General features: G+C 43.9%; 6 protein-coding genes across 9 annotated transcripts in view; 4 read left to right on the top strand and 2 right to left on the bottom strand.

Moving 5' to 3' along the window:
• The window catches only part of LOC105019321 (transmembrane protein 222-like), a 2,780-nt gene extending 360 nt beyond the window's left edge, over nucleotides 1–2,420 (top strand). The window contains exons 1-6 of the mRNA XM_010885397.4: nucleotides 1–61; nucleotides 314–398; nucleotides 507–538; nucleotides 651–747; nucleotides 843–973; nucleotides 1,714–2,420. The exon at nucleotides 1–61 is cut by the window's left edge and continues 360 nt beyond it. Of these exons, the coding sequence (XP_010883699.1) occupies nucleotides 1–61; nucleotides 314–398; nucleotides 507–538; nucleotides 651–747; nucleotides 843–973; nucleotides 1,714–1,801 (494 nt within the window). The 3' untranslated portion in view covers nucleotides 1,802–2,420. The remainder of the gene's footprint in view (nucleotides 62–313; nucleotides 399–506; nucleotides 539–650; nucleotides 748–842; nucleotides 974–1,713) is intronic.
• Nucleotides 2,421–2,506: 86 nt separating this feature from the next.
• Nucleotides 2,507–5,501, top strand: LOC105019320 (trophoblast glycoprotein-like). 2 transcript variants are annotated; one of them, XR_002195682.2, is made up of 3 exons: nucleotides 2,507–3,081; nucleotides 3,319–4,877; nucleotides 5,230–5,501. XR_002195682.2 is itself a non-coding variant. In XM_010885396.3 (2 exons), the coding sequence occupies exons 1-2, from the start codon at nucleotides 2,822–2,824 to the stop codon at nucleotides 4,328–4,330; spliced, it is 1,272 nt and encodes a 423-aa protein (XP_010883698.1). In that variant the 5' UTR covers nucleotides 2,507–2,821; the 3' UTR covers nucleotides 4,331–5,501. The 2 variants fall into 2 exon arrangements, 1 of the variants encoding a protein (XP_010883698.1); XM_010885396.3 differs by having other exon boundaries at nucleotides 3,319–5,501.
• Nucleotides 5,502–8,740: 3,239 nt separating this feature from the next.
• On the top strand, nucleotides 8,741–14,703 carry kdf1a (keratinocyte differentiation factor 1a). 2 transcript variants are annotated; one of them, XM_010885395.4, is made up of 4 exons: nucleotides 8,741–9,053; nucleotides 9,622–10,703; nucleotides 11,265–11,342; nucleotides 14,324–14,703. In XM_010885395.4, the coding sequence occupies exons 2-4, from the start codon at nucleotides 9,641–9,643 to the stop codon at nucleotides 14,413–14,415; spliced, it is 1,233 nt and encodes a 410-aa protein (XP_010883697.2). In that variant the 5' UTR covers nucleotides 8,741–9,053; nucleotides 9,622–9,640; the 3' UTR covers nucleotides 14,416–14,703. The 2 variants fall into 2 exon arrangements, with proteins under 2 accessions (XP_010883697.2, XP_010883696.2); XM_010885394.4 differs by having other exon boundaries at nucleotides 9,584–10,703.
• A 10,719-nt stretch (nucleotides 14,704–25,422) lies between these two features.
• LOC105019328 (E3 ubiquitin-protein ligase rnf213-alpha) lies at nucleotides 25,423–78,202 on the bottom strand. 2 transcript variants are annotated; one of them, XM_010885393.3, is made up of 68 exons: nucleotides 77,693–78,202; nucleotides 77,392–77,561; nucleotides 75,034–75,055; nucleotides 74,711–74,877; nucleotides 74,577–74,592; nucleotides 74,359–74,465; nucleotides 74,079–74,249; nucleotides 73,035–73,222; nucleotides 72,621–72,862; nucleotides 72,186–72,445; nucleotides 71,390–71,575; nucleotides 70,933–71,125; nucleotides 70,781–70,836; nucleotides 70,529–70,682; nucleotides 67,888–68,019; nucleotides 66,753–66,851; nucleotides 66,545–66,667; nucleotides 66,084–66,261; nucleotides 65,813–65,986; nucleotides 65,521–65,673; nucleotides 64,832–65,412; nucleotides 63,894–64,053; nucleotides 63,600–63,817; nucleotides 63,376–63,513; nucleotides 61,865–62,023; nucleotides 60,464–61,742; nucleotides 60,123–60,304; nucleotides 59,495–59,650; nucleotides 55,293–58,856; nucleotides 55,088–55,212; nucleotides 54,886–54,987; nucleotides 54,651–54,772; nucleotides 53,253–53,375; nucleotides 52,907–52,959; nucleotides 52,635–52,788; nucleotides 52,413–52,554; nucleotides 52,079–52,267; nucleotides 48,945–49,075; nucleotides 48,702–48,859; nucleotides 47,942–48,151; nucleotides 47,477–47,664; nucleotides 45,130–45,250; nucleotides 44,942–45,039; nucleotides 44,181–44,335; nucleotides 43,845–44,006; nucleotides 43,659–43,764; nucleotides 43,436–43,550; nucleotides 40,789–40,999; nucleotides 39,946–40,115; nucleotides 38,561–38,683; nucleotides 38,337–38,447; nucleotides 37,752–37,994; nucleotides 37,101–37,185; nucleotides 36,876–36,910; nucleotides 36,683–36,780; nucleotides 36,191–36,347; nucleotides 35,761–35,929; nucleotides 34,769–34,854; nucleotides 34,303–34,554; nucleotides 33,914–34,046; nucleotides 33,726–33,809; nucleotides 32,383–32,563; nucleotides 31,813–32,014; nucleotides 29,890–29,967; nucleotides 29,262–29,459; nucleotides 26,952–27,041; nucleotides 26,088–26,266; nucleotides 25,423–25,712 (listed from the first exon to the last, which is right to left on the bottom strand). In XM_010885393.3, exons 1-68 carry the CDS (start codon nucleotides 78,092–78,094, stop codon nucleotides 25,559–25,561), a joined length of 15,123 nt encoding a protein of 5,040 aa, XP_010883695.3. In that variant the 5' UTR covers nucleotides 78,095–78,202; the 3' UTR covers nucleotides 25,423–25,558. The 2 variants fall into 2 exon arrangements, with proteins under 2 accessions (XP_010883695.3, XP_019896923.2); XM_020041364.2 differs by lacking the exon at nucleotides 66,753–66,851.
• A 9,859-nt stretch (nucleotides 78,203–88,061) lies between these two features.
• On the bottom strand, nucleotides 88,062–89,888 carry nr0b2a (nuclear receptor subfamily 0, group B, member 2a). Its single transcript, XM_010885392.4, has 2 exons — nucleotides 89,201–89,888; nucleotides 88,062–88,822 (listed from the first exon to the last, which is right to left on the bottom strand). Exons 1-2 carry the CDS (start codon nucleotides 89,733–89,735, stop codon nucleotides 88,581–88,583), a joined length of 777 nt encoding a protein of 258 aa, XP_010883694.1. The 5' UTR covers nucleotides 89,736–89,888; the 3' UTR covers nucleotides 88,062–88,580.
• Nucleotides 89,889–113,839: 23,951 nt separating this feature from the next.
• znf407 (zinc finger protein 407) lies at nucleotides 113,840–260,002 on the top strand. Its single transcript, XM_034288700.1, has 10 exons — nucleotides 113,840–113,922; nucleotides 116,553–118,982; nucleotides 119,022–120,498; nucleotides 128,773–128,887; nucleotides 185,410–185,484; nucleotides 206,354–206,520; nucleotides 219,456–219,539; nucleotides 224,505–224,625; nucleotides 229,816–229,994; nucleotides 257,846–260,002. Exons 2-10 carry the CDS (start codon nucleotides 116,634–116,636, stop codon nucleotides 258,718–258,720), a joined length of 5,442 nt encoding a protein of 1,813 aa, XP_034144591.1. The 5' UTR covers nucleotides 113,840–113,922; nucleotides 116,553–116,633; the 3' UTR covers nucleotides 258,721–260,002.
• Nucleotides 260,003–288,358: the final 28,356 nt, after the last annotated feature.

Here is a 288,358-nt window from a genome sequence, read left to right as displayed (position 1 = left end):
TAGACCGAAAAAACAGCCGTTACCCTTACTGTATCGTTTGGACACCAATTCCTATACTAACGTAAGTAGGCATTCCTTCGGTTGATGAATTGATCTCAGCGTCTGAAATTACTCGACAGATTAAATGTAGCTTAAGCTAGGTAAACTCGAATATAGACCCGGACTATTACATATTTTTGAACGTCTGCATTTGATTTTGAGCATCTGCAAACACTGTGGACTAAAGTGAAAATGCTAATACCGTTAGCTGTCTTATAATCGTGCACGCTGTCTTCCCATTATAGTGCGCCTACATCTTTCTTCTTTTTTTTAGATGGTTGCTCCCCTTCATTGGTCACATGGGGATTTGCACTTCTGCAGGAGTTATAAGAGACTTCGCTGGATCATACTTTGTCTCTGTTAGTATAGATTATGCATTAAGACAGTAAAGCTGTATGTCCAACCAATGTTAGCGGCCCATATTTTTCTTAATAGTTCCTCAGCATTTCCCATCTTGCTTTTTTCAGGAGGATAACATGGCCTTCGGAAAACCAACAAAGTAAGTTGCCTATTTTTACATCAGTGCCCTTGCGTCAGGATTTTCTCATTGACATTGTCACCAAGGTATTTTGAGGCGTTGCTTGTCTCATCAGAGGTAATATACTTGACAGGTACTGGAAGCTTGATGTTGATAAAGTGTGTGGAGGTGGTTCAGCGGCCTGGGACAAAGCAGTTCACGAGGCCTCAGAGGAGTACAAACGCAGACCGGTGAGAACATTGACAGTGTGTGTCACTGACAGACTGCGATACAAAGGTGTAGAGTTAAACCTGACTAGCCTTCTTCCATTGTCTTCTGACTGTAGCACAACCTCTGCTGTGATAACTGCCACTCCCACGTGGCGCTAGCCCTCAACCTCATGCGCTACGACAACCGATCTTCCTGGAACATGGTCAACCTCTGCCTGCAGTCCCTTATCCATGGCAAGCATGTGAGGTGAGATACCATTCGGGTGCAAAGGAGAGGTTTTCTATGTCCGTGGTTTTCAAACATTTCATCTGGGAACCCAAGATGTTCCACATCTTAGCCGTAGTCCTGAACTAACAGAGCAGATTCACTAATCAAGGGCATCCAATCCTAATATCAAACCTCCATTGGGTGATCAGCATGTGTTTCCACCCGACTAACCGGCACAGACCAGATTTAGACGTTCTGAATATTGGGGCTACGGGCATGACTGTCCCTGGATCATGCACCTGCTGGGCGGAGAGAGAAGCAAAACAAGGAAACATACGCTGTGGAGAAGCCCTGTCATTGTTCTCAGAAGACCCCCACAGGGAGCTGGCGGCGTTGGCTTGTTGCTGCCTCCGCATTTATTGCCCGAGGTCACAGCGTCCTTAAAACAGTGGGGCACGGTCTCATTTAGGATCCCCACCCCCCCCTTACTACGTCATCACTCTGCTGGACATGGAGGAGAGCGTGGAGGACAGGAGGGAGAGGGGTGAGGGAGAGGGGTGAGGGAGTGGGGCAGACTTCTGGTATGTCAGGGAGGTAGTCTGCCCAAAGTGCAGTGGGCTGATTTCACTGACATGTGCTTACCTGCCTCTATACAGATGAAATGTGCCCGTGTGTTATTTTCAATGTGTTTTTTTAAAATAATTTCCGTGTCGACACGATTGCATTACCACTCCCGCTGTGCCTTTGTCCTCTCACTCCCTCTCTATGTCCTTCTCTAGCTGTGGAGCATTTCTGAAGACCTGGCTGCCCTTCCTTATGCTGACCGGAGCACTCGTCACCTTCATCCTAACACTCAATTTGCACTGACTGAATGAAGAGAGCCATGACCAAAAGGGAGATGTATTGTTCAGCTGAAATCACAAAAGTGAAATGAAAAACAGAGGATTTGTTGGGACACTTCTTTGTACAGGTTTAGCATGCCGACTCAAGAAAAATGTTTATTGATAAGACATTTGCTCCTGAATTAGGTAAAAGGTAGTTCAAAACAGAACAGCTGGAAGCAACTTTTACTTACAATGGATGCTGGAGAGTCATAATAAATTCATATTGGTCTCACTGACCTTAAACTTTATTTACCAATGTAGGCAGCCTGTCTAGTGCTACCTATTGTTAATTACCCCTGCTAAAACCATCAGCTTAGTTTTACTTTTTCCAACTGTTAATTGTACTTTGTCACAGTGTCATATTGTCATAGAGTGAATGCTGAAGGAACATAAATGCTTGGGGAAATGTGTAATTATTACTAAAAAAATATTTCATTTGAAATGTTAAATAATCCATTATATTGTCTACAAAACTAATCCTCACTACACATTCCATAATATCACAATGTTATGGTCAATAGGCTATAGTTATTTATTGGTAGGGCAATAGCCTACAATGTTTACTTTTATTTATTTGAACAAATAAAAAATATTTTCCATAATACGTCTTCTTATTCATTGTTAATTAGCTGTTAATTAAAAATATCACAAAGATCACGCAAGGTCTTCTGGAAATAGAGGATTTTAGAATATTGTACTACTGTGCCTTTAATAAAATCTGTGCACTATTATCTCTCTCCTTGATTCGATTCTACGCCGGTATTTCAACTCAAGCCAACAATTTTCCAGGTACTGTTTCTAAGCCGGTGAAACATCAGTCATACACTCTGCGCACTCAGGTCACTGGGATATCATTTGGCACCGTCTAAAGAGCGGTGAATACCGTATACCGTTATATCGCAGTTTGAATCTTCTTGTTGTGCATGATACGGCGTGACAAGACTCAATTTAATCTACTACTTGTGTATATTCCGGTAATTGGCAGCTTATATACTTCTGAGATATGCGTAATTTGGTGATCCGTGTGCTTTTCGGAGCGCTATTCTGTGCTCCCCGCCAATGCATGGGGTGCCCGTCCGGCTGCGAATGCTATGCTACTACGCGAACTGTAAAGTGCGTTTCCAGGGACCTGCGCGCCATTCCACAGGGTATTCCAGGATACGCAAGGAATGTAATTATTACAGGAAACGACATATTTAGAATTGGACCGGAGACATTTAACGAACTGGAAAATGTCACAAACATGATATTAAGCAACAATAGGTGAGTAATTATCCTATTAAGAAGGGACATTGCCTGTTCATTTAGTTACTGCCATAACACATTCATGTTAATTTTTTCTTAAGAATCTGCACAAATTATTCCACAAGTTCCCCCGAAAGCCATCACACCAAATTATAAAATATTTAACGTTTGAGCATGACAATTAGTCAGGAAACACGACTTTTCAGTCGGATGAATGGGTTGGAGACTGTATACATAGTTCGCCTGTCTTCCCAGGATCACAGAGGTGGCTTCACACAGCTTCTCTGCCCTATCTAATCTGCGCTCCCTGGACCTGAGCGGCAATCTTCTGGCTTTCATCCACCCTGAAGCCTTGACCATCCCAGAAAGTCCTTTACAGGAGCTCAACCTCAGCTGTTCCCTCTATAACTACACCTCCCTGGTGGACATCACAACCGCATTGCGCTGGGGGGGCCTCGGAGGGCTTCTCCGTCTGGATCTTTCTGGAAACCACCTGGTCCTACTACCGCCGGGAGTTTTTTCCCACCTCGCCAACCTGCAGCACCTCATCCTGGGTAACAACTCGCTTTCATCGGTCTACAAAGGCACCTTCTCCGGTTTGCGCCGCCTTGAGCTGCTCGACCTGACCCACAACTCTTTCGGGGCGTTCCGAGGCGATGCTCTTGGCGAACTGGAGAGGCTGGGGCCTGCCGCCCGCATCCTGCTGAGCCACAACCCCTACGTCTGCACATGTGAGATCCGAGACTTCGCTGTGTGGCTTAGGAGCTCCCAGGCTCAGGTGGGGGATGCAGAAGCACTGACCTGCGCGTCACCCCGGGAGTTTCGGGATGTGCCGCTGCAGGGGTTCGGGGTCCAAGTCGCTGGATGCCAAGTCACGTCACCACCTCTGCTCAGAATAGGCGAGGACGTGGGCGACCTCTCCCTTCAGACCTCATACGTTCTTTTGGGTCTTGTGCTGGGCTTTGTGGGTATGATCTTCCTCTTCGTGCTTTACCTCAACCGGCAAGGTATTAAGAAATGGGTGACGGAGACTAGAGACGCCTGCCACGACGTTTTGGAGGGATATCACTACCGCTATGAGATCGACACGGACCCACGTCGGGAACAACTCTCAAAAGGTCGGGTCGTAGCGAAGTCCCCGGCAAATGGCCATTTTGGACAGACTCCTTCAAATAACCGCTTATCAAAGCTACCAACTGACACCTGTTTGTTTCAGATCCCATCTGACACGCAGCTCGAAACAGTCTCCACTTCTGTGGATTTGTGATTTCTAATTTTCATGAGTGAAACTGGACTGGAGTTAACTGACATTCCTGAGGCACTTCATTTCCGTAGAGTATGTTCTATCGTTTTATGCTTGCCTGGCATGCATAAATGATGCAACTATACTATTTAATGAAGAAACTATTTCAACGTGGAACGCCTGTCTCTCCACCCGTATGTGGCCTACACGCTTAATTGAGTTGACACAGGCCACCCAATTATGAGCTTTTTCACTGAGTTGTATTTTTGACCAATCAAATCCGATCTGAAAAATATTTAGTGTGAAAAAGGTTTGATTTAATTCGTCGAAACATTTGCTGCTCTAAATTGGGCGGCCTGTGTAATCACAGCCCATCTGTGGCCAATTTTCTTACTAAGTGAACATGCTAAGTGCCTTAGATGTAAATTTAAAGGTACAAAATAATCTCCCCAGACCTCAGGTATAAAGTTAACCAAGGCTGTTTGGAGCACATGCTAATAATAAAACAGAACTGAAAAATGTGACATATTGTTCAAAACTGCAGGTGCAAGTAACTTGAGGCTACATCAAGGTATATTTGGGATTACATAGTTCAGAAGCTTTTGTAAGCTCAAGGCTACTCTGATTCTGTGGAAATTGGTGTGCTTTGTGTACAACCTTTGAAAACATGCTGCTAAACAAAGCAGTGTTCTTTGTTCTAAAGCATTGTTCTGGTTTATGGAGAGAATTCTGCATGTTGGAAAAAGCTCTTTTACTCCAGTAGATATAGAAAAACCTAGATACATAATGTATATAGAGAATACTTTTTCTAATAAATATATGAAATTAATTCTGAAACAAAGTCAAGCACATGGATAAAAGCAAGTTGCTGCTATCTGTCTTTTGTGTAATGTCATTTCCTTTGTCGGTCTTGCTATGTTTAGATGGAACTAAAACAACAGCGCCTGAAGGGTCTTGAATGCAAAACCAACCCTGAATTTCTACTCATTTGTGAAGATTGAATGATTTCCCACTACATCATATTTAACTGAATTTGTAACCTTATGTGACAGGATAAACAAAATGAAGAAGGTCCGTCCTGGTATTTTCTGAGTGAAATAAGAAATGAATTGGAATTGAAGTTGAATGAATGCTGTAATCTCTGTAGAATGTTAAAATTACACAGTTGTAAATCCCTTCTGATGCACAATAATAAAAAAATATCTGAATGTCATGAAAACTGCATTGACTGTAAGTTTCTATTTAGTTATAATTAACTTTACAATCTAGAGGAAGCCTTCTGTTACTATCTATTGCCGGTGAGAGTCTTTGCCGGAGATGGAGAAAAAGGGAATGATTAAGTGTGTCTGTAAGGGGAAAGTGGGACAGAATGAAAAATGTTGCTCAGAGTAGCACCTGCTGGCGTGGCAGGTAGCTGTGCATCTCTCTATCCTGTGTGTGACTTTATTTGCAGGGCTTTGCAACTAAGGATTGTTATTGATCAAAGCAACAGATATTAATCTCCACCATAGCACTACATACTGTTAATAGGTCTGTGTAAATGAATCTGTAGAGTAAGCATATTTTAGTGCACTTGTTAAATGATACAGCACTAAATGATATTTGACATATTGAAGTAATGTAAAAGGCTAATCTTTATTTTTTCCTACCCTTCCATTTCATGTCAAATTCCCTATAATGGCCTCAGCTCATTGCTCGTCAATAGGTTCTGGAGAGTCGAAGATCAGGAAGTGCATTCACCAATGCACATTTCACCAAGCCGTTCCGCTGGTTGTCACACTATTGCCCAAACCAGGAAGTATTTTCAGACACATATGCACTGGAGGAGAGTGCATTCCCTCTGCCAACAACCATGATTGAGCTCGCAAGTATCTGACCGACCACAGGGAGTCACGGTGAAGAGACAAGGCAGCCCTGTTAGGCATCTACCCACCAGGGGTGGCAATGGGCCAATTTGCACTGCCCTCTGCGGGACTGCCAGGCACTGCTGGTGTTATTACAAGGTTGGAACTCCGAGCTGCGGTGACACGGCAGTGACTAAGTCCAGTGTGGTGCTCAAGTGCACAAGTATCAATCTGTTACATGTTGAATGCTTGTTACACAGCTGGGTAGTTTGAAGAATTGTCAAGACATTTATTACATTTATGTGACAATAAAATACAACTTCAGAATCTATAAGTAAGAATTAAGTACTTAAAAATCTTAAAATGTTTTACTCTCAGCCATCCTAAGATAACTGGAATATCAGCATTAAAAACACACACCTGCACACAAGCCTGAGTTGCTGTCAAAATGATCGAGGTATGAAGAGGGATACTGAACAGTCAGGATTTCTGAAACACCTGGAAACACCGGCTATCATCTATAATCCCGACAAGGTCGGCATGCCCTTTACTGGAGGGAGTAAAGGGTCCTAGATTCAGAGGCCACTGAGTACCGTCAAAGCCCTCCCTTATGTTCTTGAACAGCTCAGCCCTCTAATTATATCTCTCTGGAGCAGAGGAGGCAGTGCATTCTTCCTGGGTTGCTAATGATTTGTTGGACAAAAGGAGAACTCAGATGTTGGAGGGCACAACCTATACAAAGTCAGCACACAAGAGGAGGGGGAATTAAGTAATGGTAAGACTAAGGACATCTGGATGTGTTTAAAGTGTTTTACATGCTGAGGCCCATGTTTGGTCTTATGGATTTCAGCAGCGAGAGGTTTTAGTAAGAAAGATCACGTCAGACACCAAATACATTTGCTAGGCAGCCACTTTACACCAACAAGCATCACTTTTACATTTGTTTTTTTCAGATATTAAGAAGTTTGACCCTTTTAGGCTATGGTGTGTCTTTGGTATTTAGGCAAGGATTGAATATTTACACTCTTCATGGAATCAACAACAGAAAAGTGGTTTTAGAATGTACATCACTATTGAATGTATCTTCCATTTTAATGTAATCAAAAGGTTTGGAGTTGCAACTTATCTGATTAATGTATTCATGAAAACAAAACTGTTTAAATTGGTCAAACGTATGAGGGTGCCCTCTACTGGCTAAAACCTCTATGACAAGAGCCTGTGCATAAACACAACCATAAGTCAATTTAGGTTGGTAGGTTTCTGTTAGGTTACCTGTAATGTTCTCCTGATTTTTGAGTGTCCAGTTTACCATTATATAGGGAACAGTAAACAATCATGTGATAACTTATATAAAATAATATAGTCTAAGAACATTGTAACCATGTTCTGTGTAAGTTTGTCAGGTAGTTGATGGAATATTCTAATCCACATAAAACTGGACATGTAAATGTTCTCACAATGTTTCCATGAAAATTGTTTAGAACATTAATATCTTACATTCTGAGAACATTCTTTAAGTTGTCGATCAGTTCTCCTCAACATTGATAAATGGTCTCTTGGTAACATTTCTTGAATTTCTCAGCAACATTCTGATGAATACATTGGTTATTTATCTAATGAGACTCAGAAGAATACTTTAGCTATTGTTCTAATGAGACTTAAGCAAACATTCTCTGAAGTTGTGGGAACGTTTCTTCTAAGCCGAGCTACTTGTTATTTGAGGCAGCTCATACATTTTCTCAAAAGAGCAAGAACTGCTTTGAGTGAAAAAAAAGCTGTTACTCCGTCTACGTGGAAATTTCATACTTGAAGTTGCACACAGCACGGTCATAAAACAGAGGGCCTACCATTTTCAAATGCAGCATGGTGTGTCAGCAATGCATTTTTCTTCCTTTCCTCACTTATTGGGCGTGTCAGAGCTTGCCGGTTAGGAGAAGCGAAAGAGAGGTGAGTGGGAAGTTTATTCAGTGTCAGCCTATCCTTGCTCCACCAAGTGTCATTGCTCCACCAAGTGTCATTGCTCCACCAAGTGTCATTGCTCCACCAAGTGTCATTGCTCCACCAAGTGTCATTGCTCCACCAAGTGTCATTGCTCCACCAAGGGCTGACTGTTAAACAAAGGGAGGCCAATACCCAGCTGATGACTGATGAGGACCAGTATCTTTTATACAGTCAGTTTATGACCAATATGATGAATTATTCATTGTCATTTGGCATCTTTCAATAAAACCTTTGCTCATAACCTATACTCTTTGATTGCACTTAATTGTGTGCTTTATATTTTTAGGTAATCAAGGTTAAATTTAAGGAATTGTAAGATAAGGGAAATGTTCAATACAAAATTAAATAAATATGGAAAAGGATTAAATGATTGAAACATTTATCTCTGAATTTAATTTAGTATCTTATAATTTATTTTCCAATGTATTGGTAAATGTTATTTATTCTTGTCTTCAATCATATATTTCTGCATGCATTTCCAGGTTTTTAGTTTTTTGGCTGATTTCAAATGAGGTCGGGATTTTCTCGTCAGATAAGTGGCCAATTGCGCCTACTACTGGATAAAGACAACATCAATTCATATCCGCTTGTTTGTGTGACGTCACGTCTTACCTGTGCGGGTGGGTGTTGTAAGTTTTTGGATTTACCTGTAGCCGCAGGTAATAACATACACTGGGGAAGGAAGGAACATAACACTGTGGAATTTATCAAAAGGAGTTTAGTCTTCTGTGGGTTGGGTTGGTGGCGAATTATTGGTCTCGAAATCGGTCTCGAAAGAAAACACTGTTGGAGAGTTGAGAACGCGACTAACTCTACCCAAAGAAATAACCTTTTTCCGTTCGGACTTCCGTGGTTGTTTCGGTGTTAAGAGTTACTAAAAAGTATCCCAAACAATTTATGCGGTAAGTTAATTTCTGAAATGTTCATCATTATGAAAAGGCACGCGTATTCTGATTTCGAATATGCTCAAGTTGGCCCCGTGATAAGGTGGTATTCGACTTGCTATTTGTCATTTATGAAAAGTCCTTGTTGAACATTTGAATGAATACACTATTGTCACATTTCTTAATTAGTCTAAAGGTAGTTTACCCGGGTATTCTACCTGGTCAAACGCACGCACATAGAATGTATTCGAAACCTCTCGCCATCAAGTCATTGGGACTTTTCAATCGGCCTATTAATAAAGCTATTTAGATTTACTTCAAAGTTATCAGAATTAGGTGACGTCCTATTCGTATCCTTTTCTCCCATTGAGTTATTATTCCAACATAACTAGCCTACATCAAAACTATGGCCTGTATCTAAAATATTAGTGCAGTATTAGTTCATGTTTTTGTGTCAATAGCCAACTTGTTGCAACAGGAAACGGTTCACATGACTGTGACTGACTAACAGAGGATGTAAATTAAACATGTTACTTTACTTTACTCAGAGAGGACTGTTATAAAGCTGTTCCCCTCACCTTTGAAGGGCCCGGGCACTTTGAGCCATGCCTGGCCACAGCACAGGGGCTCCTCAGAAGTCCCGCCATCAGATACAGCAGAGTGGACACAGCAGGACAAATGGCTATAGGCAGGGTCGCAGCATACCTAGGGACAGCACTGCCGGCCAAGAGTCCTACAAGGACCCTCATCCGAACACAGGCACGCGGGAGCAGAAACGGGGAAAGCACCCTCGCCTCACAGAGGGCCGGCCAAGTGGCAGAGGAGTGCCCCCGTCGCGTCATGTCAATGGGCGAGGGTCCGAGACACTGGGCTTCATCCCTGGCTCGGCTGACTCTCCCCAGGGCACCCAGGCCTGCGGCTCCTGCACCTCCATCGGCTGGAGTGGCTGCAGGGCCCTCCTGTGTTGCGTCCTCACCTGCGGCATCTGCAGTACCCGGAAACCCTGTTTGCCGGCGAACGACGAGACCTCAACGGACCAGCCGGGCAAGGCCGTCCAGGAGCAGCCCCGCCCGCCCAACGGCACCGCCGGGTCCAACCCTTCCGGGGGCGTCCCTCTGCAGCCACGGCAGCCTTCCAAGCTGCCCCCCAGCGACAGCTTCCGCTACGAGGATGTCCGCATCGCGGGCCAGACGGTGGTCTATCCGGCGCCATCCTCGGGCCCCAGGCGGGCGAAAGCGGGTGTCAAGGGCGACAGCCAGCGTCCGGTCAGCAACACCAGCACCATCTACTCACGGGAGGACCTGGACCTGGACGAGCTGAGTGACAGCAAGACGAACATCGACTCACTCATCACCAAGAAGCTCCTGGAGCTCTACGCACTGCACCAGATCGACCAGCTGGCCAAATGCACGTCAGACTCATCCTTCTCCAGGAAGACCAACGACATCAGTGAGCTGATCTGCAGCATCGCCCACGACTACAACCTGGAGCAAAAGGAAGCCGAGTGCCGGCTTGTGCACGGCGTCATCCGAATCAGCACTCGCAAAGGCAAGAAGAACCACAACTCCCAGGATCCCGTGCACCAGCGAACCAATGGGAGGAGCGATGGAGGGACACTACCCGACAGCGGCAACGAAACCATGACGTTCCCCTTCGACAGTAGTGAGAGTAAGAAGGGATTTCTACGTTCCCAGTTACCATCAAAACATGCAGTTATTTGTGAGGATTTCAGGTGTTGAGGGTCTCCATGGAAATTGTTTTAGTGTTAGTCAGAAAACCACACCATGAGTGTTACTCTTCATGATTTCGCCCCTTTCCTTACATGACGCTTGTCAGTTGTATACCTTGTCATAGTCACCGCTCCACATCTGCTCAAGCTGTTTCCTGTGGTACACCTCACACCAGTTGTATTCAGCCCTGTGGAACCCCATTTATTCTGTCAGATTGGTTTGTGGACCCCTCAATCCTAAAATCCATACATTTAGATTACAGTAAACATTAGTGTATTACATCTTAATCTCTTTCTATAAACCATTCGAATAGACTTATTTTTTCCCCCTCAATGTTTTATTTTGCCCAAATATTCTCAAAATTCACTAAAGAAATGGAATGTTGCAGACCCACGGCAGTCCTCCTGGTTGCAAGGCAACATTGAATACCACTGTTAGATATAATATACTCTCTGTTTTGTAATCATTTGTATAATGTTACGTTTGGTTTTCACAACAGTGGAGCCTGAGGTAAAAGTGTCAGAGCTGACGTCGTCAGACGAACTTGCCAGGAAGATGTGGCACCACAGTGGAAAGCGTAAGTACTCACAGCTATTCTCATACTGCATGTAGTCTTGTGGATTGAGGTTGTGAAATGAGGAGGACATGAACCTTTGTGCACTCCTACCTCTTCACAAATGAAGTGAATGATGATGCAATCTCTACAAGAGAGATGTAATCGGATATTAATTGGTCCTCTGGGAATTCGGGATTCAGACTTAAGGTGTTAGGTTTGTTCTTTAACAGTGGTAGTGACTAATATTTCTGAGGGAGACACTTTTGTAAAAGAGAAGCACTGGGCCAGCTGCTATAATCAAGAGAGAATGGGAGTTGGGGGGGTGGTCGCAATTAAAAGGTATTAATAATACGTTGATGTGTGTATGTGTGTGTGTGTGTGTGTGTGTGTGTGTGTTTACTCACCTAAAGGATTATTAGGAACACCTGTTAAATTTCTCATTAATGCAATTATCTAATCAACCAATCACATGGCAGTTGCTTCAATGCATTTAGGGGTGTGGTCCTGGTCATGACAATCTCCTGAACTCCAAACTGAATCTCAGAATGGGAAAGAAAGGTGATTTAAGCAATTTTGAGCAAGGCATGGTTGTTGTTGCCAGACGGGCCCGTCTGAGTATTTCACAATCTGCTCAGTTACTGGGATTTTCACGCACAACCATTTCTAGGGTTTTACAAAGAATGGTGTGAAAAGGGAAAAACATCCAGTATGCGGCAGTCCTGTGGGCGAAAATGCCTTGTTGATGCTAGAGGTCAGAGGAGAATGGACTGACTGATTCAAGCTTCTAGAAGAGCAACTTTGACTGAAATAACCACTCGTTACAACCGAGGTATGCAGCAAAGCATTTGTGAAGCCACAACACGCACAACATTGAGGCGGATGGGCTACAACAGCAGAAGACCCCACCGGGTACCACTCATCTCCACTACAAATAGGAAAAAGAGGCTACAATTTGCACAAGCTCACCAAAATTGGACAGTTGAAGACTGGAAGAATGTTGCCTGGTCTGATGAGTCATGATTTCTGTTGAGACATTCAGATGGTGGAGTCAGAATTTGGCGTAAACAGAATGAGAACATGGATCCATCATGCCTTGTTACCACTGTGCAGGCTGGTGGTGGTGGTGTAATGGTGTGGGGGATGTTTTCTTGGCACACTTTAGGCCCCTTAGTGCCTATTGGGCATCGTTTAAATGCCACGGCCTACCTGAGCATTGTTTCTGACCATGTCCATCCCTTTATGACCACCATGTACCCATCCTCTGATGGCTACTTCCAGCAGGATAATGCACCATGTCACAAAGCTCAAATCATTTCAAATTGGTTTCTTGAACATGACAATGAGTTCACTGTACTGAAATGGCCCCCACAGTCACCAGATCTCAACCCAATAGAGCATCTTTGGGATGTAGAGGAACGGGAGCTTCGTGCCCTGGATGTGGATCCCACAAATCTCCATCAACTGCAAGATGCTGTCCTATCAATATGGGCCAACATTTCTAAAGAATGCTTTCAGCACCTTGTTGAATCAATGCCATGTAGAATTAAGGCAGTTCTGAAGGCGAAAGGGGGACAAACCCCATATTAGTATGGTGTTCCTAATAATCCTTTAGGCGTGTGTGTGTGTGTGTGTGTGTGTGTGTGTGTGTGTGTGTGTGTTTACATTATTTGACTATTAACAGGGAACATCAACTTATTTTGATGAATGATATTCTCTGTAACTAATATTTTAACACGTCTTTAGAATCTGACCGTATTCCCACTATATCAATGAATAATGTGGTACAATATATGGCATTTACCCACTATACAATGTAAGATCACCATTGATTGATGCATGCAACGTCTGAGCAGGGGGAGTCCAACCTATCCCTGGACACGTTGCCATGGAAACAAATCTGGCTAAAATGGGAGCCGCTTTCCTGTTCCCAGTCATCCCCATTTGGACTCCTACTTCCCCGAGTAACTCCTCAAACCAGGAACATTATGGACCCCCCTCTGGGTGAACACACTTTACAGTAACATTGTTGTCATGCGTTCCTCTAAATTTCGGTTGCCTATTCTGTCAAAACGCTTTAACTCGCCTTGCTGTATGTGGCATTGTGTGAAAAAACTCCTTATCCCGAGCCACTGGATGGCCTAGACTGTCTCATTCATAATAGGTGATAAGATATGAGGCCTGAAGAAATCTTGAATCTGAGCCAAGTTCTGTTTACAATATAGCGGGTTTTGTAGCATTTCAGAGTGCTGGCTCAGAGCTGGAAGTACTGTTTTATAAATGGGATTTCTGTGACCTGATGCAACACGCTTTCAGAACAGTAACAAGAGGAACCCACAATCTGGATGCAGTAATAACAAAGAAATGTATTATTATTGTTGTCCTTTGACTGTTTGTCCTTACTGGGTTTATATAAATTAGGCACCAAACAAGGTGCGAGTAAAGTAGAGGTACGAGCTTGACATGCAGAAATGCTCAGTTTGCAGAGTGTTGCTAAAACATGTTCAGTTTCCGGTCCTAATGAACAGGAACCTGCTACCTACAGAATAGTTAGTAGGCCAGTTCCTGCGGGCCGGCTGGCGGTTCCATCAGGTCGTGGTTGTTGAGGGGTCGGCCCCATGCTCCACAGCTCTATAGCGTGACCAGCTGCAGGTGTTTTCTCACCTCCTCCTCTCCGCTGTCCTGTAGCATAACTCCTGGAGAATAAAAGCCCCCCCACCAACCAGCTCCTCCTCCCCTAAACTATTCACCTCTCGTATTGCGTGTCAGTTTCCCTATTTGCTCAGGGCAGGTGGCAACATCAGTGCATACCTCTCCCTCAGCCAGCGTATCAGGTCTCATTAAATCTGTGGAAATAGGTTTTGAAGCCAGAATCGCACCTCCACGCGTCCATTCAACCACTTCATATGGTTGGTGATTCGGTACCGCTTCTGTGGCACCTGGACGTACCGGCCATGTCCGTTTCACTGGCTGATTAATGTTTCTGTTTGTTCATCCCCACGCAGCATATTACTCCAGCTCGACCACGGCCTACTCGCCCTACCTGCATGACACTGAGAACGATTCGTCGGGAGCCCCGCTGCTGCACATCGTCTGAACGTAGAGACAATGTCAACACAACGTCCAGGGCACGACATCCTCCAAGGCCTCCTCGGTTGGCCGGGCGACCCCCGTCCGTTGGGAAAAGTTTCTGCGTCATTCCTCCGATGCCGTTCCTCCGACGCCGTTCCGCTGTCCAGGTACCGTGATACAAGGACATCTGAAGTGACCGAGAGGATCTTAAGTGTCAGACTATTTAAGCCATTGATGTTACTCTGGTCTGGAATCAGCTTGTCCTTCCAAACCATGATGATCCACTAGGAAGACTCAGGGTTGCTTGTAAGGGGGGGAGGGGGGGGTTCTGGCACCGCTCTACAGGTGCCAAGTTGGCGCGTATCTGGAAATGGAGAAACAGGTTGTTTTTATGAAATGGTTTTTTTTTTTGGGGGGGGGGGGGGTTGGATTTACATGTGATGTTACAAGTTGTTTTTTTTTCCAGTTGAGTAGTTGCCTTGTCACTCCACTGAGAATATCTCAAATTCCTCCATGAAATTTGAACTTCTTCTCAAAAAAAAGAGTCGCAATGCATAACCCTCCCTGTTCTAATGTGCGTATGTGTGTTAGCGTGTCCACGGTGGGGGCTTTTGACACCCTGCCATTTGGTCCCAGTAGCAGGTTTAGCTTCATACTTTACGTTCAGGGTTATGTGAGTCTTATTTTTAGCTTCTTGTTATTGTAATTTTGTGATATTTTATTTTTATGTTCCTTGGTTTGTCAAACCAAGTTGTTTGAAAATGGAAATGGGGCATTGGGTCACTTTTTGAAAAGTCAATGTTTAGGTCTATTTTTATCAAAAAATTAAAAAACTAACAAATCTTCTAGCCTCTTGACTTCCTACCTTGCTTAATTGAACTCTTGTTCCACTTGATTGAGACATTTGGGGTGTGCTAAGTGGCCAGTCTTCCAACATTCAGAGCTATCTTCTTCAATATAGCTTTTACATGTGGTATATTGGCCATATACCACAAACTTCTCCAGTACCTTATTGCTAATATGAACTGGTTGCTAATGTGTTTAGAACAAGCCATTTTTTATTTTGTCACAAACGGTTGTGGCCTACAATCTGATACCACATCTTTCATGAACATTTTACTGAATTTTGTCTTTTTATTACATTTATTTTGACACCTATGAATGATTTGAGTTGAATACAAATCTCAATGATGGATTCTGTCCCTTGAGTGATGAATTCTTAGGTTTGTGCACAGATTACTAGGGAAAAGTTAGGGATTTTGGTTGTTGGGACAATGACTTGTCAAGCGGTCAGAGTTTGCTTCTTCACTTTGTAGAAAATGCTGATGTACTCTGCTGTCAGAAGCATGCAGTGATATGGGTAATTTCTGGTCGAGTTGTCTTATCAGCCCATGAAATGTTAACAGCTATCGCTATATTCTTTCAATACATACTACTTTTGCAACTATTCTTGTTTTGCCAGCTCTCCCTGCCAGAGCAACAAATTTCCGTCAATGTTGTTTGGCTGCTTTGTAAGAGTCTCGTTTTCTCTTTCTCCAGTTACTGTACAGTCAAACTTCTCTCTCTCTCTCTCTCTCTCTCTCTCTCACTATCTCTCTCCCTCCCCCTAGGTCACAATGGTTTGTGTCAGTCTGCTTCTGCCCTCAGCGAAAAATGAGGAACTTGTTTGGCTGGTTTTGACAAAAGAAAGGAAATAAAATCCTACTGTTTGTATTTAATCACACTGGATTGTATAAATCTTTCCTGCTTTTGAGAATACTTATATTCCAAAGCTCTGGTGTGGTTTGTTTCTGGGAAGCCACTGTCAGGCTGTATATTCACTATCTGCCTTGTCATCTTTTCTACACCTTGTTTTTCTTGACTCTGTGCACACCTGTGAATTCCGGTTTTACCTGTATGAGTTTGGAAAACGCTTGCTGTTTCACAACTAACAAAATCATACCATGCCTGTAAACAGTACATATCGTCTTGGAAACAAATGACACGATGGATGTTGACATAGATCTTTTTAGACTAAACTTGCTTTAAGTTTGGTTGAGAAGTGTATAGATTGGGTCAGGTTCCAGGCTAATAGTTTAAGATGGGTATCCTGGTTGAGTTCAGTTCTGTGGCCTGGTGTGGGGTGGTCAGGTGTTCTGGGACACTGCTTCATGTGCACATGTTCTGCTGCAGATTGATTTTGGTGTTGGCCTGTTGCTCTTATAGCAGGCACTTTCTTTCCCCACTGTCCTGTCAAATAAAGCATGAATGCTTGAGAAATGTCTTTAACAAAGAGGTTTGGTTCAGTTCCTGTAAAATCAGGATGTACAATTAAATTCCAAATACAGTATGTACATTGTTCTTCCATGAGGGGATATTCTGAATTGGAATTTGATGAACTAGGTTGAGTTTCTTTCTATATTTACTGACAGACATTTTGGAATAATAGTCTGTTAACTGAACCTCTTCCAACTTTTCGACACTATCAGGTAGCTACTGAATGAAATGCAAAGCAAGCTAATGCCTTTTCCTTAACTGCCGTGTCTTGGGTTGAACTTGTCAAGAGGCTGTCGAACTAAACCAGCTTTAAGGCTACAGGCTTTGAAAATGTCCCTGCCAGGCTTTTAAGAACCGGTATTTGTTAAATGTAGGCTATGCTAATTGCAGCATGTTTGTGTTTGTCTCTAACGGGGATCCAAATGAACAGTAAACAAACAACAATGTGAATAATGTAGAAATCTACAGCATATGAAATCAGACTGTGAGGGGCTGGCCCTAGCCTTTTGTGCCCCCCAGCATGGAAAACATGAAGACTGCACATTAACTTTCTAATTGCAGTGGGCAACTATGCAATTATCATCACTTAATTTATTGGCAAGTCAATTTCAGTTCATGCTTTGGCTTATCTGGCTGTCAAGTTGGTATGGAGTAGAAATTATATAGTCTTTTCAAATGTAGTGAAGTTATAAAGTTAAAAATATATTGCTTCTAAATATAATCTTTGTATCTCACTGTGGCCCAGATGACAGAGCAAGTATAGGTTGGAATAACCATGACAGTAATAGCAGCCGTATAATATAATGACTATAGATCGTGGAGGGAGGTTGGTCTTGGGGAACATCAGTGGGATCCAGTTCTGGGTGATGGTATGCTTCAGAGAATGGACCCTGATCCCAGAGAATAGGCAAAAAGCAAGTCAAATAGACAAAAAGGGATTAAATGTCTGAGTTATATACCTTCAAAAGTACAGAAACTTTTACGCATTCGGGTAAAGGCAACCAAGTTTTGGCTGAAATCTCCTGGTAGTTTGTAGTGTTGAACAAAGATCCACTGTCATATTTTACAATAGATACAAGGTGTTTTTTTTTGCATACACATCCTTTTGACGCTAAACTCGAGCAAAACCAGTGCTCTGTTTTCATTGGTTCTGACCAAAGCACCCAGGTCCAATCCAATCCAGTTCCATTTTCAGGTTTCTCTCAGTAAACTAACGTTGTAGTGTAGCGCTAAAACTACAGCTCTGGAAAAAGTAAGTGTTCCTCACTCAAAACTTTCCTTTTCAACTTTTTTTTCCCAGAGCTGTATTCCCACAAGACTGGGACCATTGTTGAAAATACATCTTTCAGGTTGAGATGATTCATTTCACTACAGTTCCTCCCTGGGAAAGTGCTGTATTATTTGTAATATATCGCTGATTTTATTTTGATGTGATGACCTCTGTCAGTCAATGTCTGCTTTCCCTTATAGCTAAAAAAAACTGGCATCACCTGTTGTTAATTAATAATTAATATAATGGACTGTATGCACGTGCTACAAACCAACTGATGTATTGACCAAACCTAACTGCATGTACACAATGAGAATTAATGATTGCTGAGTTACTAATGAATGCTGAAGGCAGTCTGTCAAGAAGCAAGGTTAGGCCTTAGGAAGTTGTCACTGGGAGCATTGAAACATGGTATTAATGACACTTGAAATGGTTGTCTTACATCCATGTCCTGCAACCAACCCACTCTGATCCCATACTACGAAATGATGAAAATGTATACAGTCATTACTGTAAATTGCTCTGGAAAAGCATTGGGTAAATTACTTTTATGTAAAGGGATGATTCCTCCCACAGCTTCAGTGAGGGGGAACATTTCTGCATTGATCTCAGTATTGCATTTTAAGAAATAAATGAAGTGCTTTGCTGTTTTTTTCACCTGTTGCGTTGAGTTTGACAATGTATTGCTTTACTTTTACAACCTCTGTTGATTTGAAACTAATTATGAAATTCGATTGTTACATTGTCACAGTCCAAACGCAATGGATGTCAATGTGCCCATATTGGGAGGCTGGTTAGGACATAGGTGTAGGTCACACAGTGGATTAGTGCTATACAGCTAGACAGACATACAAAATGTTGGATAAAAAGTTATTGCTAACACAAGTATATGTAGTTGTCTTACTATGAAACTAAAATAATGTCAGACCTTTGTTTTTACAAAAACGATGAGCAAACAAGTACCTTTTGAGTATCTGTATAATCATGTTTGCAGTGAAAGGAGGGATTGCAAACTTCTAACTTGAGTTGCACTTGTATAATCAAAAAGCTTATTTGCCATTCGTGAATGACACTGATACAATAACTACTGTATCAATATATGTGATAACAGACTTTATGTCAGGTGAAAAGACGAGAGAATCGTGTAGCCAGCGAAGCGTTTGATTATCCTGAAGAAATGCTAAGACATTCGAAAATCCACAAGAAATAGTTACAATATAACAGTGAACTAGTGGTGGCCGTTCTTCTAGCAGCAGGATATTATGCTAGCAGCGCTACAGATGTTCTTCAAAATTAAAGCCATCATTGAATTATATAAGGCGATATAGTTAACAATCTAGTCTGTCAATCAAGTCCGTCATTTTATGTTTAATGTCCATTCCAATTTTGTTCTTGTCTGTTCTTTTTTTACATACTAGATTAACTATGTGGCCTTCTAAATGTCAGTCACGGCATTTATTGTGAGAATGAAAATCTGAGCGCTGCCAGCATAATATCCTGCTAAAATAACCCTAATGAAGCCTCGTTTGGCTATCACTACAGTAAACCGTTTGATTTTAGACTTCCCGTAGCTACAGAAGGTTATAGCCAGCATATATATGTGTGTGTATATATATATATATATATATATATATATATATATATATATATATATATATATATATATATATATATACACACACACCTATATATACATATATATACACACACACACACACACACCTATATATACCTATATATACACCTATGTATACATATATAAACGCACTACGCACACCTATTCATTTACTTATTAATAAAGCCGTAAAGTAGATCTTTCAAAATGTACCACTTATCACAAATACAGGATTGGAGATGAAAAGTTTAACTGACACGTAGGCCTAACCGCGATCAGTTCGTGGGAAATTAATGTTTTGCGCTATTATCTAAATATCGATTAAAAAAAAGACACATATAGTTTCTGGGAGTTTCTCCCTAATTTCTGCTACGAGTTTCTGCTACATTTTTTCATCTGAGAAACGCTGTGATTGGTGGATAGGGAGCACCCGGAGCAGGCGACTGGTTATGTCGCTGTCACTAACATCGACATAACCAATCACAGTGTGACAGCCGCTTTACATATCACCAACGGCAAGTTTAATTTTAAATGAATGTAGCCTACTGGCGGACTGGCGGTCTGGCACACGTGGGTGCTCGTGCTCGGTATTTTCGTGGGTGCTCGCTATTTTCCGTGGGCGCTCGAGCCCCGGAGCACCCACGGTATCGGCGCCTATGATAGCCAGCGATGTTTTTGTCTATTCTGAACAAATCCTCTTTTACCACTCGCCGTTTTAACAGCAAATTAGCCATTCGTGAATGACATTGACTGTCTATCGATATAGGTGACGATATATTTATAACAGACTTTTGTCAAGTGAAAAGACACGAGAGAATCGGATAGGCAGCAAAGCGTTTGTCTTTCCTGAAAAAAATCCTTATATCCACCAGAACTGTTTTATTTTAGTCTTCCTATTACGTAGCTACATAAAGTTGAAGCCATGGAAGTTTTTGTCTGTCCTGAGCCTCAGGCAGCCAAAACACAGGAGTGGAACGCAGGACCTGTTGTTCCATAGCCCGCGTGTCTAACTACTAAGGTCGGTCGGTCGGGCTAATCTTTTTGCAACTACCAAATTTGTAAATACAAATATTTTCATTATTTAATGTTCATTTATTCTTCCATTTCCTTTGAGATTTAAAGCTCATAGAAATCATCTAGTAAATGGCATAGACAACCTGTAAGTTTTTTCCCCGTCTTGTGACAGTTCCAGTGTTAGTAACGTTATATTGCAGTAATGTTTTAGCATTCAAAAATATTTGGCGGGAATATCATCTATAAAAAATATAGTTGCATGTGACAAAGTATTAATATTTTAGGAATGTAAGTGGTCTGCTATGATTTGATGTTTCTCAAAATTTTATGAACAGTTTAATACATTTGGGTCTTTATCCTTAATTTGTGAAAATAAAAATAAAATCTCCATCAGTTTTGATGAGAATCACTTAGCATTCATCTCTCAAAAAATTATGACTTTGTGGAAATTCAGTAAAATAAGGCATACTTTAATAAGGCTGTGGAGTAAAGGCCCTGACCTCAACCTGAACTGATTCTGAAGGTCAGGTTGAGGTCAGGGCTTTGTGCAGGCCAGTCAAGTTTTTCCACATTGGTCTGGATGAACCACTAATGAATGGACCTCCCTGTGCATGAGGGGATTGTTATACTGAAACAAGAAAGGGCCCTCACCAAACTGTTGCCACAATGTTGGAAGAATCATCTAGAATGTCATTGCATTTTTTAGTGTTAAGATTTCTCTTCATTGTAACCACTACTGAGGACATGCAAGTTTTATGCACTTCAGCACTCAATGGTCCCGTACTTTAAGCTTGTTTGACCTACCACTACACAGTTGAGCTGTTGTTACTCCTAGACATTTCCACTACACAGTTGAGCTGTTGTTACTCCTAGACATTTCCACTACACAGTTGAGCTGTTGTTACTCCTAGACATTTCCACTACACAGCTGGGCTGTTGTTACTCCTAGACATTTCCACTACACAGTTGAGCTGTTGTTACTCCTAGACATTTCCACTACACAGTTGAGCTGTTGTTACTCCTAGACATTTCCACTACACAGCTGAGCTGTTGTTACTCCTAGACATTTCCACTACACAGCTGAGCTGTTGTTACTCCTAGACATTTCCACTTCACAATGACAGCACTTACAGGTGACCGGGGAAGCTCTAGCTGGGCAGACATTTTACAAACTGACTTGGAAAGGTGGCATACTTTGAGAGTACCACATTGAAAGTGTATCATTGAGCACTTCAGTATGGGCATTTTCTACTTTTGGTTTATGGCAACTGCATGGCTGTGTACTATATTTATTTTACCTGTCATCAATGGGTGTGGTTGAAATGGCCACATCCACTCATTTGAAAGGCTGTCCACATCTGGCTATGTAGTGTCTGGGGGGAGAGGAATAGAGCAAAAAATACAACCAGAGCGGGAGTAATAAGAAAAATGCTTGATTCACCATATATTCCAACTTCTTACTTTGAAGTATGTTACACTATCAAGCTTCTGTTTTTCATCTACTGTGTTTACAATCTATTATTTAGACTATATACACCCATCAGCCATAACATTATGACCACTGACATGTGAAGTGAATAACACTGATACACCCATCAGCCATAACATTATAACCACTGACAGGTGAAGTAAACACTGATACACCCATCAGCCATAACATTATAACCACTGACAGGTGAAGTAAATAACACTGATAATCTCATTATCATGCCATCTGTCAGTGGGTGGGATATATTAGGCAGCAAGTGAACATTCTGTACTCAAAGTTGATGTGTTAAAAGCAGGAAAAATGGGCAAGTGTAAGGATCTGAGTGACACTGACAAGGGCCAAACGACTGGGTCAGAGCATCTCCAAAACTGTAGCCCTTGTGGGGTGTTCCTGGTTTGCAGTGGTCAGTACCTATCAAAAGTGGTCCAAGGAAGGAAAAGCAGTGAACTGGCGATAGGGCCATTGGAGGACAAGACTCATTGATGCATGTGGGGTGCGAAGGCTGGCCTGTGTGTTCCGATCCAACAGACGAGCTACTGTAGCTCAAATAATTGAAAAAGTTAATGCTGGTACTGATAGAAAGGTGTCAGAACACACAGTGTGTCACCGTTTGTTGTGTATGGGGCTGCGTAGCCGCAGACCTGTCAGGGTGACCATGCTGACCCCTGTCCACTGCCAAAAGCACCAACAATGGGCATGTGAGCATCAGAACTGGACCACAGAGCAATGGAAGAAGGTGGCCGGGTCTGATGAACCACAATTCCTTTCACATCACGTGGATGGCTGGGTGTGTGTGCATAGCTTACCTGGAGAACACATGGCACCAGGATGCATTATGGGAAGGAGGCAAGCCGGTGGAGGCAGTGTGATGCTGTGGGCAATGTTCTGCTGGGAAACCTTGGGTCCTGCCATTCATGTGGATGTTACTTTGACATGTACCACCTACCTGAGCATTGTTGCAAACCATGTGCACCCTTTCATGGCAACAGTATTCCCTGATGGCATTGGCCTCTTTCAGCAGGATAACACGCCCTGCCACTAAGCAAAAATGGTTCAGGAATGGTTTGAGGACCATGGCAAAAGTTCAAGGGGTTGACTTGGCCTCAAATTCCCCAGAACTCAATCCAATCAAGCCTCTGTGGGATGTGCTGGACAAACAGGTCCGATTCATAGTCCCACCTTGCAACTTACAAGGAACTGCTGCTAATGTCTTGGTGCCAGATACCACAGCACACCTTCAGAGGTCTAGTGGAGTCCACGTCTCGATGGGTCAGGGCTGTTTTTGCGGCAAAAGGGGGACCCACAAAATATTAGGCAGGTGGTCATAATGTTATGGCTGATCTGTGTATTGTGTACATTCTGCGTCGTGCTCGCAGAGCTTTCTTTGTCCTCACAGGGACAAAAAAAAACAGGATCCTACATTTGTGTGTGTGCAGGCACATGCATGTAGTGCTTCTGCATGTTTTTGGTGACACCAGAGGACATGCTGTCACGTCAAAAGTCGTTTTGTGCAGTTTGGACAATGTGGGGCGTTATGGTGATCAGCAAGTTTGCTACCACTTTACTAGTTGAAATAGGTTCACTATAATAAAATATAATGCATATTAGGGCTGTCACGATATCAGATATTCACTACATGGCCAAAATAAATCACGGTAACCATATTATTGCGGTATCTATAGAATATTCGAAAATAAATTGAGTCAAATTAATCTACAACTTTGTTTAATGTGTTGTTTAAAAAAAAATGTATTACACTAAAATACGAGTGTATGGAAGTGGAGAGAGTCTGTAACCAACTGTACAAATAAAAAAATAAAAGCGTACAAAAATAACAATTACACTTAATGGATAGTGAAAAGGCAACCAGATGAACTGATTAACAAAAGATCCACAAGGCCTAACGCTGAAAGGAGTTAAAGAAAAAAAAAAGTGAATAGGCTACAAAAAGGCGTTAATTCAAACGCTAGTGTATATGTCCAGACTCGTAGTTTAAGAAAATGCATCGTTTGTTCATGAAAAAGGTATTGAAAAACCGAGAGGAGTTTTTGGAAAAATACAACGTCCTTTTTACATATGAATAGGCTACAAAAATGGCGCGTCTTTGTGAATCTCTCCCGGGGGTTTTGGTGGGGCTAACGAATTGATTTCAACGCCATTGCATAGGTCCAGTCTCCTTGTTTAAGCACATGCATCGTCTGTCTGAATACGTTGTTTTGCCTAGTGAATATGATATTATCATGTGTATAATGTAGTATGTTATCAATATTTAATTTTTTTAAAGATCACGGTTATCGTCAATACTGGTATGTCACAAAACCCTTAATGCATATAATGTAATCATTTAAAACCTTTAATGTTTTGCATTTCCATGTAAAAGCCGTCACACCAATGGACAAACGGTTATTAATAAGAGGTGAGGGTCGAAAGTTAAATATTTTAATACATTCATAATAAAAAACCCAACCTCTGATTATCGCTTTTGTATCCTTGTTTGAAATGTCCCAAACTTGCCCAAAACCGTCACACCATAGAACATTTTACACCTTTTAGTTGAAAAACACATTACATATGTATTATTTAAATCTGCAGATGATCCAAACAAAGCAGCTTCCTCTTAATCATAATATTTTGAGTTTTTCAAAATTAAACCAATTCACGCATGTTGTTAACACAATTGACTGAAAAAAAACGATGTCCGTTGTGAGGACATGTAAAACGGTGAATGGTGTAAACCTTGCAAAGTTGGACGGTCCAATAGCGCCCCTATGTGGTCACCCTGAATACATGTACAAAACCACACCCACTCGGAAGTTTATTGGTCAATAGCGGCTATATTTTTTGACTCACTTTCTTGGTGTATGCGTTAATAAGAGACCTCCGTCTATATAATCCAGATATCACGTTAGGTGAAGATTGGTTAATTGGTACTATAGCAATAGCATTTGTAGTTCTCTTTCCCTAAATGATGGACTTCAGTGGCAAAAATATAGTTTGTGAGGATATGCACCTCAATGCACCCAATAGAGCATCTTTGGGATGTGGTGGAATGGGAGCTTCATGCCCTGGATGTGCATCCCACAAATCTCCATCAACTGCAAGATGCTATCCTATCAATATGGGCCAACATTTCTAATGAATGCTTTTGTTGAATTAATGCCACGTAGAATTAAGGCAGTTCTGAAGGCGAAAGGGGGTCAAACACAGTATTAGTATGGTGTTCCTAATAATCCTTTAGGTGAGTGTATATTTGAACACTTCAGAGCCTTGTTACAGCTCCTCCATGAGGCTGATATGCATGGCTTTGCATGAGAAGTTGTGCCCCTTGGGCTTGTAATACAATGCATGTTTGGGCTTTTTGCACAATTTTGTCTCACAGGAATTTGAGGAAAAAAAGGCATACACATTTTAATATTAACTTCAACAAATACAATAGTCACACCCTCTTTGAAATATGTAAAATAGTGTGTATATTTGTTTTATTTCATAGCATATTGAATCATTGTGCAAGTGTGAGGCTGGAATTATCTCTGACTTCGCTCCCATTTCAATGCAACTGCGAATTTCCAGGCTTCGATGTACTCAGACAAGTAGATATATTCAGGGAATGACTCTTCAACATCAGGGGGAAGGTCCAGATTCTTACGTTCAAGGTGTCCCTCTAGCACTTCCTTCACACTGAAACAAAATACAATGTGAGTTAATTGAATGATGTTTTACTAGTTAAGATATTAACAACAAGGACCATCAAACTATTTGTATTTTAGTAGGAAACAATTTATGAAACGCTCAACCCAAATCGTAGTGAACTAGTAAGCTGTAGTTCATAGACCAGCCAGAATTCGAGGGTCAATTCGAGGGCAAATATATTCAACATGTTTAAATATGAATTGATCGATCACTTCATGTTGTAAGTAATCCGAGGGAGCTTGGCAGCCCACGAGAGCTTTCAACTGCACATTTTTAAAATAAAGGTATAATAATAATATACACTGTCTATAATGCCTTTGCTAGCGTGGGTGTGTGTTCGTGTTGTGCGGGCAGCAGCTTTACCCCCAGGTAGGCTTGTATGTGTCAGAAGCCCGGGGGCTCTTCAGGACCAGTATTAGGAACTCGTGCATCTCCAGCAGGAAGGCTTCCGCGCTGCTTTTATTGAAAAATTCAGCAAGCAGTGTGCGCTGTTCCTCTGTCAAGGCATTCTTGTATTTTTTGGAAATCCCTTTAAATGGGTCCTTGGAACAGGTATGGCAAAAGAGAGAGTCATACCCATGGTATCAATTAAACTCAGTGCAATTTGCACCAATTTTCCAATTGGCGCAAAGAAAACAAAAATCGGATAAATTAATCATTAATAATGACGAGTGAGTTATTATTGTAGCTCTCTGTAGCATATGTACTGTTATTAGCTGTCCTCTTCAATAACTCCCAGTAATGCTGGATTTTCTGCTGAAAGGATTTTTATATTAGCCTAGGTTTCGGGTTTAACATCACTCATGCTAGAGTATAGAGACAAATCATTTTCTTGTGATTTAATGAATACATAATGAAGGATAGCGTAACTTAACCGGAGATTTAACACATCTAAACTGACCACATCCAGACTGTATTACAGACACACGCTCAGTTTCTCACCATAATAAAACAACTGAGTGGTTTCCTATCTACAAATCATATTCATAATATGGTCAAGTTATCATGGTTGGGTTTCAGTCAAGAGAAAGCTGAGAAATTATTCAGGTACAAATAAGGCTTAGGTTTTCAGCATACACTGACATATTTCTCTAATCCATTCACCTGTAATCCCTACATTACTGTGGGTTCTGATCTCTACAGCCAACACTCATAATAAACAAATATTGTGAAAAAGGGTGACCTGATTTTACACTTCTAGTGTCAGTCATTTTGAATAGTTCTTACCCTCTTAAGCCGCAGCATGTTCTCTGATTTGAGTGATGTCAGGAGCTGCCACAAGGCAACACAGTGCTTCAGACTGTATCTGCCAATGGCCTGAGGACAACAGAGGAGCAGAGGTTAGCCTCATCTTACACACAAACTGACCCTATTTCACTATGCACTTGTTTGAATTAACTGGAAATCTGCACAGAAAGAAGTCAGGCAGGTGTTCTTTTTTAAAATGAAAGTTTGAAAAGTCATTATTTTGACATATACAGTGGCTTAGAAATTCAGACCCCTTAATTTTTCCATATTTTGTTTGCTATCAACAGACAATACAGTGTAACTACATTATTTGTTGAAATTGCTGTAATTTGTTTGAAAAAAAATATTCACATTTTGCCCCTCTCATCCTTCCCTCAACCAGTTATCCAGTCCCTGCCGCTGAGAAGCATCCCCATATCCTGCTGCTCCCACCACCATGCTTCACCGTGGTATTAGCCAGGTGATGAGCTGTACCTTGTTTTAGCCAGATCTAGCACTTGGCATTCTGACCCAACAGTTAGATTTAGTCTCATTAGACCAGAAAAGTCCGTCAGGTGTCCGTCAGGTGGCATTTCATATTCCTTTTAGTCAGGAGTGGTTTCTGTGCAGCACCCTGCACCCTAGAGGCCTGACTAATGGAGTGCTGCAGAGATGGTTGCCTTTCTGGGAGGTTCTCCCATTTCTGAAGCTCTGTTAGTAGCATTTGGTCTTGATCACACCACTGACCAGGTTCCTTCTTACAGCCACCTCCAGAAAGAGTCTTTGTGGTTTCAAACTTCTTCCATTTTGTCAAAGATGGAGCCCACTGTGCTCTTGGAAACTTTCAATGATTTAAAAAATTTTCATAACCTTCTGAGCTGAATTTTTCTGATCTGAGCAGAATTTACTACATCTAAGTGTCATGGCAAAGGGTCTGAATACCTATGTACATCATCATCATTTTATTCCGCTTATCCGGGGCTGGATCGCGGGGGCAGCAGTCTAAGCAGAGATGCCCAGACTTCCCTCTCCCTAGACACTTCCTCCAGCTCTTCTGGAGGGACACAGAGGCATTCCCAGGCCAGCCGGGAGACATAGTCCCTCCAGCGTGTCCTAGGTCTTCCCCGGGGTCTCCTCCCGGTGGGACGGGACCGGAACACCTTCCCAGGAAGGCGTTCCAGAGGCATCCGAAACAGATGCCCAAGCCACCTCAGTAGACCCCTCTCGATGTGGAGGAGCAGCGGCTCTACTCTGAGCTCCTCTAAGGGATCGCCCAGCCACCCTGCGGAGAAAGCTCATTTCGGCCGCCTGTATCCGGGATCTTGTCCTTTCGGTCATGACCCAAAGCTCATGACCATAGGTGAGAGTAGGAACGTAGATTGACCGGTAAATCGAGAGCTTCGCCTTGCGGTTCAGCTCTTTCTTTACCACGACAGACCGGTACATCGACCGCATTACTGCAGAAGCTGATCCGTCTGTCAATCTCCCGTTCCATCCTTCCCCTAGATACTTAAACTCCTCCACTTGAGGCAGGCACTCTCCACCAACATGAAGTGGGCAAGCCACCCTTTTCCGACTGAGGACCATGGCCTCGGATTTGGAGGTACTGATTTTCATCCCCACCGCTTCACACTCGGCTGCAAACCGTCCCAGTGCATGCTGAAGGTCCTGGCTTGAAGGGGCCAACACGACAACATAATCCGCAAAGAGCAGAGACGAAATCATGTGGTCCCCAAACCTGACACCCTCTGGCCCCTGGCTGCGCCTAGAAATTCTGTCCATAAAAATTACGAACAGAACCGGCGACAAAGGGCAGCCCTGCCGGAGTCCAACATGCACTGGGAACAAGACTGACTTACTGCCGGCAATGCAGACCAAGCTCCTGCTTCGGTTGTACAGGGACCTGACAGCCCTTAGCAAAGAACCCAGGACCCCATATTCCCGAAGCACCCTCCACAGGATGCCGCGAGGGACACAGTCGAATGCCTTCTCCAAATCCACAAAACACATGTGGATTGGTTGGGCAAACTCTCATGAACTCTCCAGCACACCCCGTAGAGGGTATAGAGCTGGTCCAGTGTTCCACGGCCCAGATGAAAACCACACTGTTCCTCCTGAATCCGAGGGTCTACTACCTATGTACCTATGTACATGATTTTGATATGTCATTACAGGGTATTGGGTGTAGATTAATGGCAAATAATAAATAAAAAATGAAACCTAAAAATTTCAGGATTTAATGAAAACTTGTAGTGAATGTTTTAAAGTAAAATTGAAGCTAAATTTCGGGTGAACAATTACGAGGCTGACCTTCAGGATGTGTGGAGCTGTTTGACCTCCCATCTGCAACACATCCTCCAGGTAGTTGCCCAGCTGTATGTGGGGCTCTCCTCCGGTCATGGCCAGGAACCCAAGGGCCACCTCCAAGGTGGAGAGGGCCTCACACACATCATTGTACGACTGCAGCTCCCCAGCTAGTGTCGGCAGGGCCTGTGAGGGTAGAGGCACCTGGGGACACAGAAAGTAAAGCGTCAACACCCTAGCTTCTTCACAGTATTTTCTGATCTGAAGAAACAGGTGTTGGCAGTAATGCAATGGCTCCATAAATCTGGGCTGGGTGGATTATTTAAGGCTTCCATCACCAAAAGATGCAGTCTGGGATATTAAACAAGTACTTATTTGTCACATATTGTACATTGGTGTCAGAACAAAATTGTGTTCAATATTGAGGAGCACTACTTTCAAAACTACTGGAGGAAATTATACAAAAGCTCTGGAGCTCAGAAGTCTGGTTTCTTCGCTTTAGTTTAGTGCTTATGCGTTAGTTTAGTGCTTCTTTAGTTTGAGTAAAAATTATGATTTTTGTGAATAATCACTTTTGAATTTTTATGGAAGACTACCTAGTAATTTATAACTTGTATATTTTAGCATAACTTACTTGTTCAATCTTTCCTCTCATGTCTTTCAGAATAATTTCATGAATTCGATCATGTCTGTTCACCAGTGTGGGGATTCCCTGCAAAGAAACCAATCACAATATATAGTTGATGTAATAGTAAGAGCATAAGTGTTGGGGTGAATTCTATTGAAAACCTAATTCACACTCAAAATCCTTATTGAAATGATGGTATACTAATTTCATTACTAACACAAAAAATTAATTGGAATGGAATTGACATCCATGCTGGTTATCTAAAAGTTATCTAACTTAACTTTTATCTAGTTAACATATTATACAATGTCGTGATAAAGTATTTGTCCCCTTCCTGATTTCCTCTATTATTGCATATTTGTCACACTGAATAGTATCAGATCTTCATACAAAATTTAACTGAAGACGAAGAGAACCCGAGTAAACACTTAATTCAGCGTTTACATTATCATTTTAGTGATTCAAGGAAAACAGTGAGCCCATACCAAGTGGCCCATTGTGAAAAATTGCCCCCCTGAACAAATAACTGCATTCACCACCTTTAGCTACAACCAAACGTTCTTATAATTGTAGATAAGTCTTTCACATTGCTGTGGAGGAATCTTGGCCCACTGATCTTTGCAGCATTGCTGTAATTCAGCAACATTGGAGTCTTTCTTGTGCATGAACTGTTGTTTAAGGTCTTGCCACAACATCCTGATGGGGTTCAAGTCAAGACTTTGACTATGCCTCTCACAAAACTTAATTTTGTTTCTTTTGAGACATTCTTTGGTAGACCTTTGTGTTTAGGATCACTATCCTGGTGCATAACACATTTACGCTTCAGCTTCAGATCATGGACTGATGGCCTGACATTATCCTTCAGAATGTTCTGGTAGAGAGTACAATTCATGGTTCCTTTAATGATGGCAAGTCTTCCAGGCCCTGAGGTAGCAAAGAATCTCCACATCATCACACTACCACCACCATGTTTGACTGTTGAGATGATGATCTTATTGTGAAAATGCTGTGTTTATTTTAAAACAGACAACGGGACCCATGTCTTCCAAAAAGTTCCACTTTTGACTCGTCCGACCAGAGAACATTATCCCAAACGGTTCGGGGGTCAACAATATGCTTTGTTGCAAATGTGAGATGAGTACTAATGTTTGTGCCTTGCAATTCTCCCATGAATTCCATTTGTGCCATGTCTCTCTTATTGTAGAATCCTGAATGCTGACTTAGCTGAAGTTAGAGAGGCCTATGGTTCCTTAGATGTTGCCCTGGGTATTTTTGTTAACCTGGATGTGTCTTCACTGCACCCTTGGAGTACTTTTGGTAGGACGACCATTCATGGGAAGATTTGCCACTGTTCCAAGTTTTCTCCATTTGGAGATGTTGGCTTACACTGTGGTTCGCTGGAGTCCCAGAGCCTTAGACCGATATACCTCAAAACCATGGTGTTTCATTCGATTGTGGTATGTTCCTTGTTGAAATAAAGGTTTAACAATAAAAATGTTGTGCTGCTTGTTGAGACCTTGTAGCCTGCTTCACATTGATGGTGAGGATCTATACAAGCCATGTTTGGATTCAAAAGGGCTGGCAGTAATCATGCCTGGGTGTATCTGCTCTAAATTAATCCAATGATCATTTAAATTTGAATCCAATCATCATTTAAATTTGGTTAATGTGTTGATTGAGTAACTAAGGGGGCAATTACCTTTTCACACAGGACTAGTTGATGCTAACTAACCTTTTTTCCTAAAGGTTATAATTTAAAAACTGAATTAATGTTTACTTGGGTTGTCTTCATCTTATATTCCATTTTGTATGTAGACCTGAAACCATTCAGTGTGACAAATATGTAATATAGAGGAAATCAGGAAGGGGGAAAATACTTTTTCACTAAACTGAATACACAGTATTAGTATATTTGTTAGTATTACTCACATGGAGGGTGATGAGGGGTTTGCCCTGTATGAAGCGGGAGAGGATCTGCTGCTGGATCTTAAACAAGTCGTACTCAGACACGGTCTCCTTGCCCTGCTTCATGCTGTACTGACAGTTGGACAGGATCAGAGGAAGCACGTCTCTCTCCAGGTCATACTGGATCACATGCAGGTCAGTTAGGTCCACCGGACTCACTTTAAAGCTAAGAGAGAACAACCAAAGTGAACCAATGGCCTAAGTCGATAGGACTGTGGTATTGATCAACAGTAAATACGTTTCAATCCAGCCATTTCCTCCGAATGAATGGCCAGAAGAATGAAATGAAAGACATGACGGGGCATTCAATTTGTTAGTTCGAAGTGGTGGAACTTTGTGTGTGTAAAATGAATTGTAAGAAATCAGGGTGGAACGCCACTGAGCAAATATTGGGACAAAAAAACCTTTAAGTTTAAAATGCGATGGCAATCCATATAATTTGTATTTTATATTGGCTACATGGCAAATTAATAATTGATATGCACTATGCCGTCCCACACAGCCTTTAATCTTCCATGAGACTGTTTTTTGCACCTGGTCTCTTCTCCAGTGAGCTTGTCCATGCAGTAGACCAGCTCATTGTGCCGGGCGATGAGGTAACTGACCAGGGCTGTGGAGCAGAGACCATGACCTTGACGCCGTGGCAACAGGACCTGGAAGTCACTGGTCATGTCCAGATCTTTCTGGCTGAACTCAAGAGGGATCTTAATCTCACCTACAGAACCAAAAAAACAATATAATTTTGATTCAGTGGGAACTCAGGCTCAATATTAGGCTACACCGCAACTGCAATTCATGAAATGAGATGATAATTCTGTACAGGCATGTGAAAAAAGTAAGTACACTCCCTGGAGAGTTGTCTTTGACATATGTATATGTAATCTACTGAGAGAAAAAGATAACCTGTTTTAAAAAATGAAAGATTATACTTTGCAATTATTTATTAATCCGAAATCAACAGAAGTTGCTTGCATAGCCAAGATCCGGGGTTAGCCTCTGTCATTGTATAACCCTTCATTTCTTTGTTTTGAGAAATTCTGTTGTGGCTTTGCATCTGTGTTTTGGGTCATTGTTCTATTGCAAGATCCATATTGTGTTCATCTTGAGCGTTTTGTCAAATGGCCTCACATTCTTTGGCCAGCAGCCCCAAACCATAAAGCCACTGCCTCCATGCTTTACGATTGGTATATGGTTGTTCTGTTCAAAAGCAGTGTTTTGTATTTGCAAAATATGATGTCTGGTATTGTGGCCTAAACAACTCCAACTTTGACATATGTGTCCAGAGCACCTTGTGCCAGCACATTTGGTCACTATCCAAGTGTTCTCTGTCAAATGTTGTGTGTTGATATTCCTTTTTTAACAGAAGGCTTATTCCTTCCTAACAATGTACGACAAGTTTGGGCAAACTCTTTCTGACATTTGACTTCAACTTTAAGTAGTGCAACAGACGCCAGTAGGTCACTTGATGTTACTCTGGGGTTCTTAGAGACTTTTATGAGCAACTTAGTCAGCTCTTGGGCTGAATTTAATGGGACCACATGTCCTATGTAAATGAATGGAAATAGCTGTGTAACCTGTCCCAGACTCATAGGCATCAATAATCTTTAGCCTTGATATATGTTACCATACACCCATATGTTTTCTCCAATTTTAACCATTTCATGCGATGGTTAAGGTAGGTATGGTCTTAAAGATTGATTATTGATCTGGTAAAATGGGATTACCTTTATCAATGAATGTAGTTGGAATGTCCAAATGTATATCTTTTTTATATGTATATTTATTCTTTAGGGTTGCTGTTATTTGGCAAAAATTTAATTTAAAAAATCACTACATGACCCCAGATGGTAGATGGCACTGTTTATCTGAGCTTTTACCATTGTTTTCCAGTGAGCCTCTAAGCTGATGCCATGTTTTCAGGAAGATTTTGATCCGTTTCTCATACCAGGCCCTCAGTGGAACTGTGTAAAAATGAAAAAAAAAGAAACACAAATAAACAATGTCTTCAACTAAATCAAAACCTGCAGAGACTGTCCTCCATGGAGAGTTTGAAATGCTTTTGTACCGGATTCTTGTTTTTGGAGGAAATCGGCAATGGTGCCGTGAAACAGGTCAGTCACATTCCGGTACAGGTTCACTAGATTTTTCTGCAGTTCCAGGATTTCAGGGAGGAACTTCACCAAACGCAGTTCTGCCTCCTGAAACCAATCCCAAGATATAGAAATAATGACCAGGCAACAGTATAAGGCCTAATAATGTGAGCAGTTAAGGTTATGATTGACAGGAAAGGCCCAATGACAGAAGCTGCCTGTGCACACATTTTCCTAAGCACGTTCAAATACACCAGGCATCCTTGTTTCCTCTTTAATCACTGCAATGTGTTCTTTATTTGCATGTTCATTTGCTCTCAATCATAAAGCACAGATTTGTGGCTTTTGTTGTGACACCTCTTACCTTGTCCAGGAAGGTCCAGAGGACCGGCACAGTGTCTTTATTGTCATCTTGCTCCACGACGTGCGTCAGGCTGAGCAGGGACACCCTCTTCCTGCAGTTCCACACCGTGGAGCTGTGGATCTTGGACTTCTGGGGCAGGGAGTTCAGGAACAGGTGCGGTTCCGGAGACAACACCCTCAGGATGGGATTGGAGGACACCCTTGAGTCAGCCCTGATAAAAGCACTTACCTCCTGCAGCCGCTTGTCCAGGTCCTGGAGACAAGATGGGACAGAGGGGTCATTGGGCCACACTTCCAAACTGACCAAAATATCAATATGACTAAATGACTGTCTTGCCATGGACAAGTTTGAAATCTATTAGCATATTGTTTGGAATTGGAACTAGGCATTAGATGAACTTATTAAAACAACATGTCTGTTCTAAATGGTCAGAATAAGCTGTGGTTTTCTGGTGTCATGTTTTTACCTTCAGCTGAGGAGTGATTACATTATCTGCGACTGTCATTTCCCAGGCATTTCTAGCCTCTTTGGTAGGGAGGTTCTTACCAAACCCTGAGTAGAGAAGCACAGATGAAAGAAAGCTGGACATTTATTAATGTATCAAACTGAAAACAAAAATAAACTCAGGACTAATCTAAACATCAGCCAGAGATTTAGGGTTATGATGGACTGATAATAAGGACATTCTTTATAGGGACGTGGATCTCTCCTTTTGATATCAAAAGACTTTGATATCAATCTAGGTACATTAACAATACTATCTACTTTTAGTTTTAAGCAATTAGGTGTAATTTGCTTTGAACAGATGAAGGAGTTGATGTGATTCAGTTTGATTCAAACAATTCACTAGGCATTTTAAATTAAAACCTGTTACCAATTAAGCTTAAGAGCTGGGACGTAATATAGTATTGTTTTGCTTTTTGAAAACGCATTTAGCCTGTTACAGAATTATAAAATGAGTTGATTTATATTTATAAAGTTACACAACCCAAAAAATACTGCTTGGTGAAACGAACAAACTGTAAAAAAATTTGTGTGCTTCTCTTTTTTATTTTAGAGGACCAGAAGACCTCAACAGCTATTAAATTTTTTTTTTAAATGTCTCCAAAATTGATCAGTGTCAGAGATTTCCCCATTTAACCTTCTTGCTGGTCTGCCTACCAGTTTGTACTGACTCTCTTTATACTTGCTTCAGATACTTGCTTTAGACACTCACAGTAAACTAACAACACTCACCACCTAAACCCCCCTAAAGTAGCTAATACTATTCCAGTCTTGTACGATAAGGAAAGGGGAGGAGGAGACGTCATTGTTTAAAATTCAGTCTTGTAAATGGTTAGAAGCTGGGTTCTACACAGTGCCCCTTTAAGTGTTTTAGAATCTCCTGCCACACATCGGAATGTGTGCTACTAGATACATGTGGTTTTGTGGAGTATGACAACTTAAACAAGTCCTTACCACGACCACAAGCCTTCAGTAGGCTAGTGATAACCAAGTGAACGGCAGTGACTGTGTCATCTCTGCCCTTCCCCATAGACCTGGTCACATATTCCATGTCCTTCAGCAGGTGACCCATGAGAAACACACCGGGGTCACCAACTTGTGGCTTGATGATAGCTTTAATGGCCTATCAAAAACAGAGAGAGATGAGACTACCTACAAGCATCTGTAAACCCACAACTAAACAAATCTACCAGCTATCAGCTTAAAGTCAGCTTAAAGGGCTAAATTTATGATTGAGACTGAACTTGAACATCTTCTGTCTCTCCCTGTCCATAGACTTCTTTCAAGGTAAGGATGCCAATATGTGTAGTATGTAATTTGAGTGAACTATTCCTTTAACCAGACAAATCCACAGGTCCCTCTGGTACCAGTTCCTGCGTGGTACCTGTGGGTGACGTCGGGCTCCTAGTAGCATTGCCATGTGTGTGAGGAGTCGGATCAGGTTGAAAGGAACAGATGACATGTTTTTTGTGTCCCGCATGTCTGGGTTGTCCCTCCGACTGGGATCTCCAAGGATGTGTCCAGTCTGCGTCGTGTCACCACTTGAAAAAGCAAACAGATTTTTAGTACTATCAGATTGCCTTTGCATGCTCTAACTCTTTATATTTTTACATTTTATCATCTCCAACGGGTCAGTGACTAATGAAAGTCAATAAGAAATGGGCCCAAAGACATTTGGACGTTAGATTCCCCCTGGAAATGAAATCCAGGTAATTGGATACAAAAGCTTGGGTAAGGAAATAATGGAAAAAGACTTCCAAGTTATCAATACACCTTCAACAACCATTTTTGACACATACAGAAAAAGTATGCCCAACACCCTAGAACCATAACAAAAACATGGACGTTTGTGCCCGTCTTGTATAGAATGACCCACTTTGGAGCATCCGTAAAGCCCTGGACTGGGTTGTGTCCCTTTCCTCCGATCTCAGCTCCACAGTCCACACAACGGCTTGTCTCCGTGGGCCTCCCACACTAAGGGGTTACAGAAGAGAGCAGGGGAGTAGGGCTGGAAGACAGATTCACAACATGATACACTGCTAACCAAGAACCAACACAATTCTACTTACCTCCCCAATGGCGCAAGGGTGACCATTCGGACAGTCTGCAGAGAGTGGAAGTGAGAAGATATATGACTGAACGTTTTAGGTGAGGACAAGTAGTTCAGTGCAAAAAAGAGAAAAACAAAAACTCTGGGAGTTTTGTATCATGCATTTCTTACACTTAATACGATGTTGACTTCATGTTTTTAACTGTTCCTTTGTTTTTTTGTCCTGACTGAAAACAACACTTACTGTACCAACGAAGCTTTTCCTTGTCTTGGAATACTTGGCGTGCAGCTGCAAGCATGTCCTCCGGCATGGTGGGAATAAAAGCTCTCTATGTGAAATAAATCAGTAAATTACATACCGCACACCTACTCATTCAAGGGTATTTCATCGGTTTTACAATTTTCCACATTGACGAATCATAGTGAAGACATCAAAACCTTGAAATAACACATATGGAATCAAATATATGTAGTAAACAGTGTTACACAAATCAGTGTTAAACAAATCAGAATTCATGTATATTTTAGATTCTTCAATAAGGCCATCCTTTGCTTTGACAGCTTTGCACACTCTTGGCATTCTCTCAAGTTATTAGTGCTGAAGAACAATTATTCAATTACAGGTGGTGTACAGTATATACAAAGTAGGCTTAGGTTTGTTCTTGGGCATGACCCAACAAAGAGCGCCTTAAAAAAGCCCCATTCCAACAACCTCTCAGGAGCCTTGTTGTCATTATAAACTGGTCACCAATGTAATAAGAACAGTAAAAATAAATGTTTAATCATACTGTTTCTGATATAACATATCTTTCAGCCAATCAGCCTTCAGGGCTCGAGCCACCCTGTTAATAATCAGGCTACACTACAGACCGTAGGGCACAGACTGTGAGCCCACCTCCATGTTGGTAGGGACCAGCGCCAGCTGCTGGAGGGGCATCAGTAGGCCCTGGCTCCCACAGAGCAGCACAGCAGTCAAGTGGATGGCCAGCTCCACTACCACTAAGTGGGCACCAGAGGCCCCTGCCTGTACAGTCAGGGGACCCAGCTGGTTGGTCACCAGATCCTGGGCAAACAGCTTCACATCTTGGTCGGCAAGAACCTTCGAGGTCTTGATGAAATCCACCAGTGCTTGACAAAGCTAAGAATCAAACAAAAGTTGACAAGATTTGAGACATTTGCAACACACAAATCAAATCAATGTTTATTTGTTTCATCCACAGTTTAGCAGGTGCAGTAAAAAGGCAATAAAAACATCTCACTACACCAGTAATAACAACCTGATACACATATCCAGACTTACTTTCCTCACTTCAAGGACCAAAATCAGTCACGCTACTCAAAGGTGCCGATTAAGTAGTGGACGTGTGGATAGTTAAGGTGGAGGAATGCGTTTTGTACATCTGAGTGTGTTACAACTCTAACCCTAACCATGTAAATGAATGAATCCAATATTATATCCACGTGCAAGGGCCCCTCTTACCTCAGGCTTTGGACGGAGGTCGTGGTTGGCTGTTCTGTAGAGACATGTGACTTCTCTGAACAGAATCAAAAGCAGGTACAATGTCCTTGTATTTTGTGGACATGAAGAAGCCTACATACAATAAATAATGCTTATGAGACATACTTTTTGTGGACATTATATATAAGCAATGCAAAAACAGCTAAAATCAATTAGTATTTGCAATCTCTGTGAGCTTTCAATACCTTACAAGCCTGATCTATTTCTTTAATTCGGCCCTCCACTATTGCTTTGCCAACCATGTCCCGGATAGTCTTGTAGTTCTCTCCACACACAAGATACTGGTCAATCTGGCACCCATCTTGATTCTGAAACATTGGTGAAAACATCAGGGTAAAGAGGTGGATGAGGAGTATTCCCAATACAAAGTAAAACACATTCATATGTGTTTTATTCAAATTTTTTCCCATTCTTGCTTGATAAAAGATTTCAGCGGCTCAACAATTCAGGGTCTATTTTGTCATATTTTTCGTTTCATAATGTGCCAAATGCTTTTCAGTGGCTGACATGTCTGGACTGCAGGCAGGCCAGTTTAGCACCCAGACTCTTTTGCTATGGGGCCATGCTGTTGTAATACGTGCAGAATGTGGTTTGGCATTGTCTTGCTGAAATAAGCAAAGCCTTCCCTAAAAATGTATAATGCCTTCACAGATATGTAAGTCACCCATACCATGTGCACTAAAGCACCCCCACACCATCACAGATGCGGGCTTTTGAACTGTACGCTGATAACAAGCAGGATGGACTCTCTCCTCTTCAGGCTGGAGGACATGGCGTCCATGATTCCCAAAAATATTTTCAGATTTTGATTCATCAAACCACATCACACTTCACGTCAGTCCATCTTAAAGGAGCTCGGGCCCAGAGAAGATGGCCTTGTCCTTTGCGTACAGAGATTTCTGGATTTTTTGAATCTTTCAATGATATTATGTACTATAGATGATGAGATGCCCAAATGTTATTCTTACATTGTTCCATCATTTGCCTGAGCAGTCTTTCACAGAGTGTTGAACCCCTCCCCATCTTTACTTCTGAAAGCCTCATCTTCTCTGGAATGCTCTTTTTATACCCAATCATGTTACTGACCTGTTGCCAATTAACCTAATTAGTTGTGAGTTGTTCCACTAGGTATTTTTTAGCATTACACAACTTTTCCAGTCTTTTGTTGCTCCTGTCCCAGCTGTTTTGAAACATGTTGCTGGCATCAAATTCAAAGTAGCCATAAATTTTTCAAGAAACAATATCATTTATCAGTCTCAACATTTGATATGTTGTCTTTGTACTATTTTCTATTGAATATAGGGTTTAAATGATTGGCACATCATTGCATTCTCTTTTTCCTTATATTTTACAGAGTCCCAACCTTTTTGGAAACAGGGTTGTACATGAATTATGAACAATGTGTTATATAATCAGATGAATACAGGGAAGAATATAATAGTAATCTTCATTATACCATATTATGCTACTGTATTATTTCATTCTACTGAATGATAACATTTGGCCTGACACAGCCATTACATTTTCTCCTAAACGAGTCTCCTCAAAGAGAACCGAATAAAACCAGTACCTTCAGTAGGACTTCAGCTGGGAACAGCCACTTCATGTCTGCCACTGTCAGAAAGTGTTGGACACACTCAATTCCATGCTGGTTGCAGATCTTACGGATCAGGTAGACTCTATACCAGTCATCCCCACTGTGCTTACACAGTTCTTGTACGCTGGTTAGGAATTCTTCTTCTGTTGGACCACAAAGGCAGAGAAAAGTGCAATGCATTGAAATCAACAAGATACAGTTTAGAGGAAAAGTTTGCAAACCCCTTTGAATAACCTGCAAACCTTTTCTTGCAACTGTGAATCATACGAATCCTCAGTTTGCATACAGCCCCAAGTAGAGTCCAGTGATTAAATTGTTGATATCTTCTGTCAAACAGATGGTCTTTTAAAGTATTTTTTGGTAGTCCAAAGACCAGATTTTAGGAATAGAGGAGCATTTAATTTGTTAAATGTTTTTGTCTAACCTCTTAGATAAAAGTGGTTTTAGGAAGGAATAAAAGCAGTTGATGAGGTTACTAAATCAGTTATTGTTAAACTGATTTTAGATTTAAATAGCACAGAAGTTAAAGGAACACATTACATGTTCTAACTTTTAATCTAACTTGTTGAGCATGGTCAAAATGGCAGTTAGTGCGGGTACTAAAACATACATCTTCAACAGTACAAGTTTTCCTAATAGAAATTTCAGGTTTTTGTAAAGGATAATTTTATGCACGCCAACTTGCTGTCTAACTTGTTGGGAAAGTGGTCAAAGTAGCTGATTTGTGTCAAAAGTTAGCTTGCAGTGAATAGAATATTGAAAATCTGGTAGATTCAAACAACGACAAGCTTTAGAACATCACACATAATGAAGTACCTGTGGCCATCACCCGCTGTCTGTCAACCAACAGATTCACAGCCAGATCCAGACACCTACGCACTCTGGCCACCTGCTGGAAGCACTCCACAGTGGCCATCTGTCTAGATGTGGCCCCTGTGCACATGAGGTTATGCAGGAAGTCACTCTCCATCTGAAGACACTCCTGCTGCTCCACTGATGTACGACACTGCATCTCACACATGGAGTCCTGGAAGACCAATGGGGAATGATAACACTCACATACAGCTCCGGAAAACCATTAAGAGACCAATGGCGAATTATACCACTCATATACAGCTCTGGAAAACAAGAGACCAATGGGGAATGATACCACTCACATACAGCTCCGGAAAACTATTAAGAGACCAATGGGGAATGATAACACTCACATACAGCTCCGGAAAACAATTAAGACACCAATGGGGAATTATACCACTCACATACAGCTCCGGAAAACAATTAAGAGACCAATGGGGAATGATACCACTCATATACAGCTCCGGAAAACAATTAAGAGACCAATGGGGAATGATACCACTCACATACAGCTCCGAAAAACCATTAAGAGACCAATGGGGAATGATACCACTCATATAAAGCTCAGAAAAACCATTAAGAGACCAATGGGGAATGATACCACTCATATACAGCTCCGGAAAACAAAGGGGAATGATACCACTCACATACAGCTCTGGAAAACAAAGGGGAATGATACCACTCACATACAGCTCCGGAAAACAATTAAGAGACCAAAGGGGAATGATACCACTCACATAGAGCTCTGGAAAACAAGAGACCAATGGGGAATGATACCACTCACATAGAGCTCTGGAAAACAAGAGACAAATGGGGAATGATACCACTCACATACAGCTCCGGAAAACAATGGGGAATGATACCACTCACATAAAGCTCCGGAAAACAATGGAGAATGATACCACTCACATACAGCTCTGGAAAACAAGAGACCAATGGGGAATGATACCACTCACATACAGCTCTGGAAAACTATTAAGAGACCAATGGGGAATGATACCACTCACATACAGCTCTGGAAAACAAGAGACCATTGGGGAATGATACCACTCATATACAACTCCGGAAAACAATTAAGAGACCAATGGGGAATGATACCACTCACATACAGCTCTGGAAAACAATTAAGAGACCAATGGGGAATGATACCACTCGCATACAGCTCCGAAAAACCATTAAGAGACCAATGGGGAATGATACCACTCATATACAGCTCCAGAAAACCATTAAGAGACCAATGGGGAATGATACCACTCATATACAGCTCCGGAAAACAAAGGGGAATGATACCACTCACATACAGCTCCGGAAAACAATTAAGAGACCAATGGGGAATGATACCACTCATATACAGCTCCAGAAAACCATTAAGAGACCAATGGGGAATGATACCACTCATATACAGCTCCGGAAAACAAAGGGGAATGATACCACTCACATACAGCTCCGGAAAACAATTAAGAGACCAATGGGGAATGATACCACTCATATACAGCTCCAGAAAACCATTAAGAGACCAATGGGGAATGATACCACTCATATACAGCTCCGGAAAACAAAGGGGAATGATACCACTCATATACAGCTCCGGAAAACAAAGGGGAATGATACCACTCACATAGAGCTCTGGAAAACAAGAGACCAATGGGGAATGATACCACTCACATAGAGCTCTGGAAAACAAAAGACCAATGGGGAATGATACCACTCACATACAGCTCCGGAAAACAAGAGACAAATGGGGAATGATACCACTCACATACAGCTCCGGAAAACAATGGGGAATGATACCACTCACATAAAGCTCCGGAAAACAATGGGGAATGATACCACTCACATAGAGCTCTGGAAAACAAGAGACCAATGGGGAATGATACCACTCACATACAGCTCCGGAAAACAAGAGACAAATGGGGAATGATACCACTCACATACAGCTCTGGAAAACAATGGGGAATGATACCACTCACATACAGCTCCGGAAAACAATTAAAAGACCAATGGGGAATGATACCACTCACATAGAGCTCTGGAAAACCATTAAGAGACCAATGGGGAATGATACCTCTCACATACAGCTCCGGAAAACAATTAAGAAACCAATGCAACATTTGCTTTCCTTTACCAAAAAAGTTGAAAAGGAAAGTTTTGAGTGAGGAACAGAAGGGTTCAATTTGCAGTGGTCTCTTAATTTTAACCCTTCTGTTCCTCACTCAAAACCCTGAGGTTTTTGCCTGCTACCGGAATCGCCAGTCACACCTATTTGTTTTTCAATATCTTTGCTTTTCCAGGACTGGCATTGCTCACTTTTAGGTGGGCTAGCCTGAGCTCTTTACTCCTTGAGCCAATCATCTGATGATTTTACAACACCTAAGTGGTTAACCAGTCATGGTTAGTCTAGACCTTTCACTTTTTACCTCACAACGACTGATTTTTTTAAGATATGGTATGTAATTTTTAGCCATAGGTTGTAAAAGTGGCCAAAAATGGTTTGGGAACGTTTCTACTATACAACGACTTTGTATCAGCAATAAATAATAATCATCACATTCACAATCAGATAAATGTTAACTTCCACAGGAAATTTAATTTGAAATTGTGGTCATACCTCCATGCAGTTTATGTATAAGGAATAAAGTTCAGTTTTGCTTGATTCATCAAAGATGTCACTCTGCTCGACCTGTGTAAGATGTTGCTGCAGGGGACCTTTGACCTCATCAAAGCTTCAAGACAAACATGACAAAACAGTAAACACATTGTTGGATTACTGCACTGGAACATGATGAACTACAACATGTGAAATAAAGACAAAACCAGCACTAGTAACCCACCTGTACTTGAGCAGGAGTTTGAGCACTACTGACCAAACCACTGGACCTTTGTCCACAACAGCACCAAATGGAGAGATTGCCTTCTTGGTTGGTCTGCAAAAAGGTCCTGGCCAAGAGAGCGGTTATAAGTCAACAAAACACAGACCCCTGTTTCTTGGTAATGCATTTCAAACAGAAGAAGGATACCTCTGACATTGAGAGCAGACTGAGTCTCCACCATTAGCAAGTTCAGCAGGTGGAAGATCAGGAAGAGGAGTTTGACAAACAATGTCCAAGCCCAACCAGTGAACCATAGGATGTGGTCTGCAGAATGATCAACCAAAGGTTGCCTCTTTATCTGTTGATGTTCTGGACAAGAGGGAAACAAAAGTACACACACACAAATTTGACGCTTTAAGGAACACAACGGTCTGTCCAAATTGAAAGCCCCTATCCCTGGGTTTGAAGTTCTACAGGGATTTGTGGAGGTTTTGCCATGTTGTTTCCACATCACATTCTTCAGATCCAAAACCAGGAGGCTACCTCTGTTGACGGACCAAGACTGAGCCTCAACTGTGAGGAAGGACAACAGATGCTGGATGATGTCTGTACATGGCGGAGAGTTGTCCTTGAAGCACACAGTAGAGACCAGGTCAATAAAGAAAGCACTGCATTTCTTCCTGAATTGCTTGGAATTCCTGCACAATAAAACAATTTCCATTACAATTCAGGATAAACCGAAAGTGCAAGTTGTGAATTAAAAACTGTATGAAGAACTTTGTGTTTTATTTGAGTTGATTGCTCAATTCTGATTTATCTAATTGAAGTCACCAATAGATAACCACCCCATCATATTAAGCTATATCTATGTTATCTAATGCAGAGATGCTTAGAAATCTAGAGATTCAAAAAAAGATTACTAACATGTGATACGTGATAACATTCCACTCAACAATTCTAGGCAGAGTTGCAAAGAAAAAGCCATATCTCAGACTGTTTTCAGCTGTGCAATCATAATCTCAAAAGTTTTTTTTATGATCAATTTGCCTTTTATAATGATCAACCTAGATTAGCAAACACAACGTGCCATTGGAACATTGAAGGGATGACATTTCCAAGTGACTCCCCCCCAAAGAAAGCATCTTTAGACTACTTTATCATTAAGGAAGCCATGTTTTTGTCATTTTAAATTGTTTTACATATGGCCAAATAAAAAAAACTTTATTCCAGCAATTTATTCCTGCAATTAAAGTATTAACTAACTGTATCCTTAATGATGGAATAATCAACATGAGTGTCCCCACCGTTTGATTTCAACTGCTCCTTCTCTGCAGGCTTTGAGTACATCAATCACTTCATCAAATGCTTCTTTCATTTTAACGTCTGCATTCCTCTCCAATACCTTGAATAAAGTGTAGAAAAATGACTTTGTGAAATGCAATTCAACTAGATCGGATTAAATGTAAGAGAGCACATCTGGGATTAACCTCACATGGCATAGCCGTCGCATGGAAGTCAAAACAAAAGGCTTCAGCCTCTTGTCCACAGTCTCAATGCCTAGCAACAGGTGCTCCACAAACAAAGACACCACGACGACCCGGTTCCATCTGCACCTAGGGGGAAACACCAAAGAGCAAATTACAAAACTACAAGTACAATAATATTTAGCACAATGAATAATATAAAAGTTTGAAATCTATTTTTTTGTTTTACATTATAATCATTATGATTATTTATTATTTATAAAAGCATATTTTTTATGTGATTAAATATAATGTCTATATATTTTTCTGATATACACTGCGTGCACAATTATCAGGCAAGTGAGTATTCTGATCGTATTATTATTTCTATGCACAAATCATATAAACTTGAATGCTCATTGGATTGAATCATTTTCAGGTGATATGTATTTGTGTAATGAGGGAAGGTGTGGCAACAGTGAATAACACCTTATATCAAGGTGTGCATAATTATTAGGCAGCTTCATGACCTCAGGTAAAATGGGCCAAAAATGAGATTTAACTGACACTGAAAAGTCATAAATTGTAAAATGCCTTTCAGACGGATGCAACACCCTTGAAATATCTAAACTATTGAGGCGTGACCACCGGACACTCAAAGGTTTTGTTGGAAATAGTCAACTGGGGTACAAAAACACATAGAGAAGAAAATACCCAAATGAACTGCAAAAGACTTGAGAAGAATCAAACGTGACGCTACCAGGAACCCATTATCCTCCAGTGCCACCATATTCCAGAACTACCTACCTGGAGTGTCCAAGGTGTCAAGTGCTCAGAGACATGGCCAAGGTCAAGAAGGCTGAAAGAAGACCACCACTGAATTGGATTCACATGTTGAAGCGTTTAGATTGGGCAAAGAAATACCTGAAGACATATTTTTCAAAGGTTTTATGGACAGATGTAATGAGAGTGACTATTTATGGACCAGATGGAAGGGCCTGTGGCATTCACTAATGGACACGACACCACTTTGAGTCAGGCACCAGCAAGGTGGAGGAGGTGTACTGGTATGGGCTGCTATCATGAAGGATGAGGTAGTTGGACCTTTTCGGGTTGAAACTCAACTCCCATACCCACTGCCAGTTTCTTCAAGCAGTTGTACAGGAAGAAGTCCTCAGCATTCAAGAAGGCCATGTTCTTTATGCAGGACAATGCTCCATTACATGCATCCAAGTACTCCACCTCAAAGATGCCCGAATAATGACCTGGCCCCCTTCCTTACCTGACTTAAATCCTATTGAGAACTTGTGGACCCTTCTCAAACGTGAGATTTACTTTCAGGGAAGACAATACACCTCTTTGAACAGCATTTGGGAGGCTGTGGTTGCTGCCTCAGCGAAAGTTGATCGTGAACAGATCAAGAAACTGACAGACTGCATGGATGGAAGGCTCATGGCAGTTATTGAAAAGAAGGGTGGCTATATCAGTCACTGAATATTTTTGAAAAACCAGAAATGTTATTTAATTTTCATTTTGTGTTACTTATTTGTTGAGAATAAACAAGTGAGTTCGAGAAGGAATTTGCCTAATTTAGTTGCCTAATAATTCTGCACACTAAGTGTTGCCTAAAAACTGTGCACACTTATGTATTCCCCTGAGAAAGATCAAAACAAATGTTTCCTTTGTTAAACATTCAGGTTGAGGTTCAATTATATTTTGGATTGACTGAGAGCCTTGTGTTTGTTCAACAATGAAATACATCTGGAGGAATACGATTTGCCTAATAATTCTGCTCGCAATGTACATCAATGACATCAAGTGTCATTCTCACTATTGATGCTCCCTGTTTGGAATGGGTATAATGGACAGAGCCTTTGGAAAGTATTCAGACCCCTTCACTTTCTCCACATTTTGTTGTATTATATACTTTATTTATAATTGATTACATAATTGCCATCAATCAATGCAAATGACCCATTTTGACAAAGTGAAAGCACATTTTAGAAATGTGTGCAAATGTATTGAAAATTAACAACTGAAATATCTAAAGTACATAAGTATTCAGACTTATTCATTACTGTCAAAGGCGCTTCTACAAAGTACTGAGTAAGGAATCTGAATACTTGTGTACATGAGATGGCATACATGGCACAAATCTCTAAAAAACATGTTTTCGGTTTGTCATTATGGATATTGTGTCAAAAGGTAAATTTAATCAATTATAAATTAGGTCTATAACCACTAAATGTGGAGAAATTGAAGGGGTCTGAATACTTTGGAAAGGCTCTGTAAATGATATGATCTTTGCGTAATTTGTGTGAATGTACATATTGGAATGGACAACAATGAATTATCTTTGAATCCCACTGAACTCACTGGACTCTACAGACCATGGCCTTGCTTCTCTCTCCATAGTGCTTCAGACTCTCCTCAGAGCAGACCAGTTCAATGGGCACCTGGAGCCTCCTGACCTGCCTGAGCCAGGCCAGGCGTTGGTGGTCCGTTTCCAGAGCCTGGGGCTCCAGGTATTCCACACAAGCCATGGCTGCATACACATCCAGGACCTGGGGAGGGATGTATGCTATGAAAAAACACCCTTCATGGCTCAAATACATACACATCCAGGACCTGGGGAGGGATGTACTGTAGGTAATGAAAAAACACCATTTAGGGCTCAAATAAAATACTAAATTGTTGCCAGGTCAACCAGTTGTAGCCGTCAGTGGACGTCATCATTAATCGACATGCTCATCCCAAATAGTGAATAAGTAATTCGGGTATGTATTTAAATGTTCCTTTTTTACAAGTACTCTACTTTTCAAGATCCTAGAAAACACTTACTAGCTCCATTCCATCTTTGGTGTGTGTGTTCTCCAGAAGACCCTGGCCAACTTGGGGGATTCTGATCATTCTGTCAAGGTTCTGTAGGCGGTTCTTAAACTTGTTATAGGCAGCGTGGACCCACGGCAGAGAGATCACCTCCGTCTCCATAGCATGAGTGTGATTCAGTCGCAGCTCGTTCACACAACAGCTCAAAGCGTCACAAAGAAGCTACATTGTGGTTCAGACACAGCTCAATGTTATATCCCTCTCACAACATTACCTCAATCAATGAAAAACAATCAAGATGCAAAGAAAAATCCTTTTGAAAGAAATTTGAGCCTGCATTTTTATTTACTCCACCATGAACCTTGACTCCTAACAATCGATAGACTAATTTTACAGAGACAATCATAATAAATATTTCGCTATTCAACTATTTGCTATGAATGCATATATGAATGCCTATATGTAAACCAATGTATTAACATGTATTCATTATTATGACAACAAATACTGGGTTATGGAACCTGTTTGCTCTACCTGGTATGAATGAGTATACAATTATAATATCTTGAAAGCATATATGATTTGTGTGGGCCCTTTTTTATCATGTATATAGACAACCTTGATTGATGGGTGTCCTATGTCTATAAATATAATAATATAATATAAAATAAATATAGACATAGGACGAAATAACCTGATGAAGATCCTTCCAGGATCAAAAGTTGTCTGCTAATTTACTTGATCACACTTCTTCTACTAAGACAAATCCTACCTGTAGATCCACTTTATTAGTCACATTCATGGTCATGGTGATGAAATCCTGCAGGTATCTGTGGAAAAGCTCAATCTGCGTCTCCTTGTCTGCTATTGCAACGTAGTGCCCAAGAGGAGTCTTCCAAAATAACTCCTCAAACTGCCTCTGAGTTTGACCTGTCAAAAAATTTTCTGTTGCAGTGTAGTACTGTACATGTAGGTAACACAACAGCCCCACTGAATTATTGTGCTAAGTCACTACCTTCATGTTGCAGAGCATAGATTCTGAGTTCTTCCAGGTGGTCCATGATCTTCCAGCTGAAGGGCATGGTGCATCTGATATTCTTGTCTATTGCAATGTAATTCTGGACCAGAAATGTCTTAGACTCAGAACTGGGACAAGAGCAAAGGTTGATTTAGAATAGAATTAAAGAATATATACTGTAAGGGGCTCATATAAAAGGACTTGATTCCTCATTCAAACAGTGGTCTTATTTTTAAGGAATTGATTCCTGACACAAATTCTGTTTTCCAAATATCAGATGTAATGTAATTCTGATGATGGCTCATGCTTCAGGTGGAAATAGTGTATTTTACTTCCATGTATACCTTGTATTCACTAACATATATTACTATAACTGTTTCTTTCTTTTTGGATTTAATAAAAGTTTGTGCTTAAGGTCCTGGAGAGCATCTTTAAAAAGTCTCAATCTCATGGCAGAGGCAACCTAGTTTTGGACTAAAATATCCTAGTACTTAGTGGAATTGATTATACTATTGATCTTAACAAAAGCCCCTGGACAACTAGTAGCAAAACAGACCCAAAGCATGAATGATCCACTACCATACTTTACTGTGGTTATCAGGTGCTTTTCCTTGTATGCAGTCCCCTTTTGACACCAAACATGCCGATGGTATGCATGGTCAAAAGTTCAATGTTTGTCCTGTCTGACCACAACACATGCTTCTGTAGTTCCAATAACGCTTGGCAACGTTCAGGCACTGCAATTTGTGGTTTGGGCTTAGTAAGGGCTTCTTTCATGCAACCTTTCCAAAGAGCTTGTTGACATGGAGGTGGCATCTGACAGTTGATTTTGAGCCTTGATAACCTCAAGATTCCACTAGACTGTGTAGTTCTGAAGCTGTGAAAATGTTGTGTTTGAGATATTATTGTGTTGAAATTAAAGTATATGGCTCCCCCTTATGTTTCAGCCCAAAATAGGACGCATATACTTCTTGAGTTGACTGTATACTTACCTGGCTAGTTGCGCCAGACAGAGATATGTAGTAGTAGATAGCTAGCTTGCTACTTATGAAGGGGAAATATGGTCAACACCTCAATATTCAGGTCCATATAAGGCTGTATATTGCTCGCTTGAAAGCAATACATACACAGATCACCCATAACATTATGACCACTGACAGGTGAAGTGAATAACACTGGCACCTGTCAGTGGGTGGGATATATTAGGCAGCAAGTGAACATTCTGTCCTAAAAGTTGATGTGTTAGAAGCAGGAAAAATTGTCATGTATAAGGATCTCAGCGACTTTGACAAGGGCCAAATTGTGATGGCTGGACGACTGGGTTAGATCATCTCCAAAACTGCAGCCTTGTGGGGTGTTCCCGGTCTGCAGTGGTCAGTACCTATCAAAGGTGGTTCAAGAAAGGAAAAGTGGTGAACCGGCGACAGGGTCATGGGCGGCCAAGGCTCAATTATGCATGTGGGGAGTGAAGGCTGGCCTGTGTTGTCCGATCCAACAGACAAGCTACTGTAGCTCAATTTGCTGAAAAGGTTCATGCTGGTACTGATAGAAAGGTGTCAGAACACAGTGCGTCACAATTTGTTGCTTAAGGGTCTGCGTAGCTGCAGACCTGTCAGGGTGACCATGCTGACCCCTGTGACCACTGCTGAAAGCGCCTACAATGGGCATGTGAGCATCAGAACTGGACCACGGAGCAATGGAAGAAGGTGGCCTGGTCTGATGAATCACGTTTCCTTTTACATCACATGGATGACCGGGTGCGTGTGCATCATTTACCTGGAGAACACATGGCACCAGGATGCACTAAGGGAAGGAGGCAAGGCGGCAGATACAGTGTGATGCTTTAGACAATGTTCTGCAGGGAAACCTTGGGTCCTGCCATTCATGTGCATGTTACTTACGTACCACCTACCTAAGCATTGTTGCAGACCATGTGCACCCTTTCATGGCAACGGTATTCCCTGATGGCATTGGCCTCTTTCAACAGGATAATGCACCCTGCCACAAAGTAAAAATGGTACAGGAATAGTTTGAGAAACACAATGAGTTCAAGGTGTTGACTTGGCCTCCAAATTCCCCAGATCTTAATCCAATCAAACATCTGTGGGATGTGCTGGACAAACAGGTCCGATCCATGGAAGCACAACTTACAGGACTTAAAAGATCTGCTGCTAACGTCTTGGTGCCAGATAACACAGCACACCTTCAGAGGTCTAGTGGTCGATGGGTCAAGGCTGTTTTGGTGGCAAAAGAGGGACCTACACAATGTTATGCAGGTGGTCATAATGTTTTGGCTGATTGGTGTATTTGAGTTGTCTCTAGAAATTCATCTCAATTTCTCTGAGACCGGCAAGGCAAAAAGATAAATCAACAAGAGAAAAACATCAGGAAGATGTGTGAGTATGCAAACAATAACAAACTATTTGAGAGGTCATCAATTTTAAAATAGCAAATTTCCCCAACAGCCTTCATACAAGCCTGTTTCCAAAAGAACTGGGACGCTGCGTAAAATGTAAATTAAAATAGAACGCAATGATAAGCTAATCATTTAAACCCTATGTTCAATAGAAAATAGTACAAAGACAACATATCAAAAGATGAAACTGGTACACTGGTTATTATTTCTTGAAAATGCTTCAAAGAAGTTTTTATTAAAATTTTACGTAGCATGAAAGAAGCCCTTACTAAGCCCAAACCACAAATTGCAGTGCCTGAACGTTGCCAAGCGTTATTGGAACTACAGAAGCATGTGTTGTGGTCAGACAGGACAAACATTGAACTTTTGACCATGCATACCATCGGCATGTTTGGTGTCAAAAGGGGACTGCATACAAGGAAAAGCACCTGATAACCACAGTAAAGTATGGTAGTGGATCATTCATGCTTTGGGTCTGTTTTGCTACTAGTTGTCCAGGGGCTTTTGTTAAGATCAATAGTATAATCAAATCCACTAAGTACTAGGATATTTTAGTCCAAAACTAGGTTGCCTCTGCCATGAGATTGAGAAACTGAGTTGCATTATTATTAGCATTTTTGTGCATTTGTAGGGTGGAAATCTTACGAAAGTGTCCTTTAAATGAGAGGTTAAAGAGACTCCAGAAACAATGCTCATTATCACTGAGGCAACTTACTTGTCCACACTTGCATAGGGAACATCAAGTAGTTTTTCATCCCCAAAGATGTCTAACCACAGCTTTTTAATAGGACCTCCAGCGTTGGTGTCCAGCAGGATGTCTAGGTTACAATCACGGTCAATGACAGACACCAGTTGTGCCAGAAGTGGAATGACTACAGCCTGAACTCGCTTCCATAGTGTTTGTCTGTTAAAACAGAAAACTAGCTTAGTAACGGCATTGGGTAACAGCTACATTGTGTTATTCAAGTCTCAAAATAAATATTTCTCTAGCATGACAAGCATATGGAATATGATGTGTCTTAATGCATTGGTGAGTAGTGCTCACTCACCTAAATGTCCCCCCTTCATGCAGGGCATCAATGTTGGAAGCCTCATTAATGACCCAGTTTTTTGTTACAATGTTGTTTTTTCCCCAGGTTGACAGCAGGGAGTGCAGACGTCTTTTTACAATTCTCAGAAACCCATCTCTCCCTAAATGTAGAAACAGTCTTATTAATGTGACTGGATTGTGTTTCTACAACATGACGTGCTACTGAGCACTTATACGGTACCGTTTGTTTCTTCGTTGTCACTCAGGAGCGTAAGCAGAATCTCCACTCTCCTGGTGTTTCGGAACCCCCCCTCCACCTGGTCTCTGAGCATGCCCACTGCGCTCTGCACGCAGCTGCGCAGGAGCAATGTGGTGTCCAGAACATCCTCCCAGCCCTACAGAAGGTAGAGAGCCCAAGGAACATGGAAAATTGTAGTGATCCAAAAAACTGAAGGCATGTCTGCATGAGCAAACTATCAAATGAAGTACTAAATGAATTCAGTGATTACTTACTCTTCTGTTGTCAAGTTCCCTGTCATGCTGATCTGTCCCAGCATGCGTGTGATCTGGACCCACCCACATTTGAAGAAGGCTTGTGATTGTATGTCAATAAATACATTACGGGTATTGTTTGCACATTTTGGTTAGAACGTCCTAACATGAGCTCATGAGATTACTATACTCTACTTCAGTTTCTACTGTTTACATCAGGTGTTGATTACAGATACTTAATGTACAGTAAGGGCAAGCAATCCAAACATTCATAAATGTCTAGCCGGGTCAACTAATAAGAACAGCGGGTGCAACAGACTTTTCATAGCATTTCCAACATCACACATGTTTATTTTAAATTTTTTACCTTGAGCCTTAACCAGCCTTTCCTCAAACAGTTGACAGATGGCAAGGTTTCGCAAAACACTGATATCTGACACAATATCTTTGGATCTTCTGAGGTCATCAATATGAACTGATCTCCACGGGCCTGTAGGCAGAAAACAACCAAATAGCCTATCACAGACACTTCTATGTTATATACACTCACCTAAAGGATTATTAGGAACACCTGTTCAATTTCTCATTAATGCAATTATCTAATCAACAAATCACATAGCAGTTGCTTCAATGCATTTAGGGGTGTGGTCCTGGTCAAGACAATCTCCTGAACTCCAAACTGAATGTCAGAATGCAAAAGAAAGGTATTTAAGCAATTTGGAGAGTGGCATGGTTGTTGGTGCCAGATGGGCCGGTCTGAGTATTTCACAATCTGCTCAGTTACTGGGATTTTCACACACAACCATTTCTAGGGTTTACAAAGAATGGTGTGAAAAGGGAAAAACATCCAGTATGCGGCAGTCCTGTGGGCGAAAATGCCTTGTTGATGCTAGAGGTCAGAGGAGAATGGGCCGATTGATTCAAGCTAATAGAAGAGCAACTTTGACTGAAATAACCACTCGTTACAACCGAAGTATGCAGCAAAGCATTTGTGAAGCCACAACACGCACAACCTAGAGGCGGATGGGCTACAACAGCAGAAGACCCCACTGTGTACCACTCATCTCCACTACAAATAGGAAAAAGAGGCTACAATTTGCACAAGCTCACCAAAATTGGACAGTTGAAGACTGGAAGAATGTTGCCTGGTCTGATGACATGGATCCATCATGCCTTGTTACCACTGTGCAGGCTGGTGGTGGTGGTGTAATGGTGTGGGGGATGTTTTCTTGGCACACTTTAGGCCCCTTAGTGCCAATTGGGCATTGTTTAAATGCCACGGCCTACCTGAGCATTGTTTCTGACCATGTCCATCCCTTTATAACCACCATGTACCCATCCTCTGATGGCTACTTCCAGCAGGATAATGCACCATGTCACGAAGCTCGAATCATTTCAAATTGGTTTCTTGAACATGACAATGAGTTCACTGTACTGAAATGGCCCCCACAGTCACCAGATCTCAACCCAATAGAGCATATTTGGGATGTGGTGGAACGGGAGCTTCGTGCCCTGGATGTGCACCCCACAAATCTCCATCAACTGCAAGATGCTATCCTATCAATATGGGCCAACATTTCTAAAGAATGCTTTCAGCACCTTCTTGAATACATGCCACATGGAATTAAGGCAGTTCTGAAGGTGAAAGGGGGTCAAACACAGTATTAGTATGGTGTTCCTAATAATCCTTTAGGTGAGTGTATGTGATGACAATTTTCATTACATGTCAACAGGTTACAAAACTGCATTAATGAGATCATCTCACCTCCATGAAATCCAACAAAGGAAGTTCCGCCATCCAATCTCAACAGTTTTGTAATGAAGTATACATACACCTTGCCTTCGATCTCTTTTCTTGATTTGTTGATTTCATTTATGGCAGAGTACCTAAAAAAACACCAACAACAATAATTTTCTCAGATAGAATATAATTTAGGTGCAGATGGTTAAATTATGCAAACCAAAGTTGTAATTTATTTATTAAATAAGATTGACTTTACTTTGCAGACGCAATAACATTTGCCTTGTGGGATGCCTCATCCAAATCTGACTGAATAATGAGTACTTTATCGCCAGATGTCTCTCTGGATGTCAAAAATTCCCTAAAGACATAAAAAGCAAGGGTTTTAAACTGTCAAAATAATTTAAACTGGATGGGAGAACAAGAAACAACATACTGTGAAACACTACAAATAAGCAGACCTTATCTTTTTGCGGAAAGAGATCTCAGTGTCAAACTGCTGTAGTGAAAGGAGCTCTACATTGTTCACCACCGTCTTCAGCGGTCCAATATCTGATTCTGTCAAAAGTCTGGAAAATGTTGTCACCTGTGAATGTTAAGATACAAATCAGAAGCAGATAAATAAAGGATCAAATCTACCGTACACACACAAATATAGTTAGTTACCTCTGTGAAGCAAGTATGGCTCTGCTCAACCTGTTGCGCATGACAGACAAAGTCAGCTAAAGAGCTGTGCTTCCGCTCTTCATAGTAGAACTTAGTCAGATATTCACACTCCACTTTAGAGAGCCCTGTGTAGTCCAGCCGAACCACAGAGTCTGGAGTGGCACAGTTCAGAAGGATAAGTTTGGACTCATCTAGTACTTTTCTTTGCTGGTCGGGGATGTCCATTTCTTCCCTCTGTTTGTCAGTCACTTGAAGTACAACTGAGGCACATGTGTCTTCATGGAAACCAATGAAAACATCAGGAGGCTTGTACTTGTATGTTTGTGAATTTTGTCGAAAATCTACAAACTGTTCAACCCATCTCTCCAAGTCTGCAACAAGTTCCCTTTGTTCTTTACTGAGGACAGTATGAATGTCAAGGTAATGCTTCTCAAGCCTGTTGATGAGAGGGATTGGAAACTGGTTGTACACCACATCTTTATCCTCAATGACAACAAGCCTAAAGCCTTTGTGCACTCTGCATTTGACACGATGGGTCCCCAGGCCTAGGTCAACATACTTTTGTCCCCCTAAGCAGACATAGTATTGGTTGAGAGCATCGTAAAGACTTTCATAGAGGTTCTGCAAGTTCAGGAGCACAATGGTTCGACCAGTTTCCATGCAGATCTTGACTCGGTTAATGTTGCGGCAGATCTGGGTGTACTCTTGGTCCTTGGGGAAGCTGGACCCGAAGATAATCTCAGGCTGGCAGCCTTCTGAGAAAAAGGTCTGCTGCAGAATCTGTAAGGCTGCATAGTTTTTGGTCAGAAGCAGCAAATATCGGCACTCTTCCTCCTGAGCTAAGATGTTTTGTCTCACAAGCTCAACGGCACTGATTCTCTCCAGATTTGTATTGATTCTAAGGGTTTCAGTGAAGACTTCGACCGCGTCCACATCATCTCTTCCACTGAAGTTCCTCAGTACTGCTTTCACAATCTCCTCTTCGGTAGGGGTCTTCTCCGAGGCCTTGGTAACTGCAAAAAGCATCTTGATTAAGCTGTAGTAGTCACGCAAACCAAAGAAACCTTTGCCTTTTTCTGGGCTGATTTTTAGGTAGGCCCTAGCAAACGGTTGAAATAAATTGCTGACTTTCTCCAAAATCATTCTATCAGATGAGCATATGCCTTTCGCACTCTCAATAAGCTCCTTCTCGTCAGGGTCACCGCGTGAAACAAAAATCCCTCTGTTCATCTTCGCAGGGTCCAAAGCCCAGTTGGAAATGCCAATGAATCCAACCTTCTTGTGCGGAAGTGACTCGTCATCAATGCATCCTTCTTCTAGTAGAGGATGGAGGGTTTTCAGGGGCATTTTTGGAGAGTCCTCTGCCAAACCAATTTCATCCAGCACCACAACAGAGATGTACTCCTTCAGATTCTTCCCCTCTTGGAAACGAGCACATTGCTTGAATGTGTTGATAATACCCTCTGGTGTGGAGTGAGGACTGCACTGGAAGGACACCAAGTGAATCTGTTTCAGTCTTTTGTAGAAGTCAGAGTGTGAGGCTTGGCCCTGCATGGCATCTGCTACCAAGGTTTTAGACAGAGATTTAGAACTGCCAGGTTTCCCTATCAAAAAGAGAGGGATTCTAAGTTCAATGCAGATAACAATCATGAAGATGTTCTCTTTCAGGGCATTGTTTCGTGCAATTGTTTCCCCAAGTGGCACTCCACTCAGGAGAAGGTCCTGCATGAGTGATATTTCCTTCAGCAGTTCCAATGAGGTGTACCTTCTAGAAAGATACTTGCAGATATGTTGTCTGTACATTTCTTTGTTTTCCAAGCAGGCATGGTAACACACTCCTACTGCCATCACCACAGACCACAAAACTGGATCTCTTATTCTTTCATGGTTCTCTAGATTTAGATTTCTCTCAAACTTGCACAGATAAGCAAGTAGCATCTCATGGTTTTTGTAAAACCAGGCAAAAGCTTGCATGCAACGCTCTACATCCCTCAGACTTACAAAGCTGCATTCATCTTTTCTTTTCCGCATGTATCTTTGAGAAGCAGACAGGACATTTGTAATCAACTTTGCATACATCACATTGATTTTATTGGTCTGAACCACCCTCTTGACGATTTTATCAATGTACATTTTTTCTGTGCTATCACGTAGCTGTCCGAAGTCCCACACCAGAGGAATCATGCTGGGTGGCAAAGGTTGGACCCTGTACACCAACTGGCGGAGAGGGATTGACCCAAGCTTTTCATCAGTCTCTTCAGCTCGGACTCTGTATCCTAGACCAGCAGATTCCAATCTGTGAATCATCTCATCTGTGTGTTTTCTGTAAGGGTTGCATGCAGCTATGATTTGCAAGCCACATTGAGGTATCAACGGTTCTCCTTTTACAGTATTGTCACATATGACTTCCTTAATACTGCTGAGGGCATCGGTTGTGTTGGCTTCATCGAAGAAGAGAACAGAATCAAAGCCATATTTTTTTTTGTTGTCACTGGCAATGGTTTCTGCTTCTCTGACATTGGTGTAAATCATTTCTGAGCTAGTTCCTCCATGCACTTTGACTAGCTTCATATTCTGTGTGTTCACTCCCTTCTTTTGTAGTTCACAAAGGAAGTTAATGAGCCTTGTCTTTCCACATCCTGTCTCTCCCATGATTACGACCGGGATATTGCACCTGAACCGCATGAGAATTGCTAGCATCTTCAATATATTGTCAGCTGTAAGTTCATATGTTTCATCAGGATCAATGTTCTGCTGGACTCCCATAACATTGCAAATGCAATCTATTTTATCCTGCCTCGACAATTCATCAAAATCAACGTTGAAGGGGACTCTTTGTAGTTTCAGGCCATCAAACAGTTTTTTTGTCATGATATTTCTTTTGATAACTTTCCCTGTGGATGGATCAATGGCATCAACCCAGTTTTCACTATTAGGCTGAAGGTGAAAGCCAATGAAGGTCATTGACATGTGGTCGTCATTGAAAAAGATGTAGGGATGTGGTTCTGACTCCCATCTCTTCCTGATCTGGAAGGGAGCCAGATCTTCTTCACCAGTGAGGTCAATGTGCTGTTTACCAGGGCTCTGGTCAGAGATACTGAGTGAAGGAGTGGCAAAATCCCTGGCCATCAAAATCATGAACTCAACCACAAAGTTTTTGAATCCCTGAAGGGTGTCCCCGGTGATAGATGCATTACAGAAGACTGAAGTTTCACAATCTTTTAGCTGAAAGTTTAAGAACCATGTAAAATTCCTCAACTCTGCCCATGATGGGTCTTTAATTCCGCAATACAGAAGGAACAACTGCAGACATTTCACATGGGTCCCCTCGACACCATCATACATGAATCTGTCCAAGTTGATATGATTATGGTATCTTGTCAAATATTGGTATGGTCGTTGGTATGCTTCACTCTTAAACTCTTGGTCATCCATAAGTGGGACTTCAGGTTTCACAATGGAGGGATCTTGTTGCATTCTCATTTCCAGCTCTAGAATCTTGTTGGGTGGGTGGCAGAAGATGTTTGGGAACACATCGAGAAATGTAAAGTTAACAGTTGTTTTCTGTGAAAAGAGGTGAGAACTGTGATTAATAAAATGAAACGGTCAAGAAATACAGGACACTGAAACATTCTGTTTTTGTGTTGACACATACAGAATGAACACTTCTTTCCATTTCCAATAACCCTGATACGCTATTATCCTGGTAATGAAAAACTCAGATACGCTGCCTGGGTTTTGCAGTTCTTAAACTGGATACTGTGTCATGTACATTTTCTGGTCTGTGCTGGCTGTCACCAGGTGGTAACAGTAGACCTAATATAGATTGATAGTTGTACACTACTTGTAGGCTTCAAATGAAGGTCAATGTAGACTATTATTATTATTATTATAACCAAATTAGTGTTTCTGACAGTAAACAATAGCAGAAATGTCACAGGAAGAATATTTCTTCTTTCATCTTGCAAAAATGTGAATGCTCACTTAATGTTGTGTACGCTAAACATTGAATGAAAGAAAATATAACCAATTTCAAATTATTTTCTTGATAATGCAGTAATTTAAGATTTCTTTCTGGTGGAAAAAGGCTTAATTTAGTATTCAAGGGCATCAATTAAAGTGAAACTGCCAATATAAAAAATAATAGCCTATAAACATTGTTCCTCCAGTACTGAATGGAAAAGTTGAAAGGCAAAGCATACCAATCGTGTAACATTTCTGAGCTGGTTCATGGTAGATCGTAGAATCTCAATGACATACAACTGTTTGTTGCTGCATTTCCACATCCTTCCCTTCGAATCCATCAAATAGCCCAGGACAAGTAGTTTAAAAAAACATTCATCAAGTCCCTTCTGTACCTGTAGAACATTTCATAAAAAAATGAGGTTAAATAAATGTACTTTAAAGTTAAGTTGAAAGTAGATTCATTTTGAATATGTATATTTTCTTTGAATCTGTACATTTTCTTTACAAATCCACCAATCACACAGAAATTCCTTTATTACCATGCACTAATCGTGTTCAATTAGTTGTTTGCTTGAACCAATAAATATGAGAATGACAAGCCGTCAATTATGGGTTTTGGCTGAAGCCATCAGAACTGACAGATTTTGTTTTTCTGCTTTTGTCTGTCAATTTTGATTTATTGTAATCCAATATATTTTACAGTTAACTGTGTGCATTAAAGATGCCGTCTAGGACTTGTGTGATGGACAAAATATGTTTAAAAACCTTTAAAATAGGCACATAAATGATATAGTGCACAATTTTCAGGCAGACTTCATCTTTAGGCAAGTGGAAACTTAAATAGTTTTAATAAAATGTGATTACAGAAGATGTGACATCGAACTGGAAAATAGTCAGCTGATTCTTCTCAGGGCTGTTGAGAAGAGATTGAAGAATGACATTTTCATCAGCTGTTGGCTTGATCAAGCGAATGCATTTCAGCCGTGAAGGCTTGTTGGAGTTGTCCTTTAGTTTTTCAAACAGCCTCTTGATATAAAGGGATTTACCTGAAAGTATGAACAATATTTTAGTTATTATTCTGAGGAACCAAACCAAGCTAAGGGGAAAGGTATTTTAAATAAAAAAAAAACATATTCAGGAGCTACCTGCAGCAGTGACAGTTTGAGCATTATTAGCAGGCAGAAATGTCCACAAAATATACCTACCCATTCCAGCTCTTTCGGATGACACAACTCCAACAAACTGTCGGCCTTTGAAGACATCAGCGGCACTCTCCTGATCATCTGGGACTGTATAGTGGCTGTTCAGGTATTGCTGAATCTTGATCAGGGGCTCCTGTGGTACCATGTGTAACCTGTACTGGCTGAAGGCTGTGGGAAAGTATGTGTGCTCTTGATCTAAACTGCAGATGATCACGAGCCTGTAGTCTTTCCTGCTATGCACGTTGACACTCTTGAAAAATCTCTCAATTTTGGAGCTCACTTCGTAACTCAGCTGATCCCCATACAGCATGGTGTAAAGCTTCTGTCCTCTGTAGCCTGAGGTGAGGCAACGTCGGAAGAACAGCTCCACTTCCTCATAAGGCGTGGAGGAGTTACACAGCAGGACCTCATCATATGTCGGCAACGGTTCACTTTCGCTTCTCATGTAAATGGAGATGCAAGATGTCAGGATTTGATCGTGTGGACAAGCAATAAGGTTTGGGCTCCCAATAGCTAGGCCCTTGGGCAGATCCCTTTGAATAGGTTTTTTAGTACGCTTTACTAGCCAATATTTCTTCTTGTCTTTGTTGGCTAGTAATTCTAAGAATCTTCCAAAGCTGCTGACATCAAGAGTGTCTGGAAGAAAGCTTTTCATGTTTGTCATGTAAGCATTCCAAAGCAGATTCATTTTCTCAGAGCCAACTTCTTGTTTGATGAGACTTTGCAGGTTTTGAGTACATCCATCCGTCTTCTCCGTCATTTCTGAACCTCTCTCTCCACTGCCTGACACTTTCACAAAGGTCTGACTTTCAACGTCCTCCATTTGCTCGGATGGTTTGGCAGGGATCTCTTTTTGCAGTGCATTGTAGGTCTGCATCAGATCAGATGCTGTGCAGTTGGATTTGACAAAGGAGAGCATCATGAGAACCTGGTCTTCAAAACGGCCCATATTTTGCTGAGTCAGCTTACTACATAAGTAGACAATCTGCTCAGCAGTGTAGTAATTCAAGTAGTAATGTTGGGATCTCTGTTTGTCCATAAAGTCATTCCAGTAGTTTAGACATCTCTCCATCTTCCTGCACAGCTCAGGAAGCTCATTGACAATTTTACCCTCCACCATAATCACACTGACAATGTTGCCTAGTTTGAAATCCAAGGTGATGCCGGCGTCTTCACTGAGTGAACTACAGTTGATTTTAGCTTCCCAGTTTCTGAACAGAGGGTTCCCAGCCGTGAACAGATCAATGAATGCCACAGCCAATCTCTGGGCACTGGCAAAGATCTAAGAAAATTAACACAAAGTGATACATTTTAACTGAAAATGCCAAATACTTCCTTCTGCTTGAACTAAGTCCCAAGAACATAACATGTAGTATTTTCAACATTTGAAATACTGAGATATACCTCAGAAAAGTGGTTAACCTCATGCTGGTCACCACTACCAGACATGAGCATGAGTTTGCTCTGCAGCTCCCTCAGATCCTCCAGTGTGTAGGAACGAATCTGCTGCTCTTCACCATGTTCCTCAGAGATTTGCAGCTTCAGAGTAGTCTCAAGACTCAACTTGATTCAGAAACATCAATACACAGGGATTTGCATTGAATTAAGGTTTGGTTATTTAGTACTTTCATCCAGAGTGACGTACATTACTGCATTCATGTTAAGACGGCTAGGGGAGGACAACATATCCGTTGTGGTAAGTATGTTTGATCTGTGACTGATTCGACTGAGAACTGAACATTCTCAGTCGAATCAGTTGTGTTCTCTAAACATGCCTAAAACATATAATTAGCTTGTGGGTAAATTAATTAGGTTGTGGGTCATTAGGGAAAAGGTTCCCCAAACAAAATCTGTCCAGTTGTGATCTTTAAACAATGGAAATGTTAGGTTGCACAGAATATTAAACAACAGCAACACGTTCTGTATGTTTATTTCAGAACAGTCTGGTTGCTAGTTGGGAGGGTATGTTTAGAAGAAGATTTTGAGTAATCACGTTCTGTGGCTCTCATACTGACTGGGCTGCATATGTAAGATACATTTCTATGAAGACCCTTTTACAGTTGTTCACAATAGCTAACACAAAAAAAACAAGTTCAATTAAAAATGTACACAAAACCATTTAGCTCAAATCCAGAAGGAAGACTCCAAACCATAAGCACTATTCATCCGTTTTTACACAAATCTCTATCCCATTCATACTTTTTGCAAAACTCCTACACACAACTCTTTGTAGAGCACAATAGTCACCATGTTGTCATGTAGAAAACACTGCCATTCAAAAACCAAACTTAAATCATCACAATTCTAACAGTCAACAATGGGTTGCAAGGTGTAAACACTAACAAGCATAATTAGGATGTTGGCAGGAATAGAAAGGGCCACAGGTAAGCTCTCCTATGTTTTGGGACAACATTAGAAAGAAAGGTTGAGTAAGAGTACAAATGAGGATGAGAATTAGTTGAAAAAATATTGACCCAGGTCAAATACAGGAAGCTGATACATGTGATGCCTTTGTGCGACTTTTGAGGGCAAATTTTAATTTATATGACATATTATACGGTTCTATCATTTTTTATTTTGAATGAGAAGTCAGGGGTTTGGTCAATATGGTGTGAGTTTTGAGAAGTGTGTTTATACCTTTGAGAAAATGGACTCCAACTGTCTGATGGACACCAACTGAAGCTTATTAAGATGATTCTTGTTTTCAACAACTAAATAGTCAAGAAGTTATTTTTTCCACCCAAAACTGAATTGACACCAAACCTGGCTTCAACACACAGGGGCACCTCATTTTGCCTAAACAGATAGCAGGACCAGGTGGAGCATGAATTGCACTGCGGATCATAAGGAACACATCAGCATTTTTCCTTATGATGAATAGTGTTTTCATAGTATTTCATGGTAATATTGTCTACCTGCTCTTGGTTCTGTCTGCTAATGGTGTAGATGCCCTTTTTGTTGATTGCGGAGGCTAAGGAAAGGGAGGACATCTCCACAGACCCATGGAAATCCTTCACAGTTTTCAACCACTCCAAGTGGCGTGCTGTGTCATGCTTCAAAAAGAGAATGAATACACTGACATTGACTGCTATCTGCAGATAATATTTTTTAAGATTTCTATGTTAAATGTCCCTCTCACCAGCTTAGTTGTGAGGTTGCAGTCATTATCCAATGCCCTCCAGAGCTTCTTCATCATCTCATTTAGGGTCTGGAAACCAGAATCTGGCTTCAGCTCGAAAAGCATTGGAGAGTATCCGTAGACAGCATCATGAAAACAGGCCACACGGTCCACATCAAGATCATTCTCTCCAGCAGATATGGAGGCCAGGTCAACAAACACTTTGAGCTCATTGATATCTGTTAAAAAGATATAAGCAATACAGGAATATTGTAAATATTTTTCTAAGTATTAGGGACAAAAAAAAATGTTTACCTTTCAGGGCCTCCTTGACCCATGTAACAAAATCCTTTGACCGCTCAAGTTCCTGGAGACACAGTCTGCGAGGCTCTGTGATGTCTACCAGAACAGTTTTGGCCTGCATCAGGTCAACGTCGATCCGATCAAGGCGCTCCTCATTAAAATCTGCATGCATCTGAGAACAGAAAAACAGAAAATGTGCCTGGATTCATTGTTGGTTTATGTTTATATGTTGTAGAATATCAAAAACTACTGTATACGCAGTAAATGTAGGGCTTTATACTGTACACAATTAGTCCTACCTTGACTTTTAGCTGTGACACAAGGGCGTTAATGAAAAAAAAAAACTATATTCAACTGCTATGAAGTTATTTTAAAAGAAGTGCCCACAATCTACAAACCCAACTTTTTCAATTGGCATTAATATGATCAACATACGGACACAAAAAAGAAAAATGCAGGTTAAATGTTTAGAGAGGACGCATGTGAATTTAGCAAGCATTAATGTAATTAATGTAAAATGAGGTTTTGCAGACAGCTATTCTCTTCCCAAGAGATTAACTGAGTGTCAAGGAAAACAGAAATTTGTGAAATTTGTTGGCATTGATATTTATTTTTTTAACTTAAGTCACTTTAACTAGCTAATGTCGGTGGAGGTTTAATGTTTTAATCAAAAATTTGAATGTGGATGTAAGTATTGCTTGTTGTGGCAATTGTGTAAGTGGTATAACCACCTCAGGGTTATGTGGAGTCCTGTGGAATAAACCAACTACAAGCAAGGTCCCTTCTCTAAGGGTTGGAAGGCACTTCATACCTGCACATTGTGGGCTATTTCCACAGGAATCCATCTTTCCTTAACAATCCTTTATTTCACCATAGAATTTGATTAAATGACACAAAAATATGGGAAATGTAAAAAAATATAGATTTAGAAGTCAGAATTGAGCCCTTACAATGTCTAGCAGTATCTGAAGGGTCTTGAAGTCGCCTTTAAGATTGAGGATCTCCTTGACCTGCATGATGACTTGAACAGACTCCACAGCCAAGTGAAGCCCATGGTACTGTTCAATCTGATGCACCCTTTCCTGGACCCAGTGTTTTTTATCTGACTCGTTAAGATTGCACATGATGTCCAAATCCATTGCCAGTTTTTCATACTTGCCCTTGTAGTCATTGAAGAGGGAATCAACCTTTTTAAGCCTGAGATGGCCAGACCTCAGATCGTTGTAGATGTTTTTGTATTCAAAGTAGCAAGGGAGAAAAATACCTTTGGTTACCTCTTTTGGTGTTACCAAGGTATCCAATCTATAATCAAAGTTTTTGGTGTGTTTCTCCCACAAAATGTTGAATATGTGGCTGTCTCCGTTCGTATACCAAACATCAGCCATCAGCCTCATGTCCGGATCAAGATCAAAATACGTAACCACACCGTGCATTTGGGAGGAGAGCTGCTCAAAGGGATGAACCTTCATGAACTGGTCCAAGGTCATGTCCTCAATTTTGGTCAATTTCTCTTCCATGTCCCCAAAATGAACTGCAATGTCGATAACACATAAAACCAATTAAAAAAAGGTTCCACATGCTATTACAATCAATTCTCTCAGTGTTTGCTTCTCTCGCTGTCACACTGACATGCACAAACCTGTGATGAGTCCCTTCAGTTTGCGGCTCATTGTGAGGAGGATTTCCACCAACTCTTTCTCATGGTTGACAGCTTCAGCCTCCTCCTGCCTGAAATCCAGCAGCTTCTCCAGGGAGGGACGGCTCTTGCATTTCTCATTCACAGCTAGACAATCTGCATTGAGATCCAAACAAGCATTTCATAGCTATCAATCTCACTGTATTTTAGCCACTGATCACAACCGTTTGAGGATACACACCCACAGAACACAAGAGAACAACCAGTTGAGGACAACCATAGAACCTTCCATTACCTAACGTCATCAGCTCTATAAAAAGGTCTCTATGTCCCAAGATGTCATTGAGCAGTTTGATCGGTATGCTTCCACTGATTAGCTGGTTACAAATGGCTTTGAAGGAGGAGATCGCTTCTGAGATTATGACCTTGGTGTCTCCAGAGAGCTGCTCAATGAGTTCTTTATCAGCCCCTAAATGGCACCAAAAGAATGACACAGTGATTTATGGAGTGCTTGAATGGACAATGTTCTTTTATACAGCCACATGATGGTAGGCCAATTTAAGTACCATATAGTTCAAATATATTCTTGGCTATAGTCCAAGTCAGGAGGTGTTGAAGGACCACTTCATCTTTTGCCTTTTTTCCATGGTTATCTCTTGGCCAGGTTTTCTGGATTATGGCTGAGATGAGTTTTCCAAATTTCCTGTTAATCTTGAACGTAAAAAGTTTTCCCTCCAACTTGCTCTGTGGGAGAAAGAAAATTCAAATTAAGTCAGTTCAAGATTACTTTCCATTTGTAAATCAGGTCCAAAGGCCTTGAATGGAATCATTATTCATGAAGAAAGCAATTTTTATACAAGATTGTTCTATGCAAAAGCCTATAAGCATTAGGCCTTAGCCAGATCCTTCCACAGGATCAAATGGCTGGCACATAGTGCTTGGCATCACTGTACAAATTCAATTCTAAACTGGGCTAAATCATAAGGTACAAAGATATCCATTTGATCTACTTGATTGGTACACATACCTGGCACAATGAGGGCACAGCTGCAATAGCACATTTCTCAATAGTACAAGTCACACGAGGAGAACAGTTATCCAGTTCCTCCATCTTTGAACAGTAGATTTCGATTTGATCCAAGGAGGACATCTAAAAATGTGATTTAAATAAAGACATGAGACATCTTCAATGGAAATGAAAGCAGTAATCAATGCTCCTTGTAGCACTTTCACACCTGTTTAAGTTTTCCTTCTAAATCCATACAGAGAGTTTGTCTCCATTTCTCAGTGAAATCTGCATTTACAAAACTGAAAGAGATGATGTCATTCCACATCTGTGAATCATAACCAACAAAGAAATTATGGTTAGCAAACGAATGTCCATAAAACAAGTTCAGTTGTTATACCTTTACTTTTTAATCTGACTAAAACTTTGCGTCAACATGAAGCAATTACTACTGTTCAAAAGTTTGGGGTCACTTAGGAACGTCCTTGTTTTCCATGAAAACACACATGAAATTAGTTTGAATAGGAAATGTCGCAAAATGAATAGGAAAAAGGAAATAATGATTTTTTATTGAAATAATAATGCTTTCGTCAAAGAATACTCTATTTGCAGCACCTTGTAGAGCTTTGGCATTCTAGTTGCCAATTTTTTGAGGTAATCTGAAGAGATTTCACCTCATGTTTCCTGAAGCACCTTCCACAAGTTGGATTGGCTTGATGGGCACTTCTTACCATACAGTCAAGCTGCTCCCACAGCAGCTTAATAGGATTGAGATCCAGTGACTGTGCCTGCCACTCCATTACAGACAGAATACCAGCTGCTTCTTCCCTAAATAGTTCTTACATAGTTTGGAAGTGCTTTGGGTCATTGTCCTGTTGTAGGAGGAAATTGGCTCCAATCAAACGCCGTCCACAGGGAATGACATGGCGTTGCAAAATGCAGTGATAGCATTCTTTCTTCAAGATCCCTTTTACCCTGTACAAATCTCCCACTTTAACACCAACAAAGCACCCCCGGACCATCACAATGTCTCCACTGTGCATAACAGATGCCGTAAAGCACTCCTCCAGCATCTTTGGTCTGTATTTTATTAAATCCTGTCTGTACTGTATGATACATTATTAAACTATAATAAACGTTTGAGTAAACTGTATGACCCCACTATAATGTACAGTATTATCAAAGTACACATGACTAATTATCAGCTGCTTTGAGTCAGTTTAAATGTTATTACAAAGAGAGTAATAGCACTGACTTGAGTCTTATTAGTAAAAATATAATTACATTAAAGCATGATTAGACAAATGTTATCGCATTAGCAACGTAGCTTGAGGAAATGCCAAAAAACTGAGTATTTTTTTCACCCTGATCTCTGAAGTGTCTCGCAGCTTGTCTTTGAAGGTTGTACTGAGCCACGATCTGACAACTTCAATTGCTGGTGACAGCAGGCATACATCCTCCGAATGGATAGCGTCTCCTCCCATGTCCATAGTTATCTTAAACAGGGAATAGACATTTTCAAGTAAAAAAGAACAATAAAATAAGTGAACGTTTGAATCAAAGTAAATATTTTAGTTATGCACACAAATCCCCAAGTTTGGATTCTACTCTTAGGAAATAAGCGTAGTGATTAGTTCAAAACAAGACAACCATATCCTTCTGTTTCCACTACTTAACATTTTTAGAAAAGCATTCAAAAGTTAATTCCTACACCGTAAGGCGCAGTGACATCTGGTCCATGATACCTGGTCCATGATCGAAGAAAATAAATGTGTTAAAAAAGCTGCATCAATGCAAAAAATATATAGAAATACAAATTCCAAGCACTTTTACATTTGTATTAAGGTACTTGAACCGAATTAGTGACATGTTGACAACACTACGATGAGTGACTATGTCAAATTATACTATAACACATAGAAATGAATTCTCACCATGCAGTGTTAGCATGTTTGCTAATGCTAATTAGGTGCTCTTGCCATAACTGCTTCAAGCTAAAGTGACAATCTAAGTGAATTTAGCATGTTTATACTATCCTAATTTAAACTACGTAAAATATTTTCAACTATGGCTATTTTAGGCCAATTTGCTTTCTGACAAGTTAACCATAAAACAATATATCTTGAACCATTCAAGCTAGAGACCAAACCAACTTTGTTTAACCTGTTTAGGCAATCCCAAAATGTGTCAAACTTTGTACACTATGACCAAACCAGTTACTGCAATTAGCATGATTAGAGTTAATGAACCATTAAACGGTATCTCTTGATCTGTTCCAAGTAGAGACACCAAAACAACTTTGGGTTTATTTACACAAGAGAGAATAAAACGCTAGATAAAGTTTCTTAGTTAGCATAATCATTTCCACAGATTTTGAATTTGGACTAGCATGTTCGAGACAAACCATTCAGTATTGTGCCTGTCAATCGGCGGAAAATATTGTGATATGCTTGCTCACTGCACAGAAACTTGATAGAGTTCCGACACAATTACCTTCATACTGGCAATCCTCCGGAAAATGTATTGTAATTTAAACAAGCCCTTCGTTTCACATGTTTAAGCAATCCCAACGTATCCCTCTTAAACTTGTATTGACTATATCAATCATTATAACTTAATTATAGCATAATTAGTGTCATTAGTGTCATTAACCCTCTAACGGTATCTCTTGAACTATTTAAGTACAAGATTATAAAACTAACTTTGTTTCACATGTCCCAACTATACTAAGATTTATTGACAATAACCATACTGTTAACCGTTATTTACACAATTAGCTTTAATTAACCCTCTAACGGTATCTCTTGTTAACTATATTTCACATATTTCGGCTATCCCAACTTATCTTTTCTTAAACTGGTGTTGACTATAGACAGACGGGTGACGAATTTAAGGAGAAACCTAAATAAAATAGTGTGGGAATAACAAATGTAAATGTTTCCATACTCCATGATATAATTTAGCAATAAACACCATATCATGCTCTGTGGCATGTATAAAAATGCTGAGCAGGCCCAGTTAACCTTGATTTTGGATCAAGATTAAAAGAGCCACTCTGATCTTTTCAAATGTAATGGCTAGAATGGATTCAGCTCATGTTCAAGATGCCCACCCTGGCAGGATTTGCTTTGACAACTTTGTTAAACTACACACACTGGTTATTTTGTCACTGTGTTTCTGGGGCTAGCTCTGTAAAGTCGGTGCTAACACAGCTACAGAGCACGGCCGGCTAGCCCTAGGCTAAGGGTGGTGCTAGCCCACTTCAAAATATGCAAGTGTGAACACTTGCTTAGCCCTGGGCTTAGGATGCCTTTAGCCCTAGGCTAAGGTGCAGTGTGAACACGCCTAAAGTGGCCTTTGTACAATGAAGCCAATGCAGTGGGAGAGTTAGATAGTGCTGCTAGCTATATCATCTATATTGCCCCATTAAATTACACTTTAAATAGACTCCACACACCCTAGTGAGTAATTCTTATGGAATACCATGTTCCACTGCAGTGTAGTTTTTTTTTATAAAGCAATTGGCATACGCCACTTTCAGGTAGTGTATTTTGCAGTATTTTGTGGCCTCAAACCACATGTCACTTCTGGCTCATTAAATTCAGGGTATCCCAGCTTTAAGAACTGTTAAATGTGAACAAGTTGGCATGCAAATCACATTTACTTCTGTAAATGTATTTTGTGAAACTTTAATCTGATTAAGCAAGGGTGTCATATGCATTCTTTGAAGAAGTGTGAAGAAGGGTGAGTAGGTTTTTGTTGGGCTAAACATGTAGGAAAACCATTCTATATTTCACTTAATTTTTGTAATTATGTGCTTTAGTAGGACAATGACACAGCCTGACATAAGGTCCTGAAATGTGGTTGTTTACAAGGGAATTTAGTTTTTAATATTGATGCTGTAAAAGAGAATGGTCAAGTTATCAAGTTGTTTTTGTAATATGTACACATTCTCAAAAACGTCACCGATTAAATAAAGGTAATGTTAATATAATATCCATATACCTTAGACTGGAAAAAGTTTGATACCGAGACCAGCAGGCTCATACAGTTTACAGCTATGTCTGTAAATTTTGAAGATTTGATTCCTTTGCAGATCTTCTCAAGCAGTTCCACTGTTTTTTCCAAGCACTCACTCCCATAACCATCATTGAAACAACTGCAAAAAGATGTGTATTTTTCAACTGTTAAAATAAACACCCAATTGACAATCACACACATAAAAACATGCTATTTTGACACGTATATGTCATTTACCTGTACTTTTGCTCTTTAAGATGGTTTTGAATATGTGAAAGAGTGGCAGTGAAATTCTGTAAGGCAAAAAAAAAAACATTAATGTTAGTACAAACTTGAAGTAAATTTTGCACATTTATTTTATAATAACTTACAGTAATGATTGAACTTACTCTGTCATTCTTTGAGGATATTGGCACAGGAGCTTTAATAGTAAAAACATGAAGCATGTCCAGGAGTTCAACTCTGATGTTGGAGCTGTATTCTACCAAATTCTCTACTGCCAGTAGCCACATCCAGGAACGGGCCACTAGTCTGTCCATCTCAGCTAAATATCCATTGGCTTTAATGAGATCCAACATTACCCTAAAAAATATATAGTAACGGTTATTAGCTAGCAACATTGGAAGATGACTTTACCAAACTAAGGAAAGGATGACCTTTTATCAAGTAATATTATCAATACAATTTAAACTTGATGAATTCAGTAGGTCTAAATCAAGATTGAAATAAAAAGTCTATGCTAATTATTTTGTTTTTTTACTCCCTGAATTAACTGACTTTAAATGTAATTGACAGCAACCCTGACAGTCCAATAAACATCAGTAGAAATGAAGGTGGAGATGGTACCTGCTGTTCAGTTCTGTGTTGTTCTCTTTGATTCGTAGACCCGCCCAACTAGTGTTTCTAGCCTTGACTGTGAAAGGGACTGGTTCAAAGGGCTTTGAGGAACCATTGAGAAGATCAAGCATGGGAATCACTAGAATCCTCTCCTCCTTCGCGATGCCCATTAGACTCACCAACAGATCTGGCAAGCTGTTTTGGAGAGAAGTGTAGAGGCTTGTCACTCCCCAAAAAGAACGAAACCCTTGTTTTTGTTAACAAACACGTGAATCTCGTGATTGACCGGCATTGTCAGAACTGGATCCTAATCCTTTCTGGGACTCAGACTAAATTACCAGGGTTAAGTTCCTCAAGGACTGCCAGTATACAGGCAGCAAGCTCTATTGTCATGCCTCAGTCAGAGACCTCTTTGTTAATTGTTAACGGTGGCCGATAGTTGGCACCTGTTTCGTTGTGATCTTTTCTGGACATTCCGTTACGCTAGACTGAGAAATAGTTTTCTTGGGATATCCATAAAGGCCCATCTTGTTTTGTTGCAAAGAAAATCCAAATATAAAAATATCAACGAATAGCTGACTGTCCTTTCATCACACTCATGTATTATTCTGCCCATCCCACTGTTCATTTTTGGGTAGGGTCAACCCGACTTCACAATAGGTATATATTATAATTTGTTCTCAGACACCCGTGACCCATTCAAATCCTTCAGTGACCCAAATGTGTGTTGAGAACCACTGCCAATGAATTATTTGAGTTGTCACTGTTAAGAAACTACAATGTTAAAACTATATTGTGTTCTCACTTCCTGAGACTTTCGATGGGTTGTGTAAATTCCATCCAATACTGCAGGAACTCGTCTCTGGGCAAGTTGGGCAAGCAGAGAGCCTTACAGAGACCAGCGACCTCTGCTTGATCTAGTTGGATACTATGTTGTTTGCACACAAGCATCATGATCACAGCGGCCTTTACAGGGTCCTGAATGACGGCGCTCTTATCATTCCCTTCCTTCAGCAGCTGAGGAACCACGCTCTCCAGCATGAAATGTTTCAGCAGTTTTTGAATCTTGGAATAAACAAAATTATAGAAGACATTTTAGAAGACATTTGTAGACTGCAATATATTTCTTTCCTGTAAAATTTCTTTGCATCTTATTTATTAATAATTTGGTATAATTTGGTATAACAGGTGTTTTTTCTGAATGCGATATGCTGGTTTAACACTTATTTAATACACATACATGTTCATTTGTTGGCCCATTCATTTGTTTTGTTTTTTTCTTGTTTTTGCCTTCATTCAACAAGGTTTTCCCGTAAGTCTGGTTAAACTGAACCAGCTGTTTCATGAAACTGTTGAGTTGATAGTCATTCCAGCTGTGAAGCAGTTCAAAAATAGTCTGAAGCATAATCTTCCCTGCAATTTCTCTTCTGGGAATGTTCTTTGATGGTGATGCACAGATTATATCATACTGATGCCAGTCCCCTAAGGAGGGTTGAAAAACAACAAACATTTCAACAAAACAAATAAGTGGTTTGATTTTAGACCAGTGTGATCATTTGTATTTGTGTGAGATCATGTTGCTAGTTTTTTATGTGATGAGCAGTGTGACAGGGTTCATTCAAAGTTGGCCATTGCAATAGAGAACCGTTCTCACCTTCCTCTATAAGGACCCTGGACTTTCCAGAAAGACATAACATTCGGGTTGGAGGGGTAGAATCAATGTACTCATATGCATACTTTGCCCTTTTCTCATTGTAGACAAGGTACTTGTATGGTATGGACACATTAGATTGGTCAGTGTTCAGTATTCCTTCCACTAAGACTCCATGGTCTCCAAGTTCCCTGCAGCGGAAGGAGGTAAATATGTAAATCAATTTAAATATATGTACATAGTGCATTGTTTTACACATACAATGTAACACTCTGCTTATTTTGTTTTGCAAATAAGCAAACATTGTAGTAATTTGGAGCACTAGCTAGATTTCGATAAATTGTTTATGGTGACATTTAGAAAGCAATTCAGGCATCCTTGAAAGTCAGTAGAGTCATTGTCCTGAAATGAACTATGACTTGTTTTACAGGTCTATAGACTGGACTGGATCGATCCGGCGGGCGAACTTGCGCTGCTTACAGTGATTCAGCATCTCAGAGCGGCCGCACCCAGAGAGAAGAACTTTCCATTCCAGAAAGTGCACTAGCAGGAGGAACGCAATGAGAGTCTGGAATATTGTGTAAAGGGTTAGGGAGGATAGCTCCACCTGGGCACAGCCAACCAAACCTGATTGAGTGGCTATAAGGGGGGGACTTAAATGCAGAGGGAGAGAGGAAAGAAGACAATCTGAAGCTAAGTGTATTGTGTGTTTTTCCCTACTCTTCTACAGAGGTAGATAATTAAGACTTTTTGTGACCAGATGTGTCAGGGCACGAAGACAAAGTGCGTTTCAGCTTCCAGCCAGCAGATTCCATTATGATTTGTAGCAAAAAAGGACAGGAAAATATTGTCATGCAAGATTATCTCATCGAAAATGGAATGATCACTCTATTTCTATGGATTGGACAGTGGCAACAAGGGTTATTTCTTTTTGGTAAAGGATTAAATACATACTGGATGATTTAACTTAACAGAAACAGGACAAACCACCAAACACTGTTGAACATACTGCAGAGCAGATACGCACATACAGTATAGCAAACCCACTTTTTTGCTGATAGCTCAACTGCACAGGATTCCCAGGTTCCTGTTTCCTGCCCTGCCCATATGAAAATGCGGTCTTCCTTCAGGTCAAGGTTGAATTCCATTGAGAGGATTGCGTGAAAATGGATTTTCAGTCTCCCTTTTGATGTCACCTGTGTTTGCTCTGTGACTGTCCTAAAATAAAAACCAACAAGAAAAATCTAATGAATAAAGTCTAATCGCAGTGCATGTACACAGGTTTAGAACTGGGGAACAAAATTTCAATCGAACACTGAATGAATACCTTTTTGGCGGTGGACAAGGATACTTTTCATCCTTTGCTTCATGGGCAATTTGGTCAACCTCCATGAGGTCCTCCTCTTGGTCAACACTGGAGCCTATTCTCTCTGTCTGTTCAGTAAAGTAAAATGTATTAAAAAACACGTAAACATGTTAATAGTTAATACTTAGTTCAACTTGATCAAACAGGAAATCCTCAAAAAATCTAGTAGCTATAAATACCTCTAAGGCAACTGTCCTGAAATAGGAACAAACACAAAAGAAACATGTATGAATAATGTCTAATGATGGAAGTGAGCAGAAATTGCATTGGTAAATATGATTTCAAATTGAGAGACTTCTGATTAGCAGGACACCTTTTTGGTCCAGCTGAAGTTTCAGCACCATCCTTTGTGTGGTCCTTCAGATCCCTCTTAAACTCTGGACTTGTTAGTGACAAGGGGACAGCTTCAACCTCATGGGTCGAATCTTCGACCTCCATGGGCTCCACCTGTTGGTCAACACTGGAACCTATGCCCTCTGTCTGTTCAGTAAAACATGTAATCAAACATTTTAATGACATTTAACTGCACCTGAAAAAGAAACCCAATGACCCAAGAGATCCCTCAGTTCTATTGTCAAATTGTAATGGGTCTATATGTTAAAATGATTCAAACACAACCATCCTATTGTCAAGTACCTCTGATCCAACCAAGGCTGTCCTGAAATTGAAACAAACAAAAAAGATTGGATAAAATATTTAAGATGAAGTGAGCAAGAACTGTACTGGTAAAGGTAATTTATAATATATAGGTAAGAGCGTTAAAGGAGGTGCATTTGTGTCATTTTGTCGAGAACAAAATCTTGTTCTTTTCAATCAAATAGAATTGTTCTGAAAATAAAAATGAGGCTTAAAGATTTCTAATAAGATTTTTAAATCAAATATTTTGTAATAGAGCGCAAAAAGTTTTTTTTGAGAAGCAATAATGTATTTTAAAACAAACAAATTTAATAACCACCCTCTATTTTGACTAGACTGCCCTCTTCGCTTGAGGTGATTTTCTGGATTTGTTTTTGTTGAAACACTAGCTCTTTGTTTGCACTTTTGACCAAACAGCTGTTGGCGGGCTTTATTGGGAGGTGTGGATGAGGCTTTTCCATTGGTCAGCCGTTTTTTGAGTGTCAGTTTGGCAATACTGTTCAGCCTTTCTTTCGACATAAATGAAGTCATAGTGGACACCTACTATGAAGTTGTACCTACGAGCATCTCAGGTAAGCAGCACTGAGCTTTCTTCCATCCAATTTCTACATTGCTTGTAGTAAAGCATCAACAATTCAGTGTTGGTTCATTACGTTCTAGTATATTACATACATTCCGTATAAGACAATAATATAATATATATATACAGCTCAGGAAAAAATTAAGAGACCACTACCCCTTTATCTTTCATTTCCAAAAAACCTGAAAAGGAAAGTTTTGAGTGAGGAACAGAAGGGTTAAAATTAAGAGACCACTGCAAATTGACTGCTCCTCATTCAAAACGTTCCTTTTAAATTTTTTTGGAAAGGAAAGAAAAAGGTGCAGTGGTCTCTTAACTTGTTCCGGAGCTGTATATAACCACACTGAGTGCAATTGTGAGTATTACAGTAGGCCTATGTCTCATTCGCTAATGGAAACGCAGTAATATTTTGCTGCAAAAAAAGATAACCGTTACACTATCATGAAATATTATCATATCGACTATTAAACAAATAGGTAATGGACTGCTTATGAGTTGCCATGAATGAAAGTTAGATGAATTCAGCTGAAAATGGCGAGAACAGGTGTTCGTAGCTAAATGCTTTTGGTTACTGAAAGAAGAAGAATTGCATGATTTATTATTCCACGGTATGTATGCATGTAATATAGTGGAATGTTATGAACTGACACTGAATCGTAGGAGCTAACCACTAGCGATGTAGAAGTTTGATGTTGAAGTTGGACGGAAGAACGCCCTGTCCTATTTCTGGTGGATTTTCAAAGTAAGCACCCGAGCATTATTTTTGGGGTACTATAGGCTATATCAAAACCCCTTGGAAAGTAAAAGAGGAGGGGTTTCCACGATTCTCTCGTCTTTTCATTTGACAAAAAAGTCAGTTATCTTCACTTATATCAATAGTTATTGCATCAACATCATTCGATTACGAAAGTAAAACGAACATTAAAAAACGAACATGAAATAGCTTTGGCAGTATAAAGTTCATCCTCAGACTCTCTAGAATGGGCTCAGTTCTTATGACTATTCCAAGTAGTAGTATTACTGGCTTGTAAGCTATTAAAATGGTCAGTGGCAAAAGCCATACAGTTCATAGATGCTATTTGTGGTGGAAGTAAACTTCATAAGAAACGTTAAGTCAGTTTATCACAATGCTTTATGATGTCTAGCTAAATATTCAAACATGGCATGATTTTAATGTGCAACAAAATGATATGTTGATACGCAATTTTATGATGAGGTCATGTGTTACAATCAGTTCCAGTACTGGCATACTAGCTTACTATATACTAAACAGTACATACTTCATCAACCACATATGCGATTTGAGATTCAGCCACAATCCTTCGTAGGTGTCTGCTATGACTTCATTTGTGTCGGAAAGAAAAGCTGAACATTATTGGTTGTAGCCAAACGGACAAAATATGGCTAACCAATGGAGAAGCATCATCCACACCTCACACTAAAGCCCGCCCACAGCTGTGGCAGTATAGCCAAAATGGAGGGTTGTTGATAGTGAAATTTTATTGGGGTTTTGTTTTCAAATCTATTTTTTGTTCTCCAAATATTGTTTTTGCGCTCTTTTACACGATCTGGTGTCACTATCAGCTCCTGAAAGCAGTAGCCGATTCCATTGCAAGATGTATTTAATAACTAAATATTTGATTGCTAAAACATTGTTTTACTCTGAAACCTTCCTTTTACTTTCATAACAATGATTTTTGATTGAATAGAAAAAGCTTTTGCTCTTGAGAAAAAAAACACAAACGTGCCTCCATAGACTGGCAAAATGTTTTATATACCTTTCTAAACATGCTACAGCCGGAGCTGCAGAGTCATTATATGTGTTGTCCTTCATTTCCATCTTAAAACATGGACTTGCTGGTGAAAAGGAGGCAACTGCTTTCCCATGGGCAGACTGATCAACATCCATGAGTGGGTCAACACTGGAGCTGCCTATGGTCTCTATAGTCTGTTCAGTGAAGTTACATATATTTTAAAAAGTTAACACGTAAATACCGCTCAACAAGAAATCAAAAGGACCAAATAGATTGCCCTCAAAATGACTGACATTCTTCCAACCAAAAAGCTACAATACAGTACCTTTTGAGAACCAAAGGCTGTATCCTTAACAATTGCAGTAGTTGAGTCCTGGCCTTGTAGATCAGCTTTCAGTTTGGGTTGGCTATTCTGGTTAACAATCTGGTTTTTAGCACTTTTGTCCAAGGTTGCCATATCTTTCTTTCCCTTCTTTGCAGCCTTCTTTGCAGCCTTTTTCTTAGCAGTGTTTTGATGTTTTTGGTCCTTTGACTGACGAGCAGAGCTGGAAAACTTTTCCCCAGAGTCTTGCATAGCAATAGAGCCTTTTACAGTGGACTTAGATGCCTGTTCTGCAGGTGATTGAGGAATGTCACCCTGCCCAATGTCCTTGTCACCTAGTTCCACTACTGACTGGCTCTCTGCCATAGGCTCTGACAAAGTCAAATATTGTCCATTGTCAGACATGATAAAAGATGGTCTGACTATTGGCTAATGGTGCATCGGCAAGTAACTGAAAAAGGTTGGGAGACACTGCAATAGAGCATCTTTGGGATGTGGTGGAACGGGAGCTTCGTGCCCTGGATGTGCATCCCACAAATCTCCATCAACTGCAAGATGCTATCCTATCAATATGGGCCAACATTTCTAAAGAATGCTTTCAGCACCTTGTTGAATCAATGTCACGTAGAATTAAGGCAGTTCTGAAGGCAAAAGGGGATCAAACACAGTATTAGTATGGTGTTCCTAATAATCCTTTAGGTGAGTGTATATACGTGCTCAACCCTGCTCTCTCTACAACATCCTGCCACCTCTTCCACATTTCCAATTCAACATTTTGCCCACACATGTTGGACTATACAGCTTAACCTGAAGATTGTGCACTCATGAAAGGGATTATCCGCTAACGCAGTGACACTAACAGTGTATACTTCTTTAAATAGCTTCACAGATTGACTCATAGAAGAACTTCACAGTTGTATTCCCTGAGTGGCCGAGTAATCTTTTGTCTTTGGCTGTGCAGTCCAATATGTGCTGTATATTTAGTATATACTGATTTGTACAGTTAATGCATAGATTTTTTACATTTTATTTTTATTCATCAAAAATAATTATAGTTTAGAATAATTTAATAACATTGCTTAGCATTAGCTATTCTAAGTTTGTAACTGAAAAAAATATATCGTATGTCATAGCTTGAAAATATAGACTTTTATCTTGAAATCGATACTAGAAGAGGCGAGGAATCATCTACTGTGGCTAACGGCTATTGTAGCTACCTTGTTGTAGCTCAGATGAAACTTGCAGATAACTGTGTTGGAAATGACGTCACATCAACATGAACTTTTAAAACAATAATAATATAATAACTTTCAACCTACTAGACCAGACCTGGGTAAGATAAGGCCCCCGGGCCGGATCCGGCCCGCTGAGTCATTCTATCCGGCCCGCGATACATCCAAAACTTCTAAAATAATAAAAAATAAAAGATACCTGACGAGGTCCACAGATTATGTTACTTTATTTACTGTTGCATATTTATTTATTTTCAAATTAAAAGTCCCGTGGCACTCACAGTAATAAGTACAGCAGTAAATACCTTAAAGTTGAAACAAGGTATTTGCGTTGCTATGATACGGACCAGCACCACAATCCACGCGCGGATGTTATCATTTGTTATCATTTATACGTAATTGATGGCTAGCGATCTCTGGAAATGAGCCCAATAAAAAACTATTGACAAGAAAATGTTTATTTGCAGATGTCGCAGGTAAAGCAACTTGCTTAATATGTTAAGCTAACGTCACAGTTTTTAAAGAGTACAGTTTGCAGAGGCGCTTCCAGAGCAAGCATGCAGCGATATACAAAAACTGTCACCCGATGCTACAATTCAACAAGTCCAAGCGCAGATGCAGCCTCACTGATGAACATCTTGCAGCAGTACCGCACACTGCTTCAACAGAACCGCACACTTCTTCAACCGAAATTACTCCTGACTTCACCTCACTTGACAACGCCCATACGAGGCTCTCCTGTTCATATTGAGTGAGTAGCCCTAAAAGTTGATTTCTTGAATCTGGGCTGCTGGAATCGCTGTCGTAAAGGCACGTAGTACAAAAAATAAACTGTATGTAGTTAGATGACGGCAATAATACCAACATTTGCTTTGAGTGAAAATCTTCAGAAGTGATTTCATAGACTTATGTCTGCCATAATAACTATTATACCTATATAACTGTTATACACTATACCTACGTAGCTTACTCTGTTGAGTTGAAAGTTAAGTTTTAAGGCAAATATATGTGCAAATAAGTCATTTAAGTTCCAGTATGAAAACGGTGTTGCATGGGAAATAAATATGCAGAAATATATGCAAGTTAACGGAGTAAGTTATGTTGTGTATTTTTTAGGTGGTTAAAAAAGTAATCTGGCCCACGATGCTCTCTGGCATTTTCAGTTTGGCCCCCCAGTGAAAAATATTGCCCACCCCTGTACTAGACAGTCAAGTCATGCCTTATCGCGCTATTATTTAATTTATGGCTACAGTATGTTTCTTATTCTGTTGAATGTAACTTACCAGCCAGTCTTCATCTAAGGTATGCGCTTTCTAGTTGTGAGAATGGTTTACGAGGAACAGAACAACAGAATGGTAGTAATAGTTCTGTGTCATAGCCGTTCATAGCTTGCAGGCTCCTTCAGACGTAGCATACGCGCCGCCTAGCACAGCTGACTGTCAGCCAATGGCGTTCACGTTTTGATAATGCGCTATGTCGCAGAACCAATGGTATAGTCAGCTTATCAGTCGAGAAATTGCTTATTGTCGTCTAAAACACGGATTGTCATGATTCCAAAACCATACTAAATTACAAAGAACCTCAGATCTCAGAAAATATTTCAAACGTAGGGCTTATACAATTAATATAAAATGAATATAAAAAATGTCTACTTAGCAAACCAGAATCCTATCATAGCTGTTTCCTGTAAACCACCTGACTTCTTAGAACAGGCTTTCACTTTGAGTTTCTTTATGGTCTGATTGCTAGTGTAAATAAAGACGTTTCTTTACTGTCATGGAATGCGCTGTAAAGGACATCGCTATCATCAATTGTGCTCTAATTTCTATGTATTTGTATTTATTTTTTAAGCCTCTTCTCATTGATATCAGCGTGCAATGTCTGCTGTGTGAGTGTAATAAAAACGCAATCACAACCATATTTTACAAGCAGTTATGGATATTGAAAATAAATTACTGGATATAGTGAGATCCCAGAAAATGTAGCTTGCATTTTCATTGCAAGCTAATATAATGAGCCAAAGATGATTAACTTGTAGCAGTGTGAGACACAATAGTATAAAAACATAAATACTTAAATTAGTAATAATTACTCAATAGAAAAGGCTAATCTTTTATATAAGCATAGAACAGCATTAAAATAGCAAGCACAGTTTCAGGTCAGAGTTCTTACTACAGTCATTTTACAAGTAGATGTGTTTAGTGCATGCAGAGTGACATTAATCAAGTATTAAGAAGAAATCCAACATGAAATTGTCTCAGAGAGGCTAGTTTGCTTCTTTTTTTTTTTTACTTCAGACAGCCTTTAACATCAGACAGCTTTTCGGAAAAGTGTCTGGAACATACTTGACTACACAATGTTAGACTATTATTTCTGAAAACACAAACGTATCTCTTCAATGAAGGGCTGATTGTAGCAACCATCAACCCCAAGTGGTTTCCAATGGGGAAAACCCTAACGGATGAATTTGGTGATGACAATGCCTCTACTTCCTTACCTGGTGTTGCAAGACTCTGCATCTTTCTCCCGGACTCACTAAATAAAACGACAATGAAAATGTGAAACAGGGAAGGTTGGTGTGGACAAAGAAACTACCTTGTTCTATGGCCCAATTACATACAACCATTGATCACACCCAAATAGACAAGTACAGCTTACACATCTTTCTCAGGGAATGTACCCTCTTTAGAGAGTGGATTGACACATTAAACAATATGGTTGTATTTATGGAAACAGATTAAGCCTAGTCCTGGAGTAGAAAATCCAGCTCAATAGAGATAAATATATGCCAAAATATATAATTCAAACCGTGCAGTATGTATGAGTACGTTTCGAGAATTGAATTAAAAACATGTATTCTTACAAATTCAGGAACGTTAATTGCCTAATACAGGCTGCATAAAAACCCTTCTTGTCATGCTGTGAGTTTAAATAACAACCACAGGAGGGAGACAGTGTACCACAATAACTAAACCTTAGATTGCTCCAGCATATATTTGACCCATTCCTGTTCTTTAAGATCCAGCTTGCTGACGTGTGAAACCGGCTTGTGTAGCCTGAGAGAAATCTGAGGATTTTTAAAAGTGTGAATCAGAAGTTAAATGGATCCTAATACAGAATAGCAAGATAACTTTGGGTATGCCAGACATTAATGTTTTTTTAGTCAGGCCTGAACAAACATAAAGGTTAGTAAGTTATTTACTATCTATACTGTACTTCTCATAGATAACTTTTTGAATTACATTTTGTGTAAAAGTACAATATTAATTATTATTTACTTCATTTTTTATTAAATGTTTGTTGCATTGCTGAGTGGGATTTAATTGGATTTAATAGTGATGTATTTTGTCAACGATTGACACACATGACGCTGTAATGTCGAAGTGGTAGTACGATTCATTTGTTTTCTATGAGACATTTGGAAACGCAGCCTAGAGCTTTGTAGACCAGGGGCCATATTCACAAAACATCTTAAGGCTAAAAGTACAATTAGGTCCGTAAATATACGGACACTGACACAATATTCATAATGTTTGCTTTGTACGCCACCACAATGGATTTGAAATTAAACAAAAAAGATGAAATTGAAGTGCATACTTTCAGCTTTAATTCAAAGGGTTTAACAAATATATTGTATGAAATGTTTTGGCATTGGAACCATTTTCATACACAGTCCCCTTATTTCAGGGGCCCAAATGTAATTGGACAAATTAACACAATCATAAATAAAATGTTCATTTTTAATACTTTGTCGAGAGTCCTTTGCAGGCAATGACTGCTTACGTCTGGAACGCATGGACATCACCAAACGTTTCCTCCTGTGTGATGCTTTGCCAGGCCTTTACTGCAGCTGTCTTCAGTTGTTGTTTGTTCATGGGTCTTCCTGCCTTAAGTTTTGTCTTCAGCAAGTGCAATGCATGCTCAATCGGTTTGAAATCAGGTGATTGACTCAGCCATTGCAGAATATTTCCACTAATTTGCCTTAAAAAACTCCTGGGTTGCTTTCACAGAGTTTTGGGTCATTGTCTATCTTTAAAGTGAATCGCCGTCCAATCAACTTGAATTTGGCTGAATCTGAGCAGGCAATATATCCCTATAGACCCCAGAATTCATCCAGCTGCTTCTGTCTTCTGTCACATCAACAACAAACAATAGTGACCCAGTGCCATTGGAAGCCATGCATGGCCATGCCATCACACTGCCTCCACCATGTTTTACAGATTATATGGTATGCTTCAGATCATGAGCCGTTCCAAGCCTTCTCCATACTTTTATCCTCCCATCATTCTGGTACTGGTTGATCTTAGTCTCACCTGTCCAAAGAAATATGTTCCAAAACGGGGCTGGCTTTTTTAGATGTTTTTTGGCAGAGTCTAATCTGGCCTTTAAATTATTGAAGCTTATGAATGGTTTGCACCTTGTGGTGAGCCCTCTGTATTTGCTCTTGTGAAGTCTTCTCTTCATGGTAGACTTGTAGCTGTAATTCCTAAACCCTTCCTCCAGTTTGGACGTGCAACCTGTGTCAGTGTTCCAGACCTATTTCCGGACCTAACTGTAACTCCTGACATGCTGATTTAGGAGAAAATCTTAAAAATAATGGGTGTGTCAGTCCTAATTTTAGGACTCCTACATTTTTGGTCTAAGAGTATTTCACAAAGCGTTTTAGCATTAAAACTAGCTCCTAAATTTGTGAAAGGTTAGGAGTAGTCAAGAGGACTCTAAAGTCTCTAAGACCAAATCACAAACAATCCTAAAAGGGCTGCCACCTCATAATCAGGGCGATATTTTTGCTTAGATTAGATTCAACTTTATTGTCATTGAACAGTACAAGTACAGTAAAATGAAATGCAGTTAGCATCTAACCGGAAGTGCAAATAGAGAAGGGCAGAACATTTTCAGGTATGTATTTGTATATTACAGTGGAACGTATAGATGTGCAATGAAAGCAAATGCAGTACAAACGGCAATATTAAATGTGCAATTAAGGCAAATAGAGGATGGCAGAAAATGTGTACCTATGATGAAAATTACAGGCCTCTCTCATCTTTTTGAGTGGGAGAACTTGCACAATTGGTGGCTGACTAAATACTTTTTTGCCCCTGTAAGTCACTGTAAGTATAGTGTAGTGGGATAAATAGTTGTGCAGGTACAAATAGCAAATGGCATTCTAGATGTGCAATCAAATCAAATTGAAGGAGTAAGGTAGCATGTGCAACTGAAATGCAGGGATAGCTGTTGTGAGGTTCCTGAGGTAGACACGTACCTGTAACAACTGACTTTAAAAGGCTGTGTCAGAGTAGTACAAAGGTATTACAATAAGGTCCTGAGAGGCTGGGGGGGGGGCGGGGGGGGGGGGGGTCAAGGTTAGTGATGGGTCACAGAGTTCAGCAGGGTTACAGTAGGAAAGAAAGTGTTCCTGAGCCTGCTGGTGCAGGAACGAAGAGACCTGTACCACCTGCCTGATGGAAGGAGGGCAAACAGTTGGTGGCATAGATGTGAAGGGTCCCTGATGACACAGCGCGCCCTGTGAAGACAGCTCTTGCGCAGGAGTTCTGCGATAGCAGGAAGCTGGGCACCAGTGATGTGCTGGGTAGTTTTCACCACCTGTTGCAGGGCCTTCCGGTCGGCTACGGAGCAAACGCTAAATCACACTGTGGCGCAGATAGTCAGAATGCTCTCAACTGTGCAGCGATAGAAGTTCACAAGGATCTTTGAGAATCATTTAAAAACACTGAGCTTTTAAAAAGGTATCACCTTAATCGCAAGTGTATTATCATCATAATAGAGCTAGTCAGGGATGCAGTCACTTCACCAACAAACAGAAACAACTCAATAACATCGGAGACCAAAGCTCTTAGCTAAGAACTTTCACTGCTGTTTGGGAGTCCTCCTAGTGGTAAAATGAAATGTTCCATGAATACGGCCCCTGGATTGTTTATTCATTATATAAATGACTGTTAGTTGTAATTGAGCATGGTTGCCTTCGGATGGGGTCATAGTGTCTATAAAACACCCTGTCTCTTTCCCTACTACCCTGCTGTAGTATTGTGCCGTGGGACTAGGGTCAGTCGGTTCTGTCTTAATTGTTTCCGTTGCATTAGTTATTGTGACGGGGAATGAGGTCGGACTGAAAAAAATGCTGAGGTATACTTTTGAATCCAAGGAATGTTATCTCAAATTTTTCTGGTTTCCTGTTTGACTGTATGAGGACCCAAGCTCTTGGACCAAGCCTCAGGACTACTTGGCCTGATGACTCCTGGCAGTCCCTGCCCAAAGTCATCTGGTTATGTTCCAGATCGAGCTGCTGCCTGATAATTCCTGCTGCCACTTCCCACAGCCCACCCGGTCTTCCCTGTATACCTGGTTCTGCAGTTGATCTGGATTCCATTTAAAGACTACTAGCTAGTATTTCTTATTCACTGTCCATCAATTCTTGTTGTTCCTTGCTCTTTGGGGTTTTAGGCTGGGTAAAAGCACTTTGTAACAACTGCTGATATAAAAACAGCTTCAAGAAATACATTGAAGTAACAATTACAGTAGTGACTGTTGGTCTTGGAATAAGTAGTAGTATTTATTGAAAGTGCTAATCAAAATGGAAATAGAAGTTACCAGTGTCTATTGAAAAAGTATCTGCTGTAGTAAGCACTAGTTGGTTTAAATTATGACTAGTCAGTTTCAGGAAATACAAACATTAAAGTTGTCTGCCATAATATAATGACCACACATTCTATATGCATTTGTGTAAAGAAGCTCCTGTACATAATTCAATATGTCAAAATAGGTCAATGAAGCAAGCTCAATGTTTGACGTCTTTTTAAAGTACTCTCCTTCTATGATATAATGTGAAAATACTTTAATGGTTGTTTTGACAGTAGTTCAGTTGGATCTGGATTATGTAAAATATTGTTCAGGCCTAGTCGTTAAGTATACATGGTTAATGATCACATAAAGATTGACTGCAAGTTTGTTTATCAGAATCTTCATTTTCAGTATAAGGGGACCTGCAGGTTTGATTTTGAAATAGCATTTGTGTCAATTTAGTGTTGGCTATCTGTGAAAATATCAATAATGTACCACTCCAGTCATTCCCAACAAAGATTACCATGGTATTTTTTTAGTTACAAAACCTCAAAAGTGATATGTTTAAAACTGAGCTTGAAGACCGCTTTCAATGGCAATTCCTGATGCAATATAGACCTTTTGAACAGAGAATGTTTATTCTATACCAGGGTATTCAACTCTTACCCTACGAGGTCTGGAGCATACAGGTTTTCTGTTCTACCTCATCATTTTTTTCTGTGTAATTTTTGGGTGTTTTGGACAGGAGCCATTGAGCTTGGTGGAGAATGTCACTTCTAGCCCAGGGGTCAGGCGGATGGCCATGCAATAGGCCAGCACCGTCCAGGTTTGGGGGTTAGCAATCAAATACGGTTCCGTTGTCTTTGTCTCTGGTGACTCCTTGTTGTGGCTTGGCAGCGTGTGAGGTCAATCATGTCAGAAGACCTGAGAGAGAATTCCTTCCGGCACATAAGGATTCCATCTAGACAACCTGGTGATGAGAACCAGAAAGGCACTAGGTGTGCTTTGGAGGACATCTCTCGACGGTCCCGTGTCCCCTGGGAGTTGTTGCGATCAACCAGGGACTTAATCATGATTAAATATCATGAAAGTAGGTAAAGGTAAAATTCAAAAAGCACTTGTTTAATCCTAATTTGTTTGGGGTTTCAAGTATTTAATTATTAATGGATGTTCCTATTGTTCAACAATTTTCTTAAGAAACCGTATTTAGGTTATGTTAACAAGGTTGCTATTAAAATGAGGGACATTCACTGTTGAGCCAAAACATTATGACCACTCATAGGTGAAGCAAATAACGTTGATCATCTCCTAATAAGGGCACATGTCAAGCTCTGGGTAGATTAGATGGTAAGCAAACAATCAGTTTTCATTGTCACCCTGCTGCGTATGGGGCTGCGTAGCTGCAGACCGGTCAGAGTGCCCATGATGACCCCTGTCCAGCTTCGAAAACGCCTACAATGGGCATGCGAGCATTGGAGCTGGACCTTGGAGCAGTGGAAGAAGTTTGCCTGGTCCGATGAGTCTCGTTTTCTTGCATCACATGGACGGCCGTGTACATGTGTGCAGTTAACTGGGGAATTGATGTCACCTGGATGCATTGTGGGAAGACGACAAGCTGGTGGAGGGAGTCATGCATTAGGCAGTGTTCTGCTGGCAAACCCTGTGTCTGGCCATTCTGTGTCCAGCCAATTTGACACGTGCCACATACCTAAACATCATTGCAGATCAGATACACCCGTTCATGGCAATGGTATTCTCTGATGGCAGTGGTCTCTTTCAGCAGGATAATGTACCCTGCCACACTGCACACATTGTTTGGGAATGGTTTGAGGAACTTGATGAAGAGTTCAAGGTGTTGCCCTGGCCTCCAAATTCCCCAGTTCTCAAACAATTCACCAGATCTTAATCAGATCCACAAGTTCGATCCATGGCAGCTCCACTTCACAACATGCAGGACTTGAAGGATCTACTGCTAATGTTTTGGTGCCAGATATCACAGGACATCTTCATGGGTCTTATAGAGTCCTCACCTCAGCCCTGTTTTAGAGTCATGCAGTGGACCAACAGCATATTCGGTAGGTGGTCATAATGATTTGGCTTTATTTGATTAGAAAAATCACTAATCGCCATTGTTTTTGCTAGTGTCCTTGCTAAGAGACATATTGTTCTTGAGTGGAAGTATATTAACTGACCAGCCCATGGATAAATGTGCTTTACTTTAAAATGGCAAATCCCTATTTACATAAAATCAAATAAAATTCTTCAGAATTACACTGGCTTTACAAATAGGGCAAACTCTTTGAGAAATATTCTGGTTAAGATCATGAAAATTATGAATTTTAGAGTGGAGTCAAAATGCAGATTTTTGGGACTTTAGTAGGTCTTTATATAGAGAGATTTTTTAAATGTAATACTGGTTTATTATTTCTTATAAAAGTTATGCAAAAGGAGCTCACTTGGTAGAATGACTCAGGAGCCGTGTGCTTGAGGCTTTGCTAATGCTGTCTGTATGCTAAGCTCACAAACTGAATCACGAATTGCGCGAAAAAGACATAACACAATAATTGTAGAAAAATATATTTTTAACACATTTTCTGGATGCAGTCCCAGAGATTATTTACATTATTCATGAACAAACCAAACAAAGTATCTAGACCGTATTCTGCAGAATAGATATAATTTTTGGCAAAGTATCTGCTGTGTTGTAAGACAGGCAACCAGTCAAATCTGTCTTACAACTACCAACTATTGTGACCTCAATTTACTACAAAATATGAATAGCTGATATAAATTATGCTAATTCATAGATGGTTGTTAACAATAACAAACTGTTTTCTTAATTGATGTAAATCAATAATAATACAAATGTTTTCTTCACATCATCTCTTTAACATAACATGGATTTTGTGTCAGTATAAAAAAAAACAGGTGTTCCTTCAGTGACAAACACTTATTTGTGGGCTCCACTGTTCACCACACCACGGGCAACTCTCTTCTGTCAGGGCTCAGCATCCCTCGAAGTGATACTCCAAAACCCTCAAGTCCAAGTTCACATAAGCTGGGTATCAGCTATACCGTGGCTACCTGCTGAAGAACATATCAACTAAGAAGTCCAGTAGATCTGCCTGGCCAATGACAGGTCGGAAAAACAACTCGGTGATGAGGTTGGGTGTGATGGTGTTGAGTGTGGATGCTGTGAGCAGGATGCGGGCGAAGCGGCCTCGGTCCCCAGGGTAGAGGGGTTGCACCACCTCCCTCAGAGCCTGTTGAGCCTCCTGCTGTAAGCCCTCAACAAACAGAGCTGCCTTCAGGTCTTGGACATCTGTTGAGGAAGACAGGGATATATTAGGATTGGCCAAGTGACATTGTATAAAGCAACATGTATAAAGTACAAATGTAGAATTCTGTTTTAGAAATGAACACTACATAAAGCCATAATGACATTGCTTTGACTACTCGTCCGTAGCTCTTCACTCAATGTATTTTAGGTTTAATTTACTTTAAGTGGCCAGTGTGCAGAAGCCTTTACTTTGTTTAATTTAATGTCTGAATTCCCTAACTAGTGAGGTTGGTTAGAATGTTTGTACTACAAGAAGATTACAAATAAATAAAAATGCCTACTCTGATCAATGTAGGTTTTTTCAATACCCAGCAGGCATGGTTTATATAGTGATGCTATAAGGCAAATGGGGACACTCACCTGGGTTAAATATCATTGTTCCTTTGAGACATGCATACTCCTTTGGACTTAAATCCAGACTCCAGAACTTTTTGAGGCATGACTTTAGTTTATTCACCCCAAACAAAGTGGGTTGCTCCCTGTCTACCTCTAAGCTCTTTTGAGATTTCAAGAGGATTCTTTTCAGCATGCTATCGGCAGGAGTGTCGATGACCTCAAAGTTCACCCCTTCCTGTGCCAGACCCAAAATAAAGAGTGGTGCCCAGCAGCTTTGAAGAAGTGATAGTTGATCACTCACTGGGAGTTGTTTGAAAGCAGGTAAGTTCTTCATAAATTGAATTGTTTTCACCAACACTGCTGACGCTTCGTGGCAAATGTCCGCTGGGCTTTTCAAGCATACTCTCCATCTCGTCTCGCAGTTGCATCTGTGAGGCGTCCCGTTGTAGGTCAGTGTGCTGTGGCTTGACAGGTCATTGTCTGCTTGACTAAGGATATTGTAGAGTATAGCATTTGACTGCCTGTCATTGTAATCTGTACACTGACATCTGCTGTCCATTTTAACGTGCTATAATACCAACTCTTAAAAACAAAAGGGAAAGGAAAAATACATTCAAAAGCTTTTCTTCTTACTACAAGACCCGATCCTGCTGAGGTGCTTTGTTGTTGTGTGGAAGAGTCACACTATGCCTCTATTTTATAAGGCCAACCCACTGAGCTAAACAAATGCACCTTGACCTGTCAATACTCCCTCAGTGAAAAACAACTCGTCCCTGCACAACAGGCTACCGACCGCATCACCTACAGAGCAGATAAGGTTTTCCCAAAGAGAATTAATGGATAGATCAATGCTTTCCATATCGGGAGAGGCCTTATCTATGAGTCTCTGTCATTACTCCAGGCTGTACCAAGCTACCAAGGACTGCGGGAGTAATCATGCAGATTCTATGGCACAGCTCACTGCCAACTCACACCTAATGAGTTGGACCGGGGCCAATGCCAACAGTTAAGGGAGCATTGACCTGGCAGGTAAGTCCTTGACTGATGAAGCCAACCCGAACCTTTACTCTGGTAAATGTTCAAGTTGAAATGTTTTCCCATAATAATGAAAAATTACAATATTACATGGAGTTTCTTGTGATGTTCTTCCTAATACAGTTTTAGAGGTTTTGCCATATTTCAGTTGTACAGAATTGTCTCATTACACATTAACTAATCGTAATTTGTAAAAAAACAGAACTACATTTACAGATGTGAGCACAAAACTAAATTAGTGAAGGCCTCAGTAAATAGCACTGACCCTCTTAAACAATGTTTGAAAATGTTTGAGTTATTATCCAGAGATTTTGGTCATGGGGTGTTAGGAAATGTTGCATATTTATAGAAATATTCAAGCAATTTCACAAATTCGGGAACATACCTAAAAATGTTTTACAGCTAATTTCCTGCATTTGGAAATTGATTGTCAGAATTTAGGATTAGTAAATTTCAATGAAATGTATATTTTACAGCTATTTTGACATTAGCAATTGTCACAAACTGCTTTTGAAGACATCCAGTCTAAAACCCCAAAGATCATGCAATAAGATTTTGAAGCATGACATGATAAGATACTATATCTTAGCAAGTAACAAATTGAACAGGGCTCCCTAGAGGTCATGGCCACTGGGTTGGATAGGCCATGACTCCTACAAGTCAAAATAGCAGGTTAGACTGACTTACCAATGTAAAAACAAACACCTGATCTTATGACTAGTTTAGTGAATATCAATGACTGAAATAACAGGAAAATAGTGTAGTACACTAACCAGACTTCAAGCCTGTAAAACTCATTATACATTCAGACCCAGCTGTATTCCACTTTGCCTCTATTTATAAGAATAAAGAATAAAGTAATTTATTGCCACTGAGCCCACATATCTCACTTAGAGAAAGAGTAGTGAAATGTTATCTGATTCCATGTAGATTTAGAAACTACAAGTGATGGTGATCTGGTCAAAATTGATGGAATTATATATGCTGACAAATATAAACAGATTTTGATTCATCATTCAATACTTTCAGGAAAATGACATAAATCAATCTGTACTCTAATGAAAGACTTGGTTTAAGACCTGGCTGGAAACAAACACTCACACTGTTAAATTGTCAACCTTAGAGCCCAGACCTCAAAAACAAAGAGGCAGAAAGAAGTCAGACAAAATAATAATTATGGTATATCCGGCAAGAAACTTTGAAGAATTTACAGCAGGTCTACTTAAAATAATTTAGTGACAGTCTACCAAAGTTAATTGCATCAGTTTTGCATTCTAATGGAGGCAACACAAAATATTGACCTAGCTTCATTCTATTAATTAGTCTTTGTGTTTACAGCAATGTTAAATCATTTTACCCATAACAAATGACATACTTCTTAACACCTGAAACTATAAACAGACTCTTTTTTGAGTGTACTAAGACTCAGAGCAAGGCACAGTACTAGACTCAGAGAAAGACCATGCGTCCAAAAGAAGTAACCTGCCCTGACAAATGTATGCTACGACACTGCTACGTAACCTGTTACTACTGTGGGCTGAATAACAGATGGTTTTCCTGTACTCTGGAGTGAGCATTTATAAATGTTCAGTGGGTCAATAGTCCCCTCAAGTGATTACCCAACAACTTGTCAACATGTTAACAAAATATGGAGCAGATATCTCATACTGTACCAATCTGTCTTCAGAGGCAAAAACATTCATTACACATGTATAAAGAAATCTGGCAGCGAAACCACTAGAGGGTGCTGTCTCTAAAGACAAATGATGACGTATCCTTCCGCTTAATATTTGGCCTGGTTGGTTATCTTTGCAGTGCCAAGCACAGAGGTTTGAACCAGATAAGTAAATTACTTTACTGGTCTTACAAATGACCTGGATGTGAGCATGTGCCACATTTGTTTGGCTAAGGAGGCTTCAGGCGTGTTATTCAGAATAGATTAAATGGAATCTTGGTTACTCCAAAAATATTTATTCAATCTAAATATATCCTTTCTTTCATCTTTTATTGAGATTCTTATACATTGTTTTAAATAGTCTCAATATAGTCTATAGTTGTAAAATGCCAGAATCCAATACATAAATCTGAATAGGGGCTATCTAGAACTTAAAGGGTTCTGTTGTGGTTCCAATAGGAGAACATTTAGGAAAAACATTTCTGGGTCTGGGGTAGTTACAGTAAAATTCTGGGTAAAACCCTGGATTTTCTGAAAGTGTAGTCCTTGGGGTGCGTCCTTACAATAAAACGATTGCAGGTGTCTTCTGTCTATGGCAAAACCAGTCACCTGTTGCCAGTTTTTCCAAAATGTGATCCCCCTGGATTACACCAGATTGGAAAAAATGATTAGAACAGGAAATTCAAATTCAACTTAATGATTTGTCCAACTAATTATATTATTTCTATATATTTTGTTCCAACCTTTATTACCCTTTTCCTGTAGGACAGGATTCGATGAGTCACTTCCCTTATTGCTTCAATAGCTGTACCATATGTAAATAGGAGATACACAGAGAAGGGACATGATACCACTGTCCTGTGCCCTAGAGGGTATTTTAAAAAGGGGGGCAGATAGAACAGTAAAACAAAATGGAATATGAGCCGCAGGGCGGGGTAAAGCTTCTTGCTCTTCCCTTCTTCCCAGCTGCTTTCCAGTTGTCCTTCCATCCACCCTGACAAGGCCTGACTGGGGCCATGTGTGCCTCGTCAATGGGTGGCAGCCAAGCTGCGTTTCAAGGAAGTAGCTGGACTGTTTTCAAGGGCCCCATTTTGCAGCCCTGGGTGTTCTTCTTGGGGTGCTGGCCTGACATATACTGTCTCCAACAGGGAACAATACACAGGGCATAAAGCATCCAACTGCTGAAAAGCGATTTGATTGAAGGCTATGGTCCTGTTCATCATATAGCCTACTGACATAGTTAGGAACTCGACTTATATCACTCTGCACCGTTCAAAAACCACAACCCCAGGGGCACGATCAACCCTTTCATGACAACCTGGAATAGTAGCCAAGTACACTTTCAATGAAAAGAAGCAGAACTTCTTTAGGAGCATTAGACTGTCCACGATATAAAACTGTCATTTTTTTTGTTTTAGCTTCCTATACTTTCATTTTATTCTACTTCAAGTCCAACCTTTTCTATCTCTTCTCTTATGAACATCAAAGAGGTAATCTCCACAGTAACTACGATCTTGTCCGGGACCATGAGCCAATACCACCAAGTCTAAGACCAGGATATTGTTGCCAAGATCCAGACTCAGACCAAGACGCACTGCCAATGACCAAGACCAAGACGGCAGATATAGGTTCACATGATAACGGAACGTGACAGACTTTGAAACCAGCTATTCAATAATATAATCCAAAACTATTCCTTTTAGTTCAACCCAAAAAAAGTATTAGTGTTAGTATTTAGTCATGTAATAAGTATTGTTAAACTTGAAAATGTACTTTTCTAGAAAGCTCTGGACCAACATCCTCCGGGAATATGATTCATTGTAGCCAGACATGGAAGTCCCCATGAGTGCCCTGAAGCAGGCTGGTGGTTGTAAATAAATGTGATAAGGCTTGTGTTTATTGAGTTGAGGAGCAGTCTCAGACGGGCACAGAGGACAGACGCTTATCACCACGTAGATTATAAAAAATAAAACACTGTCCTTCAATCTGGAAGAATGTTGTAAGGCCTGCACTGCGATATTTGAAGATGAAGACCCCTGAAGTGCTGTATTTTCAAAGAGATGTATGATGCAATGGCTAGTGCAGTCACCTGAGGAATGTCCATGCAACAAGTTGTTGATGTGATTTATAGCTTTATCACACTCCCTTTAATACCCCAAGCCATCGTCTAATGCCTATCATTTCCACTTGAAACACTTTTCTAATGAGGATCTTTATTCCATATGATTTAAATTATCACCATGTAGTTATTAAACATATGTTATAATTGTTGCGGTTTATTGTTTATAATATTAATATTTTGTAAAATTTTATATTTCCCATGAACAATGTCCTTATGTACAGGGATAGAAAGAAGAAGCTTCACCATCTCACCTCACTGTGACCAAGGTCACTGAACTCTAGAGTGGAACACACTCCTGTTGAACTCTGTGTTTGACAGACACAGCTCTTGGCCTTGACCTACTGTGCATGTAACAAAGGTTCAAATGAATCAATTTTCACAAGGGCAGTGAGCAACAGCCCCGGTCGGTGACATTGCTCCAAACAGCACACAATGCTCTATTTACCTGAGGCCATGATCAGAGCTCCTTCAAATGTGTAAAGTATCACTTTCCTTTTGAAATAAAAACTTTCTGACCATACTGTGTAATACTTATATGTAATCAATGTTTCCTTTTTTAATTTGTCCTAAGACAGTCATTCAGAAATTGGTCAGACAGAATTTTGACCATTAATCCAAAGGAAGGCCAATGGCTGACATGCATCAGTGTCACGTCCTGGCTGTGCCCCTAGCCATCTCTGCGCTGGGCTCGGGGCATAGCCAGGACAGGACAGGAGGTGGCCTTTAGCCACCTCTACTCCTTTTTTTGGTTTCCCCAATTGGAGGCAGGTGTTAGTTATTGCCTCCAATTGGGGACCCTATTTAAGTTTAGTTTGTAGGCCCCAAGGCGTGGTTCATTTTGGTTTTGTTTGTCCTGTGTAAGGAATACCCATGTCACTGGTTGCTGCCTTTTTGTTTTGTTGGAGTCCTTCTTTCCTTTTCATTAAAACATGGATAACCCTTGTGACCTTCAGTCTGCGCCTCTGTCCTTCAACCACCACAGCCGTGACAGAATGAACCACCAAAAAAGGAACCGCAGACGCACGAGGAAGACCCGCCATGGCCACAGGGACAACTCCCTGTGGTTGTGGGAGAAGCCAGAGACGCCGGAGGAGGAAGCTCGGCGTCTCTGCGCTTATTCCGGCTACGCCCCTCCGGTACACCCGTTGAGAGGGGAGTATGCCTGGAGAGGCGATTGGGGGGATGACTCCCTCTCCCCGGACGACGAGGAGGTGGTGTATGGGAGAGTGGAGGAAGACCCCCCGGAGGCGCAAACCCGGAGGTCGCCCCAAGACTTTTTTGGGGGGGAGCTATGGGGCGTGGACCAGTGGGGTGATGTCAAGCCCCTCAGCCGGCAGGAGGAGGGGGTCGTCAAGGAGCTCCTACAGGAGATGCAGAGGACGGAGAGGACGGGCCGTAGGAGAGGAGGCCAGAGGAGGAATCAGCAGCCCGTGCCTCCTACCAGCCACGGGTTGGATGGTACGAGTGGTCCCCTGTCCAGTCGGCGTGCCCCACTCTCTACTCCGCAGCCTGCTACTACCCCGCGGCCTACCCCGCGGCCTACCCCGCGGCGCCCTGCTTCCCCTGCTGCCCGGAAGCCGCAGCCAGCGCAGCCTGCGCCCCCTGCTGCCCGGAAGCCGCAGCCAGCGCCGCCAGCGCCCCCTGCTGCCCGGGAGCCGCAGCCAGCGCTCCCCGCTGCCTGGGAGCCGCAGCCAGCGCCGCCAGCGCCCCCTGCTGCCTGGGAGCCGCAGCCAGCGCCCCCTGCTGCCTGGGAGCCGCAGCCAGCGCCCCCTGCTGCCTGGGAGCCGCAGCCAGCGCCCCCTGCTGCCTGGGAGCCGCAGCCAGCGCCGCCAGCGCCCCCCGCTGCCTGGGAGCCGCAGCCAGCGCCGCCAGCGCCCCCCGCTGCCTGGGAGCCGCAGCCAGCGCCGCCAGCGCCCCCCGCTGCCTGGGAGCCGCAGCCAGCGCCCCCCGCTGCCTGGGAGCCGCCGCCAGCGCTGCAGCCCGCTGCCCGGGAGCCGCCGCCAGCTCCTCCCGCTGCCCAGTGGCCGCAGCCGCCAGCTCCTCCCGCTGCCCAGTGGCCGCAGCCGCCAGCTCCTCCCGCTGCCCAGTGGCCTCAGCCGCCAGCTCCTCCCGCTGCCCAGTGGCCGCAGCCGCCAGCTCCTCCCGCTGCCCAGTGGCCGCAGCCGCCAGCTCCTCCCGCTGCCCAGAGGCCGCAGCCGCCCGCTCCTCCCGCTGCCCAGTGGCCGCAGCCGCCAGCTCCTCCCGCTGCCCAGTGGCCGCAGCCGCCAGCTCCTCCCGCTGCCCAGTGGCCGCAGCCGCCAGCTCCTCCCGCTGCCCAGTGGCCGCAGCCGCCAGCTCCTCCCGCTGCCCAGTGGCCGCAGCCGCCAGCTCCTCCCGCTGCCCAGTGGCCTCAGCCACCAGCTCCTCCCGCTGCCCTGTTTTCGCCGCCGCCAGGACCCGCCGTGGACTGGCCGCCGCCCGGGTCCGCGGATGACTGGCCGCCGCCGCCCGGGCCCGCGGATGACTGGCCGCCGCGGATGACTGGCTGCCGCCGCCCGAGCCAGCGGTTGACTGGCTGCCCGAGGCCGCGGATGACTGGCCGCCGCCGTCCTCCGCCGGCTGCCGACCTGCCGCCGGCTGCCGACCTGCCGCCGGCTCCTATTCCTCCGCCGGCTCCCCCGTCTCCTATTCCTCTGCCGGCTCCTGTTCCTCCACCGGCTCCCCTGTCTCCTGTTCCTCCGCCGGCTCCCCCGGCTCGTACTCCTCCGCCGGCTCTCCCGCCGGCTCCGGACCCTCCGCCGGCTCTCCCGCCGGCTCCGGACCCTCCGCCGGCTCCCCCGGCTCCTGCTCCTCCACCGGCTCCTATTCCCCCGCCGGCTCCCCCGTCTCCTATTCCTCTGCCGGCTCCTATTCCTCCGCCGGCTCCCCCGGCTCCTACTCCTCCGCCGGCTCTTCCGCCGGCTCCGGACCCTCCGCCGGCTCTTCCGCCGGCTCCTACTCCTCCGCCGGCTCTTCCGCAGGCTCCTGACCCTCCGCCGGCTCCCCCGTCTCCTATTCCTCCGCCGGCTCCCCCGGCTCCTACTCCTCCGCCGGCTCTTCCGCCGGCTCCGGACCCTCCGCCGGCTCCCCCGGCTCCTACTCCTCAACCGGCTCTTCCGCCGGCTCCTGACCCTCCGCCGGTTTCCCCATCTCCTGCTCCTCCGCCGGCTCTTCCGCCGGCTCCGGACCCTCCGCCGCCTCCCCCGGCTCCTGCTCCTCCGCCGGCTCCTGCTCCTCCGCCGGCTCCTATTCCCCCGCCGGCTCCCCCGTCTCCTGCTCCTCCGCCGGCTCTTCCGCCGGCTCCTGACCCTCCGCCGGTTTCCCCGTCTCCTATTCCTCCCCCGGCTCCTGCTCCTCCGCCGGCTGTCGACCCTCCGCCGGTTTCCCCATCTCCTGCTCCTCCGCCGGCTCTTCCGCCGGCTCCGGACCCTCCGCCGCCTCCCCCGGCTCCTGCTCCTCCGCCGGCTCCTGCTCCTCCGCCGGCTCCTATTCCCCCGCCAGCTCCCCCGTTTTCTGCTCCTCCGCCGGCTCTTCCGCCGGCTCCTGACCCTCCGCCGGTTTCCCCGTCTCCTATTCCTCCACCGGCTCCCCCGGCTCCTGCTCCTCCGCCGGCTGTCGACCCTCCGCCGGCTTCCCCGGCTCCTGCTCCTCCGCCGGCTGTCGACCCTCCGCCGGCTCCCCCGGCTCCTGCTCCTCCGCCGGCTGTCGACCCTCTGCCGGCTCCCCCGGCTCCTGCTCCTCCGCCGGCTGTCGACCCGCCGCCGGCTCTCCTGCCGGCTCCTGTCCCTCCGCCGGCTCTCCAGTCTCCTGACCCTCTGCCTCCCCGGCCTGTCCCTGGGGCTCCGCCTCCCCGGCCTGTGCCGGCGGCTCCGGGCGCTGAGCCTCCGCCGGTCCGGGTGTGGTCGTCCCGGTCTTGCGGTCGGGAGCCCGCGCCTTTGGGGGGGGGGTACTGTCACGTCCTGGCTTTGCCCCTAGCCATCTCTGCGCTGGGCTCGGGGCATAGCCAGGACAGGACAGGAGGTGGCCTTTAGCCACCTCTACTCCTTTTTTTGGTTTCCCCAATTGGAGGCAGGTTAGTTATTGCCTCCAATTGGGGACCCTATTTAAGTTTAGTTTGTAGGCCCCAAGGCGTGGTTCATTTTGGTTTTGTTTGTCCTGTGTAAGGAATACCCACGTCACTGGTTGCTGCCTTTTTGTTTTGTTGGAGTCCTTCTTTCCTTTTCATTAAAACATGGATAACCCTTGTGACCTTCAGTCTGCGCCTCTGTCCTTCAACCACCACAGCCGTGACAATCAGGAAGGTTTGGAAAATATTCAGTCCTGCATGGTTTGAGGGAAACAAGACACATTTATGGTCCTGAAAGTCTTATATGATATGAATATCTCTGAGTACTTACACATTTTAAAAAGAAACAAGACAAAATGATAATTTCCATAACAAGACGGAATGTGACCACGCTGTGAATAATTAGCTGACTTGTTTGAAAAAGGTTTGAAATCTTTGTCTAATATATAACATCAATATAATATCACTTTCTACTGCCGGCCAATTTAATTAACAATACAGACATTCAAACTAACAATTACATCTTTCTTTCTTGTTTCTTTGTAACTTAATGTAACTTCTGCTCCACGTAGCACAGCAGCTCCCCTTCCTCTCCGGCGCTCCACCTCACTGGTGTACTAACCGCCAGCAGGAGAGTGATGGCAGAAGCGGATCCCGAAGATCCTCTTTAGTTGTGTTTACATTCTGTTGTTCACCCACTGCACCTCACAGATTATTTTTTGTCGCTTACTGACTGTGATGGTGCGCTTTTTTAAAATCCTTTTGAACTAAAACAACTCAAGAAGAAATACCTTGAATTACTATCATTGCCTATTTTTACACATTTGTTATACTCGCACCTTCATAGGATAATCCGGTCCACCCGAAGGCACTTTTTCTTTGCGTTCTTTAGGGCTTTTTCCCCTCCCTGCACGTCCCAGGATGAGCCAGGGCAGGCATGATGGAGAGTCCGGTCCCCCTAAGCGGGCACCGGTAGCTAGAGGATAGACTCCGTTCCACAGAGGGACAGATTGCCGGGTTAGTAACAGCTTTCGGCGAGATGATGTCTCACCTGGCAACAGGGTCGGGTGGGGAGAGCCCTGTTGAGCCTGCCGGGGGGGCGGCGCCTCCCCCAGTTGACCATGTGGAGTCTAGTCGTGTCCAGGAGAGGAAACTCTGGAGAGCCTTGCCAGAGAAGTACAATGGCAATCCAGAGGGTTGTTGCGGTTTCCTTCTCCAATTCGAATGATGTTTTAGAGACCAGCCGTTCTCCGACTACTAGAAGGTAACTGCGATAATCTCCCAACTCACTGGGCGTGCCCTTGAATGGGCAACAGCACTTTGGGACAGCGGCTCTGGGGAACTGGAGGTGTTTCCCAGATTCATGGCGAAATTCCATTTTTGACCATCCTGCAGAGGGTCTGGATGGGGCTGAGCGACTATTGCGCTTGAGGCAGGGCAACAGCACAGCCTCGGAGTATGCCCTGTCATTCCGGATGAGGGCGGCGTCCAGCAAGTGGAATGAGTTGGCTCTGAGGACCGTCTTCCGCAAGGGATTGCGGATGGAGGTCCAAATGGAGCTGGCATGTGTAAGCAGTTCCATGTCGCTGGGTGCCTTCATCTCTCGGGCGATAGCCATCGATGGGCAGCTCCAGGACGGTGACCGCCTGGCACGCCGTTTCCATCTCCCACCGTCTTGGATGGAGCTGGAGCCCGAGCCCAAGGAGCTTTGAATCACCAGGCTCCCCGAGAAGAATAGAGAACGCCGGATTCATCTGGGTCTGTGCCTGTTCTGCAGGGAGAAGGGGCATTACCGGAAGGGGTGCTTCTTGGCCCAAACGTGAATCAGGAAGAGGGTGAGTACCCAGACAGCACAGTTGGGCACAGTAGGTGAATTGCTTTCCATAATTCCACTTCTCCTTCCTAGGATACCACATTGCTCTGGAGGGTGTGAAGAAGGAAGAGATGAAGGTGGATGCAGTGAGGTCATGGCCAGTCCCGAAAACCATCAAGGAGCTACAGAGCTTCATCGGATTTGCCAACGTTTACCGCCGTTTCATCTAAGGCTTCAGCACCATCACAGTGCTGCTCACGTCGTTGGTGAAAAGCCAAGCTCAACGCCTCCCCTGGACCCCAGACAGGGAGAAGGCCTTCCTTGACCCAAGGGGCAGGTTCATCACAGCCCCTCTCCTTAAAATCCAGACCCCCTCAAGCCCTTCACGGTCGAGGTAGATGCGACTAAGGTTGGGGTGGGGGCGGTCCTCTCCCAGCAGCACGGGAGCCCACCTTGGCTCCACCCCTGTACTTACTATTCAAAGAAACAGTCTGCTGTGGAGAGGAACTACGGCGTGGGCGACCGGCAGCTAGTGGCGGTAAATTTGGCATTAGAGGAGTGGAGACACTGGCTCGAAGGAACCCGGGAGCTGTTCACTGGATGCTTTTCTTCGAGCGCTTCCAGTTCACCCTGACGCACTGCCCCGGTACGAAGAACATCAGGGTGGATGCACTCTACCGCCTGCATGACCGGGGGTGGAGCTTCCAGTGGACATTCCTATTCTAATCTCTCATGGGTTGCCGTGTTAGTGGCCAGATTCTCAAAGATGGTCAGGTTCGTTCCACTACCTGGTTTCCCCTCTGCTCTACAGGTCGCTGAGGTGCTGTTCCAGCAAGTGCTCCGGCTGTATGGGCTTCCGGAGGACATCGTGATGGACCAGTTTACATCTTGTGTCTGGAAGGCCTTCATGTCCAGGCTGGGGGTCGTGGTCAGCATCACATCCGGGTATCCCCTGCAGGCAGACAGGCAGTGGAGTGACGCCCTGGAGTACCGCACGAGGGACAAGGCATGGCTGTCAACGAGGGATCTTCCACTTGGTCTTCCCTGCCGTAAGCTTGGGCCCTGGTATGTGGGGCTTTTTACGCCCCCCGGAGCAATGTGGTATCTGAGGATGGAGACGTTATGGGTGTGGAACATGCACTTTCCCCCTTTCACGTAAAAGTTGAGTTTTTGGAGACACTTCAGTACCGCACGGACGTGGGCCACATGTTCTGGGTATGTTGGGGAGTAAATAAGAATGTCATCTGTGTAAACCACTAAGTACCTCCCCAACATATTCCGGAACACCTCATTCAAAACCTGGAACACCGCAGGTGCGTTAGCTGAGCCATACGGCATTACGAGATATTCATAGAGGTCTGATGCAGTGCTGAACGCGATCTTCCATTCATCTCCTTCCCGGATAAGGTTGTATGCGCTCCCGAAGGTTGAGCTTGGTGAAGTCTCGTGCCCCTTTCAGCTGTTCTAATGTCAACCGACTACACGGTACTTCACCGTGATGGTATTCAATCCTCGATAGTCATTTTGAGGCCGCAGCCCCCCTTCCTTTTTTTGATGAAGAAGAAACTGGACGAAGCAGGGGATGTGGAGTGGCGGGTGTGCTCTTGCTCCAGCGTCTCTTTGATGTGTGTCCATTGCTTGGTTTTTGGCCACAGAGAGCGGGTAGATCCTGTTCCTGGGGGGTGTGGTCTCTGGTAAGAGGTCGATGGTGCAGTCCCAGGAGTGGTGGGGAGGGTCACACCTGGCTTCGCCGCTGAAGAACATGTCCGTGTACGCTGGTTGGGCACCCTCGGGACTCTCCACTGTCGTAGCTCCGAACGTGACAGTCAGGCAGATCTTCTGGCACCTTGTCAACCATCTCAGAATCCTCTGCTGGCTCCATGCGATGGTGGGGTCGTGCTGTTGGAGACACAGAAGACCCAGGATAAGGTGTATGGATGACGTCATGCCCAGCTACTCCAGTCTTTCCCCGATGGCAGCCGTTGATGGTGAGCATTATAGGGAGAGTCTCGTGGGTAATGGAGCCAGACCCCACAGGACGGTCATCGAATGCTTGAATGGGGATCAAGGACCTCAAACTGTACAACGGCAGCCCGAGCGCAGTTACCAGGGGCGATTGTACGAAGCTCCGTGCGGCTCAGGAGTCAATCAGTGCTGTAGAGGGTTGAGAAGGAAAACCACCAGACAGCACGATTGGACAACAGAAAGGGCTGGCAACATTGTATAAATGCAAAGCACCTACAGCGCCCAATTGCACTGTCTGGGTTATCACCCCTTTCCTGCTCTGGGTCTGGGACAAGGTGCACCCCAGAAGTGCCCCTTCTCCCCACAGAACAGGCACAGCCCCAGATGACTCCGGCGTTCTCTCTCCTCCTTGGGGAGCCTAGAGATTCCCAGCTCCATTGGCCCAGGTTCCAGCTCCACATGAGAGGGTTCAAGATGGGGACGGCGCGCCAGGAGGTCACGGTCCTGGAGCTGCCCGACGCTGCACGGGCGATGAAGGCATCCAATGAGATAGAACTGCTGACGCATGCCAGCTCCATTTGGAACTCCACAAACCTTTTTGGACGGTGGTCCAAAGAGCCGGCTCATTCCACCCGCTGGATGCCGCCACCATCCAGAACCTCAGAGCATACTCTGAGGCCGAGCTGTTACCCTGCCTCAGGCGTAAAAGATGCTTGCCTCATCCCTACCCCCTGCAGGATGGTCAAAAACAGCACATCATTTACCATGAACCTGGGAAACACCCTATGTTCCCCAGAGCCACTGTCCCACAGTGTCGTTGCCAATTCAAGGGCATGCCCAGTGAGAAGGGATATTATCACGGTTACCTTCTCGTAGTCGGATACCGGCTGGTCCCATGAAATACAACTCACATTGGAGAAGGAAACCATGACAACCCTCCGGATTGTCGTCATACTTCTCTGGCAATATTCTCCAGAGTTCCCTCTCCTGAGCGTGACTAGACTCCACACGACTGATCAAAGGAGGTGCTGCCGTTCTGGCAGCCTCAACAGGGCTCTCTTCCTTCGGCTGTGCTGCCAGGTGAGACATAATTTTGCCAAATGCTGTAACTAACCCGGCGATCTGTCCCTCTATGGCATGGAGTCTATCCTCGAACTCTGGTGCTCGTCCAGAGGGCCCGGACTTTCCCACTTCCCAACCCTGGCTCATCCCAGGACGTGGAGGGAGGGGGAAAAAGAAAAAGGGGGAAAATCTAAAAGAGACCCGAAAATAGGAAACATACAAAAAAGTGCCTTGGGTTGGACCGGATTATTCTGTGATGTGCGAGTGCGTAAAAGGTGAGGCAAAAAGGAATGAAAACCGAAACAGGGAATAGCAATCAAAGTCTTCCTTGATTTCTAGTAAAAAACAGGTCAAGCAGCACATCACAGTTGCGTATAACAGACAATAATCTATGGGGTACAGCGGTCAAACAAACACATACATACACAACTAATTAGTGATGGGGAACAGGTGAGTCCTCCGGGAGCACTGCTGCCATCAGTCTCCAGAGATGGGGACAAGTCACACATGGTCAAGTCCAAGCAAGTCTCAAGTCTTAACCATCAAGTCTCGAGTCAAGTCTCAAGTCACAGTTCAGATAAATCAAGCAAGTCAAGTCAAGGGTTCACCCTAAGCAAGTCAAGTCGAGTCCTTATAAGTTTCAAGTCAAGTCAAGTCAAAGTACTAAAGAGATGAGCACACACACACACACACTGTCCTCTGTTTCTGACGTGCGCTCGGTGCGAAGCTCGATTTCAAAATCAAATATTTTTCTCCTCCGCGGTAAAATTTTTTGGGGGACTAAGCGGAGGGATCTTGAATCAGCCTGAAGGGGTTGTATTCGCTATAACAACCGCCTCGCTATACCTTATCCCGCTTATTACATGGCTACCTACCAAATAAATCAATAATTTGACACAAAATATTGATTTCAAAAGGAATTTATTGATTTAAAAAAGATTGTATTGCTTCCTCTAAAGAAAATAGTCCGTTCCGTCTCTGGTTAGAATCCTGCTGCGTCCATAGCAACGCTCTGTTTTTCATGGCAACGGTCCGAAGAAATAACACGCATTCTGCACTGGAATTCAGCCAATCCATGTAATAAGGGCTAATAATAACAACCTTATAAACTAATTATTGTGACTGAAAAACTGACTAATATGTAATTACGCTGTAATTATTCTTGTCTGTATGAGTAAAAAAAATAAACCTCTTCGAAATGTTTAGGTGCTAGTAATCACATCGGCGCCTCCATGTTAGCCTTTCATGCAGTAAAGTTAACTGTTATGGTGTAAGCACAATGCTTTTTAGTTTCCACACGCAGTCCACAAACACTTTAAAATGCGCACATTTAATACAGACATTATGGCCTACGTGTAATAATATACATGCCCGCTGATTTTAAGATGCCCATCAACATTAAAATTCAGGCTATGCCACTGTTATAGTCAAATTCCCTTACATCTATTTACCAGACGTATTCTGTAATGATAATGGTCACATTTCTAACAAGAAAAAATAAAATAAAATATGCAACCAAGGCCAAATTATGACAAACAAAAGATTAATTCATTACTTAATCGTTATAGATCTTAGTGAAACTGAATATAAAGAGATTACTTTCTTACCTTTCTTTGTGGTTCTTAAAATGACGAATGAAATTTGACGTTGTTGCATATTTTGCATCTGGCAAATATTTTTTATTCACACGGTCCAGTTCAAAGTCCTTGTATCCAAACGATACAATTTGTGGAGCTGGACTAACTTTACGGTCTGCCATGTTTGGCGCGGTTTGAATTGTGCAGCATTAAAGGCACATACGCTGATTAGTGCTGCTGATGTCACAACATATAAAATAATTGTATTGCTGTTTGTTCATTATAAGTTCAAGTCATTGTCGAGTCTTCCACTTCAAGTCAAGTCAATTCTCAAGTAACTTGTTCTCAAGTCAAAGTCAAGTCAAGTCATTTTCATACTTTAATCAAGCAAGTCACAAGTCCTGAAAATTGTGACTCGAGTCAGACTCGAGTCAAGTCATGTGACTCGAGTCCCCCACCTCTGTCAGTCTCCAGCCGGTGGTTAGTATGCCGGTGAGGTGGAACGTTGGAGAGGAGAGAGAGTTGCCGTGCCATGCAGGGCAGACGTTACAACAAGACCGCAATAATATTAGCTAGTCCAAACAAAAAATTGTGTGTTTGGAATGGAGCAGATAAAAGAAGTATGAAGAAACAAGTCAATGCAAATTGATCGTTAGATCAGAAAGAAAGTTTAAATTGGGAATATCTCAGACAAAGTGTCAGAGTCAAAGTCTTTTAGTTTTTTTTGACACAGCATCATTCGGAACAATTCAATTCTTGTGACATGGCACACGACATCTACGCAGTAAGAATGAAAAAATATAGCAAAAATATAGCAAGAACAATGTAAACCAGCAGCAATTTTAGTGTCCTGATGCTCCAGTAGCGTCTACCAGAGTGCAGCAGTGTGAACAGACCATAGCCTTGGTGGCTGGGTGGCTAGTTGACAGAGAATGGTGTAATAACAATAACATGTAAGCTAGTAGCTAGTACATATAAGCCAACACTGTCACTTAAATTGTCCATCTTTCTAAATAGCTGCAAAGGCTCCATTCATGTGCATTGCAGCAATGGTGGTTTTAGTGATTTGGGGGCCCTAGGCAGAGACTGGTTGAGGCCCCAACAGCGTATATTTCTTTACCTTATAGTCCTTATCAAAGCCATATCGGCAACATTTTGACCATGCTTTAATTGTTGTTCAATGGAACTGCAACTTCCTAAGACACAGGCAATGCTGCCCCTTTCAGTAAATTGTTTAGTTCATGTAAATGACTATATGAAGGGTACATACTGCCTTATAAGCTATGAAGCACTTAGCCAATTTGTTGAACTGTACACTTTCTTAATTATGATCAATCAAGTGTATTCATATATCTTCCTTTTCTCACTATCCTGCACCTTTCCTTATCTGTCAGCTGGGAGGGCCACATATACCTGGACCAGACATCATATTCTGTGTCACCACACTGTCAGAGATTTCTTGGGGAGTCAGGGGTGGATAAAAGTCAGCATCGCTAATTTGTGATCAGTAGAACTTTCGCTTTGCTATCAGCATCATAATCAACATTGGTGTCATTGTAATCCAAATGTATGATCTTAGAAGAACAGGAGTTGAATCAATGTCTTTTTAACCTCTGTCTGGTGGCCGATCAAGATGGTCCAGGTCAAGGAGAGTGCTTTCTTATGTGACTGTCAAACCATCATATTTAGAAATAGCCGCTGCCACTAAGCTCTTCACATCGATGACAAAAGTAGTTGCAGCAGCCACTTTGCTGCTACTGTTATGGACACTCTCGCTATTTTCCTCTGTCCTTCTTTTTTCTCCCCCACATATAGTGGGGAGAACAAGTATTTGATACACTGCTGATTTTGTAGGTTTTCCCACTTACAAAGCATGTAGAAGTCTGTAATTTTTATCATAGGTACACTTCAACTGTGAGTGATGGAATCTAAAACAAAAATCAAAAAAATCACATTGTATGATTTTTAAGTAATTAATTTGCATTTTATTGTATGACATAAGTAATTGATACATCAGAAAAGCAGAACTTAATATTTGGTACAGAAATCTTGGTTTGCAATTACAGAGATCATATGTTTCCTGTAGTTCTTGACCAGGTTTGCACACACTGCAGCAGGGATTTTGGCCCACTCCTCCATACAGACCTTCTCCAGATCCATCAGGTTTCGGGGCTGTCGCTGGGCAATACAGACTTTCAGCTCCCTCTTTAAGGAGCCACTCCTTAGTTGCCCTGGCTGTGTTTTGGGTCGTTGTCATGCTGGAAGACCCAGCCACGACCCATCTTCAATGCTCTTACTGAGGGAAGGAGGTCGTTGGCCAAGATCTCGCGATACATGGCCCCATCCTTCCTCCCCTCAAATTATATTTCCATCTCCATGCTTCACGGTTGGGATGTTGTTCTTGGGGTTGTACTCATCCTTCTTCTTCCTGCAAACACAGCGAGTGGAGTTTAGACCAAAAAGCTCTATTTTTGTCTCATCAGACCACATGACCTTCTCCCATTCCTCCTCTGGATCATCCAGATGGTCATTGGCAAACTTCAGACAGGCCTGGACATGCGCTGGCTCGAGCAGGGGGACCTTGCGTGCGCTGCAGGATTTTAATCCATGACAGCGTAGTGTGTTACTAACGGTTTTCTTTGAGACTGCGGTCCCAGCTCTCTTCAGGTCATTGACCTGGTCCTGCCGTGTAGTTCTGGGCTGATCCCTCAACTTCCTCATGATCATTGAGGCCCCACGAGGTGAGATCTTGCATGGAGCCCCAGACCGAGGGAGATTGACCGTCATCTTGAACTTCTTCCATTTTCTAATAATTGCGCCAACAGTTGTTGCCTTCTCAACAAGCTGCTTGCCTATTGTCCTGTAGCCCATCCCAGCCTTGTGCAGGTCCACAACTTTATCCCTGATGTCCTTACACAGCTCTCTGGTCTTGGCCATTGTGGAGAGGTTGGAGTCTGTTTAATTGAGTGTGTGGACAGGTGTCTTTTATACAGGTAACGAGTTTAAACAGGTGCAGTTAATACAAGTAATAAGTGGAGAACAGCAGGGCTTCTTAAAGAAAAACTAACAGGTCTGTGAGAGCCAGAATTCTTACTGGTTGGTAGGTGATCAAATACTTATATTATGCAATAAAATGCAAATTAATTGTTTAATTAAATCTGGATTTTTTATTTTAGATTCCGTCTCACGTCTCTCAGTTGAAGAGTACCTATGATAAAAAAATCTACATGCTTTGTAAGTAGGAAAACCTGCAAAATCGTCAGGGTATCAAATACTTGTTCTTCCCACTGTACGAGTGTTTCATACGTTTTAATCTTTGTTGTCCTCTCTTGTGTAGTGTAGCAGGCTCAGGCTGACTGAATGAGCTAGCTAATGTCTGCCGCCATGAGAAACAATATGAGACCATTTGAGTAAGAGAGGGGAGCTCAGTCTCAAACATGAATAATGTATTAGAAGGCATGATTTAATTTGAGTAACATTTGGAATAACATGATCACATCACAATCACATCTAATAAATATTAAAACATAATGTACTATTCTTTTTTCTGGGTTTGAATTTTCACGGGGCCCTATGCCTTCTGGTGCCATGCTGTAGGTGGCTGCCTACCTTGCAGCGACCGCCACTGCATTGTAGTCATGCTGGCTTGTTACGTTAACTTTAGCTACAAAGCCTCATTAGCTAGCTAACCCTACATAAACATATTGCTTAGCTTGTTTCATTTAGCTGGGAATTGCAAATATGCTCCATTCTTTATTTTGCTACTTCTTGTTTTTACTTCCAATTGAGTTTTATGAGATTATTTAAAAACAATTATTGAAAGAAATTGGTATTCAAGATTTTATTATAGTTTTGAAAAGGTAGACTTGTTTCCACCATTTTATTTCTTATACTGAATTTAAGTATCTAATTAAACATGTTTAAGCTAATTAAACATGTTTAAACTCTCAGCTATTACTGTAGAGTTTTAAATTCAAAGTAAAATGACCCTAGTAAACCTAACATTTCATCAGCATATTTGCAATACTTGTCAGGTTCAAGTGGGTTGGTGTCACTTGGTGCAAGCAGCATTTTTCCTTTTACTGTGTCTAATTAAAAATGCAGTCATAAAAGTAAAGTTGAAGGCTGAAGAGAGGCCTCTTTCTATTGGTTGTCGTCAGGTTACTGACCTGTGGTAACCAGGTATTCTCCAGTAGCTGTGTCTAAGGCAAGACAGTAGTATCTGAACTCATGAAGAATGGTATAGTTTATGATGGAGTTTCAAGGAATTGCATAACATTTTATGCAGAGCATGCATGTTGTTGTTTTTTGTATTTTTTCTTCTAATTGATATCCTTATAGAAAAATAATCAATAATTAATGGATAAAAATAACTTTCTAAATTCTTAGAAAATGTGTATGTATATAAAATTGTATTTTATGATCTGCATTAACGCTACTGATCCTGTAGAATATGACCATCTTATTTAAATATACTTAAGGTTCTGACCAGTTAATTGTGTTTAAGCCTAAGTCTTGCCTCATGGTTTTGGGCCAATTGTGTTCAAGCAAGCTGGGCCTTCTCATCTCAACTTTTTGCACTGACCTGAAAGGACTGGAAATCACCAGGTTCATATCCAGCCATTCTTTTGTCTCAACAACATGTCTCAAGACATAGCAGACGTCATCCCAGATCACAGGTTGATATGGTAAGAAGACAACACACCTTAACATATGCATTGACTACACACCCATGCTCATTATAACCAGTGGCGTTTTTATATGTAAAAAACTGGTGGGGCACAAACCATTTCAAAATACAGGATTCATACCAGTAAAGCTACAAAACTCCCTCTTGCTACTGATGTGTTCATTTAACACATCAACAAATAGCATGGCTCCACAAAACACTTTGAAAGACAGAGCGGCTCGCTTCTACGAGGTGTTGTTGTACACATACTGGAGAGAGAGAGATACCTTCTTGTGTAATTTCTCTCCTCCTCTCTCACACACATGTAAAATAACCACTGTCACATTTACAAACCTAAATTAGGAATCCACCAAGCTCAGAACCAATGTGTCTACAAGGCCATACGCGAACAGCAATGAGCTCAACACCACTGAAGGCCACAACGAAGTGGAAGACAACTTTTTAGGGATACAGATCCATTCTATGACAACCTTAATAGATAAGCATGGACACACTGACAATCGTCACCATCTAGATCAATCGATCCAGCACAAAAATATGACCAATGCACGGACCAGCACCACAAAGGCAGGATGATAAAATATGCTTTCATTCACCAAGGCTGAGGGCTCAAGGTGGCACGGCGGTTCTTCCTCTGGGCAAACTTTTTGATGACTTTGGGAATGAAGTCATGCAGCTGCTGAATCAGCTGGCTTTCGATGGATAACATGGCCAATGTGTTGAGTTGCTGCTGTCCCAGCTCTGTGGTATTGCGAGTGAAGGTTTTTACCCTCTTCAAGGTGGAAAGTTCCTCTCTGACTCGGATGTCGTCATAGGTGTTGTTATGATAATTTACAGCAGAGTGACTGTCTCAGCAAAAGCCTCCTCTATGTTGTTCTCATGGATGGATCTTAACAGAGACAGGGCCGTCTTACCAGTGTGAAGCTCAGTGTGGCGGTACAGAGTGGTCAGCTCAGACTTTCACTTTTCCTTATTTCCTAGAGGCCATAGTTTCACCGCACAGTCAAGCTCAGATGTAGGGAATGACAGGACAAATTGTGGGAAGAGCGAGCTGTCAACCAGCTTGGCAGCGATCAGGTGGTCACTTTGTAAAAACCTCTGCTCCACCTGGGAGATGACTGTGTCACATGCCTCCTTCATCACCCCTGCTGTGTTGGTTACTCCTTGGCCTGGCTCGTCTGTTCCATCGTGAACGGTGGCAGCCCATTCATCGGTTTGCTTCCACATATTCTGGACATTCTCCTTGAAACGGGTGAGCGCACTGCTAATCCCAGATGCATCGATACTCCGTTTTGCATAGTTTTGTATAAAACATCAACTTCTGGCATAAGGAAGAAAAGAAATTCCAGCAGCTGCAGAAAGGCTCGAACCCAGAGTATTTTTGACAGGCCGTATGCCTCACTAATGGTGGACTCATCCCATCTTGGTTGTGTGCGTACGTCCTCCATACACAGGAGCAGCGCAGCACGGTTCTCCCAAACTGCGTTGACAGATCTACTTTTAAAGTTCCATTGTACAGCGGGTGGCCTTGGAATGCCTTGGAATCTCTGTGTTGCCTCAGCATCTGCTGCAACACATTTTGGAGCGCCAGAGAAAAAGGTGGCAAAAGCAGTTAAATCTGCAAAAGACACCTTCAGGATGATCATACTTGAACAAAGTTGCTGCAAGATCAGGTTCAGCTGGTGAGCATAGATGTGAACAAACTGGGCATGTGGGTATGTCTCTTTCATTAGTGTCTGTACCCCTCGGACGTTTCCACTCATTACAGCCATACCATCATAAGTCTGAGCGACCAGCTTTTATCCCAGCCTCAGTGGTTCCAGCACACCCTTGATGCTATTAAAGAGGCTGAGTCCAGTTTTATCTTTGACTTCCACAAACTCCAAAAATCTTTCTGTCACTGTATTGTCAGGCAACATGTATCGCAACACAACCATCACTTGTGATTTACAGTTGTCTCATCTGCCTGTATAGCAACAAATGATATATTATCTCCTTCCTGTTCACTTCATACATACAGTCTAACAGTTCGTTTTGTAAAGTGCTAGATGTCCCTTTGAAGATGGGCTGTCACATTTTCCACACAGTCTAATACATGTTATGATCTGACTGAGAATGTACCTGTTTTCCTCCACTTTGGCTGCAACATTTACCCTTCCAAGTAAGCCCAATTTCACAGCATTGTCCAGATGACTCCCGCTGCTCTCATGTTTTGCAATCCTCTCAGAAAGACGTTTCAAATCTTTGTAACTCTTCCACGACCAAGTACCATCTCCACCAAATTGCTTTACTTCAAGTTTCTGCTCCAAATTAAGGGTTTCAAACCGGTGCTTGACTATGAAATCCACTTTATTCATTTTTCAAGTTATCTGGCGTTTGTGATGCTAACAAGCTAGCTAAGACAATATACCCTCCTCACTCTTCTTGCCGACTAATGTTGGCACCAGACAGACAAACAGCCAATCAGATCTGAAATACGAAATTACGCTGTAGTGGGGCTACCGGCTGTCAAGCCCCACTTGGCATCAAATTCGTGTGATCTACATTGATCACACTAACATTCTGAGCATATTAATATTTTCACACGTACTATGTACATTGCATTGTGTGAGAGGGACTAGCCCCACATTCATGCTTAGCCTATGGCCTACTACTGCGAACTCGAATCGGCAGAAGGCAGTCTGAAGCAGCAAGGCAGGGACCAATGAACATGAAATAAAATCCTAACATAAATGATATGCAATTTAGGAAGATGCTATAATTATACATAATACATTATAGGAAGTAATCTTTGTGTAATATAAATAACATAATTTTGTTGCAGTTCTTTCTGTTGTCAACAGGTGGGGCTGTGCCCCTAATGACCAGTCACCCCTGGTTATAACAAAATCCAATTCTGTTATGACATACAGCTGTAACCACAGAAGCAATATTCTAACACCATCTAGTGTTCTGGGAGAAGCATGGTCAACACTAAGCAGTGTTTTGCACGACATGCACTGGGGTCACAGCATAAATGTATCTGAAGCTGTCACGGTTCAAAGGCATATACCATTTAAAATACATGCAATTCTTATTTTTAACTATAATACTGAGATAACTAATCAGGGGACCAAAGACCAAATGTTGGTTTGCGTGAAATCAATCTATTGACTAGACATCCTGCAAGACGGGTAGTGTGTCCAACACAGCCAACCCTTCCTCTCTTAGTAAAGACAGCTGGACACAAATGACTAATGAACCTAATAAAAAATGGGAGATGGGGGCTGCTTTCCCAACCATCCATGTCATAATTTTGACTGTGATGAATTAAGGGAAATTATTGGGAAAGTAAACAGTGTACTCAATGCATGGCTATCATTTATAACCTCCTGACCTGACGAACTACTGCATCAATTAAGGCACGTACATTAATCCATCTTCAAACTGCACCAATGAACAGGGATGTCACATGTGTGATTAATCACTGAACAATGTTAAGTGATACTTTGTTTTTCTTTTGTGTCTGTCTGGAGTGATGTGCCCACTTGTGGGATGTATGCCATTGCCAAATACATGGTGTATGGGAAAGCAGGGACCTAGCAAAAACAGACAACTTAAGCGTCAAATGGTGAATTGAGGGTGAACTAGAGCATGTATTACTTCTTTAGTGGGAAATCAGAAGTAAACCGTAGAAGCTTGCATTCCAAATGTTGTGATTCTGTGTTACGTGCTCTGATGGAACTTCATCTCTGATTGGGGGTTTTCTGTCCTTCGTGTTGTTGAACTTCCCCATCGCAAATCCAAAGCACGCACACAAATGTGTGGCCTGGAGTTTTTAAGGTTTTGAAGGTCACATTAAATTTTGATTCTTTAACATCTAGATTGTGGGCTATCCAGGGATAAACTGTATAAGACTATCATTCCAGATCAGTGCTAGTCAAAGAGTTAATATAGGAGTGATACTGTATATGACAGTTATTATGTAATTCCAGACCAGTGTCATGGAATCAATATATTGTCATGGAGACAATATAGGAGATGCATGGTCCCCTGCTACTGTGGTTGATGACAAGAAGCCTTACATTTCTCCTAAGAAATATTGGAAAAATATGAATGAATCAGAAAATCCAAAGAATAAATGCCTAAAACCAGCTCAAACACACACTTTCAAATTAATAATATTTCCGTTTTTTTGTTGACATCTGTTGAAGTCATCATATCATATTTGTGTTGCTGACTGTACTCTTTTTTTGTAATTACAATAATACATCTATTGAAAGGTATATGAGTCAGCTGGGTTAATAGAATGCAAGATATTAGGGTCCGGTCTTAACAGTTCTCTGAATATGATGGAAACAGCTGATGGAATAGCACAAAAATGATGGTAATATCCATATGCGTTTCAGGGATATTAAAGGAAGTACCACTCACAATGAACTGAAATTTAACGTTCTGGATTCACAGGTTGGCTCACCAATAGGACATTATTTTGGAACCAAGATACCCAAAACAAGTGAATTTTCGAATATTGCAGACATCTGTATGGAGAAAATATGAAAATAAAAATGAAGAACCATAAAAGCAACCTCCCGATTAACAGACGAGAGTTAAATTAGTGTTAATCAGCTGATCTAAATCCCGCCCTTAAGCTTGCAGAAGTGACGTATGGTACGTGCTACGGTACGCCACTTGTGACCAAGGGAGAAAAGCGCGGACACTGAGAATACTCTGGAAATTTTAGGTAAGCTATTAAAATTACTATCATATCGATTACTTAAACACGGGCATGTAATTCTTAAATCTTTATGAATATTTGTAATCTATTTACAGCAATTGTAGCATATAAACACCAGTATTTCAAAGGTCGACAGTAGCTTCCTTTTTGGGCCTCTGTGCTGCCGTCGTTTTCCGAGTTTACAGCAAACAAGTCCCACTTCTGTGCCGTTCTCATTGGACAACAGTGAAAATACTGTTGTGTGATTGGACTGGCATTACTTCAGTCAAAATCTTGGTAGTTGTGTATTTTCATTAATATGTTTTACATATCGGAAGAGTGGTTGCTAACAGGAGCGTGGTTGGAAATAACTACACATAAATCGACTTTGACGTAAATTGTCGCAAAAAAATCGACTATTGCATGATAGTACTGTCCTCAAGTTAAAAGAAATTCGATTAAAATGGTAAACTATAAATTGAGGAGCCTTGCCGCCTTGTTAGAGTTTTGGTATTCGTTAGCTACTAGGCTACTAGTCCGTTTGCCTACAGCCGGGGTTGTCAAAGCAGCTGACATAATCGTTTTGCTGACAACTTACGTGCAAAACGCGGAAATGAGCTAAATGACAACGTTACATTTATAACAAAGCTAGCTATGTAGCCCCGAGAGACCGTACGGTAACCAGTTACTGTATTGATGGGTTGTTCGAAAAGGAACGACTCTATTTGAACGGCTCTTTTTAATGAACGTTGTGAATCGAGTTGGATTAGTGAGCGGAATCGTTTAGCTGTCTCCATTCATTGCTAGTTACACGTATTTTTTTTAATAGCTCAAACCACGAAAAGTTACAAGCATGATTTACTCAATATTGCATATCCACACTGTGGAAATAGGACATAGGTTACATTGTACATACCCTAAATGTACTATATTTGAAAGTCCCTTAATAACATAACTGGCCCTATGTTTAGGCTTTAAATTGGAGATTTACACTTATGCTCTGGGATTATGTTTAAGCATTTAAAACGAGTCGCAACAGAGCAAAATCAAATGACGAACTCAAGCCGGTTCTGCGAAAGACTCAGAATGCCAAAAGCTAAACTGGTTAACGTCAGCTAATGCGAATCTAGCAAGCTGACGGACTAGCTTGGTCGGTAAACTGGGCTCGAATCCAGTTGCAATGGTACACCCCGCTCTGACTGCCGTTTGAAAATAGGATTTGAAAACGGTAATATAGTGATCCATTCAGCCATCACGTACTGCAGCGATCTTAATGAAGATGTGTGTAGCAACTGGCTGGGTATGGGTGCGAATGTACCTGACTTGATGTCAAGTGAAATACCTTTTCAAATAATTGTACTCCCCGCCTAAAAAAAAAAACGCTGAGTGCCTCCCATGTTAAACAAAAATATAAACCCAACAAAGTTTTGGACCATGTTTCCCCAATAAAAAATCCCAGATATATTCCATATAAATTCAATGCTTATGTTTCACATTTTGGGAATACATTTATTAACATTTTAGTTGGTGAGCATTTCTCTTTTCATTAGATAAACTGTTAAGTCTCAAGAATTGTTTCATGTTGTGTTTCAAATTTTATAGACCCTAATTCAGTCAAATTGTTCTCTAGTACATTGACCTTTGCCGTCCTTCAACTGCCCTACACTAATTGTACCCCTTGACTCACAAATAAAAAGCTAAGTGCCTCCAATGTTAATACAAAATATGAATGCAACATAGAAAGTTTCCCAAATAAAAAATCCCAGATATGTTATAAACTAACAACATTTTTAATTCTTGCATTTCTTTGCTGTCCTACACATTTCTAATACCACACAATGTAAACTCATCAAATTGAAACTGAGATATATCAATACATCGAACATAAGGCAAGTAAAACAGTACCAGTGCCTGACTACTAAACTGTAATCATACGCAACAAGTTTGTTTTACAAGGCAAGGTACAAAAGCTAAATTAGACTTTTCTGGAATGGGTTGAAGTCAGGTTATGATCATAAATCTTTACAGTTATAAATCAAACTTCTCCAAACATAATTAAGTTGACGCAGTATCTCAAAGTTTAAGGAGTGGTTGTAAAATTTCATGCTCCTTGTAATGTCAAGATGGGTCAAGGTCCAATGGATTTAGGAATATCTTTTTGGGCATCAAGCGGAAACAGATATTGCATACCAGTCAGGAAAAAAAATCCAGTGTTTGGAACTTCATCCAGATAGTGCCTAGAGATTATCTAGAACACCAAGAAGGTAGAGGGAAATAGTTAGGCACACGTTGGTTTTAGGTGTGTTTATGTATCAGCTATGTTCTGTATAAAGTGTAGTTTAGAGAATATTTATAAATGTATCATCAAATGGGACATTGTATCTCGTTGTTATTCTTTTTTTTAGCTATATTATAACTAGTCATGTGATAAACATTTAACATCAACAACCTTATCGCTTAACAGTATCATTCTGAAAGCACTAGATGGCGTCAAATAGCTACATATGGTCTACTTCCTTTTTGGACCTACATCATTATTTCAATATAGCGGATTACTTCTAATACCATTGGAAACATATCGTTATATTTATTATGTTTGGATAATTTACCATGAATTAGATGTTTGTTTGACTCAAGTGTTATGTTTTATTTTACAGGAAGAGGATCATAACTTAATTGATTGCTGAAACCAAGTCCAATTTCCTTTTCTCATGTAAAGGCATCAGGAAGTGTCTAACATGGACAGAGAATTACGGTTGGGGAAGAAGATTAACGGGGACAGGGTGCCTCACCGTGAGGCCACAGGAAGTGACTCCAACAAGGATATCGAGAGTGGTGGAAAACCTTCCCCAGTGAAGAGGCCCGGGCCCAGTGATGTCAGAGCTGACAGCACAGGAGGAAATGAGGACACTGGTGGAGAGGTGGCTGAAGAGCAGGAGTCAGATGGGCCCCCTCGTGCTGAGGCGATCGTTACCTTTGAGACAGGTGACAGTTGTACTTGCTCAGTTTGTGGCTTTGTGGCCAAAACCCCAACCGCATTGAAGATTCACTCAAAAAGGAAGCATACTGGTAAAGGGAAGAGCAGGAGTGTGAACTCAGCCGAGGTACACATCGAAATAGATGGCCCCAAAGCAGGGGCAGCAGCACAGAGTTCAAATGACAAATTGGCCAGAGGCACAGAAGAGAAAATGAACGGCGGTGAGAGGGAAAAGGAGAATGCAGGTAGACAGAGCCAGGGGGCAGAGACAGGGGACTTAGAGGGGGAGGTGACAACAAAAACCAAAGAGAAAATAGCTGAGAAACAAGAGACAGAGTCAGAGTGTTTGAACAGGGAGATTACTACTATAGCTACAGGTGAGATTGCAGAAGAGGAGCCAGAACAGACCCCCAGTAAGAGAGAAGTAGGTAAACAGAGCTCCAAACCAAAAACCATGCATCCGTGCAGCTACTGCGGTCACGAGTTTAGGGACAAGCCCAGCCTGGACACACACATCAAGAGACGTCACACCAAAGAGATGAATCACTTCTGCGAATTCTGCTCGTATGCCTGCGTGGCGAAGTGTGACTACGAGAAGCACTGTCTTAGCAACAAGCACAATAAACGACTGTCCTTAAGCAGGGAGACCTCCGCCCTCCCAATGCCCCCGGGCGAGAAGGCGGCTGACCCGGCCCTGAACCCAACTGCTTACACCCGGGCGTCCAAGCGCGGGTTGGGTGCCCGGTTCCAGCTGCAGTGCGGGAGCTGTGAATTCAGGGTCAGCACCTCCGCCCTGCTGGAGAGCCATGCTCGGCTGAAGCACCATGGCGCACATCGTTTCCGCTGTAATGTCTGCCACTACTACACCGCCACGTCCGAGTGGATGGACACGCACGTGTCCTCGGAGGGCCATCGGCGCACGGCCGAGGTGAAAAACTCTGGGTGCTCCTCCGAGGAGTGTGTCGAGAAGGTGAGCGTGGATTCGGTCCGCGACGACATGCTGACGGATGACGTGTCTGTCTGGGTCATTGGAAACGACGGGGAGCTGCGCCCCGATGTGAACAGTGACGCCGTGGAGGCTGCCAAATCCGCCCTAGAGAACATGGATGAGCACATGGACGATAGAAGCCCCCTGAAGAGAAGGAGAGGTCGACCCAAGGGACTCACCTCAACTACTTGTGAATACTGTGGCCTTGTTGCCTCCAATAGTACCAACCTAAGCGTGCATATTCGTCGTAAGCACAGCCGGCAGTACAGCTACACCTGCAAGCTTTGTTCTTATAACTGTGTGACGAAAGGCGACATGGACCGACACTGTCTCACAAAGAAGCACCTTAAACGCGTAGGGGACGCTAGCAGTGATGGCGAAGTGGACCTGGAGACACCAGTGCAGATCTTAAGTGCAGAGTCGGGTTCTCAGGTCACAGAGGGTGAGGTTGTACTCGTGGATCGTCCGGTCGATGCAGTATGCAAGGTAGATGAGGGGGGCACGGCTGAAGCAGAGGAGCAAGGCGGGGACAGAGCACAATCCGGCAGCCCCAAAAAGAGCAAGTACGACGCCGTCAACTCCTGCGGCCACTGCAGCTTTGTCGCTCATTCAATTCCCTCCCTGGAACTCCACGTGAAGAGGAGACATACCCGGGACTTTGAGTTTGTGTGCCTGGCGTGTAGCTACTACGCTGTCACTCGCCGAGAGATGTCTCGCCACGCTGCCACTGATAAGCACAAACAGAAGAGCCAGGTCTACCTGGAGAGTTTTATGGAGAAAGACCTGCCCCAGCCAGAGGAGGAGTCCATGGAGCTGGGGAGCAGTGCTGACCCTGCCGAACACATCACTAATCACACTGACCATCCCCACCCTTCAGGACCCCCAAATATGGATGTAGAGCATACTAACCTCACTGAGACAGAGCATACTAACATCACACAGACAGAGCATACTAACATCACACAGACAGAGCGTACTAACATCACTGATACAGAGCATACTAATATCACGGATACAGAGTTTACTGACATCACAGAGAAAGAGTGTACTAACATCACACAGACAGAGTGTACTAACATCACACAGACAGAGTGTACTAACATCACACAGACAGAGTGTACTAACATCACACAGACAGAGTGTACTAACATCACACAGACAGAGTGTACTAACATCACACAGACAGAGCGTACTAACATCACACAGACAGAGCGTACTAACATCACACAGACAGAGCATACTAACATCACGGATACAGAGTTTACTGACATCACAGAGAAAGAGTGTACTAACATCACTGAAACAGAGCATACTAGCATGCCTGAAATGGAGCATCCTAACATCACAGACACAGGACATCCTAAACCCATCAATACAGCGCTTCCTAACATCTCAGATAGAGAGCAATGTAACATCACAGACACAGAGCATCCTAACACCATTAATACAGAACATTCTATCACCACAGAGCATCCTAACATCACAGATGCAGAACAAACTAACACTATTGATAAACCACTTTCTAACAAAAATGAAACAGAGCATCCTAACATTACAGAAACAGAGCAATCCACAGACCAGACCAGCCCAACCCACAGATATATAGACCAGCCAATAGACACCCCTACAGACCAACCTATTAACACCAATTCCGACCAGCCCACAGACACAGAGCAGTCCACAGACACAGAGCAGCCCACAGACACAGAGCAGTCCACAGGGAAAGAGCAAATAACCCCTGACCCCTCACCAACATCCGGCGTGTCCAGCAATGAGCACGCAGTCGAAGTTTTTGAGGAAGACACCGAAGCCCAGGTGGCTGGCGAAGTGTCTGACGGTGACTCTAAGCCCATCGTCGATGAAGCTTCAGGTCACTCTGAAACCACCGTACCCCAGCCCGGGGACGAAGAGCAGACGGTAGACCTGGAGCCAGAGCCAGTGTGTTCCGACGACGATGCAGAGGTGGCCGAGAAACAGCTGACCAGGGCTCAGCCGTTCGACGCTTGTATAGTACCCCTGAAGTCCCTGACGGATGCCCAGCTGGCTCTGCACGAGGAGCGCATGGCTCACATTGCCGAAGGCGACTCCGGCCAGGCTGCAGGCGGTCCGGTGGGCAGTCCTGTAAAGGCCAAGAGAAGCAAACCGGCGGGGTCCTCGGGTCTGTCCAGGAGCGTGACTCCCAACCCCCGCATACGCTGCGACGACTGCGGCTTTGTGGCGGACGGCCTGAGCGGCCTCAATGTGCACATCTCCATGAAGCACCCGTCCAAGGAGAAGCACTTCCACTGCATGCTCTGTGGCAAGTCGTTCTACACGGAGAGCAACCTTCAGCAGCACCTGACCAGCGCCGCCCACCAGCGCAACGAGCAGGCCAGCATCGAGGAGCTCCCAGAGGGCGGCGCCACCTTCAAGTGTGTCAAGTGCACAGACCCGTTCGAGACCGAGCAGGAGCTCTTCGTGCACATCAAGGAGAAGCACGAGGAACTGCTGCGCGAGGTCAACAAGTATGTTCTGGAGGACACTGAGCAGATCAACCGCGAGCGCGAGGAGAACCAGGGGAACGTGTGCAAGCACTGCGGCAAGGTGTGCAAGAGCAGCAACTCCATGGCCTTCCTGGCGCATGTCCGAACTCACACAGGTATGTTGGCTTCTGGAAATTACATTTATCAGAAAATCTCTACTGCTTCTTTTTGATGATTAACCCTTTTTTAATGGCGAAGTGGACCGTTTCTTAGTATCCATCAATGGCTGCGTCTCTGATTTTCATGTAAGATACATGTAGAAGTGTTCCACTTTTGGTTCAGCAGCATTGCCAACCATTGCACATTTTGGACTTTAGTCTGGACAGAGTTTTGAGAAACTGTAGGCGAGCCTAAATAGTGGTATCAGTATCTGACGATATGAGCTTAGGCCATGCGTTAGAAAAATGGAGAAGGTAGACTGATTGAGCTGCAGCAGGAGAGATGCTAATGGACCATGGATTGGGATTCCCTGCGCACCGCCCGGTCAAAGACATGTACGACTCATAATTGATGTGTCCATTACCAAGACTCAGTCGTAATTATAGTCAATAAGTCTCTGTAAATGTGTTAAAGCTTGGGCTAAAAGCATTGGAGGCCCAAAGAGAGGTGGGCTAATAATTTAAAATAATCAATGCAGGCGTATTCAAAGCCCTTAATTTCCCTTGTGTGTGTGTGTGTGTTTGTGTGTGTACGCACACATGTGCATGTGTGCGTGTGTGTGTGTTTGTGTGTATACCGTCCGTGCATGTGTCAGCCTTCATGGCGAGCTGATTATCCTCAATCCATTAAGATTTATCTTGTCATTTATAATGCAAAGCAGGGTTCGGCTCGTCAGGTCTGTGACTGGGGAACGCCCGGCGGGTTACGAACAGAGGGCACTCCATTACTCTTCCCTGACCATGTGTATTAATTGCTTTTAAAATCAACTTAATGCAGCAATGAGAAGTGAGGGAGCCATCAATAAATGCCCTTCTCTGCTTCCCTCAGTCCGTCCCCCTTTTCAACCCAAACTTTAATGGGACTTTAATTGGAGTACAGGCAGCACTCAATGGTCAGTCTGAGTGTCTTGTGTGTGTCCGAGGTTGGTTGTGTGTGTGTGTGTGTGTGTTCGTGTGGAGTGACTGACTAATGGCGGCAGAGTGTTAAGATGTGTGGAGCGTCTTGGGAAATTGTCGGAGAGGTTGCCAGTAGTAGAGTCAATGAGGATGCTGCCAGAGGCCACTAAGGCAGTCTGGTCTGGTGGTTTAGAATGTTCTAGATACTCGGTCTGTTACCGCTGCCCTCAACGAAGTTGCAAAACTCTGGTAACTTACAAACATTTAATTTCCATTTCCGGTTGGAATAAGCCCTCATTCCCTGAATCTGTAGGGAATAGGCAGGAAATCCAGAATCCTTCTACCAGGATTTCAGTTTTTTGGGGGAGTTTAGTGGATTTTTTACAACCCAAACCCTTGGCAATCACTGACTCAGAGACTACAGGTCAGATATTTAAATATCGTGGAAAAAGTCATTTTCTTCCGTAATTCAAATCAAAATGTGGCATATAGTCTAGATTCATTACACAAAGTGACACCTTGCAATACTTTTTTGTTTGAATCTGGATGATTACCGCTTACAGCTCATGGAAATAAAAAATCCAGTATCTCAAAATATTATAATAAAAAATGTTAAATACAGAAATGAGAAGAGAAGAACCTGAGCTCTAATCAGCTAATTAGGTCCCTGAGCCTTCAGTAAACACAGCCACAATCATGGGGAAGACTGCTGACTTGACAGTTTTCCAGAAGACACTCACTGACACCCTCCATTAGGAGGGTAAGCCACAGAAGGTCATTGCTGAAAGGGCAGGCTGTATCAAAGCATATTCCTGGAAAGTAGACTGGAAGGGAAACGTGTGGTAGGAGAAGGTGCACAAGCAACAGGGATGAACGCAACCTTGAGAGGATTTTCCCAAGAACTTGGGAGAGCTTCAAAAGGAGTGGACTGATGCTGGAGTCAGTGCATCAAGAGCCACCATGCACAGACATGTCCAGGAAATGGTCTACAAGTGTTGCATTCCTAGTGTCAAGCCACTCCTGAACCAGAGACAACATCAGAAGCGTCTTACCTGGGCGAAGGAGAAAAAGTCCTGGACCGTTGCTCAGTGGTCCAAAGTCCTCACTTCAGATGAAAGTACATTTTGCATTTCATTTGTAAATCAAGGTCCCTGAATCTGGAGGAAGATTGGAGAGGCACAGAATCCAAGTTGCTTGAAGTCCAGTGTGGAGTTTCCACAGTCAATAATGATTTGGGGTGCCAAGTCATCTGCTGGTGTTGGTCAGCTGTGTTTTATCAAGTCCAGAGTCAATGCAGCCGTCTACCAGAAGATTTTAGAGCACTTCATGCTGATTTCCTTTTCCAGCAGGACTTGGCACCTGCCCACAGTGCTAAAATGACTGGTAACTGGTTTGCTGCCCATGGTATTACTGGAATTGATTGGCCAGCCAACTCGCCTGACCAGAACCCTGTAGAGATTCTATGGGGTATTGTCAAGAGGAAAATGAGATACACCAGACCGAACAACACAGACGAGCTGAAGGCTGCTATAAAAGCAACCTGGGCTTTCATAACACCTCAGCAGTGCCACAGGCTGATTGCCTCCATGACAGTAATTTGTGCGAAAGGAGCCCCGATCAAGTATTGAGTACATAAATTAACATACAGTTTAGGGAAAAAAGTATTTGATCCCCTGCTCATTTTGTACGTTTGCCAACTGACAAAGAAATTATCAGTCTATAATTTTAATGGTAGTTTTATTTGAACAGTGAGAGACAGAATAACAACAAAAAAATCCAGAAGAACGCTTGTCAAAAATGTTATACATTTATTTGGATTTTAACGAGTGATGTAAGTATTTGATCCCCTCTCAATCAGAAAGATTTCTGGCTCCCAGGTTTCTTTTATACAGGTAACGAGATGAGATTAGGAGCACACTCTTAAAAGGAGTGCTCCTAATCTCAGGTGGTTACCTGTATAAAAGACACCTGTTCACAGAAGCAAATCAGATTCCAAACTCTCGTTGGCCAAGACCAAAGAGCTGTCCAAGGATGTCAGGGACAAGATTGTAGACCTGGAATGGGCTACAAGACCATCGCCAAGCAGCTTGGTGAGAAGGTGACAACTGTTTGGAAGAAACACAAAAGAATTGTCAATCTCCCTCAGTCTGGGGCCCCATGGAAGGTGTCACCCCAGAATGGTGAGGAATCAGCCCAGAACTACACGGGAGGATCTTGTCAATTATCTCATGGCAGCTTGGACCATAGTCACCAAGAAAACAATTGGTAACACACTACGCCATGAAGGACTAAAATCCTGCAGCGCCCCCAAGGTCCCCCTGTTCAAGAAAGCACATGTACAGGCCCGTCTGAAGCTTGCCAATGATCATCTGAATGATTCCGAGGAGAACTGGGTGAAAGTGTTGTGGTCAGATGAGTCCAAAATTTAGCTCTTTGGCATCAACTCAACTTGCCGTGTTTGGAAGAGGAGGAATGCTGTCTATGACCCCAAGAACACCATCCCCACCGTCAAACATGGAGGTGGAAACATTATTTTTTGGGGGTGTTTTTCTGCTAAGGGGACAGGACAACTTCACCACATCAAAGGGACAATGGGCGGGACCATGTACAGTCAAATCCTGGGTGAGAACCTCCTTCCCTAAGCCAGGGCATTGAAAATGGGTCGTGGATGGGTATTCCAGCATGACAATGACCCAAAACACACGGCCAAGGCAACAAAGGAGTGGCTCAAGAAGAAGCACTTTAGGGTCCTGGAGTGGCCTAGCCAGTCTCCAGACCTTAATCCCATAGAAAATCTGTGGAGGAGCTTTAGGTTCAAGTTGCCAACCGTCAACATCGAAACCTTAATGACTTGGAGAAGATCTGCAGTGGGACAAAATCTCTCCTGAGATGTGTGCAAACCTGGTGGCCAACTGCAAGAAATGTCTGACCTCTGTGATTGCCAACAAGGGTTTTGCCACCAAGTACTAAGTCATGTTTTACAGAGGGGTTGAATACTTATTTCACTCATTAAAATGCAAATCAATTTATAAAATGTTTGACGTGTTTTTCTGGATTTAGTTGTTGTTATTCTGTCTCTCACTGTTCAAATAAAGCTACCATTAAAATTATAGACTGGTCTTTTCTTTGTCAGTGGGCAAACGTGCAAAATCAGCAGGGGATCAAATAGTTTTTTCCCTCAATGTACTTAGCATAGCCAGTTCAGCCAGGAAACCCGAGTGGTAATTGGTCAGCAACGTATCAGTTGATGCAGGATCGCTCTTATCACATGTCAGATTGCAACCTGTCTTTATAACCATCAGGTTACTCAGTTGGTTGTTGAGCTTGTAATAACATGTGGGTGCACGCCCAACCACCCACCACCCCTGCCTTAACCTGTGTTCCTTCTGGGAGGTTTGGTACTGCGTACCTTGTTATTTGCCATGGGAATTGCATAAATAACAACAAAGGTATGTTATTGTAGTAGTATCGTATACACGATCATGTAATGGCAATGAGTTACCCTAAAGGAGCAGAACCTAATGCCAAGACTTGCATGTACAGGGCTGTACATAAGTTCTCTAATAAATGGTTAAACTCATATGTGGTGTTTTCTGTCTGAACTTCTGTAGGTTTTTTTTAGTTCATTAGCTGATATGAGCTTTTCTCTCATTACTGTTTTATATATATTTTATTCTAATATTTTGATATACTGGATTTTTTATTTCCATGAGCTGTAAGCCATAATCATCAGGATTGAATCAAAAAAGGCTTGAAATGTTTCACTCTATGCTTAAAGAATCTAGAATACATTTTTAGAATACACTTTTTGATTTGAATTACAGAAAAAAACATTTCCACAATAGGGAGATGCGCCTGTACATGATTACTTCTTTTTATGACTTCATAACTTTTAACATGCTGGAAGAATCAACATTGTCTCACTACTGTGAACTAGTTTAGGAAGCTTTTGGCAGGTACGTATTTTGCAGGACAAAACGCTGATTGGTTCAGCAATAATAGAGAAACTACCTTTCTTTGTCTCTGTATCTCAATAACGGATATTAAAGCTAGAATCTTTGGATGCATCATCCACTTTTGGACATGAATGGCCTCCCCATTGGTTCTTAAAGAATAAATGGCCAAAGGGTTTAGTTCAATTGTCATACCCCATCAGAACCCTAAATATCATACATTTTCTACTCTGTAACTACAATGTAAATGTAAATACTGTATAGCCAAACATGGTCAAATCTATAATGAGGATCTCATCAGTGGTCAGATCTTGCATCCATGGCTAGGCCTACATGTATGTCAGTAAATTTGAGTTGTCTTAAGGCCCATCCCTCAGCTTGACCTAAATTAAGAATTTTTAAATGCTTTGCTCATGAATACATTGTTGAGGGAAAATCTACTTAATACAATGTTGTATTGTTTTCTCATCTGGCTACGTTAAGATAAATGTCCTAGCTGTAAGTCACTGTAGATAATAGCGTCTGCTAAATGACTGAAATGTAATGTAAGTGGATCCTTGTGATATTCAAATCTGTAATATGTACTTTATGATCCAAATACTGTACCATGTAAACAACCCCATTTCTCTCAGTCCAGTCTGAGGGAAAGTGTTACTTAAGCAAATGAAAATGGTGACACTTTAAAAAGATGCACTCGTCAAAGTCAAGGGCACATTCGGAGGTCTCGATTGAGTCATGTCGTTTTTTTGCTAGGTTGCTTATCCTTTTGCGATTGAGTTACGTCTTCAGTTATGAGATTGCTTTTTCTCTTTTTTGCCTCCTGTTTGTAGAATGCACAGATTTCTTACAGTTTTGACAGCGTATGGTAGTTAATATTATTGCTAAGTTCCCTCATTATATTGAGTTATTCACCAGATGTACGTTGTCATTTGTCCACAGCGCGTCTTTCCATGCTGTGGAGCAGGACTTTGGGGCCTGTCTGTGTTTGGACTGGGAGCACGTCCAGAACATTTTAATTAAACCAAGGTTTTATTTACTTGATTAATCAGTGAAATCGGGAGATGGTAGGAGGCTGCCCCCGTATTTGTCAACCCCCTCCTCCCCAAAAAAGTTCATTTTGCCAATGAGGATGCAACTAGATTTGCATTTTGCGCTAAATTGGTCACTTTTTCACTTGAGAGAGCTGTCTGACCTTCCCGGACCTGGAGTAGGTTGGAGTAATGGGCACACCACATACCCGCTACACACATTTGCACAAGTGAGCATGCATACCCGTAGTTGTGTTTTGCTATACTTGTGATGACAAACAATTGATTTGTATCGAAGGATAAACTTCTTTCCCCTATTCACCAACCACATACCTAAACCTCGCTCATATACCAAACCTTAACACTGACACCTAACCTGAACTCTAAGGAGTTTCTGAAGATGTGAGAGTTCCGTGAGCGTGGTTACTGCGCCCTGATGTGGCTGGATGCTTTCTGACAGGGCCTGGCTTGAGAACACTGTTTATCTTGGGGTGGATATTTGGTCCCCACATTCAACACTGGAGAAGTACCGGTCCTGTTTTATGCTTTCTGGTTGGCCCATTTTAACATTCCGTAACGAGGCTAACAATTAGCCCAAGGCTTTCAAAATGGAAAGGGTGAGGACGAGGGGAGAGAGAGGGGATGACAGAGATACAGAAAACGAGTGAGAGGCGGGGAGAGAGGCAGAGACAGAAAGACGGTTTAACATTGCGGGATGATTTTTCAAGGAGATGAATTAGTCATCCTGGGTCTCGTCTCGGCTGTGAGGGAGCATGTGGATGGCAATATTAATTTAACATGACACTGCATTGATGGTCAATTTCAGTTTCACGGAGGCTGTTTTAAGTGGAGTGGATGAGCATTAACATGATGGGACAGGAGATGTCTTGTACTCACTCACACAGCCATCTGGCCAGATCTGCTCCCCCTGCGCCTGTCTCCTGCTTCACCTCGGCTTTGTGGCCCGCGTGCGTGCGTGCGTGCGTGCGTGTGTGTGTGTGTCCGTCCGTGTATATTTGTTTTGAGTGTGCAGCATACGGATGTGTGTCGAGGCTAAATGAAGAGGCCCTGATTCGCGGGCGCCCAAGTGCAAACGCCCCTCCCTCGCCCGTTTTGCAGGCCTTGTTAGCGCGCGCTTGCCTTTCAATCTTCGTTACCAGCTTAAAATTCGATGTGTCGTACTTCCAGCTCGCAGCTAGTGAACCGTGTATGAACGAATTAGTAATCTACACAAAGTGCTTAATCAAATCAGCGGCTGCCCCTGAAATAAATATTGCAGTGCGTCTTGGGATATTCACTTGGAGAGTGGATTGTAAAAAATGCATAGCAAGTATATCATAGGAGGTTCCCAGTCACGCTGGTATGTCATACTGGAGCGGCTGGTGTTGTCCCGGCATGCATCTGAATGGATGGCCCACAGTTTGGGGAAAATGGCCCTGTTGAAGTCATGAATTGGCTTATATGCCACATGTTCTAACTAAGTAAAACAGCATTGAAACACTTTTTGGTGGCAGGTATATAGTGCAGTAGTCCCTGTGCAGCTACTGTTGAATGATTGGGTCCGTGTGCTGTAGGAGTCTGGTGTGAGGAGAACCAGCTTTCTGTCATGGATGCTGGCGGGCCATCCATAGTAGCTCTCTTGTCTCTTTCTTTTTGTCCTCTCTCTCTTTCCTTAGATCTTGGATTTATGTCCATTTTTCTTCTTTATTTCGTCTTCTCTTTCTTTTTTCTTTTCTTTTTCTTTCTTTTCTTTCTCTCTTTCTCCCGTCTTGCTCTTCCTATCTCTCCCCCTCGCCTCTCTCTGCTGCTCTTAAATGAGAAATGGCAGGCAGAGACTGCCACTCTCTCAAACACCAGTGCAACCCCACCCTCCCCATTTATAAATGAGAATAATTAGGAGGAAACCTCCCTGCAAAGCCAGGCAGAGTGATTAGCGCTTTAATGATGGAAGGGGGTAGTGGGCACACAGAGAATTGATTTACGTATTCTGCCCGACCTTTGGATTCCAATTTACGCATCCAGAAGCTAAAGAAGGAAGACTAGGTAAGAACGAGATGGAGAGAGTGACAGGGATGGATAGAAGGAGGAGACTGGTCCTCCACTGTGGTTTTATGTCCTGGACTCAGGGCTTATAGTTGTTTTAAAGTCACTTTTGGGCAGTAAAGAACCTAATTTGCTGTCTAGAATATTCTAGGTCTGAAGAGGTCAACAATATAAAACAAAACAATTCACCGACTCAGCATTTGTTTTTGATTCTGTCCGTGTTGTTGTTTAGTATTTAGATTATGCTTATTTTAGTATTTGTATGTTTCCCATCAGATTGAGCTGAATTGACCTCAGTTGTTGCTCCGCAGGATCCAAACCATTCAAGTGCAAGATCTGCAGCTTTTCCACGGCCCAGCTGGGTGACGCCAGGAACCATGTCAGGAGGCACCTGGGCATGAGAGAGTACAAATGCCACATCTGTGGGTGAGTTCACTAATGACAACTGGGACTTGTAAAGTCATTTGACTTTTTTTTGTTGTGGAGACATTGTTGGAAAGATGTAAAAGAAGGGGTGGGTTCAAATGTCAAATGGGCCTGGCCCTAACCCATACCAACTCATGAGTGTATATCTTCGTAGACCGCTAGACTCCATGTGGACACACGTCACTTCCTTTTTACCAAGGGATGGTGGGGTAGAAAGAAGATGAAGATCTAAAACAAGGAGGTACATCAGATGTACTTAAAAAAAACTTGTATTTTGTGGCATCATTTTAAGACCAAAGTATTCTTCCTCATTACATTGTCACATATCCACGCGGCTGTGAACACCTTCCACTTAGCACCAGTTCAGTTTAATGGCAAGGCTTTCCGCCATCCGGGCGTGCTTAGGATGGAGGACGCCATGCTCACAACTGTTTTTGTGGATCTTGGGGGTGGACTTCATAGCAGGATTAACATGTTGTTCTCAGCAGCTGTGTTTTCCGTTAGTTAGTTAGTCCTCCCCAGTACGTCTGTGTAAACCAGACATTCCGCTTTGTTCGCTGGCATTGGGTTCTTGGTTCCACCGTTGAGTGGAATGAACGTGCTTATTTGTCACCTCCTCTGCCGTTTGCAAACATATTACAGCACGGCAAACAGCTGTAGTTAAACACCGCTTCCTCTAATTAGAAAAAAGGCTCATGTTTCACGAGCCCTCAAGCTAAAGTCCTTTTTCCCAAGTGCTATAAATGTGTTAGGTCTTTGACCAAGAGAGCGGGTGCACCCCCACCCCCGCACGCATGCAAACACACGCACACACGCACACACATACACACACACACACACACACACACACACATACACACACACACACACACACACACACATACACACATACACACACACAGAAAACAGTGCTCCAGTGTACCTTACTGGCTTTAAATGAGACCACTAAATACAGCTCCTGGTTTCACAAATCATGGGGATGGAGGAGCTATCTCCTGCCTGAGCCAGACACTGGTGACAAATCACCCTGCGCGTGTGTTCCTGCATGTGCGCATTCTTGCACGTGTAGATGTGTGTGTTTTCTGTGGGTCTGTGTTCTTTGCGGTGTGTGTCCGTACTCTGTGAGAATGTAAGTGTGTGTGTCCGTACTCTGTGAGAATGTAAGTGTGTGTGTCCGTACTCTGTGAGAATGTAAGTGTGTGTGTCCGTACTCTGTGAGAATGTAAGTGTGTGTGTCCGTACTCTGTGAGAATGTAAGTGTGTGTGTCCGTACTCTGTGAGAATGTAAGTGTGTGTGTCCGTACTCTGTGAGAATGTAAGTGTGTGTGTCCGTACTCTGTGAGAATGTAAGTGTGTGTGTCCGTACTCTGTGAGAATGTAAGTGTGTGTGTCCGTACTCTGTGAGAATGTAAGTGTGTGTGTCAGTACTCTGTGAGAATGTAAGTGTGTGTGTCCGTACTCTGTGAGAATGTAAGTGTGTGTGTCCGTACTCTGTGAGAATGTAAGTGTGTGTGTCCGTACTCTGTGAGAATGTAAGTGTGTGTGTCCGTACTCTGTGAGAATGTAAGTGTGTGTGTCCGTACTCTGTGAGAATGTAAGTGTGTGTGTCCGTACTCTGTGAGAATGTAAGTGTGTGTGTCCGTACTCTGTGAGAATGTAAGTGTGTGTGTCTGTACTCTGTGAGAATGTAAGTGTGTGTGTCCGTACTCTGTGAGAATGTAAGTGTGTGTGTCCGTACTCTGTGAGAATGTAAGTGTGTGTGACTGTACTCTGTGAGAATGTAAGTGTGTGTTTCCGTACTCTGTGAGAATGTAAGTGTGTGTTTTCCGTACTCTGTGAGAATGTAAGTGTGTGTTTTCCGTACTCTGTGAGAATGTAAGTGTGTGTTTCCGTACTCTGTGAGAATGTAAGTGTGTGTTTCCGTACTCTGTGAGAATGTAAGTGTGTGTTTCCGTACTCTGTGAGAATGTAAGTGTGTGTGTCCGTACTATGTGAGAATGAAAGTGTGTGTGTGTGTGTGCACGTTGACTGATTACCGGGCAGAGCAGCAAACAAAGAACTGAGCCGAACCCCCTCGTTAGTATCCTAGTAACCATACTCTCTCTTCCTAAACTATTCACATGAACTCATATAAATACATATATCTGTTTGGTTTCCTTAATCTGAATGCAGAGCTGTTGGCTAATGGTTACTCACGTCTAAGGTAATACAATTTTCTTTTTCTTTTCTGTTTGGGCTGACCTAGAAAGTGAGATTACAATGTAGGCCGGCCATTAGGCATTTCATTGCACACACTGGGCAGGGCGATCTATTTTGCAAAAACAAAACACTCTTTGTCTAAAGAAATTGTTTCTCATTATTGCGAGTCATCATCTCAATTACCATAGCCAAATTGTTCATAAGTTTACCCAACTGATGTTTCTAGAGCTCTTTAATTGAAATTTCTCTGTTTAGTAAAGTGTAGTGGTATTTCACCGAGAGATGGAATTTCTAGAAGGTATGAAGTCCCACTGACTAGGGCATTTGGACTTGTATAAACTGTGGGTAGGCAACCCTACTGAGTGACACTCATACTTTATGACACAAGCCAATGTAACTTTCGCCTCCAGTAGCCGGTTCGATTCCCTGCTGGCCCGGCCCTGGTTAACATGTCGAGGAGCCCCAGTGTTATTTAACTTGATCCAGACTTGGGCGCGTGTGTGTTTTGTGCTCTTCTCCCCGTGCCAATCGATTGGCGATCCCCTGGGTGAACTTTGTGGCTGAGAAGATTACCCTCTCCTGACACCATGCAATAACGATTGAGACACCCCCGAATGGATGCAGCGCCCCTCCACTGTCCACCTCGCTTTAGCAGAGCGGCGAGCCGCCCGGAGATACGGAACGCCGCTCGTCCCCGCTGAGGACTCTTGGAAGTTGTTGATACTTAAAGATCATATTGTTGTGGCATTTAATTAACAAATGCAAATCAAGGCCAGGACAGACATGCACCTCTGACCCGGCTGCCAATCAAAACGTGAGAAGGGCTGGTTAGGATGGGTGTGTTGTGCACAGCAGGCCTGGTACTCTGGCTGTCTCTATGTCTGTCTGGCTCTCTCTCTGCATCTGTCTTGTCTGTCTGTGTCTGTCTCCCATCTCTTCTTGTCTCAATATCTCAATCTTCTTGTCTCAATATCGGTCTCTTTCTGTCTCTCCTGTTCTAATAGCTCTATGTCTCTGTTCTTGTTTGTTTCAGTCCCTCTCTTTCGTTCGGTCTTCCTTGCCCTTCTGAGTGACATGTCTCTTAGTCGATATTTTATGTTGTTGTTTTTTTACCGCGTGTTCATCATTAAATGACTGAACCTGGCTCGTCTGGCAGAAGCGCCACGTGATGACACAGTTGGACTTAGCGAGCCGCTGTCAGCCAGACTAGAATGTTGCTACAATGACACCTCCAAAATGTGAAACTGATTGATGTCGCCCTAATTCGCCAATAAAAACATAACCTGCAAAAACAGCAGAAAAACACAAATTGCGCCCCCCCAGCACATAAAGCACTGCAAGATACCACAGTTAATTGGAAAACCAGCATTTTTTTTAACACACAGGGCAGTGGTAGCTTGTCTTTCGCCTGCACGCTGCGTGTCGGCCTACAGTGAGTCTAGGCCACTTAATGAGCACTCCTTTCCTCTCCTCAATCATGTTCTCTCCCCTGAAAAGGCCCTAGATTCAGCATTTTTCCTCCCTGCACCCCCCCCCCCCTCCCCGATAACCCCACAGCTCTCGCCTCGCGGTCCCCGAAGAGGCCGTGGATGGCCGGCGCTGTTTGTAGGTGTTCAATTATTCATCCAGAGTCTAAACGCTGTGAAGCATTGGTTTAATATCTGGGGCCTAGGCGTTGAAAGTATTAATAACACCCGTTGGACCTTGATTCCATAGAATAATATCGTCCAGGCGGCCACTATGGTTTCCTGTCAACTTCACAACAGAGGGGAAAACATTTGTTTAAACTTGAACTTTTCCTCTCTATATCTTGAAAACTGCTGTCTAGTCTTTTTCGGTATGTAAGAGCCTCCCCGCCCCTCATCGGAGAGTAGCCAAGTCCGGAGTGAGTGTATTTAGTCATCATTTCATGTTGGTTTGTGTGATTCCAACAGAACAGGATGGGGCGTGCTCGTGTCAAGCTTTTGTGTCTCCCGTTCTGAATGTGTCTCTGCCGGTCCCGGAATAGCCCTGTCAGTTTAGTTCCGCCCGCCCCTCCCCGCACCAACTCATCGCCTGTAATGTGGCTTAACGCCCGGCCGTCTCCCATCCCCAGCGCGTTTGTGGCCCGGGCCTTGACAGGAGAGAAGCATCTTAGCGCGCTGGTTATCCGGAGAAAGCCGTCACTTACCCCAGCCCCTTCATTGCCCCCCCCCCCCGACCCTCTCAGCCCCTCCCCGCCGCGATGCCCTTTAATCCTCAAACAGAATCTTCTTATAACTCTGACCGAGGGGGGGAGGCGACTCTTTTTATTTGACTCCTCTCTCTTCTCCTCCATTTCAACGTTAATGGTTGTTGCGGTTGAAGAAAAGGATCCCTACGACGACAATTATAATGTCACCCGGCTGATCTCTCTGCCGCCCCCGAAATAATTGTACATCATCGCTTCATAACGTGTCAAAGAGACGTCGGTGGCATGCAATTAAAACCGGTGAACATAATATAGCAAATTACGGCCTGTCAGGTCGCCGAACAACACAGTCGGTGTTTGAGTTACACTTAATCATCACGTGCATTAGCGACTCCATCGGGTTTTCCGCTCCTGAAGGCGGGCGTGAGGCGCTCTGTCTTTTGCCGTTAAGGGCTTTGGATTGTGTCTGGATGTGCAACGCCCTGGCAGTAGTCCTGTGGTTACGAGGGGTGACGTTTTTCGGAAAAACCCGGCTGACTCTGTTTACGCGACCGAGGATGATTCCAAGCCTGTAGGCCGAATCATCCAGAGCGAAGTAGTTTGAAGTTCAGATTTCACTAGCCGTGACACAACACGTGGAAACATTGAGTATTTGCTCTCAACAAGCCGGAATCCGCAAACCCGTTGTTTTTGCATAATGTATCCGCCACGTTTGGGGGGGAAAAGACTCCCATCTTGATTGAACAGATGTTTCCTCGACCTCCACCCTGTTTAAGATTTTCCATGTCCTTCATAGCCTCCCCTCCCCCTTAAAAACAGAATTTATCCCCATTAGTGGACCCATGAGTCTTTACTGTTTTGTGTCCCAATCTGGACCATAATGTCAAGGAGCGTTGTCCTCCTTGAAATAAACACATTCTGCTTTGATGTGCTTAACTGAATTTAGTACGGCATTATCGGAAAATGAAAGAAGTAACCTTAAAGGTCATTTTGGAAAAGAATGCAGAGAGGCTGATCTGGAAAGGTTAAGTATGTGACAGAGCTGTTTGGACGATAAGGAGAAGGGCTTTGTGTGCTTGGAAAGCTCAGGGTTTGTTTTTTGACTCGCGCGTGCTGCGATCGCTCTTTATGACCGGGACAGCTTTACAGCCGGTTAGCCCCCCCCATAACACGATAAAGCACAGCGTAATGGATTGGATGTGTTTAGTAGCCTTGGGCTGATGTTTGTGAAATAATGTTTCTGCAAACGGAACACGAACATTGATATGGACACACACACACACACACACACACAAAAGCTGTGACTTGACAGTATCTATAATAGTAACCCGGTTTGCACAAATTCACAGCCAGTGTTGGTTAGATGCAGTCTGTATTTACTACAATATGGCTTATCTTTATTGAGGAAATATTCAATCAGAGCCCTTAAATTTTCATGGGCCTCTTTTTTTCTGGGAGCTGGGACGATCCAAGGCCTTTTAATCAAAACCAAGCTATGTTACGATGTGACCCAAACCTCTCTTGCCGGTCCGGATTTATGCTTCAAATTACACTTTTGTGAAAACTTTGTCGGCAAAGTGTGGCGTCAGTCTTCTGTTTTGTGAAAGTGTATTATTGGACGGCCTAAATGGGCCCCATTGAGCTGTTGTTGCAAGCGCACTCTCTCTGTCTGAGCCTATCCATCCTATTAACTCTTAATAACATCCTCAGACATGTAACCGTCGGACAAGGTCTGGCCTGCTCTTTAGTGGCCTTGGAATGGGGGCTAAGGGGCTTCATAAACAAAACATTCCCTTTTTAATCAAATAGCAAACAAAAACAAAGAAAGCAAGCCCCTCTAAATGGCACGGACTGCGCCAGTATAGTTAAAGCAGCTAACACAGCATGATGAGCACTCTGGAGAACTGGCTGGCTTCATCACATCAGCAAAAGTAGCTAGATTGTCATGACTGAGTGTGGATGGGCCATAGATATATTAGTTACGGTAACTTGGGAACAGTTAGGTTAAAAGTGCCTGTTAAGCCCACCAACAGTTATGTTGAAACTTTTCTAATACATATTGCAAAATGTTTTTTCAAACCAAGTGGAGATAAAATAAAAGATGAATCTCTCATTTGAAGTTTAATGACTTCAAAGTACACAAGTCTACCCTTAAAGCCCATTAGTTTCCAAGTATGACCATCTCCAGATTTTGTGTTGAAAATGTCAGTTTTCTTTTATTTAAAAGTATTAAAACAATTTAATTATAATGAATTATATTTAATTTTTTAGCTTTCAATCTAAATAGCTGAATAATTACAACTGATCATAAAGACATCGAACATTTGAAATCCTGGACATATCCTAAATGTGTATGAAATAGAACCGATCCTTTTGTGCTTACAACATTTTATTAGTCATCAATACATGGTGAAACATTTGTACAATTTGTATCTACTTTTGTTTGGCCTTTTAGTCTTGTTTCATTTAGTTCTAATTGGTTATTGTTCTTCCTGGAATTTAACTAGATGTAGGATTTCCAACTTTGACACTAAAGGCATAATCCATGAGTAACGTGATGTATGCATAGCTAACAGGCGCTGTTCAGCTGTAAATAAACTCCACACGCACAAGTAGCCCACCAGATTTCATTAAGAGATGAACTTCTCAGTTCCCATACTTAAGACGACTCTGGTCCCTGCACCGGTTTAGCCTCTGCCATCTTTCCTTTTTTGCGATAATGAATAATATTAATTTTTTTGTTAATAATAAGTTGTTGCACCCCTAGCACAGATTTTAGGCACCACCTCTGAAAATAATAATTTTTTCTCATGATATAATATTGTGGGCCTAACTGTTAAGCTGTTGAATGCAATCAAAAACACCTATTCTATATGTTTCATTACAAAGTAACCAAATGTCTTATTGGAACCGTATAACAATTTAAGTTTCATTTAAAAGTAAAATAAAACCAAATATATTTGCAAATGTGAGACTCTGTTTGACATCTAGCATGTTGTTGCAGTAAACTAAGCTATGTAGCTAATGTATTGGTTGTGACATGGTATGTTAGTACTAGCTCATAAAACCCATCTTTTCAGTTGGTGACAAATTATATTAAACAGTAAAATGGTAATGGAAGCATGAATACAAACACTGATCTCTTACTTAGACATTAGTTTACTCTAGGACAGCGTGACAGATTGCTCACTATGTCGGCTTGGGGATTCATCTTAGCAGCCATTTGTTTACGGGCCAGATGCTTTAACTGCTACCTGCAGCCCTGGGCAGATGTCGCCCAAGTCTTGATCTCTGAGTGTGTTGACATCAGCGGACAGGAACTGGTGGCAGTAACACAGGCCTATCCAGAGGTCTTGGTGCTGGAAGCTGAACAAAGGCTTGTTGAATTGTAAACAGAGCACTGATTTAAATGCAGTCGTACTATTAACTTCACACAACAAAAGCGAGAAGTCAATCCCCGCTGTTGCTAAGAAACAAATATCCTAGTTAAAAAGAAGAAAGTGGTCCTTTGTGAGATAAAAGCCCAGCGACTGATTCCATTGGGCTCATCGTATCATAGGTAGATTTCAGAGTCGCTCACCAAAGGGAAGAGAAGTTAATGAGTGATTAACAACAGCAATTAAAAGATGAGGAGGAGGGAGAGAACGAGGAGGGAGAGACAGAGACAGGGAGAGAGACAGAGTGTAAAGAAGAAGAAAGGGTAATTAAAATATCCGTCCCTCTCTTTGTGGGAACTGTGTGTCATCCATTGTGCACTTATTAAAAGCCGGGAGGGAAGGAGAGAACAGCTCTTAATTTCAGCACCCGGGAACTGTAAGGGTAATCATGCCCGCGGATGGAAGCTCAGGAAGGCTGTAACTCACGTTTAAGTGTGGGGCCGTGTCACAGCAGGTTCACAGTCATGCATTTCTGTGTTGACACCCATCGGGGCACAGAGATATTTGGCAGTCAGGAGTAATTTAACTTAATTAATGGGATGCATATTTGATGGCGGAATAAAATATCCCGGCTCAGCAAAGTGGAAAAGGGGAAAAGATTTAGTGGGAGTCAAAGGTGTAGGGGAGAGTAATTTGCTGCATTCAGTTACTGCTGCTTGAGGAAAGGAGGAGAGACTGAGGGAGAGGGTAGAGAGAGAGTGGGAGGGAGGGGGGAGGCAGTCAGAGCCAAGGAGGGAGGAGAGAACGGGACGGATTGAAAAAGATGGAGGGGGAGAGAGTCAAAGGAGTGAGATGGACATGGGGGTCGACACAGAGCTGAGCCGAAGTGCGGAGCGGAATGGGACGTCCCCAGTGCCGATAGGGAGCTCAGAGTGACAGTGGTCCAATGAATTCATATCCGTGGTGACCCCCCCCCCTTCAGTAGAAAACCAGCACGCTGTGCTGCTTTGCAAACTTGTGTTGGAGCCGCAGGCTGCTGAGGGCCTCTTAAATATGCATGAGGGGGCTTTTATAAAGAGGTTCGATGATGCCGTGGAACAGTTTGTGCCACACGCAGTCAGACCGCGGTGCCACAAGGCGAACCCGGTCCGGCGAATAGCTTGTCACACAGCTTTTAACGTCCCCTGGCACTTTTTAATTGACTACCCGTAGGTATAGATTATTTCACGGCCAGTCCACTGTGTAGATGTTTGCTAACATCCAGGAGACTGGAATCTGGGATGCCGGCTAGATGTAAGCCCTCTCCCTCCGATTCCTTTACCTCTTTTCTCTCTTTCTATCTATCTCTCTGCTCTCTCCCCCTTTCTCTCCATCATTCCCTCTCCCTCCGTCAGCCTTATTAGAATGGGGTGAGAGTCTAAATGTAATCACTGGTTGGCGTCATCGTAAGGGCCCGATGTTTCTGGCTTGGTGGCGGCGCTGCCTAGCCGGATAGGAGAGTGGTCAGGACGTGTCTGAGAGGAAACCCGGTTAGGTCGGGATCCTGATTCGTTCTGTCACAGACGCTATGGCCCGGTGTCCGTCCGCGATGGACCCAATCTCCATTTGACTAAATCGACTTGTGTCCTCCCTCAAAAGCGACTATGCTCACTGTGTTTTTTGTTTTGTACCTTGCGAACGTCTTGTCAGAAATCGTGATCTGATTTAGATTTTCCCGATGGGGGTGGGGGCTGCCCTCGTGTTCTCCTCGTGGTCTCGAGTTTTATTTTCCAACCCACTCAACAGTTAGAATCCTGTCTTGACTCGCGTGACATGCCAGGCTTGAACCTCCGTGAATTTCACTTTGGCTCAGTTGTGCGGTTTTTAAGTTCAGCTCGCCTTGCCTACACTTCGGTTCCCCCACGGCTGTGTCGCATCGTCGTTGGCATTGTGTCAGTGTGACCTGCTGCACTGGGAGCCAAAATCGACACCGTTTTTAAGTTCACACGATATAGGGACGAATGCACACGTCAGCCTTGTAGAATGTATCCTTGGTGAGTCTTGAGCTTGGACGCTCCTGTTGGATGGAACCGAGGCAGCAGATTTATCGGAGTTCAGAGGAAGCGTTCTCTCACTTGGTGCCGGCGGCCGGTAACAACAACAGCCCGTCGGTGTAGTGTAGCGGGGACGTTAGGTGGGTGCGTGGTTAGCTGTCCCACTATAGACTACGTTAGGTCCTAACATACGTTCATGGAATCAAGATGTCCGCCGTTTTCTCAACAAAACAAAAACGCCAATAATATTAAATGTTGACAGATGGGATGTATAATGGAAATGAAATGACATGCCAGCTCAAATAACCAACCAGAGATGGGCTTCAGAATGGACTGTTTCTTTTCAGTGCCCTATTAATTGATTAATTTAAGGCGCATTTTGAGGCGCGTTTCCACCATTCAAGGCGCGTTTCCACCTAACCGTGTCGAGTGATGGCGGCCGTTGAGGTTAGTATCCTCGTCCTACCCATGATGGCCATTCCTTATCCGGCGCTTATGGCGGAGATATTTGACCGTACATTTAAAAAAAAAACTGGCAACGTTTGGCCTGACATCGAAAGTCAACTCCGGGCGCCCATTTCTCCTTTAGCTCTCCGTCTCTCTGCGCTCCCCTCGGACTCCCAACTCACGTGGCCTCCCCTGTCGGACCCCACAGCCTCCATCTTTGACTATGAGAACATAACGGCTGGGTGAGTGATGTTGCTACTGTCCTTGACTAGGATGCTCTGTGGCTACAGCTCACCGGCTCCCGGGCCCAGTGAGCTGTAGAAAAACTCTTCTCAAGCTTTGTGGGGGTGTAGGCAACAGTGCAATGAGGTGTGTGTGTGTGTGTGTGTGTGTGTGTTTGTGTGTGTTTGTTCTCTGCGTTTTTGTGTTTGTGTGGGTATTTTTTTATAGCTGTGAGATAAGGACAAAAATCCATATTTGCGATAAATTGCTTGAATTGATGTGGTGGCGATAAATGGAAAGATTAAACATAAATATGCCAGCAGTTTTTTAATTTTCCTGACTAGTATTACTAGAGTAATCATAGTCATCGGTTGTCCAATTAACTTCTGTCCGTAAGCAGACTTCTTTAATGTTTAACTTCACATAACTCTTTATTTAATGGTAATCAACGATATCAGCAAAACTGCTATCATTTTCGGTTTATCGTCCCATCTTGTGGCCTATGTCAGAGGTTTCTGTACAAGGCACCAGGGGATCATTGAAACATTTTCTGATTAGGCATTTTTGTAAGCTAATCCATTTTTCAATACATTAAAAAAAATAAAAATAGATTTTAATGTGCTTAAAGTGATATTGAAAATGATATAGTTCCTTTATTTGCATAATCGTTGTGATTGGAGAGTCAGTCCAGATTATCCATTAATATCAGAAGCATTCAGGATCTGCATTCACTTCAAAGTGATTAATGAGGGAATGTTCATATCATAAGGTTGAGGAAAGGCCAGACTGTTTTGTACAGTGAGTAGAACGAGTCTGATACATGGGTTTGAGCCTCCTCACCTGTTATTGGAAATAATAATTGGGATTCCAGAGCATGTGCCCTGGATGCTGTCTGTAGTAAGGCAGTGACTACTGCTGGTGTGTAGAGGGAGGACAGGTTGGTGCAAAGTTTTAAATAACTCATAAAAATCTACAAACCTATGTAACATTGTTATATATTTAAACAAATATTATGAAATAATTGCGAATGTTTCGCAGACTTACCGGCCTGCCTTTGCGTACCTCCATTTGAAACCCTGTTTGGAAACCCATAGCATAAGACTTTCTACATTTGCTTTAAACCTTTAAACTGTTCTCAGTCTTATACCAAAAAGTGTAGAATAACAGGAACAGCGTTGGCCGTTTATTGTACTATTCGCAAGTTGAATGCGCCTCGGAAACTAAACCGGGGTCTGGCGTGGGTGCCTTCGCCCAGGGGCTCATCATATCTAGGGGTCCTTGTTGCTAAAAGGTTTAGAAACCTCTGGTTTATTCTTGTGTGAACTCGTTTAAGGACGTGCGGGAGTAATATCTCTCTGACACATTGTTCCTCCATGCGTCCCCGGTTTCGCGGAGGAGTGTAATCCGTTCCCATACATCCACCAGCCTGGCTCCTGTCCCGCCGCGTCACCCCACCCCCTGGGTTGATGGGGGAGTTCAGTGGGGTTGGAGGACCCCGGCCGGCAGGAGGTTTCAACACGCTCCGACCACGACTCCTTCTAAAGCCGGCTTCCCGGATTGACCTGCAGCGCCTCACAAGGGGCTGGGGACGGAGGGTGTCAGGATTGCGAGGGCGCCGGTCGGCGACAGCGGCCCGAGACACGCGGTCCCCCTCGGACATCCGCAAATGTCGGGCCCGGTTGGCTTCTGGTAGGGGAAAGGCAGGCGCGGGTCGGTGGAGGGTGGCGCGTTCTGCCGCGACCACTGTCAGCCGTGCCGTCACCCCCCTCCTCCCGCCACCGCGTTAACCCTTTCAGGGACGAGGCTGAACCCTGCAGCCAGCCGTGAGAAACGCTGACACATCGATTAGCAGCGTAGGAGAGTAGTAGCACCGGGTTTTGTGGGAGGAGGGGGGGTGTGTGTGAGGGGGGGATCACGCTGTCTGTAGAGAAACCCTTTTATTTATTAATTTGGTTCACCCAGTCAAACTAACAGAGGGCAGTATCACTCCGAAACGTTTAGAACTCAGTGTCTCAGACGTTATGGTCAGGGTCAGGTTCTACATCTCCCCCGCGTTTCCAGCCCCCGATATGCATTGCCGCGAGACGGCGTGTACTGAAAATGTTTTCATGGTGATTTAGTTTGAAATCGTCAACTGTCCTTTTCTTCAGAGCCAGGAAAGGTTTCTTAACAAGATGCAGTCGGTGTGCTGAATGTGCAGTAGATGGCGCCATTTCCCTTTTTAGGAAGTCGGGAGGCTCTGATGTTACGTCCAAGTTGTGCTTAATGTGAGGTACGTGTAGCTGTTACAGGATACATGTTCCATTCTTGTGTAACTTGAAGTAGCTTGTGCGTATCTGCTCAGCTTTGTTACATTTTAGGAATACTAACAGAGCAATCGATATTTTTTGATTTTAGAAAATGCTTGTGGAATTAGAGTGACATTAAAAAGCGGTGCAATTTAGCAGCACGATTTTCGTGTCTGTCATGCAATTACATTTTTAAATATATATTCACCAAATTAGTGACACAATTTTAAATCAGGCCCATATGAAAATATCAATTTGCTTTCAGCGCACAATTTGATTCACCGCCATCATCAACCGAGATAACGGCATACAAAATAAGCAGATAAAAAAAACATGCATTAATACTTAACAAGGGGCCTACTTTCAATATGGTGCATTTTTCATGGACTCAAGCCCTTGGACATTTATTTTGCAGCTCCGAAAACGGTGAATAGCGGTAGCGAGGGCGGGTGCAGATGGGGAGGTGGAGAGGAGCTGGGAATAGGGAGGCGTTCGGGGGTCTCCCTCCCGGTACTGCTTTAACTAGGACAAGTTCCTCTGCGCTGGTGGACCTCAGGGGCCGATCAGCAGGTCTCAGGAGAGCCCCCCGCTGGAGAGGCCTCGTCGGGCTGTCACGAGGGGGCCCCCCGACCGTGGGTGGGTGGCTGTGGGCGGAGGAGGGGCGGCGGAGGAGGGCGACGTGCCGAGAGGACACTTACAGCAAGGACAAAGACTACACAGTGATAAGGCCCTACAGTGGCGCTCTAATGAAGAGAGCAGGTTAGCCCACGACGAGGCGTAGGGAAATGAGCGTTGCACTTGTGTGTGCGAGCGAGAAGCGCTCCTAAGGGTCGTTTGTCTAAGGTCACGTCGCTACCATTTAGGACTGCCTAACTGTCGTTACCTCGTTAACCTGACCCTTGCCCTGTAACACGGTGAAATCAAACAACCCCGACGTGGAACTCCAAACTCGCTTTCCATTAGGGACTCATTTGAGAAAGAGATCAAATAATCCAAGAACTGTAACATAAAAATCTGCCGCTGCAATGTGGCTACTTTTTACACCTAAACAGGAATTAATCTGATCTGTGAACATATTTAATTGAAGGAGATTCTACATTCATCTCAGACAATTAAAAAAAAATCTGGATCCAAATTTCCCCAACCTGCTCCCAAAAATGTCAAAAATAAAGAAGGCAAAAAAAATGGCAACAACTAATCAGACAAGAAAGCCTAGAGAATGGCCTGTCAGAGACTGAGTGCGCCCTCTTCTTCCTTTTCTTTCTTTCCTTTGGTCACTTTGCATTTCCAGCCTGTTTCTGATTACCCTCAGATCCTGTTATCAGGGCCACAGATCCCAGATGCACAAACACTCCTTTCCCCAGTCTATCTCTCCCTCTCCTCTCTTTCCGCAGTTGAGAGAAGATGGTGTGCACTTGATAATGCTCTGTTTCCAACGCTCGCCTGCCATCAGATAAGTGAGCTAAAGGAGCAGAGCTTATTCAAATCACTGCATGTTCATATTGAAAGGGAGCAAGCTAGAAAGCTGTAGGATACAATGCGATAACCTTTTGGGGAGAGGACCTGAGAATAGTCTACTGTCTGATTCAGTCTGATTCACAGTGAGTGCATTATTCACCATGTGAATGACTTTCACTGCCTGCAAATGATTTGTCTTGAGATTCTTGAAAGTTTTGCTGAGAGCTATCACGCCCTCCACGGGGACGTTGAGTCTTGTGTTGACGCCTGTTTATTTTCAAAAACCCTGCTGGTACTATTGTCATTCGCTTTGTAAATTGATTGGTCCTTACCTTCCTCGTTACCTTCCTCGTTACCTTCCTCGCTGATATACGTTTTGGCTAACCACTCCTCTGAGTGTATGAGACATGGAGAGTGCATATATGTGAGAAAGGACAGAGAGTGTGTGTGAGAGACCGGGAGACGGAGTGTGTGTGAGAGACCGGGAGACGGAGTGTGTGTGTGAGACCGGGAGACGGAGTGTGTGTGAGAGACCGGGAGACGGAGTGTGTGTGTGAGACCGGGAGACGGAGTGTGTGTGAGAGACCGGGAGACGGAGTGTGTGTGCTCGGGTGTGAGTTACGCATGCGGTCATGTGTGATGTCCTGCGTCTGGATTCCTAGTGACAGCACAGCGCACAACTGCTCTATGATTTATTTTTATTTTTCACAAATAGTTATTATGCACGACGAGGACATTGGTCAATGTGAGCTGAGCGAGAGTGTGTGGTACGTCCACCATCTCAGGGGCAGAGTGGTTGGAAACATATGTTGTGTGCGCTCAGTGCAGTGCTCGGCTGTGATAGTTAAACATTAGGGTGAAGTGCATCCTCTAAGGGGTTGGGATAATGTGTTGAGCTTGTATTAAATTTGGCCCCACCAGTGAAAACACCAAGGCCCGAGTTAGACCCATGGGCTAAAGTGGTGCAACGCGGTGCGTTTATTACATATTAAATAATAATAATGAGAATTATTATAATTTTAACAGAAATAAAAAATAATAATTGGTGCATGTTGTTAATTTGTTAACTGTGCATTTTAATTATATATAGGTATTTATGATTACTGTTTTAAATGTCAAATTATTATAATTTATTTTAAAATTGTAAACAATTAAAATCATTTTTTGTCATGTTTTTCTTAGAGATTTAAATGCATTACTAGATTTATACAATTTATCTATATATTCTAAAAACACGAAGAGATCATATCATCTTGTCTTTAAAAGCAATTTGATATGTAGGTACTTTACAACTATTTTGTAGAAGTAATATTCAGCATTTTAAAAGAAGCTCATACCTTTTCATGAAATGTTCCCAACATTTTATTTTATTTACAGATTCGTATTCATGTCGTGTCCTTTAATGAATGCAGATAGTGGTGATATGATATGTATACCTTTGTTGGTAAGTGTATGTTCTCCCGAATGCAATATCTGACAGCACTGATGTTCTGGGTATAGTAGGCTGTTGCAGTGTGAGGTAAATTAATATCTTAATTTCTTTGAATGTCGACGGACACAGTATGCTGCAACTGACTGAAAAGATAATAAAATATTCCCCCCTCCTCCTTTTGCAACCAAATGCGACTAATCTAATCTATTAGTCACCCGCGTTTGTACATGAATGAGCAATTATTCTAAAAAGTTTCAGGCGCGCGCATGGGTGACAAAGGGAATATGCGCGAGGACCCTCTCCGGCTGCGACCAGACTATGGGACACGTTTGAGGGCCGCTTCGTGATGCTGATAGGCCAAACGGTGGCGGGATTCCGCCACTTTTAATAACCCGGACTGTGATGGCTTTCATAAGAGCATGAGGCCACCGTGACAAGTCCAATAAGCAAACGTGACACAGAAAGTGTCTGTGTTAGTGGCAAAACAGAGGGGGAAGGTCTCCTTGTTTTTTCAGCAAGGAGACAAATTTCACAAATCTGAGATCGGATTTGTCCTGAAAGAATGTCAGCCTTAATCAAGGGGTCTAGGGACAAGGTCGCAGACTGTTTGTGGGTTTCTAGACTGGTAAACATGAGAAGACTTCTCCATTCACATACGGTAACCGACTACCATTTTACCCATCAAGTCCTTCCTGCAATTATATATATTTTTTGCCTTTTTCAGGACAATCTTCCCGTGAAAAAAAATAAAAAGGCATGATGCTTTGAGGATATAATTAAAGATATCGTTCAAAGAACAACTTTTTGCATATTTGAATTATTACTGTCGTTAAAAACCACACAAAATATGGAAATATGATTGCCGGAAGCAAATAAATCAATGATCAGCAAGGCCTCAGAGCCCAATAAATATGGGGAGTTAAATACTTTAAAATGCAAATTATTTCAGAAAATTTGCATATGGGTGAATTGAAAGGAAGTGCGCTTCCTTAAGACCTTCTGAGTCACTAAGGGGGATGGGGGAAGGTGGGGCTGGTTGGAAATCAGGCATTTTGATTTATTTTAGAGAATCATCACTGGTCAAGCTTCAGGATTGTTATAAATGATGGCCAGATGAAGCAGCTTGACAGACACGGCTGCATCTGCTTTTGTGGATCCAGAAAGGGCCTTAAGTGATCTGAATAATTAGGAGTTAATTATTCTTCATCCATCTAAATCAGAAAAGGACAGATTATGGGGACAGAATATATAATTTTTTAGCCTGGCGTCCTGTCTTGTCCTAATGTGGTAAACTAAAGTGACTGTGAATAATACCTTCTGACCTTACACTAATTACGCTTCGCCTGGCAATTTGGTCGCAGTTGCTAATTGTGGGTATTGATTCAGGGAGATTCATATTAAAAATACATATGTTTTATGGCTCAGATGCCCCCCCCCCGTCTTTAATGTATTATTCATTCTTCTTATTTCTTTTTACAATAATTAGCACACAGGATATGTAACACCAGAGGGTGAAGTCGTTTCTTTGTCCTAACCCTCAGTTGAAGGCAGGTGCATTCGGCCCGAACTTGCTTTTACTTGTTGTTTTTGTTGCAGAACAACAGCATTCACCACAAAGTTTACACCTACCGCTAAAACATTCATGAAAGCCCAAGGCAGGTAAACATGTTTTCTCCCCCCACAAAGTCACTGTAAGATGATGATGATGATGATAACGATGATGAACGACGATGACGATAATAACGGTAACTGTAGAATAATTGATCAGATAGAAATCAAATGTAAGCAGGCTGACGGCAGTGTCATATATTCATCCCCGGGATGCCGCCATGCCACAGACCGGCCCAGGAACATAAAACGCCTGCCGTTGTTTTCCCTCGGCCGTTAAGGGAGGCACAGGCGCGGATCAATAGACATTATGTCTCTCTGTGCATTAACACACAGGTTACGGTGTTAGGTTAAGAACCTGCCGGGGAGGAGCACCTCCTCGGGATAGAGAGGAGAGGGGAGGGGAGAAATCCATTTTATCTGGAGAATCTGAGGGACAGTCTGTTGGTGCTCTCTACACGTCTGGGTCTTTCACCACACATGTGCGGGCGCTTTTCGCGTGGCGCCGGTAGTTATTGACCAGGCCAGGGAATGAAGTGTCTTGTACCCAACATGTTTTCTCTGTCGCTGTGCCCGCTCTTTTATTTTTAGCAAGTCTGTACCTGAGACACTCGGACATCTTGTAGCTGCTTTGAGCTTCATTTAATGTTCCACTTGAACATGGCCACCGCTTGTCCATGGATTGTGTAAATTTGGTTCTTTTGGGCGGGGGGTTCGGTTGTTCATGCCTCGCCTTTTGACCTGGGGCAATATAAATCCTAAAAATGACAAGTGTAAGAGCTGAACACGTTTGATACATTTGACTGCACTACTCAAAAGTGTAATGCCCCACAGAACCGAGGTGTAGCCCGGCCTTAACCCGAATTTAACCCGAACATCCCTAGGTGTAAAGTACATTACTCGTCTTACAGGACAGACCCTGGCCCCGCCGCGAATACGCCACCCCGATTATCTTTCATTCACGGTATAACTTAACGCGTCGCTCTGAGGACACTTAGGCCTACTTTATGGAATGGAAAAAAAAAACTATTCGCTCATCTGACCGACGCTCAGCTGAAAAGGACAAGGATTTCGCTCCTTCGCACCGGTTTTCGCGTCGAAAGCTCTACATGTTTTGACTGAGTCCGACTCATCTGCTTTATTTTCCGTCAGGCAGACTAGCTGGAGGGGGAATGCCAGGGCGCCGCTCCGCCCCCTCCCCGATGGACAGCAGCCCGGTCTAGCCGATTGTGTTGAACATACCAGCGTTCAATTAGACCCACCAGTTGTTGATCGGGGGGCCTCTCCATTCCTCGCGTTTCTAGCCTGCGTGGACACTTCAGCCCAAATCCATGGTGAAGGACTCAATAGACGCCGTGTAATCCTATTTACTGTCCGGCTAATGGCATCGGAACTCATCGGGAGGGAACACTCCTCAAAGCGAAAAAGGCTTAATTTCGGGTTTAATTCGGACTGACCAGCCAGTCAGGCCGGTTACGGGCTTCGTGTTATGTCCAGGTTCAGTCGGCCACACACTGGCTCGCGCCCGCACCAGATCTTTGACCACCGCACACGCCTCTCATGGAGGTGCTGTGTCTAGTGAAATTTGGATGATTTCATGTTTTTTTTTTGCGAAATATTTCCTTCAGGATGAAAATAAAAAGAAGAATTTTGACGAGTCAGGAAAAGCAATTTGGGAATCCCCACCCCTCTCCTGCCAAAATGTAACTTTAAACAGACCTTGCATTCTTGTCATTGAGTTGCGTCCAACGCACGTTTTTCGCTGTGAACTACAAAGGGCTGTTGGACAGAGATGGAGAAGAGAGAGAACAGAGAAAGGGGGAGAGAGAGTAATGGAGAACAATTACATATTACAACCCCCCAAAAAAACAAGCACAGCCCTACAATGTCAAGAGATTAACAAGAGAAGACCAGCTGGTTCTGAGTTGACGAACCCAAACCAACCCAAACTCTGGACCACACACAGACTGTCAAATTATCACAAGGCAAAAAATTTTATGATATAATTAATTGAAAGACAATAACAAAACTCTTAATGAAATTCAGTTATATATGGTTCTAAATAGACTGCACACAGTTGACAACTATTTAATGACTGACTGATGAGAACATCAACTAGGTACTGTCCCACTGAGCAGAGCCTATCCATAGAGGCTGGTCCTTACAGCCAAACCTGGCTGCCCAGAAAGGAGAGAGAGAGAGCTACAATTCTTATTGCACTGTGACAAATACCAATGCCCACGAAAAGCTTATTTAACAGCAATTCTCGGTCAATAAAAAGAGCTTAAAACTATTTAAAAAAATAGGAAAATCAAATATAGGGTGAATGGCAAATAATTTGCAGTTTTAGCAGTTGCCCCCCACCACAACCTAAGAGAGCTCTAGTGAAAAGTTACCAACATGGTGTTTTGTTTAATTCTTTAAATTGTATTCATTGTTATTTCCATTAACGTTGTTGCAGTCGCTGTGGATATTCAAGTATACATTTACATTGTCACTCTACTTACTATGGTTCTTTACGTAATGTTGTCAGGCTGACCACTGCTGTGATATGTATGGTTTGACAATGTAAATAATCTAAGTGAAAGAGAAAGAATGAGAGACTTGAAATGAGAGACGGTGGGTGGCGGACTATAATCAGGCGTCAGAACACTTAGGCCCAGTGTCTTGCACGGCACCCAATTCTGCCTGACGTCACCCGAGACGTGTGAGCGGTTCTGCTTCGCATTTCCTTCTGCTCGGACGCTCATCTGTCCTCTCCAGGCAGATTCATGTCTGACCCATGCCCCGAGCGGTTGGAGAAAGAAAGGGGGGTGGGTGAGTTTGTGTGTGTGGGGGGTGGGGGGGGGGGGTTGGTCAATACTCAGACCCACTGTTCACTAACTGTACGGACAATAAAGATCAATATAGGTGAAGGCTCATATATTTTACTAATTACTCCAATAATTAAAACAGTCTTTTGTGATTAAAAAAAAATCTGTACGTGGTCAATTTTCCTAAATGGGTTCTGACACAGCGGACTAATTCTGTTTCGGCCTTGTTGCTCCCTTGTCATAAAATCATTTACGAAAATAACATTAGCACGTTTTTGTGTGTGTGCATTACTGTACTTCTGAGAACCAGAAGTCCTCACAACTATAGGAAAACTGAGAACATTTTGCCAGTCTTTTTTGGTTTGAGGTGTAGTTTGGGGTTGTATTGAGGCTTAAGGGTGAAAGAAGAGGGGGAACATGTTTACTCGACTCATTTGGTCAGTTACAGTTGTGTAGTGTAATTATTCTGCTTTTTCTGTCAACAGCTTTCAGAATTCCCAATAACGGGATACAGACACATGTCAGTTGAGATCTATTCATATGCTCCATTGTAAAATGAAGTAGGAAGACAAAAAATACATAAAAAAATGTAATGACTATGAATAGTATTCAAACACTAGTCCTCATGTGACATTACAATATTGTGCTTGTATTCCTTATTATGTCGCTGTATATGTTAGTATGTACACTGTGATCCCATCGGGCAACACAACAAAAGGTTTGATACAATAACAGAAAAGGCTTTGGGAAGACGTGACAGAGAAATGTGCTGCGCCAGACGATTCTGAGGTAGCGTGCCGAATAGAAAGAAGCTACAGAGGGAGAAAGAGAGAGAGAGAGGGATGCAGAGAGGGAGGCAGAGAGAGAGCGAGAGATGCTGCTTTTATGTCCCAAAGGCATGTTCACATCCCACTAAAGACTACTCTTTTTTTACACAGGTAGGCAGTTTACACGCTAGACTCTGTACTCTGAACCAAAAAAAAAAGACATTACAGGAATCAAAGGATGTTCTCCCCCCGTTAATAATGTAACAAATATTATAATTTCTAAAAATAAAACCTCCACTTCATCCTTCCTGCTAATCTGAGATGTAATTTATTCCTTCCCAGGGCCATATTAGTATGCTCGCCGGAGGCCGAGTAATTATGACAGGACCAAGTTCCCTAAAAACTTCAACGCAACTCGAAAAGAAAGGAGTGAGAAATGCCGCGCGCCAACCCGTAGAGACCAATATTCCGAGAGTTTGGTGGAAACTCGGCGCATACGTTGTTTGCTTTGGATACGCGCGCTCGTACTGTACACAGAGGTGCGCGCCGTCGTGCACCGGTTGGCACATGCCCGGCACACACACATACATACACACACACGAAGCGTCAGCTAAATTGCAACTCGATTCGTGTTTGTTTGTGTGTAGGTCCTCCGTTTCATTTCACCAAAGCACTTTGATAAAGACTGTTCTACCGACCATCAAATAGACACTTCATTATCAGTGCCACGATAAGAAATACATTGTGTAGGATAATGATTGCAGTCATTGGTTCATTATACTGTATATCAACTGTTGTCAGAGAGCAGTTCTTGAATAAATGGTCGTGCGTGTGCGTGTGTTTGTCATTTCATAAACGCGTTTCCCGCAAATTAATGTCTACGAGTCATCAGGAAGAGAAATCACACACCGCGCTTTGCTAACGGTGACAAACGACACGTTTTTATTTTGGACAGTGATTGCGATTGCATATATCGTTCTTTTGTTCATGAGTACGGGCGACAGATTCCCGCCGTACAAACCCCACCGAACGGAGATTGCTCGTGCAATAACTTAGAACACCTGCAAATGAAATGTGCTTCACACGACGGTGATGAACACTTAACACATTAAAGAGACGCCGTTCACTCAAAATCTATATGTCTATATATGTGTCTATATATACATGCATATTCTTTATTTCCCGGCTTCCATTAACATCGGGACATTGTCATTTAGCTGAAATGCAGAGCGACTTAGATGCATTAGTGATTGCAAACACTTCAGTATATTTAAGTACTTTACAATTTATTTGACACCTTAATGATGTCAATCCTGTTACATGTGGGAGACCTGCAATATTGAGGTGTGTGTGTTTGTGTGTGTGTATTTTAGGCACTGGACTGAGTCACAGCCTGTCAAAGCCCATGTCATGCTCACTCCTGAGGAGCCCTCCAGTTAGGCAATCAACACTTATTCCTTCTCCATACCCCAAATGTGTATGTTTAATTTGTAGAAACAACGTCAGTCTCGCTTGATTTACAGTGCGAGTCCAACTTTAATTAATTGAAAAATGCATATTACCCCGCGTGCAAACCTAATTAATAGCTAATTAATCACAGGGTAATTGTTTTCAGTGTTTTCATTCAGGCACAGTTCTGGTCGTCTGAAACCCTTCACTTGGATTTCCTCCCGAGGTGATTATAGTGTGAGGTCATGGTTTTCTTCCCCAGTGGTTGCGAAACAGACCTGGGTTCAAATGGAATTTCAAATAAAGTTCCTCAGACATGGTTCATTGTTGGATAGGAGAGTGGGGACAGATCGAGACGAGAGTGTGTGGTGTAAAGTGGGCCAGATATACCAAACCCATGCTTCAGCAGTACATGGGCACTGGAGGCAGTTGTTTAGTGACGCTAGGCCCTAGGCAACGTCAAATCATTTGAAACAAGATGGGCTGGACTATAAAATGGCGGCCATGTTTATTCGCGAAAAGGTGGCGATATTACGAGAGACTGTCCGACCATTCCCTAAGGCAAGGCTCTTTAACGCTGGCCCCCTGGTGGGACGATTCTTTTCTGGTTTCCAGCTTTATATATTTTTTGAATGCCCCTACAGCATGGACATATTCCATCACTCGATGGGGTGAGTGGGGGGGGGGGGTTAATATCAGGAGCAGAACCACCTGTGCTTCATGTTATCTACTACAGTGTCCTTGTGTACTCTGGTGTGTGGGGATGACAAAGCGTCAGCTAAAGGTCTGTATAATCTTGTGATAGTCGATACAGACAGCAGTCTCCTGTCACAGAGCTCTTCAGAGATAAATCAAAATATCACAGCATTCCGGTTCACTTGCCTCATGGATGTGGGGATATTGGTAATGTACAATCACCTACTCCTTCATAAAAGTTTTGAATATTGTATACAGAAATACATTGTCAACTCATAACTCCTAATGAACTGACAAAATGTCCCAAAATAAATGAGCAGATGTGTTCCTTTGAACTTGTTTAAATAGCAGTGGCAGGTCTTCACGAGGCGTCCTATGAAGTGTATGACATTGATATCTTTTATGAGCTTTTTCCTGTGGAATATTTCAGGGTCATGGTTCTACCTGTTAGTTAATTTCACTCATCAAGTGAAACCAAAGTGCTTTTGTCCTTTAAGGATCGGGCTTGAATAGTCCTGCCATATGAAATGACCCGGTGGAAAAAGCAAAACAGAACGCCAAATTGAGGACATTTTTCTTGATTAGCTGTTGGATTCTTGTGTATTATAGTCTGTATTGTATTTCTGTGTTAACAAATAATGTATCTGCTTTCATTGGACATTTGAAAAGTATCCACATTTTTGAAAAGTATCAGGAAAAAGAGTTACACCCGGATGTATTTTGCTTCACCTAGTGACGACTATTGAGTAGAACTTGGCACAAAGAGAATTCAGACAGAAACATGTTTGGCCAAATTAATAAATATTTACTCGCTCAGAGAAGTCACAGTTATACAGTACCAGTCAAAAGTCTGGACACACCTACTCATTCAGGGTATTTCTTAATTATTTTCTATTTTCCACATTGTAGAATAATAGTGAATACATCAAAACTATGAAGTAACACATATCGAAGCATATAGTAACAGAAATAGTGTTAAACAAATGAAAATACATAAATTTTTTAGACCCTTTGCCTTGATGACCACTTTGCACACTCTTGGTATTCTCTCAACCAGCTTCATGAGTTAGTAACCTGGAATTATTTTCCAACAGTTTTGAAAGGGTTCCCACATTTGCTGAGCACTTGTTGGCTGCTTTTCCTTCACTCTGTGGTCCAACTCATCCTAAACCATCTGAACTGGGTTTAGGTCAGTTGATTGTGGAGACCAGGTCATCTGATGCAGCCCTATCACACTCCTTGGTCAAATAGCTCTTTCAGCCTAGAGGTGTGTTTTGGGTCATTATCCTGTTGAAAAACAAATTATGGTCCCACCAAGGGCAAACCAGATGGGATGGCATATCATTGGAAAATGCTGTGACAACCATACTGGTTGAGCGTGCCTTGGATTCTAAATAAATCACAGACAGTTTTTCCAGCAAAGCACCCCCACACAATCACACCTCCATGCTTCACGGTGGGAACCAAACATGTGGAGATCATCCGTTTACCCACTCTGTGTCTTAGGATGACATGGCGTTTGGAACCAAAAATCTAAAGTTCGGACTCGTAAGACAAAAGGACAGATTTAAAAATGTTCTGTCTAATGTGATTTTCTTGTGTTTCTTGGCCCAAGCAAGTTTCCTCTTATTTTTGGTGTCCTTCAGTAGTGGTTTCTTTGCAGCAATTTGACCATAAAGGACGGATCCTCGCAGTGTCCTCTGAACAATTGATGTTGAGATGTTTTTTGTTGAACTCATTTATTTGGGAATCAATCTGAGGTGCAGTTAAATGTAGAAAATAGTAAGAAATATCCTTGAATGAGTAGATGTGTCTAAACTTTTGACTGCTAGTACACAAATTCAGCTCCATCTCAATGCAAAAAGCATTTGAAACAATTCTATAGTATTTGAACCCTGCTGTGGAGATGACCAGAGCTTTATATAAAACCCTTGCAAAGTGAGGCTACTCCGCAAGCTGCTCAGCTGGAAATTACACTGAGGAAAAAGTGGGAGCATGTAAAAATTAGATTTTGGTTTGTTTTCCAAGACTTGGCGTCATTATTTGGAACTGTAAAAGTTTTTGAGCTGGCAGAGAAATGTACTTGTGGACAATGGGAGGGCTTAGTGCTGTGTGTGCTGGAGCTAGCAGGTTGTGGTGGGATATATGGGGCAGGGATATTAGCTGCTAGTGTAAAGAATCTCAGCAGTAAACGGCTTAAAAAAACACTGTCAGGTCAAGTCAGACTTTTTAACAGGCAGACTGGATGGTGTGTGTGTCTTTCTGTGGGACTGTGTGTGTGCGTGTGTTGCTCTGGTAGATTTGGTTTCAGCACATGTATTTGACTGCGACTAAACACTCTCCAAAACACACACGCACACACACACACACACACACACACACAAGCACACAATCCCTAGGACAGAAATGACATTTCTCTTTAGAAGGGAATTGGTCAAAAAACCTTGTGGGGACCAATCTGGCATGTTTTACAGTCTTTGTGGGGACATCTGGTCCAGACACACAAACGGACCGGGATCATGCACACACAGACACACATGCTTACAGTAGTCTAAGGCGTCAAAACAATAATATGTTGCTGTGCAGAGACAAAGTCATGTGATGGTGTCAGGCCAAGTGGCCATGGGAGCCCAAAGGCCAAGCAAGGTCAGAAACTGTGAAGAAATGTTTCATTGTCGAAGCTGACATTAGCTACATTAGCCACGATAGATAAAAGCTTCTCATTCTCTCACGGTTCGTAGTTGCTAATTCATGGCGTCTTAAGGGATTTCCCCAGCCGCAGATCCTTGACTGTAATGGGAGTGATGGAGAAAGAAGCTATAGAAAACATTTGCGTCGGTTCCTGTATGTAATAAGGTGTCAGGAAGGAAATGGGGATTATTCCCACCCAGAAGATGGCAGACACCAACGGACCCCTGCCAACTCACCTCAAACCGCCCTGACTGTCCGCTACCGACCCCTGTAATGGGAAGCGCTTGAAACCGTTAGCTGTACAGTAAAACAAAAACAGGCCAGTTTAAACGTCGAGCTGTCAGTCAGAGACTTTTGGCGGGCCGGGCGTGGGGCGGGGGGCGCATTGCGGGCCTGTCACGGCTGTCACTCAGCGTGGACGAGAGCTGTTTGCCTTAATGGATTCCTCCAGGCAGACGGGCTTACGCGGCAGGCAGAAGTAAAATCGATGCGTTGTCAAGAGCAAGTGAGGCATCATCAAACGGGCCAGGTGAACGGGGAGGGAGGCAGGCTGGAGAGAGGCTGTGCTCCGCTAGTTACGTCTATATCTCCACCTCTAGAGAGAGATGGGGAAAGGAGATGGTCAGATGTCTTCGCTCAGTTTTACACGCCCAGTGTGATTGTAGCGGTGAGAGATGTCTCCTAACCCCATTTCATCTCACTTGGTTTTATTTTTGTGCTGTTTTTGGAATCGGGCACTCACATTGCCGATGCGTACACACAAACACTTTGGACTGGTTGTGGCTGGATGAAATAAGGAGATGAACCAAATGAGCAGTCCGACAGACGCAATCAAACTTAGGTCTTCCGCATGAACGGCACTGTCTTTAACCACCACGCCACGGCATTACACGTTTCAGAAGTCGCTGGACTCCATTGAGGATTGTGTTAAACTGACTAACGTTTCTTATTAAGTTTACCTCCACCACAAATAGCGTCTATGAACTGTATTGCTTTTGCCACTGGCCGTTTTAACAGCTTATTAGCCAGTAATAGGATTACTAGTATCTACTAACTTCCTAGGAATATTCATAAGAATTGGGCAATTGCTAGCAAAATTGAATATTGCATTTTTGTCTATACGGAATAATTCATAATGCCTACATCGCTTTGCCTGCGAGGAGATATGAACTCTGAACCTATAGTTCACAAGTCTGCTTCTCTAACCACTACACTATTTAACAAAGGATAGTCAGTCTGTCACCCAGTCACTCAGTAAGAGACATTTGCACTTCTTAGCCGGCTCTGCTTACGCGGTCCGGCAAAAAGCAGACAGGCAGACAGGCAGACAGGCAGGCAAGCAGGCAGGCAGGCAGGCAGGCAGGCAAGCAGGCAGGTCCGACAGACAGACCGACAGAAAGGTAGGTTGATGGCCGGACAGCCAGACGAGGCATCATTAGCCTAATTTCGCTGCCTTTTCATTCCCTCTTTAACCCTGTTTGGGGCTGGCCTCCTGGGACACCCTCTGGCCCTCTGATTGGCCCTGGGGGAGGGCATGAGGGTGAGTGGCAGGTGGAGGTGCTGGAGATTGCTCCAAGCTGGGCTGCTGATACTGCACAGGGACTGTTGATGTCCAGCTCCCTGCCCTGGCCCCTCTCTCTGGGCTCATTCAGCCAGAGGGTTGCCCCTGTCAGCGCTCCTCTCCTGGTTACTCTCTTCTCTTCATGTATAACCAACCTTTTCTCTTCCGGGGACCACCAAATCATTGTCAAAAGGTCTTGAGGACGACAATTCATGGAGTGACATGTTTGTGTGTGTGAATATTCTATGAATACCTTTTTACTTTATCAGTGAAGGTGATTCATTTCGGCCAATTATTATTACAATAAACAAAGTGCGTAAACCTTCCTGTATTAACTGTTATGTGTTGTAGATGTTTTATACATATGTATACATTTGGCAGCCATTTGCAGTGCCCCTTCAGGCTGCACATTGACACTGTTGTGGGTGCATTGAGGGCTTTTTTTAATGACGCTGCTTGTGTGCTAGATGTTTGTTCTAGTTAGATTATCATTCTTTCAAACTTTGTCTTCCAGCGTTGTGTGAAATGTCTGAGGCCTGAATCTTTTTTTTTGTCATTGGAGCAGGAAGGGATTTCTTTCTTCTGACAGAAACACGAGACTTTGTGTAGCCCTGTTTTAAGCAGTAAGAAACCAAAATAGGTTTTCTCTGTTAGAAGATGAAACAGAGTTGAAATAAACGCTCCTACTTAATGGAACAACCTCTGGGAGACGCACCCAAGCCCTCATTTTCTATGTTAATGTCCTTGCTTTATGCTTGTAATTATGCCTCAATATACACTCTTTTTCTCTTTTTCTTTCTCTCTCTCTCTCTCTCTCTCTCTCTCCCACTCTCCCTCCCCTTCTCTCTATCTCTATTTTTCAGGATGATACCTACACCACGTTTGAGTGTATTTCGTTTTCAATGAATCTTTTCTGGAACATATTTAATCCTCACTCTGAAATTTGAAACCACATATGAAAATGTCTGTTTTCGTCCCAGCTGTTGACAACACTACACTGTGTACGCAACGCGATTATACAATGACCTGGAATATTTTATTAGCATTGTGGTTTGTTTGCTGTATATGCGGGGGGGGGGGGTTCTCATACTGTAGACCATATAGAAAGACACAGGCCTATTAGCCCCCCCACAACACGCCCCCCCAGTCCCTGGACACACACACACCCACCTCAGATGTCCGGTCCTCTCCATTGCGGTTATTGCCTGATGACTCCTCGTTGGCCATATTTATTTTATCTCACTAATGTGGGTCAACCTGTATGGCGGTCGTCAAGCCGACCCAACAGTCAAACGACTCTGTCCGCGGCGTACCTTTGGCAATGATTTATGGTCCGCCGCGCTCCTCTCGGCTCCGACTCTGAGAAGGAGGGCCATTGTCCCGCTAGCAGCGCTCTAACTCGACGCAGGAGCGCTTCGTCTGCGCTGAGCCAAACCAGACCCCTTCTCAAAAAGAATCAAATTATTTCATCATGTTGGAAATGAAAAGGCGTAATTACTTCTAATTAGACCCCATTTTTCCCCCCTCGCTCTTTTTCTCCCTTTTTTCATTCCTGAATTGAAACAGGGGGGTTCTTTTCCAGAGCTTTCAGAGATTTCTCTGAGTCGGTACCTTTTGGAACGTAGGAAACAATTTTCTGTTCAATTTGAAATGGATTAATTTGGGCTCTTGACAGATTCTTGGGCTTTGATATCTGCAGAGGAGCGGATAGCTGAAGTGGTGTGATGATACTGTAATGTTTTCTTAAAAGGCCCTACCTAACTGGGGTATGGTCTAACGCGTCAGGACATTTCACGTTGCATTGGAAAAAGGAGACTTAAAGCATACCATTTGTTTTAGTTTGTGTGTGTGTGTGTGTCTGTGTGTGTGTGTGTGTCTCTCTCTCTCTCTCTCTCTCTGTGTGTGTGCGTGCGTGCGCTGTGTGTCTCTGTATTGACGTGTGCAAGTATGGATGTGTGTGTGTATTGACATGTCTGTGTGTATCCTTCAGTGTGTGTGTGTGTGTGTGTGTGTGTGTGTGTGTGCGTGCGTGCGTGCGCGTGGTGTGTCTGTGTATGTTTGTGTGTATGTGTGGGCATGTGTCGGTGTGTATCTTCGTGTGTGTGTGTGTGTCTCCGCACTTGTTTGAGGTCTAAGCCCAGTCGCGAATGTTACTGATGATGAACGGGGGGGCACGGCCTCTCGTCGGGGATACAGCGCGTTTAGGGTTACCCTCCTGATAACACGCCTCTGTTTCAGAGCCAGACTGGTCTAATGGCCCACCATCACCAAAATAAAAGTCTCCCTGTCAACTATTTACATGAGTCTTAACCGCACCGCTCTTGTCGTTTTGGGCGGCATAACAATTTGCTAAACAAATCCACTAGCCATTTATCTATCAAGGGAAGACTGTGTTTGTGTGTGGGTGTTTGTGTAAGTGTGTGTGCGCGCAGGGAGATTGGGGGCAGCAGGGGGGTGTTGGCGGCAGGAGGGCAGGATCGAGAGAGAAGTAGAGAGAAGCAGTATTTTCTCTGGCTGGCGACCGAGCAGTGAAAACACACCGGCCATGATGCTGATGTGTATTAGAAGTGAGACGCACAAATATTAGCATTGCCTTTACATTGCCGGAGTGGCAGATGACGGGCAAGATGGGGGCTGGGCGGGGGGCTCGGGTTCATGCGGCGATGCCGTGCAACTCAATGGCCGCTCCGCTGGTTTCGCAAGGCTGGAACTGGTCCGGGTTTGGTTTTAATTTTATGGTGTTGTGACGAAACGGGCCTGCGATGACACGCGCCCTGCCACAACCCAGAGAGTAGCCCTGAACGTCACTACAGTGCTTCCATGTTGTCATTCACGTTCCGTCTGAGAGTAGCCACCCTGTGCCAAACTGCGGGGTGGACTGGCATGCTATCTGTCAGCCTTCCAGACTGCCATGCTGCCAACCTAGCAGCCGATGGGCTCTGTAACACGGTTTACCCAGCTGGGCTGTGGGCGGAGCTAATGGCGCTCCAGTTCCAGTGGTTCACTAAAGAGCGGTATAGCCCCGCCTTGGACCACACCCTCCACCGCCCCAACCCATGCCCTGGGGTCATTTACTGAGTGGACGGTCAACTGAGACGAGAGAGGAAGGAGGGAGAGAGCGGAGGAGGGAGGAGAGAGAGGGGAGGGATAGAGGAGAGGGAAAGAAGAAAAGGAAAAATAAGAGACCAAGAGAAGAGAGAGAGGAAGTTAAAGACAGAGACAGACAGGCAGAGCAACAGACAGAAAGACAGAAGGACAGACAGAGGGATAGAGAGACAGACAGACAGATAGGAAGAGATAGACAGGTCAAAGATCGAGGGTGGAAACAAGAAGGACTGGCTCGTCGAGGGTGTGTTTGTCAGCGAGCGTGTATGTTCATCAGTGTGTGTGTGAGCATGCGTGTGTTTGTCATACCGTATAAGACAAAAAAAAGTGACACAGCGCCGGAGGAGGTTTATCTTTTCCTCTTCATGTCCGTCCACATCAGGCCCTGATGAATCCACTGGTTCTGATTGGGCTCCTTTATAGGGGGCGACCGGTGCTGCTACACACACACACAGACACACACACCCATAATGATGCGTCCCCTTTGATCTTCTCCACTGTAAGCCACATGAGCAGTTCCACCGCCGGGTGGTTCTGCAGAAAGCACTTTTTATAGCCTGGGTTTCTAGTGAATGTTAGGTGCCTAGTTCTTTTTTATAGCCTGGGTTGCTAGTGAATGTTAGGTGCCTAGTTCTACATGTCTGTCCGTGTGTATCTTTCTACGACAATTTTATTCTTTATTTTTAGCCTAAAATACTTTTTAAACCATCGATAACAGGGGGGCCGCAGCACTTATTAGTTTCTTATCTGTCACTAATTACCCGTTAAATCGTCATCACACATCTATTAGTTGCTAATTAGTAATCCGCTCGTCGTGAATATCCAATGTCTTAAGACTCGGCTCGAAACGCCGTAATGAATCGGCTAATCACGGCTGCTCCCGTATCCGTGGCGAGTCCCTCTCCTCCCCCGTGTTGTTGAGGGGGCGGACGCCACCCGGGACATGCCACGCGGCCTCCAACGACGCTCGGCGACATTCAAGAGCGTATTCAGTCGGAGCGCCGGCGTTCTGCTCGACCACCAGCCTTGTGCTCCGTTCTTTCTCTGCGTGCACCCCTCCCCCTGCCAGTGGGCAGCTGCCCCGATGTGTGTGGGGCGGGCCACAAGCAGGCCTTGTCACATCAGGTGTGTCAGCCAGCCCGTTAGCAAGTGAAAGAGGGAGACCGGAACCCCGTCTCGGCCAATCAACTGTCGGCGCGCTGACCTTTCTCCGGCGCCCCGACCCTGATGGGAGGTGAAGTGTGTGGCTGGTAGCAGTCAGGACTGGCGCGGGGGGGGGTCCCAACCGCCCCCCCATCACCACCACCCTGCTGGAACTAGAGAGCCTGGATGACAGTTCTCTTCCGGTGTGAGCCGGGTTTCCGCTCCCCCTCTCTCTTTGTTTCTGTTTTTCTGTCTCTCTTTCTGTATATCTGTTTCTTTTTCTTTCTTAATCTCTCTCTCCAGCTGAATGTTACTGTATTTCTTTTTCTGAATGTCTCAGTGTCTCTCTGTGTTTCAGACTTTCTCCCTCTCTCTCTGTCTCCTATTTGAAAGACAGAGGCCACATCCGCTCTCCCCAGACTCTGTGTGAGTTTACACCCAGTTACTTTAGAGTGACCCGGATCATCTTCTCTCCTTGCTCAAATGTTCACCCGCCCGCCTCCGAAGCGCCTAGCAACAATCTATCCCCTCCGAAAAGAAAACAAAAATCAGAGGAGGCTCATTTCACGAAAACCGTCTGCGATGCATTAATGAATATTTTAGACATAAAAAGGGGCCACTCTCCATTTGCAATGCTCAGTCCTCCAAAACAGCCCTTTAAAGTCAAGTGATGGGGGTTAAGTTAATTATGCACATTAAGCCAGCCTGTATGTATGTATGTGTGTGTGTGTGTGTGTTTTCCATGGCTGGGGATGAGGAATTCTGGCTCTAATTAAACACAGACTGCCTGGAAGGAGACACTGTCACACACTTTACCAGCCACAGCCTCTACACACATCTCTCTGAAGGAGATGAAAGGCCTAGTACACACTGTGTGTGTGTTATGTGTGTTATGTGTGTTATGTGTGTTATGTGTGTTATGTGTGCGTGTGTGCGTGCGTGTGTGCGTGCGTGTGTGCGTGCGTGTGTGCGTGCGCGTGTGCGTGTGCGCGCGTGCGTGCGCGCGCGCGTGTGCATGCCCTTGGAAAATAAATATTTTTTGTGTCGGGAGGGTGGTTTGTGTGTTTGTGTGTGCGTGGATAGGAATTAATAACAGAATCAAAATATTTTTTTGCATTTTAAAATGGAAATGATCCCTATCAAATGCCAAACAAACATGCTTGCAGGACAGCACCTCATCGACCCGGTTGGGCTTGAGGAGAACAGAACGTCTGCGTTGCTTCAGAACACACGGCGATGCAGATGTACTATTCCAACACACGGCGATGCAGATGTACTATTCCAACACACGGCGATGCAGATGTACTATTCCAACACACGGCGATGCAGATGTACTATTCCAACACACGGGAGGTTTTACCTTGTCCGCGCGTCCTCCCAGACGGTTGGCTCTTTCCAGGGCTCCGGGGGCACGGCGTCATCTGCCCACCCTCCTCCCTGTCGTCTCATTAGGATTGCACCTACACACGTTAGGGTTCTGCACCCCCACACGTTAGGGTTCTGCACCCCCACACGTTAGGGTTCTGCACCCCCACACGTTAGGGTTCTGCACCCCCACACGTTAGGGTTCTGCACCCCCAAACGTTAGGGTTCTGCACCTACACACGTTAGGGTTCTGCATCCCCACACGTTAGGGTTCTGCACCTACACACGTTAGGGTTCTGCACCCCCACACGTTAGGGTTCTGCACCCCCACACGTTAGGGTTCTGCACCTACACACGTTAGGGTTCTGCACCTACACACGTTAGGCTGGACACTCCCCGGGGGAGAACGTGTAGAAGTTGTCTCCGTGTTTCTGGGACATTCTGTTGGCGTCTTTCAGTTTTACTGTGTTCTGTATGTATGTATGTACTGGGTACTTGTAGATATTCGTTTGTGGAATGTGTGAAGAGGAATCTGTGAAACAGTTCATCAGCTTTGCATGGCCTCACTGTACTTCTTCGCTTTAACAAGCTTTTTCCTTTGTCTTCCGACCGAACTGACTCTGCCGAGTTCCGGCTTCGCGCCTCATTTTTCATTAGGTCGTCGTCCCGTTATTTGATTTCCCGTGATAAAATGACAAAAGATTACTCACCAGGAAATACTAAATACAGAGCTGTGGCGATGGGATCTCCTCTGGTGCGTAATGTTATGCGCGCTGGTTCGACATTGTCATATTTCCCATTTCTGCCTCTGTGTTGGAGTCAGATAGAGGCTGTGTGGTATTACAGCTTGGATTAGTCTGGGTGTCACGACCGCATATGACCCAGCCTTCTGGTCAGCCAACCCTCTGTGTGTCTGAGTTCGGAAAACCTTATTTCATAAAGATGTGTATGAATAATGATTCTTCCCCTCGGTGACAGATGTCCCTGAGACCGTAAAGAATACCTCGTTTGAGGCCTTAAAGGGGAGGGGAGGGGAGGAAAGGGGGAGAGGCGACAGCTAACTGTAAAAATCTCTGGCGAAGTGGGGGGAATTAAAAGAGCCACTCGATATCTTTATCTAAGGTGATTCATATTTTAGCACCTCTCCATTGGTCACTTTTTTTCCCCGTGTAACAGGGTAATCGAAAATACAAAGATACAGGCAATGAAATATGAGTCCGTTTCGGGAGGTAAGAAAGTGGAAAAAGATGAGTTTGAGATAAGACCAGAGAAATGTTGAAGGTGGCCAAGCGAGTCTGGTTGTGTGGGGGTTGGGGAGCAGAGCGAGTCGCTGCAGTTGCGTTCCGCTGCGTAAACTTTGAATTACACCCTCTCCCAACCTGCTGTCGTGTCCCTTCTTTCTCCCACCCGCCGGTTGATGTTGAGAGGAAGTGCCCACTCAAACCTTCGCCTCGGACTCCCCTTCACAGCCTACACACTCTTTGTTATTAGAATATTTTAATAAAACAATGGGGAGACTATTTTCAAATGTATTAGTCCGAAAGGATGGAAAGATTCTCGGATGGTACGCTCGAGTGGACATATGTTGTTTGTTTGTTTTTTCTTCTCTATGAACAGCGTTGACATAAAGGGTTACGTGCATGTTATTCATTCATTTTCAGGTGTCAGATGGGTTACGGCGCCAGGTAAACACTAGTTGCACCCAGCATGAATACAGATGCTTTTACTTTGTGCTGTACATTGGACTTCCTGTATGTTTTATTTTATAGGGGGACACTTCAAATAGCTTGTGCTTATTTAGTTTAATTACATACAAAGTCAATAGTTTTTCTCCTCCTTGTTGAAGGCCATTATGAAGGCCAATTTAGAGGACGTCGACAGAAACTGTGGGGGCGAGGAAGGCAAACCGGGAGACAGAAAGGGAACCAAGGAGAACCGGCAGAGGGAAGGGAGAGAGCGCTCTAGCCCGTCATTAGCATGAACAGATCCTCGGAGAACGAGGGGTCAGTGGAAAATACATATGAAACGGTCTCCAGTTACTACCGGTAGCGCAGGGAATGTGTTAACTAGCTAAACCAACACCGGCGTCGCCGTCACTGCAAGGCTTTTTTCTGTTGGCTTATAAAACCCTTACATGTTGTTTTAAAGCCATTTTCCCCCACTGCGTTGGAAGTCTCTCTTCCTCCTCTCACGTCTGTATTCTCCTCTCCCCTCCCTCTTTCTCTCTTTCCTCCCTCTTCGGTCCCGAGTTTTGTTAGCAACTCGATGCCCCTCTTATTATTTGATCATTTGCTCTGGTACAGAAGTAACATGGCTATTAGTGCTGGCCTTCAGACGGGGTCTTTTGCCCTAGCTGCCCGTCAGCTGAGATGTCGTGCCACCCTAACTGACGTCCCTGAAGGAAAATAGAAGTGCTGTTTGGAAGCCAGGTCCGAGAAAAGCGTCTAACATTTCAGAGAATGAACATTTTTGAAACAGACTCTTGAAAACAGGATTGTCACGATGCGTTATGCGTCAACCATTTCTGTCTAAACTAAACCACTTTCTTTCCCCCCTGCTTTTGCATAGAACTAATTTCATGTGTTTCGGGCTGGATTTCTTCCTCGTTTTGTGTGTGTGTGTGTGTGTGTGTGTGTGTGTTTTGGACTGTCTGTGAGGGCCTTTGTGAAGGTAGTTGAAAGAAATGCTAGTCTGTAAAACATCACCAAGTGGAATGAAAAAAGTATTGATGAAATGATGATGATAAGAAGCGGCATTGCAGTTTATCAGCTAATTAAAGTAATAATCTTAGCCATTTTAATCATAGCAGTGAAATTAGCAGTACTAGCAGTGACAGGAATGATGTACCTCTCTCCTCGTTGGTTTTAGTTGAAACCTGACCGTGCCGGTCTAGAATCCCAACGTGAAGCGTGGTAACCGAACTACACAGACACGGCGAACGTTCTCCTGAAAGGATTGTCTCAATCTCATTGTTTCTGACAGAGCCTAATCTGCTTGACAGAATAAATCTCTGACAGACTAAATCGCTCCATTGTTTTTGTCATCAGCGTGCGACGTTTCCCCCTTTTCCGCACTACCCTCTGATGGCATCTGCTTTCCTTTAGGGAGGCTCCGAAAGATTCAGAGCGACGGACGCGGTCCACTCATCAGGCCTAATTTGCTTAAAGTTCTGCCGCGTTTGTGTCCCTTCAGATCTTTCCTCAGGATCAAATTAACGTTGCTACGTATTCGGTTGTTTTGTTTGGAAATGAGAAAGCAAAACATCAGGGTTTGGACCGGTGGAGGACGGAGGGTTTCTGACAGACACAAGGCCTGTTGGTCGGACGGGTTGGCAGAAGAAAGACTGGCCTGTTGGGACTGTTTGTAGTCACGATACAGAGAAGTCCATTTTTACCACCATGCTAATTTTAGTTCCCCTCTAAATGCTGTCTCATTTGTCGCCGCTATCTTGACTAGCTTACTGTTCTCCCCAGTCACTCGCTAAGCTTAAAATGAGGCTAAGCTGTGGTAAAGGGTATACTCTCAGAAAGAAGACACTTGAAAGGAGTTTGGCTGTCTCTGTATGGAGGACGGGACGTTCCAAGTAGCCCCCTTTTGGTTCCAAGTAGATCTCTTTTGGTTCCAGAAAGAGCCCTTTTGGTAGAATCCTATTGCTTCTAAGTAGAACCTTTTTGGTTTCATGACTACGATCATATGAGTTGGCAAGACAGCGAACACAGTTGTGGAATCTGGCTAATGTAGCCGGGCTTTATCTTGGACTATCTTGCTTTTTTGTCATTCCGAAGTGAACAAGGGTTATTAATGACAGTGTTTCTACTCTATAACTTCTTCCGCAAGGTCAAACCCAAGGTTAGGTCAAAGGTCCAGAAGATCATCCAACCCAATCAAACTGCTCTTCCAGATGATTACTTGGCCCGGTTAGTACCATTAGAGAAAGTACAGAATTGTGACATTCACACACTTGAATTGCAAAGAGCACATGTTGTTGTTGCTTGTTGCCTTGTTGTCGGAAAGATACTTTCCCATCACGAATGTGAATAGGAGAGTGGAATCAATAACAACTCTTTGATGCTTTGATTGGAGCTGTGATCAGTCGGTCAACATTTGTTTAGTAACATTATGTATTCTGAGGTACTATTTGTATTCTGATGTACGGTTTGAAATGCATCAGAAACATTGTGTTCCAGCGGTTTCTTTTGAGAAGACATGCGTGTTCCTGACAGTTTTGTTTATAATGAGTTGGGTCATGTTGAACGTATAGGTTAAAGATGCAGCCCGAGGCTTTTTTCAGAATAATGACAGTTAAAAAGTTTAGAGACGGTTGTTTAGGAAATGCATCTCCTCTTATGAGATTAGTTAAGTTGTTATCGTCCATCTTTATCAGTAATCACAGGTGTTTACCCTTCCCGCAGTCCACCCATTAATATCCATTTGATAAATTGTGAGTGATGGCAGGGTTGGGGTCGCAGCAAGCGAACACTCACGTTATTTGTTTTCCAGGCACTTTGGATTAGCCAGCAGCCAAGCGCTTTGGCCCAGCCTGCCTCGGCCGGTTACCCTATCTCTGGGAGGTGGAGACATTTCCATTGTGACCATGTTGTAGTAACCTGAGCCCACGTTCTGCATATTCTCCAACGTGGGTGACAGTTGGTTGCGTGTGCGGCAGAGGGAGCGTGGGGTACGCATCGCAACTTTGCATTTCCGCGGCTCAGCACCGGGTCGGGTGCAACATCTGGTTTAGCGAGAGCCAGAGGTGTGCCTGTTGACCTCCGGCGCCCTCGCGCACGCACACGCCATACACAAAGGCACACCTGTTGCTGTGCGGCAAAGCGGCATGCATAAGCAGACACTGTCAGCGGCCGGAGCCAGTCCTCCAGTGTACCCCTCCTACACAGAACAAACACACCTGCTGCCGCTCCGCCAGTCAAAACAAAACCGTGGAATTTACATGGCCGCGCTTTCCATTAGAGCCGCGGTGTCATCAGCCCGCTGTACTGAGGCTTCACAACACCAGGCGCTAATGAGAGGTGACGGCAATGTGACGAGATCGCTGGCTGAACATCGAGGGCTGTGGCGAGGACGAGTCACAGACGCGGTTCTTTCTCGTCTATTTGGTGTTAGAGACGGTTTCGTTTGGCGCCGGCGACTATTTTGTCCGTGGCTGTGAAAATAAAGTAAACAGAGGATTGTGAGTTATTTCTTCCTCCGATTGAACGTTCTGTTCCTTAAACTACCCAGTTTGTGTGGAAGAATGCACATTACGATTTTAATGAGCAAATAACTTTAGATAAATAAGTAAACAGGAATGTGGGGTTTCTGTTTTTCAGGGTTCTGTTTGTTTCATGCCTTGGTGCGTGTTTGTATACACACGTTTTCTTACAGCGTCACGTATGTGCTCTGCTATAGATATTGGGTATTCTTCTGTGGGGGGGTTCCACTCATTCACGCTCAGGTTTTCTTGGGTGCAATACTGCAACTAATCAGTTTCACACTTTAATTGGACTCAGCCGTGACACGCCCGCATGCTCACATGTACACACACACACACACGTGTTTCTGTGTGTGCTTTGTGATATAGTTTGCAATATGTGTGTTTGTGACTTTGAATGTATGTGTGTGTCTTTGTATGCATGTATGTTTTTCCTTGTATTTATTTGTGTGTGTGTCTGTTCTTTTAATGCATTACTAGTTTGGACCCTTTCTTTACTTTCAGAAAGGTTATTTTTGTTCTGAGTTTGGTCTAGGGATTTTTTGGGGTCAGGTTAGGTTATAGGATTGGTTTAACAAAAATTGGATTTTCATTGAAAATTCCTTGTTACTCCACAAAAGGTCCTCACTGGGATTGAACTCTGGGTATGGGGGTTGGGTTTGTCCGTGTTTGTTGTGTGTGTCTGTGTTTGTTGTGTGTCTGTGTTTGTTGTGTGTTTGTGTTTGTTGTGTGTCTGTGTTTGTTGTGTGTCAGTGTGTGTTTGTGTGTCCATGTGTGTTTGTGTGTCTGTGTGTGTTTGTGTGTGTCCGTGTGTGTTTGTGTGTGTCCGTGTGTGTCCGTGTGTGTTTATGTGTGTCTGTGTGTGTTTGTGTGTCCGTGTGTGTTTGTGTGTTTGTTATGTGTGTCCGTGTGTGTTTGTGTGTTTGTAATGTGTGTTTGTAATGTGTGTTTGTGTGTGTTTGTTATGTGTGTCCGTGTGTGTTTGTGTGTGTTTGTGTGTGTTTACGTGTGTGTGTGTGTTTGTTATGTGTGTGTGTGTGTTTGTGTGTGTGTTCCCTGGCTCCAGTGGTCTGTTCCCGGTGTAAAGAGAGAGCATCCCTTCACAACAGATCAATACAGGGAATATTTCAAGAAATGCCCCAGCCTTCTTTGGCGGAGCGGGGGATTGTGGGCAATAGCAGGCACCACCGGCAGTGACACCTCGCCCTCGGCTGACCTCCCTGGGAGGGGGGCTTAAAACAGGGCCCGGTGGCCCTCTTTTTCTACTTCACCTCATTTGTGTGTGGGCGCTGGTGGGTTAGGGTGGAGGTTAGCAGCCCATAGTCATATCATCAGACTCTGTGGGAAGCTCAGAGCCAGTTAGGTGACTGCTCAGTGTCCCCCCCACCCCACCGCTATTGATTGTGTAAAAGCCGTTCCAAAGCCTCAGTGTTTGGCTTTGAACCAGGTGGAGGGGGCGCACGCCGTCCACACACGCTCACCGCCGCAAAGATGACCGCACGCGTTGTGGTTGAATCAAGATAGGATGTACCTGATTCACTGTGTGTGAGCAGGCGCTACACACACACACTTCTGTCTTAATTTCTGCTGCACAGTAAATTGTCTATCAGGGGTCTAACGCATGGTGATTTATAGTGCCAGATACGGTTATTTGTTTTGCTTTTTTTGGGGTAAAATTGACACATTTTGATGCAGAGCTTAAGTAGCAGCCAGTAGTCATTAGTGGCTATAAAAACACTATTCGAACAAGGCTTCATGTTTCCTCGCGATGACCATCGCGGCTCCTTGGCAACAGTGTCCCCTCTCGGGAAAAATAAGAAAATACGGTATTTATACAAGAACGTATAAAATGTGTGCTCGTCTGTTTCAGTTACAAAGCTACGCTTCAAAAGGCTGTAAAGTACTTCTCCATGTCAAAAGGGGGCACGTTTTCAGTAAACCTGGCTCACGAGTGACGTGCACTCTTTACAGGTGCACGTCATTGCACGTCTTTACAGGTTTGTTACAGTAGAGCTTTAAGGGTGTGTGTGTCATGGCCCCCCCCCCGCCTGTAATTGTCCTCATGTGGCTGTGTATAATGACTCGGCGTTCCCCAAGGTTCAGTTTTGAGGCTGTTGGTTTTCACTGTTAAAGCGACGCTGGGATCAAGGTTTTACATCCACGCCCCGGGGGCTGCCTTCTGGACCACTGTGTGTGGTGGTGGGGCGGGGGGCGGTTGAGTCGTTGTTTTCATCTTTTGGACTGTGCTTGCTGATCTCATAGATCGGAAAATGGGTTAGATTGAAGGGCTGTGTTTCTCTGGAACGTGTTTTTTATGTTTTTTATATGTTTTTATTCAATTTCTTTATCGTTTGTTAATAATAAATTGTTAGTAGCTGCTCTCTGTGTATTCACACGCACATGCCGGCTCAGAGTACACTCAATGGAGAACACATGAAGTTCAAGGTTGTTCTGTTATAGAGAGAGACTGGGCCCACTCCCCTTAAGAATGACTCCAAATAATTGTCAATAAAATAGATATTTTTCCCCCCTTCGTTCATGCTTTCCATCCGTCTCTCTCTTGCTCTCTCTCTGTCCTCTCCCTCTCTGTACTTCTCATTTCATCTTAGCCTGCTAAGTCCTCCCTGACTGCCAAAAGCACCGAGTATCACTACTCACTGCTAGCATTTTTTTCTCCCTCCTCCTTCATGTTCTTCTCACAGTGCATTGAAGCCATGTCACAGTTTCTCAGGGAGTTTTGATGCCTGGATGTCTCCTGTCTGTGCCTATCTCGTCTGGGCTCGAGCGCCGGCCCTATCCGATCTGAACTCCGCTGCCTAGCTGCGGGTCAGCCTTCGCGGCCGATTAGTGTCGGAGCGCCACTTTGGTCACAAGTTGTCGGGAGCGCTTATCGTGAAGATCAACAGCGATCAGTCGAGCCGCTCGCTCTGTTCCTCTGCCCCCCCCCCTCCATCTCTCTGAACCTTCTCCATCTCTAATGCCGTCTCTGTCCCTCCGCCTCTGCGCCCCCGTTCAACCTTCCCTTTTTCATCCCTGTTCCCCCCTCTTCCTCACGACACACTCAATCCCTCCTTCCAGCTCCCCCCCCCATCCATCTCTCTGCCATCGTCTGCGTATACGCCGTCAGGGCTTGTCTCCAGCCAGAGATGAGGCTTGTCATGTTCGGCCTATCGGAGGGGTGTAGTGTCAGTAACGAGAGCGGCTGGTTCCCGTGACAGCGCCGGAGGGCTGGCTGGTCCTAGCAGAGTGCAGCAGTCACCCTGTGACACGCTCAGTGTCAACGATCCTCCGGCCTGGCGGAATGCCATCCTTCCAGTCCGCTGACATTGCTGCCCCCCCGTCTCTGGGCAGGCAGTCAGTCAGTGAATCAGGCAGTGAGTCAAGCTGCCAATGAGCCAGCCGGTGGCTCTGTCACCCGGCGCCCGTTTCGAAATGGATGCTTGTGTTCTGCAATCGACCCACACCACCGTGTTCAGGGCCAAAACGTGCAGCTTTTTAAGTTCACAAATGGGCGTCCGCGGATGGGAAAGCGCATTGTCTGTAAAGCCAGGTGCAGTCGTCGTCGTTGACAGGCGGCTAGCTCCGGGAGTGCTCTTTTAACACTTGCTACCTTTGGTCCACACCTGGCTCGTAATGACGCAGATGGAGCTATGCAATTTGTACATTTCTTTTTGTATCTCAAAGTGTTAGCATGTTGAGATCCCGCTAATGTTGGAGTATCACAGGTTGGAGCAGTCCGACATCAGAAGAAGCGAGGTGGATGTAATTAGCTATTAACGGAAAGAAGTATCTGGGTGCTTTCTAGGAAGGGGACCTGAACCGCGATGGTTATTTATACAAGCATGAAAAGTTCAAGCAAAACACTAGTTAAGTAGATGTGGACTCATGTGGAAATGACGCGACGGAACACAGACAGGTGGATGTTTTGACAGACGCTGGACGCAAGCCGTTTGCTGTGGGACTACATATGTGCGTCAGTCCATCCGGCCTTGCCAAGAGCACAGCAGTGACAAATGGATGCCACGTATGAACCCCCCCATCCAGGAGACAGTATTAGTTTTCTGCTTTAATTACCAGACCCAGTAATGTTTCCTATCCATAACTGTCAGCCCGGTAGAATGCTTCCTTGCAGAGGGGTGAGGGCCCCGTCTCCTCTCTCAGTGGGTCTCCTGTCTCCTCCCGTCCTCCCATCTCCCCCAACCGACTCCCACCCCCCCGGCCCCCACCCTCCGCGCCGGGCGCATCTTTCATTTCAATATTTATGCCTCGTCTGAAAAGAGTTCAAAGTCACGGTAAGGAGGCGCAACTTTATTTAATTTTTTAATTCCCCCCCGCCCGCTGCCCGGGTTTGTCCCTCCTGCCTCCCCGTTGACAGGGCCGGACCCCGGCGGCCCCCCCTGCCCGCCCGCTTGGTGACGGGACTGGTGACGGCTCCTCTAGCTCCCCCTCTCTACGCCCTGGGTAGGGTCTTTCGGGAGAGCAGCAGTGACAGGACTCTTCTCCAGCCACCACCGTGACTCCCCATCAGAACGGCCCCATCGGAGGGACTCGGTCGCAGCCCCGGGAGGGAGGGAGGGACATCGGGGTGCCGGGCAGGAGGAAATGTCATCTTTGGGTCTCAATTCCATTGTCTGACCATGAGTCCCCTCCCCCGAATGAGCCCCAAATAAATGAAGTGTCCAGCAGTTGTGTCCCACGCCGTTAAAGAGACGGCGTGACGGGCGTCATTGCCGTAATAGATGTGCCTAATTACAGAGTCTCTGGGTTTCAGGCGTCCGCGGATCGACTTGACACATTCCAACCTGGGCTTTCGTAACCATTACATCCAGCTAGCCTGTGTTCGCGGGAAAGTTGCGACAATCCAAAGGAAAAGGTTGTCCTCATTTGCATGCCGGCAGCGTCATTAGAATATGCGAATATGCTAAGGATGGGAGCGGGCCCTTTGCTGGTGCCGGTTGATGAATGGCTGGCGCATCACCAAACGGGCTGAGACCATGCCTCCGTCACCCTCATTTGCATGTCATCCTTTATTTACTTGTTTATTTATTTATTTATTCACTTACTTCTGAAGAGCCGGCTGATACAAATTGCAGTGTGAACGTCATTGAGGGAAGAGGACCTTTGCAATTGAAATGGGAGTGGCAGGTTTTTTCTAAGGCCCGGGCTGATTCTCAGGGTTTCTTGTAAGAATTCTTTACTTGTTCTTTCAGTAAGAAATGTAAAAGTCCGTCTATTAGCGCAGACTGGGGTTACAATTCTTCGCCATGGTTGAGTTAAAGGACTAGTTTGACATTATTTTGCCCAGAGTCAGATTAATTCCTGGATTCCATTTCTATGTCTTTGTGTGAATTATGAATAGTTTTTTTTTCTATCTGAAAGGTGAACAACGCATTTTAGGTCAGAGAGTGCAGCTATACTATAACATAATAGGCACCCTTTTAATTTCACCTTACAAATCCATACATATGAACTCCCTTGACTTTACTGCACAAACCTGACTTTCAGTATATGAAAATACTTTTTCTCATGGAATACGTACATATTTGATGAGTGCAATAGTTTATTTTCCTCGTACAGGGAATGACCTTAGCTGCCCTTCAGTGCTGCAGTAATGAGAGTGGTAGCTAGCATCTCTCTCTCACACACACACACACACACACACACATATAATATATATATATATACACAGACGCACACACAGACACACCACATACAGACAGGCAGGCAACTCAGCCAACTCTGACACCAGCACATTACCCTTCACTCAGGCTGGGAAAACGTCAATATGGAGGCCTCATGTTTTATGGATTATCTGCTTTAGGAAAACGACACAAGTTTCTCTGTCATGTTATTTCCATTCGTTTTAATGTGCAAGACAATTTAGAAACAACAGAGCTGAAATTAAAAAAGACTTTTCCTACTCCCCTTCTGTCTTTCACTCTCTCTTCAGCCCTCTACCTGTATCACTCCTCTCTCTCTTCAGCCCTCTACCTGTATCACTCCTCTCTCTCTTCAGCCCTCTACCTGTATCACTCCTCTCTCTCTTCAGCCCTCTACCTGTATCACTCCTCTCTCTCTTCAGCCCTCTACCTGTATCACTCCTCTCTCTCTTCAGCCCTCTACCTGTATCACTCCTCTCTCTCTTCACCCCTCTACCTGTATCACTCCTCTCTCTCTCGTTTTAGTGCTCTTGCAAGATTTATTGACTCTTCCAAATTGAGTATGGCGTGTTCGCATCCTTTTTTTCTATATTCCACTGTCGAGGTTTGTGTGGTTTTTGGACCTTTATTTGATGTGATGTATTTGTGTGGTTTTCCGACTTTTATTTGATGTGATATATTTGAGTAAACTGAGCAGCTTAGTGAAATCAATAGGCCTGTGTTCTGTTGTTAGAGGTGTGGTGAGAACAAAGCCTCCTGAAAAAATAAGAAAATAGATACTTTCCTGCTCTCCAGGCTTTCGGAATTCTTCTATACCGTGGGGATTTAATTATTTATTTTCCTCTGTTTTATATGTTTAATTTGTTCTCTGAGGACTGGCAGATCCAGTGAACAACAGTAAACAGACTAAATAAGTCATGTTTGGGCTGTGATTTCTTTCATCAGGGGATACGTTTGTTTTAATCCCCAGGAGGAAGGAGGGGGTTCTGGGTAAACGGACCTTAGCGTCAGCCCCAGCCCACGTCCGCCCCAGCCGTCCACGGGGCCACGTTCGTTAGTCACCCAACTGAGATGAAAATCGGGCCGAACCGGGGGGAGGAGCTACCTCGATGTATTCAATGAGAAATAGCCTATTTTTATGTTGCAAGTGTTTTATTTATTTTGTAATGTTTGCTCCATGAAGTACCCTAATGAACGTGACCCTGTTATTCCCCGTCAGCCTCGTTAGCCCTGGCTGTTTAACCTCCCCACTGGGGGGGGGGCTCTCGTCTGCCTTACGCATGTTTGGGACAGGTAATTAGACTCTTCCAACGGGCTCCTAGACGAATGGCCTTTTACAGCAGAACGGGGGGCTGTGGGACTGTACAAGCCAGGTGCTCCGACGTGAAGACGTATCGACTGTAACTGTCCCTGTGTCAAAAGGCCACTGGTCAGCCGGGCCTGAATCGACCCAACGAGAGCAGAGGAAGGTCCAAGTAAAGGTCTGCAGAGAAACATGCGAAGCGTTAAGCGCTGCAGTTACCTGAGATGTTTGATCCTACATGTCAGCAGAAAAAAAAAAAAAAACATCTGCCTTTCAAAACACACAAAATGTATCTTGTTGCGCAATTCGCTCATGTTCAATGCCGGGATAATTAAAAAGTACAACGCAAATAGCGTCAATGTTTTCTCCCCCACGCCACCAACCACCTTATAACATCCTGTTCTACACACCTTCACAGAGCCCCTCTTAACATAAACCAAGCAGCATTACAAATTACAGTACATCATAGAAATTGTGCAGCAAGCTTTTTAAAATACCAACGCTGCCAGTGAGGCACGCCGTAATTTATCCCTTCATGGTTGTTAGCGGCGCTGCGCCATGATTTATTTGGTTTAAGATAAGTTTTGTTTAGAAAGATAATGAGCTGGACTCTTGTTTAATGATTTAACACGGACAGAGGAGAGGAATAAAAGCCCATATATTTTTCATATCTCTAACAGCATTACAGAGAGGAAGAACGAGAGGAAGAGAGGAAGAGGGGAAGGGAAGGCTAACGGTCTTTAACAGCCAGCAGTCTGGATACCTTTGTGCGTTTTTAAAAATAGGGCTTGAGTGTGTTCTCATAGCTAGGCATTCGTGGTTTCCCTTTGTAACCATGTACTTTACTATGTATTGGGAATTGTTAATACAGGGATTGTTTTTTAAAGACAATATCAAATCTTTGAGGCTTACTATGTATGCAGGTCTTTTTTTCATCATTTGGTGAGCTTACTGAAGAAGTAAGACAAAACTATAAAAGCAACCTAGGCTAAAACAACTCAAAACAGTCTAACTGTCCACGGGTATAAGGATTACCATTAATAACAGCAATACGTTTAACACTGCAGGCATATTTACAAATATCCCAATACTTTTTATGGACTTAGACTTGAATGGGAACATTTTGCCATGTAAAACATCTTCAACTGTTGACGTGAGAAACACAAATGTACATTCATGTGTGCTCATCGGACATAGATGGTATGCTCACCGGACATAGATGGTATGCTCACCGGACATAGATGGTATGCTCACCGGACATAGATGGTATGCTCACCGGACATAGATGGTATGCTCACCGGACATAGATGGTATGCTCACCGGACATAGATGGTATGCTCACCGGTCATAGATGGTATGCTCATCGGACATAGATGGTATGCTCACCGGTCATAGATGGTATGCTCACCGGACATAGATGGTATGCTCACCGGACATAGATGTGTGCTCACCGGACATAGATGTGTGCTCACCGTACATAGATGGTATGCTCATCGGACATAGATGGTATGCTCACCGGACATAGATGGTATGCTCACCGGACATAGATGTGTGCTTACCGGACATAGATGGTATGCTTGTATACAGAGTTTTGATTCTACAAACACTTCTCACATTGCAGCCATATTAGTATTAATTTCAATGCCCTTCAATGGTTTTTAATGAGAAAACTTTGACATTTATACTTTGAATTTGGATCTGCAGAAGCTTTCCAATCGTTAAAGTTGGAGCCTGTAAATCAACTTTGACATTATAGTCATGTTAGTTTGATTATTAAATTGTTTTCTTTTTAATGATGTTTGTAGTTTTTGTGCTCCAACTGTATTACATTTGCATAAAATCTCTACAGACTTCAAAGGCAACATATGGATTAAACACTGCTCTTGATGTGTTTCAGCAACAAACATCCAACCAACCTGACATGCAGCCTGACTCCACTTAGATTACCTAGATTAGTGTTTCTCAAACCCAGGTCCTCGGACCGTCGCCAGTAATTGCATAACCGTCTTAATTAGTCCCATAGATTGGATGCTTCCTTCATAGCACTGGAGTTATGCAAGCATCCTCCAATGTCTGCAGTTGGCACATACAAAGTGCTTTCCATTCCAGTACTATATACCTGACTCTAACTTATGTCACCTGGCGTTATAGTTACTTGCTAACTAACTCAATCGCATTAAACAAGCAAGTGGAATGAAAGTGACTTGCTGAAATTTTGTTTGTTTTAAGTTTTCTTTGAATTATATGTTTTGATTATTACATTTTTAGCTTTGATGCGTGATATTGCTTAGCTTAAAAAACAAGAAACCAGGCAAGCCTAGTTCAGCCGCCCCGCAACAGAAAGTGTTGCCACCTCGAGATTCAAACCCGGGTCGCCCATGTGAAAAGCTGTGTTGTTAACCACTACACACTTGTCTCTATACTGAACAAACCCTGTTTTGCCACTGGCCGTTTTAAAAGTTCATTGGCCATTCGTGAATGACATTGATACAGTTAAACTGACTAACGTTTCTTAATAAGTTTACCTCCACCACAAATAGCGTCTATGTATTGTGTTTGCCATTGGCTGTTTTAACAGTATTAGCAAGTAATAAGCTTTACCGGTATCTACTAACTTACTGAAATAGTCATAAGAATTGAGCAATTGCTAGCGAGTCTGCCAAAGCTTTCATGGGTATACAACATGCTTTTTTCTTTCATTTGTGAATTATTTGAATACAATAACAGGCAATGATAACTCATTTTTTCATCAAGTGAATCTACCAGAAATAATTAATAAATGCAATAGATTGGAACGTAGGTCTTCCACATGAGACACTGTGGTTAACCACCACGCCACGGCATCACATGTATCAGCAGTCACTAGACTCCATTGAGGATTTTGTTAAATAGGCTTACTAGTATCTACTAACTTCCTAGGAATAATCACAAGAATTGAGCAATTGCTAGCGAGACTGAAGATGAACTATTCCATGCCAGAAACAGTCGCAGTGTCACTGTATACAGTTTCAGTTAAAGCTTAATATATCGTAACTATGTTGTTAAGCCAGCAAATGTTTTTGTCTATCCTGACCCAAAACGCATGCACAGATGCGTACTTCAAAAAGTCGCAATATAACCATAAACTGTTTTATTTCAGGCTTACCATAATGTAGATACTGAAGGTTTTAGCCAGCAAAGTTTTCGTCTATACGGAATAATTCAGAATGCGTACTACGCATCGCCTGCGAGGAGATATGGACTCGGGACCTATAGTTCACAAGTCCGCTTTCCTAACCACTACGCTATTTAACAAGAGTCAGTCGGTCAGTCAGTCAGTAAGAGACATTCGCTCTTCTTAGCCGGCTCTGCTTACGCGGTCCTGGCAAAAAACATTGTCTTGTCTGGTCGTGAGTTGGTGTTCAGTAGTGGGGTCAGTAGTCTAACCAGGAGGTCAACTCTTCAGGCTAAAGACCTGTATCTGGGATGTTGCCAGTAATGTGTTCTGGAAGGCCTTATTCAGACAGCAGTTACTACAGCTTCTGTTGATGAAGTGATGTGGAGACAGGGAGGGTAAATGTGTGGTCTGGCATGGCTGTGCAGAGGCGAGTGGTGCAGTGTTTGGTACACTTCCAAAGGAGCAGGCACACCAATTTTACTTCTGTAAATGTCCTACTGCACCTCTCGGTTTTCTTTGACTCCAAATGCAATGTATTCTCTTTCTTCCTCCTTGTTCAGCATTTTCAACTTTCTCTTTATTTTTACTACTCAAACCCCACATTCATTTGGTTAATTAGAATGCATAATGAAGTTGAATTGCATATTATGCAAACAGTGCTCCTACGACGCTTGAAGCCAGCGGGCTTCTTAACGTTTTAACTGCCATTGGCAACATAAGCGATGATATCAATAATAAATGATTTTATATCATATTGGCGGTCCCTTAAAAATAAAGCAGATCTGTAAATTTGCTATCGTCGGTGGAAGAAGACTTGGGTTATTAAATATCTTTTCGCGGGGGTGGGGGGGGGTCTTTTAACGTCTGTTTTGTCTGGTGGTCTGCAGAAGTGCAGGTGTAAACACCCCCCCCCCCCCCGCAAATGGTCCTTTAATGGCACGTTTTGCCACAGATCCAGGAGGAGCTGTGAACTCTGTGGGGTGCTGCCAGTACCAATGAGGACAGGTGCTCCATCAATTCGTCAGGGCCCATCAACTGCCTCAGCTACTGATCCAGAACACGGCACACAGGGAGGAAGAGAGAGAGGCAGCGCTTTAGGTCTTCTTAGAAGACACACTCAGATACACAAACACACACGCGTGCGTGCGCACACCCGAATTCCTCTGTCAAGTATACACACGCACACTCATACGCAAGCATTGTGGCCTTTTAAGTGAGAGGTGTCTGTTTTAGTGAAAGGCTTGATGGCGATCGACGATTATTTTATATAAAAATAAGTGCACGGTTTCCCAGCACCCGGCCACAAATCAATGTAGATGTTTTTATTTATTTATTTATTCAGTGGCTGATACATTATGGGATATTTCTATGAGCGGATCTTTTTGAAGCCAGAGCAGTATCGATGTGAAGTCACCCTTCTTCCTGTCAGACTAAGTGACAGCACTTCTCTCTCTCTCTGTCTCTCTTCCTTACAGTCTTTGCAACTTTATCCTCTTTTGTCCCCTCTCTATAGCTCCTCTCTCTCCTCATCTCACTCCTCATCCTTTTTCCCTCCTCTACCCCCCCCCCCAACCACCCCCCACCCCCCGTTTCGTCCGTTCGGTTAGTGTTTTCTCCCCGGCATGAATGCGGCATCTATTAAACGCCCGCTTGTCGTAGAGACGGATCCGCAGTCGCTAATCTGGACCCGTTCCTCTACCAAGTTCCCCTTCTCAATCCTCCTGGTGTCTGTCTCCCGTGATTGCTCCCACGTCAACTCGCGTCTCTCCGCTCCACACTCCTGTCAGGGGATGTGTGTCGGGATCCTTTGTCAGTTGCCACGGCCGTCAAACCGTCAGAGTTTAGATGTGTCAACTTACCTGGGAGACGCGCTACGGGCCTTCTGCCTCGCAGGGAATTTAGACGAAAAGGGAAAGATTATGTTTACCCAAGGAGGGTGTAATTATGGTAATGTGGTGAATTCCATGTACTCTGTGTGTGTGTGTGGCTGGAGTGGTTTCTGTGGTTTAGGTCGTTTATTTCGTTTTGCTGTGGACTTTTAATGTATGGCGTATTGTCTCACGGCCGAGATTTGCTGACATCGGACAAAATGACGGGGACTATATTTCCCACCCTTTTTCTTTTCCTCTCCGTCCCTTTCTCTCTTTCTCTCTCTTTCTGTCTCTCACGGCAGCTGGACCTGGGTGGTCAAGGCCTGCCGTGGGTTTTTTTCCGGGGTCTCAGATCTATTACCTGTTCTCAATCAGTTCCTGCCCGCAGGTCCTGTACGGGATGACCTCCCGGTTCCCCAGGTCCGTTCTGGAGCCGGGGCGGGCAGGTGGAACACAGATGTAGGGGGCGGGGTCTGGTGGGTGGGGGAGGCGCGCGGAGGGGGGAGACGGAAGGAAGAGGATGGTGGATAGGCGAAGGAGGGAGGCAGCGTGGAACAGGGGGGTGGGGGTGGGGGGGTGTTCAGAGCTACCTGGGGCAGATGCCGGAGCCAGGGAGGGACGGAAGGGCTCCCTCGTACGTGACATTAAAACGGCAGGCGGGGGCGCCGTCATCAAGACCGGCGCACCTCCACATGTTTCTTCAGTGGCCCGGCACCGGCTCCCTCTCATGTGGGTTCACACTTCTGAGAGAGCTGAGCCGTAGCTCCTTACAGCACCGCTCACAGGCTCCCTCACCAGAGTGCTCCATCCCAGGCACACTGCTTAGGTCAGGGAGGGTTGAGTGACTCCCACATCTGGCCCCTCTCTCCGTCTGCCTAATGGCTCCTCGCTCAGCCTTTCTACTGAGAATAGACATCTGAGTTGGACTCGTCAGACGTACTTGTCTCCCACTGGGTTTTCACTCCTGTTTCACCTTCCTGCAGACACCCGTTTTCAAGGCCACCTCGCAGGTGAAATGGCTATCAAGTGACATGGTTTCTGACAAAAGACTATCAAGTGACATGGTTTCTGACAAAAGACTATCAAGTGACATGGTTTCTGACAAAAGACTATCAAGTGACATGGTTTCTGACAAAAGACTATCAAGTGACATGGTTTCTGACAAAAGACTATCAAGTGACATGGTTTCTGACAAAAGACTATCAAGTGACATGGTTTCTGACAAAAGACTATCAAGTGACATGGTTTCTGACAAAAGACTATCAAGTGACATGGTTTCTGACAAAAGACTATCAAGTGACATGGTTTCTGACAAAAGACTATCAAGTGACATGGTTTCTGACAAAAGACTATCAAGTGACATGGTTTCTGACAAAAGACTATCAAGTGACATGGTTTCTGACAAAAGACTATCAAGTGACATGGTTTCTGACAAAAGACTATCAAGTGACATGGTTTCTGACAAAAGACTATCAAGTGACATGGTTTCTGACAAAAGACTATCAAGTGACATGGTTTCTGACAAAAGACTATCAAGTGACATGGTTTCTGACAAAAGACTATCAAGTGACATGGTTTCTGACAAAAGACTATCAAGTGACATGGTTTCTGACAAAAGACTATCAAGTGACATGGTTTCTGACAAAAGACTATCAAGTGACATGGTTTCTGACAAAAGACTATCAAGTGACATGGTTTCTGACAAAAGACTATCAAGTGACATGGTTTCTGACAAAAGACTATCAAGTGACATGGTTTCTGACAAAAGACTATCAAGTGACATGGTTTCTGACAAAAGACTATCAAGTGACATGGTTTCTGACAAAAGACTATCAAGTGACATGGTTTCTGACAAAAGACTATCAAGTGACATGGTTTCTGACAAAAGACTATCAAGTGACATGGTTTCTGACAAAAGACTATCAAGTGACATGGTTTCTGACAAAAGACTATCAAGTGACATGGTTTCTGACAAAAGACTATCAAGTGACATGGTTTCTGACAAAAGACTATCAAGTGACATGGTTTCTGACAAAAGACTATCAAGTGACATGGTTTCTGACAAAAGACTATCAAGTGACATGGTTTCTGACAAAAGACTATCAAGTGACATGGTTTCTGACAAAAGACTATCAAGTGACATGGTTTCTGACAAAAGACTATCAAGTGACATGGTTTCTGACAAAAGACTATCAAGTGACATGGTTTCTGACAAAAGACTATCAAGTGACATGGTTTCTGACAAAAGACTATCAAGTGACATGGTTTCTGACAAAAGACTATCAAGTGACATGGTTTCTGACAAAAGACTATCAAGTGACATGGTTTCTGACAAAAGACTATCAAGTGACATGGTTTCTGACAAAAGACTATCAAGTGACATGGTTTCTGACAAAAGACTATCAAGTGACATGGTTTCTGACAAAAGACTATCAAGTGCATCTGACAAAAGACAGCAAAGTGCCATTTTCTTTTCTTTATTTTTTTTGGTGATGAATTGGCCTAGGACCTGTGTTTCGTTACTGGTCTGGGATTTGTTCTGCGTTTTAGTTGGTAATGTGTAGGACTACGTGGGTTGAGGAGAGCTGATCCAAGACCAGCACTGCTCTGATGAGACTTTTTCTGAATAGTGATTTAGGTCTAACTCAACCAAACTTATTTGTTACATTTTTGAAAGGGATTTACCTGTGTTTCTAGGGTTGTATGGGCATGGAAAGGGTGGTATAGACACATGGAATCATTGAGGATACAGATGGGTAGTAGTAGAAACATCTTCACATTAAATCAAAATGAAAAGGACAGTGCAGTAAGAAAGCAATGATAGTATAGTGAGAAAGACACAGTTTGTAATGTTACTATCCTACTTGGTCATTCCACTGAATAGCTATGTGGATGGGGCAAGAAGCTACAGTATCTCACAAAAGGCAGTACACCTCTCAAATTTCTGCAAATATTTGATTATATCTTTTCATGTGACAACACTGAAGAAATGACACTTTGCTACAATGTAAAGTAGTAAGTGTACAGTTTGTATAACAGTGTACATTTGCTGTCCCCTCAAAATAACAAATTTAACACACCTGCTCCCCATTCAAACCTGAGACCTTGTAACACTAACGAGTCACATGACACCGGGGAGGGAAAATGGCTAATTGGGCCCAATTTGGACATTTTCACTTAGGGGTGTACTCACTATTGTTGCCAGCGGTTTAGACATTAATGGCTGTGTGTTGAGTTATTTTGAGGGGACAGAAATGTACACTGTTATACAAACTGTACACTCACTACTTTACATTGCAGCAAAGTGTCATTTCTTCAGTGTTGTCATATGAAAAGATATATTCAAATATTTACAAAGATGTGAGGGGTGTACTCGCTTTTGTGAGATACTGTATAATAAATATAATATTAATTATATACAGAACTGCGAGGATGCCCAAACCAAATTCCACATGCATTGTTTCAGTTGGGCGTTTGTCCCATTTAATTTCCCAATTCTTGCATTCTTATTGGACCCCGCACTTCACCATCATACAGTGTAAATGGGCCTGTTATTGATTAGACCTTTTTAAAACCAGGTACTAATTATTTTATCTATTTCGATAGATATTTTAATTATAATTATCTTTGATTAGTCTCACAGATCATTCAAGATGACGTTGATACTTCTTATGGAAAATGTCTTTAGTCCCAAATATGTGAAGGTTCATGTGTCTTCATGAGTGTAGCATGCTAAAAACGTAGGCCGGTTCGCCTGACATCTTGACCTTCTCCGGAAGGTCATAATCCTTGTCTTTCTGAGATCTGTTGTCAGCGCCTAGTTCTGACAGAACTGATGCAGATTATCTCATGTTGCTGTTGCGCTCTTCATGGGGCTGTATCTCTCTCTCTCTCACTCTCACTCTCTCACTCTCTTTCACTCCTGATGTATACCAGAATGCTTTGTCTGTTCTGCACAGGATGGGGCCTTTTTTGCGCATCGCTGATGCCAGAGGCTTCTCCTTAGATCTCACAAACATCCCTTCGGGTCCTCTAGATTGAGATTCCCGACCCGCACCATCCAGGAATACCGTTAGGCAAATGAAGTTGTTTGTTTCCTGTGTTGACGCTCTATCTCTTCATCTGGCGACGGCGAGAGGCTGAAGAGAGATCCAAGTGGAACTCGGGTAATTGAGCCGTGTCCTCGGCGCTTATCGGCGAAGCGGTGGCGCGTCACAGAGCTAACGTGGTGTGGCGTGACGATTAGTCTGAAGAGAGAGAAGCGTGGAACTCGGAAGCCTCCTCTGTTTTTTATTATTATTTTTATTATTTGTATTTTCATTTTTTTTTTTTTATCTCCTTTGATAATTGTGAGCTTCCCTCGAGGCCCGAGAGAGCGCTTTATTAGTTCATTTCATCTGGGGAGACGAATGAATGGCGTGGTGAATTGTACTCTTTGTTGCGGTGCCAATCTGAGGCAGTCGTATGAGTACAAGGCTTCAGGAGGTGGATCCTAACCTGGCAGGTCCTCTGGCATTAAAGATCTGGGGTCTGAGTGCAATACAAGGATCTGATCCTCTGTAGCTTAGCCCCGCCCCTCATTAAAACCTTGCATGTGTGTGTGTGTGTGTGTGTGTGTGTGTGTCTGTGTGTGTGTGACATACTTATTGTACAATACCTTTGAGGACCAAAAGTCCACACAGTAACAGTAAAACCTAACTCGGTCCTTGAAAAAAAGTCTATTTGCGCATTAGGGTTCAGGATTTGGGTAAAACTTAGTGGTTATGTTTAGCTTTAGCATTCATGTTTGGCGTGAATGTTAGGTTCTGGGTTCTATTGAGGTTCTGGTTAGGTTAAGGTTAAATGTATTGAGTGCTTGTGGGCTTGTGTTTTTCTGCACACGTTTATGCAGTCTGTGAGTTTGTGCACGTTTGTGACTTAATCAGGCCGCTGCCAGGTGCCTCCGTCGGGATTTGCCAGTCATGCCATCACCGCTTGCCACCACGCTCAGAATAATCCAGAAATGTGAGCGATGCGAATCTCGCAAATGCGCCAGTTTGATTTGTTACCCCTGCTATCAATGAATCCTAATTAAAATAATGTTGTTGCATGTGTCTCGTCTTTCATGCTCGTATGCAAATCGGCCCTGTTGCCTCTTAGCGCCCTGTAATTAGGTTTATGAAGGACAGCTGTAACGAGTAATTAACTGAAATGTTTGCAAGGCCCATCCCTTTTCAAGTCTGTGGTGACTCAAACAAGCACCCCGTGGAGTGTTCCAAGCAAAGCGGGCACTGTGTGCTCTCCCTCCTCCATACTTTGACTGCTCGAGTGCTCACTTAATTAACCTGTGGACTGCTCACTACCTAGCCAGAGTGGTCAGTCGGGTTAGTGAATGGACCGCTACTGTCGCTGCCCTCCGGTCACCCAGAACCTCCTGGCTCAATCCGCTCCCCCGGTACCAGTGACGGACCTCGTCTTGGACGGATGAATGAGGAGAGGGAAGGAGGGGTGATTAAGAGAGTGAAAACAAACGGGGAACAGAGATAACTGGAGGAATCAGTAGAACATGTTCTGAATATTTATATGGCGTGTCAGTTAGCATTGGCTGCCCTCTGGGTGCGTGCGTGCGTGCGTGTGTGCGTGCGTGCGTGTGTGTGTGCGTGTGGGTACAGCGTACGATGTGATGTAAATGAACAGTGAAATAAAGGCCTGTACACAGTCTTTATCTGAATGACTAATACAGTCACCTGGCGACGGAGGCAGAAAGAGCGAGACGGAACGAAAAACAGGCTGGCCGGGAACGAGGGACGTCCAACGATAGAATGAGAACAGAGAAAGTCCAGGAGGCCCGGAAACCGCAATGCAGTGTCTGCCCTGACACTCCAAACCACACTGCTGCTTTCTTCTCCTCCCTCCTTCATTCTCTCTCTCTTTTTCGTGGTCCTCAGACACGTCCTCTCAGATGTGGTCATCGTCTGCCAGGAAGTCAGTTGAACGTTGTAATGGGATGTGATTCCTGGTGATTTTCACTGGCCAAAGGATGAAACGCCGACTAGCTAGGCTTGTCATCCCGCCATTAGTGCTTCACAAGCTGTTTAACACGTGGAACAATTGTAGGGCTTTGGACATGGGCAGGACATTGTGGTGTTCCAGATACTTTCCCCTGTATGCACACACCCTACACAAACTCTTTGATTATGAATCTGAAACAGGGTGCCACAATCGAGCCTCATCTAATAGGAAAATGCATTTTAGTTTTGGGCTCCATTTTTAAAACGTTTTGCTGCGGTGCGCCTTAACACAGCCCCTGGTGAAACCCCGCTCCAGGGGACTAGGGCCCAACTAAGTTTGCCAAATTTCAGGACCTTATCCTGACAACATGGTAGGAGGGCTCCCAGGAATTGATAGAGAATAATCAGGAAGTCCAGAATGCTCCAAGTTCCCCCCTGTTTGTCGCCCCGGTTAACCCTTTCATTGGCTCTCCGTTAATGTTTTGGCCTTTTTGCTGTGTCTTTCCAGGTGGGCCTTTGTGATGAAGAAGCACCTGAGCACTCACCTGTTGGGGAAGCATGGACTGGGCCAGCCCAAAGAAAGGTAACACGGACTACGTTTACCTCCATTTGTATGCACCTATTTCTGCCATTTTAGTTACTTCTCTTTTTGCCCCTCTTTTGGTCAATCCCTTCTGTTGTTTCTCAATTTATCTCTATTTATTTCCATCTTTCTCCACGACGTTGTGCGCCAAAGTTTCCCGCCTGCCCCTGTCAGTCAGCAACGCGGCCCGTCTGTCAGGCACCATTTTGCGCGTGACAAAGATGAAGTTGTGAAGTCCCTGTGGCAATGCGAGAACGAGACGTTAAACACCCTTCTATCTGTCAAACAGTCAACGCTAAAAGAAAACAGACAGCTTTTTACAACTCTATTTATATATTTCTTTCATGACATCTGAAAAGCGCTGTCCAAATTGATACTTTTGACTATATGCCGTGTTCAATATGACAAGTGGCTTCAGATATTAATAACGCAGGAGCCCCATATGCTCCCTGGTAAACAAACACACGTTATTAACTGGATTCCCACTATCAGCTCCTCGTCCGGATTAGTTGGCCGAGAAACTCTCCCATCCCACAACTAGTTCATGAGTCCGTTTCATCCCTCCGACGCGTGGACAACTACCAACTGTCCGGACCAGAAAGGACTGCAATGCACCGACCGGGCCGGGAAGTACGGGTTAAAGGGCAGAGGCGTTTGGCAACAGGTTTTGTCTGAATGAAAAGACCTCTGTGTCCTTGGCCCGGTGTTATACAGTGACACTGCAGCAGACGTCGACTATTCAAGTGCGCTCAAACTGCATGAATGGAGGTCTTGAGAACCTCGGCGGCCTGTGTGTTACCTGATAGCATTTACCTCAGAGTGTGTGTCTGCCAAATCCATTAGAGTCTCCCTGGCGCTCCATGAAACATATTGCTGTGCCATATAACACCGTTACAACACACACTTACATGGCTACACAGAAATCCACGGCAGGCCGTACGCACTTGCGCGCACACACACGCACACACACACACACACATGCATAAAGGCATACAGAAACGCATGCTCAAAACCATATACACATTTCCTCTTGATTCTCTCTATTAATCACCCCCCTGACACCCACACACTCATGCACTCAAACACCCACACTCACACACGCGCAGACTCTCACTCACTCAGCAAGAGGCCACAAGGTTTGTTCTACTTAAACCTGTGAAACACGGTGTCATCATTTTTCTGACAGTCCTGGAGACTGAATTTATCTCATCATTAATTAACCATCATATTTCCAACACAGCGGCGCTTAATTAGCACAAGGTCATTGGGGAGGGCTTATTAAGTGGAACAAATTTGGGCAAATGTAAAAGTGGAGGCCGGGCTAAAGAGATGAAGCGAGATAGGGGACGGAGAGTACGAGAGGGAGGTGGGGAAGTGAAGTCAGACTGACCGATATGGAGATGGGGAATGAGAAACAGAACGAAAGACAGAGAGAAACGGGGAGAGAGAGCTTGGTGGCACCAACTGTAGCCAGCCTAACATTGCTGGCCCGATGATTGATAACTGCACCAGCCTGAAAAGCCCAGACTTGGAGACCGGAGAGGTAGCTAGGGACCTAGGGAGAAGGGGCACACGGGGGGGGGGGGGGGTAGTGGGAGCGAGGAGGGAAGGTTACAACCAATTGCAAACATATGGTAGCTGGCTGGCTGGTGGGAGGTGGTGGGGGGAAGTGGAGGTGGGAGAGATGGATTGTAGCGGGACAGTGTCAGAGAGGCTGTTTCATCACCATCTCCCCGGACCTATTCACCTGGTATTTTTAGAACACTGGGGAGATCTGTTAGTCAAAGGAGGAGAAAAAGGAGATGGACGACTAGGAGGAGTGGAAAGAGCCGAAGGAGGCAGCAAAGGAGGATTAGGCGGAGAAAGAGGAGGAAGGCGATTGGAGGAGGTCAACTAAGACCAGAAGGAGGGAGCGCTGACTAGCCTTAGCACCCAGCCGCCGCCAGCCTGGTTGGACTGAGCTCTGGAGAAAACGGTTCTTTTGCTGGAGGGAGAGGGGTTGAGAGAATGGAGGGGAGCGGGAGAGAGAGAGGGGGAGAGAGAGAGGGGGAGAGAGAGAGAGGGAGAGAGATGGGAAGAGGGAGTTCTGACCTGTTCTAATATGACACATCTGGGTCCCTGTTTCCCTCCAAGGCAGTAGGGAGTGTGTAGGTGTACATACAGTGTGTGTGTGTGTGTGTGTAGGTGTACATACAGTGTGTGTGTGTGTAGGTGTACATACAGTGTGTGTGTGTAGGTGTACATACAGTGTGTGTGTGTGTAGGTGTACATACAGTGTGTGTGTGTGTGTAGGTGTACATACAGTGTGTGTGTGTGTAGGTGTACATACATTGTGTGTGTGTGTGTAGGTGTACATACAGTGTGTGTGTGTGTAGGTGTACATACATTGTGTGTGTGTGTGTAGGTGTACATACAGTGTGTGTGTGTGTAGGTGTACATACAGTGTGTGTGTGTAGGTGTACATACAGTGTGTGTGTGTAGGTGTACATACAGTGTGTGTGGGTGTAGGTGTACATACAGTGTGTGTGGGTGTAGGTGTACATACAGTGTGTGTGTGTAGGTGTACATACAGTGTGTGTGGGTGTAGGTGTACATACAGTGTGTGTGTGTGTAGGTGTACATACAGTGTGTGTGTGTGTGTAGGTGTACATACAGTGTGTGTGTGTGTAGGTGTACATACAGTGTGTGTGTGTAGGTGTACATACAGTGTGTGTGTGTAGGTGTACATACAGTGTGTGTGTGTGTAGGTGTACATACAGTGTGTGTGTGTGTAGGTGTACATACAGTGTGTGTGTGTAGGTGTACATACAGTGTGTGTGTGTGTAGGTGTACATACAGTGTGTGTGTGTGTAGGTGTACATACAGTGTGTGTGTGTGTAGGTGTACATACATTGTGTGTGTGTGTGTAGGTGTACATACATTGTGTGTGTGTGTGTAGGTGCACATACAGTGTGTGTGTGTAGGTGTACATACAGTGTGTGTGTGTAGGTGTACATACAGTGTGTGTGGGTGTAGGTGTACATACAGTGTGTGTGTGTGTAGGTGTACATACAGTGTGTGTGTGTAGGTGTACATACAGTGTGTGTGGGTGTAGGTGTACATACAGTGTGTGTGTGTAGGTGTACATACAGTGTGTGTGTGTGTGTAGGTGTACATACAGTGTGTGTGTGTGTGTGTAGGTGTACATACAGTGTGTGTGTGTGTGTAGGTGTACATACAGTGTGTGTGTGTGTAGGTGTACATACAGTGTGTGTGTGTAGGTGTACATACAGTGTGTGTGTGTAGGTGTACATACAGTGTGTGTGTGTGTAGGTGTACATACAGTGTGTGTGTGTGTAGGTGTAGATACAGTGTGTGTGTGTGTAGGTGTACATACAGTGTGTGTGTGTGTAGGTGTACATACAGTGTGTGTGTGTGTAGGTGTACATACAGTGTGTGTGTGTGTAGGTGTACATACAGTGTGTGTGTGTGTAGGTGTACATACAGTGTGTGTGTGTGTAGGTGTACATACAGTGTGTGTGTGTGTAGGTGTACATACAGTGTGTGTGTGTGTGTGTGTAGGTGTACATACAGAGCCTGTCCTTCTATGTGGGTATAGCTGTGTAAATGGGAAGGGAAGTGTGTGTCAGTATTTATGTATGTGAATGTCCACTATTCAATAGCTTACAGACTCATTTTGGACCATTGCGAAAGTCGTGCTCAGTGTATTTTCCTGTTATCGGCATCAAACTGCGGAATACATAAAAGTCCCTTTGACTTCAACCTCTTCCATTTTATTTGGCCAGCTACGCTGCCAGCCGATGTCAATTAGCATTAGCATTCCTGCTAACAACTGCTGCATCTGAAATGAGTGCTTTGCAACTATATCGAAAAATATTAAGCCAACAACATTGTCGGCCTAATAGAAGACACATTTTATTTTGTTTGACGTAAACCCAACATAAATCTGAACAATGTTTGGTTTTCTCCTAACATCCTGTTTTCAGAAGGAACCTAGGTTGATGACTGTCTCTGCAAAACTGATGGTTTCTCCACAGAGGGTGACTTATCTAGGATGTTTCATGAAGAGGTACATCTAAAAACAACAGCTAGATGTGTCCTGACCTCTCTTGTCACTGCTACAGGCCATTCATTTGTCCAAAACAACAGTGAATATTTCGCCTTACACCGGTACTACCCACACAGCAAGTATGATGCATTTTTACTGTTAATATTACATGATTTTAGTAGTACCACTGTAAAATACTATTCTTAATAGGTACAGTTCATTAGTTTCAAGGTCTAGTTTGGTAGAAACACCTCAGACACATCGCACACAGAATAATTATTATAATCAAGAAGCCTCACATATTCGCTGTTTATTTCCAGGACGGCAGGGTAGCCTAGTGGTCTAAAGCATTGGACCTTTAAACTAAGGGTTGTTGGTTCCGAGGCAACCAGTTGGAAAACCCAAGACTGTTAACCATGATTGCTCCCAGAGAACCTATCCTTAGCATTCTTACCTGGTAAAATTATGATAAAAAAGGGCAGATGTAGGTACCATTAGCTTGGCTGTTTGTGCATTGCGAGGCAGCTTGATATACAGGTACCTCACCTGATCTGGAAGCTGGTCTATCACAAGGCCTTAACCCCAATCTCCTTAATGCTGAGTGTCAAGCAGAGGTCCTTATTTTTTACGGTCTTCGGTGTGGTTTGGCTGGGGATCAAACTTCCAACCTTCAAGTTCTGCTTGACCGTTAGCACCTTACTTGCAGAGCTGACGTAGAGGAGATATCGTGTAGAAAGCGATCAGTGGCCTTCTCTAGCCATTTTAGACACAAGAAGCGGAGAATATGGTCTTGGTTTCATTCAGGGCTTGGTCATGGCCGGAGGGCCGCTGTCCCCAGAGGGGCATTTGGGTTTACCTGGCGGCTGGTCCACCCCTGGAAACAAGTACGTTCAATTAAATCAAAATGGAACATTCTGGACCAGCCTCTTTGGCTGCCTACAGGTTTATACCTATACAGTTCATCTCTGGTAAGTCCCTCCATGAATCCGGCCGTGTGGGTGGGTGTGTGTTTGTTCCTCAGCCTCTCAGTGTGTTGCTCGTTTCAAAGTTGTAAATGCACCTAAACCAACAGTCCAGTGAGCTGGAGGTTGGCTGTTGTGATTGACGGCTGTGACCTCGCCTTAATTGAATGTAATTTTGAGCAATTTGAAAACAAAGTGTTCAAAGATGACTGACCTGTCCTAGGTACCCCTGTGGGTTGCCCCCACGCCCTCTGCCATTTTCACCTTTGGAATAATAAACTGTTTGAACTAATACACTCTATACTTATTAAACAGACTCGTTGACAGCCCAGTGATCCCTATTTATTTTACCAAGGAAACTGATAAAAAGCTGGTGAATAGGTTTTTATAAGAACTTGAGCGTTGTCAATGCGCTGGTCGATAATGTTGTGAAAGCTAAATTGATCACAACAGATGACACCCATTGCTTCACTGCAAAAAAGGCTTCCTCAAAAGTAAGGAAACAAACATAAAATGAGAAAAGAAATGCTTGCATCAAGCAAAATAATTCTGCCACAGGGGTGACAAAATGTTGCTTGTAAGACAGAAAATTCTGTAAACAAGCTACAAAGTCTTATTCAGACACAATTTGATTCTTAAAATAAGACAATACAATTTTTCAAGTCTGAAAACAAGAATATAAGGCTTGTTTGTATTTGTCATTGTGTCTAGCTTGTTTTCTGCATTTTCTCACCCCATTGACAGAACATTTTATTCAAGCATATTTTCTAATAAGCATTTTGTGTAAAAAGTATTTTTGAAGAAGTATTTTTTGCTGTGTTTGTCTGGAATGGTTTATTCATCTGATGTGCATAGTGCAGACATCTTATAGAGCTGCCTCCGAATCCCAAATCACATTTGTCATGTAGGTAGAAATATCACTGGTCAAATTTGTAAAAACAGGGTACAGATAATATATCAGCCTGGTTGACTTTTTTACATCTATCATGGTTATTTAAGAAGCTCGTTTGCCATTGAATAAGCAATGTTGTGAGCGTTTTGATGGCAAGCCTGTCTGCGTATGTCTGTGTGGGTGGGAGGGCAAGAAGCCAAAGTGTGAAGGGCGTAGGTCCAGTGACTGGAAGGTTGCTGGTTTTAATCTCAAACATGGGGAAAGGCGAAGCACTTCACCCTAATTACTCCTGTAAGTTGCACTCCATCAAAGCCTGTTTTATTATGCGTTTGTTGACAAGGACGTGTTTCACACGCATGTGTCCGCGGCCGGTTCTGGTCAGGTAACGTATAGCTTGGCTGATGGTGCCAGAGTGGGCATCTGGCTTGGCAGCACCACGTTCTGGGCTCACAGCCTGTTTCCCAGGGCGCCGTGCCGTGCGGCCATATTGGGTCCAGGCCGGCCGAGCAGGGAGAAAGGGGCAGGAAGAGTCCCGCTTGGAACCAGCATGGTGACAATATGGGCCACACAGAACCCAAAACCCTTCCACATTTAAACAGGGGTCAAATCACAAGTGTCCGTTGTCTCCACGGATATGGAATCTTTGAATAAATCCCCCATCGTTATTTAGAAATAAATCCATCGCTTCTCCTTTCCGCTGTTTCCCTAAAAGGCGTGCTATCGAGGGTTTAGGCCACTGATGCCTGGAACCCAGAGCAATACAACACAGCGTTCACTAGGCACCTAATGGTTGGACACAGACATTGAACAGGAATGACTGCCTGGAGTTGATCCAGTAGGAAACACACGTTTTTATTTCCTGTAGCAACAAACAGTTCAGCTGTGTGCCTCAATGAACATGACCCGGTTGAATATAACAGCCAAAGAGGCGGAATACAGATTTGTTACTGGTGGGCGAGTCTTTGAACGGCATCAAACTGTGGTAAATACAGTAGATTTCCCTGGATGGGATTTTCCCGTGTTTCCTCCTGTTTGAACGGTCGCCAGTAGACATGACCCCTGTTTAGCCCACTCGGCATTCCGTGGTGTATAAACGGTTGCCGAATGAGGGATCGGCCTAATATCGCAGTTAAAATTAAACGATAATTACAAATTTGTTAGTTTAAAAGCCATCGCAGTCTATAAAAGTTTGATTACTGGAAAATTAGGTGCATTAAGTTTTTATGGGTTGGCCCTTGCAATCGCTCTGGAGCGGTTTTATGCACTTGTCATGGACATATGGTGCAGACTGGCGTTGGTGTGTGTGTGTGTGTGTATGTGTGTGTATGTGTGTGTATTTATGTGTGTGTGTGTGTGTATATGTGTGTGTGTGTGTGTGTGTGTGTGTATGTATGCAAAATAAGTGTGGTTTCTGTGGGGCTCAGTTGTATGGCATTTCAGGGCCACAGTTCTATTACAGGATCATTTCCAAAAAATTCTGAAAACATATTCATTCACGAATTGTCTCCGAATTGTCTTTGGATCTGAGTGTCTTCTTAAATGCTGCAATTTCAAGTCTAAATGTAATCACTGAATATAGTCAGACTAAAAGGCATGGCTAAAAGCAAAAGGTCTTCTTCTGAACTGTCAGTATCGCTGTTGTAACGGTTCTGTCAACCTCCTCGGTGTAGACCAGAAATGCCCACTTTCTAGGGATATTGTTGGTCTGGTTACAGTCCTCAGGGTCCTGATCCATGAACAGTTCATTGTTTTAATGTGTATCATGACATGGACAGAGGAGAGCTGATCCCAAATCAGCACTCTTACAATGAGACTGCATATTCCGTCATACACATTAGCACTTCGTTGGACGCAATGTTTCAGGTATTTACTTGACACAGTGGACTCGCTCAGATCCGAATCTACCAATAGCCTAACTTCCTTCCCTGACCCTCTAACGTTTTGCTCTGGGAATGTTGTCTGTAACTGGCGTTGAAACGGGAGTGACATCATTCAAACCACACGAGGAGAAAGCACTCTTCTCTTGAGTTTGTCTTGTGTAAGACAAGAGGTCAAACCCAGGAGCTGGGCAGCTAACGGACGACAGGTCAGAGTTCCCTCTCACAGTGTTTCCCTGCAGCTCCCAAACCCCACGTGAACCGCTCCTTTCTGCCACTCTCTATTGAAATGTCAAATTATCAAGCATGAGATGTCGCCAGGCCCCTTAATGAACTAATTAATCAACAAATTAGCGAAGCAGCAATTCAGTCAGCACGGATGGCATCGGAGGAATGGAAGTCGTGGACATATCCCGGAGAAGGCGATTAGCGTCGAGCCAATGCAAGTTGCCTGGTCCAACATTATTTGTTGTTTATCAGCGTGTGAAGGGATATATCATGACGTCTGGACCTTTCTTTTCTATGTGTTTTCTCTGCACTAGCCCCACACATGGGTGATACATGCATTGTCTGTGGTGAAGCTGTGTGACCCTCTGGAAACGCCTCTCACCAGCCACCAGCCACACTGGGTTATGTTGGTGTTCCCAGATGTGTATTTCACTGGGATGTTTCAGGCTCAGTACTGATTGTGTGTCTGGGTTGTGTGTGTGTGTGTGTGTCTGTGTGTGTGTGAGACAGAGAGAGAGAGAATGTTGTACACGTGGGTTGGCTAAGTCCAAGAATAGACATGTCACAATCAACTTTGCGGCCGTACAGAACCTGGTCCGTTTGGCTCCAGCTCCCAAATCATCCCTCTCAAGTTTTCTTTTCCCCATCCAAGACCCCTGAGCCCAAATGGTCGGGAAACGAGAAAAAACAAGGGGAAAAAACGGGTCTCCTTGATTATGTGACATCCTCCGGAAGGCCCGCTCCACTTGTATCCTCAGTATTTCAGAGAAAACCCGCCTTTTCACTATTGAGTCTGTCACTGTTGATTTGGGCTAACGGTAAGCATGCACAATCTTCCTGGATAGCCCCCCCACCACCACCGACACCACCCACCCAGAGTATTCTTGCCCCCGCCCCCCTCGGCCAACCCAGACGCGCCCCCTCCACCCACGACCTCCCTGCCGCGCGTCGTGGCAGTGACAGTTTGATTGGACCATCAATCGTGGCTCTTAACGGTGGTTTTCCTGAGCACCTGGGCAGCCGGGTCACAGCTGGCGGTGAGCTACGGCCGTCCCAGTGACCCGACGCCGTTTGCTATGCCTCCGTGTGTACAGTACGTACTTACGTAGGCACGCGTGCGTTTCTCCCTCCTTTCCATCATGGGGGATTCGAAATGAGCTGGTGAATGCACAGCAGTATTTTATCGAGCGAGTGTGTATCTGGCAGTGTTTCGCTGGTGTTTGAGCTCAATTACAAAGGAGAAGTTTAGTTCGCTCCAGAGGCTGGGCTTGTTATGTTCTCCTGATATTACTTAGTCCTGCTCCGGAGGTCAAAGTAGTAATCAATTCTGTAATTTTATTACACTGGGTTTGAGGGATTGTTCTTGACCTGTGTGTTTGTATTTGTGTGCAAGTGCCATTTGGGGAATTTGTAGTGTGTGTGTGTGTGTGTGTGTTTGTGTGGCTCATAGTAGTGCATTGTACAAGCAATACAGTACAAGCAATACAGGAATATACTGGGTGAGGCTGTTGGCTTTTCCTCCCAAACACACATGCAAACACACACACGTACAATCACAGTGAATAAATCCCGGTACTTCCTCAGTCTGTTTTGTCTTGCCGTGAAGTTAAATCCCTCATCTACCCGCTAAAGCGCCGTGAATTTATGGGCCATCCGTAATGGGACAGAATATGCGTCTACTTCCATTTCCGCTGGTATTACATGATTAAATAAATGTCCTGGGTTTGGGTTGAAGCCTGTTGACGGCCTTCATCCGCCCCCACCCACGCACCCCCCACACAGAACCCCCCCCCCCCCCAACACGTGTGCCCGCGCACTACCTTCCACTCACAGATGCGGAGGGTGCTCATAATGGTGTTCGTTGTCTGAGGAGCTACATTTGGGAGTTAACACGTGGCGGCCATTGGCCTGTGAATGTTAGCCATGCGTCCCGTATTAGTCGCCACTTAGTAAACAGTCTCCGTCTTCATGGCAGAACCGTTACAGCACTGGAGCTCCTGATGGAGTAGATCACTGGAGCTCCTGATGGAGTAGATCACTGGAGCTCCTGATGGAGTAGATCACGTGCCCTGTGATGCGTAAAGAATCACAAGATACCCAAGCTACATGCCCAGACCGTGCGAGGCCCCTTGAAATGACATCACTGCAACTGTACGCTTGTAAATATGATGTCATAACTACCAGAAGCTGTTGCAATGATGTCGTTACTATCAGAAACTGGTTGAAATCATGTCATTGGTACCAGAACCTGATGCAATTATGTTATTACTTCCAGAAACCTGTTAAATATATGATCACATTTATGATCCTGTCAGAAGAACTGATTATATCACATAACATTTTCCTCACATGTAGTTTCAAGTTATAGCACAATGCACTAAATGTTTGAGAATGGGGGAGAAAGCAACAGAGAGCTAGCTAGCTTTAGTCCTTGTAATGGTAGGAGATTGCTTTGGGGTTCAGTGGACCGGAGCTGGGCTCACTCAGTAAGGAATTCAGGAGATGCTGCAGATATATTAGAGTCTGTGTCTGTCTACCAACTGTTCAGGCAACCGCGACGCCTTTTCCAATAGGCCCGTGCTTAATTTGAGGCGGTTCCCTTATTCCCCTTGTCAAGGCCCGAACCCCATCTCCTGTTTCCGATTCCCTCTGTCGTAGACCTAATAGAAGATAACAATTTCCGCTAACCAAATGGACTTTGCGGTCCGACAAACTCTGAAGGTGTCGCGCTCGCTGTTGACGTGGCTCGTCGATTTAAACAACCTTTTCCACGCACACACACATGCATACACACACCTGGGCCACAACCGAGGAACGTGAGCTTGACCTTCGTTGTGCGGAACGATACAATCCTCTTCTACAGATCTTATGACAACCCCCCCATCTCAACGATGGCCACAAGGGGGGCCATTCATCTCACTCCGTGTGCTACCACAATAAAATAAATCACAGATTTCCCCCCCAAATATAACAATATTTGTATTTGGGGGGAAGGCGGGTGGAAGGGGTGTAATTGATGACCACAGCTGTGCTAATTAAAAGCAATGGAAGTTTCATTAATCTTGGTCTGGAGGGTAAGTCGGCCGGTGGCTGCGTGGCTGTAACCGGCTACCGTTACCGGGGCCACTGCCGGCTAGCCGCCGCTGCTTCTTCACTGATCAGGTGGTTTTTGGTCCATTGTTGAGTTTATTAGCATATGAAATGGCCATTAATAACCGCAACAAAAGCCCTACTCTCACTCTCTCTCTCGCTAGGTCTCTCCCTCTGCCCTGTCTCGTACTTCCCTCCCTCCCTCTTTGTCTCTCTCCCCTACTCTCTCTCTCAACTACGGCTCCAATCAGCCAGCTGAACAGCACCTACTGTAAATGTAATGTAGTTCCCATTCAACTGTCTTCATGTTAACTTGTTATTTCTCCAAAACCACTGTAGATCTATCAGTGACCTCCCACACACCAGAGGTTTGAGCCCCAGTTAAAAGCAGGTTACTGTGATGGGAACATGTCAGTCAGGACGTAGGTCTTGTAGCCGTGCGACAGTGCAAGGCGTTAGCGTAGCAGGGTCGGATCATCCGAGTCTGGACACGGTGGCTGACCCGGCCAGCTGAAGGCATTGGTCACCACGTTTCCGCAGCATTCCAATCCGAACTGGACTTTGACTCGTTGTGTTGTGGTTTTTTCTCCGACCCACTCTTCCAGCGCCGCCAGACACTGAACCTGGAATTAGTGCATGTTGTTTTCACACCGGGTTCACTTTGCATTGGAATCCATGGAGTTCTGTCCCTGGCACTCGTCCTCGGCTCTCCATTCTGACTGCGATCTGCAGACAGAGTATTTAGTGAAAAAGCCCATTCATTTTATAACAATCAGTGCTGAGTGATGGTTACGGTACAAGTAGAAAGATGTGAGTGTGTCGTATAATATTTGTGTTGAAAATGAGTGTGTTTTGCTATGAGCCAGCAGTCAAAGCACGGCCACAATTTGCCCTTTTGACTCCAGGGTGGGTTCCGGGATTCTTGGATTTATTGCATGAGCACGCGTGTGCACGGACGCACGCACGCACACACACACGCAAATGACGCCCCGAAGCCCCACACCTCTGCGTCCACCAAACCGGAGAAAACCATGCGCAAAACAGAAATAATGTTTTAAATGCAATCATTGTCAGGCCCAAACAGTGTCATTTATCAAGGGGGCGTTTGGAACTGTATAATATCTTTCACATTATTAATACAATTTTTCATCCTCTGTCAGGCCCCTATCTGATTTATGGTGTGCGTATGATCTAAGGTGATCATTGAATTAGAATTCCACTAATAAGAGAGAGAGAGAGTGAGAGAGGTCTTTACGTCTGCACGCACACACACACACACACATCCATGTGCAACTATTCACCCCAACGCCTTGTGTTTTTTTCTTTTTCGCCAGTGAGCCAATTTTCCAGAACAACCGTAGGCAACACTGATACTGGCTTCCTAATTTGAAGGGGGGGGGGGTTGATAGGAGAGCGAGGCCCTTGTTAATTAGATAAAGGATAAAGCTCATTATTTTAAAATGATATTGAGCCAGAAGTAAATAGGAGAGTCCCATTATGGGGTCTGGACAGGGCGTCACTGAGCAGCAGGCCTCATGATTTACAGCTGGACGCTCCTTTGATGGAAATACTTTTACCTTTTATTTTTTTATGAAGTGTCGTCACGGAGCTCCGACTCACTCATTTCCTGCTGCGCGTAATCAAAACCCATAGCCAGGCACTGTCGTCCGCCCCCACCGCCCCATCTGAAGGGGCAATAGGGAATAGGAATTTGGGCCCTGGGCCCTTCCAGCCTCATCCAGTAGAAAAAGAATCGCCGCAATATTAGATTGAAGGTTTTACAGCAGTAACTAAATATTTTTTTGCATTACTCCTGCCCCCCACCCCTTCTCTGTCAGTCTCTCAATACTTGTGCATGTATATATATATATGTACAGTATATTGCATTAGCTGCTCTATCCTGAGTGGGTGAAATCTGTCGTAGATCTTCCCTTTTAGTCTGTGTCTGTGGTTGTAATCCTCAGGTTGTGGAGTCTTCTTTTGGTTAGCTGCTTTCCGAATAGTCACTGTAAAAGTCACTGTAAAACTTGCCGTAAACGACAACCTATTCACTATTTAGCGCGATCGGGCCAAAAGAAGCGTTCTAAATAGAATTAGGGACGTAGAACAAAACAACTGGCATTGCCAGGCGGCTGTCCCCAGCACCCCGTGACCCCTGTCCATCCGTTTCCACGGTGATCCTGGGGATTTCATGATTACATTCATCTTCCCTTTTCCCCTTACTTTACCGCCTCCTTTGTGTACCTGAGAGCCACACCAACATGGCTGGAAAGCGTAAATATTTTTGCTTGAGCACCACCGCTGGCAGGTGAGCTTAATGAAATTCTAGGAGTGTAATTTGATTTACGAGCCGCTAATGTGGCCCGATATTAGAAAGAAAAGGCAGTGATAGGGCTGCCGTGCGATGTATTTAAGGGCTATCAGAAGCCTCGATAAAGAAAAAAAAAAGTGTCCCCCGTCTGGGCGGCTTTGGGCTGAGTTATTGGCGCAGATATTCATGTCGATAGTAATTCTTCACCATGGCGCAATTTAGTGCTGGCAATATATAAACATGGAGATAATAGTTAATTTCGGTGCAGATCCTCTGAATGCAGAGGCTTTAAATACCCCAAAAATTTGGACTAGGAAGCATCTGGAGGCTTTTAAAGTGCTGCTGATGGCTGTCGAAAGTGACCTCTGGCCTCTTGTTGTCACAAATCAGGAACAGGGGCGATATTAACAGCCTTCCCAGTGGTTGGTTGCCGGCCAAGGGTGCCAGTGGGCACTTGATTTGCGATTTGGAGGGGACATTTTTTGATTTATTGTTCGGTATTCATTAAGCCCATTAAAGCCCATAAATGGATTGACTCTGGAAAGATCCTGTCAAACCCAACTCCACATGCACTTAAGCACGTGCACACACACGGGCACAGACGTAACTGCTTCAGAACAATTGTGTATGGCGCGTTTCAACAAAGAAACGCGGCATACACAATTGTTCTGAAACAGTTACGTGTGCGTGTGTGTGTGGCTGTACACTCCCGTGCATGCATGTTAACGTGTGTATTTGTCACTGTTTGAGCTATGGCTCATAATAAAAAAACAGGCAATAACAAGGACACCTCAGTGGGACCTGCCCTTTGAGCCACAATTCCTCCCTCCCCCCACCCCAATAAGTTATGGACTGAATAAGCGTAGAAACAATATAAAAAGATAACATTTTCTGATTGTTTGTCAGGCAACAAGGCTCTTTCACACAGCTTTCATCAGCGTCCACCATGTTCATTAAATTGACAATTTGTGTTTGCCCCACAGCGGGATAAACATGAGCCTATCTGATGGGTGTAGTCTTTTATTCTTTATTTCATTATCTTTTCTCTGGCTCGGCACTGGAGGTAAATATATTTCTGCTGGAGAGTCTTTGCAGTGCCATAATGTCCGTGTTTGTGTTCATGCGTGTTCACTGGCCTCCCTCTCTCTTTCTTTGTTTCTCCTTTGTCTTTTTCTCTCTCTCTCTCTCTCTCTCTCTCTCTCTGTCTTTCTTTGTCTTTCACTCTTTCTCTCTGTCTCTCTCTTTCTTGATCTTTCCCTGTCTGGAACTACCTGGAGTCAGCAGAACGGTTGGGTTATTAGTACTGTTGTATACTCTGAAAGGTCAGCAGAATGGTTGGGTTATTAGTACTGTTGTATACTCTGAAAGGTCAGCAGAATGGTTGGGTTATTAGTACTGTTGTATACTCTGAAAGGTCAGCAGAATGGTTGGGTTATTAGTACTGTTGTATACTCTGAAAGGTCAGCAGAATGGTTGGGTTATTAGTACTGTTGTATACTCTGAAAGGTCAGAATGACATTTGGGTTATTAGTACTGTTGTATACTCTGAAAGGTCAGAATGACATTTGGGTTATTAGTACTGTTGTATACTCTGAAAGGTCAGCATGACAGTTGGGTTATTAGTACTGTTGTATACTCTGAAAGGTCAGAATGACAGTTGGGTTATTAGTACTGTTGTATACTCTGAAAGGTCAGCATGACAGTTGGGTTATTAGTACTGTTGTATACTCTGAAAGGTCAGAATGACATTTGGGTTATTAGTACTGTTGTATACTCTGAAAGGTCAGAATGACATTTGGGTTATTAGTACTGTTGTATACTCTGAAAGGTCAGCATGACAGTTGGGTTATTAGTACTGTTGTATACTCTGAAAGGTCAGAATGACAGTTGGGTTATTAGTACTGTTGTATACTCTGAAAGGTCAGCATGACAGTTGGGTTATTAGTACTGTTGTATACTCTGAAAGGTCAGAATGACAGTTGGGTTATTAGTACTGTTGTATACTCTGAAAGGTCAGCATGACAGTTGGGATATTAGTACTGTTGTATACTCTGAAAGGTCAGCATGACAGTTGGGTTATTAGTACTGTTGTATACTCTGAAAGGTCAGCATGACATTTGGTTTATTAGTACTGTTGAATATGAGTAGTCTTCCCTGTATTCAGAGTCGTCCTTGTATTCTGAGTAGTCCTCCTTGTATCAAGAGTTGTCCTCTTTGTATTCAGATTAGTCCTTGTGTTTAAAGTTGTCCTCCTTGTATTCAGAGTTGTCCTCCTTGTATTCAGAGTTGTCCTCCTTGTATTCAGAGTAGTCATTGTGTTTAGAGTTGTCCTCCTTGTATTGAGAGTTGTCCTCCTTGTATTGAGAGTTGTCCTCCTTGTATTGAGAGTTGTCCTCCTTGTATTGAGAGTTGTCCTCCTTGTATTGAGAGTTGTCCTCCTTGTATTGAGAGTTGTCTTCCTTGTGTTTAGAGTTGTCTTCCTTGTGTTTAGAGTTGTCCTCCTTGTATATAGTGTAGTCCTTGTATTCAGTGTAGTCTTCCTTGTATTCAGTGTAGTCTTCCTTGTATTCAGTGTAGTCTTCCTTGTATTCAGTGTAGTCTTCCTTGTATTCAGTGTAGTCCTTGTATTCAGTGTAGTCCTTGTATTCAGAGTAGTCCTTGTATTCAGAGTAGTCCTTGTATTCAGTGTAGTCTTCCTTGTATTCAGAGTAGTCCTTGTATTCAGTGTAGTCTTCCTTGTATTCAGTGTAGTCTTCCTTGTATTCAGTGTAGTCTTCCTTGTATTCAGAGTAGTCCTTGTATTCAGAGTAGTCCTTGTATTCAGTGTAGTCTTCCTTGTAATCAGAGTTGTCCTTCTTGTAATCAGAGTTGTCCTTCTTGTAGTAATCTGCCTCCCCCAACAGAATAGAGGTGCAAGTTCAAAGGCAACTTCTGGTATTGTGTTACAGGTAGTTTTCTATAACAGCTGTTTCATTACTGGACATGGAGAACACACCCTGTCTGGGTTTAAATCCCTGCATGTTTGAGTGTCTGATATTTAAAATGCTCTATTATCTGCATAATTAAGCCAGTTCCAGTACACAAGTACTTTGAATTGTTGCATTGTTATTTGGAAAGAAAAACTCTGGTTAAATGCATGTGAGTAATCAAGCTATTTGAACCCAGTTTGTTGTACATCTCTGAAACACCCACCCACACACACACACCCACACACACAGCCACCCCCACCCACACACACACACACACAGAGCCACAGGGTGTGAGTGGATGGAAGGTATGCGACTGCTCATTTGAATGGTAAACCATCTTCATCCAGCAAACTGATTTGATTATCTTCAAAGCAGACTGTCTACCTACTAGCAGGGCCTTGGAAAGTGGGTTCAGGAGCTAGGAGGGATGGCGTCTGGCCGTGCTATTGTTCAACCTAGGAAATGAGCTTGTCGTCAGGTGACCGTGTGTAAGCTAATGGAAAATAACGAAGACAGCAGCATGTACTCAGGAAACAGTTGCTCCAAATGGAATCGAATTGTTTCTACGTTTTCTTTTTTCTTTTTTTTTTTTTTTTACAAACCCAAGCTTTAATTTGGTTTCAATCGACTTCGGCAAAATGAATATTCTGTCGACATGCACGCACACACACGCGCAACCCCCCCCCCCCCCTCCACACACATGCACGCGTGCGCCCACACACACACTAGGTTGTGACCCAAGTCAGTCGTTTTTAAAGTTATCCTGAGTCTTTGACTCCTAATGTCCGGGGCAGCTCAAGGCCAAATAATTTAATCTTCATTCTGCTAATTTAGTCTGGATTTAAGCTGCCGGGCTGTCGAAGTGGAGAGTGATGAAGTCCGTAAACAGAGAGAGTTAGAGAGAGAGAGGCGGACCTGCCAGATGATGATCCATTCTGACCCTACTGAGCGCTGTCATGTTTCTCCCTCTAGGTAATCTCTCGCCCTCACACACGCTCTATTTTGCATTTGAAAATGCTCTCCTGACAGTTGCATATCAGATAGACCGCACCCCCCTTCACAACCCCTCCCCGCCTTTTTCACTAAATAAACAACAGTCTCACTTTGAAGTTGTCTGTTTGTGTCAGTTTGGCTGGAGGGGAAAGTTGGCCTCTCTCTCTCTCTCTCTCTCTCTCTCTTTATCCTCTCGGTTGTGAAAACAGGGCGGAGAGTTTTCTCCGACTGACTGGTCACCCCGACGCAGAGGTCGGTAAGAGGCGGGCCGTGGCCAAAGTCGGCCCGCGAGCAAATGTATTGGGCAACCCAAAATAAAGAGGTCAGAATATACTGTAAAATCCCCAGAAATCCAGAGTAAATTGAATTTCAAAATATCTCTTAACCTCTCTCTCTTCATTTGCCTCCCAACCATCTGCTCTGACAACATTTTGTCAAATCTGGTTTTCTACCTCTGTTTTAACATATAGGAAAGGGAGGGACCTCTGAAACATTGGAATGCTCGTATTGCTCAGGTGCACCTGCCATTCAATTTTGGGCTAAATGTCCTGTAGCACCAAGTTTGTGGTATAACAGTATCATGGAAAAACATGTATCCTTGTTTTCCCACCTGAGACCAGGGGTCCCTCCTCCAACCCTTTAAACGTTTCCTTCCCCCAGATTCTCCTCCTCTGCAACTTCCAAACTTCAGTAATGTCATAATAAAATGTTAAAATGCCCTCAGAAAATCTACAAAACCAATACATGAATAAAACGTTCTTAGTGGAAGTTGATTGCCTGTCCCAGTGATCACCTCACCACATGGGGGCGACAGTGCTGAGAAGCTTCTTCCATTGGGTTACTGGTTAAAAGGTTTTGTGGAATGTAGTCCCTCCAGTCTCAGATGAGCCTCATTTAAATCTGTGGTAAGATGTCCTGCAGGTCATGTCTTAGAAGAGGCCATTTCTCCTCCTGTGATAAGCAATGCCCCTGTTTATCTGGCTTTTTTCCACATTCACATGGGACATCAATTATTTTCACTGAGAGAGACCTTTATGAACCTAACCAGCATTAATTTAATTGTTTATTTTTCCTTGTCATTCATTCATACCTATTCATAACTTATTATAAAATTAGTCTAAAATGTAGCTTATTTGTAGCTTGTTATATAATACTCATTATGCCTTCAGTGTAATTTTTAATGAGTATTTAAACATTTTCAGTTCATATTTTTGTTTTCACTCTTGTTAGTTATTAGAAGTTCTTTTTTCTACTGGCTTTGACAATGTATGCTTCACATGCCAATAAAGCTCTTTAAATTAAAATCGAATTGAGAGTGACAGGAAAAGAGAGAGCGACCGAACCAACAGCATTGCTCTCCTCGTTATGTGTAATCCAGATTTAGTAATGGCTGTTAATTTGATGTGAACATCTGATGAGACGCAAACATACAACCATAATTACACATAACAGTCTCCTGTTTTTGACCTTACTCACTCTCTCTGACACACTCTCTGTGACTCACTCTCCCTGTCTCACTCTCTCTGACTCACTCTGTCTGACTCACTCTCTCCATCTCGCTCCAGTCCTCTATGACTCGCTGCCTGTATTTTCTCCGTCTCTCCTCTCTCTACGTCCGGCTTCGTGCGGCTCCCGCCTGTTTAGCAGCGGCGGGCAGTTTGCATATGTATGGGGGCCGGCCTGCGGATCGTGACGGCGCCTGACACGCCGAGAGACAAGATCAAAGAGCTCCATCCGATCGGGCGGAAAACAGACACACAGCCTCCTCTCATCCTTTCAACCCCCCCAGCCCCCACTCCGGCAGGCGGACCGACGTGGGCCTCCCCACCCCTCCGCTCAGATCACACTCGCCCAGATAGCAGCCGGTGGAGAGAGAGGCCCGTGACTGGGCCCGATGCTGCCGTTACATCTGCCCCGTTTAGCTCATAAAACAGGAGTGTTGTGCATAACGTTAACAATAAGACAGCGTCCCTTCACTCATCTTATTCACCTCGCGGGGCGGGAAAGGGCCATCCAATGAGTAGCAGACAGTGGACGTTAGAGGGGGAGGGCGTGGGAGCGACCCAGCAGACGTGGACATATATCTATCGTCGGGATAAAGTCTCCACCAAAACCGCTGCGCGAGCGAACGGGTGGATTTCAAATATGCCGGCTAGATTAGGCCGATGTGACGGAGAAGCTGTTTTAGGATGTGTTTCTGAGTGCCAGCGGTTAATGATGTAGGAACGGTCGTCTGGTGAGACAAGGAGGATAGTGCCACCTGACAAACCGATGTATCTCTATACTGAGATGAATACTGTGTGTGTGTGTGTGTGTGTGTGTGTGTGTGTGTGTGTGTGTGTGTGAATAGGTGTGTGTCTGACTCTCCCCCTCTCTCCCTCCTCTGTAAAGAACACATATGAGTTTGAAATACTGATTCAGTCACATGGCGCATGCTTCCCTCTGTCATTATTTGTTCAGGTGTGAGTGTCAACACTGAGGCCTGTGAAACATACCAGAGGCTTTCACCGACACAATCAGGATTTAAAGACACTCTCCTACCTAAAATAACACGCTCCACTGAGTCACAGACCAAGACAAATGGTCCAAAAAATCTGACTTCATTTGTTTACAGTGTGGACATTTTTCAACCTCTGCTTGGCAAAGTTCTAGTTCCTGGAGTTAAGATGAATTAGGCCGCAGGATTTTCTATTGTTTTTGCTAATTCGTGTTACTTGTTAGCCTAGTAAAACAGCCATGAATCTGGGACCAGAGTTCCCGACTCGTAACTGGAAGCAACTAAGCTTACGTACTCTGCTGGAATCTTCGGAGAAGAAATGGACGAACGGAAAGCCGTCTTTGAAATCACCACACAGACAGGCGTATAGAATCTGAAAACATGTAGGAGGGAAAAATGGAGGGAGAAGAAATGATGAAACGAGGCCACGGGGATTGAAGAGATAAGAAGTAAAGAACGGACAAAGGGGGATTGATGGACAGAGTAATACTGAGGGATGATGGGAAATATACCGTAGCCAGCTTTGTCCTTTAGCCTACAGGATTCCTGCTGGCCCTCTCTAAGTGGTGTGAGACCACAACACAGGTGAACTCTATTCTCCACACTGGGGCCTCATTGCCTCATTGTGTGTGTGTGTGTGTGTGTGTGTGTGTGTGTGTGCGTGCGTGCGTGCGTGTGTGGATTGTAACAGGATTTCTCTAGTCCTCTGGGCCCTGGTGCAAAGCATAGTATAAATGGTGGAGGTGGCAGTCCAGGACATAAAAATCAATGCCTGCTTATACAGCGTGTGTGTTTGTGTGTACGTGTGTGTGTGTGGGGGGGGTCTTTGCGTATGTGTGTGTTATTCTACCTCCTCCCTTCTCTGCCTTAAAGGCTTGAGTTTCTACTTTCAGCTTCAGCTTTTGGACTTGTAAATAACTCTTCTCTTTCTTTCTCTCTCCATCCCTCCCTCTCTCCCTCCCTCCCTCCATCCCTCCCTCCCTCCCCCGTACTATTCTGCAGGAAATTTGAGTGTGATGTGTGCGAGCGGTCGTTCAGTGAGAAGTGGGCTCTGAACAACCACATGAAGCTGCATACGGGAGACAAGCCCTACAAGTGCGCCTGGCCTGCCTGCCACTATGCCTTCCTCACCCTCTCCGCCATGAAGGACCACTACCGAACACACACTGGTGAGACAAGCCGTCAATCAATCCCACAACCAATCAAATATAGCCTGCTGTTACCCAGCCAAGAACCAATGCCTGGGAAAATACCCAGAAAGACACAATCCTAGGTAGAAACCTAGAAAGGAGATGTGTCCGTTCTTCTTCTGGGTGTACACACTGACACACACACACACACACAAACGTACTGTTTCATCGACCCATTTGTCATGTCGTATTCAGTCGGATTCAGTAGCTTTAAAAATGACCCAATACATGTCAGTGTATGGGCTAGTGTACAAACCCTCAATGTCAAGTCCTATATATACAGTACTGCTGAAGTGTTAGGCCACCCAAGAGAATTGTTTAAATCTATTTATCTTTGCAGTTAGTGTTAATTGAAAACTACACCTACAAATCAGGTTAAATACAATAAAAAGTAAGAAGAATATTTTGTTTGCTAAAAGCTTGTTTCTATCTGGTGAGATGGCTAAAAGAAATGTCATGAAGAATTTGAAGGTCTCTTCCTTTAGAAATGGAAGGAAATCCCGTGAAGTGTTGCTCAGAATTTGGCATAGTCATCCGGCATCAAAGTGGACACAATCATTAGAAGTCCTATGAGAAAAGACAATCTTTGACTAATTGGCAAAAGCTCTGTGTATTAACCACAATATTGACCCCAAAAACTCTGCCTATTAACCAAAATATTGACCCCAAAAATTCTGCCTATTAACCACAATAATGCAACCATACAACCATAACAATTCTGCCAAGACAATCAAGACCTACTTGGAGTCAAAGTCTGCAGATTCACTGTATTGGACACATCAGAACCCTGACCTCTGCGTAAGTAAACTTGCATGGGATCACTTGGACAAATACAAAATAATAAAAAAAACTGCCTAGTCAAGGCTGGGAAGTTCTGGCAAATCCTCCAAGTTGCTAAGAAGTCTTTAACATAGGACTAGTCGAAAGAATTACACAACATTCTAGCAAAGCAGAAATGTTTTAGTTTAGCATTCTAATGGATGCCACACAAAATGTAGACAAAACGTAGACATGACATTTTGCTACTTTTTGTTTAACCTCGTCCCAAGCTAATTGCACATAGCGCATGAGCCTGGAACAACATCCATTCAAAGTTGGCCTTGTGGCCAACTTTCCCCATTAAAATGTTTGTCATTATTAAATTTTTGCTAATAATAATACTGTGAGGTGTGGCTCCAAATGTGGGAAGGACCACAGGAACTACTGATGCGTACTGGCAAACACTTTCCCAGACACATACATCCGAGAAACAAATATGCCCTACTTTCCTGCTTCTTTATTAGCAAATGACATATCTGAGCTAGCAAGCTAATAGCCTCACTGACAAAAAGGACTATCCCTTAAAGATGTGGTAGATGTGCGCCTCGCTTTTTGAGGTATTATGGTGTGCTCCGAATTTGAGCAAGATAACATTAGTCTTGCTAGCTTATGACACCACAGTCATCTCTTTCAATAATTTTGATAACATGAAGATGTAGGTGACATTGTATTCTAATGTATATTTACTCATTCTAGAAATTACAGCGTATTTACATGCCCTAGTCTATGGTAGACAAAACAATTACTAGCCCCTGTTTAAAGTCATTAACCATGTACATGCAACTTAGTTACAGAAGTGTAATCCATTACCAATTAGACAAGCTTTCTCAAATACATTCGCAGTGTATCCTTTATTGCTGTTACCACGTGCGATTTGCACACTAGTAACGGAACTGCATCAAAAACAAAATCTTCTGAAATGTCAATAATTTTTAAGTAAATCCAACAGCGATACAGGGGGATTATAAACAGAGTTGTATGAGTCATACTCAGAGAGGGTGTAGTAGGATGATGGTAGATTACGTTTGCAGATTGAGCCAATGGCTATCGAGTCGCTGATGCTTTACACATCTTGGGCCTGACCCTAACCAACCATTCAGTTATCACATCTCCTTAAAGGGCATTTACAACCCACCTTGAACTCCTGAAATACATCAGCATCAGAAATGAACAAAGGGCTTGTTTGGTGCGGGCTGTTTTATATTCCGTCAGCCAGCTAGTCATTCACCAGTTAGTAATATCTTACAGCCTGCTCCTTGACAATGTTTTAGTCAGTGACCATAGCTAGCTGAAGGCAGTTGGGCAGGCAGTCAGTTAGGGTGGCGGTCAGTCAGGCAGAGACACAGGCAGTCAGGCAGAGACACAGGCAGTCAGGCAGAGACACAGGCAGTCAGGAAGAGAGAGGAGGCAGTCAGGAAGAGAGAGGAGGCAGTCAGGAAGAGAGAGGAGGCAGTCAGGAGGAAACGCAGTGAGTCCAAAAGCTAGTCTGGAAGCCTGACAGACACGAAAGAAGGCAGTCAGGCAGTGAGACAGTCAGGAAGGCAGGCAGGAGGGCAGGCAGGAAGGCAGTCAGTCAGGAAGGCTGGTTTTGGTGTCAGGCTGAATGAGCGCTTGCAGGAGAGCAGTCCATCTGTCACATGTGCCCTGCTGCGCGCCCGTCTCTCATAGTGGCTGGATGTTATTTTAAATGCCCCGGAACAGTGATGTAACGGCCAGGCGCTGGCGACATAATTAGACCTTTTTATTTTCATTTGTTTCCCTGGAGAACCGGCGTTCGCCATCAGACAGGGCCGGTCGTCTGTCTGCCAGCCGCGCAAATACTGTACGTGTCATCCACTCATGGGTGGGGGGTGGCAGAGGGATACCGAGAACTACATGAAGCAAAGGAGATGTGAAGAGAGAGAGAGAGGAAAAGAGGAGAGGGAGTGCAGGAGAGATGTAAACAGAGAGAGAAAGAGTGCGACAGACTTGTGGCCCTGATTAGTGACACCCAAAAAGCTAACTGAATACACAGCCCCATGATGCAACACTTCTGTTATTGGGCACACGGTGGGGGATGGCGGCAGACAGCGGAGTGTCATTGCGAGCCCATTCCGGCACACCACCACTCTCACACGATGCAAAATAGGATGGGCATGCGGGATCTGTTCAAACGCTCTGTATGGGCTCCTATGGTGATCTGCAATAATAATAAAATGAGTACCAACCTGAAAGCTGTGCTGATCACTCTGTGCCAGATACCGCGAATTGAGGAAATGTTTGTTCCATTTCTGGGGTGTGTGTGTGTGTGTTTGAATGTAGGGAGGTTGAAAGATCAGAACACCTCCTGTAACTGGGTGGTGTGGGGTTCCTACCTGTTTTAACGTGAAGGGCACTAAATACACGCCTGGCTGGTTTGGAGCGCCTACTAGGTGAGGTAAGTGTTAAAAAAGCAGTAGGTTCTCCATCTCATAAGCAGCCATCTTGGGGACTTGCCGCTCTCCCTTCAGCTTGAATGTCTCCGAGTGGATTTTAATTGTTCTACGGCTGATTTGTGTGTTTCTATGTTAATCACTCTCATCACAACCCCCGTTGTCTGGACTGAGGAGGAAGATGGGGGCGGGGTGTGGCGTCACCCGCCAGGGTCATTTGTAACTGTTGATGAATGAGCAACTCAAATAAATAAATAAATAAATCAAACACGCCCGACCCAGCACCGCCTTTTCCCCAGCCCCTCCACATGGGATCAGCTGTACCGCCACTGCCACGGGCCCACAATTGATTTCCTCATTGCTTCAGTTTGTCGCTTAATCGGGCGATGTGCTGATAAATCTTCGCACTTTGTCAATTAATTTCCCTGAGAAATGAAGCCCAAAATGGCGCCCCGCATCAATACGGCAGGCGGATTCTGTGTCAGAAATTAAGCGGTGAAATGAATTGCCCTCCCATCCGCTACCCTGCTAAAACATAACTAATGAGGGAGGCAATTATAGCTGCATGCAGTCTCCTCCGGGGTTATTCAAAACACAGATATAGGTGTTCGTGTGCACACACACACACACACTCACACACACACACACACACACACACATAAACATACACAATACACTACACAAAAGAAGGTGGTATAGTTTGACTTCAGAGTACTTTTATGGCCGGAGTAGCAAAAGGCTAAAAACAAAAAATAGTATTCAACAGAGGAAACAAGGCATAGTTCTGTAAAAGAGACATGAGCTTTCAGCTGACCATCTGAAATGGACCATAATGATCTGGCTTGTGTGTCTGTGAGCGATATGTGGCATTCCATGTGTTGTCTCACGGGAAGAGAACATAACACGTGTGTGTGTGTGTGTGTGTGTGTGTGTGTGTACATGTACGGGCCCAGTTCTCAATGTCTTTAGCCTGCTGGGGCTCCTGGCGTTGACAGGGCCCGTCATCTCCCTGGCCCCGACCCTGTAGACCTCAGAGGGCTGGCCGCCATCGAGCGCCAGATGAAAAGCACACATGTAATTTATCGCCAGCGTTTCCTCCTCAAGAATAATTGTGGCGACCGCGACTGGGTGAAGGAATCGATGGGTATGGATCTTTTTTGTGGTGGGGTCTTGTAATGAGCCGTAATGAGAGATGGAGCAGCGGTGAGGAGTGGGGGGGCAGAGGGGTGGGTTTTTGATAGGGACTGAGAAGTATCAGACCTACTTCTCCTTTAACAGTCCTCTTCTGAAACCTTCTCTAAACCTTCCCCTAAACTTCCCCTAACATTCTCTTAGTGTTCCCCCAGAATTGTTCAAACATTCAGCTCACATTCCCCATACAGTATTTCATCACTTTGCCAATGCTGCCCTAATACTATTCTATCATTCTGCTAATATTCCCCTAACATTATTTTAGCATTTTTAGCAATCACCCAATGTTCCCCCTAACAATAACCAATCAAAGCCCTGTGGGTTTCAATGGTGACGAGTAGGAAAAGAGGAAGAAGTGTATCTGTAAACACCCGTAGATGTTTAAAATCCAGACTGAACAAATAGGAATCCTCTCAAGTAATGGGAGAAGAAGCCCCTGTTTAAGGCAGGGTCCGGCGTTTTCCTCCCCTTAGGTGAAGGGAGAAGAAGCGCCTGTTTTAGGCGGGGGCCGGTGTTTTCCTCCCCTTAGGTGAAGGGAGAAGAAGCCCCTGTTTAAGGCGGGGGCCGGCGTTTTCCTCCCCTTAGGTGAAGGGAGAAGAAGCGCCTGTTTTAGGCGGGGGCCGGTGTTTTCCTCCCCTTAGGTGAAGGGAGAAGAAGCGCCTATTTTAGGCGGGGGCCGGTGTTTTCCTCCCCTTAGGTGAAGGGAGAAGAAGCGCCTATTTAAGGCGGGGGCCGGCGTTTTCCTCCCCTTAGGTGAAGGGAGAAGAAGCGCCTGTTTAAGGCGGGGGCCGGTGTTTTCCTCCCCTTAGGTGAAGGGAGAAGAAGCGCCTGTTTAAGGCGGGGGCCGGTGTTTTCCTCCCCTTAGGTGAAGGGAGAAGAAGCGCCTGTTTTAGGCGGGGGCCGGTGTTTTCCTCCCCTTAGGTGAAGGGAGAAGAAGCGCCTGTTTAAGGCGGGGGCCGGTGTTTTCCTCCCCTTAGGTGAAGGGAGAAGAAGCGCCTGTTTAAGGCGGGGGCCGGTGTTTTCCTCCCCTTAGGTGAAGGGAGAAGAAGCCCCTGTTTAAGGCGGGGGCCGGCGTTTTCCTCCCCTTAGGTGAAGGGAGAAGAAGCGCTTGTTTAAGGCGGGGGCCGGCGTTTTCCTCCCCTTAGGTGAAGGGAGAAGATGCCACTGTTTAATGCGGGGGCCAGCGTTTTCCTCCCCTTAGGTGAAGGGAGAAGAGGCGCCTGTTTTAGGCGGGGGCCGGTGTTTTCCTCCCCTTAGGTGAAGGGAGAAGAAGCGCCTGTTTTAGGCGGGGGCCGGTGTTTTCCTCCCCTTAGGTGAAGGGAGAAGAAGCGCTTGTTTTAGGCGGGGGCCGGCGTTTTCCTCCCCTTAGGTGAAGGGAGAAGAAGCGCCTATTTAAGGCGGGGGCCGGCGTTTTCCTCCCCTTAGGTGAAGGGAGAAGAAGCGCCTGTTTAAGGCGGGGGCCGGCGTTTTCCTCCCCTTAGGTGAAGGGAGAAGAAGCCCCTGTTTAAGGCGGGGGCTGGTGTTTTCCTCCCCTTAGGTGAAGGGAGAAGAAGCCCCTGTTTAAGGCGGGGGCCGGCGTTTTCCTCCCCTTAGGTGAAGGGAGAAGAAGCGCCTGTTTAAGGCGGGGGCCGGCGTTTTCCTCCCCTTAGGTGAAGGGAGAAGAAGCGCCTGTTTAAGGCGGGGGCCGGCGTTTTCCTCCCCTTAGGTGAAGGGAGAAGAAGCGCCTGTTTAAGGCGGGGGCCGGCGTTTTCCTCCCCTTAGGTGAAGGGAGAAGAAGCGCCTGTTTTAGGCGGGGGCCGGCGTTTTCCTCCCCTTAGGTGAAGGGAGAAGAAGCGCCTGTTTAAGGCGGGGGCCGGCGTTTTCCTCCCCTTAGGTGAAGGGAGAAGAAGCCCCTGTTTAAGGCGGGGGCCGGTGTTTTCCTCCCCTTAGGTGAAGGGAGAAGAAGCGCCTGTTTAAGGCGGGGGCCGGCGTTTTCCTCCCCTTAGGTGAAGGGAGAAGAAGCGCCTGTTTAAGGCGGGGGCCGGCGTTTTCCTCCCCTTAGGTGAAGGGAGAAGAAGCCCCTGTTTAAGGCGGGGGCCGGCGTTTTCCTCCCCTTAAGTGCCACTGCATTAGAGTCGGCGTTTCAGTCGAGTGGGTTTAAATGGGGGTAATATGGGGAACTTTAGGCTCTCGTCTCCCTGTGGATTCAGTGAAAGCTGTTATCTGAAGTGAAAAACGCTACTCTGTACTGGAAGTGGTTACCTCAATTAATTATCGATGCACAGTGAAAGATGACGTTCAAGCTCATGCAGTGATGGGACGGTGTATACGCAACGACTGCACAGTTTAGTTGCAGGATATTTTTTTGGGGGGGACAAAATATGGATGTATCTGCGATTTCTATATAACAGCAGTTCCTATGGGGAACAAATGTGTAATTTGTCTTGATTTTCACCCACTGTATAAAGCTACATGCCCTCCCACTCCAAACATCATGCGGGTGGACATTATTTGAGAGAAAAGGGTCCCTATGATCAAACACACTTAATGCCTTTAGGAAATACAAATGGGCTCTTGAGTGAATGTCAGTGAAGAAGCCAGGTAACCGGGTAACTGTGTTCCATTCTGGATATTGGGATGCAATCCTCTCACAGCATTTCTATTAGCTAAGCTGTTTGGGTGCTCAGTGCCTTGAGCCAAGCGTTATTATGTAATTAACTACAGTATCTTTGATTTAGCTAGCTAGCAATGAACATTACCAGGTAACACATGTTATGGACAAAGACATCTTGTTTGGACAAAACCAGTGCTTTGTGTTGACTGTGTGCAAGGGATCCTCTTATATCGCTGACTCTTGCGGTGTGCAGTTTCAGTATCACACTTTTGGAGTGTGTGTGTGTGTGTTTGCTGCTGATGCTACAGTGCTAGACAGGGCTGGACTCTCCAGACCAATCAGAGCACTCCCCTGCTGAGAAGATGTGTAATTAACATAGAAAAGAAACAGTATAGACCAGAGACACCCTAATCCTTTGTCTTATACTGCTCTATTAAATAGCCTGGTGTTCTTAGGAGGGTTTTACTACATGTTTCATGGTTTCTCACCCTCAAGGAAATCTTTGGTGTTAGAGGAACCATAATCTATGATACATTTTTCTCAAAGCAACCATTACAAACTAATCACCGCTAGCGAAGAATCTGTAAAAAATACCTGAAGTTATCTCTATACAGTGTCCTGTCATTTTTGGGATGGTGAAGAAACATTTTCTTTTTTTTGTGGTATGTTAATAAATTTTCTACTTGAAATCAAACATTTAAAGTATATAGGTTCTCAGCTTTTCTTTCACGGTATTTGGTTACAGAACATGTTTCTGACAGCCAGCCAGTAGCCAGACAAACATGTATGTTATTGTACCTCTTTTAAAAACGTTCTGCACATAACTAGATTCCTTATTTGCCTAATAAACAAATATTTTCCCTGTGGTTCTGTCCCTGAGCAAGACAGTTAACCCTACTCAAACCTCTCAAAGGTGAAGAACCCTGTGGTTCTGTCACTGAACAAAACAGTTAACCCTACTCAAACCTCTCAAAGGTGAAGAACCGTGTGGTTCTGTCCCTGAGCAAGACAGTTAACCCTACTCAAACCTCTCAAAGGTGAAGAACCCTGTCGTTCTGTCACTGAACAAAACAGTTAACCCTACTCAAACCTCTTAAAGGTGAAGAACCCTGTGGTTCTGTCCCTGAGCAAGACAGTTAACCCTACTCAAACCTCTCATGTCATGGTTGTAAATAAGACATGGCTGTAAATAAGTGATCCTAGCCAACTAATCTGGTAAAATACTGATTATCCTGTTTCCTCCAAGTCATGGTTGTGCTGAGATCATCAGAGAGTAGTCGTCTGAGAGAGAACTAGATGGAGGCAGGGAAAGAGACATGGACAGACCTGGGATACAGACAAATGGAGAGACAGTGAGACCGAGTATTTCCCTCTGATCATGCCGACCTACAAATCATTTAAAATCAAACATTGACAAACTCCCATATCTGTTAGGTGAAATAAAGCAGCAAGATTTATGACCCGTAGCCACTTTCCAGTGGTATTTTTTTTCACTGTTGATATTTATTGCACCCCCCCCCCCCCCCCCCCCCCTTTGCTTTAGCAATGTTCAAAGTTATCCCATGCTTATAAAGCCCTTTACATGAATTTAATTTTGAGAGTGTGGGAGAGCATCACGTGAGAGGGAGAGAAGCATAGGAAAAGACAGAATCACGCAAAGGAAAGACAGCAACAGAGATGGATACCGAAGGGAAACAGAAAGAGAGAGTGAGAGAGAGAGAGTCATCATCCTGTTAATGACTGAGCCAGATGCAGCGACAGAGAGACGAGGCGCTGTGGCGTACTTAAAAAAAACCCGCTGGAGTGCTCAGCTCAGCCCCATCTGGAAGGCATCGGCCAGAAATGAAGTTGTACAAAACCATCCCATTGATAATAAAGCTAATTTTTATGGCGCTGACAAGTATGTAATTATGTTCAGCGGTGCTTTTCAGATTTTATCACAGTCAATAAACCACACTGGCAATTTCCGTCCCATTTGACATATTTACACGGATACTTTTGATTGGAGGAATTAGTTAACTGTGAGAGGCCTGATGAATATACAATACTGATGTGTGACTTTTTCCTGCCTCTCTCATCTGTTTACCGACCCCGCCTCTCTATCTCTGTCATTATGTCTTCATCTCTATCACTGTCTCTCTGTCATTGTCTTCATCTCTATCACTGTCTCTCTGTCATTATGTCTTCATCTCTATCACTGTCTCTCTGTCCCTCCAGCCCTTACTTTAATGTTCCATCAAAACGATTCTCCTCAGATAAAAAAGTTTTACTAAAAAAGGACACAAAACCTATCTGCTCATACTATCTATCTCTCGATCATCTGTCGATCATTACTTTGCTTGGACTTTTCCACATTTTATTCTGTTACAACATGGAATCAAAATGAATTTAGACAGGGGTTTTTGCAACTGATCAACTCAAAAAAGTCTATTATGTCAGAATAATTTTTTTTATCTGCAAACTGTTATAAATGAATTACAAATATCAAACAGAAATGAAGAGAATATGGAACAACTGTGAATCTGTCTAGAACAGGACGTCCTCCAAAACTGAATATCGGGGCAAGAAGGGCATTAGTCATAGTGGCCACCAAGACGCTTATGGCAACTCCAAAGACTGAGCTGGGAGACACTGTGCATACTTCCACAATAGCCTGAGTGTTTCACCAAAGTGTTTTTTATGGAAGAGCAAAAATAAATAGCTGAAAAACACATCATGCGAGAAGGAGAGAATGTGGGAGACTGAGACCAAATGGAAGAAGATTTTGTAGTCTGATGAGACCAAAATCGAGCTTTATGGCCTCAATGCTAAGTGATATATTTTGCGCAAGCAATACAACCAACATCAACCCAAGAACACAATCTTAATTTTATGAAACATGGTGTTGGTAGCATCAAGCTATGGGGATGCTTTATTGGGTCACAGCCTGGAAAGCATAAGGTAGAAGCCACAATGGATGCATGATAGTACAAAGAAATCCTAGAGGAAATTCTGTAGCTGTCTGCAAGAGACTTGGGTCTTGGGAAAAGATACATTTTCCAGTAGAACAATGACCCCAAATTTACAGCCAAAGCCACAGTAGCTTGAAAACAAAGTGAAACGTCCTGATGTATATTTCAGAATAATGGCTCATCAAATGATGGGATCCCTGATGGGATCACAGTGGATATAAAAAGTCTACACATCCCTGTTAAAATGCCATGTTCTTGTGATGTAAAAGAATGAGACAAAATAAATAATGTCAGAACTTTTTCCACCTTTAATGTGACTTATGACATGAAGAATTAAATTGAAAAACAAACTGAAATCTTTGAGAAAAAATAATAATAAAAAATCACAATCACCTGGTTGCATAAGTATGCACACCCTTAAACTCATATTTTGTTGAAGCACCTTTTGATGTTATTACAGCACTCAGTCTTTTTGGGTAGGAGTCTATTAGCATGGCACATCTTGACATGGCAATATTTGCCCACTCTTCTTTGCAAAAGATCTCCAAATCTGTCAGATTGCGAGGACATCTCCTGTGCACAGCCCTCTTCAGATCACCCCACATATGTTCAATTGGATTCAGGTCTGGGCTCTGGCTGGGCCATTCCAAAACATTAATCTTCTTCTGGGAAGCCATGCTTTTGTGGATTTGGATGTGTGCTTTGGGTCGTTGTTGTGCTGAAAAGTGAACTTCATCTTCAGCATATCTAATGCTTTGGAAATTATTTTGTACCCTTCTCCTGACTGATACCGCCTACAACAATCATGTACAAATCTGTTTCCAAAAATGTTGGGACGCTGCATAAAATGCTAATAAAAACAGAATGCAGTGATGTAAATAATTTTTGCCTATATTTAACTGAAAATACTACAAAGACAACTTTGGGGGGAAATCCATGCCCATTTTGAATTAGATGCCAGTGACACATTTCAAAAAGGTTGGCACAGGGGCATGTTTAACAATATGTCGCATAATCTCTTCTTTTAACAATACTCTGTAAGCATTTGGGAACTGAGGAGACCAATTAATGTAGTTTTGAAAGTGAAATGTATTCCCTTTCTTGCTTGATATAGTATTTCAGCTGCTCAACAGTTCAGGTCTCCTATGTCAAATTTCCGTTTCATAATTAGGCAAATGTTTTCAATGGGTGACAGGTCTGGACTGCAGGCAGTGACAGGTCTTTTACTACGGAGCCATGCTGTTGTAATACGTGCAGAATGTGGTTTGGCATGATCTTACTGAAATGAGCAAGGTCTTCTTTGAAAAAGTCATTGTCTGGATGTTCCTCCAAAACCTTTATATATTGTTCAGCATTAATGGTGCCTTCACAGATGTGCAAGTCGTGCCATGTGCACTAATGCACCCCCATACCATCACGGATGCTGGCTTTTGAACTGTGTGCTGATACGAAGCCAGATGGTACCTCTCTTCTTTAGCCCGGGAGAACTATGATTCTCAAAAATTATTTCACATTTTTATTAGTCAGACCACATGACATTTTTCCTTTTCACCTTAGTCCACTTTAAATGATCTTGGACCCAGAGAAGGCGGCAGCTTTTCTGGATCTTAATTATATATGGTTTCTTCTTTGCATGGTAGAGTTTTAATGTGCATTTGTGGATGCAGCGACTTACTGTATTCACAGACAATGGCTTTTGGAAGTGTTCCTGAGCCCATGCAGTGATGTCCACTACAGAATCGTGTCTGTTTTTAATTCAGCGCAGCTTGAGGGCCCGAAGATCATAGCCATCCAATATAGTTTTTTGGCATTGTTTCTTGCGTACAGGGATTTCTCTGGATTCTCTAAATATTTTGTATTATTTCCCATTGAGTATGGGGTTTAAATTATTTGCACATCATTGTATTCTGTTTTTCTTTACATTTTACACAGTGTCACAAATTTTTGGGAAACGGGTTTGAAGATGTTATTCCCAAAATAATTTGTATGATATTCTTATGTTTAATTTCTATCTGCCCCCTAGATATTTTGTTCTTCCGTGGGTTACAACAATAGAATACATGTTGTCATGAAAATAACTTTATGAATAAAACGCCATTCATGTATTGTTCATGCAAGGTTACAGGTTTGACAATTAATATAATTAGCATTGCAATTAAAGTACTGTATTAATAAAAATATATATTATTAATAAACACCCATATGTTTGGGGCCTATTTGATAAATAAGTCATGCCACGTCACTTAGGAATTCACTGTCAGTTATTTTCTGCCAAGCTTCCATTCTGTTTTTTGCAGCAGCTGTGGCATTTGAAGGATCACTTGGGAGAAATCACAAAGAAATGCTCGGTTTGACCTGTAAAAATGAAGGTGCTTTGGGTTAAATTGGACATGTATAGGTTAAGTTGGTTGGCCAGATAAATGGTGCAAGCTCCAATGTCCGTTGGATTTTTCCACAAAGGGATAGGCCATGGTGACAGAATAGAGTCTGGTTGCTTCAGAGCATTTGTTGCTATGGTTTCTGATCAGGCTACACTTCCAGCTATCTTTCTGAAGACAAAAAGTCAACCGTTTGTTACTAATCCAGCATTCTGGAATTCTCTGGGTTGGCCTGCACAAAGACCTCAATCCAATTGAGAATGTATGAAGAGTTAAATTACTGTCCTCCAAATGTCCCCATTCCTCTTTTTGAATGCAATTTTGCAAAGAAGAATAGACAGAAAGTGCTGTGTCCCAATGTGCAAAGCTGGTAAAGACTTTGAACCAAATATTCACATGGATTATGATTTCTCTACCAAATATTGACTAAATACTTTTGCAATCAATTATTTTCTGTCTTATATTTGTAAATAATTGATAATCGATCTATCTGTCCGTCTCGCTCCTCTCCATCCCCTTGTCTTCTGTAAAGACGGCTGCATGTCCTGACCCCTCCTTCTTGCCCCTCCAGGAGAGAAATCCTTCCTGTGTGACCTCTGTGGTTTTGCCGGCGGCACAAGACACGCCCTCACCAAACATCGTCGCCAGCATACAGGTGAGTCAACCCCAAACCTCACACACGCACATGCATTCACATTCAAACACACAGACACACACACTAGATCAGACAAACACACATACTAGAACTGTAAAATGAATAAATTAATGCCCTGGTGTATACAGTGGATATAAAAAGTATACACACCCCTGTTAAAAGGCCAGGTTCTTGTGATGTAAAAGAATGAGACAAAGATAAATCATGTCAGAACTTTTTCCAACTTCAATGTGACCTATAACGTGAACAATTCATTTGAAAAACTACCTGAAATCTTTGAGGGGGGAAAATTCATCCATCCATCATCTTCCGCTTATCCGGGGCCGGGTCGCGGGGGCAGCAGTCTAAGCAGGGATGCCCAGACTTCCCTCTCCCCAGACACTTCCTCCAGCTCTTCGGGGGGGACACCGAGGCGTTCCCAGGCCAGCCGGGATACAAAGTCCCTCCAGCGTGTCCTAGGTCTTCCCCGGGGTCTCCTCCCGGTGGGACGGGACCGGAACACCTTCCCAGGAAGGCGTTCCGGAGGCATCCGAAACAGATGCCCAAGCCACCTCAGCTGACCCCTCTTGATGTGGAGGAGCAGCGGCTCTACTCTGAGCTCCTCCCGGGTGACCGAGATTCTCACCCTATCTCTAAGGCATCACCCAGCCACCCTGCGGAGAAAGCTCATTTTGGCCGCCTGTATCCGGGATCTTGTCCTTTCGGTCATGACCCAAAGCTCATGACCATAGGTGAGAGTAGGAACGTAGATTGACCGGTAAATCGAGAGCTTCGCCTTGCGGCTCAGCTCTTTCTTCACCACGACAGACCGATACATCGACTGCATTACTGCAGAAGCTGCACCGATCTGTCTGTCAATCTCCCGTTCCATCATTCCCTCACTCGTGAACAGGACCCCTAGATACTTAAACTCCTCCACTTGAGGCAGGCACTCTCCACCAACCTGAACTGGGCAAGCCACCCTTTTCCGACTGAGGACCATGACCTCGGATTTGGAGGTACTGATTTTCATCCCCACCGCTTCACACTCTGCTGCAAACTGTCCAAGTGCATGCTGAAGGTCCTGGTTAGAAGGGGCCAACACGACAACATCATCCGCAAAGAGCAGAGACGAAATCGTGTGGTCCCCAAACCTGACACCCTCCGGCCCCTGGCTGCGCCTAGAAATTCTGTCCATAAAAATTACGAACAGAACCGGTGACAAAGGGCAGCCCTGCCGGAGTCCAACATGCACAGGGAACAAGTCTGACTTACTGCCGGCAATGCGGACCAAACCCTGTAGAGAGTATAGAGCTGGTCCAGTGTTCCACGGCCTGGACGAAAACCACACTGTTCCTCCTGAATCCGAGGTTCTACTATCGGCCGTATTCTCCTCTGCCATCCTAGAGGCACTGTCTCCGACTGCCATGCGATGTTGCACAGGCGTGTCAGCCAAGACAGCCCCACAACATCCTGAGACTTGAGGTACTCAGGGCGGATCTCATCCACCCCCGGTGCCTTGCCACCGAGTAGTTTCTTAACCACCTCTGTGACTTCAGCCCGGGTGATGGACGAGTCCACCTCTGAGCCCTCATCCTCTGCTTCCTCAATGGAAGACGTGACGGCGGGATTTAGGAGATCCTCGAAGTACTCCTTCCACCGCCCAACGACATCCCCAGTTGAGGTCAACAGCTGCCCACCTCTATTGTAAACAGCGTTGGTAGGGCACGGTTTCCCTCTCCTGAGGCGCCGGATGGTTTGCCAGAATCTCTTCGAGGCCAGCCGATAGTCCTTCTCCATGGCCTCACCGAACTCCTCCCAGGCCCGAGTTTTTGCCTCCACAACCACCCGGGCTGCAGTCCGCCTCAGGAGTCCCACAAGCCAACCAGGCCTGATAGGACTCCTTCTTCAGCTTGACAGCATCCCTTACTTCCGGTGTCCACCACCGGGTTCGGGGATTGCCGCCTCGACAGGCACCGGAGACCTTACGGCCACAGCTCCGAATGGCTGCTTCGACAATGGCGGTGGAGAACATGGTCCACTCGGACTCAATATCTCCAACCTCCCTCGGGATCCAGTCAAAGCTCTGCCGGAGGTGGGAGTTAAAGATCTCTCTGACAGGAGACTCGGCCAGACGTTCCCAGCAGACCCTTACAGTACGCTTGGGCCTGCCGAGTCTGTCCAGCTTCCTCCCCCGCCATCGGATCCAACTCACAACCAGGTGGTGATCAGTTGACAGCTCCGCCCCTCTCTTCACCCGAGTGTCCAAGACATACGGCCACAGGTCAGATGAAACGACAACAAAGTCGATCATCGACCTTCGGCCTAGGGTGTCCTGGTGCCACGTGCATTGATGGACACCCTTATGCTTGAACATGGTGTTTGTTATGGACAAACTGTGACTAGCACAGAAGTCCAATAACTGAACACCGCTCGGGTTCAGATCAGGGGGGGCGTTCCTCCCAATCACGCCCCTCCAGGTGTCACTGTCGTTGCCCACGTGGGCGTTGAAGTCCCCCAGTAGAACGATAGAGTCCCCAGTCTGAGCACTTTCCAGCACCCCTCCCAGAGACTCCAAGAAGGTTGGGTACTCTGCACTGCCGTTCGGCCCGTAGGCAAAAACAACAGTGAGAGACCTATCCCCGACCCGTAGGCGCAGGGAAACGACCCTCTCGTTCACCGGGGTAAACTCCAACACATGGCGGCAGAGCTGGGGAGCTATAAGCAAACCCACACCAGCCCGCCGCCTCTCACCATGGGCAACTCCAGAGTGGTGAAGAGTCCATCCTCTCTCAAGGAGTGTGGTTCCAGAGCCCAAGCCGTGCGTAGAGGTGATCCCGACTACCTCTAGTCGGAACCTCTCAACCTCACGCACGATCTCAGGCTCCTTCCCCGCCATCGAGGTGACGTTCCACGTCCCTAGAGCTAGTTTCCGTGTCCAGGGATCGGGTTGTCTAGGCCCCCGCCTTCGACTGCCGCCCGATCCTCTCTGCACCGGCCCCTTATGGTCCCTCCTGTGGGTGGTGAGCCCACGGGAGGGCGGCCCCATGTCGCTCGTTCGGGCCAATAAAAAATATAAAACTCACAATAACCTGGTTGCATAAGTGTGCACACCCTTAAACTAATAGTTTGTTGAAGCACCTTTTGATTTTATTACAGCACTCAGTCTTTTTGGGTAGGAGTCTATTAGCATGGCACATCTTGACGTGGCAATATTTGCCCACTCTTCTTTGCAAAAGCGCTCAAAATCTGTCAGATTGTGAGGACATCTCCCTTGCACAGCCCCCACAGGCGGCGATCTGAATTGGATTCAGGTATGGGCTCTCTTCTGGTTGAGTCATGCTTTTGTGGATTTGGATATGTGATTTGGGTCATTGTCGTGCTGAACAGTGAACTTCCTCTTCATCTTCAGCTTTCTAACGGACGCCTGGTATTTGGAACTGTTCATAATTCCCTTCACCCTAAGGGCCTGGTTCCAGCTGAAGAAAAACAGCCCCAAAGCATGATGCTGCCACCACCATGCTTCACTGTGGGTATGGTGTTCTTTGGGTGATGTGCAGTGTTGTTTTTGCGCCAAACATACCTTTTGGAATTATGGCCAAAAAGTTCAACCTGGGTTTCATCAGACCATAACACATTTTCCCACGTGCTTTTGGGGGACTTGGTGTTTGTTTTTGCAAACTTCAGTCGGGCTTGGATGCTTTTCTTTGTAAGAAAAGGTTTCCGTCTTGCCACCCTACCCCATAGCCCATTTATATGAAGAATATTGGAGATTGTTGTCACATTTAGCACACAGCCAGTACTTGCCAGAAATTCCTGCAGTTCCTTTAATGTTGTTGTAGGCCTCTTGGAAGCCTCCCTGACCAGTTTTCTTCTCGTCTTTTAATCAATTTTGGAGGGACGTCCAGTTCTTGTTAATGTCTCCGTTGTGCCATATTTTCTCCACTTGATGATGACTGTCTTCACTGTGTTCCATGGTATATCTAATGCTTTGGAAATTATTGTGTACCCTGCTCCTGACTGATATCTTTCAACAATGAGATCCCTCTGATGCTTTGGAAGCTCTCTGCAGACCATGACTTTTGCTCTGAGATGCAACTAAGAAAATGTCAGGAAAATCCTACTAGAACAGCTGAACTTTATGATTAATCAGAGTCACTTTAAATTATGGCAGGTGTGTAGTGACTTCTATTTAACATGAGTTTGAATGTGATTGGTTAATTATGAACACATCCACATCCCCAATTATAAGAGGATGTGCACACTTGTGCAACCAGTTTATTGTAAGGTTTTTATTTTTCATGTTTCCCCCTTGAAGATTTCAATTAGTTTTTCAATTGAATTGTTCACATTAAAAGTGGAAAAAGGTCTGACATGATTTATCTTTGTCTCATTCTTTTACATCGCCAAAACCTGGCATTTTCACAAATTGTGTAGAATATGGTAAGCCCCATAACCAAATACTGATTGACATGCTGATAAGTTCTGATATGACTGCTTATACACACACAAACATGTGCAGTCAGATGTAAATCATTCTGGATCACTGAATCAGATGTTGTTTTTAATTTCAGTTATCATTTCACCATGGCGTTCTTTCACAAAAGCATTTTTTCAAAGACTCCGTCAATACCAAGTGCTTTTTGTAAATTGGGGGAAAAAGGAAACAAATCCTCTTCTTAGTCTGGCAGACGCCCAAGGATCATACATCTAGTTATAAATATTCATTTAGCGATTCATAATTCATTGACTTTGCTATCGCGGTTCGACAGGCATTTACATTTACCCAACCTCATACTGTCCACGGCGGCGTTGACAAGGGTCCAATCCAATAATTACACCTTGACAATCGACCGTCCTACCATTCACCTTGAACACAGTGTCTGTGTTATTGTCAGCGAGAGTCGCTTGCTAAGAGCAAACCCAGGGCTAAGATGTGATATGAAGTCCTCTTACTGTCCGTCTGTCTGTATGTCTGTCCCCTAGGAGAACGACCTTTCAAATGTCAGCTGTGCAGCTTCGCCTCCACCACCCAGTCCCACTTGACCCGCCACAAGCGTGTTCACACCGGGGAGAAGCCCTACCGATGCCCCTGGTGCGAATACAGGTAACAGCTCATTGGCCTTGCCCACGCATGGGGGGACTGATGGCGGGGGTTGATGGCAGGAGGACTGGGGGTCTATCCGCACGCACACATACACACACATGCACACACACACTACACGCACACACACACAGGTCTGATCTCCCACAGGCTTCATCATCTCATCACTTGGATGTCATCAGCCAACCAGTGGCAGGTCTCCGTCATTAAAACACCATCACAGACCGTCGGTAATTACACGGGAAATTGTCGGTGAAATTGAAAAACTTTTGGCAACGTTGCACATCTCCATCCGTCTTCGCCCGCCGTTCCTCCCCGCAACCCCCCCAACCCCCACCCCCCCACCCCCCTCACAGGTGCGGAGGAATGGCTCCCATCATTGGTTTTAGATGTACTGTTTAGATGGCTTTTTTGGTTGAAGAAAATCAAGCTCTTTCTTTGCCGTTTTGACAGGTTAAGGTTTTATTAGTTGGAATTAGGTTGAACTATTTATGTACAGATGAAAACATTTAAAGACTGACATAGTGTTATATTTTTAGAGATGTCAAAGGGGGAAATCCCCCTTCCTCAGACTTTTTAATCTAATGACAAACATGAACAGGAACAGCTTAAAACCTGATGAAACAATGTTATGCGAAACCATTTCCTGCCATGCTGTGAAATTCCTACTCCAAAAGGATAATCAAATTGAGTCACGGCATCTGTAGAACAGGTTGATTCTGTATGTTAACCGTTACAGCATGCCACCTTATGCAGTCAATTCACATTATATTCCTGGCAAAAGTGCAACGTTTTGTCATTTAAAAGCACAGGTGTTCCCTGGCCTCCATTGTTATTTAGCGCCCTCCAAATGATATTTACATTACCCCCTCCTTGCCACCTCTCTAATGTGTGTTAGAGGAATTGAAGAAGGAAGCCAGAAGTCATCAGACTCTTACCTCCACCCTAATTACATTGGTAGATCTTCCATGACTAAGGGAAAGGTTATCTGAGACACTGTCATTTGACCTTGTGAACAGGACATACTGTGTCAGGACGTTTAGCATTTGACACAACGTTATGACATTTGTTTGGCTATTTTGAAATTAATTCAGAAGTCAGTTTTAAACATTGTGTTGCTATGTCACATTTCTGCAATTGTGGTGTAATCGCATGTATGAAATGGTAGATTTTTTACTGATAATGCTGAAATTGTATTATTAGTTATTTCAAACAATGGCAGTTGATATTGCAGGTAAAACTAACATAGAAATTATAATTATTTTGCCTTTAGAAAGGGGTCAGCATTATTTATAGTAATATTTCACTGGGTTAAATTTCATTCCAAAAAGCAGAGGCTATTGTTCAATTATATTCATGCAGTCCAAAATACTCTTACCGTGCTATTTTGGGCCTTGTGGCTATTGCTGTCAAAGAAGGGCCATTCATTACTGGAACTGTGGCCGCCATAGCTAACATCTTTCCTTTACACCTTTCATCACCATCCCCCAAAAGTACGTTCTCAATCTGCCTGCCAGAGGAAAGTGCTACTTTGAGCACATCCCAGGCAGCGCTAGCTTTGAGGACCGGCACATGTCTGGCAGCGGATGTCGCAAGTCCTATGACCCTGTGAAGGCTGAGCGTTAATGATGAGTAGGCTGTACCTTTGCAGCCACCGTCCTCTCTTTAAACACAAAGACACACATCGAAATCCACCGCTAACGAACAGCCTCAATTACCAGTTCCATTACCAATGCAGTCGTCAAGGAGGAAAATATGGAAATCCATTAGAAAAATGAAAAAGGAGTGAATTCCGACTATATCCAAGCGGTGGGGTTGATTCCCATGGCGAGGTGGGAGCCGCTCCTCACCGACGAGGAAAAAGTTGAAACGTGGCTTCAGGACTAATTAATATTAGCTACCGTGGGAGGTCTGTGTGGGCTTTTCTCTAAGTCTGACACCTGCTGACTCCTAAACGCACATTGTGTTGTTTTAATATGACAATTACAACATTACCATATCTGAGAGATAGCAGCGCTCCCCCAGGATCCCACCCTCGCTCTTTTCTTTAAAACCTTTTTGCTCCGACTCGCAACAGATTTCTATTTATTCCACTAGTCTGGCATAAAATCAGTTAATTTGTGTTGAATATTATATATTTAATTTTTTCAAGACATTATTTATGATTATCTTTGTTAACTGTTTTCCAGACTGTGACAGAAGACCTCTCCAACTGATGGAAAGTTTTGAAAAAAACGTGTGGCTGAGAAAACTGATACATTTCACTATTTGTTTAACAGCTACTGTTGAAAGTCATTCACGTTGATTTCTTAATGTATGGAGAGTTACTACTTTATTTGGGTATATATTGGTATTAGGCCTCTTTTAGCTTTCCCAGCACATCAATTTTGCCTGGTATTGTATATCAACATGAGGAGGCCTTCCTGCAAGGGTGTTACCATTAAAGGAGACTGGCTACATCTTTTTTGGGGGAATTCCTCTTCGTCACAATTGGGCATTGTTGACTTGTTACTGAATATAAAGCCTTCTGTCATCTGTAACAGGCAGTACTGGCTTTGGATGCATTTTGTAGTCTTGCATTATTTTTCCCAGTTATTGTAAAAGTGGATGTCAGTTTACTACATCATCCAATTGTGTGGGACCGCAATAGATAGGGTTAGTAGATAATAATCCTAAAATACAAACCTAAGCCAGAAAAAATTGCCTGCAACAGAGAGAACTACATTTCAGAAAATGTTAAATAGAATTTCTGAGAACAAAAAGATCCAACAGACTATAGGGCCCCTTTAAAGTAGTCTATTGATATTAACCCTTATTTGACCAGGTATAATGATGGAAAATCTAGTGCAGTACTTTTGTACAATAACAATCTAGGGCAAATTGCAAGGGAGAGAAGAGCGTGCCTGGTTGAATGCAAAAATAAGAGAGTGGCTTGAGACATATTTTCTTTTTTAAAAGTAGCTCTCAAACCCAAAATGGTTGGAGACCCCTGAATATATACATGATATGTTTTAAGCTGTCTGTTATTGTACATCATTGTTGTGTTTAACAAATCTAGACACAATTAAACCCCTACCTCGATAAATTGTGCTCCTGAAGTAATAGTGTACAGTAGCTCTTTGTAAAAAATGCCAGCATAGAACCCCCCTGAGGGGGTGCCTAGAGCCCTGTGAGACATAGATATCCCTGCTGCTGACTCCACCCCCCCACCCCGGGCATTGATTGGCCAATACGCTGTGCGTGGTAGACCTCCCGAGCCACTCTTCAGCCATAGGGAAAGCTCTGTGGTTTTTTAGGCCTTTTGGGAGAAGCCTTGCAGTTGGGAGCTGGGGCAGGACATCCGCTGGCCTTGATGGAGAGAGGTGTCTCTGCAAAAAGTGAAAACAAATTCTCCCCTTGCCTGCCGTGAGCTATTGCACCGGAAGGCTTTATTGTCCCAGCAAAGGTGATAAGGGAGAGTAATTGCATATTATACTGTCCGAGAATGTCAGACCAGGACCAAGCACAAGAGCCTCATCCATCACGCATGATGCTGCGTGCGCGTCTTACTATGGGAGTGCTGCGGCTCCCGCGACGCCCCTTGCGTGATGTGGTGTCTGTTGTGTGCTTGTGGGGGTTATGTACTGCTTTGTGAAGACAGTGCACGGGTTTGCATTGTCTTCCTTTTGGTGCGTGTGAATGCGAGGATGTCCTTAAAACCTATGTATGCCTGCCACCCCGCCAGCCCAGGTCTGTGTGTCTGTGTGTGTGTGTGGGTGTGTTAGTGTGTCTTCACACACGTGTCTGTGTGTGCTGTATACATGTCCGAAGCAGGTTTAGATAGGGTCAGCTTGCATCATTAATCAGAAGGCCTCGGTGTGATTCCGTTCGCTGACATCATTACAGCCAGAACCATGCACTAGATCACTGCCTGGCCACAGCATGCATCCTTTCAACCCTGTTACACAAGTACAATACAGCTACTGTAATACAGCTAAAAGTAATTCAGCCGGTAAACAAGTACTCTACAGTTAACACAGATGACAAAGCTAACACAGCTAACAGATCTAATACGGCTAACAGAGCTAATAGTTCTAACCCAATTAAGTGAGCTAACAGATCTCGCAGATGATAACAGAGCTAACATATCTAACACGGCTAATGGAGCTAACAGAGCTAACATATCTAACAAGGCTAATGGAGCTAACATATCTAACACGGCTAATGGAGCTAACAGAGCTAACATATCTAACAAGGCTAATGGAGCTAACATATCTAACACGGCTAATGGAGCTAACAGAGCTAACATATCTAACAAGGCTAATGGAGCTAACATATCTAACACGGCTAATGGAGCTAACAGAGCTAACATATCTAACAAGGCTAATGGAGCTAACATATCTAACACGGCTAATGAAGCTAACATATCTAACACAGCTAATGGAGCTAACAGAGCTAACATATCCAAAACGGCTAATGGGGCTAACAGAGCTAACACAGCTACAGGAGACACATTGGCCTTTACTGGGCATTTACTTGGCACTTGCATGACTTAAACAGCTAGTATACCAAAAGCATACCTTGCAAAACAAAAGACCAACAGATTGCCTTGCAAGCCCATCTTTGCTCTGTCCAAATGCTACGCGGGCATTCATTTGTTCCCCACAGTGAGTCTCCGTCTGTGTACCTCCCAGAAGAATTTTAAAATGCCAACGTATTATAACTGTTCTGATTGGTCCCTGAATCTGATGGGTTGAGCCATTGCCAGAACACTTGGTTAAAGCAGTGTTTTATACTCTGATTGAGGTAGACACGAATCAGTCGCTGATGTTTTGTTCAACAGTCCTCAAATTGATATCACCACAAACGACTGCAGCGCTAACACTGTCAGACGTGAATTATGTAGCATGTGTGTTCGCACGCATTTTCCGTGACAACAGTAGTGTCACTGGAGGCTTCGAGGGTCTTTTCAAACACAAATACTCCCTGAACACGTCCACTGTGCTTCCCCACAAACAAAATGTTTAAGTTTAACCCAAGTGACTAGTTTCATTAGTACCACAAATATCAGTACTGTTAAGCTTCTTTGGGAAAATCTTCAACGGTTTAGGGATTTTGTAATTGTGGCTTTGTTTCATTTCTACTTGTGTCTTTTTATCTTCTAATTCAATGAACTATTTGTCCTTTGATCTCCTTCGGTACATCTCCCAAAAGATCCAACTGTGCGGAGAACATCCGGAAGCACATCCTGCACACAGGAAAGCACGAGGGAGTGAAAATGTATAACTGCCCCAAGTGTGACTTTGGCACCAACGGCCCCATGGACTTCAGGAACCATCTGAAAGAGCATCACCCCGACATTGAGAACCCGGACCTGGCCTACCTGCATGCAGGTGGGATATTCAACACAAGCAGGCCAGGGAATCAACACACACACAATGTAGATGCATATGTACTCCAAAGCAACTAAAGTTATACACACACACTCATGCACAATAAACACACAAAGGCACTGATTTTCATAGGCTCTCGGTTCTCTAAGAACTCCCCCAACATGTCTCTCACTCTCTCATGGGAGTTGTATCATGGAATCAGTGTGAGTGTGTGTGTTTGTGTGTGTAGAAAGTAGAATGTGTTGGGGTGTTTTTACTGTATTACTTTTATGGTTAGGTATCAAGCTTTGGGTTAGGTATTAAGGTTAAGATTAGGTGTTAGGTTTAGGGCTAGGTATCAAGGTGCGAGCTATTAAGGTTAGTTATTAAGGTTATTTTTTTAAGTGTTAATGTTAGTGTTAGGTATTTAGGTTTATGTTCGGTATAAAGAAAAGGGTTAGGTGTGAAGTTTAACTTCAGGTCTTATAGTTATGGTTAAGTATTACAGTTAGGGTTCTGCATTAAGATTGGGTTCAGTATTATGGCTATGTATTATAGTTAGGGTTCTTCATTAAGGTTGGGTTCAGTATTATGGTTAGGTATTACACTTAGGGTTCTGCATTAAGGTTGGGTTCAGTATTATTGTTAGGTATAACAATTAGGGTTCTGCATTAAGGTTGGGTCAGTATTACAGTTTAAGTATTACAGTTAGGGTTCTGCATAAAATGTTTACTGCTAAAAGTTTGCTTTATTTTATTTGGTAGACAAACAACTTTTTTAAATAAATGCTTTTCATCCCAATATCATCCAATTTGTGATTAAAGCACTGCCTTATCACAGCAAAATCCAGGAAACTGCGGACAGTCAATTTTGAGATACGGATCCTTCCGAAGAACATCCCGAGCAGTTCCGGTTACTATCCCGCTGGCTTGCTCAACAAAGACGTTTAAACCATAATCCCTACGTGCCGGAGTGAACACATTTACGCGTCCTCTACCTTGATTAAGCTCACAGGTGCTTGAGTCTCTAGAGCACAGTGAGGCAAAGCAACCATATTGGATTGTTAAGCCCTCAAACCTGTGCAGTGATGGCTAACTGCAACCTCCTCTACGGGACCCCCAGACAAGGAGGAAACACACCATGGTCTCGCAAGCCACTGACCTCACTGCTCCATTCATCACTTATTTTACAGTAAACCTATAAAGGTTTACAAATGAGCTCTAAACATTTATAACTGCTAACATTATACCTTTTTCTAAAGTGGAAGATCTATGAGCCTTATTAAAGTTACCAACCTATAGGCAAGGGCTGGGATAAATTTATACCTTGTGCCCATATTAATGAGATACACATTTAATTTACTTAATAACGAATACCACTTAAAAAAAGGATTTAATTAATATGAATGGATTCTTCAAAACTACTATTTTTGATTAATTGTCTTCTGTTTCACATTATTATTTTTTTTTTATTGCAACTCGAGAGATGTATCAGCCTCTCTGTCATGCTCCTTCTTCTCTTCAGTCCTCGTTACCATCTTCATCTTCCATTTATATCTCCCTTCTCCTCCTGGTCCTCTTTACTCTTGCTCCAGATGATAAAAAAAGGATCTCTTTTGTATGGTTGGAGTGTTCATGTACCCTTGAAGGCCCCAGATACAATTGAGTGAGAGACTTTACTTCTGGAGCCAAAAGGAAACCTTACATCCTGTTACCACTTTGAACCGTTGGTTCGCCTCAGAAGAGAAAAGCAAGCAGTAGCTAGCCACTGAACTCCAAGCCTCCAAAATGGCACCAAATTGGCGTCTGGTCAAAAACGGTACTCGGGTACAGAGTGAGTCAGACGCCCGCAACGACAGCGTAACATTACTGGGGTGAGGAATATGTGGTCTAAGAGCACGGGGAAAGAGACTCCGCAGCTTCGGTTCTTGATGCGGTGACAGGACGTGTTGGTCTGTCACATCTTAACGTGCTGACTCCTCAACCCCTGACCCTAGTCTGAACTCCTCTGGCTGCTTTCCACCGTACACTGAGACCCTCAGCCCCGTGCTCTCACGCCGGCAGAAGTTGAAAACATGAAGGAAGCCACGTTTCATCCGAGTCGACAATGAGACCGAAGGATAGAGGCAAGGGGGAGAAAACGATTAAGAAGGTAGATGTTGAATTAACCTGCTTGTGATTGCTCTCTGTCAGGATGGCAGCGGAGCTGGCAGCAAGAAGCAAATCGGCTGTGATGGCCCTTCCTGCTGTTTTTCCCTTTGAACGACACAGATCAAACGCAGACTCTTTCTCTCGCTTTCCTTCACCCCCCACCCCGCCCCCACCCCCCCCACCCAGCCCAGTCACGGGCCAATCACGGCCCAGTGTTTGCGATTGATTGACGTGCGGATGTCTGCGCCGCTCTTCTCGCTGCTGTCCCCTCCCCTCTTTTTCCCTCTTTTTTCCCTCTTTATTCAGCGTCATCGCCCTTCAAATTAAAGCCCTTCTCAAGGATCAAAAGACAGGTCCTCTGTAAATGGAGGAGCGAGAGAGATACAGAGAGAGAGACAGAGAGAGACAGAGGAAGAGAATTGGGAATTAAAGCCAGCCAAAGACGATGGTGGAAAATGATGATTAGAATACCAAAAAAAGGATCTACTGTTTATATGGAAGAAGGCTAAAGGAAAATGTTGCTGGTCTTCTTTTATATAAGATGGTGAAGACAATTGTCTTTGTTGTGATATGGACACAGAGGTAGGCCTAGCGAAGTGGCAAGTTTTCCACTAGATTCTACGGTCACAAAGTCAATATTAGCCATACAGTTCAAATGAATTAGATTTTTGTTCTATAGTAGAAGGGATATCTTATATTTGCTCCCCACTTGGGGAGCTCCTTCAAACCAACTCTCCTCCACTCCTACTTTACTTTCATTTTTGGCTGAACAGCTTACAAAAGCTGTTAGATAATGTAAAGATACTGTTAGATACTGTACTTAAACATTTTAACATTTAGGAGTTACATTGTTACTATTCAGTGCTTGTCTTCTCACTTGAAAAGAAATCGAGTGGACAGTGTAGAATTCCAGGGATTTAGCTTGTCCACATCTGCCATTGCTTATTTAAAGAGAGGTGATTGCAGGTCTGAATTAATGTGTTGGAAAATGGTTAATGGTTCAATTGGTTAACAAAAGCCAGTGCAGTATCTGTTGGCCAATAGAAATTCAGCATCTTAGGCTGTGTCTTTTGTAAGCGTTTATGTGTGAAACACTAAGAGTATATTACCTGCTAGCTATCAATGCTAATTCCTAGCTATGGCATTATATTACACACTGCCATAGCCACCCAGGTTGTAGTGCATCATTAACCTTGTCAGAGTTTCTTCATCCCACTGGTTAATTGGAACAAATCTCACCAATTTTCGGACCACGGTTATAATTGCACATCTTAGAGGCATAGCAATCAAATGCCTCATAATTGCGTTTGTCATTTAGAGGCTCAATCCAGCCCTTTTTCAAAGCATTGTTCCTGATTAGCTCTGATTGTGTTTGCCCCTAATAATGCCAGATTGATGCCTGGCATTGAGGGTAGCGAAAGGGGCACTTTTTAAATGATGGTCTTAACACTAAATATGTAAACCACAGGCAACTTTATTTTTATGCTTATTTGTTATCATGTGATGTTGCAAACAAATTAGTTTTTGAATTGCTATTACTTTAGTTGTGTTATGGTTGTTTTTGCCTTCTGCTTCACTCATCTACAGTATCTCTGTCTTTCTCTCTGTTTTTCTCATTCTCCCTTTTCCCATCAGTTTGTCCCTCCCCATTCTTATTTTCACACATACCTTTTTTTTACCTCTTTCTCTTTACCCCTCTCTTACTCTCTCTCTCTCTCTATCATTTTCTCTCTCTCAATTCAATTCAGAATGGCTTCCTCAGCATGAAAAACAAGTTTGCATTGCAAATGTATCTCGAAAAAGAATGGGACATTTTCTCTCTCTGTGTTTGTCTCTTCAGCATCTTATACAATATGCGGGCCCTTGCATGTACCCCTGTTGGGCGACATGGCTTACGCGTTTGTGTAGGTCACGTTTTTTCCCCCCAGAAACGAGGTGTCAGCTCAGTCTCACATGAAATTCTGTGTCGATTTCAAAGTGCAGACGAAGTGCAGACAAAACCAACATCTGTTTCTAAGTAACTGTGGTGACACTTCAGTTGGAAACAGACGTGTTCATTTCGGGGGGGAAAACAATGTCCCTGACGTTGTTCCAACCCAGTGCAGTGAAAAAACAAATGGTTGCTTTAGTGTGGATACAACTGCGCGGTCTAGGGCATATCTTATAGAAACATTTCATTACATGGGTTATTTTACAAGCTCGGATGATTGCTAATGTATTTGAGGCTTGGTGTTGTCCTGGGACAGAGTTTTGTTGCGGCAACACATTTCTTGATAAGAAAAACACGTTCCTCCATGTTTGCTTCCTTTTTGCCTGCCATCGTTCACAGGAACCTTTCATTCACAACCAAAAACAAAATACAAGCAAATTCGTATTAAAACCCATTATGGAATGCCTGGAGGCAATACACTTGCACAAAACCTTACACTCCTCCAACGCGTTTCTACATTTCACACGCAACATCTTCGGGACAGGAAGTCTTCTGCCTTCCCATCTTGTTCACGCTGTACGCTCAGCACGGCCCGGGTGTGTGCACGGGCTTCAAGCCGTTTGCAGTTTTTGGTGTTAATTGGACTGTTCCCCTGTGTTTAACACCTCTGGTTCCCTGCTGGATTTCCCTGGGCCTGTTCCCCCTGGAAACGGATCCCTTTTCAGGCCCTGATTGTTTTTGCACCGTAAGACATGAGATGGAAAGGAGAGTCCTCTCTCCGACAGAGAACAGTTACAAACAGTCAACCATCAGGGGACTCGCCTGTTTGCTTTCGCTTCTCTCTCCTCTGTCTCTCATCATTGTACGTTTTCACCCCCCCCCCCTTGTCTCTCAGTCCCTAGGAGGATATTTGTTTATTTGGATGTTGTTTCCCCCCATTCCCACTCTACACACCGTACCAAAGGCTTGGTTGAGGTACCACGGCGGAGACATGGCGAGTGTCAGCGCACACCCCGGGGGACATGCTGTGAGGTGGTGAGGGGGGATTAGCGTTCGGCCCGGTAAACGGACGAACGTGGGCCGCTCGGCAACACCGGCATTGACTGCATAATGACCCGCTCCGACGAGCGTGAAAACTACCCCCAGACGGAAGCATTTATCAGACGTCAGCCGCAACAAACAGGGCCTTGTCTGTTTCACCCCGCTCCTCTCCGAGAGACATTCTGTCATGCTAGTTAGTGACCGTTCAGGGGGGCAGGCTGACACACATTCAGTTTTTTTTGGTTTTCTATGTACGTAAGAGATACTGTGGAGACAGTGGCTTTTAGTCGGTACCTCTGGTGTCCAACCTAGTCACACCACCACAACAACCAAGCTAAATAATCCACTAAATCCAAGCCACCTGGACTTCCAAGTTCGTTAGCAACAAAACATAAATGGCAGTGCCAAATGCTGAAGTTAATGAATAAGTAGCAATATGTGTTAGCGGTTGTAATTCCCAAAACAGTAACTGTCCCAAATGTTTGTGTATGGTTCAACCCGTCCTTCTATCCTTGATGAGGAACATTAAAAAGCCGTTCGTATTTGTAGCAGTATCCCTGACCTTGGTTCTGAGTGATGATTGGGTGATGAGAGGGTTGCGTTTTGTACCACAGGGGTCACAGGGTGAGGTCAGGCAAGGGTTTGTCTTCTTATGGTGTGTGCGTGGGGATGACAGGGACTCGTCTCAAGCGCACAGACACACACACCCTTCTGTGTGTGCTGTGAGTGAAGGCTGCAGGGGTGCTGCTGAACAGGGCTTCTCTCCCGGCAGGGGAAGCTGGATATGGGACCAGACAGCCCGCCGGCTCCTATAAGATCGTATTCATTATTCAATCCCTCACCCGGCCTCTGTAAAGACAGCACCACAGACAGTGGAGGCCAATACCGCTAGGCCTCTGTCTGCCTGCCAACTGAGATGGACGAGGACAGGGGACGGGAGACGGACGGGGAGACGGAGGGAGACACCCGGGGAGGTTCAGAGACTTAGAGAGAGACGGAGATGGATTGAGAGAGATGGAGAGAGAGAGAGAGATGGAGACGGATATAGAAACAGAGAGAGAAAGACAGAGGTTAAGTGTATGGACATAGAGAGGTGTGTTAGAGGGTGAGGGGCAATGGGGGTGTGAGGGTTGTGTTACAGCGAGAGGAGATGAAATGTTGCTTGTGATTGCGTCTATCTCACACAGGTTGCCCTTTTGGCTTGGTCCACACAGACCTTTACAAGGCCACCATGTTGCTGTCCATCTGGCAGGAATGATTGGAGGGAAACACTTCTATCTTTCCCCTGACTTCTAACCCCTTTCTGTGCTGGGACCCTTGACCCTTAGCTGGAGAGACAGCACCTGAGCCACATTCGGTAGTGAAACACCAGAGTATTTACTTACATCCCAGTGGTGAGGTTTGCCTCACTGTTCTACGCCCTGCATTTCTATGTGAACGATGTTGCGACGCTACATGAGCGGTGAGGACATAAACAGCAATGCCATCCGCCGGCTGGTCTCATCCAGGGTTTTGGATTTGGCATTCCTAATTAACCAACAGGTTAAACTTTCCAACTAACAGGCAATTATCCCCGTTTTTTTTACCCTGGGTCCCATGTTTCCTGTTGTAGTTCCCTTATTAGGCATTTTCCATGCATTATTTCTCTCCTCCAGACATAATTGAATCCCCTGGCTGCTTATGGCTGGGCTAATTTGACCCAGTGTGCAGGGCTGGGTAATCAGAATGTTGCCTATTACACTATCAGACCCCAATTAAGTGACCCCTTATTTCCACATAACGAGCGTCTCTGTTGTTGTATATTTCTTTTTAGTACCCAGTCCTTTGTTTGGGTAATTCTGTAATCGTGATGTTGAAGCAAAAGTAGCAAATCCAAGCTGCCAGTGGCTAATGTGAGTGTTAGGGTTGTTTAGTCTGACACGAGCGGTTGGAGAGACAGGGAGCATGGTCAGGAAATCATACTTGATTGGTGCTGTTGATATTGCCACAGAAAGAGAAAGGGTTTGCCATTGTCTGTGGTTTAAAATGTGTCCTTGTGCCCTTTCTTGAGCGTATAGCAAGTTTCAAAGTCAACTGTCTTTTTTCAAGTGTGATTCATAACCTAAGAATGCAAAATGGAAAGTATATACTAAGCTTACCTGAAGTTCTGTTAGTGTGCTGGGGAGGTCTGGAAAACGAAGCATGCATCAGAGCGTGTATGTTCTGGTGATTCATTCCCGGTATTCATTGTGACTTTTATTGTCGCACAAGGAATGTCGACCGAAGAACTTCATCAGCTGCTCACATGTTATTTATTCTCATTGATATTGTGAATGTCAGTTGTAGCACAGTTTATTTGTATATTGCATTTTTTTATGACAAAAAAAGAATGGCTAATTCACACATTTGTGCTTTCGCTGGCAAGGCCAAAAATATAACTTATTTTCAGGGAAGGGAGACGCTTTCAAGTCTGCTCTTTCATGAGGAAATTACATCAACAAAAGTATGATTCAAATGTAAGGGATGCTAGTACACAGTGTGAAACAGCCATTGTCTTTTGTCATTTAGAGATGCACAAGTAACACTTTCTATGTCCCTCCTTCTCTCTGTCATCCCTCCTTCTCTCTGTCATCCCTCCTTCTCTCTGTCATCCCTCCTTCTCTCTGTCATCCCTCCTTCTCTCTCTCTGTCCCTCTCCCCTTTGTCATCCTTCCTTCTCTCTGTCATCCTTCCTTCTCTCTGTCATCCCTCCTTCTCTCTGTCATCCCTCCTTCTCTCTGTCATCCCTCCTTCTCTCTCTCAGTCCCACTCCTTCTCTCTGTCATCCCTCCTTCTCTTTCTTGGTCCCTCTTCTCTCTCTTTGTCCCTGTCCTCTCTCTGTGTCTTTCCTTATCCCTCTCCTTTTCTCTCCTTCTCTCTCTTTCTTGCTCTCCTTCGGTCCTCTGTAAGTGACTATAGCCGGGTGTAAAAGGAGTCCTTGGAGAACCATAGAAGATATGTGTGCATGTCTGTGTTCGGGGTTAGTATTGTCTCCCCATCGTCTCATCAATGGGTGAGGTAGAGCCACAGGCAGAGAGATTCATCCTCAAAGGGCAAACTAGCAAAAGCCAGAACCTGTGTGGTGAACACACACAAACGCTCAGGCCATGAAATCTTTAATGTCACCTGTGAGAGGAAAGCAGGGGAAAGAGGATGAGGAAAACCAACGTTGGTGTTCCTGTTGCACGCAGGCGATGGGGTTGTTTTGATAGGGATCTAAAGGCTGTGCATCTTTAATAAGGGATTTCAGAGGTTTGCTGGCTTAGAAGGACACACACACATGCACACTCACACACGCGCACACACACAAATGGACATAAACGCGCGCACACATACACAAATAGACATACACATTTTACACTTGATTTTTGTGGCTACTACACTGCATTGTCTGAATGTAGAATGCATCCGTTTTTACGGCAGTACAGCCACAACTTCGTAGATCCTTCCTGGATTTGGGGTGATGAAGAACGTGTGTGTGTGTGTTTCTTTGTCTGTGTGTGTGTGTTTCTTTCTCTGTGTGTGTGTTTCTTTGTCTATGTGTATGGTTCTTTGTTTGTGTGTGTGTTTATTTGTGTGTGCGTGTCTGTTTCCTTGTGGGTGTGTTTGTGTGTGTTTCTTTGTGTGCATGTGTGTGTGGGGGGGGTTGTATACAGATAAGACAGATGACATCACATCAATAGTCCTCCTGTTTAACATACAGTAATGTTCCAACCCAGCAGTGACAGGGGCTCACCACCTAGGACTGGCTACGCCCCCTCTCCCCCTCTGTTTCTCCCCCTCTTGCTCTCCCTCTCAACCTCCCTCTTTCAAGTTTACATTTTAAGGACTGCATTGCCATGGGAAACATTTCTTTACATTTCCAAAGAGAGTGGAAAATAATAAGAAATGAACAAGTAAACATTATACACACAAAACATTTTCAAAAGGATAAAGGCATTTCATATGCATATCATTAACGATCTACCTCGTTGTGACAATGTGCAATTAGTTCAGGTTTGAGAGACATTGTAAAATAAATAAATAGATGTTGATTCTGCTTTTCTCATTGCAGTTGGTCACAAAGCTTGCAGCTGTGATTGTACAATGTGGTGTTTCGCCTAATAAAATATTGGAGTTTACCAGTGTTTTTTTTGTTTGTTTTGTTTTTATTTTATTTTTGAGTCTGAAAGATCTGAGGGAAACCGGTGACTGACGTGATCATATATTAAAGAAACACACACACACACAATTCCCATGGCAATGAGATTAGGAGTGCAGCTCAGCTTCCACCTCATTTCTGAGCAGTGTGCACATGCCTGGGGTAGCCTCTCGTGATCGCAACGCCATGGTCACATTTTGGGTCTGTCACAGTGGTCAGGTATATAACTCTCTCTTTCTTCCCCCTCTCCCTCTCGTACCCTCTCCCTCTGTCTGTCTGCGAATTTGCGGCAACAGGGGAATCGATCTCATTCTGTCAAGGCTAGGCCACAGGCACTTGGGTTTAGCGGATGTCTTGGACACACACACACACACACAAACACACCGCCACAAATACAGGTCTGAGTTCCACCCTTGTGGACTCGCAGTGAAGAATACAGATGTGGTCTCGGGTCCTGATAGCGATCCCCTTCTCTGTCCATGGCTCTATAAATGCTATCTTCACTGAGCTGGTGAATTGATAATACTCTCCTGGACGTTTTATTACAAAGGCCCCGTTTGTAAAAAGGTAATCATTTACTGTTGCTACTATCTCCCCCGGGCCATACTTCTTGTGCTTCACGGAGAAAGTTATCCAGTTGTTCCAGAAGCTCGGCTTTGTGTGCGTGTAGATGTTGATGTTGCTCTTTTTGTTTTCGAAGGCTTCTTTTAGTTTTAAGGGTTTTCGAGCTCCCAAGAGATTTTGGCAATGTGTAGTTTGGCAGAACATTATTGCCTCAACACTTTTGTGAGTGAAAGTGTGTCCTTGTGTGTGTGTACACATGCCTGTGAGTCATTGAAGCACAGGGATGAGAATGACATTGAATGAGTCCTAATGCCTGTGGGTAGGAGAATCCATACACCAGGCAAGCACCACAATCTCATCATTTCAATGATCATATTTATTCATTTACCTCTGGTCCAGCTAAATGCTTTTTCTCCCTCCTGCTCTCTCTCTCTCCCCCTCTGTAATCTGTTTCCGCCGGCAATGTTTGAGCCTGCCAGTCATGCTGATTGACAGCACTCAAGTGGCTTACAAAAAAAAATCAGCTCATTTTTTTTTGTCAGGCATTGCAGTGGTGTTGCTAGGTCTTATCTGGAAACCCAATTTATTGCCTTTTCTCTGAGCAAAAAGGGGTTGCCACTCACCCAGATTGACAGCTCTCAGATTCGGAGGCTGCGGTGCAGGGATTTCCTCTGAGTTGTTATTTTTCCCCCTTTGCTGTTTGGCTGTCGCGTATAAACACACCAATGCGCGCTCGCTCGTCTTTGACCATCTTGGTTTCTTCGGACCTTCACCGGCCATTTGACTGACAGACGTGCCTTCGCCGTCCCCTCTTTGAAATGGGCTGGCGTCACTCTGGAAAGCTCCACTTTGTTTTAGTTGAGGAGATTAGGGTTGAATGTAGCAGATAATGAAAGGTGTAGGCATGTGTCCGCATGGTTGTGTGTGTGCTGTGTGTGTGCAAGTGTGGGCCTGTGTGGGTGTGGGTGGTTGTGTAGGTGTATGTGTGTGTAGGTGGGTGGGTGGGTGTGTGTGTATGTGGGTGTGTGTGTGTTTGTAGGTGTGTGTGTTTGTAGGTGGGTGTGTTTGTAGGTGGGTGGGTGTGTGTGTAGGTGGGTGGGTGTGTGTGTAGGTGGGTGTGTGTGTAGGTGTGTGTGTGTGTGTGTGTGTAGGTGTGTGTGTGTGTTTGTAGGTGGGTGGGTGTGTGTAGGTGGGTGTGTAGGTGTGTGGGTGTAGGTGGGTGTGTGGGTGTGGGTGTAGGTGGGTGTGTGTGTGTGTGTTTCTCTGTTAGTCTTTGTGTCAGCTCCTACTGTGCTTCAAGGAGCATTGGCAGTCACGAGCAAACAGAGGGATAAAGACAAGTGTGTAGGGTTGCACAGCCGGAGGTGGGGGGTCGCCACGACAACACCAGAGTAATCACCAACACACCACAGCCAGCGCCTCCGTCATAGGTAGCTGTTCAGGTCCCAACTAGATGACCAAACTGGAGTTAAACTCTCTGACTTTTTGGGGCTGTTTTGAGGGGACGGTTAATCAATAAGGGTTAGCGTTCTCATTAAGATAATTCCATGTATTTTAGACAGGGACAGGGTTTCACATATTCACAAGTTTGCAGCTCCTGTGTGGTAGCCTAGCAAACACGGTAAAATATGTTACTCGTCCTTACCAATGGAACGTCCGTACTCGTTTGTGCCTACATATGTAGTACATTCTGTCAAACCATATGGTCAAATTTAGATTGGGTCGTGTTATCGATTTGAATTGACCCGTAAGCTGCTCGGCTGTGTCAAAATATGAATTTAGCGGCGGTTATTCTTGGCGAAGGACAGCGTTCCGGCAGGTCCATCGGGCCTGAGGAGAGCCGTGGGGGTTGAGGGTCGCGCGACCGAGCCCGAGTCAGAGCGTCAGTGGGAGGGACACCTGTTCCCCGCCGCCGTCGCCCTCGTCCCAACAGCTGGCCCGGTTCTCGGCACGTCCTCGCTCTCTATGGCATCTCCACCCCCTCCACATCCCAAGACGTCCCGGAAGATGACAGCCCCGCGGAGGAGTGGGCGGCTTCAGCCCAGCTGTTTTCACGTACGGGTGGCGAGCGTGGGTGGGGGGGTGTTGGGGCAAATGACAGCCCGCCAGGGCAGAGTGAATTTCGGCTGATCGCGTTTGTGCGTCTGCGTGGAGAGGAGATTGACACTCGCTGTTCCAATGTGCCACCTTCATGCCGACACGGGTCACTACATCTCCCTAAGGGGAACCGGTCATGTGGCGCCGACCAAATGGCCGTTTCACAGGACAATGAATCGTAAAGAGGTCCATTTTCACAGTCTTGCGGTTGTTTGTTACCAGGGAAAACAATGGGGTTTTGGGCTGTTTTTGGAAACATCTCGGTTTTGTCGATTATTTTATCTTTTAGCAGACGGGTAGAAAATCCAGATATCTTAAGAAATCCCGTACTTCCATGACGATCTCTGCCTCCATTGGTGCTGGAATCAGAGTGGAGCCCTAACCAGAAGTATGGCGCCTCGCCTGGCTGTTCTGCTAGCCGGCAGATGGAGAAGCGCTTCGGTCAGTCAATAGGATTATAAGAGCATCAGGAAGTATTGATGACTGCCGGACAGTGTGGCCGGCGCTGCACTAATTGTTTCTTTTCCAGCCTGTAGGTAAACATGACTGTCACCAGGCCGCGCCGCTCATGAATATTACATCTGTTTTGTTGTGAGAGCAACTGGGAGTTAATAGTCTTTGATTACTGGGCTAGTGTGTGTGTGTGTGTGTGTGTGTGTGTGTGTGAGGGATCATTTATGTAGTCTCAGTTGGTATTTTATGGTCATATCTGGGTTTTATTTTACTGGAGTATAAAGAATACATTTCCCAACATTCCTATTCAACTCTACTGGTACATAGTTGCCCGGGGTCCAACACTCATACATTCATCGCTTCTATGTTACCCCTATCAATATCACACACACACACAGACACACACACACACACAGACACACACACACACACACACACACACACACACAGACACACACACACACACAGACACACACACACACACACAGACACACACACACACACACACACACACAGACACACACACACACACACACACAGATAGATGCATGGAAAAGGAATCCTTCCGCAATACAGAGGGTTATTCCTTCCTGCTGATCCTCTCTGCAACGCAGCCATTCTCATTGTTATGTGGTAAATATATGTTGGGCAATGTGTGCGTGCGTGTGTGTGTGTGTGTGTGTGAAGTCCTATCTGTGTGTGCAGCCAGCGTCGCCTGTATGTGGATTTAGCCCGCGTGTTTGTTTATTGCGGAGAGCAGCGGGTTTGTTTGTGCCTGGCTGTCAAAGGGTCCGGCCTGGTGTGATGAAAGACACTTAGACCTTCCCATCCATTTCCCATTTGCGCCAATCAATTATTCAACAGGACAGCCAATTAAAAATGAGGGAGAGCGGTCAGGGCCTCGCCCTCCGAAGGCCGCCACTAGACAACTCTCTCCGTGAATAATTGGTGCAATTAATTTAGCATTGAGCAATACAGGGGTACTCATATACCACTGAGCTGCTCAACATAGTGATACTTACACACATACAGTCAGTCAACACAAACATTGCACACACGCACGCACGCAAACATCACACACACGCACCAATATCACACAAGCACGCACGCAAACATCACACACACGCACCAATATCACACACGCACGCACGCAAACATCACACACACGCACCAATATCACACACACACGCATGCAAACATCACACATACGCACCAACATCACACACACACACACACCAACATCATACACACACACGCAAACATCACACACACATACCAACATCACATACACACAATCATTAAACATAACACACACAAACCTCACACACACACACAAACAACAGACATATACAAACGTCAGACACACACAAACTTCTCACGCACACAAACATCAGACACACACTACACTACATCACTATGTACATTGCAGTATATCACGGAGGTACGTCTATATACCCACACACACCCATTCATTCATGTTACTTAAATAAAAGTGGACGTGTTATTGTGAGGCCACACAAACCCAATTAGCATGGCATTTTTGGTGAAAATGCTGTGTATCTCTTGATTCTCTGAGGACAATGATTTGGCTCCACCCTGAATCACACTTCACGAGGCCTAACGTTTGTCCATGTGCCTGTTAATCCCTGCGAGGGTGTAGTTGCCAACGGGCGATTAGAGATGAAGCCCCTCATTCATTTGTACACATGCTCTACGAAGGCGCTCCGTTCCCAACCAGCACATTGACTACCTCCGTTCCAGTCTGTAACCGCTGGCCGTGCGGATGGGTGTCATCGTGAATTTCTGCCTCGTACTTTGCTTCTCCCTTATCTACAGTGACGCTTCATTTGCCGCTGCCCTCGCAAGATGGGGCCTGTGAGGATAATGACACCTACACAAACACTCTGTAACACGCGTGCGCATGCGCGCTCGCACGCACGTTTGTGTGTCTGCCAGTACTACGAATGCTCGCACGGAGGAGTCGGTGACAGCTAAATTCCTCCGCAGCTTAGATGTATTCCATCACAACAGAGTCATTGTGATGGCCCGCCCCCCCCCCCTTTATTGATCAATCTCTCTAACCCCCGCCCCCCCTCCTCCTTTGATAGCCTGATTGACAGTGGAGTAATTTCTCTGTCAGCGATGAATGACGGATGATAATGGGTAGACGTTCCAGCGTGGCATTACAACACAAAATAATTTCCAATTTACCGCTCATCAAAAGTACCCTCACTAAAAGAGAGAGAAAGAGACGGATGGACGAGGGGGGGGGTTAGAGAAGAGAGCGGGAAGAGAATGGAGGGGGGGGGGCACAACAGTGGGATTTATCGCTTCAATTACTGATATTTCACATTTAGTTTAAAGCGACATGTTTTTGTAATGTGACAGGCTTCACTGGATTTGAAAACCTCTTCAGACCTCTCCAGTCTCGGCTCTGCAGATAATGACGAGGGGGTGGTGGGGGTTGAGAGTGATAGCTGTGAATCCAGAGCCTCTTCAGATTGCTCTGTCTGTCTGTGGAAGGGGTTAGGGAGATCAGGCCAGCTGTGTGTTGCTGCCATGTAGTGGGGGGGGGGGGCGGTAGAGGAGTACACAACTACAGTGTGGCCCTTTCCCTACCCGAACCCAACCTGGCTCCACCTCGGTAAATAGCCACCTTTAGCGGGCACAATATCATGACCTGTAACCCTTAACCCCTTTATTCCGACCCCCCTCCCTCCCGCTCCACTGCCTTCTCCCCCGCCCGCGGTCCTCTCAGAAATCGTTATTAGCGCTGCACGGTCCACAGGCGAGTCCTCGCCGTCGCCTCCTCTCAGTACGGCGGCACCGGCCGTCACCGTCATCTGCCCTGCGCGTCGCCGACGGGAGCGCTCAGTCTGGAGAGCTTCCCAGAGCGAGAGGAGAAACACCACCTGTTCTGGAGCACGGGGAGTCGTCTCAGGGGCCGCATTGGGGAGACGCCAGCAGGACGTCGCTCTCGGGGAGCGAGCACCGCGCCTCCAAGTAGGCCGCCGCGGATACGCCAGCGTGTCACTCCGCGGGCACGTCACCCAGCGGCAGGCGCTGTTCTGTTGAACATGCCGTGTAGGATGAGAGTCAGTGACACCATATGCTCCCTCATCTCATCGATGTGGCTTTTTATCACCTCGGCTCCAGTTAAACGATATCCAGCAACATGCATCACCACTGCGCCTGCCATTTAGCTAAACACTCGCATACATTCAGGGGGAAAAGAAGATATATACGAAGAGTGATGAATATATTTTCCTAGAGAGGCGGGATGTTTTTTTTTTTTTACTCACCCGCGTACAAACGTGTCTAGTTTTTTGGGGTCCGGGGACCGTGACACTTCATCCGTCCTCGCCATTAGAATCCCTGAATCCGAACTTACGGTATTCAATCATTTTGATTAAAAGCCCGGATCTCCAACAGGACCGTCGGGTTTGGAGAGACCCCAGCAGCCAAACACGTTTGAGAATTCATATATTTTCATAAACTTTTAACAATGTCAATGAGACACGTCTTCAATCTTTGGTCCGCGCGACGGCGGGGCATTCAATCTTTCTTTAGCTTTTCGACGGAAAATTTGAATACGAGCACGGTGTTATTAATGTGACGGTTGCTACGGAGGGCTTCACGGGGGATTCGCACAGGGGGTTTTATTAGTTTTGAAGGAAAAGGAGCGAATGGGAGGAATCAAGCAGGCAAGGCAGAAAGCAACGCTCGGCTAGGTCAAACACTTGGGCCTGTTTGGACCAATATGTTAAGATTCTAATTTGGCATGCCCAATTAACACCACTAACAAACCAAGAGGATTTACTGGCACAGCACATTCTCCATCAGCTGGAGTTTTCAATGTTGGGCAAGTTAGGAATGGGGTTTATATTTTGGTTTCGATTACTGTGTGTGGGGCGGTCTCACTTACAGACACAGTCTTCTTTGTGCTTGATTACTGTGTGTGGGGCGGTCTCACTTACAGACACAGTCTTCTTTGTGCTTGATTACTGTGTGTGGAGCGGTCTCACTTACAGACACAGTCTTCTTTGTGCTTGATTACTGTGTGTGGAGCGGTCTCACTTACAGACACAGTCTTCTTTGTGCTTGATTACTGTGTGTGGGGCGGTCTCACAGACACAGTCTTCTTTGTGCTTGATTACTGTGTGTGGAGCGGTCTCACTTACAGACACAGTCTTCTTTGTGCTTGATTACTGTGTGTGGGGCGGTCTCACTTACAGACACAGTCTTCTTTGTGCTTGATTACTGTGTGTGGGGCGGTCTCACAGACACAGTCTTCTTTGTGCTTTATTACTGTCAATATGTTCCTCAGTGTTTTCTTTCATATTGGTTCATCTGTTTAAGGCAAACTGTTGCTTGCATTTCTAAACCAATGTTGAGTCTTACAGTGTGAGTTTTATTTAGGTGTGTTATAAACTAGCTAACAAAATGAGTTTTTACATGGGAAGTTCTGCTCTCTGAAGAGCCTAATTGAAGCCAGGAATTTTGGATCTGAAACAGACATAGTGAATTATAGATCATAAATCATACAGTATTTGGAGTGGTATAGATCATGGATCATACAGTATTTGGAGTACTAAAGATCATGGATCATACAGTATTTGGAGTGGTATAGATCATGGATCATACAGTATTTGGAGTACTAAATATCATGGATCATACAGTATTTGGAGTACTAAAGATCATGGATCATACAGTATTTGGAGTGGTATAGATCATGGATCATACAGTATTTGGAGTACTAAATATCATGGATCATACAGTATTTGGAGTGGTATAGATCATAAATCATACAGTATTTGGAGTGGTATAGATCATGGATCATACAGTATTTGGAGTGGTATAGATCATGGATCATACAGTATTTGGAGTGGTATAGATCATGGATCATACAGTATTTGGAGTACTAAATATCATGGATCATACAGTATTTGGAGTGGTATAGATCATAAATCATACAGTATTTGGAGTGGTATAGATCATGGATCATACAGTATTTGGAGTGGTATAGATCATGGAAGTATTTGGAGTGGTATAGATCATGGAACATACAGTATTTGGAGTGGTAGAGTTAGAACAGTTGAGTTGTTTGCCTGATTGTGAAAACTACTTCTTGTCTTACACCAAACAATTTGCCAGTGCCAACTATAGATACATTTCTACGTCCAGAGTGAACACAAGACGTTACAGGATCCGTAGCGATTGGTTAAGGTAGTGCTGGAGTATGTGCATCCTCAAAAGGTGTCTTCTTCCCTATGTAGTACACTCCTTTTGACCAGAGCACTATAGTCCAGATTGGCCCTGGTCGAAAAGAAGTGCACTTCAAATGTATGTAGGAAGGGGAAAAGGTCTCTCGTCATTGGTGTCGTCGGAGGGACCACAGAGGTGCCTCGGAAATGGACCTGCCTCCTCCTCAAATGGCATCATGACACGTGTCCAGTTTCTCATTAAGCTGGCGGCCATTTCATCTCTTTTCACTCTGCTGTTATGGATACCCATGTGCCAGTAGTCATACCAGGTCAGGGATTACGCAAACATTATGGTGTGTGTGTGTGTGTGTGTGTGTGCTGTCTTCCAATCAGCAACGTCTCTTCCCCTAGAATCAGGTCTGACCGCAGGACGGAGTGATCCACTACCTCCCACCCCAAAGGGGGGCAGTAACTCGCCATGTGACAAATCGACACCCCCCGGCCCCTTTCGGGGATGTGAGGCGTTGTGGAGGTGGATAAATGAGTCGGTGTGTGTTGAGGTGTCTCGGTAGATAGAGAGAGAGAGTGTTAGAGGAGAATGGGCGAGGGAGGGGACAGGGGCCCGTTTGTAACCGGGACGGTCTGTCATAGCGCCGGCCCAAAACAGGCTATGACTCAGACGGATGTTGATAATAGGACCACCCCCTCCCCCCACCCCACGCACAAGGCGGAGGCAGCGCACGCGTGCAAATACGCCGATGGAGTCACGCGCCATCGGGCGCCTCTAGGAAACCTACCTTTCAGAAGGAGGGGAGGGAGAGAAACCGTCGTTCGCTATCTTTCAGAGAGATACTGAAAATATGAAATGAAAATAAAAATGTGTTAGGCTACACGGTGAAAATGGTTCTGCTGGAAGGAAAACAGGAATTATTGGAGATGTCTTCAAGCACGTACGGATAATCGGTCTCCTTTTTATTTACCAGATAAACATCAGTAATTGTTGGTTAACGTATTAGTTGGATGGAAGCGTGTGGCCCGTTTTCCTTAGAACAGGGTTTATTTGGTGTTCTCTCTGCATTCTAATGCTTCCGTTTATTCAGTGTTTCCTCCTTTCTGCCATGGCTCACCTCTGAGGGTTGTGTGAATGAACGACGTGTTCTGGTGTCACACACTCTCCGTCGTTCCAACCAGAAATTATTTATCGAATCGCTGTGTGTATTCCCGCTCTGTCAGCGGTCCACTCTCTCCCCCCCCCCCCCCCTCCCTCTTTCTCTAGCTCTTCACCTTTCAGTCCTTCCCTTCCTCTCTCAATCCCTCTCTCCCTCCACCCTGGTTGTCTCTCCATCTCTCTCTCTGTCTTTCTCCCTCTCTCTGTCTCGGCCAGAGGTAAACATATTTTGCAGAAAAGCTGACGGAGGGCTTGTTTTAACAACCCCAAGGTCAGAGAGTCAAAGCCTGCGCTCGTCACGCCGTCCCGGCCACGGTGGGGCTGTCTGTGCCTCCGCCGACACTGTGGCATCTTCACAGCGGATTTATCCTTCAGACCTTCAATAATTCAATAAGGCCTCCTCTCTCCTCCCCTGCTCTTCGCTCCTCTTCTTCCCGACTCCCCTCCTGGTCTCCGGCTCGCAGTGTCGTAAACTACAGACAGGGCGTGATGCCACCAGGCCTCAAACCGAGCCTCCCGTTTCCTAGTAAAGTCTGTCACCCGACATTTACGTGTGTTAAAGACCAGCTTCTGGATTGTTCTTACACGTAGTAATCGTCTTTTTATTCCCCATGCTACTGAAACCTGTCACCAAACTTTCTAGCCGTGGATATGAGCGGGTTTGCGTGCATTCGTTTGTGCTTGTGTGCCCATATGTCTTGAACCACCTGGTGTTTTCCTCAACTGGTTTTGACTGAAGTGATGGACATTGCCCCCCCGCATGGCTCAAGCCCCCCTGCTTTTGTGTCATTGATTGGATCTGGGATTTCAAAGCCGTGTCATATCACTGTGTCACCCTCCGCTGCTTCCTAGTGGGAAAGAAAGCACTTAGTGTTTAAAGTGTGAAGGCCGGCAAGGTGTCTGCGGACCTTTGGAATGCTGCAATTCTAGTTCTAATGCATTGATTCCAATTCTAATGCGACAATTCTGTCTGCAGACGATTGTAGACAAGGCAACATTTACTGCATTCTTGTTTTTCTCCATGTCCACAGACAAAGTATAAACCAGCGTTCAGAAATCAGGTGAGATAGTGTGGCTTAATGCAGTATGCAGCAAAGAGTTAAAAGTTCGGAGCCATTTGACTGGGTTAGCCACTACAGCCTTCATCAAGCACACTACCTGATCGTGGCCATTTAAAAAAACAATCCGTTTTTCACTGCTTTGAAACGGTGTACCCTAACGAACACTTCCCAGGCATCACATTAGACATGCAGCGGATGAAGGGCCAGTTTAGCATTTTCTCTACCAAGGGTTAGCATCGTTGGTGTTATTCCATTGGGTTTGATTGAGTGGGATTTTGAACGTCCCTCATTTCTCCCTGTTGACGGCTTGTTTCCTTCCAACGAGCCAGTGGGAAAGACGACGGTGATCCTGCGCTTTCCACTCCGTCTCTGTCGCGCCACGGCCCAGGTTAAGTGTAGTTGCGGGCTATTATACATCATTAGGGTAAGTAAGAGTCAGCCACTGGAGGAGGAGAGAAATGGAGGTCTGAGACGGGTCATTTCTCATCGGCTGCAGGGCCAGGGAGGGACGGGCCATGACGTCTTTTACGCACGCGCACACAAACACACACACACACACACACAAACACACACACACTCACAAACACACACACACACACAAACACACAAACACACACAAACACACACACACACCAGTTAGTCTCTGTTGGGACTAAAATCCCCTTATTGCTCTGCATCAGTCAGTCATTCAGCCAGCCAGTCAAGTCATCCAGCCATTTAGTCACTCATCTAGTCCGTCAGTCGGCCAGCCAGTTAGGCAGCCAGCCAGCCAGTTACTTTTTCATCCAGCCAGTCAACCAGGCACCTGGTCACATTAGTGCTGCTAGAGAACATGGCCTGTTCCACCGACCCTATACCCTGTAATGACAGACACAGTTGTTCCCAGGACTATTTGACTGTCTTTTTTAGTAGAGGTGGGTGGAAGATGGTGGCCGGGCCTTGCATCGTAGGAAGCAGGACCGAAGAAGTAGTGATAGATGAGGCAGAGCTGGATAAAGACTAATTGTTGTCATTACTGAGCAAATAAAATCAATAGTGCTCAAAGAGAGCAGAGGTGAGAGTTCTGAAGGGCACTGTAGTTATTGCAAAGAAGCAAATTTCATCCATCCGCCTGGAATTAAATCCAGAGTCCGACCGATCGCACAGAATGCTAATTCCGATAAAGAACAGTTCGATTAAACGATGTACCTCCCAGTCTTAGCTATAAGCTTAGGTTTTCTCTCCTCTGAAGGCACCAGGGTTATTTCGAAATACGGTTTTTAATGCATTTTAAAGAAAAACACACAGGGAGAAATAGACTAGATATTTTCTTCTTTCTTTTTGTAATTACTGACAGAAATGTCATTACGAGGAGAACATATTTTATCCAGGCAATTACAAGGTGAATGAATTCTCGGCGTCCTCCCTTAAGTGTTTCTCCATGGTCCTCGACAGTTTAACTTATTTCATTCCTTCTGGAGCAGATAGCCACACCCACACGCCCTTATTTGCATGCCTGCCCTCACACATACAGAAACCCAGACACACACACACACGCACACACGCAAATACTTATTTGCACAATACTTAATGTAAAGCACTTTACGTGGTTTTGCATTCCTGATTCCCCCAGTAGCAACTTGTCCATATCCTGGATCGCCGTCAAAAAGGACAGAGGGTGAAAGATTGAAATGCATGTGGCTGCGAAACTGGAAAACCCACAGAGAGAATGTGGAGAAGACAGACGTCAGAGAAAACAGAAGGAAAGGGGAGCTATTTCGAGAGGGAGGGGGAGAAAGCAAGCGAGGGAGGGAAGGAGGGAGGGCTGGTTTACATAACGCCTCGGGATCTTCTTTTGGCGTGTGTCATCCGCCGAGAGGCATCAATCACTCCATCTGTGTAAAATCACCAATGGACTCTGATATTGCTAAATATTTATACTGCCAGATACACGGATGACAAGGACCATTCATTAGGCCTTCTCCAGCCTGTCAGCCTACACACGGAGATTAGAATGAAACCTCCCACCGTGGCCCACTCACACCATCTCCCAGGCCCTATATTTAGTAACTTCACAGCGATAAATATCTCGGCCGTGCCTCTGTTAGGTAAATACTGGGTGAGTGGGGCCGGGGACGCTACGGGAATGTCAACAGATCGCTGTGTTGCTGAGCCGTAACAACGGGGGGCACGATGCGTTCGGTTTGGTCGGAATCGCCGTCCAGACTTTACGAGGCCTCTACGGGCCTGTTCTGCCTCTTTGTTTCCTTCTGTCTCTCTTCTCTGTTTCCGTCTGTCTCTTTGTTTTCCGTCTGTCTCTCTTTGTTTTCCGTCTGTCTCTCTTTGTTTTCCGTCTGTCTCTCTTTGTTTTCCGTCTGTCTCTCTTTGTTTTCCGTCTGTCTCTCTTTGTTTTCTGTCTGTCTCTCTTCTTTGTTTCCGTCTGTTGCTCTTCTTTGTTTCCGTCTGTCTCTTTTCTTTGTTTTCCGTCTGTCTCTCTTCTCTGTTTCCGTCTGTCTCTCTTCTCTGTTTCCGTCTGTCTCTCTTCTCTGTTTCCATCTGTCTCTCTTCTCTGTTTCCGTCTGTCTCTCTTCTCTGTTTCAGTCTGTCTCTCTTCTCTGTTTCAGTCTGTCTCTCTTTATTTTCCGTCTGTCTCTCTTCTTTGTTTTCGGTCTGTCTGTCTCTTTCTATCCATCTCTCTTTACGTTTGTCTCTCTGACACTTTTCCTGTTCATTTCAATATTTCTGTCTCGCTGTCTCTCTATCGCTTTCTGATTGTCTTTCTGTTTCTATTTCTGTTTTTCTCTCCTTTCGGCTGTTCTCTTAAACCCTCTCTGTTGTTCTTAACCTCTTTTTTGATCTATCTTCTTCGATATAGAAGTAAATTAAAAGGGTCACATTTTTCGTTACTCACAAAGGGTTGAATATGTAATTTAATCTATCTATCGGACTCTTCAGATCACAGTAGCCTCTGTCTGTCTGTCTCACTCTCTAAAGCAACATACAAGTAGCTGTGAAACAGCAAACTTCTCAGCATAATTACAGCGGAAATCTCAATTTTGATTAGAGGCAAAATCAGCTTTATTCTTCCCAACTTCAACTTGATAATTAAGTCATGGGAGAGAGTGAGGGAATGGGTTAGAATGGGGAACATGGCGATGGAGAGCGAAGTGTAATTATCTTAAGAACGTAGACTTTACCAGTAAATCCACGGAGCCATCTGACATGGCTAATTAAGGAAGCAATCAAAGGTCCACCTTCAGAGAGAGAGGGAGAGGACAAAAAGAGACAGGAGAAGTGTCTGATCTCGGTGATTATTCTATGTGTTAATTCTCTGATAGGAGGCCAATCCAGGCCTAACTTACTGTTCCTAAATCCAGTTTCGTCAGACTCCAACCCAGGTATCGTCTGCCCTGTGCTGCCCTGTTAGTGTGTTCTCTCCAGTCCACTGTATGAAAGGCAGTGATGAGTTACGGGTTGCGTCTGCTTGGAAGCAGCCCGGATTTCGCGGGTAATTCACGCGAACGTGGACAGTTTCCAGGTTCATAGTGAGCGTGCGTGCGAGCGTGCGTGTGTACTGTATGTGTCTGGGATTCCTCGACACCAGCGGTCTGCTCTCGGGGGGTGAATGTGACTAGGGGCAAGAAAAAGGCCCCCTATGTTCGGGGTGATCACCTCAGTCCTCCAGCGCTCCCTCCCCTGCGGGCCGAGTCTTGGGTGTCCAGGGGGCATATTCCCAGCCGGGTCAGCCAGGGGATAGTCAGCAGAAGAACTAAGGTGGAGGGCTCGTGTAACCTAATTATTGGTGTCCTTAAAGGCTCGCTGTGGGACATTTACCAACATGGGGGATTGAAACGAATGACTCAAACCACCAATTCCAGGAAGCGTATCACTTCTTAGACCCTTGAGCTACATGGGGAATACACAATGACCTAGAAAGATCAGGCACGTTTGTCCTTCGGGTTTGTGTATCACCGTATCTCTTGCGGATCCATCCATCCTTCTCTCTCACTCCCTGCTGCCTCATCCCTCTCTTCCCTTAGTGTCAATCTCCTCCTAGTATAATTGGTTGGTTTTTTTTGTCCTCAGGCCGTCCCCGGTCCTCTCTCACCTTTCGGTTGATTCATAAAGCCTGTAAAGGTGACACATGATCTTTCAGCTCAAACAAAGCAGGGGACAGAGACCGGTCCCTGGACGACTGACCTGTTGGTTCCCCGCCTCCCACTTCCCTCCTTGCGCTCATCTTCTACTCGTCCGGGATGAGGGTCTAAACCCGCTCATCCTGGGTGACCTGAATACACAACAGCTCTGTCACTTCCTCTACTTAGCGGAGGTCACCTTCAAATGCACAGACACCCGTCCTCCTACCGGGTCAGAACTCTGTGACCGGCCCAAGTCCGTGTCGGGCCCCAGTCACCGAGTGGCTCTGAGCGGCCTGGTCCGCGTCCGTAATTGGACGCTCCCAACGCGTAAGAAGGACCGGAAAAGGACTCGGTCTGAAAGTAATTGATCGTAAAGCCTGCGCGCTCTTCGCGGTGTGTCATCGTTGACCTTGGAATTGATTGCGAGGGCGTCTCGTTTTTCTTGTGGCGTCGCGGTTGGCCGTGTCCCAGCCTGGGGTTCCGGTGTCCATGTGGATTCCCTTTCGTCGTGAACGCAGCTCTCGGCTCAGCGTTGGGTGGACCGTGTTAAGGTGGACATGTGTAATTGATGAATGGGTACTGTGTCTCAGTGTTGAGGTTAATTCCTCTAACGGTTGGTAAGCGGCGTCTGACCGCTCCCCTGACGTCGGACCTCTTCTCCCAGCTGAAGAAATGGCACTTAGAGTCCCCCCTCTTCCACCACAGGCCGGCTGGTAGAGGCATTGATTGGACACTGATCGATAAGTGTAGTGCTGCATTTGGAGTGTACAGTGAAGTCTCCAAGCTGCCGGTGCACTCGTTATAGACAAGGTTAGACCCCCCCAGGTGTGTGTCAGTGTGGGGGGTGGGACTCTGTATCTCTCTGATTTACTCTGTCTGCATGTCTGTCTGTGTGACTTTGTATCTGCCCGTCTGTCTCGGTGCTCCTCTGTCTGTCTGACTGCTCCTCTGTCTGTCTGACTGCACCTCTGTCTGTGTGTCTGCCCAGTATATCCACCCACCCCCACCCCCCCGTCCCTCCCCCTCTGTAGTATCTTATCCCAGCCAAGCCTCCATTTGTTCGGAATCACTGCCAATAATGCGGTGTGCCTCCGCGATCCTCGCGACTCCGTTAAAGGAATCAGTCACTCAGAACCCTCAAAACACATATTAAACAGGCATCAGCCTCTCTCCGGGGCCAAATCACGCTGTTCAAATGTTGTTCTTCCACCGGGAGCGCGGGGACAAGTGAAGAGATGGGATGTGCAACATTAACTTGATTCACTGCAGCGGCGACTGAGTGACACCCCATAAACCTCAGCAGGCAGGGAGGCAGCCGCGAGGCCCAACAGACAGCACCCTACGGATAATATGACACACGCTAGCAATACCTCCTATAGCACGCCACACACACACACGCACGCAAATGCAGACAGCCCTCGCACACCCATGCACTCTCGTTTTATGGTAATGTGTAAAACGCCACAGCGGTGAGTTATTGCCCTCTCCAGTCTGCCTCTCGGCTGTTTGCGGTTCGGCATTAGTGTTAACCGTTAGCATTATAGGGGTGGCTTTCGGGGCTCTTATCGGTTTAGCGTTAGCCGTTAGCATTATATTGGTGGCCTGTGGGGCTCCTAGCAATTCAGCGTTAGCCGTTAGCATTATATTGGTGGCCTGTGGGGCTGGTAGCGATTCAGTGTTAACGTTATATTTGTGACCTGTGGGGCTCCTAGCAGTTTAGTGTTAGCTGTTAACCATTAGCAGTACAGGGGTGGCCTGTGGGTCTCTGTAGGCTGACAGACAGAAAGGTAATGGTACTGAATCTTAAAAACATTAGCAGTGGTGGGAGACCGACAGTTCAGTCGTCTAGGGGCGCGTTTCTGTAAAATATGGTAGGCCTACTGAAGTCTTCTCAAGAAGTGATCCATGGATTCTTTATTCAGGCAAGTTCACTAAGAACACATTTACATTAACAGCATCAACATGGGAGCAATTTTGGTTAACAACATTCCTCAGAGAAAGAACAACAAACAAATTCACAAACAAATGCCAGCTCGGGGATTCGATCCAACAAACTTTTGTTTACTGGTCAGATGCTCTAACATGTCTCTCCTCTGGATGAGAGCTGGATCGTCCGGCCACAGACTTGCAATTGGTGCAGGTCATCTGCACTATTATATCACTCTGATATTACGTGTCATCACCAGTGAACATACAAAGAATCGCTCCCCTTCCAACAGTTTTCAGTGCCATCACTGTCGGGTGTTGTGGAAAGATGGAGACCATTTTGAAAATGCATAGCCATGGAAGATGGAGATGGACTGCTTAGGATGGATTAGGATGGATTTAGGATTTTATTAGGATCCCCTTTAGTATCTGCCAAAAGCAGCAGCTCCTTTTCATGGGATCCACAGAAAACATAAAACAATTACGTAATAAATTGCCATACAAGTGCTATAAAGACAGATCAACCTACACTTAAAAGAGTACAATAAAATAAAGACTACACAGAGTAGGACTGTCCAATACATTCCAGTGGTGTTCGATCGAACCTTGAAGAAACCAATTTAATTACACGTAGAAGCATGTCTGTATATCTCATATGTTCTATAAACACAGCAAAACACATTTCACACGTCAGTGTATCAGACAATCATGAAGAATACAATAAGAACAGCCTTGTAATGCATCGCTCCACAGAGACAATTTATTGTATAGCATTAGGCTTTGGCGCAATTCATGAAATGAACAGCCACCTTCATCCATGAGCCTATAACGTGTCCCAGAAGCTATCATGCTATTGGACCCATTCATGAAATTAACTGGGTCCCCTTGAACCTTGACCTTATTGATGTTTAACACCCTTAACGGGTCTCTAAATGTGTTGTGCTATTGGACCTGTTCACAAAATTAATGGGAGAGTAGTGATGATGAAGTAGCACTGACCACGGGTCAGTATTTTGACCCTGGAAAGCGTAGCATATTTTTAGAACCGGGCTCAAATACTACTTAATTTACCTTGAGATATATTTAAAAATGATTATTAGGATATTTTACATTTTACCATTCAGTCATTTAGCAGATGCTCTAGCTGCAGCTGCGTTTGTGATCAGTGTCACTGATGGTTCAAAAAGGGTTGTCGATGGCGCTGTAGCAATGTTCATTGTTCATTGGAACACCTGTCATCATGGATCATCTTGTGGCACAGCTACATTTTGTAGCTTTGTTGTCAAATGATCAACCCACTTTGAGCACAGTGGAGAATTGACAAGGAGAAATAGACAGAGAAAAGGCTTGATGAGTTTGTTTGGTCTGTGAAGCAGATGCCTGTCAGGTTCTTTCAGATACCTTGGCAGCTCTTGATTTAGTTTGCCTGTTACAAAAGAACCAAGCTTACCTACATATATAACTATACATAAGTGTGTGTATATATATTAGCCTAGAAAAATGTTTGTGTGTGTATTTATGCATATGTATGTGTGGGAGTGTGGGGTGTCTCCTGTTCACCTCTTAGAATCCTTTTCTCTGGATAGATTATGCGGATCCCCAGAGCTCCTCTCAGTTGTAAACAATAGAATTTCTAACGCCATTCCCATCGCCTTGGCAATGCCATAGCAACCTGTGATCGGCCAGGGCATGGTGTGGACCAATTAGCACCATCTGATGTTTCACAACCGTTAATATCTTTATCTTGTCTTTTGTGTTCAAGGTTTCTTTGTCGTAGTTTATCTGTTTATTTGGTACATTTTATGGTTTGCTATGACTCCTCCGGTGCCTCTGAAGAGGAACTGGAATTTGAAAAGGAAGAAAGTAAGGCGTGCTCCTGGCCATTAAAAATGAATAGGCTAGCAGCAGACCTCCTGTCTGTAATATCCATGCCAGAATGATATCAGACCCCCATGTCATTCTGCTTTGGCAGTAACACTGGTCCGTATCTCTGGTTCCCAGGTATCGTGTCCAAGTCGTTCGAGTGTCGTCTGAAGGGCCAGGGGGCCACATTCGTGGAGGCGGATGCTGCGTTCGACGGGACCTCCCCGGTGCGGCGGGTGGACCGGCTGGGAAGCCAGGATGGGGTCCAGCAAGTGATAATCATCCAAGGCTATGGCAGCGGGGAGATGGCTATCGACCAGGCCCTAGAGGAGTCGGCCGCCGCCACCCTGCGAGATCTGGCCATGTCGGGCCAAGTGGCAGAAGTCCTCCACATCACCGAAGACGGCCAAGTTATCTCCTCGGGGAGGGAGGTGTCCGCAGGCGGAGCACATCATCTGTCCGGAGGCACCACCCAGTACGTCCTGCTGGAGTCGGGCGGGTCTGCAGGAGGAGCCATACACCATGGGGGCGGGGCAATACACCGCCACATGGTGTCGGAGTCGTCCAGCGCTCTGGACGCCCTGCTCAGCGCCGTCAGCGAGATGGGCCAACAGGAAGAGGATGGCCGTGAGGTTGTTACCCAGGATTCGGTGTCCGAGGTCATGGAGAGAGTGGACGAGGAGGAGATGGAGGTTGAGGAGGTAAAGGTGGAGGAGGAGGTGTGCGAGGAGCAGCAGGTGGTGCAGGAGGTGCTGCAGTTTGCCGCCAGCCAGCTGATGATGAAGGAGGGGGTGACCCAGGTGATTGTCAACGACGAGGGGACCCACTACATCGTGACGGAACTGGACAACAATACACTCCAGGTGGAAGGGACCGTGTACGCCCAACACCAGGGAGGGGAGGATGAGCAGCATGGTGAGGGGGCTTCAGAGGGCCAGGCTGGGGAGAGATTGGTCTATTACTTGGATGGAGCTCCACACAACGTGGTCCTGGAGAAGATGGATGTGGACTAGTCACCGGTGTTAAGACTTGGTGAAGAATCTCAGTTCTATGATAACTCGCGTTCTTCTCCAAACCCAAGGGATTAGATGTTATTGGCGAGGGACCTCTGAACCTTTTCCTCCAGTACGTTTTAAAGAGGGATGAGAGGAGAAAAGACTTTGAGAAATCGTTTAAACTCTACCTTCTGGAACTCCGAAAACCCTGCCGAAAAGTCTTCCTCATTGTGTATTTCTGAAGATTAGAGCATGTTCTTTTTTTCATTTCATATAACTTCATCTCCATTTTGCAACAATTAACTCAGGATAACCTTCACATCTAGGCTGTTACAGTGAGGGGCAAAGGATTTGGTGCTAAAATTATTTAACATCATTATAAGCCAAATGCCAGAACTATCATGATTGGGAGAATATTCAATATTTCCTCATGGCTATAGATTGAAATAGTCGACTAGTCATAATCCCCATAAAGTCCAGCAGCAAAATGTGATAGTGGTACTTTTTGCATTTCACCATTCATATATTCCATAAGGAATTTTAGAATTGCTTCAAATGATGCTCGTGTTTCATTTAGTCTTAACCCAGCTTGGCGTTTTGACAGCTGTGTGAATCAGGACAAGATATAACATATTTGCTTCAATTATCTCTACAAACAAATACATGTATTTTCTTTTATTTTGCCAATTTGTCGTAAGGTTTTATGGGTGTCTGTTCAATAAAATTTACGATTATTTCCAGCTGGATATGTCTCCATTATTTAGAAATGTAAAACAGTTCTGATGTTTGATTGTAGAGTATCGACTGCTACATGTTCCATTCCTATATGATTTTAATTAAGTTGTGAATTATTTTGCTATTTTAAATTAAATATTTAATTGTTATAGTTTATTTAAAAGGTATGTCAAATGTGGTTCATAGAAAATCTGTAACATTTTGTTATCACATACTCGATCTAGCACCAATATTATTTTGGTCAGGCATTCAGTATATCCAGGCTGCTGATTGGTCTAAACCCAAGAACAATCCTCCTGTTCATCAGGATGTGTTAGAATTGTAGGATGCCTGTATTGTTTGGCATCATTTATTAGTCCCATTACTGTGTGTGAATCAAATTAAATTGTCTCAGAGTTATGTTTTGACAGAATAGCATAGACATTTTGTGAGTTTCTAATTATTACAATTTAATTTGCTGCACATTTTTATTAGAAAATGTACTGCTCTTAGTTAATGTACATTTATTTTCTGTAAAACATTATGACACATGCAATGAACATCCACCAATAAAAGCTAAATCTCATAGTGTTGGTTTACCTGTTACAAGCTGGTTTGTTTTCTTGTTACACATTACTAAGACAGTGATGCAATCTCCCATTCACATTTTAACAGAGTGAACGTGGTGTACATGCATCAAGAAAGATACCAAAGCTTCGACCAAGTGTGTTTCCAATCACCATCATCATGATCATCACCATTGTCATTATCACCATCATTACCATGATTGTCCTAATCATCGTGTTCCTCTCCTTTGCTCTGCCTCCTACTCTGTCTCTGTCTCTATTGTGTTGAACTGAACACATTCTTTCTCCCTGCAGTATTCTGAGCTGGAAGTGGAGAATCAATATTCATTTCAGGCCCTAACTCAGCTTTGTCTCTGATTGAGTGAGTGGGAGTCCAGAATGACGGCTCAAGCTGGTCTCAGGAATACTTAAGATAGCATACGTAAATCTTTGACGGACACATTTGTGAGATATGTTAAGATAGGGTACAGACCAGCCTCTAGGGGCAGTGGTGAGTGCATTAAGAATGAAATAGAGTGGCAGTTTAGAAGTGCAGTCTGGTAGGGGAGGGTGAACAGGTGGACACCCCTCGACCTTCATCTGCAAGGATTTCCAAGTTGGACATTTTTCTATTGTAACCTTTACCCAAACCCCAGTACTGTGACACCAAACCTTTTTCAATTTAATTTGTAACATATGTAGAATGGTAGAATGTTACGTATTCCCCTGAGACCAGGTTGGGCGGCTACAAACTCAATGCCAAAATCACAACAAAGAAAATCACTTATTTTACATTTCACACAGGGGTCAGTGGAAGAACATCCCTTTACTGTAACACAGCTGCAGAGTCACAGTGGCCTGGGAGAGTGTGTGTGTGAGTCAGTGAGAGCGGTGTGACTGCGAGGAGTGGATTAAAGCAGGATTGAGTGAGTGAGGTGAAAGAGGAGCAGAGACTGAACTGCAGCAGAGAAATCCCGCTCATAAAGAGTTAGAAGACGAGCCTGTAATTTCGCGTGGCGTATGTCTCTCTCCTACGCAGCGCTGCAATAAAGCGGCCCCTGCTTCAGCTCAAACCTGCAATCCTAGCCGTCTCTCTCCCTTCACACACTCGAGGAGAGTTTATACGATATTGTGTGAGTCACCGGCGAGTGTGGGTTCCTGCGTGTGAACATGCTAGTGCGTGTGTCATATACTCATGTACGGTATGTGCACGTGAGCGCGTCTTCTCACCTCGCTGCCCCGCGCGGTTGCCTAATCGGAGGCGGGTAGCTCATTATTAGCTGCATCGGGCCGTGCGTGTGACACGGGAGAGGGAGAAATTAGCAGCTGTCGCGGAGTGATGAGTTCATTTCCTGACAGGCCCGGTTCGCCTGAGCCCTTATGAGACGACAGCCCTGATGGAAACCTGCCGCTGCAGCTTAATTGGAGAGCCAGGAAAGGGCAAGGTTGTTGTGTGCGTGTGCATGTGCGTGTGCGCGGGCGGGCAGCGGGGGAGGACCAAAGGCATGCGGGGGGGGTGTCTATCCCACCCATCACTCTCTGGAGGCTGACGCTAGAGCAGCGAGAGGAGAGTGAAAGAGGATGGACAGGGGGGTTGGGGTCTCTCTGAGTATGATAAATATGGCAATTCTGTTTAGTTCCCCGTCTATAGAAAACATATCAGCCTGGGGATCATTTTCTTAATGTCTCTGCTATTAGTTTTTGCGCTCCCTTCGGCAGTATTAGCATTCTCACGGATACTGACACGCTCTGGTTGTGTCTCGTGCCCTGGGGGAGGCATGCAGGTACAATTCTATTAAAGGATCTGTTTGTGGTCTATTTTCTCTCCTTTGTGGCCTTGTACCTGAAATGGGATGGCAGTTGGAGGCAAATTTAATGGGATTTGCAATATTTATTATAAATCAATAACTGTTTGGATCAATGCTCCAAGGGTCCTGTTTAGAATTGAGTAAGGCTGACTTAACATGGACTTGATATATATAAAAACTTCTGAATTAAATGTTTTACTTAAGCCCATGTTCAGAGTACTTATCTAAACTCTGGATTTGACCCCATCTAAACTGTTGTATAAAACATGTAGCAGCACCAATTCAGAAGTGGTTCCTCTCTTTAAAAAATGATAGGGCCTTCCTTCTGCCTCTCTCCCTCTCCTCTATTTGAGCCTCCTGTCTCTCTCTCATTCTCCCTCCCTCCCTCTCTCTCTGTGTATCCAAGCAGTCTCTGTCTCTCTCCCTGTCTCTATCTCTGTGTATCCAAGCCTTTGATCATACTAATCCAGCAGTAGCACCCCACACCCTCCTGCCATAGACCCAATGCCACACATACCTCAACGCAACAAACATTGACAGCCTCACTCCATTCCTGAGCCACACATAGCAGGCGTTCCCCCCACAGAACCCCTGGCCCCCGACATGCAGTCAAATACGCAGTCTGACACACACACACACACACACACACAGAGCTCTGTAAACACAACAGACCCTTAGACATGGGCTCTCAACAGCTCATTAGGAGAAGCGGTGATTGAAAAACTATCCGATTAGCTCACTATGACCAAAATAACTGTCATTTCAACCTTAAACCATCAACAACTGTAAGTGCTTTTTATTTGAGTTAGTGAGAGGAGAGGGTGAGGGAGAGGAGAGGGAGAGGAGAGGGTGAGGGAGAGGAGAGGGTGAGGGAGAGGGAGAGGAGAGGGAGAGGAGAGGGTGAGTGAGTGAGAGGAGAGGGAGAGGAGAGGGAGAGTGAGAGGAGAGGGAGAGTGAGAGGAGAGGGAGAGGAGAGGGTGAGTGAGTGAGAGGAGAGGGAGAGGAGAGGGAGAGTGAGAGGAGAGGGAGAGTGAGAGGAGAGGGAGAGGAGAGGGTGAGTGAGTGAGAGGAGAGGAGAGGGAGAGGGAGAGGGAGAGGGAGAGGGAGAGGGAGAGGGAGAGGGAGAGGGAGAGGAGAGGGAGAGGGAGAGGAGAGGGTGAGGGAGAGGAGAGGGTGAGTGAGAGGAGAGGGAGAGGACAGGGTGAGGGAGAGGAGAGGGTGAGTGAGAGGAGAGGGTGAGGAGAGGGTGAGGGAGAGGAGAGGGAGATTTCTCCTTACTTCTGCTCTGGAACGAGGACCTCTTTATGGAAACGTTTTTGAAATAAAAGAGTGGCAAAAACCTTTTGGTTAATCTATTTCCATTTAGATGTACAATATTTATTAAATACTTCTCTGGAGAGAAAAATGGGATGTTTTAAGTCTATCTGCTTACATTAAGTAATTTAACATTCTCAGTTTTCTTCTTCTGCCATTCGGAGAGAAGACGCATGGATACACACTTAAAGAGGTCACGCTAGCCCTGAAACAGAATGTGATTATTTGGTATAATGTTAGAGAGAGGTGACACTTATGCTGTTCAGAGGCTTGAGAAATTGTTCCACCAAGAAGAGGGTAATGTAAGCATGATTGTACAAAAACTAACAGTCAGGAAATAAAGGCTTCCTAAGCCTAGTACAGTACAAAATGTTTTTTTTCAAAAGAAATAAGTGTGTGCATAGGAGCTGTTTTAAAGAAAAACATTTAACATATGAAACAAATACATATTGTCAGCTGTGTTTCAGATGAAAAACAACAACAAATACATACTACATCAGGGTGGTAGTTAAGGGATTGTGATGAAGACACATTCTAGTTGTTTCCACTAGGTTAGTATCTTCCATGAGGTGAACTGGTTGCACCTAACGAACCACTCTCTACTCCTAAGTGGTCTTTCATGTCCCGTACTTTTCCATCCCGAAGTGGGCCAGGAGGTTTGGCAAAAGATGGATATGAGCAGAGAACGTAGAGGCAAACGAGGCTCCCAGGTCCACCCAGTGAGCAAAATTGCTTGAGACGTCATAACAACGTCTCTTCGAACAAAAAGATGCTCTGTGTCTTCTCAGCGTTTTGTGGTTCCTGTGTCCCACAGCCTCTTCCTGCGTGAACTCATACATGGGCTGTATATGTTCTGTTTTGTTGATACTGGATTAGATGTGATTTTACTCCTCGCTATGTCATTACTGTCTCGTTACACCCACCCTGTGTCTAAGCTTTGGGCTCTGTGCCAATGGGTGGTGTTCGTGTCATTCAAAAAGACTCATAATGCACACTAATACAGTCACTCCCAATGATCTGGTTAGAACGCGTTTCCCTAAGCCTGCTTGTTCGTTTGGCCATCAAAAATACATATATGTTATGTTAAAAAAAAGGAGTGTGCTTTATGAGATTCTGCTTTATGTGGGGGTTTGGTGTAAGACTTAGATAATTGCCAACGTTTCATCCCCGACCGTCTCGATTAAATGGCGCAGTGAGTTGAACTCGCATTTGTGAAGTGTAGCCCTTGGTGGCTCCTGGTGGCCCCTGGTGGCCCCTGCCCGGCTGTAACAAGCATGGAGGACTCTTGTGGTAAGTGTTCCCGGGGGAGGCCAGGTCTGATCCGGGCTCTCTCTGGAGTCCAGTTAATTTCTGCCATGCTGAGAGTCTCGACACTCCCCACTGCCCTCCGCTCCGCTCCTCCTCTCCTCCACCTCCTCCAATTCCACTTCTGACAACCCCTGTGGTGAAAAGTTACGTGGCCAAGCGGGAATCAGCTGGTCGGTTTCGCGCGTACAGCGCAAGCATCGATGGCGACAGAGCCCCCCTGCCCCTCCGGTTCCTCCACCCCTACCCTGTGGCTCAGCTGAGGGGGGGGGTTGAGGGGTTGAGGGGTTGAGGGGATCACGCCGGGCGGCACCACGGGAGTGATAAGAGCGAATAAGCTGTCAGCGTCGGACGGGCCTTATTGTTCATATTTAGATGGCGGAACAATGGCGGAGTGTCAGGAGCCCACAGTTCATAATCTGCTGATGCAGACCGAGTGTCAGGGTGATCCACGAGCGTCGTGGCCCTGGAGTCCTTAAGCAATCCCCCGTAGGAATGTCATGGGGGAGACTACAAACGGGGCAGCATCTGCCGGACTATAGATAGATAGGTATAGAAACAGAGGGGGGGTCGAAATAAAAGAAGCTCGGCGAGACGTTATTTAAGAAGAGAAAATAAAGAGAGTGCAGGGATGAAAGGACATTTCTCAGATGATGAAGAGAAGTTGCCCATGTCTTTTTTCCCAGAGTGTAAAATGTAAAGCTTTGATTGTGACGGTCCGGGCCGGGTGGCGAGGCGCTCCGGAGAAAGGCTGTAGCCAGGCACCTGCATGGAGAGGGACAGATAGACAGATGGGAGCGGGTGAGACGAAGGAGGCGGGGGGAGGGGGGGGGGGACTGCGAGGGGCGTCCGGCTGCGACGCTCACAGCTGCAGGTGAGGGAGAGGAGAATGGGTGTCGGATTAGAAGAGGGGGCCCTCGGGAGATCCTCGCCCCACAATGAGAGCCTGATTTAGGGCAGAGACACTGGGAGAGACAGGGAGACCACTGGAGCTCACACGGCTCATAACCTCCCCCCCTCCCCAACAAAAAAAACTCATCCCTCCTCAAAACAGTTTCGGATCTCTCCGCAAAAGTTCCAGCACCACCACGTTTAGGAGGATGATGTGGTGTAGCTCCTCGAACCAGTGCTGGATGGAGTGGATATGGGAGAGTAGATGTAGAATAGGCTGTCATGTGTTTGTTGCCGTTTCTAAATGTGTCACAGGGAAAAAGCCCCCTTCAGCCATTCTTCATTTACTGTCAAAACCATTAGACATGCAGAGGAAGCCAAAGCAAAGGAGATGGGTATCAGTAACGCATGAGCTACATTAATTAGCCTGCATCCCTTTGTGTGTGTGTGTGTGTGTGTGATTGTGAGTGTGTTTGTCAGTCAGTGTGTGTGTGTTTGTTTGTCAGCGTGTGGGAATATACAGCGCAAGGGGAGATTTTGTATGTTTGTGTTTAAACTTGTTATACATTCCCATGCCACGCAGTACAGAAACAAGTAGGAGAACGGGAGCATCATTATAGATGTTGCAACTTCTAACGATGAAGGTTGTGCTTCAGCTTTAAATATGTGCTAAATGAATGGATGAAATAACGTTCTGACATGGGTGTAAGAGAGGCCGTCCTGATTAAACCCATGAATCCTGAACGGTCTGTGTGTCCAGTGTCAGCTTCCTTGTTTTAGCCCAGTGGTCTGTTGCGTGTTGTGTGCGTGTATGGTGTAGCAGCTTTAGACATGTCATGCGATTCAAGCCTGCAGTTGATACTTATTAAACATGGGGGGGGGGGGGGGGGGGGGGGGGGGGGGGGAGGGGTGATCCACCACTTTTCCTGTCATTAATATTTATTCAATTTCTCAAAAGGAACTCTCCGGTGTTTATATAATCAAAGTCTTCCTGGCTCATAGATCTTTTCCACTGACTCTCAGGTGTCCGTCCTGCTGTTGAATGTTGTTGTGTTTCCTTACTAGGGCATGAGCAATGGATCACTTGTCTCACTAATTCTGGTTCCCAAAAGGCACCATTCAGTCTCTACAGTTCACTTCCTTTGACCAGCCCCTGTGTGTGGAATAGGGGGCCATTTGGGACACCGCCTAAATCCTTACCCAGCATGCTCCGGGCTCCCAGTTGTTACTGTTGCCCTGCGTTCCGCGACTCTGCTCAGTGTCAAGAGCACTGGATCGACGTCCAACACAAACACAATAGTCAGAGTCTCCCTGCTCACTGACAGCCATGGGAGAGGGAGAGAGAGAGAGAGGGAGAGGGAGAGGGGGAGAGGGAGAGGGAGAGGGAGAGGGAGAGGGAGAGGGAGAGGGAGAGGGGGAGAGGGAGAGAGAGAGGGAGAGAGAGAGAGGGAGAGGGAGAGAGAGAGGGAGGGAGAGGGTGGTAAGGAGAACAAGAGACAAAGATAGATTTAGAGAGAGGCAAGGGAAGGAGAGAGGTGAGGAAGAGAAAGGGAGGAGAGAGTGGGAGACAGCAAGGTAGAGAGAGAAGCCGGTCCACTGTTTCATAAAAGTCATTGACATCAGTCAGAGCCAAGCCAGTCAACCTCTCTCTGGTCCGCCCTGCTCTCCACGGCTAAGGCTCTGCCTTGCAATCATTCATGCATCCTGGTCTAAACCCCTCTACTCACACACACACACAGAAGATTTAAGTGTGAATGGTGAGGGAACATAAATACCTCAATAAATATTAGTTATGTTTAGTACAATGTTTGTGTTCCGCTGGTTGCTCCTTTCTCATGGCAACTGGTCAGCAGCTGTGATTACATGTTGCAATTTGCCTAAAAGATGTGGAAAATACAGTGTGTCCAATGTTGTCATACATTTGACAATAGGTTAGGAAGTGCAGCTCGGATTCCACCTAATTTTATGGGCAGTGTGCACATACTCTGTCTTCAGCCTTTGATGGATTCTCACAATAGTGAGCTCATGCTCAATGAGTCTGTACATAATCAAGACCTTTCCTTATTTTGGGTCAGTCACAGTGGTCAGTTATTCTGCCACACAGTTTACCGCAAAACATTATTAATTAAAATGTCCTATTTTTATGATTTTCAATACTTACAATACAAGTAGATCTCTCTTTGTTTTCTCAAAAAGACAATTTTTTTTTTGCCCATTCTTTAATTTTGTCATATTCAAGTGTATCAGAGGCCCTAAAAAATGGATTCTATTTAGTCTGTGCTGTGGTAGTTCATTTTGAGGGCTGCATTCATAGCAAACGCTGGCACACACATCGCTCCCTCCCAACCCACACAACTGCTAAACGTGACGATATGCAAAAACAAAATGTATACAGGCTATAAAATACAATGGAGCATGACTCCAGTCTCTGAAAACTGACATCTGAGACACAGAAAAGAAATACCACCCACAATGGAAACCGCCAGAAGGATCCATGTACACTTCAGGTGATGCCACACCGTCTCGGACAGCTACTGCTCGGCTAACGTAAAGTTAAAAAAAAACATGCGTATTGACACAGTTAACCGACTCCCAGTGGTGGATGATGGCAACACGTACTAACCATTACTTCAACCCTGAGAGACAGAGAGAACCTCTTGCCTCAGCCTGTGTGACTGTCAGCAGGGCCCCAGGCTTCTGTGTGGGTGTGTGTGTGTCATCCGAGCCCTGGGGAGATTCTTCCGTAAAAAAAAAGAATTGGTGACCTGAGGCAGCCTTAGAGGCCAGGCGGCAGTTCTTGGGGTCAGAGGTCAGGAGCACGGTGCATGTTTTAGGACATCTGTAGGGTTAACGACTAACTTGATGAGGAGCAAGGCTTGCATACATTTAGGTCTTGCGTCGTCCTGGCTGAAGCGATGGAGTTCGAGAGGTTTTCGGTGTGCATGTGTGGCTCAGAATCAATTAAGTAGGAAGGTCCTCGTTTTATTAGACGCGTGCAATAAAACCAATTTTATTCCATCCTTCAAAATGTGCACCGTACTCGTCAAAGGTTCTGCCACCAGGAAATAACAACCCTTGCAGAAGACAGCAAACCCTGTTTAGAAAACATGGTGGAAATGTTGGTTGGAAAGAGATCTTGCTCTGGGCACAACCTCAAGGAATGTGGAATAAGCAGACCGAATTGTCCGGCCCCTGATCCTGGTGGCGTGTCTTTGAGAAGGCTATCTCTGTTCCTGTGCAGTCTTTGGTATTGTCGCATTATTCTCAAAACAGAAAGGATTGGTTTCAGCAGGTTGCCATCAATCACAATCCACTCATCAAAGTGATGAAGCTTAGCAAATCTGACAATGCTTTGCTCAGGGCCAAATCTTTTCCAAATGCAAGGAAGTCATTGTTCCGCCGATTCCAAACTGCAGGACTCTGTACGCCTACTAGGAGGAAGTTACTCTCAATTGATTTTAGATTTTTTTTATCAAAGGGACAAGTTGAATGGAATATTTTTTTCTTTCTCAGAGCCAATGTGCCAATCTAAAAAACAAATAAGCTTCAATTTTGTATAAAACAATTTAAATGTTTTTACGAAAGAAGGGTGTACAGAGAACTACTTTATTACACAGGGCAGGTCTTTATTAACAATCGTCATTCCATGCCAACACACTTTTAATTCCGAAGTGAGAGTATATAAAAGGGCATTCTTCTGGCAGTCCTGGCATGTTTTTAAGTTTCATGTTTCAGAGTTAATTTGACCATTAAAGAAGCTATCAAGGATCCATCAAGAGAGGTGTCGTTGCAGAGATCCCTGCCTGTAGAGGGTAATGACTACAAACTGCATGGTCGAGGTGAGAGCGCCTCACACCGGTCCTGAAAGAGGACCCACACACACAAGCTGGTGTTTGTGAGGACAGCACCTGTGTATGTTGAGGGGGGGGGGGGTCATGGGTGCCTCTCAACACGTAGTTTGCACATGTAACACAAACACACCTGTCTCTTACACACACACACACACGCACAGAGTCAATTAGCATGCTGAAAGCATCTTGTAATCAAGATGAAAAACATACCTGTTAGAAATCACTCAATCCTGGCTAGATGTGTAATCATATTACACTGAACAATTAGCGTGTTGTTGCGTCTACAGGCGTTTTACACAGCTGCCGGCTGTAGAAGACGCACTCCTGTCACATGATCACCCCACTGAAAGTACCTGCTCCTTCAAAAACACCCTTTCAAAAGGGTGATGTCACCTTTTCTAAAATCTGAACCTTGTCTCAGACAGATCGTCACCAATCAGAATCACATTCAAAATTAGGTTTGGGTGTGCAGCAGGTTGTTTGTGAAGGGGGATGAACCGCTCTCTCTGTTTCAATTAGCTAGAAGTAGTTGTCACTCTATTTACTGAACCAGTAATAAATCCAATTGAAAAAAGTATCCACCACAATGAGCCAATTACTGCATCGGTGGGCAAAATGGAAAGATATGTCATGGATTGTTTTCAAAGTACACGTAAATTAAAAGGAGGTGAATGCATCCTTAAGATTGCAGTAAAAGAATAAGATAGCAATCGGTTGAACTGAACCCCTTTTTTACTTATATTTTCTGCAGTGACTGAATTTAATATTCCGGAACGTATTCGTACTTTAATGTTTTACATTCAAAGAAATGTTCCTTAATGCTGACGAAAGGCCCACAACGGATTATGAAGGTATCGCCACTTGTTCGAAAGACTTAGGACTAAATCAACACACCGATGGTATTGCTACTCTCCACAGACCAATTACTGCAACTCTCATTGGGCGTCTGTGGCAATGGAACAGCACACCCCTTCACTCGTTTAATACCAACGTAAAAAACAAGCCGCTTTCTTCTTCAAAACGCACAGATTTTCTCGATGAATATCTGCATATCTCTAGCAGGTGACAGGAGCGCGGTCTGATTGAAGAGGTCACCGGTGAGATGAAGAGCGTCTGTGGTCTGGTGGCACACCTTGGGGAAACCTCTTTTAAGTGGCCTTAAAATCTGATAAGTGTGATGGGTGAAAAAATGACAGGAGTTAGCGTGCTGATATTAGTGACGGAGCTGAGCGTCGGTATCTTTGAGGAGGGCTTGTGAGCGTCGTAATGAGACAGGGTTGCCTTCCTCTTATTAGCCTAATGAAGCCCGCATCTGCAGAGCTGTATAATCACTGCTAACCAACCGACTGGGGTTGCTGTTATTGTAGCAATGGTGTGATGTCGAAAGGGGGAGTATATCCCTCCCTCCTTACCTTGCTACTTTTTTCTTGATCTCTCTTTCTCTCACTCGCTCTCTAGCTCTGTCCAGTGTCTTTCCTCAGGTAGGCGGGGCAAGCCATGCCCACCTGAGGACCTTTGTGGCGTGTTCATTTCCTGTGTTTGAGGGCTGCAAAACCCAGTTGTCCTTTACATTTTGATTGGTTGATTGCTGTTATACAAATCAGTTGACTTGTGTTCGTTCTTGCTTGTACCATTCGTTTTGTCTTTGTTAACGTAAAGACCTAGCTTGCCATTCTTATTCTGAGAGCCTTAAACGCGAGACGGAGCTACAAGCTAGTAAGGACAGTGGAAAGTTTTTAAACAGCTGTCAAACTCACCCGTGGTAATGTAACCTGCAGGTAATTGTTTGAATTACAAGACAAAACTATTTTGTTTTAACACCTTTTGATATTTTCTATGTAATTTAATACTGTTGAATTAATACTATTTTTAATTAGGTTTGCTGGAATTAAAGCTAGGTTCAAAAATCTACATTCAGATTACAGTGAAATAAACCCTGATCTTGTAAACAGTGCTAAATATTTATCTATTGGTTAAACATTTTAATACGATTTCCTTGGCACTTATTGAAATGTAAGATTGTGTGACAGTAACTGTAATTCATTATTAATGAGAGTCTAGACAGCTAAAGAGATCACAGGTAGACCTAGACCAAATGTTTTAGTAGATGCACTCATCCTCCATCACTTCATATGCAAATAAACCAACTTCGGAAAGTATTCTGAACCCTTCACTTTGTCCAAACGTTGTTGTAATTTAGACGTTATTCATTATTGATTAAAAATATTTGTATGCCATCAATCTACAAGCAATACCCCGTAATGAGAAAAGCAAAAAAACTAACATGTATTCCAGTTTATTGAAAATGAAATACATATGTATTCTCTTCATTTATTTACAGCTCCGGAGAAAATTAACAGACCACTGCACCTTTTTCTTTCCTTTCCAAAACAGTCGAAAGGAAAGGTTATGAGTGAGGAATAGAAGGGTTAAAATTAAGAGACCACTGCAATTTCAACGCTTATATTCCTCACTCAAATTTTTTAGAAAGGAAAGAAAAAGGTGCAGTGGACTCTTGCTTTTTTCTGGAGCTGTATATGTTAAATATTACAACAATATGAGAGACAATGAAAAACTATAAACAAATCAGCTATAGCCATGATTATAAAAGTGACATTTGATAGTCCTGAATTCCCACAAAATTACAGAAATCCATACATTTCACAGTTGTCTTACCAGTTGAGTATGATAAAAACACATTATAATTTACAGCAACAACTTCAGATTAATTATGCTTAACTGTATTGCACAGGACAGAACAATTTCTTTTTAGTTTTTTTTACCTTGTCGACTTGAGGATTACAGCCAGCAACCTTTGGTTTACTGACCCAATCCTCTTCATTACCAGGCTAAACTGCCAGTTGTCTCCTCCAGAAAATTGTTCTATGTGCAATAACTCAATATCTGATATTGCATTTAATGTAATAAAAATAATAAAAAATGACGATAAGTGTTTTTACTTCTTCGGTCTCCCCTTCTTCTTTTTCTTTCCTCATCTGTTTTGTCCCCCACCTCCCATTCTTCCCCCTTCTCTGTCTGACCCACCTCACTCCTCAGCGCAATTTATTACCTCTGTATCCAGACTGAAACCTCCCACTATGGAACTATCTGTCATCGCTACATTATCAGTAAAACACACCGCCTTCCATATTGTGCTATAGGGGCTCTGGCAAATGACTATTTTTATAGGACATGATAAAGGAAATGCTGCCTTATGTTCAAATATTTTACTGTCTAGGAAAGAATTGAGTATATTGCTTGTACATGTGTGTTTGTGTGCATGTGTGTGTGCTTTTAAAAAAAAATCCTTGAAAGCCATCAGAATCTAAAAGTTAACTCAACAATATTATCTTGCTCTAATTTACAAATTAAATGTTGCCATTATTTCTTTTTTGGAATCTACAGTACTAGGCGGAGAATATAACTGTCCCTCATTGGGAGTACGACAACTTATTGCATATTACAGCAATGTGGAGACCAACTCCATGCAAAGCTCAATATCAAGACATGAACACAACGTGAAGCCCAAAAGATCAAGCCTACAGAGTAAAACAAACTGGAGTTCTTATCAATCTGTACACTTGGCCTAAACCTCCAGGCCCATGAGAATCGTGCCAGTATACAAAGTCAGATAAACAGGATCTAAGGTGCTTGAAGAAATCACAGTGCAAGTAGGTCTAGACAAAATCTGTTCACAAAGAGATTATCTGGAGAATCAACATTTTAGTGGAAATGTCGCCCTTAAAACTGAACCCTGGCATGAAACAGGTCCTGGCAAAGAAACGATTAGTTCCACGCGGGACAGTAAATGAACTGAGATGAAGAGTGTGTGTAGGATTGGAGTGTTCCTGCTTGATTGGTGTCCAATATTGATAGTGATAAATCTCCTCAAATAAAAGGAAATTAAGAAAATGTACAAGAAATTCAAGTGGACTGCATTCATCATAAAGACTTCTGAGAGAAAGTGTGACAAAAAATGCAGTAGTTGCTCTCAGACTCAATGAACAAAAGAAAGACAACATTGCATTTCTCATGTTCAATCAGCTTGTAGATCTCCCTGCCTCCTGCAGACGCAAACCTAACCATAATCAACCTCTATGGCAAAAAGACCAAATATGAACCTAAACCTAACAGCTAATTCCTAGTTTCCAGTTCACCCACACTTTTATATACTGTATATGTGACCTGTTTTTAAACATCACCTGCCATCACATGGTTATAGAGTTCTTCATAGGACGTTCTTAGACATGGTGTCCCTCAAGGCAGCTGCTTTAGACTGTTTCTTTTTAATGTTTAGCCATATTTCTTACAAGAAATTACAATGGTGATGTATGCACTTTATGTTAGCATCCAAAGACCCTGAACTCACAGCAACTCTAGACAAGAAGATACGGTGGGTATCAGAATGGACGATGAACAACAAGCAGGTCCTAAATAAAGCTAAAACTGAGAAATGTCTATTTGATTCAAAACATTCTATAAGATCCATTTCAACTGGAGTTTTACATGTGAGAACAATATGTTGAGGAAGTTCAGCTGCTTGGACTTACATTTGATGGGCATCCTGCATCGGTAAGTTGTGTTAAAAATGTTGTGTGTAGATGGAAAGTAAAAATAAATCTTTGTAAAATCAAAGATCATCTTATCTAGTTATTTAGGCTCTGTCCAACAGTATGGTTAGGTGAAGCAAAGAATGACTAGCCGCTACTCGGTAACAGACCAGTACACCTTGCCCTTAACACACAGAACTAACATAGACAACAAGAACGCTAACAATAAAATTATCCATGCCAATCTCTCTTGTCTATTGTCTAAAAATCCAAATTGTCCACACACACACACACACACATTACCTTTCCTTAGATGTATCGGTTTGTGTTTCTAGTCATTATTTATAAAAATCGGTGTTCTTCTAAAATGTCTGTATACTGTACAGTCCTTTGCCTGTAATGTATTTTTCATCAAGTGACTGACCACGTAAAGACTAGCTGTAGCAATGACATTAGATAATGGGGACCCAAATAAGAAATAACTAAAGATCAACACACCAACAACACACTGCTCAGCCATTCTACGACGAAACAGGAAAGATGGAGAGAAAGAGAAATAAAGAACAGGATACAAACACAAAGGGCACAACACATGATTGTAAATAAGCCACTAGAAGAATTCTGACTCTGAGTTCATTCCAGTGATCTGTCCCCTTCTCTCTGTCTGATAGCCCTGCATGCTCCCTTTCCTTTCTCCTCCCTCAATCCAGCCTATGTGACAAATACCCCAGCCCCAAAGTGACAGGCCCTAAGACGACTGGCAAGGAAACCGAGCATTAATTAAGTCATTGCCGGACTGTAATTTCCTTGAGAAGTGAAAAAATGCACAAGAAAAGGTTACTGAGACCTTTTCTGTGTCAAAATTACCATTCGTCATGAATATTAATGCGTCTAATGAAGACAACCTTTGCTTCATCAAGAATGTTCTGGAGCAGGTGCCATGCTGATAGACTCTCGCAGGCTGTTTTTCCCCTTCAGTCGGGGGAAACTGGCACACACACACACACACACACACACACTGTAACATACAGACACAGAGACATTCATATACACCCAGTTTTAAGCATTTCATCAGCAGCACACTCATCCCCCACGTACATTCACCCTTTTGGATGGAAGAGATTGTATTGAACAATCTCTGCTCAGTGAAGGTAGATAAGACAACAAATCAACAAAAGCTAGATTTTTAGTTCTATAATTTTGCTTTCAGCGCTGCCCAGCAGGGACAATGAAAGAAACACATGCCAGGATTGTCCATGGGTCTACTGTAGGGCCTCCTGTGTCTCCTCCACTTTTTAAAAGGGGTCTGACCAAATCCTGGGCATTTTTCACAAAGCCTCCTTCCCTGCCCTCCTCCCTTACTCCTCAATGTCTTTCTATCCCCCCCTGTCACCTACCTCTCATTAATTCAGACCTGTCACATTGAAACACACACACACACACACACACGCACACACACGCTGTCCCTGGTATCTCAACAGAGGGTGACAGCTCTACGCTGACTGACAGGCCCTGTGTCTGTGGTACAGGAGATCCTTCACTGCCAACACTTTTGTAAAGTGCCCCTCAACTGTCACTTCCAGAACACACACACAGAAAGAGAGAGAGAGAGAGAGAAAGAAAGGCTGAGAGAGTGAGGTCATCTACTGTATACAGATGTCTCAAATCGTAAATAGCTTTCTCTCACTAATGCCTTTCGTAATCCATTATTGATGGTATTGATTTAATGATAATAATAAGACTCATAATCTTGGGTTTAGTCAAACCACAGTAATGTTCTGTCAGTATGTATATTTACTTTAGGCTATCAACGAGTGGTTCAAGAAAATAATGAACCCTTATCTTGGGCCACTGATATATTCAATATAAGCGATGGCTGTATTACTACCTATTCTGTTGTCTGTCAAGAGGGTGGGCAAGAGTGGTGGTAATCGGTTGTAAATCTGTGTTGAGAAAATTGTGTTTTACAGGCAATTGCGTTTTACTTATTTTTGGTGTATTCTAATGTATACCACAGTACATTAAGGATAGTATACAACCTCACAAAACAATCTTAGGAAGATGTACCATTAGCAACATTAGTAGCTAGCCTTGCGTAGTACCTCGTTTTGTCAGTAGAAGTTATAGTTAATGTAACAAGTTAACTTCATGCATTGCCACTATAACAAAAAAGTGAGCATTGCAGCATGTTTCCAAATGTTGTGTTGAGCAACATTTGTAGCTAGTTAGAGTTAGCTATGCATTTTGGAAACAAGAATGATTACAGCTTTGTCGTAACTACTCTCTTAAAGCTAACACATTAGTTAGCTTTCTAATAAGTCTGGTTAGTGTTCATTTAAGCGAAAAGCATAAACAGTAGGGGTTAGGGTTAGTAGGTGTTGGTACAGTTTGGGGTGAATTTGTAGAAATAGTACAAATAGTCCTGTCCAGTCCAGTGTTTTGTAGCTAGCTTCACATGGGAAAATTGTAGAATGCAAAGCAGACATCCCTTTGGTTAATCTGGAACAAACCACAGGCATGCTCCTGTGTATGGTAACTTTTGTAGCTCAAAGATGGTTACTTGTCTACTCCAACATGTTACCTAAAATGTTACCTCACTTAATATCCTCCATTTTCTTAGTTTTCTAAGAACAAGTCCAGTGGTTGTATGGGATGAGTAGTTTGCTTTTCCCATTCACTAATCCTAACCCTAATCCTCAACTTTTTTCAGAAGTGATTTTAATTGTTTTTATTAATTGTTCACTTGCATAGCTCTGTGTATTTATTCATCAATGGAAACGACCATAACCAGTATTTTTCTAAAATGTATATTCTACAAAATCATGGGCACATTCTTGTAAAACTTCCTTGATTTGGTGTGTTCTCCCCATGTCTATCTGACCAGTGAAACCATACCAGTGAGGGTCACCCTGATCATAGTTGTAGGAATTCATATGGTAAAATTATTTCATTGGGAAAAAGTAGCCAATTGGTAAATGTCTCAACATGCGTTTGATTGAGTTGAGTCTTTGGTTTGTCCATTGCTTTGGTATAGGATTAGTTGGCATCATGCTATCAGCTGGCCAGCCTGATCTACAGATGTGCAGTACTGCCAATGTGCCAGTGTGCTGTTGGCAAAGGATGGTGCTGTGTTGCCACTGGCCATTATTATGACAGTATGTGGCGTTGGCACTCAGCCACTGTGGAGTGAAGACGACCCTGAGGGGGCATCACTAACTGACATGCCTTCATTAGTAGTCTGGTTTGGATCACTGAATACAGCAGGTTGGAATGACTCTGCATGGGTTGGCTTGGAACGGAGGCTAGTGGCCCTATTCACACTCGGGTTAAGTTAAAGGAGCAATTCCATTTTAAAGGGAGTAGGAGAAAGATATTGTTGGAAATGGAATACTTCACAATAGTTTTATATTGTCGCTGAATTCATGCTCAGTGTTTTCTGTGTTAACCCAATGTTTTCTTGTTAACTTTAGGCCAGGTGTTCTGTGTAGAGCTCCCCCTTATGTCCAGTTTGTTTAATGCTAATTTGGCAAGATCTTTCCTCTATCTATCTCTCTGGTAACCACACATATAAAAAGTGATAATTTGCTTCCTTGGTTATAGTTACAGTATATAGTTAGGTCCAGAAATAATTGGACGCTGACACAGATATTGTTATTTTGGCTGTTACCAAAATATATTCAAGTTAATTAAATAATGAATATGGGCTTAAAGAGCAGTCTCTCAGCTTTAATTTGAGGGTATCCTCATCAAAATGGTAGGAAGGGTTTAGGAATTACAGCTCTTTAACATGTAGCCCCCTCTTTTTCAAGGGATCAAAAGTATTTGGACAATTGACTCAAAAGCTGTTTCATGGACAGGAGTGGGCTATTCCTTCATTATTTCTTAATCAATGAAGCAGGTAAATGAAGCAGGTAAAAGGAGTTGGTTCCAGGTGTGGCATTCACATTTGGAAGCTGTTGCTGTGAACCCACAACATGCGGTTAAAGGAGCTCTCAATGCAAGTGAAACAGGCTTAAAAAAAACATCCATCAGAGAGATAACAGTAGCATTAGGAGTGGCCAAATCAACAGTTTGAAAAAAATAACACACTGGTGAGCTCTGCAACACAAAAGGGCCTGGACGTCCATGGAAGACAACAGTGGTGGATGATCGTAGGATCCTTTCCATGGTAAAGAAAAACCCCTTCACAACATCAAGTGAAGAACACTCTCCAGGATGTAGGCATATCATTATCCAAGTCTACCATGAAGAGAAGACTTCACTAGAGCAAATACAGAGGGTTCACCACAAGGTTCAAACCATTCATTAGCCTCAAGAATTGAAAGGCCAGATTTTGCTAAAAAAACTTCTAAAATAGCCAGCCCAGTTCTGGAACAGCATTCTGAAGCATACCATATCATCTATAAAACACGGTGAAAGCAGTGTGATGGCATGGGCATGCATGGTTTCCAATGGCACTGGGTCATTAGGGTTTATTGATGATGTGACAGAAGCAGCCAGATGAATTCTGAAGTGTAAAGGGATATATTGTCTGCTCAGATTCAGCCAAACATCATCCATGAACTAACAATAACTATAACTTCAAAGAATCACCAAAGAGGAAACCCAGAGTTTGGTGACGTCCATGCGCTCCAGACTTCAAGCAGTAATTGCCTGCAAAGGATTCTTGACAAAGTATTAAAAATAAACATTTTACTTGTGATTGTGCTAATTTGTCCAATTATGTTTAAGCCCCTGAAATAAGGTGACTGTGTATGAAAATGGTTGCATTTTCCTAAACATTCCATACAATATTTTTGTTCAACCCCTTGAATTAAAGCTGAGAGACTGCACTTCAATTGCATCCCAATTGTTTCATTTCAAATTCATTGTGGTAGCATACAGAGCCAAAATTATGAAACTTGTGTCAGTGTCCAAATATTTCCGTACCAAACTGTACCTAGTCTATAGGGGAAGAACAGGCTATAACAATAGGAATTCCAAACCATACATTGTTTAACAGTATCTAGATTGCCATGCTAATTACCTTTATCTAGTAAGCTACCTATCTCTCTGTCTGATGACACTAACCTATAATTCATAAAAAGCATTAATTTACTTTATCATAATTATTCTACAGGCAGGAAAGGCTATAACAAAAGTTATTCTAGAAAAGAAAATGGCACAAAGTTAGTTAGATCGCCATGTACTGTTGCTGTTATCAAGTAACCTAGGTTACTAGGTAACAATCTAGTAATCTAGGTTATCTAAAGTCGTAAACATGTTTGTTTCTGCTATTAGCCTACTCTGGATGCTAGAAATACAATATCTACTTTAAGGTCAGTTGGATTTAAGTAAAACCAAATCGATTTAAACAGAAACTGGACATATTGCATTCAACAGTTTAAATGTAAAAAGGCTGTTTAACAATTTTCTCTAAACTGGTGTTTAGTTTGTATGAGGGGCCGTATAAGACATTATTCATTCTGGTACTCACACATACATACATTCTCTTTTCACATACATATATTTTCACTCTCACATACATACATTCTCCTTTCCCATACATATATTTTCACTCTCACATACATACATTCTCCTTTCACATGCATATATTTTCACTCTCACACATACATACATTCTCCTTTCACACGCATATATTTTCACTCTCACACATACATACATTCTCCTTTCACATGCATATATTTTCACTCTCTCACATACATACATTCTCCTTTCACATGCATATATTTTCACTCTCTCACATACATACATTCTCCTTTCACATGCATATATTTTCACTCTCACACATACATACATTCTCCTTTCACATGCATATACTTTCACTCTCACACATACATACATTTTACATTCACATACATACATTGTCACCCTCACATACGTACATTCTCCTTTCACATACATATATTTTTACTCTCTCACATACATACATTCTCCTTTCACATGCATATATTTTCACTCTCACACATACATACATTCTCCTTTCACATGCATATACTTTCACTCTCACACATACATACATTTTACATTCACATACATACATTGTCACCCTCACATATGTACATTCTCCTTTCACATACATATATTTTCACTCTAACATACATACAATCTTTTCTCTCATAAGAATATATTTTTAAGTCACACATTCATACATTTTACTCTTATATTTCTATATTTTAACTCACACACAAATATATTTTTCTCTCATATTTCTATATTTAACATACATATTCATAAATGTTTGATCTCATGCACATGCAGTCACAATTTTAAATAATATATGTATATAAGCAGAAAATGTATGCATGTGTAAAGAAAATATATGTATGTGAGAGAAGAATGTATGTGTGATAGAGACAAAGTATAGTGGAAACGGAAGGAGTATAGTTGAAACGGATGGCAGAACATTTCTCGCGCTGTGATTGGCTGTCAACCTCACTCTGTGATTGGCTGAGAAACTCGAGCAGGGACATGTTCAGGTCGCGATCAGCATGGACGGAGATGAGACGAACGCTTTGCAGCGAGCCATCGGAGTTTTAAGAAGTATTTTAACATGCTCTGATACTATTTCTTCCATTGAGCAACAAAGGACCTGGTCATCTGCACCTAACGTTGTTCACAGCACGGCAGAAAGTGAAATGAGACGACTTTTCAGACCAGGGGGCAACTCACCCCATATGGAAAATAAATATATTTTTGCAATTATAGAAAATACATTACAAAATGTATTTTGAAGCCTGTATTAAAATGCATTTTTCAGGTCCTGTGAAAGTAAAAAGATGAAATGTAATTACCGACGTATTGATTATATCACATTTAAGTTTGAAACACATTTTATAGATGTGTACATTACCGAAACACATTTAATCTTAGTCAAAAATAGTCTAACGTACTGAGGTAAACTTGGTAATACCACTACTTGCCTCACTGATCAACCTACTCTTGATTGGAGTAGAGGTTAGCCTGCCTCACTGTGGAACATAAGGTTGCAGGTTCAAAATGCCACCTTATGATATATTTAAACATGCTTTTTAAAATGCATTAAATACATTTTTACAAATATATTTACGCGGCCAATTTCAAATAATTTTGACATATATTTACCAAATGTATTCAGGAATATATTTTCCAAATGTATTCAAAAATATATTTAAAATACATTTATTTTCTGTATGGGACAAGTCAGTGCTACAGGCCGAGCAGCTCACGCTACACAAGACCAAACCGGAGAATCACGGCAGTCTTTGCGATATCAAACGCAGCACCACTTTGACAATTGGGTCTCTCGTCCGAGGAAAAGGTAAGAATAAATAAGCTATATTTTTGTGGTGCTGATTTGTATAACTGATTGGATTGTATATTGGTAAGTGACCGTGCTTTTTCCCCACCTGTCTAGCCTTAACCACTTCAAAATGTAAACTTCAGCCGAGGTAAAACAATTCATGACTTCCTACCATTGACTATTTGATATAGTCTTTTCTGTAAATTCCAGAACTGACAAAGACAACATCAGTCTCCGGTTGTCAAAGTCATTTTATCTTTCTATCATTTGACCATAACAGATAGCTTTAAAGGAAAATAATTGGCCATTAACAAAACACAAAAAGAAAGTTGGCCTTTGTTACTCACTTTTCCTGCTGAATCTGCATAAGTCAAGACCATACATTAGAATGAATAATGCATATGTATCTTTAACCACGCCACAGGAGGTGGAATTAGACGGCGCTCCGTAAATAAGCTTCAAACCCCTGCTGTATGTGCTGGGTACCACCTTGCGATGAAGACCACCTTTTTCTTTAATCACAAACTTACCCTCACTGGTGGGCCCTTTGTTGGTGATGGCAACGGAGCGCGTTGGAACGGCAGGCTGGATGGGCAACGTACGCATAACCATTTACCTAATTAACATGAGGTGCACACTGGGAGTCAAATGAAAGCCACCACAGGGGAGTCACAGCACATGCAAAGAACAAAGCCTGGCTCCCTTCTGACGCCAGGAGGAATTAAGAATATAGATTTATTTGAAACAAAGAAGATAAAGCTGAACTGATAGCAAGGAAACAACTGCGGGCTATTGGTGAACACAGGATTGAGGGACATCTCCATATTTCTCTATCTATCTATACATCTCTGTCTGCCTCAATCTTTCTTCTTCCATTCTTTGTTTCTTCCGTTCTTTTTCTACTTTCTACTTTCTGTCTCTATCTGCCCTTCTCTGACTTCATCTCACCTTCTTTCTTTCTAACTCACGTTCTTTGAAAATGGGACCTAGGCTTAAATATGAGGATTACGATATGAATTACAATTGTATTCTTAAGTATTGTGAGCCAAGCGCTGGATAGTGGAGGCACACATCTACTTACCTGCGTACCTCCCGGTATCTGATGGGATTGTAAACACAGTGTGTTTTATCACTATCAGCAGGTGAACACTTGTAAAGTCTTACTGGATCCGCTGAGAGACAGTGTCATTGAAGGAGATTAATTACACAAGGTGAGTGTTGCATCAGAGGCCAATTATCACCTGAGGAGAGGTGGGCTGCCTGTTACCAATTTCCACATGCTTGGAATCATCCACCCGTGAGTTCTTCGGCTTACAGTGCGTGATGATGAGATATAGAAGAGTGTTGCTACCCAAACAGGTGGAGGCAGCACATCGGGAAATGCAGTAATAAACTCAATCCATCACCACTGGCACAGAGGAATGAAAGCTCCAGTCCGGTTAGGGACTGACACTGACCCACAATCTTACAGGACTTTCAACCAAACTGGCATCCGATGGGTGGGGTGGAGAGAGATAGAGAGAGGTAGACAAAGCAAAGGCAAAAAGAAAAAAAGGGAAAAGGTGAGGTTAGAGGAAAGAAGGAAAGAGGACAGAGAAAGAAAGGTGGGAGATAAACGAATGAGAGGGCAATATGAGGCCAAAGAGAAACTGAGCCAGGGGTTGGAGGGCAGTTCATGTAATGTTGATTCCTCTGAACCCAGAATCCCCTCTGATATGACTACTGACCCCCTGACTTGAATGATCCCTGTTGTCGTGGCAACTGGCGAAAACAACTGTGGCGCTGCTGTTTTCTCTCTTCCTGGGGGGGGGGGGTTCTGAGGCATGAAAACGAAACGTCGCCTTGGGCTCCAACGGAACCGTATTGGCAAGCAATCAATAGAGTTTCCCCTCGCATCGCGTCGGTCCAACAGGCCGTGAAATATCAATCCCAACATTTCAGCGTAATCCCTTTCTCTATGCTGATAGAGGGAGAGAGAGAGAGAACCCTGTGTGGAATAAAAGGAGCCCAGTCTTTTTGAACTCCTCCTTTTAAACCAATCTTTGTTTATTGCAGCCTGAGCTGAACGCTGAGCATGTTCTGGAATAGAGTTTTATGTTCGTTTTTCTCTAAATTCAGTCTCTCATTACACAGCTATGCCGGTGGCATTGAAGGGAAGACCGGAGCAATGCAGCTCTGGTTCAGCTCAGCGGCCCCTGAGAGCCACGGGGGTCCCCCACTTTGATGGAGGCCTCGGCATCATTAAAGCAGAGTAGAGCAACGGGGTCAGAGACTGACTGCTGCAGATTGGTACCCTCACAGAGAGATGGACAGACAGATAGGCAGAATGAGAGAGAGTGAGAAACAGTGCTTTCGATCAAATGCTGTGTCAACTTCTCTGTTTTGTAACACTACAGTATCTTGATAAAGGCGCAAGCCAGAGAAGACTGGGTTAAAATAAAGACTACGAGAAAAACAGAGAGGAAATATATGGCTGTGGATTACCAGAAAGCTGGAATTAATCATAAAACCCATTGCAGTTTGCTTGGAAAGTTCACTGTTCATGAAAAAAATGTATGCGAGATAGCGCTTCATTTATGGGCACCATAAAAATTATACTGTTGTACTTAAGATTTTTAATAAAGTGACTGAGCACATTTAGAGAGATTGGCATATGTTAATACCAGTGGGACGAGCTGGCTGTCCAAACAGCGCTGTGAAAGACCACCCCAGATCTAAACTAGTTCTAGTTCTCAAAGGTCAAATCATATTTTTATAATTGCAGCCCGATGGCTAACTCTAAATCTGTCCTGGAAGAACGATGAGAGGTGTAGACGATAAAGTTTATAATACAGTTATAAACACTAATATAGGTAGACAGTGTCACTTTTACATGCAATGGAAATAGTTACATTTATGTCTTTGTGTGGGTGTGTATGTGTGTGTGTAGATATGTGTGCATGTCTATTTTCTGCATGTGCGTGTTTATATGTGCAGCGTGTGTGTGTGTGTGTGTGTGTGTGTTTATATGTGCAGCGTATTTGTGTTAATATGTGCAGCATGTGTGTGTGTGACTGTGGGTGCGTGTGAGTGGGAGGGGTGTGTCCATAGTGTTTTCTGATGGGTTCTTTTTGCATCTTGACCGTGTTGAGAAACTCCATCTCTGACATGGTGAAGCCTCACACAATGTCAGAGATGATCACAAACACCCAGAGCCTTTATCTCATCCCTGTATGTCCCTTTTCCCATCTCAGTCTCTCTCTCCTCATCCCAACTCACTCACTTTCTCCTTCCCTCTCTCACTCACTCACTTTCTCCTTCCCTCTCTCACTCCCTCAGTCACCCACACTTACTCCCTCCCCTCAAGCCACACAAAGACACAACCCTCACCTCCCAGAGTGTCAGTGTCTGGGGCTGAGAGTGTATATTTGTCTGGCCTGTCTCTGTGTAAATAACCAATGTAGGGAACTATCCTTCCACATGGCACCATTTTATAGGGACCTCTCCTGTTTGTAAGGATTTGTTATAATGATACTGTTTTAAGAGAGTGGTCCAGAACTAATACAGTCTAAATCATCGTAAATGTCATTTGGATTCTCTTTAAATTCATTAAATGACAAAGAGGCAGGGGGCTTCCTCTTCATCTTTAACGAACGGTCTAGAGGATCTCTGGAAGAGCACGTAATTCTGTTATTTGTAAACGGAGACAAATTAATTCAATTAATCTGCCATGAGAAAGAATGTTATTTACAGTTCATGAGATTACCTGGACTTAATTTTGTGGGGTTTTAAATAATTGACAAACAGCGTGTGCCTGTTTTACTAAGCCTGGCATTCTGCGCACAGTTGGCGTCAGTTAGTCATAATGATGTTTTCCTCTGGCTCACTCTTCATCCGTCAACACCATGACTACACGTCGATCAAAATACAAACCCTTTCAATCTAGCCTTCTGGATGACGTCGGGGTCTCGTCAACATCTGTTGATATCTTCTTTGTGCATAATACGCTGAGAAAAAAGTAATTAAAAAACATGTCCACAACATTTCATGAAAGAAATGCTTTGTTTGGTATAAAAAATGTAAAAAACAAACAACTAAACTGAAGAACAATGCTCGCCTTAAGACGGAAGAAGTCTATTCCATCTATTCAAGCTGTCATTTGTTTCTTGCCCTTGTGAATTAGTTACGGTGAAGCGAGAAAAGAAAACAGGACGGAGCGCCAGTAAGGAAGGAAAGAAAATGGAGGATTATATGACAAAGAGCAGCGCTTGACGGTAACTGGTTGAGATGAACGCCTTAGGGCTACAGCACTGGCTCTGATTTGGATACGACGCCCCCAGCTAAACGCTGAAGGCCGCTTCGCCTAGAGGAACCCGCATTCACCCACAGGCAGCCCAAGATTGTTTTCTTTCTTACAAGTGCTGATCCTCCCCTCCCTCCGTTAGTCCCAATAGACACCTGTCATAGCCAATGTGAAAACTCCAGTGAAAGAAAAAGACAACGCAAAGAACAAACAAAGGAAACATCTTCTTTAAGACGCCGGTCTGCATATTGATCTTTGATGGATAGGCTCTCCTAGGCCTGTGTTTTTGTACCATGCGCTCGACGCAACCACGCTGGCCCAGCTTTCCCAATGTAGTTTGTGTCATAGGAGACAGATAATGTAAAGAGAATGATATAATCCTGGATTCCTTGCACTTTCCTTTCTTTTTCCTTTAATCTCTCCTTATTTCTCTGTCTCTCCTCTTTTCAGGCCACGACCAACAGATGTTGCCAACAAACTTTCTCAGAAGTGAAATATAGCATGGGTTCCCAAAAGATATTAATGGTACGCACGTAAAAGTCATGGTGAAAATGTATTCATGCCATTTCAAATGAACTGTTTATTCAGGTGAAGTGAAACTGCTGGTTTTGACGTGACTGGATGTCGGCCCCTTACGTTTGCCCTGGAGGTGATGTGGGCAGCCAGTGGGGGGCAGCGGTCAGCACGGAGAGGAGTGCCTGTTACATGTCAACAGGTTCACAGGAAACATTTCATCCTTTGTTTCACCTGTTCTGTTTTTCTCCATTTTAATTCCTTTTGTGCGTTTGTTTGTGTGTTTGTTTGTTTGTCGACCTTGCCTTGTCGGATGACCTTCCCTGCATCCAGGGCCTACAAAAAAATAAATAAAACCCTGACGTTTCTGTTGGTCCTTGAGGGGGGGTGGGCTGAAGCAATTGCCCTCAGATACATTTACTCAGAAATAAGTGTGCTTTGAATGCCCGTGCCTGTCTTGGTACTCGGCCACCATTGCCAAAGAAGTGTCAGCCGTGTCGTGACAACTTCAGCGACTGCGGTGTGAGCTGTGACCCCCGGCCGGAGAAGGGGGGGGCTTTGTCCCCCCAACCACCCTGGATTCTGACAGATGTCATCCACCTCCTCCATGGGTGCCTTCTGTTTCCTGCTCACCTTTCTCCATCCTGCAGCGTTAGGTCTCCTGTCACACAAACACGCGCACACACACGTTTGAGTCTTGCCCACGTGCGCCAATCACGCGCCATTCGCAAACTTAGGGACGGGACAAAAAAAAACACAAAAAACAATAATGATTAATTAATTACGCTTGGTTACGATGACGAGGAAGTCCTTGCTGGAGGGAGGGAGAGCGCATACACACTGCAGTGCCAGTTCATTTGTTTGCTGTAATAGAGTCCATATTTGCCTCTCTTCTGTCTGGTGTTCTGTGTGAATCACTCTAGAGGCTGTTGGGAGCACGGCTTGAGCACCAAACTGGCTAATATCTGGTATTCTAAACCTCTGGCAAAGATGATTCGGGGGTTTCTTACTAAAGGAGATTAACATGGTAACTTAATATAGGAGAATTTCTGCTATCTCAGCATAATCTTGCATACCAAATGTTTTTCCCCCCAATTTTTCTGAGCATCATTAGCCCTGTTTACATCCAGGACTAACATGTGTCCCTTGTCCGGATATTGCTCTGAGCGTGTCCTAATCTTGTCCGTTTACACTTGGAAGATTCTGAGCGGTGTATCTTTAAACCGTCCATGTTTGCATAACAGTCAAAGTGACAAGATCAGGACAAAAGTTGAATATTAGCGGCAGGTTTAAACGGGGCTCCAGACCCAACACGCTGACAGGTTTGAAGTACTCCAGCAGAATGAGCTTGTGTCTTGTTACACTGCGTTGCCCCGTTGCCTGTGTAGTTGCAGGGCCTTGCAGATGAATAACAAGCAGAAGAAACCACAGTACCTAATGAAATTAGATCTCCAGAAGCATTTTGCTTGACAGCCCCGTAGGGGGATTGTGGATCACCGAACCAAACACACTACTGGATGGAATATGCATTCTAAATCTGATCACAGGCAGAGATAATGTTCACTTCTCGCTTCAGAACCATACACTCCTGTGAAAACAGAAGGATTCTGTGAGTTACCCATCAATCAAAGTGGCAGCATGGTAGAGTGATGGATATTGTAATTTCTGCGCGATATACAGGTGCAGGGGGTGGGAGGATGACGATTAATGGATGTGGCTGTTTCCGCCAAACAAAAAGCACATCTTTGTCCACAGCTTGGTTGGCGGTATGGAATAGGATGGGATAGGCAGGAGTAGCAGATGAAGAGGGTGGAGGCCAGGCAAAAGAACAAAAGCAATGGAAGAAGACGATGAGGAAGATTAAGAGCAGAACGCTACGAAGACGAAGAAGCGAATGCTGTTTTCTTTGATACCTTGCATTAAAAGTTACATAATACTTATGTATCTGTACGCATGTGCTGAGGTAATGTTGGTGTTGGTAATGCAGCAATATCTTGGCTCTTCTGGAAGCTCTGACAAGCAGTCCTTTCTTGACAAAAACTGTTTAAGTCCTTTAGGCTTTGTCGAAGTAAAAAGAATGGTGTTGTTTATAAGGAGGGCAGTGCAAACGGAGTTATTGCACACTCCCACATAACAGAGTAGCCGTTTCCCAACAAAAACATGTTAGAACGTGCCAGTATTGTTTAATAGGATCTCACTATCTTATGCTTGACTCTGCCCACCTTTCATAGGTTCTGTCCACCTTTCTTAGATTCTGCCCATCTTTCTTAGGTTCTGCCCACTTGGATTCACTAGCATTATATTATAAAGAAACCTTGTTGATTATCTTGGTGTAGTCATAAAAATCTTCCATTCAACTGCTTAAAGACTACAGTACACTGCTAACAAAATAAGGGAACACGTTATCATCACAGTATGACACCAGGTCAATTAAACTTCAGGGACATCAATCTGTCTAGTTAGGAAGGATATGTGATTGTGAAACAATGTTACCTGTTTTGGTCTAAATGAAAGTGACAACAGGTGCATTGGACAAAAAGGGAATGGTAGCCACAGACAGTTGCTCTCTCTTTATCCTTC

Source organism: Esox lucius, chromosome 20 (genome assembly GCF_011004845.1).
Source record: "Esox lucius isolate fEsoLuc1 chromosome 20, fEsoLuc1.pri, whole genome shotgun sequence".
Lineage (NCBI taxonomy): Eukaryota > Metazoa > Chordata > Actinopteri > Esociformes > Esocidae > Esox > Esox lucius.
This window is presented reverse-complemented; position numbering and strand designations above follow the sequence as displayed.

Coding starts and splice junctions, on each gene's coding strand:
- znf407 (XM_034288700.1), top strand. CDS start 116,634: ATGGACAGAGAATTACGGTTGGGGAAGAAGATTAACGGGGACAGGGTG. Junction 118,983..119,021: donor TCACACAGACAGAGTGTACT/AACATCACACAG, acceptor ATCACACAGACA/GAGTGTACTAACATCACACA. Junction 206,521..219,455: donor CCACTACCGAACACACACTG/GTGAGACAAGCC, acceptor TTGCCCCTCCAG/GAGAGAAATCCTTCCTGTGT.
- nr0b2a (XM_010885392.4), bottom strand. CDS start 89,735: ATGGACAGCAGATGTCAGTGTACAGATTACAATGACAGGCAGTCAAAT. Junction 88,823..89,200: donor AACAATGATATTTAACCCAG/GTGAGTGTCCCC, acceptor CTTCCTCAACAG/ATGTCCAAGACCTGAAGGCA.
- kdf1a (XM_010885395.4), top strand. CDS start 9,641: ATGCCTGGCCACAGCACAGGGGCTCCTCAGAAGTCCCGCCATCAGATA. Junction 10,704..11,264: donor CCCCTTCGACAGTAGTGAGA/GTAAGAAGGGAT, acceptor TTTTCACAACAG/TGGAGCCTGAGGTAAAAGTG. Junction 11,343..14,323: donor GTGGCACCACAGTGGAAAGC/GTAAGTACTCAC, acceptor ATCCCCACGCAG/CATATTACTCCAGCTCGACC.
- LOC105019320 (XM_010885396.3), top strand. CDS start 2,822: ATGCGTAATTTGGTGATCCGTGTGCTTTTCGGAGCGCTATTCTGTGCT. Junction 3,082..3,318: donor ATGATATTAAGCAACAATAG/GTGAGTAATTAT, acceptor CTGTCTTCCCAG/GATCACAGAGGTGGCTTCAC.
- LOC105019328 (XM_010885393.3), bottom strand. CDS start 78,094: ATGTCTGACAATGGACAATATTTGACTTTGTCAGAGCCTATGGCAGAG. Junction 72,446..72,620: donor ATGGGCCAACAAATGAACAT/GTATGTGTATTA, acceptor GTTTATTCCAAG/ATTCAAAAACTGCTGAAACA. Junction 34,855..35,760: donor ACTGAAGGCTTGTGGTCGTG/GTAAGGACTTGT, acceptor TTCTCTACTCAG/GGTTTGGTAAGAACCTCCCT.